Below are 208,756 nucleotides of genomic sequence, written 5' to 3' on the forward strand. Positions count from 1 at the left end.
ATTAGTCTGAGTCTGTGACCACAAGGGAGGGGAGGCCTGTCCCTGTAGCCGGTCAGAAGTCTATGGTCTCAGCCTCCAGAGCCGAATTCTGTAGTCCTACTTTAGTTCACTGCTGTCCAAAAGAAATGTTATGTGAACAACAGATTTTATTTTAATTTTTTCCAGCTTTATTGAGGTATGATTGACAATAAAAATTGTATATACTTAAGGTGTGCAACGTGATGTTTTGAGTATGTATACATTGTGAAATAATTACCATAATCAAGCTAATTAATGTATCAGTCACCTCAGTTACCATTTTGTGTGTGTGATGAGAACACTTGAGATCTACTCTCAGCAAATTTAAAGTACACAATACATTATTATTAATTATAGTCACCATGCTGTACATTAGGTCTCTAGCACTTATTTGTCTTATAATGGAAAGTTTGTACCCTTTGATCAATATCTCCCCTTTTCCCCAACCCCCTAGCTTCTGGTAACCACTGTTTTACTCTCTGTTACTATGAGTTTAACTTTTTTTTTTTGGTGAGGAGGACTGGCTCTGCGCTAACATCTGTTGCCAATCTTCCTCTATTTTGTATGTGGGATGCCACCACAGCATGGCTTGATGAATGGTATGTAGGTCTGCGCCTGGGATCCGAACCTGTGAACCCCAGGCTGCTGAAGCGGAGCCGGAGACCTTAACCACTATGGCACCTGGCTGGCCTCTAACTTTTTTTTTTTTAAGATTTCATATATCAGTGAGATCATGCAATATTTGCCTTTCTGTGTCTGGTTTATTTCACTTAGCATAATGTCCTCCACATTTATTCATGTTGTTGCAAATGGCAGGAATTCCTTCTTTTTAAAGGCTGAATAATATTCTATTGTGTGTGTGTGTGTGTGGTGTGTGTGTGTGTGTGTGTGTATATATATATTTTTTTTTCTTCTTCATCCATTCATCTGGCCATGGACACTTAGGTTGTTTCCATATCTTGGCTACTGTAAATAATGCTGCAGTGAACATGGGAGTGCAGGTATCTCTTCGAGATAGTGATTTTATTTCCTTTGGATATATACCCAGAAGTGAGGTTGCTGGATCATATGATAGTTCTATGTTTAACGTTTTGAGAAACTTCCATGCTGTTTTCCATAATGGCTGTACCAATTTACATTCCAACCAACAGTGTACCAGTATTCCCTTTTCTCCACATCCTCGCCAACACTTGTTATCTTTTGACTTTTTGAGAATGGCCATCCTAACATGTGTGAGGTGGTAGCTCATTGTGGTTTTGATTTGCATTTCCTTGATAATTAGTGATGTTGAGTATCTTTTCCTATACTTGTTGGCCATTTATATGTGTTCTTTGGAAAAATGTCTATTTAAGGCCTTTGCCCAATTTTAATCGGGTTATTTGTTTTTTTGCTATTGAGTTGTATGAGTTCCTTATATAGTTTGGGTATTAACCCCTTATCAGATATATGGTTGCAAATAGTTTCTCCCATCCTATAGTTTGCTTTTTCATTTTGTTGATTGTTTCCTTTGTTGTGTATCACAGATATTATTTTAAACTTTCCAGTAACCACATTAAAAAAAGTAAATGAAACAGGTGAAATTAATTTAAATAATATATTTTATTTAACCGAGTGTCCAAAATAGTATCATTTCAATAGGTAATTAATGTAAAAATTGTTGAGACATTTTATATATATTTTTTTCCACATTAGGTCTTTGAAGTCTGGTGTATATTTTATACTTAGAGCACATCTCAATTCACGCACTAACTTTTCATCAGAAATACTTTATCTGTCTTTAGAAATTGAAAAAATAGATTCACATACCCAGTTTTTCCAAACATACTTAAAAGTTTTCCGGTAACTGAATATAGTACCAAAATTTCATTTTCCTTTAAGTCAATGACAAAATTTATTCATTCTTTTTAGAAGAGTTGATTTGACTTTGAAGCAAAAGCATATCAGTTTCAAAATTATGTCTGTCCAAGTTAAGTATTTCACTAACTCTTGTTGTCAACTCAGTGTTATTAACATTGAATTCAAGGAGGCATTACATAATTTGAAAAGCATTTCTAAATTGATCAATATCGCAAAGAATTCTTCAAATTTTTCATGTAGTTTTTGCTGCCAATTACATAACACAGCCAGTTACAATGAAAATCTCTGACATATTGACTCATGTTAGGAGAATGTGTAAAATCATTATTATTCATTTGTATTATGAAGTTTCAATTTTAACATAAATTCTTATACTTGGCTAGCTGGGTTACAAATAAGCTTTTCCTTTCTTTGACTTTTTTTTTTTTTTAATTTTATTTATTTAATTTTTTTTCCCCCGAAGCCCCAGTAGATAGTTGTATGTCATAGCTGCACATCCTTCTAGTTGCTGTATGTGGGGCACAGCCTCAGCATGGCTGGAGAAGCGGTGCGTCGGTGCGCGCCCGGGATCCGAACCCAGGCTGCCAGCAGCGGAGCACACGCACCTAACCGCTAAGCCACGGGGCTGGCCCAGTCTTTGACTTTTCAAAATTAGCTCATTCATAGACAGTACCTGTTAGTGAGAAACGTACGTACAAATTGCCTTTTTTTGGTCTTTGATTATTGAATATTCGACAAGCATTCCTTTTGTTTCAAGAAAAGATTGAATTGCAGTTGACATTACAGCAATTCTTTGTAAAATTTCCAAGACTCAACCAATGAGCATTGGCAAAAGCACAACATCGTTAAATTTATTGCCTTCTCTTTCCATAAAATGGTGATGACTCATATTATTTGCACATATATACTGAATGATTTCAACAACTGTATCCATCCATGATGCTTTTCATAAAGTCTACTATTAAAAAATAAGCACAGATATTTGTAATATGTGTCACAGAGTGGAATAAAGCAGAAAGGGAAACATCAGTCTCTTGTTTTAAAATCCCATTAAATCTGGAGTTTTGATCTAACATAGCTGGAGCACTGTCCATCATGATAAAAACTTTTTTTTTTTCATATTTAGCTGAACTTCTTCTTTGATAAATGTAAAAGGTTAAAAATATCTGTGCCACAAGTTTGATCTTTTAGGTTATGAAGTGGCAACATTTCTTCATAGGTTTGGGTGTCCTTTGAGACAAAATGCATTCAAAATATTAATTGGGCAGTGTCTCATATTACATGAGTCAACTAAAGCTGAAAAAGGGTACTTGCAGGGGGCTGGCCTGGTGGCGCAGTGGTTAAGTGTGCGCGCTCTGCTGCGGCGGCCTGGGGTTCTCGGGTTCAGATCCCGGGCACGCACTCACGCACCGCTTGTTAAGCCATGCTGTGGCGGCATCCTGTATAAAAAGTAGAGGAAGGTGGGCACAGATGTTAGCCCAGGGCCAGTCTTCCTCAGCAAAAAAGAAGAGGGTTGGCATTGGATGTTAGCTCAGGGCTAGTCCTCCCCCCCCCCCAAAAAAAAAAAGGGTACTTGCAAATTTTCAAATTTTGAATCTGTTCATTTTTGGTATTATTGGAAAGGCTTTGTATTTTATGGGCAATTGTTTTGAAGCTTAATTGAAAAATCTTTCACTTTTTGTAAAATATCTTTTTTATAGCATTTTTTCATGATTTTCTAACAAATTTCCATAACTGAAATAATTTCTTTTGTGATCTTTCCATCTAAATTGTTTTCCTTTTTGATGCAAGAATCCAAGCTGTTTTAAAGCTAGTCAAAGTTACAAATTAAAATTCTGTTTAAAATCATTGCTCTTTTTTTTGAAATTTATTTCTGATTCCAGGCAACTAATTTTATAATTTTTTTTTTTACCTTTGAGAGCAAATATTTCTATCAAATTCACATTTATTATCTTTAATTTTTTTTACACACTCAACAAATAGCTCTACCACAGCATGATGCATAAACATTATGTCCTTTAGATGAATCGATCCCTTTGTTATTATGAAATGACCCCTTTTGTACCTGGCAGTATTTGCTCTGAATTCTATTCTTATGTTAATATAACCACTTCAGCTTTCTTTTGATTAGTGTTAGCATGATGTATCCTTTTCTATCATTTTATTTTATTATTATTATTTTTTATAATTTTATTTATTTATTTTTCCCCCAAAGCCCCAGTAGATAGTTGTATGTCATAGTTGCTTGCATATCCTTCTAGTTGCTGTATGTGGGATGCGGCCTCAGCATAGCCGGTCAAGCGGTGCGTCGGTGCGCGCCCGAGATCCGAACCTGGGCCACCAGCAGCGGAGCGTGCGCACTTAACCACTAATGCACGGGGCCGGCCCATATCATTTTATTTTTAATCTATTTGTATCTTTATATTTAAAGTAGATTTCTTTTAGCCACCATATAGTCAGGTCTTTCTTTTTTATTTAATAAGATAATCTCTACTTTTAATTAACATGTTTAGACCACTTACATTTAATGAGAGTATTGATGTGGTTGTGTTTAAATATACCATCATGCTATTTGTTTTCTATTGGTCCCATATGTTCTTTTTTCTCTTTTTTATCCTCATTTTGGATTAACTGATGTGTGTGTGTTTGTGTGTGTGTGTGTGTGTGCATGTGCACACTTTCATTTCATCTCCTTTGTTGGCTTATTAGCTATGACTCCTTGTTGTGTTATTTCAGTGGTTGCTCAAGGCTTATAGTACACATCTTTAACTTAACCCAGTGTACCGTCAAGGGATATTATTTCACTTCACTATAGTATAAGAACTTCAGGATACATACTTCCATTCCTCCCCTCCAGCCCATGTGATATTGTCATCATACATTGTACTTTACATTTCTTATAGATTTGACATTTTAATTTATAAATGTTAATGTTTCTTTTATAAACAGTTTATTATCCTTTAAAGAGATTTAAATAGTAAAAAAAGTCTTTATATTTACCCACATAGTTACCATTTCTGGCACTCTCCATTCCTTTATGTAGACCCACATTTCCATCTTGTGTCATTTGTCTTCTGCTTGAATGACTTCCTATAACATTTCTTGTAGTTCAAGTCTGCTGGTCATACTTTTCAGCTTTTATATGTCTGAAAAATTTTTATTTAGCCTTCTTTTTGAAAGATATTTTTACTAGGCAAAGAATTCTAGGATGACGCTTTTTTCTTTCAATGCTTTAAAGGTGTTGCTCCACTGTCTTCTTGTTTGCATTGTTTCTCATGAGAAATCTGCTGTCATTTTTATCTTTGTTTCTCTTTACATAATGTATATTTTTTCCTCTGGCCACTTTTAAGATTTCCTCTTAAATGAGTTGGTTTAAGAAATGTGATAATTATAATGTGCCTTGGTATGATTTTCTTCATGTTTTTGTGATTATGGTTTTTGAACTTCTTAGATCTGTGAGTATATAGTTTTCATCCAATTAAGGAAAATTTTCACCATAATTTTTTTCAAATGCCCCCCTTCCTTTCTTTCAGAGACTCCAAATACATGTATGTTAGACCACTAGAAGTTATCCCACAGGTCACTGATGCTCTGTTTACTTATTTTTCTCAGTCCTTTTACTGTTTGTTTTAAATTTTGGATAATTTCTACTGCTATGTCTTCCTTTTTTTTCTTTTTTTTTGTGAGGAAGATCAGCCCTGAGCTAACATCCATGCTAATCCTCCTCTTTTTGCTGAGGAAGACCGGCTCTGAGCTAACGTCTATTGCCAATCCTCCTCCTTTTTTCCCCAAAGCCCCAGTAGATAGTTGTATGTCATGGTTGTACATCCTTCTAGTTGCTGTATGTGGGATGCGGCCTCAGCATGGCCGGAGAAGCAGTGTGTCAGTGCGCGCCCCGGATCCGTACCTGGGCCGCCAGTAGCGGAGCGCGCGCACTTAACTGCTAGCCCACGGGGCTGGCCCTCTACTGCTATGTCTTCAAGATCACTAATCTTTTCTTCTGCAATTTCTAATCTGCAATTAATTTGATGTAGTGTATTTTTCATCACAGACATTGTAGTTCTTGAAGTTTAACCAAAAAAAGCCCTTCCATGTATTTCCCTAATATATTTGATCTTTCCTCTATCTTCTTTCACATATAAAATGACATTATAATAACTGCTGCAATGTCCTTGTTTATTCATATATTATTCTGGTTGTGGAATTAAGTGGTTGGTTTTCTCCTTATTGTGGATCATATTTTTCTACTTCTTTGCTTGCCTGGTAATTTGTGGTTGAATGCCAGACATTGTGAATTTTATCTTGTTGGGTGCTAGATATTTTTGTATTCCTGCGAATATTCTTGTGTTTTGTTCTGCTATGTGGTGAAATTACTTGGAAATAGTTTAATCATCCCAGGCTTGCTTTTAAGATTTTTATTTTTTATTTTTTGGTGAGGAAGATCAGCCCTGAGCTGACATCCATTACAAATCTTCCTCTTTTTACTGAAGAAGATTAGCCCTGAGCTAACATCTGTGCCCATCTTCCTCTACTTCGTATACAGGATGCTGCCACAGCATGGCTTGATGAGTGGTGCGTAAGTCCACACCTAACATCCAAACCTGTGAGCCCCGGGCCGCCAAAGCAGAGCGTTCGAACTTAACCACTACGCCACTTGGGCAGGCCCCAAGATTTTTTTAAGTGAGACTGCAGGAGTGTTAAGTCTAGAATTAATTTTCTCCACTAGTCAGGCAAACTCTTCTGAGTACTCTACTCAATGCCTGAGGAATTATGAGGTTTTCCATGCTCACTGGTGAGGACAGGCATTATTCTCAGCCCTACATTTTCTCTGGGGTTTGTTCTCTCTGATTGTTTTGAGTAGTTTTTCCTCGGCCTCAAGTGTTTTCCTCATATGCATGCACTGATCACTACTCAGCTTAACACTTGAGGGAGACCCTCTGCAGATTTGCAGAGTTCTCTTTCTGTTCAGCTCTCTCTTCTTTGCACTCTGCCCTATGAACTCCAGCTGCATAGGATCCCTAGCCGCCTCTCTCTCTTCAACTCGAGGAGACCACTGGGCTCTGCATTCTCCCCTCCCTGAGTCTCAGCCTGGAAACTCTCTCTGGGGCAATTGTAGGGCTCATCTTGTTTGTTCCCCATCTCTCATAGACCACTGTCTTTCATTGCCTGATGGCCAATGACTTAAAAACCATTTTTAAATATACTTTTGCTCTTTTTTTCATTGTTTCAGGCAGGAGAGTAAATCTGGTCCCTACTACTCCATATTGGCCAGAATGTCCAATTTTTTTTAAGCAACTTTATTGAGATATAATTCACATACCATACATTCCACTCATTTAAAGTGTACAATTCAGTGGTTTTTAGTATATTCACAGAGTTGTGCAAACATTACCACAATCAATTTTAGAACATTTTTATCACCCCCAAAAGAAATCCCATACCCTTTAGCTGTTACCCTGCAATTCACCCAGTCCAGCCCTAGAAAAGCACTAATCTACTTTTTGTCTCTATAGATTTGCATATTCTGGACATTTCATACAAATGGAACCATACAATATATGGCCTTTTGTGTTTGGCTTCTTTCACTTAGTATAATGTTTTCAAGCTTGTGAAAATGTTCTAAAATTGATAATTGTTCACACCTTGTGGCTATTAATATTAATTATTAATAATACTGCTGTGAACATTCATGAACACGTTTCTGTGTAGACATATGGTTTCCTTTCTCTTCAGTGTATGCCTAGGAGTGGAATTTCTGGGTCAAATGGTAACTCTATGTTTAACGTTTTGAGAAACTGCCAGACGGTTTTCCAGTGTTGTTTATATTCCTACCAATAGTGTATGAGTTTTGATTACTCCACATCCTCACCAACACTTTTCATTACAGATCTTCCTCAACTTATGATGGCGTTATGTCTCGATAAACTCATTGTAAGTTGAAAACATCATAAATCGAAAATGCATTTAACCTACTGAACATCATAGCTTAGCCTACCCTACCTGAAACATACTCAGAACATTTACATTAGCCTACACTTGAGTAAAATCATCTAACACAAAGCCTATTTTATAATAAGGTGTTAAATATCTCATGTAATTTATTGAATACTGAAAGTGAAAAACAGAATGGCTGTGTGGGTACAGAATGGTGGTAGGTGTATTGGTTGTTTACCCTCAGGATCGCATGGCTGACTGGGAGCTTTGGCTCGCTGCCACTGCCCAGCATCACAGGAGAGTATCATACTGTATTTTGCCGGCCCAGGAAAAGATCAAAATTCAAAATTCAAAGTACATTTTCTGTTAAATGTATGTCATTTTTACATCATTGTAAAGTCAATGAGTTGCAAGAGTTCTCTATATATTCCAGATACAAGTCCCTTGTCAGATATATGATTTGCAAATATTTTTCTCATTCTGTGAGTTGTCTTTTCACTTTCTTGATAGTGTCTTTGAAGCACAAGTTTTAAATTTTGATAAAGTCCAATTTATGTATTTTTGTTGTTGTTGTTCATGGTTTTGGTGTCATGTCTAAGCAATCATTGCCTAAGCTGAGGTTATGAAGATTTACTCATATTTTTTCTTTTAACAGTAATATAGTTTTAGCTCTTACATCTAGACCTTCGATCTATTTTGAACTAATTTTTGTATATGGTGTGAGGTAGGGGTCTGGTTTAATTCTTTTGTATGTGGATATATTGTTTTCCCACCACCATTCATTGAAAAGACTATCCTTTCTCCATTGAATGGTGTTGGCACCTTACCGAAAATAAATTGACTGTAGAAATATGGTTTTTTTCCTGGACTCTTTTTTTTTTGTTTTTTTGTGATGAAGATCAGCCCTGAGCTAACATCCATGCCAGTCCTCCTCTTGTTGCTGAGGAAGACTGGCCCTGGGCTAACATGTGTGCCCATCTTCCTCCACTTTATATGGGATGCCGCCACAGCATGGCTTGACAAGCGGTGCCTCGGTGCACGCCTGGAATCTGAACCCAGGCCACCAGCAGCAGAGCGCACGCAGTTAACCACTACGCCACAGGGCCGGCCCCTTTTCCTGGACTCTTAATTCTGTTCCATCGATCTGTATGTCTATCCCTCTGTCAGTACCACATTGTCTTGATTATTGTTGCTTCATAGTGAGTTTTAAAATAGAAAACCATGAGTCCTCCAACTTTGTTTTTAAGATTATTTTGGCTATTATGGGTCCTTTGAGTTTCTGTACTATTTTTAGGATCAGTTTGCTAATTTCTACAAAGAAGCCAGCTGAGATTTTTATAAGGACTGGGTTGACTCTGTAGACCACATTGGAGAGCACTGTCATCTTATCAATATTTATTCTGATCCAGGAACATAGGCTATATCTCCATTTATTTAGATCTTCTTTAATTTCTTTTCACAATGTTTAGTCATTTTCAGAGTATAAGTTTTGCACTACATTTGTTAAATTTATTCCTAAGTATTCTACTTTTTTTGATGTTATTGTAAATAAAATTATTTTCTTTCATTTTTGGATTATTCATTGCTAGTTTATAGAAATATAATTGATTTTTTTCTAGCTTTATTGAGGTATAATTGACAAATAACAATTGTATATATTTACAGTGTACAATGTGATGTTTTGATATACATATATATTTGAAATGATTATTACAATAAAGCTAATTAACATATCCATCACCTTACACACTTACAATTTTTATTTTGTGGTGAGAACATTTAGGATCTGTTTTTTTTTTTTTTTTTAATTTTTTGTTTATTGCAGTAACATTGGTTTATAACATTGTAAACATTTCAGGTGTACATCATTGTACTTCTATTTCTGCATAGATTACATCATGTTCACCACCAAAATACTAATTACAACCCATCACCACACACATGTACCGAATTATCCCTTTCACCCTCCTCCCTCCCCCCTTCCCCTCTGGTAACCACCATTCCAATCTCTGTCCCTATGTGTTTGTTTATTGTTGTTATTATCTACTACATAATGAAGGAAATCATACGGTATTTGACCTTCTCCCTCTGACTTATTTCACTTTGCATTATACCCTCAATGTCCATCCATGTTGTCACAAATGGCTGGATTTCATCGTTTCTTATGGCTGAGTAGTATTCCATTGTGTATATATACCACAGCTTCTTTATCCATTCGTCCCTTGATGGGCACTTAGGTTGCTTCCAAGTCTTGGCTATTGTGAATAACGCTGCAATGAACACATGGGTGCATGTACCTTTACAAATTGGTGTTTTCAAGTTCTTTGGATAAATACCCAGCAGTGGGATGGCTGGATCATATGGTAGTTCTATCCTTGATTTTTTGAGGAATCTCCATACTGTTTTCCATAGTGGCTGCACCAGTTTGCACTCCCACCAGCAGTGTATGAGAGTTCCCTTCTCTCCACATCCTCTCCAACACATGTTGTTTCCTGTCTTGTTAATTATAGCCATTCTGACGGGCGTCAGGTGATATCTCATTGTAGTTTTGATTTGCATTTCCCTGATAGTTAATGATTTTGAACATCTTTTCATGTGTCTGTTGGCCATCTGTATATCTTCTTTGGAGAAATGTCTGTTCAGGTCCTTTGCCCATTTTTTAATTGGGTTGGTAGTTTTTTTGTTGGTAAGATGCATGAGTTCTTTATATATTTTGGAGATTAAGCCCTTATCAGAAGTATGGTTTGCAAATATCTTCTCCCAGTTGTTAGGTTGTATTTTTGTTTTGTTGATGATTTCCTTTGCTGTGCAGAAGCTTTTTAGTTTGCTGTAGTCCCATTTGTTTATTTTTTCTATTGTTTCTCTTGCCCGGTCAGACATGGTGTTTGAGAAGATGTTGCTAAGACTGATGTCGAAGAGCGTACTGCCTATGTTTTCTTCTAGAAGTTTCACAGTTTCAGGTCTTACATTCAAGTCTTTAATCCATTTGGAGTTAATTTTTGTGTATGGTGTAAGGTAAGGGTCTACTTTCATTTTTTTGCATATGGCTATCCAGTTTTCCCAACACCATTTGTTGAAGAGACTTTCTTTTCCCCATTGTATGTTCTTGGCTCCCTTGTTAAAGATTAGCTGTCCATAGATGTGTGGGTTTATTTCTGGGCTTTCGATTCTATTCCATTGAACTGTGTGTCTGTTTTTTGTGCCAGTACCATGCTGTTTTGGTTACTACAGCTTTGTAGTATATTTTGAAATCAGGGAGTGTGATACCTCCAGCTTTGTTCTTTTTTCTCAGGATTCCTTTAGCTATTCGGGGTCTTTTGTTGTTCCATATAAATTTTAGGATTCTTTGTTCTATTTCTGTGAAAAATGTTGTTGGAACTTTGATAGGGATTGCATTGAATCTATAGATGGCTTTAGGAAGTATGGACATCTTAACTATGTTAATTCTTCCAATCCAAGAGCATGGAATATCTTTCCATTTCTTTGTGTCTTCTTCAATTTCTTTCAGAAATGTTTTATAGTTTTCGGTGTACAGATCTTTCACCTCTTTGGTTAAGTTTATTCCTAGGTATTTTATTCTTTTTGTTGCAATTATAAATGGGATGGTATTCTTAATTTCTCTTTCTGCTACTTCGTTGTTAGTGTACAGAAATGCAACTGATTTTTGTATGTTGGTTTTGTATCCTGCAACTTTACCATATTCGTTTATTACTTCTAAAAGTTTTCTGGTGGATTCTTTAGGGTTTTCTATATATAAAATCATGTCATCTGCAAATAGTGACAGTTTCACTTCTTCCTTTCCAATTTGGATCCCTTTTATTTCTTTCTCTTGCCTGATTGCTCTGGCTAGGACTTCCAGTACTATGTTAAATAGGAGTGGTGACAGTGGGCATCCTTGTCTGGTTCCTGTTCTTAGAGGGATGGCTTTCAGTTTTTCACCATTGAGGATGATATTAGCTGTGGGTTTCTCATATATGGTCTTTATTATGTTGAGGTACTTTCCTTCTATACCCATTTTATTCAGAGTTTTTATCATAAATGGATGCTGTATCTTGTCAAATGCTTTCTCTGCATCTATTGAGACGATCATGTGATTTTTATTCTTCATTTTATTAATGTGGTGTATTACATTGATTGATTTGCGAATGTTAAACCATCCCTGCATCCCTGGAATAAATCCCACTTGATCATGGTGTATAATCTTTTTAACGTATCGTTGTATGCGATTTGCTAGTATTTTATTGAGGATTTTTGCATTGATGTTCATCAGTGATATTGGCCTGTAATTTTCTTTTTTTTGTGTTGTCCTTGTCTGGTTTTGGTATCAGGGTAATGTTGGCTTCGTGGAATGAGTTAGGGAGCTTCCCCCCCTCCTCAATTTTTTGGAAGAGTTTGAGAAGGATAGGTATTAAGTCTTCTTTGAATGTTTGGTAGAATTCACCAGGGAAGCCGTCTGGTCCTGGACTTTTATTTTTGGGGAGGTTTGTGATTACTGTTTCGATCTCCTTACTGGTGATTGGTCTATTCAAATTCTCTACTTCTTCTTGATCCAGTTTTGGAAGGTTGTATGATTCTAAGAATTTATCCATTTCTTCCAGATTGTCGAATTGGTTGGCATATAGCTTTTCATAGTATTCTCTTATAATCTTTTGTATTTCTGAGGTGTCTGTTATAATTTCTTAGCAAATTTCAAGTATATAGTATGGTATTATTAACTATAACCATCATTCTGTACATTAGATCTCCAGAATTTATTCATCCTGCGTAACTGAAACTTTGTACCATTTGTTCAACATCTCACAATTGATTTTTGTATATTGATCTTGTGTTGTGCAACCTTTCTGAACTTGTTCATTAGTTCTAGTAGTGTTCTGTGGATTCCTTAGGATTTTCTCTATAGAAGATCATGTCATTTGTGAGTAGAGATAGTTTTACTTCTTTTTCAATCTGGATGCCTTTCTTTTTTTCTTGCCTGGTTGCCCTGGCTAGAACCTCTTTTCCTGACCGTGTTCATCTGATAAGCTTCACTAATTGCAGCCGATTGCTCCATCATTTTCAACAATACCCTGGGGCATCCATTGCTTCACAGGCTGATCCAATTAAATTTAGGCTCATTTGCAGGGATAGTTTTTGAGGTCAGTATTTGAGATTTGTTCTAATCCCAGGAGGGCTCTTTTTAGTGGTCTCTTTTCCTGATTCTCTCTGGTAAATTAGCTGGCCTGTGGTTTAGCTTACATCTGATGAAGCTACCAGTCTCCTCTTAATCGCTTTTCACCACAAGCTCCATTGTTTTGCAAGTGCCTTTAGGTTTGAACTTCCTCACACTCTGTTGTGAATAAAGTCAGCTCATTTGGGAAGGACTTTAGAGCTCTTTGTTTTACCTGCCTTTCTCTTTGTCTTGTCCTGCCTTTCTCTCTGGGAAATATCTCTGAGCCATAGCTCTGGGGCTGGGCCAGGGACAGTGGTGGCTTCTCTGAATGACAACCTTGTCTTAGGAGCTGGGCACTCCTCAGGGGGCCTTTGATCTTCTTGGCTAGATTCTCCCAGCATGAAATCTCCACTTTACATATGAGCCTGGGCAAGAGTGATGGTGTCCCAGTATTTTCAGTGTGCTGACTCCAAGGTAGAGCCTCTGTGTCACAGTGTTACAGTGAAGGATGAGCAGGAGAGAGCCCCCGTTTCCTGCCACACTCACCTGGAATTTAGCCTCTGCAACAGGTAGCTGGGGGCGGATGGGATGAAAAATGCTGATGGACTGCCCCTCTCTGGAAGATGCCATCACCCTTGACCTGGAGCTGGGTGGAAAGGGTGCCCTGTGTTCCTGGCTGCACTACCTGTAGTGGAGTTTCTGCCATGTTGGGCTGGGATGGGAGAGGAAGGGACAGGTCATGGTTGAAGTGCTACAGACTCTCACTGCTCTTGCCAAGTTTTAGTAGATTTTCTTGAGTAAGGACTTCATTTACTGTATGCCCTTAGGCCCGTTTCCAGAGACTTTAAATATACTTATAAAAAGACTTTAAATACATATATAAAGACAAATATTTACATATAAAGAATATAGTATTTAAAAAATATTATACATATATAAACTTTTCACCAGTTTTGCTGGGGAGCAGGTCTGCAGAGGTCTTCACATTGCCGTTCTGGAACTGGAACTCTCCCCTCCCCAGCTGGTTTTTGGAACTCCAGATGTGGATGCCCAGCTGGATGCTGACACTAATCCCCACTGCAGAAGGACTAGAGGTAGAAGCCCCAGCAACTCAAACCTCCTATCTTCTTTTTAAATTAATTATTATTATTTTTTTTTTGGTGGTCACACATTAGTTCATAGACTAAAACTCTTGTTACCTTGACTTTAAATTTTCTGAGCCCTTTTGGGGTAAGGAGCACTCATAAGCGAGGTAGCCCCTAAGGCAGTCTCTTTCAGGATTGGAATCATCATTCTCTCCACACCATCAGAGGACAGGGGACATGGGAACAATCGAGTTGTAAGTGCCAGCCCTCTTCCAGCAGCCGCACCACCTGGTGGGCAGGTTTTGTCTGGACCACCTGGAGCCTGGGCTGGATTTGGTGGTCTCTGGCACCCTGCAGTGATGAGCCGTCTCAGCCTGGTGTGTTGTGGTGGTTGGACCATATTTCATTTGTGATGAGTGCTGTTTGACCCAGTGAGTAAGATCATCCTTTACAAGGAAGCTGGTCTGGAGCTGGTTGGCTGAGGGGCCAGAGTAATCAGCCTGTGTCCACGTCCACAGGCTGCTGGCTGGCACTGCCCCTGGGGCGGGTCAGGTGTGGGCTCATTGTGAGGCATTCAAGACATGTGCTTCCCCAGGTCTCTAGTTCAGAATTCCTCCCAGGTCAGTGTCCAGAGTTACCCTCATGGTTCTGGACTCATGCAGCTAACTCGGCAGATTTGGGTGGTAATTCTGAAGGGTATAAGGGGGCTGTCATATATAGTCCTCCTCCCAGTTTGCTGGCCAGCAGTGAAAAGACCAAGAAGAGAGGCTGGTTTGGGGTTATTGTTTTACAACTTGATCTTCAAAGGACATAGAGCATCCATCTCCCTCCTTTGCTGGGTTCCTACTATCCCAGATCCTTTTCCCCCATCCCACTGAGTAATGGGGGATCACCGTAACGATTTAGAGCCAAATCTTCTCACAGTTTCCTTCCAGGAGATGGGGCATCCATCGGTATTGATCTAATTGCAGATGACCCACCACCCTAGCCCTCTATTGGCCGTCAGGCCACATCGCCTGAATTTGTGACCCACAGGTTGAGAAGTCTGTTGTCCCTGTGGCCGGTCAGAAGCTGTGCTCTTGTGCTCCTGAGCTGCATCCTGTGCTCCATGTAGCTTGTTGGACGACCAGTACAGGGACTCCAGGTCCTTGTGTTATTTGTGAAGGATCGTTTAGAAAAAGCAAAATCCAACCTCCTTGGTAGTAGTTTGTTCTGGAAGGTTGGCTTAAATTACTGCAGGCCAAACCTCCCCTGCCTTCTCCCCTTCTACAAGATTTCCCGTATGAAAAGCCCTAAAACTGATTGAGGGATGGTCATTTTTGAAAACATAACATTGGGGCCATCCTGTGTGAGGCCACCCGTGAAGTCAGAAGTTCTGCACTCTCAGACATCAGTAGGGGTGCGGAGAGAGGACAGAGTGATGTCCTCCATCCGTGAGACCTGGAAACAGGGAAATGTTTGAAGAGACAGAGAGTGGAGCGCCCAGCCTCACCCTCACCATATGAAGCCTCTGGGAGAGGCAAGGGTAAAGGAAAATTGGTCCCTCCTTGTTGACATGCAAGGCAGCCTGTACGTGCTCTTGGACACATGCCTGGCCATCGCTCTTTACTCGAGCTATGCCTGATGTATTTGGTCCCAAGCTGTCGCTTCTGAGTCCGTCAGAAACTCTGGATTTCTTTTATACACCCCTGGGCAGGCTTCTCTAACGCAGCTGTCCTGGGATTAAGTCTCACGAGCCCTAGTAGACCTTGCACCCCACGTTGCTCGTGGAGAGGGAAGAACACCTGTGTCCATTCTTTGCCCCCTCCCGCCATGGCCAGCCCAAAGGAAGCTGCCTGTGTTCCCAGTGGCTGATCTCCCCCATCCGGTGTGACCCAGCCTGGACTGGGCTGACCAGCAGTCGGGGTATTTGGTCACCACACTTGCCTTCCGCTGCTCCCTGTGGCAGCTGGCTGTGTGCATTCTGCAGACCCAGTGCCTGGAGGCTTCATCCATTAGAACCCAGAGGACGTGGGATGGAGGGGAGGGGATGAGCCCGGAGGTTCTGAGAGAGCCAGATGCAAAATAGTGGACTGTGTCCCACAGGAAGGCAGTTTTCTCACGAAGACTTGGATAAAGACGACCCCGTATCCATCGGCCTGATCTCCTGTGGAGCAGTGGGTTTCTCCCTTCAGCGAATGGTAAGTGATTTCCACCTGTACCAGGGGATTTATGTTTGAATTAATCTTTCCCACGCCCCCTACCCCACACACCAGGTCGCTTTAGGTTTATCTGACTACACAGGGCCATGGGTGAGTGAGCTGTATCTACAGACCCTGAACTAATTCCCTCACAGTACTTCCCATTTCCCATCTCCCTCTTCCCTCTGGAAGAAGGTATTTTCACTTTGGTTTTGCCTTTTAGATCAATTATAGCAACAGTTTGCAGATGACCCTGGTTTGCAGGCTATCTTTTGATGCTGTGTTGCTGTGTCAGTCAGAGTCGAGTCAGGACAAACCACACCAGTAACTGGAACAGAGACCTTTACTATAAAGAGTTGTTAACTGGTGAAAAGGATAACAGGGGGCTCTGAGAGGCACTACTGTACTGCCTACTAGGCTGAGGAAGTGTCTTGACATGAGTACAGCCATGTTTGGCCGCTCCATTGACCTACAGCCACCAGCACACAAAGAAATATAAAGCTGTTTCTGTGTGGTGGGAACTGGCCTTTTCCTGGGAACTGGCCTTTCTCCCACAGAGAGTTGCAAGTTGTAACATTTCAAGGCTCGTGGAGCATCATAGCACGGGATGGACTGGCCATCTGTGCCGGGCTAGGACAATAACCAGAGAGAACAATGCACGTACACAACTACTGGGCTGGGACGTTAGCCAGGGGGCTCAGTGCATGTACGCCACTGATAACCATTTGTGCATGGAAACACTAAATGCTTACTCTGCAAACTCTGTAATTGCTTACTCTGAAAATTATTGATGGTATAAAAACTGCTGGAAACTGAGACCCAGTGAGAGTTCCACCTGTGGAAGGGACGCCTTGCCCAGGACGTGTGATCCCTGCCCAGCTGCGTCGATTGACAGGGCTCTCCCGGCAGTGGGGCGTGGATGTTGTGAGTAACTGATTTGATGTGAAGTAATTGATTTGATGTGAAGTAATTGATCTGATGTGTTCTCTTTTCGGTCAACCTGGTGTTTCTCTTTCCGGTTGATTTGTGTCATTTCTCTTCAGTCGATGTGGATGTTTTCCCTTTCCAGTCGGGCTGATGTTTTTCCCTCTTAATATTTGACCTATTCGAATCTGTTTGCAGACTATCGCCTTTACTATCCTCTATATAATAAAATATATCTTCAGTCCATTTGTTTGGAGTGGAAAGTTTCTTTTACGTCTCTAATCGAATCCCCGAACCTCTCATAACAGGAAGACTGGACAGTGGAGGAACTAAGGGCTGAGGAGAGGGACTCCACACAAGGCTGAGAGTCAGACCTTGTTGAGGAGGGCGTGGCTTTGCAGGGACGTGCAGCCTGTCATAGGCACGGAAACACGTCACAGGGCGTGGGCCAGAGCTGGTCCCTGGAAGTGGCCCACCCTTGCAGAGGGCATGGGTGGGCTGGGCAGGTCTGCAGGAGCAGCTCCTGGGGTGGGGAGACGGTTGCCTGAGGATGCAGCAGGAGCTGGTCTACAGAAGTGGCAGCAGGGGACATATGTTTAAATTAGTAATCTTGTTTTCTATTGCCCCTCCCAGGATCTGGAAAATGGAGTCCTGGGCTAAGCAGATGCTTTCTAGAAGAATACACTATGGGAGGGGAGGTCAGCCTTTGGTGGTCAGCAGTCTGGGTGGCTAAGGGCTGTGTAATGGTTTTGCTATTACAGGGCGACCCTCATTTCTCCACCTACACTACAATAGAGGATTACACATAGAATCAGAGGGAAGTCTTGAACCAAAGAAAAGCCCTGGGTATGGGGCCAGATTCCAGGTCCCAGGATGAAAGACTGGTCATGAACGAATGCTTCCGGGTGTGTTAGCTGAGTGACTCTTATTCTCGGGATGCTGTGGTGACTGCTTCAGGCTGGGGCACTCTTCTGGTAATTCTCAGTCAGTGGTGTAGCTGGTGGCCTGCAGGGGTGACCTGCTGGCAGGAAGTGGGAATTTACTGCCCTACAAGGTCACTTCTTACTCCAATCCCAGAAGCCAAGCCACCCCACCCCAGCCCCAACCTGGAGGGAGACCTGCAGGGGTCCCCTTATGGGAGCCCCCCAGGCATTGAGTCTTTCCTGGAGATGATGGGCCCTGGCGCTGAACAAGCGAGAGGAGAGACCCTAGGGAGGTAGGGGGTGGGGGTGGGTGTTTCCTACCCCTTTTCTCACATTCTAGGCCCTTCTCTCTGTGGTCCAGGATTTGCTTGGCTTTGCCACCAGGTGTCGCTGTCTACTCCTACAGAAGCACAGGAAAGCGACTACTGAATTAGGATCAGGGCACTGCAGAGAGTCAGTGGTGTGCTGGAGCCTGCTTGCACCAGCTCACGAGGACTGATGACTGAACACGTCTCTTCCCAGCTCTGTGCTCAGTGATGCACCTCCGAAGCTTGAAATCAGCCATGGTGGGAGTATTTACACAGTGGATGTGAAATTGGCAAATGCTACAGGTTAGGGTTCCTTCCCCCACCCTGCCCTCCAAGTTAGTTGTTCAACACTTACCAGCACATCACTGGCTGTAGTAACACCAACTGGGAAACTGAGGCTTGGGGAGTTTATTGAATTAGTGGCAGAACAGGAAGAGAACCCTGCTGTGTGTGAGGCACTGAGTTAGGTGCGGAGATAACGAGTTAAGGGTCCCTCTCCTCTGCCCAGTAGGGAGAGGGAGACTCCACACGTCACTGCAGTGGAGGGCTCACCTGGCACCCGGCACATATGTGGGGTTTTGCCTGCATTATTTGAGAGCTATAAGGCACGGTGGGGTAACAGCATTGGGGAGTGAAAATGGAAAGCTTGATAAAATCAAGAGTTGCAGAGACTTAGGGAAGTAGGACTCCCCGAACTGCTGGTGGGGGTGTGGATTAGTGCAGCCACAAGAGGGAGCAGGAAAACTGAAAGTGTGCATTCCTTTTGATTCAGCGGTTCCCCCTCTGGGAATTATTTGGAAGAGCATTATTTACTAATTGCTGCATTATTTGTAGTAGCCAAAAGTAGGGAACAACCTAAATGCCTATATGTACTATATATACATAGGGATACCTTTATATGATGGACTGTTCAGCAATTAGGATGAATGAACTAGATCTATATGTATTATCATGGTCAGATCTCAAGAACATAATGTTGAGTGAAAGAAAATGTAGCCAGATATGTACAGCATAAATCCATTTATGTAAAATTCAAAACTTGGAAACAAATTCAAATTTCTTATCACAGCTTCACATGACCTGTTATGACCTTTTATGTGTATAAGTTTACTTGTTTATGGTCTCTCTCCCTCTCTTAAACGTAAGGCAAGGACTTTGTTGTGTTCACTTCTGTGTCCACATTGTTCTTGGAAAAGTAGAATTGTACATCCACTTTGGAAAACAGGTCAGTGGTTGCTTAAGAAGTTAAGCAATGAACTACATCTATCAAATGATCCAGTCGTTCCACCCCTAGGTATATACCCAAGAGAAAAGAAACAAATGTCTATGTGAAGATGTGTACACAGATGTTTGTTAGAACACTGCTTGGCTCATAGTAAGTGATCAGTAAATACCTGAACCAATGAATGAGTGGTTCAGAAGGGAAAAGATGTAGTCTGAGAGGAGAGGCTGTGTACCACCGGCTGCCCTCAGGTAACAGCCTGAATCTGGTCGCAGATCATCTGGCCCCTGGCCAGAGGCCATGGGCCAGGGCTGGTGCAGAGAAGTGGCCCACCCTGGCCAGAAGGTGTGGGAGGCTGGAGCTGGTCTTTTGCCTAGAGGAGGGCTGGACCTTTTGCGAAAATGGCTGTCAGGTGGACAGAGTGGGGCCTGAGTGCAAAGCTGGAACTGGTCAGCCAGGGCTGCTGAGGTGAGACTGGGCCATCCACACACCCCTCACTGGCTCCTGGGCTCAATAAAAAGAAAGGAAAGCCAGAACTCGAGAGGTGCCTTCTTTCCTCTATGGCCTTGCAGCCACTCTCCAGCACCCTCTATTGGCAAAGCCCAGCATTGCACCAGCTGGGAACAAACCTGCTTGCGTGTAATAAGATGCGGCTACCCTTTATACAAAGACCTCACCTGCTCCCCCAAAGGAGGAAACCCACGGCTCTCAAGGGTCATTGTATCCACAGTTAACTACATTAATTTATCCTCAAATTCAGTCACCGTCCCACCGAATATTCTGCTAACCTCCAAGAATTTGTATATAAAGTAATAACGAGAGGAAAAGGGAACATGCTTAATAAACACAAATACGTACTTACACGTAACAAGCAAAGACAAAAGGTGCAAAGTTCCCACAGTTCCCCTTTTCTCGTTGGTCATGAATAGGGTTGCCAGATAAAATACAGGATGTCCAGTGAATAAGTTTTTAGCATAAGTCCGTCCCAAATATTTAGGGACTTACACTAAAAAGACTATTTGATGTCTATCCAAAATTCAAATTTAACCGGGCATCTGTATTTTTATTTGCTAAATCTAGTGCCCCTAGTCATGAGGTCATAGTTTATATCTATGACTTCTTCTTCCTCCACCCATTCGATGTTTCTCTTGTCCTCAGCTGGAACCTCAGCTGGTCACGCATCTTTACCTGGTGTGTGTGGGGGGATCCTAAGCTCCATTCTTGAAGACTCTGAGGACTAAGAAGTACAAAGTCCTCCCTGCCTCCACTGTGTCCCAGCCGCCCAATTTCTCCTTTGTAGTCTGGATCCATCAGTCCAACCAGGAGAGTGGCCCTTTTTCTCCTTGTTGGTTTCAACTCAATGGAACCATTGTAGTGCCCCCTGGTGGAAGCACTATCTTCTTGGGAACTAAGATCTCCAAAGTAGCAGAGCTCAAAGTGGCTAGGACAGAAAGCAAACATTCTTTGAGTGAATTATTAGGATTAATTGTGAGAGAAGCCACTCTCACGTCTATCCCTTGATTCCCAGTCTCATGTATTCTGGCTCTAGGGGGGACTGCACCTCATAACGGTCTTTGATTCAAGGCATAAAGTGCATCCTACACGACCGAAGCCCATATTTCAGGGTGTTATCTCTCAACTTGTGCCATAACTGAGTCTTCAGTAAGCCACCACACTTTTTCTTTTTTATTGAGGTCATAATGATTTATAATATTGTGAAATTTCAGGTGTACATTATGATTTATCACTGTTCTGTATAGAACATCTGCATCGCGCTCACCACCAATAGTCCAATTTTTATCCGTCACCATGTACATGTGCCCCTCTACCCCTTTCTCCCAGCCCCCAACCCCCTCCCCTCTGGTAACAGCTGCAGGGCACGCTGGGGTCAGCACTGACCCCTGGTGGGAAGGGCGAGTGGCCGCTTCTGGGGGCGACAACAGGCGACCATGGAGGGCGGTGCCCGGGTGGCGACGGGTCCCACTCACCGAGGGTCCGCAACACGTTCCGGGGCCGCCCCTTGCGCGCGGCGGAGCCCCAGCCCCCGCAGCAGAGCCCGACCCCGGGCAGCGCATGGAGGCGGCTTCCGGTCCCAACCCTACGCCGGGGGCGGGGTCCTGCCAGACCCCGCCTGGCATCCCGCCCCGCTCCGAGGACACGTGCACGTCAGGTACCGTCCTCGGACGCCCGGGCCCCGCCCCTCGCTCCTCCGCTGTCTACAGTTCCTGCCGCCCTGGCTGAGGCGACGTCCAGAGAACGCGAGCTGCGGCGCCAGGTGAGTCCGCGGTGGGCGGCGGGCCCGGGACGGGGTGGGCGAGCTGCCAGGGACGGGCCGGGGTCGCCCGGGGGCGGCGGACGCGAGGGGCAGTGCGGGGTCTGAGGGTGCGGGGGCCTCCACCGGGGACCCCCATTCCCCACCCACCGCCTCCCCACCCGTGTCGCCGCCGCCCTCCGCCTTGCTGGGCCGGCGGGCCACGAACCGTTAGCCGGCGTGGGGTCCCACCCTTAGACCCCAGGGTTCGGGCAGGCGGCTTAGGGGGTGGGGGCCGGGTTCTGTCCAGAGCAGCCTCGCGGGCCCAGGGTGAGGGGGGTCTGGGGTCGGCGCTGCGCGCAGGGGGCGCCAGGATCCCAGAGGATGCTGCGCACCCTGAATTAATGAGGAGCCTCTGGCTTTCTCCCAGAACCAACTAGAAGCCCTGGGACCCCTCTAGGGACGCGAATGCCACAGATGGGGGTTGGGGTAAGACGCAGCCTCAGGATGGGAGACACCCCCCCTTCGGCACTGCAGTCCCCCTTAGTGAGTGGAGCCCCCCATGGTGCGCCCATAGAAATCCTCTGGTCCCTCAGGGCCTCCAGTCCCCCCACCCACACCCCGCCAGCCAGACAACGGTGCCCCCTGGACCCTGCTTCTCTCTGCACTGCTCCTTGTTAACTTCTCTGGGGAGTAAAAAAAAAACAAGGAAACAAATTCTCCTGGGATGAAAAACCTTGAGTCTAATTAGCGTTTAGCCTTCTCATTAACTCATTTCTCACATTCTTCCAGGCCAGTGTTGATGGAGGGAGAGAAGGCACCTAGGATTTGGGCAGGTGGGGTTCAGGGGGAGCAGTGAGCAGAGGAGGGGGGACACTTCACTTTTGGTTGAGGCCCCCTCTGCACAGGTGGTTGCCTTCCGCTCTCAGACCAGCAAGGGGGGGATTTAACCATCTGGGTCAGACCCCCTGGAGGGGAGACAGATTGTGCCTCTCCTGATGCCCCTGGACCCCCGGCCCTATTGCTGGGTTTTCTGAAGCCTGGACCCTGACTGCTGGTCTGTGTTGCCCTGACGCCCACTCCAGGCATGCCCTCTTCTGTGAAGGTGCTGTTAGGCCAGGCCCACAGGTGTCTGTATGGCCCCCCAGCAGGCCTGCTGCTGCTCCCCTGAGGCGGTGCAGAGGAGACTGCCTGTCCTGGCTTGGTTGCTTGACCACTCTGTGCAATGGCTGAAGATGGATTTCATTGCTGGGCTTTCAGTCCAGCTCAAGGTCATTCCCCAGTCACCAGCCTATGCTGAGGTGGCCTGACTCCTGCCCCAAGTGAGATGACTGCCCCTGCTGCTGGCCACGTCCTGTTTCCATTCTGTGACCCCACTCTGAGCCTCAGTGCCCTCCCAGAAGCAGAGTAGAAATGCGTAGTATCCCCTCCAGACAAGCGGGATTCCCAGGGTTCCAGCCCCGTGGGGCCCAAGAAGCCTTGGTTTACAGTCTAGAGCCTGTGACTGCCTTTGGGCAGACACACGCCCCTGTACCTGCTCTTGTCACACTTGTCACACACAGGCACCCGGCTAGTTCTGGATTGCCTGATGGGGCAGCAGGATGACTCACCGCAGCCTTAAGAATGCTTTCTCAGACTCACACTCTCACAGAACCTCACAGGCCTTTGTGCTCCCGCAGGTGGCACCCGGGGCCCCAGTTGGGTGGGGGGAGAAAAGAGGTCCTCTGATCACTGCAGGTCACACCGTGGATAATAGAGGGGGAGCGTTTATCCTGCCTGTGTGCGCAGGTTTGCCCAAAGTACCCAGTGGACACACAGACCCCTGTGCTCAGACGTCTACACCAGGGACCCTATGGGTGTGCCGCGTGCCTCCTGGGTGCTCATCCCTCTCTCTCCCCAACAGTATGGCCTCTACTTTGCCTTCATGGGTGCTTCATGTATTTCTTCTTGGGCACCTCCCGGGATGTTACTCTGGGCCCCACGGCCATCATGTCCCTCCTAGTCCCCTTCTGCACCTTCCGTGAGCCCGCCTGTGCTGTGCTGCTGGCCTTCCTGTGGGGCTGCATGCAGTTAGCCATGGGCTCCTGCGCTTGGGTAAGACTCTCGGGCCTTCCTGCTGTGGTGGGGGCTGCGGTTCTGCTCTTCCTGGGGACCTGGACACCTGCCTGCTGGGGATGCCCCTGCCCTCAGCGTTTCGTTCTTTGCCTTCCAAGGGCTGTCCCTGTGTGTGTGGTGGGGGGGTGGGGGAGAGGACGTGCTGCCTCAGCCCTACCCTATTCTGCTTAGAGGCCAGGACACTTGGAGAAGTGCCCGAGGCCTCAGACCCCAGCCTCCCTTTCCTGCTCTCCAGACCAGCCCAAACAGGACAGGTCACCCACCACCTTAGCCCCAATCCCACCCACACCCCCTCTCCCGGCCCACGTCCACCTGTGTCCTCTGGGGCGGGGCAGAGCTGTGGCCACCTCGGTATTTCCTCCTGGGCGGCCAGGGTTCCTGCTGGACTTCGTCTCCTGCCCCGTCAGCCATTAAAGGTTTCACCTCTGCTGCTGCCGTCACCATGGGCTTCGGGCAGATGAAGGTAGGCTCGCTAGTGGGCACCGGGGCACCTGCAGGGTAGCAGGACCAAGGCCGGGTCCTGATATGTGTGGCCAGTCGACGTCTTGCTGTTCCAGAGCTCGAAGCACGCGGTGCTCACATGGGTCCATGAATAAAATGACCCCTTGGGGGAGACGTTGGCGGAAGGTCAGATTCTATAACAGGTCGTTTGGGGACCGATAGTGACAGCCCCCGCTCTGGGTGGAGTGTCCCCCAGTGCGCTTGGTTCCCTCCCAGAGTGGTTCTGTTCTGCTCTCTCTACTGCACCCTCAGCCAGCAGCCTTCACAGGTCCCGAGCATCCTGCCAGATTTCCACAAGCAAATCATTCCCCCATGCTCATTTAGCTAGATGATTTCATTTTTATGTATTTTTCCAATTTCTGTTGGCTATTTTCAAATGCTGTGCTTCTTTATATTTCTGTTTAATCTCTATAAGAAGTGCTAGATCGATGATCACCGGTTATCTTGGATGTCATTTATTCTCCTTTCACTGGGTTTGAAGTTCATGGGGGGCTGCCCAGCGCTGTGCTTGGTATAAAGTAGGTCAGCCTCCAGGGAGAGAATGTGCGCTTCTTGGTGAGCAATTTCCTTGTGACACCAGGACAAGTTCAGGGCAGATGCCTAGAGGTAAGGCTGCCTGAGAGCCTCCCCGCGGGTCCCTCGTTCCTCCACCAGCCCTGGGTCACCAGCCATGTTCCCCCTTCTCCTTCCCAGGTGACTGAGGTCTCAGTAGGTGCTGCTGTGTCCAGACACTGAGCTAAAACCTTTTCATGAATCATTTCATTTCATCTCACAAACACCCTGCCTGGCAGGAAGTACTTCAGTCCCCATGTAAGGTGAAAGGACTGAGGGCCCGGCCCGGTGACAAAGCAGTTAAGTGTGCTCACTCTGCTTCGGCGGCCCGAGGGTTCGCAGGTTTGGATCCCGGGCACGCACCGAAGTGCCGCTTGTCAGGCCACGCTATGGCAGCGTCCCATGTAAAGTAGAGGAAGATGGGCACATATGTTAGCCCAGGACCAGTCTTCCTCGGCAAAAAGAGGAGCATTGGCATCGGATATTAGCTCAGGGCTGATCGCACACACACACACACGTGCGCGCGCGTGCACACACACACAGTAAATGTAGAGAAAAAGATGAGAAGACTGAGGCCCAGCCAGGTTGAGTCACTGACCCAAGGCCTCCCAGCCTGTGGGTGATGGGCCTCCACACCCCTGAGCAGTGTGCTTCCAGAGCCTTCCACCGTTGTTGTCCATGAGGTTCCCCAGTTGGGGACCCGGCACATACCCTGGAAGCCTCCCTCCCTGGTGACATCTTTCTTTGAGTCCAACATGGAATCTTGCAGGGCTGGAGGGTCACTGTGTGGCCCCCTGTCCCCTGAGTCCTGGTCGTTGGTCCCCCCACAGTTGCTGGGGGGCACATGTCCCTGGTTGGCCCCGTCCACAAATGAGGTGAGGCACGTACACAGAGGATGAGCTGAAGTTTGGAAACACACATGATGTCCCTCCCTTTCTGAATGCTCAGAGACGTCTAGTTGATGTTTGGTTTGTAGAGTGTCCTCAAATTGTGCTGGGGCCACGATTCTCTGTTTTCTGGAATCCACGTGGTTCCTCTTTGCTCATGTACAGGCTTCTGGCCCTTCCCTCGAAGCTGCCAAGGGCTGGGTAATTCATCAGACCTGACACCCCAGCTTCCTGAGAATAGCAGAGTTCCTGCCAGCTCTTCTCAGGGTCCTGGTCATCTGGTCCCTGCCAGCATGTGCTCTGTGCTCCTTGTAGTGTCACGGCGTCCAGCAAACACCTGCAGACCCTCCCCCAGACCAGGCTTACAGAACTCCACCCTCCCCACCTCCAGGAGCTCCTGCACACACAGCCCGGCCAGGGTGGCAGGGCCTGTGATGGGGCAGAAGCTGCAGCTGGGAGACCCAGGGAGGCACGTCAGCCAACCCGGGGCCTCAGGAAGGGTTTCCTGCAGGATGGGAGGCTGAGTGGGATCTAGAGGATGTCCAGGCAGAGGGGCTGCGTGGGCAAAGGCCCCGACTGTGTGAGAGGAGGCACCTCCAGGGTTCCCTGCTGCTGAGTGGGGCTGGAGCCTAGATTTGGACTGGGGCAGGAAGGGGGTAGCCCAAGACCACAGGGGCCTGTGAGCCCCTCTAAGGAGCTGAACTGGAGATGGCAGCGGCGGGAGCCACAGATGGGCTCAGGTGAGGGGTGCTTGATCGTCTGTGCTTTGAGAGGGACCACTCAGGCTGCTGGAGGGAGGTGGATGAGGGCAGAGGTGGGGCCCCATGGTGGTCACCGTGGGGTCTGTTCGGAGGAAGTGGTGGCCCAGCCAGGGTTGAGAGGAAGCGCAGACCCAGGCCATAGGTAGGGAGAGTGAGGCAGTGCAGGTGGCCCCACACTGTCCTCTGCCCACTTCTCACAGTCCCACCCCCACAAAGTCCTACCATCTCATTTGGCTTCTCAGAGTCCCTGGCCCTTCCTGGCACCCTGGTGCTACATTCCTCTGGACAGCGGCCTCCACCCTCCGCCTGGCAGAACCACGTCTGTGCGAGTGCCTGACGCTTGAGGGTGCTTCCTCTCCGGGGTCTGGGACTCCCAGAAAGCTTGCCACCATCCCCTCCTGGCTGATGCCCTGAACTCTGTGACCGTTTGCAGGCACTAATGTCCCTGTTTCACAGCAGAACAAGCCTAGAAGGGACTTGGCCAGTGTGTGGGGTCCCACTTCCCTACAGGCCCCTCTGACGAAGGTCCCTTCCTTAGTCTGCCACACCCAGCACCTCCACCCTGGCATAAACTTACCCTCCCCGAGTCCCTGTACCGCCCCTATTCCGTTGTCCAAATTGGACCAGAGAAGGTGGGCCTCAAGGAGTCATTTCTGCCCCTACCAGGGACAGAACTCTCAGGAGGGAAGGAGTCTCGCTCTGCCTTGGGATGCCGCACTGCACCCCCTATCTGACGGGGGGCTGCTCGCCCTCCCCCCTTCTGACCACCTCCTTTTATTTGCACCCTCCAGCTTTCCCATGTGCCCCCAGACTCAGGGAACCCTGGGGGCTAAGTAGGGGAGGGGCGTGTTCCTGTGGACTGCAGGGCTGGGTAACGAAGGGGAGACACCTCCTGGGCCTGGACAACTCTGCTCTCTCACCGCCTCAGCACCCTCCATCCCACTGTGAACCGCTGGGCTGACGAGGACTGTCCTGAGGGGAGACGGGGACGCACAGCAGCACGGTAACTGTGGGCCTGTCTTCCAGCGCCTCCACTGGGAGGGGGTTCAGGGGGCCATGCTGGGACCCTGGCTGGCTCCCTCGTGCAGGCCCCGTGGTGCCTCTGTGTGTCTTCTTTCTGCCAACAGCCCCCTGCCCACTCCCTCCCCAGGCCCTGTGGAGTCTTGAGGGCCTGGAGTTTGTCTTGTTTTCAAGGCGTAAAAACAGGCCAGTGTGTGGAGTTCAATGGGACCCACAGGTCCTGTGAGATCCAGGCCTGCTGCCTCATGGAGAGCAACACTGTGCCGGTGTAAGTGTCCCCGACACCCAGGGCAGGTCCCAGGACCAGCAGAGCCTGCCCCTGACCTCCCCCACCACAGGAAGCCCCTGCTGCTCCAGGCTGAGAACTCCACACTGTTCATCAAAAACACTGTCACCTTCAGCAAGTTCAACTTCTCCAGGTGAGCAGGGTGGGTCCTGGCTGCCCCAGATCCTCCTTGTCCCCTGCCTGGCCCGACCCCCCAGCCCCACCCCTTCTCAGGTTCAATGCCTTGGAGACTTGGGACACCATTTCTTTCAAGCACTGCTGCTGTGACCCAGGCTTCAGCCCCAGTGCCCCGTGTTCCACATCGGGGACCTCGTGGCCACAGCTGGAGGGGTCTGTGAGGGGCAGCGTTCCTGGAGGGCTCAGGGAGAGGGTCCCTGCCCGCGTGCTGGTGGAGCAGTGATGCACTGTGTGCAGGGCGGGGCTGTGGACATCCATGTCCTCTGGGATTGTGACCTGGACGCCGGGACCTCTGACTGCTGCCCCACGACTCCTTCCAGCTGCGGAAGAGGAGCTACAACTTCAGGTGCGGCCCCACTGCTCACCTGCTGCTCCTCAGCCAGGTCCCCCTCCACTTGTCCTCCTGTGGCGGCCGGGACAGACCCCAGCCTTGCCCATCCCTCTGGACGCTCTGCTGTGTGTGCGAGGGGTCCCCAGGGCAGGAGGGGGTGCTCTCAGCTCCAGGTCCCCCAGCACAGGCTCCATCCAGCCTCCCTCCTAAACCCTTTGCCTACCCCATCTGTCCCCACACCCCTACTGCAGCTGGGACCCTCAGTCCCTCTTCCACTACACCCTGCCTCCGGCATCACCCTCCACAGAACAGGGGGCTTTCCTTACTTTTCCCTTAAGGTTATATCTAAAACATTACAAGAATCTGTAGAAAACTTCCAAGATTAGTGCCGTGAAAACCCATATAGCCTTCATCTGGGTTCACCAGGTTTTTTTTTTTTTTTTTTTACCATTTTGCCCATTCGTTTTTTCTCTCCCTCTGTAGAGTGAGCTGGATATATGTAGATAGATTTCACAGGAAACCATTGGAAAGTAAGTGGCAGATATCTGGACACTTACCCTCTCAATGCTGTCCTGAGAATGAGGACCTTCCGCAGGTGACCACTGGCCTCTTGTCACACTCAGGAATCTGACATTGGCAGATAAATCTAATATGTAAATTTCCCCAGCTGTGCCAATAATCCTCCAGATCTTTTTATTTTCTGATCCAGGATGCACTCAAGGTTCTTGTGTGCATGTATTGTCCTGTCTTTGAGTCTCCTAAGCAGACTCCCCATCCTTCTGTCACCTCATGTCACCTTGTGTACCCTCACGCATACGTGTGCACAGCCATCAGGCCTGGAGGTGAAGCCCCTGACACTGCCCACTGGGCCCGGCCTGGCCTGGCATCGCTGACCTCCCCAGCCCTTTGCAACCATGTGGGGCTGGACCCCGCCCACGCCCAGCTCCCCGCACCCTGTGCTCTCGCCCGCCCTACGTCTCTGCCTGGAACTCCTTCCTGACCCCTGGAAAACCAGCCTGAGAGTCTCCTGGCAGGAAGTGTTCCCTGGTTCCTAGGGAGAGTGAGTGCCCCCTGCCGCCACCTCCCCCACACCCACTGTGGGTGTCTGTTTAGAGACCCTTCTGTCCCCATCCCCTCAGCAGGCAGGGAGCTTCTGAGAGGCAGGTCACAACTTGCTTGTCCCCTGGGTCCTCAGCAGTGACACAGGGCTGAGACCCAGGACTCGGGCTGGGGGCGGATGGAGTCAATGGATGAGTAAGATGAGGCCTGTGAGCGGCAGCCCAGCCCAGGAGTGGCCAGAGCAGGTCACTAGACACTCTTCTGCCTGCAGGACAGCTGCTCACTGGTGGGAGGGCTCAGGCGTGGAGACCCCTAAGGCTATGGGCTCCAGCTCTACAAGATCCTTCAACATCCTCATCACTGGGCAGGTAGGGGCCAGGCTGGGGAGGGTGGGGGCAGGCAGGGGTGCAGGGTGAGAGGGGGTGACAGCCACAGCCAGAGAGGCTCAGTCCAGGTCTCCCTCAGGCATGGTAGTTGGGGCTCATCCCCACAACTCTCACTCTGGGCACCAGAGTGGCTTGGCTGGTTGTGGTGAGTCTGGCCACTGTGGCTCCCTCTGGCTACCGGCAAGCATGTGCCCCCCAAGTGTGCACCCGAGCCCCTGTGCTGGCATGAGTCTTGGGGTGAGGGCTGGAGAGGTGGCGGGATGGCAGGGTGGGGCCAGGACATGGGTCTACCCTGCCTCTCCCAGATCACCTTCTTCTGTGACCTGCTGCTGTTGTACGTGGACGAGGAAACCCATTTCTCCTGGAGGACCAAGTCTGAGGAGGAGAGCTGCGGGCCTGCCTAGACCCTGGGCTATACTTTGGAGGATGGTGGCTGGAGACCCTCATGTGCAGGCCTCCCCACCCCCACATCTGGATGCCCAGGTGCCTTAGAGGGGGCCCAGCACCTTCCCCCGCTGCTGCTGCTGGGAGCTGGATGCCGTCACCAGGGTGGCCCTGGCACCCACTTGCTGGCCCATTCCTGAGGCCTGTAGCCTTTCTCTGCTGGTTGGGGGTTCGGGACTGGGAAGGGTGGGAGCCCTGCCTTGGGGACTCATGGATGAAGCCCTAGCTGGACCAGGGCAGGGGTGTGGGGAGAATTCCCCTGTTAGCTCCCAGACAGATTGTCTGTTCCTCCCCCTACTCCAGCCTTGGCAGGATGCTGCCTGGGGACCACAGAAGCAAGTTTTGTCTAGAGACCTGCAGGGGAACACAACGGCAGGGCATGGGTCCAGTGGGGCTCCTGCTGGGTCTGGGTCTGGGTCTGGAGAGCGTTCTCTCAGCCTCTTCTCCAGTGTTCCCAGCAGCTCCCCACTCTCCAGCTGTCCCCACACTGGCTGTGGTCGACTCCGGCCATCCCTGGCCCCCAGTCCTCCTCCCCCTGCCAGCACTCCCCTCACAGTAGAGCCCCTGCCCTCTCAGCAGCTCTGCCTGGGGGTCTGTGCAGCCAGAGTCCAAGGCAAGGGAGAAAGAAGCCTGACAGGAGGAGTTGTCTCAGCTGCTCTGGGGCTGGGTTCCTAGGGCAGGTTCCCTCCCAGGTCTGGGCCTCATCCATGGAGTGAGGAGTATGGTGGGCAGATGATCCGACCCCCGAGGAGCCCAGGCAAGGACACATGCACCTCTTGGGCCCAAACCTGCTCAGCTTGTGAGCACCAGCCCCTTCCTGGTGGCAGCCCTCGGGCTGTGGGGGGCTGGGATAGGGGAGGGGGGGAGGGGCTGAGTTGGTGAGCATGGGGTCCTTTGGGACCTTCTATCTGTGTCCTCGGTGACCCCCAGCCCAATGCCCTGGAACCTGCTCACCGGGCTCCTGGGAGCCCTGGGTGGGGAGGCTGTATATCTGGACACATATGTCACTGTTGCCCAAGGTCACACCTGAGAGCATGTCTGGGCAGCTGCCCACCCCAGCCTGAGTCAACTGCACAAGGACCATGCTCTGACCAAGACCCCAGGTAGAGCCCAGGGGCTGGAAAGAATGTGCTTAACAGAGGATTTGGAAGCCCCCAGCAGGCTGGCCTGGTTCTGGCTCTGGAATCCTCCTAGGGCCCTGAGTCCTGCCTGCTGGAGGATTTCCCTGTGCCCCCTGGGCCCATGGTCAGGAGGAGAGGGACGGGGCTGCAGGAGCCAAGCCTTCTCTTGCTCCCAGGGAGGGGCAGGGATGTGTGGATACCCACCCCCGGGAGACAAGGGGCTGCCTTCTCATGGGTCCCTGGTGACCAGGGGCACGCAGGCAGCTTGCTGGTAGAGGAACATGGGCCAGGTTGGGGAGGGCCAGGACTTGTGCTCAGGCTGGGCAGCATCTGGAATCATCTGGCACCTGGAGCCTCAGGAAAGCCTTGGGGTCCCTGCTCTTCTCTTTCCCCAGAGCCATGTCCGTGGGAGGCGGGTTCAGAAGGGCCAGGTTGAGAGAATACGGCTCTGAGCCTGGTCATTGGAGCAGGGTCACGGGTACCTGGTTGTCCTTGGGGCCCAGAGAAAGCTGAGGTCAAGGCTGCAGAGAGCTGAGGAGTAAAGCTGCCAGAGCCAGCAGCTTCCTGTGTGGCCCTTACAGGCAGGAACGGGGAGGGGGAGGCGTCTATGGTAGACATAGTGTGGCCTTGGGGAGACCAGTGGGGGTGCAGGGTGGACCTGGGGACCCCCAAGAACTGGGACCCCACTGCCACCAGGTGAGCTGGAAGGTACCTGAAGAGGCCCAGGTGCTTGTGCCCCCACCTGCACGCGTGTGTCCGTCCGGAGCCTTTATCACAAACCCCTGAGGGGCGGGCAGGGAGAGGAGGCAGCTGGGGAGCTGCGGGCAGCTCTGAGCTTGGAAACAGCCTCAGTCTGCACGTGGGTGTGCACCCCCAGGGGAGCTGTGTGGGCCTGTGCCTGAGAGATGCATGTTACCCAGGCAGGTGGGCCTCTACACCCTGGGGCAGGCCTCAGGCACATGCCCTGCTCTCTGTGATCCCTGAGAAACCGAGGGAACCCCAGAACTCCACTGCCCTTTCTAGGCGGTCTCCTTGGGGTCCAGGCTCTGCTCTCTGGATCCACCCCTGAGGGAACTTATGCAGAGCCTGGAATGGAGGCTGACTGCACCGTGTGTGGGACCCTTCCCTGCCTAGTGTGTGTATCTCCCCTCTGAGCTGGGCAGAGGGCATGGCCTGAGGGCAGGACTCTGGGACCAGGGCCTGGCTGTATCCCTGACTCAGGGCTGTCGCATGGCTGGCACCTCCCCCTGACAGAACCTCGGTACCTCTGCTGTGGATTGGGGATAATCATCTGCTTCCTGGGGGCAGATGGGGACTCAGTGCCACAAAGAACACCACAGTGGACATGGTGACAGGCCACATGGCTAGCTGAGCAGTTATTATTGTGGATCCCTGGGGCTGGGGGCCTCTTCCCTGTTTGCTCTATTCCACCTGCCCAGGCAGTTGGAGTTGGTCGTAAACTGGAAGGCACTGGGCAAAGAGTCCACCATCACAGCACTGGCCACGGCCCACTCCCAAACACTCAAAGCTCGGCACCTGTGCTGAGGTCCTGAGGACCCCCACACGTGGGCAGGCTTGCAAACCCAAGCTACCCTGGGTAGAAGGGGCTGCCAGCCCCTCTGGCCTCCTGAGGAAGTGGGGAGGGGCAGGCAGGCCCCAGTGGTCCTCATGGACTGGAGGGCTGCTCCATGTGTCCAAGCTCCTGGGCAGGTGTCTGGCTGGGGGGCTGCAGGGCCTGCACTGTCTCCTCCAGGCTGCCACGTGTGGTTGTCAACCTCGGCTGCTCCCGCTGGTTCTCCTTGCTGTGTCGGATGCTGTAGCCAAAATACACCGCGAGTCCTGCAAGGGTGGCACAAGCCTGAGGGGCAGGTCCCAGCCCTGCTTCCCTGCTTGCCCTCCTCCTGCAGCCCACCCGGGTCCCAGCCTGGCCGCCACTCACCGATCAGCAGCCAGATGGAGAAGCCCAGCCAGGTCAGGGAGCTCAGGTGCAGCATAAGATGTTGAGGAGGATGCTCAGGGCTGGAGTCCGGCACCACGGGAATCTGGGGGGACAAGGGCAGGGCTGGGCTGGGCTGTGGGAAGGTCTGCTGGCCCAGGGCCTGATTTCTCGGTAGGCCACAAGGTCTTCTCCATTTCTGGAGATTCTGGAGATGAGGGCCCACTAGCCATGCAGAAAGAGGGGAATAGGTACTGGCCTCCCCCGCCCTGTGAGCCCTGGTGCATCCTGCCACGGCAGAGGAGGGAGGGGCGAGGGGAGCTGGCTGGGCTGAGAGTGAGGGGTGCTGCTGGAGGAAGTAGAAGGTGTCCTGCCGGTGCTGTTGCTGGTGGGCCCCCAGGACGAGGAGACTGAGCAGAAACATGACGGAGCTGAGCAGGAGCAGCAGGGTGTAGCCCCAGAGCTGGAGGTGCAGGGCCGAGTCCCTGAAGACCAGCACGCAGTCCAGAGTGACGACCGAGGCCACCAGGACATGGAGTGCCCAAGCCACGGCAGCTCCAGGCCTGCACCCACCCAAGAAGCCGAGGTAGGGCCTCAGGGCTGCCCTACCAGCTGCCTGGGCTTGGGCTGAGTCCTGCTCTGTGCGCACAGGGTTGACTGGGCCCGGGGAACTGGATGGAGGGGCCTTTTGGAAGCGTAGCACAATAATGCTGGTGGCCATGAAGGTGTAGTCCAGCAGTGCGCCAACGGAGTAGAACTGGACCAGTGCCTGGAGTTCCAGCAGCAGTGCCAGGAAAGCTGTGAGGACCCCACACACCAGGATGCCCACCATGGGCACCTGTGTCCGGGGGTGCATGTAGGCAAACACCTGGAAGAAGCGCCCATCGGGGGCCATAGCAGAGATGATATGTGGCGGGAAAAAGACATACCTGAGCAGGACAGTGGTCATGGGTGTGGCAGAGGGTGGGAGACTGGTCAGCATGGTGGACAGGCCCACCAGGGGCCAGGGCAGGGGTGGCCCCTTGGGGATATAGGCATGAGTTTGGGCTCTCAGAGTGAGCCTGAGTGTATATGGGGTGCTGGATTGTTCCCTCTCACCACCCAGGAATGGGACATCCCAGTTTAGGTGACAGACGCACTGGAGAATCTGATAAGGGCTGAGTCCTCTGCCAGGAAAGGCCCTGAAAGCACGTGCCCAGGGCTGACATTCCATGTACAATTGGGAGGGGCGGTGAGCAGTTCTCTCCCAACAAGCCTGGGTGGAGAGTCTAATCATTAGTCCCTTCCTGGGCCCATGATGCAACTGAGAACACGGGCCCAGATGGAGATGTGTTCCCTGGGAGGCTTAGAGCAGGACCCCACCGTCCTGGTCACTCCCACTTTGCCCAAAAGGGCCCCTTGCCACAGATCGCACCAGCTGCCATGATGATGCCCGCTCAGCTATAGCCCCGCCGGTAGAAGGCATCAGTGAGCACTGAGTCAGGGCCCAGGCTGTGCCAGGGCACCATGAGGGTGAGCACAGTGGAGACAATGATGTAGGCGCCAGCTGCCAGGCCAAGCGAGATGACGATGGCCATAGGCATGGCTTGCTTTGGGTTCTGGGCCTCCCCATGTAGTTAGTAATGACATGAAAGCCCAGGAAGGTGTAGAAGCAGGTGGCAGCACCGGCCATGATGCCAGAGAAGCTGAAGGGTGCAAAGCCCCCCTCCTCAGTGCTCCAGTTGTGCGGGCGGGCCAGGACACACGCCAGGATGATGATGAAGAGGATGCTGACCATGCTGATGGCAGAGAAGGTGAGGTTAAGCCAGGGAGAGACGTGGGCTCCGCAGGAGACAAATGTGGAGACCAAAAGTAGGATGCCAGCTGCCAAGAAGTCTGGGTATTGGGCTAGGAAGGGCTAGCTGCCAGATGCCCACATGGGCCAGAGTGAAGCTACGGATGGGGTGGATGAAGATGGCATCCAGGTGGCTGCTCCAGGTGCGGGGCCCAGCAGCACCAGCAATGAGGCACTGGAGGAGCACATTCCAGTCAATGAGGAAGGCCCACAGCTCGCCCGTGTACAGGTAGGTGAACAGGTAGGTAGAGTCCCTGTGGGGAACACGGGCCCTGAACGCCATGTAGCATAGGGCTACCAGCAGGGAGGCCACAGTGGCCACGCCGAAAGACACAAGCACCACAGGGCCAGCCAGTTCCTTGGCCATGGTGCCCATGAGGATATAGAGGCCCAAGCCCACTGTGCCACCCACACCCAGCAGGGTCAGGTCCAGTGTGGTCAGGTGGCGCTGCAGCGACGTCTCTCTGGTGGACTCCTACAGTGTCTTTAGCCGGTTCAGCTTCTGGCAGAAGTGCCAGGCTGGCGGTGCTGGGCAGCCCCCAGGCCATGGTGGGCAGCTGAGAGGAGCACCAAGCCAGCCGCCAGCACCTCCATGGTCCAGAGAGGAGTGACAGGCTGCCCATACAGGTCTTAACCAGCCTTCACTCCTTTCTCTGACTCTGCCCTGGGGACCCAAGTCTGGAACCACTGGCCAGCTGGAGGGCTGGATGAGGCAAGGTCAGGGCCTGCTAGCAGGGTGGCCAGGAAGTCACAGGGAAGCATGGAGATCTCTTTGGCCTGCCTCCTGGGCAAGGGAGGGAGTCTGGTGGAGCAGACTGGGGCACGTTTGGGAAGGGCCCTGAGGGTGGGGAGGGGGCAGCCCCGGGAAACCTGGCTAAGAACTGCTCCAGTGGTCTGGGAATCCAAAGCAGGGTGGAAACCCGAGGCTTCCTGGGAGCTGAGCCAGGCCTCTACGACCCAGAGCAGGAGGGACTCTGTGGCCCTGGGCTATGTCCAGGCGGCCACCTGGCCTCAGACAGAGGCATTCATTCACCCATCCCCCACCCCACCTTGCCGGTGTTATCAGTGCACCCGGCCAGGAGTAGGGGCCACCCTGGGTCCTGTGCCCAAAGCCAAGGCCCCGTGCCCCACCCCTGCACCCAGACACGCTGCCACCCCACCACCACAAGAGCCGCTTTCACCACTCCTGTCCCCAGGTACCCAAGCCTTCACTTCCTCTCTAGCCTGAGTCTGTCCCCACAGGACTTGCTGCAACTCACTTGTCACCATAGCTGCCCTCGCAGCTCTGCACCCACACCCACCTCTGGGAGCCAGATCCAACACTGGACCCTGCCTTGCAGACACACAGGCACTCAGCCCACCCTACCCACACTTCACACAGTCAAGACTAGAGCTCACCAGGTTCTAGGAAAGCCCTCTTACTGTGACCACTTCTCTGTTCCTTTCATGAGTGATTTCTCTATAGCATGCGATGCTGTTTGATAGCATTTTACCCACAGTAGAACTTTCAAAATCGGAGTCAGTCCTCTCAAACCCTGTCACTGCTTTATCAACTAAGTTTAGGTAATACTCTAAATCCTTTGTTGTCATTTCAACAACTTTCATAGCATCGTCACCAGGAGTAGATTCCATCTCAAGAAACCACTTTCTTTTCTCATCCATAGAAGCAACTCCTCATCCATTAAAGTCTTATCACACAATTGCAGCAATTTAGTCACATCTTCAGGCTCCACTTCTAATTCTAGTTCTCTTGCTATTTCTACCACATCTGTAGTTACTCCCTCCACCGAAGTCTTGACCCCATCAAAGTCATCCATGAGAGTTGGAATCAACTTCTTCCAAACTCCTGTTAGTGTTGATATTTTGACCTTTTCCCATGAATAACAAATGATCTTAATAGAATGTAGAATGGTGAATCCTTTCCAGAAGGTTTTCAAATTACTTTGCCCAAATCCATCAGAGGAATCACTTTATATGGCAGCTATAGCTTTATAAAACGTATTTCTTAAATAATAAGATTTGAAAGTCAAAATTATTCCTGATCCATGATCAGAATGACTGCCCAGATCCTGCAGAATGGATATTGTGTTAGTAGGCATGAAAACAACATCAATCTCATTGTACATCTCCATCAGAGCTCTTGGGCAACCAGGTGCATTGTCAATGAGCAGTAACATTTTGAAAGGAATCTTTTTTTCTGAGCAGTAGGCCTCAACAGGGGGCTTAAAGTATTTAGTAAACCATGTTGTAAACAGATGTGCTGTCCTCCAGCCGTCGTCATTCCATTTATGGAGCACAGGCAGAGTGGATTTAGCATAATTCTTAAGGGCCCTAGCATTTTCAGAGTGGTGAATGAGCATTGGCATCAACTTCAGGTCACCAGCTGCATTAGTCCGTAACAAGAGAGTCAGCCTATCCTTTGAAGCTTTAAAGCCAGGCATTGACTTCTCTTTAGTTATGAAAGTGCTAGATGGCATCTTCTTTCAATATAAAGCTGTTTCATCTACACTGAAAATCTGTTGTTTAGAGTAGCCACCTTCATTAGTTATGTTAGCTAGATCTTCTGGAGAACTTGCTGCAGCTTCTACATCAGCACTTGCTTCTTCACCTTGAACTTTTATGTTATGAAGATGACGTTTTTCCTTAGACTTCGTGAACCAAGTTCTCCTAGCTTCAACCTTTTCTTCTGCTGCTTCCTCCCCTCTGTCAGCCTTCATAGAATTGAACAGGGTGAGGGCCTTGCTCTGGATTAGGCTTAGGCTTAAGGTAGTGTTGTGGCTGGTTTGATCTTCTATCCAGACCACTAAAACTTTCTCCATATCAGCAAGAAGGATGTTTTGCTTTCTTATCATTCATGTGTTCACTGGAGAAGCACTTTTAATTTCCATCCAGAACTTTTCCTTTGCATTCACAGCTTGGCTAACTGTTTAGTGCAAGAGGCCTAGCTTTTGGCATGTCTAGGCTTTTGACATGTCTTCCTCACTAAGCTTAATCATTTCTAGCTTTTGATTTAAAGTGAAAGATGTGTGATTATTCCTTTCACTTGAACAGTTAGAGGCCATCATAGGGTTGTTAATTGGCCTAATGTCAATATTGTTGTGTCTCAGAGAATAGAGAGGCTTGAGGAAAGGGAGAGAGATGGGGGAAGGGCTGGGCAGTGGAGCAACCAGAACACATGCAACATTGATCGATTGAGCCTGCTCTCTTATAGGGCGCAGTTTGTGGCAACCCAAAACAATTGCAATAGTAACATCAAAGATCACTGATCACAGATCACCATAACAAATTAATAATGAAAAAGTTTGGAATATTGTGAGAATTACTAAAATGTGACACAAACACAAAAATGAGCAAATGCTGTTGGAAAAACAGCACCAACAGACTTGCTTGACGTGGGGCTGCCACAAAACTTTGATGGGGTTCAGGACAGGCCACCCCAAGGGTGCCACTCCGGTATGTGGATTATTTCAAGTTGAAGACAATCAGGGGTCAGAAGACTATGGAAGAACATTTGATCTTCCCCCAAATTCTGTAAAAGAATTTAAGATAGAAGGGCCTGACCCTGGAAAGAACTCTTACCATAGATAATTCTAGGTGTGGTAGGCAGGAAGGTATCTAGCAAGGGCCGTTTTACCAAAAGATCTCTTTTGGGTCCCATTGTCTATAGATGACCCAGCAAACATTTGTTTACCAAATATGAGCTCTTTTCATCTTCCTGTAAATTGCCTTCTCCCCCTTTGAAGTCTCAGACCTCTGTCTTCCTCTCCCTAGTCCAGAAAGACATATACCTCATTTTTCGTGACTATCTTTGGAATTCTTCATGCTTATGTGAATTCCTCATGTACATACATTAAACTTTGTTTGATTTTCTCCTGCTAACCTGTCTTATGCCATTTTTACTTCTTTGGCCAGCCATAAGAACCAGAAGAAAAAAGGAGAGGAATTCTCCCTCTTCCCCTACAGTTTTGGCATAGCTGGCAGGATCCCCACGTTCTGGCAAGCTGCCTTCTCTGGCTGGAAGAACTGCTTTCTCCTCAAGATAACTGCAGATGAGGAGATCCCAGTCATCTGATGAAGGCTGGCAAGAGGTAAGATTTGTTACCATATCAGCCTCCTGGAATCTCTATCTGTGGGGTCTGGTACAAGCAAGTGGTGAGAATCTTTTTCTCTCTGTCTAAATTTGGATTGGCAGGAGGAAATACTTGGGAATCTAGTTTTTGTGCTTTTTTGTGACTCTGGTAAATTTGGTAGAGTGTACTTGGCTTTATTGATCCTTTTCCTCCCAGAGATGGTCACTGTTTTGTTTTTCTTTTTTTTTTTTGGTCTCTGTCTTTTGTGTCATATATCACTGGAAGGAAATACCATAGGGTAGGATGCAGGCATAGGCCCTATAAGCCTGTTATCTGGTTCAGCCACACAGGCTGGTGAGTTTCTGGTCTCATAGGACTGTCATCTATTTAGACAAACTTTGCTGTGGGTTCATATGCACACGAAGCAAAAGTTGTTGCTAATGGATATCTTCAAAGCCAAGAAGCTGCAAGATTGATGGTCACAGGTCAACCAGTTAAGAGCCATCAGGTTGCTTGCTGCCTCAAGAAGACTTGTGGTAGGATAAGTTGGTCACGGAATGGGGTAGATGAAAGCAGGCTCCCCGCCAACCAGAAGAAAATTTCTGTGCAATGAGGTACTCTGTAAAACACACACAAGCCCCAAACCTGTGGCACATCCCTCCTAGGTGTTCATTTGGCTCCAAGAGACCCAAGGCATAGCTAAAGCTGTTATTTTCCTATAAAGAAAAAAAAAAGTCCTGATGAGGTTTTTTCTTCCATCTTGTTCTATGTCCTGAGAACTTGGCTTTTTGACCAGTGAGGAGGTTCTCCTTGGTCTCCACCATCCAGAAGGTGCATTTACTGGAGTGCACCTTGGTGGCCAAATAGACTGGGGTTCTGAGCACACTCTGTTAGGCTGTGCCAAGCTCTTAGGGGAGTTTGTCATAAAGGGTCCTGTCCATAAAGGCCTTTCTCCTCTCAACCTTTGGTGCTTGTTAGTGCTGGAAAAATCCCATTCCAGTGGCGCCTGCCCAGTGTCACAGATTAGTGGGTCTGTGACTGGAGGCATCCCACACTCTCGTGGGAGACCGGAGACACCATGTTCACGACACCATCCTTACCACCTGTGCAAGGAAGCTCTTTACTTTTTCCAACTATTTTGGGGAGTGAACTTTTTGGATCACGGGGCCTACATCATCTGTGCTCTCCTAAGGGATATCTCTTGTATTTATTTATTTATTCTAAGCCTGGAAAGTTACCTCCAGGTCTTTCCTAGAAAGGCGCATTGGATTGAGTCACTATTGGAATAAATATACAGATGGAGATCCTACTCATCAGTGGCTGGACGATGGGTCTTTTGAATTGGAAAAAATTCTATATTTGCAAACTATTTTAGAGAGCTCTTATAACAAGGAGCTGCCTTATTGGTATTTATGGGAAGATCAAATTGAAAAGAAAACTCCAAAGAATATTATGGCTAGCCTTAGGGAATCTCTTAATAAAACGAAAGAAGAGAAGTCAGACTTAGAACAAAGATTAAAAAGCAAATTTAATGGAAATTTCCCTTCCCCTCCCTCCTGTATTCCCTTATGTCCCCAGCTCCCTGTCCCTGACTCTCCAGAATATCTTTTGATTTCTGGGGCCCTGGTTTCAACTCTCATCTCAAGACTTAGCTCCTCAGCCAGTTCTTTCTCCACGCAATTTTTAAGCCTGCCTTTATCCCTGACTGATGTTATTAACTATCAGGCAAATGCCCCACAATCTGAAAAAGACAATTGGATACAAAAGGGCGCTAAACAATGATCAGATGGATTAGACACTGGGCCAAAGTGACTTCCTGTAGCTCCTTTTCTTTTGACTTTTTGGCTTGTACTTGTCTCCCACCAAATGGGACAGATGTACAGACAGGGGATAATTAAGGAACTAAAAGACAATTGGTTTTGCTCTGGCATCCACAAAATTTCTGACCCAATTACTTCCCAGTGCACAACTTGCAAATCTTACCAAGTTTCTGGGAGAAATCAGTGTACTCCAGGAAGTCCTGCCAGGCCCACACTGCCCTTGGCGGCACTGCAAATGGACTTTATAGACCTGCCCCCGGCTTTAGGCTATTCTCACTGTTTGGTTATCATCTGCATGGTTAGTGGATGGACTGAATGCTATCTGACTAGACATGCAGATGCCACAATAGTGGTAAAGAAATTAATGACTGAAGTTATTCCTTGTTTTGGTATACCTTTATGGGTGGAATCAGACCAAGGAACTCATTTTACAGCAGACTTAAATCACTTCCTTACAGAAACTCTGGGGTACTCACTAAAATGTCATACCCCATATCATCCTCAGACATCAGGGCAAGTGGAACATAAAAATCTAGACGTCAAAAGGACTTTAGGAAAGCTCTGTCAAGGAACTGGACTTAAATGGCCAGAAACTCTGCCCTTGGCCCTAATAAAGATCTGGAATACACCAAATAGAAGACATGGATTGATTCCATTTGAAATAGTTTTTGGACACCTAATGCCTACTGTTATCTATAAACCTTCCATTCATGGATTAAGTGAATATTATGAGAACTTAAGTGAATGATTTGATGCTATGACTAGCTATGGACAAAAATTAACTAGTCTACTTGAAGCATATGGTCAACAGGTAAAAGAGGCGTGGCCTCCACCTTCTGACAACACTTGCCATCCCTTTTGACCAGGAGATCGGGTGTACATCTAGGTCTTTAGAAGAAAAAACACACTGTCACCTTGCTGGGAAGGACCTCATGAAGTCCTACTGACCACCTACACTGCCATCAAAATAAAGGAAAAATCTCCCTGGATCCATGCAAGCCACGCCAAAATAGACCCAGAACATCACTCTCAAGACAATTGGGAGACCGTCCCCACAAGTGACCTTAAACTAAGGATTTCCGGGGCCAATTCCCAGTCCTCAGAAACAGCTGTCCTCGCAGAGTAGACAGCTTTTCCCAAAATCACAGATCAAGAAACCCGGCTTTCACCTATTCTCCCCTCATGCTTTTAAAACTCTCTACACACACATGCACACACACACGCACACAGACACACACATAGACAAACAACCCTTTTCCTATTAATGAATATATATTATTCCTTTTAGTCATTTCTTAGAAAGCTGACTGGAGAGTGCTGGTCTCTATCTGTCCTACCTCCCTTCTCTAAGTTTCCACTATGGGCTCTTTTCCAATCTGTGTCTTGCTCTTACTAACCCTCTCTTTCTCAACAGGTGGAGCACAGACCAAATTCCTCCCATGCCAGGTTACCAAACCCTGGCCACGCTAACCAGTCAATCTGACTGTTGGTTATGTCAACAGCTAGAGAGCACAAAAGAACCTGAACTAGTCTCTGTTCCTGCTGATGTGAACACCTGGTGGACTAAGTACGGAAGATGGATGAACGACAGGGTATGGTATCCATGACAAGGAAAACATCACTCTGCCTCTCCTCCTGGTGAGTCACTTGGGCCTCAGAAAACCTCTAGAGAAGCTCAAGGACTGTCCCTTGCCCAGATAAAGAAAATAGGTAAAAAATTTTCCATTTTCATTCAAAGTAAACATGATACTGGACTTTTCCTGGGTAAGGTGGACAGAGTTTGGGGACCCATCCCCCTGGTCTAACAGGCGAATCTGGCAAGCAAACTGCAGAGGCTTTAAGTCAGTACAATACCATCCAGGCTGTCCTGTGAAGCAGCCGTGCAGGCCATCCTCAGCCTGTGTCCAACAAGCTTGCAGGCCCCACCTCGTGACAGAAGTCGCCAGCTGGACAGATCCACAGCAGGAAGAGATGAAGGGGTACCTCGCTCTCACATTCCCAGCTGCATTTCTTAGAGATTGAGGGAATAACTAATGACTTTGGTCTTTGCCTCCTCCAGACATAGATAATGTCAGCATCTGTGAATTTCTTTGATGTATAACCAAGAAATTCTTCTTTACGTTACCTTCAATGTAGAATCGAGAGAAAAGCCCAGGTGTACTCTATCCTTTTTTTGACATATATGAACTGTAATTGTAGTTTTTTTCTTTTCCACTTCCTTGTACGTACACTGTTTGTAAAGAGCTACAAGCTGTGCTTAAACTCACACACCTCAGAAAAATTCCATCAGAGCATCTGCCAAACTGTTTTCTTGGGGTTCAAACTCCTCATGCTGATTATTGAATAAACTCCTTCACTAATATCTCCAAGACTCTTTATTTCAGTCGACAGTGACATACCAGGAGAATACTGCAATCACACTCTGTGGTTTGATTCCACAGGTGGCATCTTCACACCTCTGAAGGAAGTTGTAAGTGACTCTAACACTCCTCCTTTTAACACAAACATTTGCCAAATCACCAAATGTTCGGGATGACTTACAAGCCACCCCGGTGCAACTTGGGGTATTGCAGTTGCCCGCATGATTAAGCTGCCCCAAACCACAAACTGTATATGGGTGGATTCAAACTCTGGACTCACTTGGTCAGATGACAGGGCCAGGCTTTATAGCTGCCAAAGTCAGACTGCAGGCCTCCTGTACCAGCTATTCCATATCTGTTCTGCTCTCCCAGATTGACAGGAGCGCATGGAAAACGGAGATGTTTAGGCACTAACAGTACCACTGGCAAAGGTCATGAAATACTCCAGACCCTCAGAACTACAGTTTCAGTTCTAACCTTGTCTGTAAACCACAGTGGTCTTTTTATTTTATGTGGCAACAAAATATAGAAACGATTTCAACGTAATTGATCAGGAAGATGTGGACTTGGATACCTGGCCCCTTCTGTCACCAGATACTCCACCCTAAATGCCAGCCACATTGCAAACTTGGGTTCCTTTGTTCATAAGATTGTGCCACATAATCGTGCGAATTGAGAAATCGTAGAGAATAGGCTTGCATGTCACAACTCCAAGTTCTTTTCAACATCTAGAGTCTTATCCCCCAGCTTTAGAAATTATGAGTTGGAAAAGGCAATCTTAAATCTCTCCATGGTAATGGAACAAGAGTTCAACACCACTCTGGTGGATCAGAATTGGGCACCCCAAAATGTGTCTCTTTGGCTTGATTATCTTTAAGGAAAAAAGAATCTGAAAGAAACTTTGACTTTCCCCACAACTGCCTAAAAGAATTTAAGACAGAAGGCCTGTCCCCAGGACAGGATATCACCATAGATAACTCTGTATAGTAGACTGGGAGGATCCTTGCTAAGCCCATTTTTATCAAAGTTCTCTCTCTCTCTCATCACATTTTCTATAGAAGGTCCAGTAAATATTTATTTATCAAACATTTGCTTTTCCATCTCTGTGTAAATTGCCTTCTTCCCGTTTGAAGTCCCAAACCACAACCCTAAACGATCTCCTTTGTCTTTAGCTGAAGATGATATTTAAGGTCGTATCTTCTGCCATTATGGTGAGTTACTCCATTTTGCTGGGTTTCTCCAATGTATACATGTTGTTAAACTTTGATTTTATCCTGTTAGATTCTGTCTCATGTCAATTTAATTCTTATACCAGTCAGAAGGACAGAGAGGGTAGAAGCATAATTCTTTCTCTCCTACACTAACATGCAAACATTGAAAATACTCTAGTCAGGGCTGGGCCCGTGGCTTAGCGGTTAAGTGCATGCGCTCCGCTGCTGGCGGCCTGGGTTCGGATCCCGGGTGCGCACCGACGCACCTCTTCTCCGGCCATGCTGAGGCCCCGTCCCACATACAGCAACTAGAAGGATGTGCAGCTATGACATACAACTATCTACTGGGGCTTTGGGGGAAAAAATAAATAAATAAATAAAATCTTTAAAAAAAAAAAAGAAAATACTCTAGTCAGAGATTAAAATCCTAACCCCCGTGGTCCTCCAAAATCAATGTGCTCAGGACACACTGACTGCCGAGCAAGGAGGAGCTTGTGCAGTCATCAGTGAAAAATGTTGCTTTTATGTGAATCAAACAGAGCAAGTAGTATCCAACTTAGATCTATTAAAAGAGAAGATTAATATTTTCCAATAGATGAATGACACTCACCCATTTTATTGGACTGACTTGTTCTGGGGAACTGGTTTAATGGCATGTGAGGAGATGTGCTCTGATCCCTTTTTTTCTGCTTGTTCATCCTCATTCTAATCTATGTTCTTTTCTCACTTTGCAGATTTCTTACCACTTGCCTACTAACTCAGTTTCTCTCTCCACAGTCACCAGCTCTGCCTTAAATATGTGAGCCTTCCAGGGAAGTTTCAGAGGAGTGAACTGATGGGGTTCAGGGCAGGCTGCCCCAAGATGTGCCACTCTGGTATGTGGATTATTTTGAGCCCGAAACAATCAAGGCTCAGAAGACTCTAGAAGAACATTTGATCTTCCCCCAAATTCTGTAAAAGAATTTAAGATAGAAGGGCAGTCCCAGGAAGGAGCTCTTACCACAGATAATTCTAGGTGTGGTAGGAAGGAAGGCATCTAGCAAGGGCCATTTTATCAAAAGATCTCTTTTGGGTCCCATTGTCTTTAGATGGGACAATGCAAATATTTGTTTACCAAATATGAGCTCTTTTCATCTTCCTGTAAATTGCTTTCTCCCCCTTTGAAGTCTCAGACCTCTGTCTCCCTCTCCCTAGTCCAGAGGGACACATATACCTCATTCTTCCTGACTGTCTTTGGAATTCATGCTTATGTGAATTCCGCATGTACACATATTAAACTTTGTTTTTCTCCTGCTAACCTGCCTTATGTCATTTTAAATTCTTTGACCAGCCATAAGAACCAGAAGGGGAAAAGGAGGAGAATTCTCCATATTCCCCTACACCTTAATTAGTAAAAAAATGCAATATCTGCAGAGCTCAATAAAAGGAGGTATGCCTGTAATAGGTGTTGTGACTTTGTTAAATCAACATTTTAAGAAGAAACCTGGGAGTATTGGATGGTGAGCCTTGGTTCAACAAAAGACCAAAAAGGAATTGAAATAGAGAAGTTTATTACTCACAGGTCCTGGAGAAGGTCCACAGCAGATACACCTTGAGGGGCCAGACAGGGAGGTTAAGGCAGAGTCTAGGCAGAAAGCATGGCAGGACCTGGGGCATATGCCTTTATTGGGGTTCACTGGTGGAGTACTTTGGAGTTCCCAGGTTAAGTCTGGATTGGTCAATTCAAACCAAGAAGAGTAAGGTTTAAGTAAGCTTCGAAAGGGTCTTATCTAAGGGGTGCACAGGGGAAGGCCCTGGGAGGTGAGGGAGAATGCTTCTCACAAGGACAGTTGTGGGAGTCATATCAGGAACTTACATTTACTTGTGACTCTGCTGGTGGTTATGTAGGGTGTTGATGGTGCTCAGGGCAAGCTGCCCCAGGAAGCACCACTCTGGTATGTGGATTATTTCGAGCTGAAGACAATAAGGACTCAGAGAGCTCAGGAAAAATATTTGAGTTTCCCCTCCCAAACTGCCTAAAGAATTTAAAACCAAAAAATCTGTTTTAGGAAGGGGTTATTATCATGACTGCTATAAAAGATAATTTAGGATAGAGGTTACAATAGAAAAGGCACCAACAAGCCCATCTTATCGGGAGTCCTGTCTCTGGCCACATTCTTTGGATGGCCCTGCGAGGAGTTGTCAGACAATCATTTACAAGGGAGGTCTCCATTTGTGGAGGTGTCTCCCTCTCTGTATTGAGAAGGAGGGGGGGTGAGCTCATTTCTGGTAACTTGTCAATGTGGAAGATGAGGCCTTGGGGCTGTATAATAAACCTTACTCTTGTTTACTGTGCTTTGGTGGTGATCTCCTGTGACTGACTCCCCCACCCCCAAAGTCCTCCTTTGTCATTGGCTGAAGGTGATATTTGGGACGAGAATTTCTGCTATTGTGTTGAGAAACGCAGTGTCCCTGCTTTCTCCCATGTATACATGTTATTCAACTTGGTATTATTTTCTCCTGCTAACCTGTCTTGTTGATTATTTGGCCAGCCAGAAGAACCTTAAGGGAAAGGGCAGAGGGAGATTCTCCCTCTTCCCCCGACAGTGTGCACTCTAGGGAGGGGCTAGTGTCACTTCAAGGCCCCTGCAGGCCTCTGGTGCACACAAAATGGATGCCGAGGCAGCAATGCTATGGAGTAGTTATCTAAACTCCCAACAAACTCTTAGAAGAAAACATAGGAGGAAATCCTCATGATCTTGGATCATGCAATTGTTTCTTTCTTTCCTTAATTTTTAATTTTTATTGAGGTAACGTTGGTTTATAACAGTATGTAGGTTTCAGGTGTACAACATTATAATTTGACACCTGTATACACTACAGTGTGCTCACCACCAAAATGTAGTTTCCATCCGTCACCATATAATTGACCCCCTTTACCCATTTCACCCTCTCCCCAATGGTTTCTTTAAGTATGACACCAAAAGTTCAAGCAAACTAAGAAAAATATAGATAAGTTGGACTTCATCAAGACTAAAAACTTTTGTGCTTCAAAGGATACCATCAAGAAAGTGAATTATCCACAGAATGGGAGAAAATATTGCAAGTCATATCTGATTAGGGAATTATATCCAGAATATATAAAGAACTCTTACAACTCAACAATAAAAAGATAGCCCAATTTAAAAATGGGAAGAGGATCTGAATAGACATTTCTCCAAAGAAGATTTAGAAATGTCCAAGAAGCACATGAAAAGATTCTTGACATCATTAGTCATTAGGGAAATGCAAATAAATCACAGTGCAATGAACCCCCAGTATGGCTATAGTCAAAAAGAGAAGAACAAGTATTGAAGATGATGTGGAGTGATTGGAACCCTCATACACTGCTGATGGGAATGTACGATGGTGCAGCTGTTTTGGAACACCATTGGGCAGTTCCTTAAAGTGCCAAATATGAAGTTACTTTTGATCCAGCCATTCCACCCCCTAGGTATATACCCAAGACATGAAAACACATGTCCACACAAAAACTTGTACGTGAATTTTCATAGCAGCATTACTCTTAATTGCTCCAAAATAGAAGCAATCCAAATGTCCATCAACTTTATTTATGATGGATAAATAAAATGTGAAATATCCATGCAATGGAATATTATTTGTCCACAAGAACAAATAAAGTGGTGACACAACATGGATGAATCTTGAGAACACTATGCTAAGTGAAAGAGGCCAGTTACAAAAGCCCATGTATTGTATGATTTCATTTATATGAAATGTCCAGAATAGGCAAATCCATAGAGACAGAGAGTAGCTTAGTGGTGGCCAGGGGATGGGGGGAGAGGGGAATGGGAAGCAACCGCTAATAGGAACAGAGTTTCTTTTTGAGGTGATGGAAATGTTCTGAAATTAGATGGTGCCCATGGTTGCACAATTCTGTGGATATACTGTGTGGGAGATCAAGATTTGGCCACCCTGAAATATATCTCTTTACCTTGATTGTTTTCTCTGAAGGACATTTGACCTCCCCCACTAACTGCCTAAAGAATTTGACATGGTGGCTCCTTCCTGGAGCAGATCTTCTATCATGATGGCTATAAAGATAATGTAGGATAGAGGTTACAACAGCAAAGGCACCAAGCCTCTTTTATCAAAAACTCTGTCTCTCCCTGACCACATTATCTATAGATGACCCTGAAAAGAATTGTCCTCCTGCCCTCTGAAGTCCCAGGCCACTACCCACCCCCAACACGCTCCTCGCCTTTAGCTGCAATACTTAAGCAAGCAGCTTAGACAGAGGGACGAGTTGCTCATTTCTGAGTTTCTCCCATGTATACATGTTATTAAACTTGGTATTATTTTCTCCTGCTAACCTGTCTTGTTAATTATTTGGCCAGCCATAAGAACCTTAAGGGAAAGGGCAGAGGGAGATTCTCCCTCTTCCCCCGACAACTGCAACCCACTGAAGTATACATTTTCAGTTGGTGCGTATTATGGTATGTGAATAAAGTTGTTATCAAAATAAAAGATAAAGCACCAAACTGTTTCCAAGAGAGAACTCCAGGGGCAGGAAGGGCTGAGTGCCAGAGAGAGATGAAGCCTGGTAAATAGAGGAACAGAGTAAGAAGTCGGAAGACCAGTGTTTCCCCCAAGCTGGCCCTTTGTGCATTATCTGATTGAGGTTGTGAATGTGAAACGAAACAGAGTCACTTATGTCTAAGGCGTTTAAAGGGGAGCTGGGAAGCCACGAAGGAAATGGGTCTCATGCACGTCCTCATCCAGCAGAACATGGACTTTTGAACTGAGTAATGTTGCAAAATATCTGCAGCGCCTCACGGTGATGGACTGTTGCCTCCCTCTAGCTAGCCTTAGTAATCCATTATTTTTAGCCAAGATTAGCTTTCTGATGCCAACCCCAATTAACATTGTTTGTAATGCAAACCTCCTTTCAGTGCCTTTAAAAGCCCCTGACTTTTACTCCCTAATGGGACACTATTTGGGTTTCTATCTGAATCTGTGCTCCCTGAATTGCAATTCTCTGGTCTCCAAATAAACTCTTCTCTGTCTCTCATTTTAGTTCTTTATTTTTAGCTTAACACATGGTGTCAGAATGTGGGACCTGATGTGATCTCACCTTCATGGACTGGCCTCCCCTGGAACTGGGTATGGTACCAATGATACTGAACCTCTTAATGTCAAGTTCATGTGCCCAATGCACAATGAGCCAATCACTAAGACATTGGTGCTTGGATATGGAGAAAGGTTTATTTGAATTGGCCAAAACAAGAAGGCAGGAGAATAGGTTCTCTCAAATCTGCCTTAATGAAAGAAGAAAGCAGGATGTTTTATAGAGCTAAGGGGCTTGGGAGGAGGAGTGTTGGAGAAAAGAAGGGGAAATGCATGTAAGCCCTTGGGCAGTCAGACTTCTGGGAGTCAACTGCAGCTGGGGCTGGTTGTCTAGTGATTGTAACTTCCTTGAAGGCATTTTTCTTCTGCAAAACAAGCTCATAAATTCTTGTGACCCTTGAATCACCCCTCAGATTAAAGAAGAAAACAGCTAATTCACAAGATTAACTTCTTTTCATTTGTGTCTGTGTTGGGAAAAAGGTCAAAGTGTAACCATGTTCTTATTGAATATTGACAGTAACCCTCAGGTACCCTTCACCTACACGAGCCCCTTGGGGCTCACCATTTCCATAGATCACTGACTCTTCCAATTGTGAGTCCTCTCGGTTTCTGACCTCCCTCCATTTGTTGAGGTCAGTGCCTTTTTTGGGGATTGAGAGTGACTGCCTAAGAGATGATTTTCTCAGTCCAGTGTGACGGCCATTGCCTCAGAAGATTCCCTCAGCAGAGATTTTTCTTTGGTCTGTGAGTACTCTCACTAACTTGAGGGATTTCTCTATTGTCATTCCTGTCTGCGCACTTTTCTTTCATGTGGGACTTTCATTTTCTAAAGTGTCCCAAGAAGTGTCTCCCTCAGGGACTCCAGCTGGTTTTATGTTTAAGAACTATGGTCCCTTCTCTTGTAAATTTCTATCTCAATTGACCAAAATTACTAAGGATGATTTAAAGTCACGATGGCCAGTAGAGGGAACATTCTAATGAGATGAAATCATTTAAAAGGTGCACTTAAAAGCAAAGGCTTCAAAATTCGAAAATAGCTTCATTGAAAGTTTTGTTGCAAAAAGCTAATGAAAAATTAAAGCTACAAGAGGGACCTAAAAGAAAAGACTACACCACCATAAACAGAAGTCCAAGTTAGTGGCCTTACTGACACCCTCATATCCACTCTTGTAGGAGGACCCCAGATGGGCTCCTTCAGAGTTGATGAGACTCTGAGGGTTTTCCTGGTAAACTGCTACATTATTCCTTTAAACAGTCCAGTGAAAACTAAAATTAGAATAATTGGGGTTACTTAATACTGCCAGAAATATTTACTGTTTGTCCTGGCTGAAAACTAACAAGATATTTAGGATTTTTTTTTTCTAGTAGCTCTATGGTTAAAAACTGGCCAGACTAAAACCTGATATTCAGAGCCTGACAGGAACTTTTTTAATAGGCTTTTTTCCTTAAGTTAAAATAAAACTATGTACCCAGGAGAAGGAAGCAAATTGGGGATAATGTAATTGAAAGGGTAAATCAACCTATGTTGTCATTTAAGTTACAACACAATTTCTGAGGCATTGAGAGCAAGTGTGAAACTGCAAACAGCCACTGATGATTAAACAGCTAGTAACTATGGGGGATTGGAATTTGTGAACTCAAAATATGTCTCTGCCTGAATGACATTTTGACCCCTACCCCCACTAACTGACGAAAGGAGTTTGGGGTGGGAGGCCTGCCCCCAGAAAAGGCCATTACTATAGATATCTCCGGGTACCTGGGTGGGTCGTGCTAAGCCCATTCTTAGTTCTAGTTACCCTTTATGAGAGACATTTACATTTGTAAAGAAAATCTCCATTTGTAAAGGTATCTTCTTCCCTGCACCAGGAAGAAGGGGGGATGGCCTTACCTAGAAACTTATCAGAATGGAAGGTGAGGACTTAAATCTGCATGATAAACTTACTCATTGTTAACTGTGCTGTTTGGGCAATATGCTATCTGACTCCAACTAGGTTCCTATAGATGACATTTCTCTGGAGACTGGGTTACCATGGTAATGGGTTTTTGAGCTATTCTTTTTCAGGAACTGAACCCCTTGTCCACTTCAGGGCGGATTGAGAACACCAACCCATCAACTGGGCCCTTTTGATGGCAAGAGGTTGGAACTCCACCCTCAGGGCATGCTAATGCTGCCAATCTGTGAAGATGTGTCCTACGAAGAAACATGAAGCCTGACTATGCTTGTGCAGATCATCAATTACCTCATGTCTCCTCACCTCCAATCATTTCAGATCACCTTGCCCCCTTCCCCATAAATACCCCTGAGTCCCTATTTTTGGGGAGGTGGATTTGACACTTCTCCTGTTTTCCGCACTTGGCTGCCTTGTGATTAAATGCTCTCTCTCTGCAATCTCTTCGTCTCGGTGATTGGCTTTCTGGGTGGCGGGCAAAAACAGACCTGGTGCATTAACAAGTGTCCTTGCCCCATAAATCTTGGTAAAACTAAAAATGCAGCTCTACAGGCAGTTCAGATTCCTCCCATTCCGTTTCACCAATCCTAAAACCTCCCTGATCTGACTCAAAGCCTGGTAACCTCTCCAGGAACTCTTATTTAGACCATCCTCAATTCCTAAGACTGAAGGAAAATTTTAAATCACAATTACCCTGAAACTCCTAGGAATAAACTTGCAGTTTTTCCCCTCTGTCCTTTGAGTTGTTAATTTTTCCATATTCAAATGTAAACATTCCAGGAGATAACAGTCCACAATCATCTAGGACTAAACCTGGCTACCTCAATCAGTAAAGCCTGAGGTTAAAGAAAAAAAAAGGGGAAAATGTTTCCTTTTATTTTTTAATGTTTATTTTTTTGCTGAGGAAGATTTGCCCTGAGCTAACATCTGTTGCCAATCTTCCTGTTTTTGTATCTGGGCTGCTGCCACAGCATGGGCACTGACAGCTGAGTGGTGTAGGTCCACATCCAGGAACTGAACCTGGGCCGCTGAAGCAGTGCACACCAAACTTAACCACTAGGCCACTGTGGCTGGCCCAAAATGTCTCATTTTAAATGCAGGCTTCTAGAGGGGGTCTCCCACCCCAAATCTAATTCATAGCCTCCTTATCTACAGCAAAGATAAATCTTAAAAGTCTTCTCCACAAATATTAACAACAAAAACTTTTAAGCGGGTCACCTTAAGTTGTTCCATCTGCTAGAGACACAATTTTTTACAAACTTGTGAGTTTTGTATTGTCGGGGGAAGAGGGAGAATCTCCCTCTGCCCTTTCCCTTAAGGTTCTTATGGCTGGCCAAATAATTAACAAGACAGGTTAGCAGGAGAAAATAATACCAAGTTTAATAACATGTATACATGGGAGAAACTCAGAAATGAGCAACTCGTCCCTCTGTCTAAGCTGCTTGCTTAAGTATTGCAGCTAAAGGCGAGGAGCGTGTTGGGGGTGGGTAGTGGCCTGGGACTTCAGAGGGCAAGAAGACAATTCTTTTCGGGGTCATCTATAGATAATGTGGTCAGGGAGATATAGAGTTTTTTGATAAAAGGGGCTTGGTGCCCCTCCTATTGTAACCTCTATCCTACATAATCTTTACAGCCATCATGATAGAAGATCTGTTCCAGGAAGGAGCCATCATGTCAAATTCTTTAGGCAGTTAGTGGGGGAGGTCAAATGTCCTTCAGAGAAAACAATCAAGGTAAAGAGATATATTTCAGGGTGGCCAAATCTTGATCTCCCACAGTATTGTATCTGATTCATGACTGAAATTTTTCAAATAAAAGCTGTAAGATCTCTGTCTGTGTTGTCTATATATATGTATGTACAGTATATATGTTTGATATTGTTCTACCTCCAGATGGTATTAATGAAACTTATACCGGCTCAAGACAAGGTTGACATAATGGAAGCCATGTGGTAGAAAAGAAACCCTTTTGTAACTTTGAATGACCTCTGACAAACTAATCCAGCTGGATATGCACACTCCAGGAGATCTAACTGTTCTGTAGATTTTATGATCCTTGCTTGTGCATGTACCTCCCAGCTGCGATAAGATGATAACTTTGTTTTTTTAAGTTCCTTAGGAATGTGATGACCCCCCAAACAGAGAATCTATGTTGATAGCCATCATCAGTGAAAACTGAAAGATCTGGTGTGACACTCCCAGTCTGTAACACCAGAAGGTCAACATTCCTAACGCCCTCCCCAATAACCCAATGGCCTATATAACTGCTGTAAGATTTTGTGCCCCCTTAAGATGGTTCTTTTGGACATGAGTCAGCCATCTTCCCTCTTGCTATCAAGCTGTAATAAAAAGTCCTTTTTCTCCTACTACCTTGCCTCTTGACTATTGGCATGTCTGGCGGCAGCAGAAGGTCCCACATTGGGTGGTAACAAAACTGGCAAACAGATAGCCATTGATGATTAAGTAGCTAGGAACTAAAGTCTTTTTCCTTTTTGCAATGACTGATTGTAGCTTTTAGTTGTTCCCCTGCCCATTGTTAACTGTGCTCGTTAGGCAATATGCCATCTGACTCCCAGTAGGTTCCTATCGATAACATCTCCTTGAAGCCTGGGTCACCATGGTAATGGATGTTTGAGCTGTTTTTCAGGAATTAGAACCCCTTGTCCACTTCAGGCTGGTTGAGACCACCCACTCATAAACTGGGCCCACGCAGATGTCCGACTTTTGGATGTCAAGAGGCTAAAAACTCCACTCTCGGGTCATTCTAACGCCACCATTTTGTGAACATGCATCCTATGAAGAGGAACAAAGTCTGACTGCGCTTGCACAGATCATCAGTTGCATCACCTCTCCTCACCTCCAATCATCTATCTCCACATTTCAGACCACTGTGCCAACTCCATAAATAACCCTGAGTCCCTATTTTTGGGGAGGCGGATTTGAGACTTGTTCTCCCGTTTTCCTCACTTGGTTGCCTTGTGATTAAACCCTCTCTCTCTGCAATCTCGTCATCTTGGTGATTGGCTTTCTGGGTGGCAGGCAAAATGAACCTGGTTCTGTAACATTAACAAAATTGATTTCTAAAAAGAATTCTATTTAATGAACTTAAAATAAGAGCTTATATAAATTATTTCTAAATATAATAGAAACTAATTCAAATATTTTTCAAGTTAACATGATACAAACTAATCCTTGGTCAATAAAAGCTTGTTTAAGTTTGTTGGCTTAATTAAAATAGGCATTTCTTCAGAGTTATCAGCACTGGTGTCCGGGAAGAGGGAGAATTTCCCCACCCTTTTCCCTAAGATTCTTATGGCTGGTCAAATAATTGAAAAGGCAGGTTAGCAGGACAAAAGCAAACGAAGTTTCATAACATGTATACATGGGAGAAACCCAGGAAAACTGAGCAACTTTCCCAGGTGGCCAAAGCTGCCACCTTAAATATCATCTTCAGCTAAAGACAAAGCAGGATGTTGGGGGTAGTGGTTTGGGCTTTCAGAGGGGAGGAAGACAATTTACGTGGAGATGGAAATGCAAATGTTTGTTAAACAAGTTTTCCTGGGCCAAAAATGGGACACTTGAGGTGTCTCTATCACACCTATTTTACATTATACTATAGCTATTTTATGGTATTAGCTCCTTCCTGGAACAGGCCTTCTGTGTTAAATTGTTTTAGGCAGTTTGGGGGAAGGCCAAATGATCTTCCTGAGTCTTCAGAGCCTTGATTATCTTCAGCTTGAAATAATCCACATACCAGAGTGGTGCATCTTGGGGCAGCCTGCCCTGAACCCCATCACTGGTGTAATGGAAACATACAATTTTTATTCTATCTGGGTTATTAATCTAATAAACTGATGCTATCACTGTTATAAGATTTGTCAGCAAGAAAATATTAACTTAAAATGATAGTTAACTGTTTTAATGTCTCATGAAATTTTCGTGAATAATGTAAGTATGATTAAGAATAAATGAATTATATAGATGTTAGTGAAATAAGGAATTTTAAATAAAATAATTTTGTTTTATGTATGTGTACTTTAAAACAGCTTCCCCAAATCTTTTGGTAACTTGAAACCTTAGAGTTTTGCTAAACGAAAGTAAATGATGGAAAATTCATTGAATATCTAGAAAAGATAAAACAGATCTCCTGATAAGATAAAACAGGAAAATGTTAATTACTGAACAGGGGTTTATCTACTTTTTGCTTCTTCTTACAGAAAAACTAAAAGATGTTGGGGTCTATTAGTAAACACATCTTGTGCCACATTAAAAAATTTGTGCTCTGAGAAAATGTATGTTTTCAGTGAAAGAAGTTATAAGGAATGGAGATACTTTTGTCAAGAAAGTATCTAAAGTAAACTGGTTATAGGAAAGAAGAAAGGACAAATTCTGATGTAAAAAAAAAAGTTTGTGGAAGAGGATCCCTGAGAAAATAGTCTTGTGTATGGTCAAGCTGGGTAATATTGGAATGAATTTAATTAAGTAAATGAGTTTTAATATCAAAAACAAGCTGGTGTGAAATTAGAATTTGGTTTTCTCTCTGTGTTTAAGGACAAGGTTTCTTGGGCTTCTAATCTACTCTTGATAAAGACATTATGAAAGTTTTTCTTGGGGCTGGCCCCATGGCATAGCGGTTAAGTGCACACACTCCGCTGCTGGCGGCCTGGGTTCGGATCCTGGGAGCGCATCAACACTCCGCTTGTCTGGCCATGTTGTGGTGGCATCCTGCATAAAGTGGAGGAAGATAGGCACAGATGTTAGCTCAGGGCTGATCTTCCTCAGCAAAAAGAGGAGGATTGGCACGGATGTTAGCTCAGAGCTGATCTTCCTCACAAAAAAAAAAAAAAAGAATTATAAAAAAAAATAAAATAAAAAAAGAAAATTTTTCTTTACCTTGAGTAATCTGCCTAAAAGACAGGGATTTTGTGATTTATCAAAATAATTTCCTATGCTTTATGTTAAAAGCTGAATCTTTCCTATTACAAAGAGCTAAAGTTTTGAAGCTATGTAACCTTTGATATTTGTCTTTGAAATCTTTTTGTTACCTTTGTTAAATACATAATTAAATATTAAGTTTCATAATGATCTGTCATCCCATTTAGGCAAGCATTTTGAGACCTTCTTGGATATTTTTGACAAACTTCCCAAAATCAGATTCTAAATGAAGTCTTTTTTTTCAACTTGTAGCTCACATGGGGATTTTTCAGAGGATCCCTGAAATATCTCAAAAGATTTGTTTTCTCTCCTTATAACAAGAGAGAGATTAAACTAATTATGCTTATCTGACATGTTAAATTACATGGGAAGCATTGTCAAATATGAAATAACACTAAGCCTTCTTTATGTTAAGTTTTTGTAAGTATATGTTATAAGAGTTCCAGAAATTATGTGAAATTCCTTGAAGTATAATATATCCTGGTCTAAAATGTTGTCTGTCATCAAAATTGAAGCTCACACTAAATATCAGGAAAGCTCCTTAGCTGATTTTCATGTAAAGGCAGCAACAACAGAATCTATAAAGATTGGCAAATGTGGCCAATCCATTCTGCCTCTGCAAAGAACAGTCCCTCATTGCCAGACATTTGCCATCCTGATGTCCTTATAACATGGCAACAGTCTGCTCCTGAAGCAGAGAAATTAAGGTGGAGAAACAATGGCTATAAATTCAACAAACGGTCAGGGCTACAGGAAACCCAAGACGGCCACTGGGCTCTTCTCATCTCTCTGGCAAATCCCATGTTTCAGTTTTCACATTCTTTCACCCACTATAGCAAAGACTATTTCTGTCCCCAGAGGCCTCAGAACTCCTCCCTCTGGGTCCTCTGAGCCCCTGCAGCTGGACTTCATTCAACTGCCACTTCCTATGGCTCATACATATATTCTTGTTACTATATGTGTTTTCTGGATGGGTTAAAGCCTTTCCCTTGCCACAAAGCTGATGCCGTCACAACAGCAAAGAAACTGTCAGAACACGTGCTTCCCACTTGGGATGTACCTTCCACAATCTCCAGTGACCAAGGCACCCACTTCACTGGGCAAATCATACGAACCTTAACCAAGTCTTCGCAAACTTCTTAGGATTATCACTGTCCCTATCACTCTCAATCATCAGGCCAACTCAAGAAAACTAATGGAAAAACTAGATTCAAGCAGAAGGCATATTAAATTGCATAGAACTACATGAGCCAAGAAAGATGCTCTAATGTTTTGTTTTCCCAGATTTAAAGAAATCTTTTCTGTTAAGCTATGAATAATTTGGCAAGACATATCTTTGTGAACAAAGATGAAATGTTGACTTTTTCTCCCTACCTGATCCCTCCAGAATTCAGAAACTCTCAGTGAGTAAACTTATTTTCACTTGTGTGAGTAATCAGGCCAAGTTTTTTTTAAATTTTATTTATTTATTTATTTTTTCCCCCAAAGCCCCAGTAGATAGTTGTATGTTATAGCTGCACATCCTTCTAGTTGCTGTATATGGGACACGGCCTCAGCATGGCCGGAGAAGCGGTGCGTCGGGGCGCGCCCGGGATCCAAACCTGGACCGCCAGCAGCGGAGCGCGCACACTTAACCGCCAAGCCACGGGGCCGGCCCAGGCCAAGTTTTTAATACAAACAAATTAGTTTTACTGTGGTTATCTTTAGCAAAAAAATTTTTGAGAGTAATTGTAGAGAGAAAAATTCTGTCTGTACCTTTGTAGATGTTGGATTCTTGTCCTGTTAATTGTCTTTGAGGTTTGTTATATACTGTAGACTGGACTCCCCTGGCCTAAGGTATGGCCTTTGGTCTTGCTGACTGTTTGCAGGGCCCTATTTGGAAAACATGCACCGACTCCACATGAGACAGTCACCAGCAGATCAGTGTCTGTTGGTACACAACCTTCTGCTGATCCCGTGTTGTCTTATGCGAGTCTGACCAGCTACTGTGAGTCTCTACTGTCTTATGCTCAAGCCCATCATCAACAGGTTAAAGACACTTTCCCAGATTCCAATTTAAAGGATCCTGGTGGTCACAGTCTAGAGCCTGGTGACTGGGTATTCTGGAAGCATCATCAGAGGCAGACAGCCCTCAAGCCCCATTGGAAGGAACCTTACCAAGGGCTCCTGACCACTGACACTGCTACAGAATTAGAAGGCATTGCATTCTATGTGCCCCCTTTTGGATAGACCTTTGTGTGTGATGAGTATCGGGAACCATAGGCTAATGAATGTCAAGACAGCTGGCATATGGCAGGACAATGCCTTTTAGGATATCATAGTATTCCATTTCAAGTTCTTGTTAAAGAAGAAACCCAACTGTAATCTCATAGGTCTAGGCAAGACTTGTTGACCCTGTTTTACACCCCATCTACTCTCCATTGATTACCATGGCCAAAGGCTTTGTCCCTTGAATTGACGTTGTCCATAACGACCTGTTTTTTTTGTGTGTGTTTGAGGAGGATCAACCCTGAGCTAACATCTGATGCCAATCCTCCTCTTTTTGCTGAGGAAGATTGGCCCTGGGCTAACATCCGTGCCTATCTTCCTCTACTTTTTATATGGGATGCCACCACATCATGGCTTGACAAGCAGTACATCGGTGCATGCCCGTGATCCGAACCTGTGAACCCTGGGCTGCTGAAGCAGAGTGCATGCACTTAACCACTACGCCACCAGGCCAGCCCCCATAATGACCTGTTGATAAAAAATATCTCCCTAACTATAGCTAATCTAGCAAATTCTACCGCTTGAGCCTTAGCTCAACTACAATGTCCCCTGGATTCCCTAACCAGAGTTATATTAGATAATTGAATGGCACTCCATTATCTCCTTGCAGAACAGTGTGGCATCTGTGCCATAGCCAACCATTATAAAAATAATATTTTAATTATAAAAATAATATTTTATAATAAATATTATAAAAATAGCACAGGATGTCTCTGGTCCAATGCCTTTCAATGACCATCTCTGGTTCCCTATTGATGTTTTCAACTGGCTTTCACATATAGATGCTTGTATAAGATCAGGACTTCTAATATTGTTTATGATTATTATTGGAATTTTGCCATGTGTACTTGTACTTAAACTTCTTATGCTACTACTCACTCAGATCTGCTCCAGAACTTCTACAAACACCAAGATTATTGTCACTCAATGTATTGAAATGACAGATAGGGGTTATTCATCTGAACCTTCAAGCAACCAGATGAAATTCCCAGGCAAAGAAACTGCCTAAGTATCATTTCCTGACCGCCTCCTTGTTGTTCAAATATGGCCTAACCCTTATGACACTGGTCCTCGGAATAACCATTGGGAAAAAAGAAATTCCCCCCGACATGGAACATGACTTTCTGGGACAGGTCCATCCCAGAGATGTGGGACTAAACAAATCTATGGTTGATCAATCATGCTTTCAGAGAAAGATCTTGATCAAAAGGGGCGAATGTCATGTATATGGTGACTGACAAACAATAATGTCTAACTAAAATTTCAAAATGTTATAAACTATTATGACATCAATAAAAAAAGGGGAGTGAATGTGAAACGTGAAATAAAATGGAGTCACTTATGTCTAAGGGCTTTAAAATGGAGCTGGGAAGCCATGAAGGAAAATAGGTCTTATGCACATCCTCATCCAGCAGGACATGAACATTTGAACAGAGTAACGCTGCAAGAAACCTACAGCTCATCACAGTGATGGACTGTTGCCTCCTTCTAGCTAGGCTTAGTAATCCATTATTTTTAGCCAAGATTAGCTTTCTGCTGCCAACCTCAATTAACATTCTTTGTAATGCAAACCTCCCCCCTGTGCCTTTAAAAGCCCCTGACTTTTACTCCCTAGGGGACACTAGTTGTGTTTCTATCTGAATCTGTGCTCCCCATAGTGCAATTCTTTGATCGCAAAATAAATGCCTCTCTACCTCTCATTTCGGTTCTTCATTTTTAGGTTAACAAGCTCAAGGTACTACTCCCCACTACTCCTCTTAATCATGGAGTCTACACACCACATTTGACCCAGATGTCCCTATGTCCTTCTGCCTCCTGGAGTTCCCCTTTCTGTTAGTATCCAAATGAGAGTGCTCAAATCAGCTCACTCATTCCAGGTAGTCCAGGCCCTCCCCAGTTTCTGATACCTTTTTTTTTGTGGGGGGGTAGGGCAAAAGAAGTCTCACATTTCTCCCAAGTCAGTCCTCATTGCTACCTTTTACTCCACTTTTGTCTGTCTCCTGCAGCTTCTGTCCTCTCTGTCCCCATGCTGTCCCCTCCCCCAGTCTGCTATTCTCCCCTGGGCCTAATTTAGCCCAAACTCTACCATTCAAAGCCCACCAGCATGTTCCCCACATTACCTCTCCACAATTATCCTCATTACACCTCACCATGAACTGGTTTCCCAGCCCTTCCTTCCTTTTGTCCTCCAGCCCCGGCACTGGCAGTCACGTCTGTCCCCACCTGCTCCAGCCCTCACCAGAGGTGCACCCTCCCCCAATTCCTGTAGCCTCTCTGCCTGAGACTGACTCTGGTTCCTTGTCCCCACTCTGTTGGGTCTGCCTGGGAGGAGTCCCATATCTGGTTCTCCAAACACCACTCCCTGGAAGCCCCAGCTAGCTGCCCGACCCTTCTAACCCCCAGACCACACTCTCTGAAATCTGCCAGAGCAAGGGAGTAGTGGGTAGCTGAAGAGTTGGTCCTACTGAATCCATGGGGGTGGGGGGCGGACGTTGCTCAAACCCAGCCCACTTGACCTGCCACTGAGAACATTACCCCATGCCTCCATTGGCCTAGCCGTGGTAGGCAGGGTACGAAATCTACATTTTGCACCTATGTTTTTAAAAAATTTTACTTTATATTTATTAATATATTAACATATAATTTATATTTGTAAATTATTACATATGATTTATATTTATGTATTAATATTCCCTATATTTAACTCCTTTTTCATCCTGCCTTCTCTACAAAAATTCCAGCTCATTCAGTTTTGCTTAGAAGAGCTAGGAGAAGGGGTTCCTTCCTTCTGTAGGGTAAACACAGACTCTCCCATGGACCAGCTGAAGAAATGAAGGGGATCTTGGCGTGGGCCCAGGAATGGGGGGTGGGTGGGGGGGCGTGGGGGTGGGGGTCTTAAACTGAGGGCAGCAGTCACTCTTCCAGGAACCTTGGAAATTCTGTGTGTCCTTTCACGAGGGCGTGTGTGGGCGGTAATTCTTTGTCCTCCTGCAATGACCACTTGTGGGGTCTCCTGCCCCCATCCTCCCCCTGCTGCCATATGCTCCCCCTAGATGGCCAGTCCAACCTGCATCTGCTGCCAGCTGGCTTCTGCCCACCCAGGAAAGCCAAACTCCTTGGTCCAGCCATGGTCACGCCAGCCCAGCCCAGAGCCGCCAGTGTCACCCTCTTCACCGCCGTCCATGTGCCCAGCTGAATCTCACAATTCTCCACCCTGCCCTCTCCACCCTTCCGTCTCTGCTGCTTGGTAACCTCGCGATACTTTCTTTAAGACCCACTCACAAGTCCTAAATCCCCCAGAAGGCAGAAGTACCCCCTCCCTCCTAGAGCTTCCCGGCCACTTCCTTTCGGGGACCCATCACGTGGTCCACACCACGTGCTCTTGCAGGAGTCCGGTTACACGTCTGCCCCTGACAGATCCGGGGCTTAAAGCTTCTCCCCAGCCCAGGACACTGACCTCAGCGCCAGTAAGAGGCCGCTGACGGAACAGCCCGCACAGGCGTTTGCTCAGCTGACGTCGGCAAGGCCTTTCACAGGGACCAGCCCTGTCCCTTCCACACCCTGCGCGGCTGGTGGTGAGACCGCACTTCACAGACGGACACGTGGGGCTCAGGCGGTGAGAGCTATGGCAGCGTGGCCTCCCCGCTCATCAGGGGCTCCCTCCTGCCCCGCGGCCGCCCCTCCACAGTCGCTCAGGCCGTCAGCCGCGCAGCTTCCCGCCGACGCCGCACCAGACCGTCAGCCGCTGCTCTGCCGCCGCCATCACTTCCCGCCCAAAGTGAAGACCAATCAAGAGAGCAATTTTGCCGGTCAAGAAAATGGCCAATCGCGATTGGATCCCGGCCGGGGGCCACCCCTGTTGGAGCCAATGGCAGTCGCGCAGGCGGCCAGCCAATCAGGATGCGGCGGGCGCACAGGCTGGAGCGTGGCGTTTGACCGAGAGGAGGTGGGAGGGCGGCGTGCAGCCTGATGGCGATCCCCGGGGTTGTGCGGGCGGCGGGGTTGGAGCGGCTGGGGAGCGGGCGGTGGACGACAGGCCCGGGTTGGGGGTCAGCAGGGCGCAAGGGTGTTGCCTCTGACCGGCAACCCAGGGTCGTGTCCACACCCTGCGGGTCAGGGGTGGGCGCCAGGCACAGTGCTCAAGTGTGGTCACCCTCTGCCCTCGCCCTTCCAGACTCTTCCTTACCCCAGGTGTTGCACTTGAACTCTCTCCTGTGTGTCTCTGCTGTGCTGTGGGCTCAGGAGGGCACTTAAAAAAATAGGCAATATTTACAACGTCTTGAAGTAAGTATGATCGAAAACGGTATATGCAGAAAAATCTTGCTTTCTCCATTCTTTTTTTTTCTGGTTGTTTATACTTATAATTTTTTTTAAAGCAAAACCAAGCAAACAGGAATAGATGTGCTTATATCCCCTCTTTCTTGCACCAAAGGTAGCAGACAGTACACACTCTTGCACCTGTTTTTTGATTGTACGAAGAGTCCAGCTCCCTCCGTCTCAGCATACAAGGATCTGCATTGTCCTCTACCCCGCACAGTGATCCAGAGTGTGGCTGTAGGTTGTTCAGCCTGTTCTGTACCGCTGGAGACTGGGATGTTTTCCGGTCTTTACACATAAAGCTGCAATGAGTAATCTGTGCCTGTGCCGTTTCTTGCTGGTGTAGGTGTGTAGGGGATGCCGGAAGTGGACGGCTGTGAGTCTGTAGATATTGTCAGATTCCCTTCCGCCAGCAATATATGAGAATGCCTGTTTCCCCACAGCAGGGTGGGCTTCTGCCTTTAATCTGTTCATTTTTATATCCTCAGCTCATAGATAGCTACTGGATAATTGCTGAATCAATACATTAATAGTTTACACATCAATGGAACCCAACCAATGCCTCTGTCATTGTGCACTTCTAAAACAAGTGGTGCCCAAGAGACAGCCTTATGTGGAGAGAGCCCAGAATGTCCCTGGGATAGGACTTTACATGGTCCAGGTCAAGGTTCACTTGCTCCCAGGTAGTGAGGCTGATGGCTAGTCATCTCAGCCTCAGTGTCCCCTCCTGACCATTGTAGTAGCTTCCAAACTTTACAAAAAGTGTGTAACTATATAATAACTCACACTAACGTCTGCATTCTCCTTTTGTACAAGTTGGTTTTGAGGCTTCTCTTATTGGTCATTGCACAGCGTGAAATCAAGCCGCTCAGAAAAATGTTTTTTAGAGGTGAAGTATTCCAAATGTAAATGAAAAAAGTGTCTTCTATTAACTGTCAGGTAAAAGGAAACTTCAGAATTAGAAAAAGTTTGTGCATGTCATCATTTTTAGGGGCTGTTATTTTTAGCAAAGCGTTTGTCTTAAAAAGAAAAATACCGTGATTAATACTTTCAGAAGAGATAATCAGCCATTGTGTGCTCATATAATAGGGTCTTCTCAAGTTGAAAGGCCTAAATGTGATCTTAAGAGTTCCTAGTACTTAGCTGAACCAACTAAATTGAGAAACTTCAGGTGAAGGGGAGGTGATGAGGAGTTGGTGTGAATTTAACCTAAAAGAACTTACACTGATCTTCTCTGAAACAATGTTGGCCATTCCAGGCACTTGCCCTTTGTGTTAGAAGGGTTGTGTCTCAAGATGAATTTAATGGAAATCCCAGCTGCAGAAATTTTGATTAAAATCCTCCTTTATGCATCAGAGCCTCATCACAAAGTCGAGAACCTTTTGGAGAATTCGTCCCTACCTCAAAGGGTAATTCCTCTTCTGGCTCAGCATTGCAGTTTGGTTGGGACCAGAATTAGCCTATCAGCTGTGAATTAGCCCCTTATCTTTCACTTACTAAGGAGGAGACCAGAAGCAGAGTTTCTCGGCTTCCAGACCATCACTCTTATGAGCTAGGAGATTACAGTGCTGGGTTAGGAAATCAGAAAGAACTTGAAGTAGTTTGAGATTTCTGAACTGTAACGTGATCATAATTACATGATGGGAAAAGAATACCCATGCTTAAAATTCTCTGGGTCCTGATGTGGCCGTTTTGACTGCCTAGTTCATTTTGATTCTGGTTCTCTCTCCTTGAGTGAGCTCCAATAGCAGGAATAAGGACACTGTCTGTTTTATCTATGTTGTCGAATTTATTGGTGCAGAGTCTTTCATAATATCCGTTTACCCTTTCAATATTTTAGTATCAGTAGTGACATCTTTTTTGTTCCTGATATTGGTAACGTGTGTCTTCTCTTTCTCTGAATCAACTTGGCTAGGGTTTATCAAAGTGATTTTCAGCTCAAAGAACTAGGTTTTGGTTTCATTTAGTTGTCTCTTTTTTAAATTTATTTTTATTTTATTTATTTATTTATTTATTTTTGGTAAGGAAGATTGGCCCTGAGCTAACATCTGTTGCCAATCTTCCTCTTTTTGCTTAAGGAAGATTGTCGCTGAGCTAACATGTTTGCCAATCTCCCTCTATTTTGTATGTTGGACACTGCCACAGCATGACCTGATGAGCGGTGTGTAGGTCTGCATCGGGGATCTGAACCTGAGAACCCTGGGCCGCCAAAGTGGAGCACATGAACTTAATCATTATGCCACTAGGCTGGCCCTGAGTTTTCTCTTTTTTTTTCTGTTTTCTGTTTAGTTTATTTCTGCTCTTTATTATTTCCCTTTTTCCTGCATAATTTGGATATTTGCTCTTTTTCTAGTTTCTTAAGGTGAAAGCTTAGGTCATTGGTTTTGAAACTTTTGAAAGACTTTCTGTGTCTGTGTTAATGAGGGTGACTGGTCTGTAGGTTCCTTGTACTGTCGTTGGTTTTGGTGCCAGCGTGATGCCGGCCTCATAGAGTGAGTTGGGAAGCATTCCTTTCTCTTCTGTTTTCTGGAAGAGTTTTATAGGTCATTGATTTTAGACCTTTCTAGCTTTTTCTGATATGAGTGATTTATATGTGTTTCCCTCTAAGCACCGTTTTAGCTGTGTCGCACAAAATTTTTTATGTTTTCATTTTCATTCCTGTCAAAATACTTTCTAATTTCCCTTGTTATTAGTTTCCAAATATTTGGGGTGTTTTTCAGATATCTTTGTGTCACTGATTTCTAATTTAATTCCAACATTCAGAAAACATATTTTATAGTATTTGAATTTTTTTGTTAAGACCTTTATTAACAGGTGCTGGCAGTTTGTCGAGTTTTTTGAAAATATCAAGTTGTAAACTTTTATCACAAATTAAAAATGAGGTTCTTAAAAATTTAACTTGACCAGATATGAAACAATTTAAAAACCTTTAAAGGTGTGTTGAGAAAAACTAGACTTTAAAAAAACAAAACAAAACACATTTGTCATGACCAAATAGACATCTTTAGATAGAATAATGAAAGTCCCATGCTGCATAGATAAGCAGATAGTTATCTGGTCAAGAGGGAAAAAGCAAGCACTTAAGATCTTCAGCTCTGATCTTTTGTTCATTTCTTATTGCTGGAATTTCATATTTGTTTCTTCTTGTTGGATGACTAAAGCAGATGGTAGAGGGATGGTGAACGTGCATTTCCTCAGCCCGCCCGGCTCAACCTCGGGAGGGGAGGAGTTCTCAGCTGGTGGATCAGCTGCTCGTGTCTCTCTGCCATCGTGTGATTTAGGGTTTTCTTGGCATCTGTGTTGGTCATTGAAGGCGCGGCGGTGCTGATGTTGAGGTGGCTGCTTACGTTAGGTCTCAGCTCCTTGACTGTCCTGATCTTCATGGCCGTCCTTTCTGGGCTGTCTGTGGCCAGGAGAGCCCCTGTGGAATTGTGGTCTACACCCTGATACAGCTTCTGTCTCACTGGTCTCCCTTGTTCTCCTGCACGCTGGTTGTCAGTCCCCTCCATCACTCCTACCTGCACAGGAGGGCTGGAACATTCTGTTGTCACCCATAGGGTCTCTGCATGTAGTAAGGTGGGGACTGTGGCCTGCGGTCGGGCCGACGCTGTGGGGCCTGGCCTTCAGGAGCACTCTCTGATCCCTGGTTCTTTCCCTGCTGTCACTATTCTGCTAATTCTGCTGGTGGTTGTGTGGAGGACCCCTGCGACATGGAGAGCGTCTGTGAGGGTCCTGATCTGCTGAATGTCTACTATCTTGCACTGCAGTTCCCCCAGGGCCTGTCACACTTGCTGCCTCTGCACCCTTTCTCCTTCCACAGCGTCAGACTGCATAGTCTTCCTGTCTCCTGCACTGCGAAGGTCCTCGCTGGGGTTCTTCCTCTTTGTGGCGGTCTGTGTACACGTACATCTTCCTTGCTGTCCTTCCTGTTGGTGAAACCATATCTATTTCTTACATGGAACCATTTTACTGTTCCCCAACCTTTGTTACGCTTACGCTCTTGTGCCTGCGCCCTGTCCGTGGTGCTGGGCTTGGTGTCGGCAGCACTGGGGGCAGGGACAGCTGAGGGTCTTGGCTCAGGGTGTGGTGATGGTGACTGGGTTGGCTCGCCACTCAAGGGTGCAGTGACAGAGCCTGGAGCTGGAGGTGACAGCAGGGCTCTCAGGGCTCTCGGGGCCCCCCTCTTCCCTCCCACCACTGATCAAACTCTTATTTGGATTATGTGAGATTTGTTGAGACTTGTCTTAGGTTGGTGGAGAATGTGGTCTCTTTTGGCAGATGTCCCCTGTGCACGTGAGAAGAACGTGTATTCTGCTATGTTGGGGGAGTGTTCTATGGTGTCAGTCAGGTCAGTGTGGTTGACAGTGCTGGCCAGGTCCTCTGTGTCCTTACTGATTTCTGTCTGGTTGTTCACTCAGTTATCAAGAGAGTGTTGAATCTTTGATTGTGGATCGCCTATTTCTCCTTTCAGTTCTGTCGGTTTTTCTTTGTATATTTTGAAGCTCTGTGTCTAGAAGCTATGACTCTAACGATACATAACCATCAAGGACTGTTCCGCCTTCCTGGTGAATTGGCCCCTTTATTATTATGAAATAATCCTCTTTCCCTGGTAAAATTCTTTGCTTTGAAAGCAACACTGTTGGTCCTGGCCCGCGCTCTCCCCCGTCTGGACCTAGACAACATGTGAGTGCATGCCTCCCTGCAGGCAAGGTGCTGTCTGGTGGGGCCTGTCCCCCACCCCCAACTAGCACCCTGCTGGGCATCAGAGAAGGCTAGAACTGAGAGACCTGCTAGTCTACCCCCCAGACGTGGGTTTGAGCCCACTCTGGCACTCTTGGAGAAGAAAGAGATGAGTGGCAGAGTGGCAGAGGCTCACCACCTGGTCTCCGAGTGCTGCAGCAACGTCACGGTTGCCCCCTCTGTGTGCCTGTGTGCCCCCCACCCCCCAACCCCAGCTGCCCGGCCTCATCCAGAGCGGAGTTTCCTCCAAACCTGCTTGGAGGAAGCCTCATGGGGCCAGTCCATCCATCCCAGCCTCCCCTCTCCCAGACCAAGGCCAGTCTCCCGACTCATAAAGTGCTGCTGTCAGCAGAAAACAAACACCAGGAAAAAAAACCCTCACTATTCCCATAGCCACTCTCGCTTTCCTTTGGTGTAGCCTTAGCATGCTGTGTCTTTCTCCATCTTTACTTTTTACCCTGTCTCTGGGCCTCTTGTAGTTAGCATAGGTGAGGTCTTGGTTTTTTCTCCATCTGACAATCTGCATTTTATTAGGTAATTCCATTTAATTTGTAAGGACGTCAATGTGACTATTGGCGTGGTTGGGTTTAAATCCACCAGGTTGCTATTTGTTTTCCATTTATCCCATTTGTTTGTTCCTGTTTCCTCCTCTTTTCTGCCTTCTTTTGGGCTAATTATTGGTATGATTCCACTTGATCCCTGTATTAGCTTCTTGGCTCTTCCACTTCACTTTGTTTTTCGTGGTTGCTGTGAGGATGACCGCCTACATCTTCTGTTCATGCCAGTCCACCTTCAGTGACGCTGTGCCGCCTCACGACGGCCCCTTCCGTTTCCCCTTCTTGGCCTCGGTGATGTTGTTGGTCATATTTTACTTTTATCTGAGTTATGAACCCCACAATAAATCATTCTTTTGCTTTAACATTCAATTATATTTTTTAATGTGGTACAGGTGTTTGCTGTTTGCCCACAGTGAGCAGCTGAGGTGATCGTCATTCCTGTGTGTGGTCCCAGTTATCCGTCTAGTGCTGTTCTCCTGCTGCCTGGAGGGATTCCCTTTCACACCTCTTGTGGTAGTGACCTGCCAATGATTAATTCTCTCAGTGTTTGAATGTCTGAGAAAGTCTATTTTTTTTACATTTTTATTGACGTATAATGTACATAAAAATAAAGTACTCTTTTAAAGTGTATTATTTGATAAGGTTTAACATTTATTACCATATTGATAACCCATGAAACTATCACCAAAATCAAGATAATGAGCATATCCATCACCCCCAAGTTCCCTTGTGCCCCTTTGTGAGCCCTCCCTCCTGCCCCCCATCTCTTCCTCCCCACTAATCTACTTTTCTGTATTTTCTAGTATTTTATGTAAATGGGACCACTGAGTTCACTTTTTGTTTTTCAGATTCTTTCACATGCTATGATTATTTTGAGATTCATCCATGTTGTTGCATGTGTCAACATGGTTCCTTTTATTGCTGAGTATCACCTTTTTTTGTGTAAAATATACATAACACAAAATTCACCATTTTAACCATTTCTAAGTGTATAATTCAGTAGTATTAAGTACATTCACATGTTGTATAACCAGCACCACTGTCTGTTTCCAGAACTTTTGCATCATCCTCAAATCTTTTCTTCTGTAGTATAGAATCTGCTGTTAATACCATCCAGTGTGTGTTTAACTTCAGACATTATCTTTTTCTATCATTAGCAGTTTGATTTAGGTCTTTTTAATATCAAACATGTTTCTCTTATCATGCCAATTTTTTCCTCTACCTTCCTGAGCCTATGGATATAGAATAGTTTATTTTAATGTCCTGTCTACTAATTCTATCATTGATGCCATTTCTGGGTCTGCTTTTATTGATTGCTTTTTTTCTTCCTATGGTCATATTTTTCGGATTTTTTTTTTCTGGTATACCAGAAAAGTTTAGATTGGATACCAGACATTATGAGTTTTACATGATTGGGTGCTAGATTTTCTTGGTATTCCTTTAACTATTTGTGGGCTTTTTTCTGGGATGCTATTAATATACCTGCAAACAGTTGGATCGTTTGAGGCTTGCTTTTCAGCTTTCACAGGTGGGTTCAGAACAGCCGTTAGTGTAGCCTCATTTGGCCCCACTTCTGAGGACTCCATCAGTGCTCTGTGAGGGGGAGGTTTTTCCGCCATGGCAGCTGGGAGCTCAGGAGCCCCTCACACACGTGTGCTGAGCAGCACTCAGCTGTGGACTCCACGGGACTCCCCGCTGGTCTCCACAGGGCTCTTTCCGTGCAGCTCTCTCCCTGCCTGTATCAGCACCATGGTTTCTAGCTGCCTTGGCCTCCATGAACCCCGAGTTCTCTCTTCTCCACTCAGGGGATCCCTCCAGAGCGAGGAGGGTTTTTCCTCCCTCTGCTGCAGCCTGGAAACCCCCAGCAGTCTCCTGGGGTGGGAACACAGCTGACTTTGTTTCTTTGCTCTGAGCAATCATTGTCTCTGCTGCCTGTTGTCCAGTGACCAAAAACTGTTTTTTTTTGGCAGTTTTGTGGTTTTATTAACAAAAATACAATGTGCACACGAGCTGTCTATTCATTTTCTTCGCTGCGCAGCCTGGCATTGGGGTTGACTCTGATGGCCAGCTGGGCTGCTCTTTCCACAATGGCTTTGCGGTTCTTGGAGGAGACGTTGTGAGCAATCTCAGCACAGTAAGATTTGTTGCACATCAGCAGCACTTCCAGCTCCTTGACGTTGTGGACTAGGAACTTCCGGAAGCCGCTGGGCAGCATGTGCTTTGTTTTCTTGTTGCTCCCATAACCAATTTGGGGCATCAAGATCTGGCCCTTGAATCTTCTGCGCACCCTATTGTCAATGCCTCTGGGTTTCTGCCAGTTACGCTTAGTTTTGACATATCGGTCTGACTGGTGCCGAATGAACTTTTTGGTCCTCTTTTTGACGATCTTGGGCTTCACAAGGGGTCTGAGGGCAGCCATGACGCCGAATGGAGACCGCGGCTGCCGCGGAGCCAGCGCGAGAAAGAGAGCCAAAAACTGTTATTTCATATATTTTGTCTGATTTTCTAAGTCATTGCTTACAACAGGGTGGTAAATGCATCCTTAGGTGGAGGCAAAATTTCTCGACTGCTTATTTTATATTAATTTTTAACATTACCTACTGAGTGGTTGGAAGACGAGTTTATAACGGCCGTACTCCTATTCATAGCTCAATGTGTCTCTATCCATGTTGGATGGGCAGGTGTTCAGATGTGAAATGATCATTGGCAGGTCATGGGATGGAATGTCTGAGAAAACCTCCAGACACCAAAATATATTACAAATATTAATTTATGATATCAGGTCTCATTAGCATGTCATACAGTGACGATTGCCTTGAAGACGCAGTCTCACCTTTATGTTCTGGTTCCCAGTGCGAGTGCATCTCTGTCCACGTGGGGCAGGCGGGGGTCCAGATCGGCAATGCCTGCTGGGAATTGTACTGCCTTGAACATGGAATTCAGCCTGATGGTCAGACGCCAAGTGACAAAACCATCGGTGGTGGGGACGACTCATTCAACACGTTCTACAGCGAGACTGGGGCTGGCAAGCATGTGCCCAGAACAGTGTTTGTGGACCTGGAGCCCACCGTGGTCGGTAGGTACTTGGGCACTCAGGGTGGCTGTCCTGGGATGGTGGGAGAGCCTCGCTAAAGCCCCATGTGTGCTCCTTTGAATCCTCTACAGAAAGGACGGACATACAAGCATATGCCCGTGGCCACGTTAGGTGAGAAACTGGGAGGTTAGTGCTTGAACTGTCTGTGGGACTCAGGCTCCTAATTTAGAAAAACCTACTGTAAGGTGGGCCAGCAGGACGATGGGCTGGGGATAGATTCACTCGTGGCCACCTCAGCCCCGGTCAGGTGGTTGTGTAGACCCTGTCTGCAGGGTGCTCGGGAACTGGACCTTCCTTATTGCTGTGCACTCTCTCAGGCTGGTGCACGAGTCTTGACCTGCATCTTAGACATAGAAAGGTAAGCATAGGATATTCATTGGGTTCCTCCAGATTAGGAGTCAGAAGTAGTTTCCAAGGAGAGCTGTAAAGAGAGCACCTTTCAGTGGCCACCCAGGAGATGACAGAATGTCACCCTAAAGACTGTGAGACCCAGGCCACATAGGGTGCCCTCATGGGACTGCCCAGCAAAAGTCACTCTGACCTGATGACCGTCTAGTATATAAGGGGGTTTTAAATTACACCCTTGGCTGTAGCTACGGGTATGAAAAAACATCCACGTGTAGAATTGCCTCTGTGCGGGTGTGAGGGCTCTACTCCCTTCCTTGGGAACCGGTTACGCTGGCATTTGTACCACGAGCTGACTCTTCTCTCATAGAGCCATAGGTTGCAGTTCTAGTCTGTGTATTACACAGAGACATTTCCTATGAGACACGGATGCTGTTGACCTACAAGGAACAGCATGTGCTTGGGAGAATGGAACAGTCCTGAATCTGTCCACCCTGGTGAGTTAACAATAGGCCTTAAAGACTCGCGGCCCCTGTGTCCTCTGTAGATGAAGTGCGCACAGGGACCTACAGGCAGCTCTTCCACCCGGAGCAGCTGATCACTGGGAAGGAAGACGCAGCCAATAATTACGCCAGAGGCCACTACACCATCGGCAAGGAGATCGTTGACCTGGTCCTGGACCACATCCGCAAACCGGTAAGAAGAGCGCCGAGAAGGCTTCCTGTGGACATTGTCCTGGACAGGAGGGTAGGCGTTGGATTGTGACCAGGAGGACATTTTGGCAAAACTGAGGCCAGAATCACGAGTCCACAGTCTAACTCTCCAGTGTGGCTGCGGTGCACCATACATCTTTAACGTCTGCTCTGCTCTGCCTCTAGGTGTAATGCATGTTCGCTGTGGAGGATGTGAGTCGTATGATCTTGCAGAGGAAGAGAAGTGACTGTGGCTGGTTGGAGGTGGGCGGTGTGGCTTCTGCAGGTGTTGGCTCGCGTTCTCTGCTCTCTCTCAGGCGGATCTGTGCACGGGGCTGCAGGGCTTCCTCATCTTCCACAGCTTTGGGGGCGGCACCGGCTCTGGCTTTGCGTCTCTGCTCATGGAGCGCCTCTCAGTGGACTATGGCAAGAAGTCCAAGCTTGAATTTGCCATTTACCCAGCCCCCCAGGTTTCCACGGCCGTGGTGGAGCCCTACAACTCCATCCTGACCACCCACACGACCCTGGAACATTCTGACTGTGCCTTCATGGTGGACAACGAAGCCATCTATGACATATGTTGGCGCAGCCTGGATATCGAGCGGTCTACGTACACCAACCTCCACCATCTGATCGGGCAGATCGTGTCCTCCATCACGGCCTCCCTGCGATGTGACGGGGCCCTGAACGTGGACTTGACGGAATTCCAGACCAACCTGGTCCCGTACCCCCGCATCCACTTCCCCCTGGCCACCTACGCCCTGGTCATCTCAGCTGAGAAGGCCTACCACGAGCAGCTGTCTGTGGCCGAGATCACCAATGCCTGCTTCGAGCCGGCCAACCAGATGGTCAAGTGTGACCCTCGCCACAGCAAGTACATGGCCTGCTGCATGTTGTACGGGGGGGACGTGGTCCCGAAAGATGTCAACGAAGCCATCGCCACCAATAAGACCAAGTGCACTATCTAGTCTGTGGATTGGTGCCCGACTGGATTTAATGTAGGTCTGGGTGATGTGGAGGGGGTCTACCTGTTAGCAAGCAGTAGACTCTGCCATAGAACATGGCCCTTTGCAGAGAATTCCCCTGTTCCCTGGTAGCTCTGCTCTTGGTCAGAAATTAGGGAACCAGAGTGATCATTTATTCAGTGGCATCTTTTGAACTTCCTTCCTGAGTCATCACACTATAGATCTGTGGTGAGAGTTTTTGTTTAACAGAATAGAGAATTTTTTGAAGGATTTTTGTTCCCTTTTTTGGGTGGTAGAATAAGTGTAGGAAATGTAGGTTAGACTGAAATTGTAGGCGTTTTCAGGGCATTTTGGAAAATCGTGTGGATATTTGAAATTGGGAAATTACTATAAACTGATTTCTGTTACGAAATCTTACATCATTCCATAGTATATAGAAACTACATCCAATTTAAATGTTCTGTGCACTGTTCACTTAAAGAAAAACTATCTCAATCTTTTTGTGAAGAAAATGGCAACATCTTTATTTCTCTCTTGGGAAGCCTAGAAATTATGGCCTGAGTTTGCCTCAGACCACAGTGCGTCCCCACCTTCCACTGGATACGGGACAGAAACCTTGCTGTCACTCTCCAGCTTTGGCCAAGCCTTGGTCACTGAACCCTGTGGATTCTCTCCCTCGGGACTGTGCTTCCCTGAGCCTGTTCAGGCCTCCTCTGCTAGCTCAGACCCTCACTGCTTCGGCTGGGCCTGCTGCGGTGGGTTCTGAACTAGGCCTTCCTCCTCTGGTCCTCCTCCTCTAGCTCAGGGGTCAGCGTGGTGGGTGGACCAGCCACCTGGTCCTGTAAATAAGTTATGCGTGAACACAGCCACACCTGCTCATTGGCATGTTGTTGTGGCTGCTTTTGCTGCAAAGACAGAACTGAGGAGCTGTAACAGACAGCGTGGCCCACCCAGCCTAGACTATGTAGTGTCTGGCCCTTTACAGACAAGGTTTGCTGACCCTGCGTGCTGCTGCCAAAACCTCGGGTCACGTTGTCCCTTGGATCTGAAACTTGGAATGCCCCTCTTTGGTCCCAGCCCTAGAATGTCACCCCCTTCCTCCTACTGAGCACACACACAGACCACCTCCTGGTACAGTGGTGGCAGCAGTCCCAGGACCTCTGACAGTGTGCCTGTCACCCTGCTCTGCACAGGCTGGCTCGTTTGGTGGGAAAGCAGGGGGCGTGACCTTCCCTCCACACCACAGTTGTGTCCTCTGAATCTGTCTGGGTGGAAAAGGTTTTAGCCACAGAAATTAATCCCCATCTTGTTGAAGCCTGTGAAGAAAATAATGTATGAAGAATCCAAAGCAGTATCGTTTTCAGAAAGAAGACAGTCCTGTCACCTGGGCACCTATCACATGTCACGGCTGCTGGGACACAGCCCTTCAGGCAGCTTGGGACCCAGCCAGGGTGGCCAACTCTGGGGCTCCTCTTTTCCTGTTTTCCTTGTCTGGAAACCAGCACCCTGCTCTCCTGGCTCCCTGCCTGGCACCAAGAAGGGCTCAGAGCCTGCAGGGTGAACCGTGCCTTCTCCCAGGTCACCAGAGGGGACCTGTGTGTCTTCTGTTTCCATGAAAGCAGCCACCATTTCCATTTGATGGAAAGCACAGAGTGCTTTCTTCCCCTTCTCTGGCAGGTGGGCATCAACTACCAGCCCCCCACCATCGTCCCTGGGGGCGACCTGGCCAAGGTGCAGCGGGCCGTGTGCATGCTTAGTAACACCACCGCCATCGCCGAGGCCTGGGCCCGCCTGGACCATAAGTTCGACCTCATGTACGCAAAGCGAGCCTTTGTGCACTGGTACGTGGGGGAAGGCATGGAGGAGGGAGAGTTCTCTGAGGCCCGCGAGGACCTGGCGGCTCTGGAGAAGGATTACGAGGAGGTGGGCGTGGATTCCGTGGAAGCAGAGGCCGAAGAAGGGGAAGAGTACTGAGTGGGCGCGTGTGGCTGGCGGCCAGCCCTGTGTATCCTCCCCACTATAACGTCACAGGTGTGCTCACCTATTAAAGTTTCTGTGTTAAACCTCTGTCTGTCGTGGTGCTCGGTGGGGACACACTCATCTGCCCACAACAGTGGGGGGACCCCCGACCTGACAGGCCGCGTGGGGGGCTGGTCCGGGCCGCACAGCGCTGCGCTGCTGGGGCGGGTGGAGCACCAGCTACATCGGTGAGGAGCCACTGCTCACGTGACATGACCCGGGGCGAGAGTCAGAATTTCCCACCCAAGGTTTCAAAGCATGAAGATTTACTAAATCCTAGGAAAACTGAGTGAGGTTTTTCCATTGAATTTGCCATTTTTCAGGCTTCTCCATTGATGGGACATGTGGACTAAAGCATAAAAGCTTAGAACTGGAGTTTCAAAATCTGAGGTCCATGGAAGGGGGGTCCACAAAATCCCTGAAACTGTGGGTCACATGTGTAAGGTCAGGACATTTTTGGGGGGAAAGGGGTTTTTGAAGTAGCTGCCCCGGGCTCAGGGGGGTGACAGCATCAGCGAGACCGAGAGGACCCCCTTGGGACAAAACGTGCCTGGGAACAGGCTCGCCCACCGGGTCACAGTCCCTCCCCATTGGGCCTGCCCCAGCCAGGGCTCTCCTTCGCTCTGGCCTAGCAGAGTCCGCCCTGCAGGCTCTGACCAGGGCAGGTGTGCCTTGCCTAACCCCCAGCCTCCATCCTGGTTCTTGCTCAAATAGCCTGCAACGGGGAATTGTGAGTTCTTGGAGAAAAGACATAAGGAAGTTTCTTAGGGGCCCATTAGGTCACTTCTGTGTGTCACCATTTGTCACCTTGAGCAAGCGGAGGCATCTGCATTTGAGACTCCGCAGACCCTGGCTCCTCCAGAAGGACATCAGACTCATGTTCATGCTAATTGAATTCTCCCCGGGATTCCTGCAGGGATGGGACGGCCCCTCTTAGAATTTCTGGGAAGTTCTTCCTCAGATGGCAGGGGTCTTTGCTTCCCTGGTCGGTGGGGAGGGTTACAGTGATGCCATGCTTGGAGCTCAGGTTTTCCCAGCCTCACCTCCCTGGGCTTCACAATCAAGTCTTACATACACTTGATGTGACAAAGATGTAATAACAGGTAACCCAGAGCCGAGGGGGAGCAGACAGGAGCGTGTGGTGGGGTGAAGCTGGGCCAACGCAGCCTACCAGTGACTCACAAAGACAGACACAGAGAGAACCGTCACCCCCCATTTCCTTTGGTAGAAAAGCCACTATTCTGGTCCCCACTGCAAGGATCCTGTCTCCCAGGAGAGCATGAGCCCACCACCCTGCAGTGTCTCCCAACATACTAGTGCCCCCCTGAGGCCACAGCCCACCCCAGGCTAGGCGCCGGGCAGTAGTAGGTCTTCTGTAGCCTCTGGCCTAAACCTGGGTGCTCAGGTGCCCATGAACTCTCCACGAGGGGCACTTCCTGAAGGACTCGGAAGTACAGCTCAGGCACAGCTCACCCCCAGCAAGTGGCAGCTCTCAGACATGGGCCTGACTTTGAAGCCAGCTTTTCTTCAGCCTGCCACACCGGTGAGCTTCCTCTCCCCCTCAGTATAATGACCTGGCCCTTCTGGAAACTCAAGGATGAGAGGAAAGTAGAGAAGAGCAAATAACATTCATCTTTAAATCTGACAAGGCCCATAAACCCCAGAAATAAGAAACCAATGTAACTTTGAGCCACAGAAGGCACCGAGAAACCATCTAACGAGGAAAGCAGGCCATCATCCTGCTCTGGGCGATTCTTGGGGCCCTTCAGGAATCAACGCTCCCGGGATTAGCGGGAAGACCCATTCAGGCCTCTTCATTTTCCCCATGGAGATGGGGAGGTCGAGACTGGTCTGCAGGGCCTGGCAATGGAAAGACCTTTGTTGTTAAGCCCAGCTCAGCCACACCCTCCTGGGGGACCCAGCAAGGGACTGTTTGGAGCGGGTCACACCTGCCCCAGCTCTCTCGTGGAGGTATTAGTAGGGTGAGAGGGAATGGAGGGTGGGGCTGAGCCAAGGGTGACTGCAGGCTGGGGTGGGCCATGGTCCCAGGCCCAGTTCCTGAGGGGCCCTCTTAGGCATCAAAGACAGACAGCGATCACTGAATGTTAGAAACACTCTGGCTTTTTCTTCAACGTCAGTGCTCCTCCGATCCCCAAAACCAGCTTGTGGCCACTCAGTGTTCTGTGACCCTCTAATGAAGCAGACCCTAAAACGCACCAGCCTGTCAGCACCCAGGACTCGGGAAGCCCCTGAAGCTGAGGGGCCGGCCAGACCGGTGGGACCCACTCTGCCATTTCTCTGTGGTGTGGCCCCCGTGATCCCCACTCACCATCCTGTGCGAGCTCTCCTGGCAGAGCTGCTTGACAAGGAGGATCTATAAAAAGCCCACTGGGAACTGCTGCTCCATGCCTTCCTGCCCGTCCCCCAAAGCGGTCTTTCTCCTTCGTGGTGGGAGCGCCCCCTCGTGGGGAAATGGGCCAGTGGGGCCGCCAAGGCAAATATTATTGACTGGTCGTGAGTGTACAGTGAATGCACGTTGTGTGAGGAAGGAAAAGAACAGGGGGTCAGGGAGGACGGGGACGGAGGTTGAGAAATGAGGAGAGGAAAGAAAAGACGACAGCCCCGCTGCGGGAGCCACTGCAGCTGGGGGAGGCAGCACAGTGGGCCACCTCGAGGTCTTCAAGGCCAGCAGGCAGGGTGGTGGCCAGCACTGCTGCCCTCTCTGGCCGGGCTCACAGCAGGGGTTTAATCAGTGCTTCCAGAACACGTTACAGACACGACGATAGAGACTGACGTGCACCATGGACACACACACACGTGCACTTTTAACCCTGAACTGAGCCTCTGCTTCTTGGGAAGGTGCTCTCCCACATGGACGTGCCCAGTGACCCCGCCCTGCACGTGCACACACAGCCGCGACTGTGAATGTTCTGGAGCAGCGCTGTCCAATAGCAATGTGATGCGAGCCACGTGTAATTTTCTAGTGGCTACTAGAAAATTTAATACTTTTTACTTTAAGAAGTAAAAATTCCAGTACTTACAAAGTACTTTTAGTACTTTAGTACTAAATTCTAGTATTTTTTACTTTAAAAGTAAAAAGAAACTGGAAATTCATTTAAATTATACGTTGTAATTAACCCCAAATATCCAATATATGATAATTTCAGCATGGAGTCAATATGAAAGTTATTCGTGAGGTGGTCCACTCCCTCTGTGCCGATCCTCCGGCATCCAGGCATGCGCTCTGCACCTACACTCCCGGTGCGTCTCACCCGCACCAGCCCTGGGGCCTGTGGCTCCCTCACTGGACGGCGCAGCTGCGCGTGAGGCTCACGGCTTCCGCTCACCAAGTTCATCTCACACATCCTGAGGGACGTCTTTTTAAAACGTCCAGTTTCCCTAAACTTCAACAGAGAGCACTCCACTGCATTTAACTTCTCCTCAGTGACCCCCATCCTCACCATGACAAGCATTACCTCCCTGTGCTTTCAGCGTCTTCTGTTTCCCCTTTTCTGCCGGAAAAGGCAGAAATGAGTGAGCTTGACAGTGACAGTCCCCACAGGCCACCTCGATGGCCGGCGTCAGGAACCCAGAGTCAAGCCCCTGAGTGGGGTCCAGCCCACGGCCTGGAGCAACTGCACACCCCGATTCTGTGGGAAACCTAAGGCCAGTGAGTGCCCACAGCCCCAGACCCCCGTCGTCCTCATGGGCCACCACGGGCCCCACAGTGGCGTCACTCTGACAGCTGTTTATTTTCTCCACCCCAGATCCTGCCATTAATGAGGTAGCCGGAAGGTCTATGTGAACAGATGCTGTGACATGTGGCCTCAGAGAGCTGTCTTGTCTGGTGGCCTCTGCCTCTCGGCCACAGCACATTCCTGGCATGGCCCCTCATCTGCCCGCTCCCCTCCCATTCCTCCCCATCAAACCCCTCCCAGGCTGCCCTCTACCCCACCAGGCATCTCCCCAGGGCCTCCGTGTCCTGGTCTCCCGGCCGCCAGCGGCCCAGCCCAGCAGGACACAAGGCCTGAGCACTTGAGGAGAGAACGACCCTGTGGAGCCCAGCGCTCCACTCCCATCCCCGCCTGGGCTTGGGGCTTCCTTCCCACCTCCCTCAGAGCCCCCTTGGATCCTCCCACCCCCTTTATGCCAGTGCTCCCAGCGCCATTCCCACGGCACACCTCCTGACTCCCCACTCTCTCTCTCCCCACCCCCCCAGCTCAGGCCCAGCTCCCACCAGTGGCCTGGATCCAGGCTCCGCATCTGCCTCCCACCTGCCCTTCCTCTCTCAGCCCCTCCCCACCACTCCACCTGCAGGGCTGCAGGGCAAGGAGACTGCAGCTGGCACCGAGGGCCCCCCGCCTGCTGAACCCTTACTGCTCCAGCGAGGCCAGGTGCACCGGCCTCCCCCCAGTCCCTGTTACTGTCGCTTTATCTGGCCATCTCCCTCTCTGGACCAAGAGCATGTCCCTCTCGCAGTCCCACTGCACCCTCAGCACTGGAGCTGGCCTGGCACCCAGAGTCCTGAGTGAGTGGGACCCAACACCCCCTCGAGTGAGGAGGGCTGTGTTCTCCGTTTCTCCCTCCCTCTGTAAACTCACCCATCGATTCCTCAGCCCAGTCTCTAGTCCACCCACCCCTCCCCTGACCTGCCCCTCTGCCCTTCCCCACTCCTCCCTGGCCCCAGCTCCCTGGTGGCACCTGGAACTTCCAGGTGGGCGATATGGGGAGGGGCGTGAAGGAGGGTGAAGCCAGAGCACCTGTGGGATCTCAGGCCCTCCCTCACACACCCCGGGCAACGCCTGGAAGATACCGCCTGCTCAGGAACCAGGCAGAAAAGAAGAGTCACAGTCTATCCACCTGCCCATCCAGATGGCTGACAGCATCTAAGAGGCCAAGGTGTCTCCCACACCCAGGGCTTTGCTCTGCACAGCGCACCACACTACCCCTTCCCTGCCCCTTGGTCTGTTGTCCTCCTCTGGGGTGGGGGCACCTCTACAGAGTGCAAATCTCACCCAGCAGAGTTAGCCTCTGGGGGGCGGGGGTGTTGGCCCCATTCTAGAATTACTGCGGGTTGTCTCTAATAAAGCGAGCTGTGAAATCCTGTCCTTGGTCTCTAAGCTGCGTGGCAGGGATGGCCTGCAGGGTCCTGCCCTTGCAGCTCGAAGCTGCTCTGGCTTTCTGGGGGCCACAGCAGTTTCCATGGAAACAAGAGAGTGCACCAACCCCCAGAGATAAACCAATAAACAACCTGTAAAAGGAGAGAACGGGCAGCAAGAGAACCGGAGGGCACTGGGGGGCGGTGGGGGGGAGGCCGGGGAGAGAGAGGCGAGTGTGGGGCAGCTGGGCTGTGGAACAGAACCGCAGAGGCCGCAGGGCCCAGGAAAAGGAGGGTCTTGCAGGGGGGCTACAGTTCTTGGCAGAGAGGAAGGAGGCCTCTGGAGGTCAGAGTGAGACACAGAGAGAGCCGACAGAGCGTGGGTCAGTGAGGAGGCCTGCGCTCGAGTACCCGGGGCCTCATGGGACAGGGGACACGGGTACCCAAGGCCCTGGCACTCCCACCCACAGGGGCCTGGGCTGCCCCCCACCCAAACGTCAGCCCTGTCTCGGGGTATCTGTGAGAGCCCTGGTGCTTCTGGCCCAGGAGCCAGCCCAGGAGGTTCGGCTGCATGTCAGAGGGTTTCTGATAGCCACTGGGAGCAGAAGTGACACACAGGGAGGATGCAGTTGGAGCTCCACCGTGACACCTGGTCACCAGCACCTGTTCATCCCCCAGTCATGACCCTCGAGAGAGAAGAGGCTCCTCACACCCGAGCCCAGTGCTCTACCACTCAGGCCTCTGCACCCTGAGCATCTAGGGCAGCCAGGGGCTGCCACGCTGACTCCCGGCCCGCGGGAACCAGAGGAGGGAAGCTCAGCTGGCCAGACTCCTGAGCAGGACTTGGGCCGGGGTGGGGTACAGGCGAGGGGGTGGCAGGAAGGCCTCTGCCTGCCCAGCTCCCTGAGCATGTCCCTGGAGGCTGTACAAACCGTGAGAACACGAACCAAAGCAGTCTTATTACCGCATTTGTGGAGTGAAGGCAGGAGCCCAGAGGTGAGAAGAGTCTGGGGCAGCAAAAGTCCGGGATGAGGCCCATCCTACTCGGGCCTCTCTGGGGCCCCCCCTCTGAGCCCACCCGATCTGGACGTGCTCTCGCAAGGGCAGCAGCCAAGCCGAAGCTGGGGACTGGAGCCCAAGGGGGAGCCCTTGGATGGCCCAGGGGGTCCTGGGAGAAGACTGACAGAAAGGCCTGGCTCCCTAAGAACCAAGCCGGCGCCGTGCCGGGCGCTGCCCATCTCCCCGCCCCTGCCACCTGGCCGCCCGGGGCAGGGAGCACTGGGCCCGAGTCTGACCTCTCGTCTCAGGCACGCTCGATGTGGGCAGAGACACGGCCGCAGGGTCCTGGGGCTCGCTCGCCAGCCTCTGCCCGGCACACATGGACTTGAGCATCTGGAAGATGGCGAGGGGCGCCACGTTCAGCTTCAGCAGGTCCACCAGGATCCTGGAGAGAGCAGACGCAGTGCGCAGCGAGCCCTCCTCGCCCGCGCCAGGCGTGGCCGCCTCCCTCACGACCCCGACTCTACTCTGGGCGGGGGTGGAGAGGCAGGAGTGTCGGGGGTCGGCCGAGCGCACTTGAACACGTCGGGGTGGATGGCGCCGCCCGCCGCCTGCCCCAGCTCGTACAGCTCCGTCTCCTCGGCGCTCAGCCTCTTCTTCCGCAGCAGCGCGAGCTTCTGCAGGGTCGCCTCCAGACCCTGGGGCGCCCCCGGCCCGGGCCCGGAGCCCGGCACCGCCATCTGCGCGGCCCCGGGAAGGTGCGCGCCCCGCCCGCCCCCGACTCCGCCGGGCTACGCCTACGGCCGATGTCCCGGTCTCCGCTGCTGTCCCCGCCCCACCGTACGCTCCGACGGCGTTCCGACCGTTCCCTTCCCGGCAGCGCCCCCGGAGGGCAGGGACGGACCCCGGAGGGCAGGGACGGACCCCGGAGGGCAGGGACGGCTCCGTCTCCCCTCGGCCTCGGCTGAGCCTTGGGTCATCCAGCGGTGTGGGTCCCGGCCGAGCCCTCCTCCCCCTGGGGCTCGAGTTCTCCGAGCCTGAGTTTTCTCGTCTGTAGGACGGGGCCCCGAGGCTCCCTTCCCAGGCCGCTTGTGAGCCCCAGTGGGGGCTGCTCGGCTCCGGAGCAGCCGGAGGGAGGCCTTGGCACGAGCGGCGTGGACTGAGGCTGCCGCTCTCGGAAGAACCCCCGACGAGGTGGGAGCCGCTCGCGGGGGCGCGGGTGTGGAGGCGGCGGGAGGAAGGGCGCTCGGGGCCGCGCAGCGGGGAGCGGAGGGCGGGCCTGGCCGGGCGGGTCGGACCGCGGGGCGGGGAGGGAGAGCCCCCCTTTGGGCGCCTTTGGGCTCCTTCCTGCAGCCGCTGCCCTGCGGCTGCTCTGAGCGAGGAGGTGCGCGCCCCTCTTCTCCGAGGCTCCGCCCTTTGCCCGCGGGTCTGGAGGTGGCGCCGCCTTGGTCGTTCTGGAGGAGCGCGGTGTCCTCGTGACCGCCGGGCTCCGGACTTCGGCGTGGACCGAAGTCCTCCTTAAAGCTGAGGTGATCGCTGGTTAAGCGCTGAGAAGGCCCGGGGGGTGTCCAGACTGCCGAGTGGCGGAGACGCGCGTCTCCTCTCCGCCTCGCAGTCGCCTGCACGGCCTCCGCGCCCCGGCCTCTCCCAGCCGCGTCCACCGCCAGCTGCCACCCCGGCGCCCTCCCGGCGGGCGGTGGGCAGAGCTGTGCAGGAAAGCCGTCGGTGGTAGCCCGTGACTCGCCGTGCTTCCTCTCTGCCCACTCCGAGTCGGGGGCTTTTCCGTGTCTGACCGGGGTGCGGAGGGAGGAATCTGGGAGCTGGTCCTGATTTTCTGACGGCTCCCTCCAGGGCTCCCTTGGGGGAGCTGCTCACCCCTCCTTCATTCTCAGCGCAGCTAAGACAGAGGAGACGTGTCCACCTGTCTCCGTGAGAGAGTCCTGAGGAGGTCTGTGTGTTTGAGTCTTGGCTCTGCCCTTTGCCAGCTGGGTGAGGGCAAGTGACTTACCTTCTCCCGGCCTCCATTTCCTCATCTGTGCTGACCCTGCAGGCTTGTGGTGAGGATGGACTTTCTATTCTCGCTTAGCAAACTTGGCAGCTTAAAGCTACCTCCATGTATTATCTCGCAATTGTCTAGTCAGAAGCGCAGGCTTGGCTGGGTTCTCTGCTTAGGGTCTCACAAGGCTGAAGTCGAGGTGTTGGCCGCCTTTGCTCTTGTCTGGAGGCTCTCGGGAAGAATCTGCTTCCAAACTTATTCAGGTTGTTGACAGAATCCAGATCCTTGGGGTTGTAGAACTAATCCCCTTTCCTTGCTGGCTGTCAGGCAGGACTGCTCTGTATCGTATGGTCCACCGACTTGAGACTTGACTTGTGTCTGCAGAATCCCTTCAGGGCACTGCCTAGATGAGTGTATGATTGAATAACCAGGCGCGGGAATCTTGGAGGGGTATCCTTAGAATTCTGCCTACCACCGGGGACTAAATGAGAAGTATGTGGAGAGCCTTAGAACCGGGCCTGGCTCATAGCGAGTGCTGTACAAGCGATACCAAGTGTTCCCTGCCACGACCTGGCTCAGAGGCTGGCCAGTGTGGACTGCAGAACAGCACTTCTGTGAAACGTGGGCCTGGCGGAGCGGTGTGTGCTGAGTTGTACACGTGTTCTCCTGGGCACTGTGAAGCGAGGCAGTTTCTGTGGTGTGGCGGGGTGGCGAGAGGTCCTCTTTGCTTTTCCACAGCGCTCACCTGAGCCGGCCATTTCCAACTCTCCACGGGAGGCTGCCATGGCGTTCCCTCACCTGCAGCAGCCCAGCTTCCTACTGGTGAGTCCAGCTGCATGAGTGAGTGTCAGCGTGATGATGGTTCTGTAGCTGAGACCCTGGAGGGTGTTTTCCACGGGCTTCAGGAACTCTCCAGTGGTTGTTTTTGGGGCATGTGATGGAAATAACACTGGACTCTGGGTTAGAATCCTTAGGCTTGACTCTGCCTCCTCTTGGTGCAGGACCCTGGGTTGACTCAACCGCTGAGCCCTGGTTTTCTTATCTATAAGACGAGTTGATTCAAATGCCGTTTCTCTACTTCCCAGGATATGAGAAAGAGCAAGTGACAAGGATGTACATCCGAATTTTCATGTCTTGTAATTCCTTACACAAAAGTGAGGTGTTCTAACAATCATTACTGTCATCAGTGACAAATGGAGGGACACTGCTGTGCTGGGGGCCGCCAGAACTGTACTTTAAGTAGTAAATGTGATCCTGAGAAGTTACGTCTGAGGCAAATATCAGTGATGAAAGTTTCTAATTTCAGCTCCCAGAAGATACTTTTGTAACATTTATTTGAAAGGACATTCTTCCTCAGTGCACCCTCTAGAGCCAGCACATCTGACCATGGCAGCCCAGGTCTCTGCCTCTGACTGAGCCCCGTGGACTCTAGCCCTGTTTGGAGGTGGACAAAGGCCTGAGATAGCCTTGGGAAAGCCCTCTTGGTTAAAATTCTGGCATTTCCTCCTGATCTTTGTCTGTTTGCCCAGAGGCTTGTTTTCTTTGTGGAGTCAGGATACATACGTGCTTTCCCTGCACTCCGTGACCTCGGGTACATTCCCTTAGTTCTTGTCCTGAATGGTTTCTCTCCATCGCCTTCACGATTAGTGTTGGCACTGAAGCCATGTGTAATTTTTAGCCTGCCTTATTTTTGTTGTTGTTGTTTTTTTGCTGGGGAAGATTCGCCCTGAGTTAACACTCTTTCTCTATTTTGTATGTGGGAGGGTGGGAGGCTGTGGTGGTCAGCGCAGCGCTGGGGGGTGGCCCAACAACCCTGCCGTTTGCCCCTGACGCTGCCATCAGATCCGTTTGAGTATTACCTGTTCTTCTTTGCGTTGAGCCTTATCACTCAGAAGGTACAGAAGGGATGCCTCTGAGCACAGTTTGCTTTACCAAAGCCCCCCCGTGAAGGGTGCGGAGCCGCGACCCAGGGCTCTTGTTTTCACCCAGAGGAGGGGGAGCTTGGATTTGCCTGAGAGCCGGTGGTCGGCCTTTCCTTGTCTTCCATTTCTCCTTTTCCCTTCCCGCCTCTGTTCTGCGGGTCCTCCTTTCCTTCCTGCTGCAGCCTTTGCCCTTCAGGGCATCCTCACTTAGTGAGGACCACAGACGGCTGGGCTGACTTAACAGGCAGTGTGAGGTGACCTGGGCACCCCAAGTGGCCGTCAGGGAGGCTTCCCACAGAAGGTGATTGCTGAGTGTGGGGGCAGGGTGGAGGTGCCCCGGGGTTCACATGCTGGCAGGACTGAGGGGTCTAGTCAGGCCCTCTGTGGTGGGAACTTTTCTGGCATCGCCCTGGGTGCTCGTGGGCCGGTCTCGGGGACACAGTCCACGTCCCAGGCTTCCGTGTGTTATGAGTCAAGCCTGCGATTGCTGAGGTCAGCGGCCTGGGGCAGCCCCAGAGCCACACACTAATGTGAGTTTCATTTTCCAGCCACTCCCCAGGGCCCTGCACGTTCGTACTTCAGACTGTGCCTGTTTCATCCTCGTGGACAGGTACCTGTCCTGGTTCCCATCAACAGAAAGCAGTGTGCTCCCCCCACTCTCATCCAGTCCGGGGGGACACAGCCCCTCACCAGCTCCCAAGTAAGGCTCTTGGCCAGTGCCTGAGGTGGCCTGTGCCTGCTATTAGCTGTTAAGCCCTGGCCCATCTATGACACAATGGCCCAGTCAGTGGGCATTGCTTATGGGGACAATGGTGCCACTCTTTTTCCAGGGCTCCCCAATTTTTCTTATGCCTGAGATTCCCCAGCCTCAGCTGCCCTAGCACGGACTGGAGGGCGGGGTGAGGGAAGCCTCTGTGTTTTGGTTTTCAGGGGCCATCGTCACACCATCGGGTCCTGTGGTTGCATTGATGAGGCCTGGCTCTGGTGTGGGAATGGGCTGTGTTCTGCCTGGAGCAGCCCTCACCACTCGCAGCACCCAAGCCCCACATGGAGGCAGTGAGCAGGGTGGTGGGGGACACAAAGCTGAGAGCTGATTGATGGCTCTGGGCAGATGGTTCTGGAGAGAAAGGACTTGTAGGCAGGCTGCAGAAGGTCGACCTGTGGACAACTGAGAATAGTCGGCATCTGTGTGGGTTCCAGCACCAGGTCTTGGCCTGAACCGGAGGCCCTGGGGTGAAGAGCCTTTTGTGCCAGTCCGAGCAGGCTGGGCTGCAGCTGGACTGTGCAGGAGGGGAGTGTGCGGCCAGACTTGGCCCGAGAGTGAACCGGGGCCTTGCTGAGCCCTAAATATGGGGCCTCTGGGCCAACTCTCCCCAGGAGACCCTCCTGCCCCGGCAGCCGCTACCTGTGGTCCTCTGACCCCTCCTCAACCTCGCTGGCCCCTGCCTCCCTGGGAGGCTGCAGGCAGGCTCTTTCCCGCAGGTGCTGCCCACCCCACCTCTGCTGGCACGTGCCATGCCATCACCCCAAATTCCCGTGTAGACAGACGTCCCCAAGGAAAAGGAATTGACAGGAGGAGAGTGGTGGGGGGCACGGAAGTGGGGAGAGGCTGCCCAGGCCTTGATGATGCTGTGGCTGAGAAGGGGGACTTGGGGGAGCCAGGTTCACGCCCTCTCCAAGGCAGACTTCAGCTGCCAAGCAGTTTTCGGGGCCCAATTTTGTTCGCTTGTTTTAACATATAATTTCAGACTTACAGAAAAGCTGCTACACACAACATAAAGAACTGGATTTTCGAATTGTTTCGTCCTCTCTCTGTTTATCTGTGTAGGTTTCTTTCTGGGCCAGTGGAGTAAGTTAGAGATGTGATGCCCCATAATCTCTTAACATTTCAGAATGTTATTTCCTAAAAGCGAGTGCAGTCTGCTTCATAACCGCAGCACTTCTATCCAAATCAGGGCGTTAGTATTGCTACCAGGAGACCATCTAATCCTCAGACCCACTCAGGTTTCACCAGCTACCCCACTAATGTCCACTGCCCGGCTGGGACTCAGTGCAGGGTCACTTGCTGTGTGCAGTTGTCTCTCTAGTCCCCATCAGTCAGGAACAGTCCCTCAGTCTTTCCTGACCTTGAAGCCTGTAAAGTGTGCAGCCTGGGTGTGTGTTCTCGGGTGTTTCCTTGGGATTAGGCCCAGGTTGGGCGTTGTTGGAAGGAGCACTGCAGCCATGGCCCAGGGTGTCTGTAGCCCATCACTGGGGACATTAGCTTGATCACTGGGCTAAGGGGTATTGGCTAGGTTTTCCTGCTGTAAAGTTAAATAAGTACTTTGTGCCTAAATTAATTAACAAGGGGGATTTAGTGGGAAAATATACTGAGACTATGCAGTTATCACTAGTGTTTGCATCCTCAGCCAGATCAGTTATTAATAGGTTGATTGCCAAGTGATGATTTTCTGATGTCATCACTCTTGCATTTATTAGTGGACAGTCTATGGTAAAGAAGACTTTTCTCATTTATTTATTTGTGTATATCAACATGGACTTGGGGGTCATTGTGTGATCCACCAGGCTGTAATCGTTACTGCTGTCATTGATTTTGATGTCCAGGTCGCCCCTGGTTATGCCAGAAGGAGCCCCTACCTAAGGCCTGTTTCTGTGTCTTCCTCAGGACACCAGCCATGCCTTTCGCTTCCTGTGGCCTCTACCACACCAGCCTCCTGAAGTGACACATCTCTCATCAGACGTCTGTGAATGCAGACCCTGCCTCCCGTGAGATCTGGAGGTCAGAAACTATGCTCCGGGTGAGAGCCGAGGCAGCTGTTCTCTGCTTCCATTTCCAAATAAACAGCTGAGCCACCTTCCACCCCATGGGGCAGAGGCCTAAAGACTGCCCCTCATCCTGGGGGTGGTTCTAAATTGTTAGTGTTTTCCTGCCATGATGTTGAGGAAACAGAGACAGAAGAAATTTACCCACCTGTCTAACCTGTATGTCACTGGCAGTGTTTTTCATCCCAGGATTCCCTCTCCCAGGATTTGGTTTTGTTTTTCTCATGGTGATGTAATCGCTGCCTAGTCTTTTAGTTTCCAGTGGATCCGTGTAAATGCTCTCCCCACCCCACCCCGCCTCTCTGACCCACTCCTCTGTCGATGGAGATGGTTCCTGTGATCACCCTCGTGTGGGTGTAAACCCTGCCCCAGCAGCATCCTTATGACACTGAGCAGAGAGGGCCCTCGAAGCCTTCACCTTGGTCGGCAGGCAGCCCCCAGCCCTTCCATGTCAGGGGATCCAAACAGGAGATGGCAGGGCCCCTTGACTGCCATGTGCGGGCTCCAGACCCTGCCTCAGGCTTGGGCTGGCTCCCTCCCTCAGCGCCCCGCTGGCCGCCCCCCAGGCCAGCCTGTCTCTTCCCAGCATGGCTCGGAGGAATTTGGCCAGTTCTGACCCTGGACTCTGGGGCTGAGTTGGTAACCAGGAGCATTGCTTGTTGACACCTGGAATGTGGATAAGATGGGATTCTGTCCCTCCTACCTTGTACATGACCCGTGGCGTGTGGGTTGTTGTGCTTTTTGAGGCTTCCGTGTCACTGTCACAGCAGCACCGGGAGGCCGGGCAGCTGGAATCATCCCCCTGTTTACAGAAGGGGGCCCCGCTGCTTCCGCTAGCTCACAGCTAATGTGGGCTCTGGGCTCTGCCAGCCCAGGAGGAGGACAGGTGACCAAGACGTGGGCTTACAGGGAGAACCGGAGGGTTGTTTCCTGGACTGAAACGCTGATGCTCTCTCTTTTTTTTTTTTTGTGAGGAAGATTGGCCCTGGGCTAACATCTGTGCCCATCTTCCTCTACTTTATATGGGATGCTGCCACAGCATATCTTGATAAGTGGTGCGTAGGTCTGTGCCTGGGATCTGAACCTGTGAACCCTGGGCCGCTGAAGCAGAGCACGTGAACCGAACCACTACACCACCGGGCTGGCCCATGATGCTCTTTTTTTTAATTAAAAAATGTTTTTGGAATTATGGTAAAATACACATAACATAAAATTTACCCTCTTAAGTATTTTAAAGTGTACAGTTCAGTAGTGTTAAGTATATTCGCATGGTTGTAATGAATCTCCAGAACTTTTTAATCTTGTAAAACTGAAGCTCTGTACCCATTAAACAACAATTCCTCATTTCCGCCTCTTCCTAGCCCCTGGAAACCACCACTCTCCTTTCTGTTTCTATGAATTTGACTCCTCTAGGTACCTAGATAAGTGGAACCACACAGTATTTGTCTTTTTATGACTGACTTATTTCACTTAGCATAGTGTCTTCAAGGTTCATCCACATTGTAACATGTCTCAGAATTTCCTTCCTTTTTAAGGCCGAATAATATTCCATTGTATGGATATACCACATTTTGTTTTTCCATTCATCTGTCAATGGACACTTGGGTTGCTTCCACCCCTTGGCTATTGAAAATAATACTACTATGAACGTGGATATGCAAATATCTCTTCAAGACCCTACTTTCAATTTCTGGGAGGTATATACCCAGAAGTCGAATTGCTGAACCATCTGGTAATTCTGTTTAATTTTCTGAGGAACCGCGATACTGTTTTCCACAGTGGCTGCACCATTTTACATTCTTTCCATCAATGCACAAGGGTTCCAGTCTCTCCACATCCTCAGTAGTGCTTGCTATTTTCTGTCTTTTGACTATAGCCATCCTCATGGATGTGAGGTGGTATCTCATTGTGAGTTTGGTTACCATTGTCCTAATGATTAGTGGTGGTGAGCATCTTCGCAGGTCCTTATTGGCTATTTGTTTGTCTTCTGTGGAGAAATGTCTCTTCAAATCCTTTGCCCATTTTTGAATTGGGTTGTTGTTTGAATTGGTTTGTTTTTTTATTGCTGAGTTTTAGGAGTTCTCTATATATCCTGGATATTAATCCCTTATCAGAGATGTAATTTGCAAACATTTCCCCCCATTCCGTGGGTTGCCCTTTTACTCGAGAGTGTCTTTTGATGCACAGAAGTTTTTAACTTTTATGAAGTCCCCTTTGTCTATTTTTTTCCTGTGTTGCGTGTGCTTTTGGAGTCACAACTAAAGAAATCATTGCCAAATTCAATGTCATGAAGCATTCCCCTCATGCTTTCTTCTAGGAGTTTTATAGTTTCAGCTCTTACATTTAAATCTTTGATCCACTTTGAGTCATTGTTTGTACATGGCGTGAGGCGAGGGGCCAGCTTCATTCATTTGCATGTGGGGATCCTGTTTTCTGGCAGCGTTTGTTGAAAAGACCTTCCTTTCCCCGTGGATGGTGTTGATGCCCTTGTTGAAAATCATTTGAGCAGCTGATGCTCTTTTGTAGGTGTTTGTTGAAATGTGGCTTCATCATTATTCCTTGGAGATGTACCAAGAAGTCCCCTCACGCCAAGGTATGTTGCTTCAGTCTGTCTCCCCATCTCCTGCTCCGGCCCTGGTGCCTGGTCAACCTGCGGCTTCCTGTCCTCTATCGCAGCTGGTTTCCAAGGGCTGGATGGAGGGGAGCAGAAACCCACCTTCACCTCTCACTCAATTGCTGAACAGCAGGTGGCTTTTGTTCTGTGGTGGGCGTGCGCCCTGAGGGCTGGAGGTCTGTGCTCTCTGGGGTCCTCCCCGCACTGCTCCCAGAGCCCCCTCCCTGGCAGCGGGAACGGATGAGGCTGTGGTGGTCTTGCTCTGGGGGTGGGGGAGCCTAGATGCCTCTGGGAGTCACATCCGGGTCTGTCCCCTCTACCATCACAGCACCTCCTGCTTTCCCGCTGAGGTGGCACCCGACAGCCTCGGTCCACCCACGCTGCCTTCCACTTCCTCCAGAGCATCGGCCCGCAGCCATTTTTGTGGTGGGTGGGGTCTGACACCTTCCTGCCTGCGGCCTGGCCTGTCTCCTCCTCCTGGCCTTTTCCCCCTTCCCTCGCTGGGCAGCACACTTGTTTTTTTTTTTTCTTCCTTCCTCCTTCCCTCCCTCCCTCCCTCCCTCCTCTTTCTTTCTTTCTGTCTGTCTGTCTGTCTTTCTGTCTTTCTTGCTTGCTTGCTTGCTTGCTTTCTTTCTTTTCTTTCTTTCTTTCTTGTCTTTCTTTCTTTCTTGTCTTTCTTGTCTTTCTTTCACCCAAGGCCCCGGTAGATAGTTGTATGTTATAGTTGCACAGCCTTCTAGTTGCTGTATGTGGGACGCGGCCTCAGCATGGTGGGAGTAGCGGTGCGTCTGTGCGCGCCCGGGATCCGAACCTGGGCCGCCAGCAGCGGAGCGTGCGCACTTAACCGCTAAGCCAGGGGGCCGGCCCAGGGCAGCACACTTGTGTGCAGAGCTGTGGAGACAGCTGAGTCCCTGGCACCCTCCTGGGGTCGCTGTCCCTGCTGCCTGCTGGACTCCTCAGGGTCGCACAGTTGTGTCCACTTAGTAAGTGGTGGGATGGGCGCTTAGATTCCCTCTCCATGAAGCAGTTCAATCCCGCACACCTGGGCCCTGCTGCAGGCAGCGTTGGCCTGTAACTCTGCAGTCCACGGCTTCTGTGCACCAATTTCTTCCTCAGACTTGGCTTTTGTCACTGCTAGATACAGTCCTCAAGGGCTCCCTTAAGAATTAAGGATCTCTGGGTTAAAATTGAGAAGGGCAACCTGCAGTTTGTCCTCTGTGATTCTTGGGAGAAGCGCTGGTTCTCCTCCTGCTTCAGAGTCTTGGCCACCAATTCTGTGGCCTCAGTGCTCTGCTTTGTGGATGCTTGGGGTGCAGCCCCCACCACTGCTCTCTTAAAGTGCAGAGCACCCCAAATCTCTGTCCTTGGCATCACACGGGAGGAGGGGAGAGTGAGGGGGACTCCATCCTGGACCTCTCACATTGCAGAGCCCCTGCCGTGCCCTCCTACTTCCAGGCAGACTTGCTGCGTGTTCCTGGCTGGTGCGTGGGTAGTCGGGGACCAGGGGAGCTTCTCCCCTGGGGTCCTGGGAGCCTTGCTCAGCCCCTGTGCATGTGGCTTGGTCTTGCAGAGACAGAGGCCGCTTTGCTGCATTGCCTTCCTGTGTGCTCTGTCTTCTGAGTCAGTGGAAGCACGCCCACCTTAATTTTTAGCAGTAGACATGCCAGCCAGAAATGCCTTCTGGGCTGTCTCCTGGGAAGATTCTGGGTCCACATGGGGAAGGGGCAGTAGGCTGTGACTGCCAGGGCAGGGGGGCCTTCCCCTTTTCCCCCACCTTTGCTTCCTCTTGGCCAGAACAAGGGGCGGGTGAGAGCTGCTCAGAATGACTGGAAGTGGGGGGTATCCGTGAAGGCCCCACCAGGTGCCCAGAGAGGTTCTGCCCTTTGCCTCCTGTTGAGGCAGAAAAACAAAACCTGAGAAAACGGGGCATGTGGGAATCTGGGAAAGACAGCCTCAGAGGTCAGCTTCATCCGAGGCATCTTACTCTTTATTCAGACCTGCACTGTGCCGTGTGGGTTCCTTGCCTGTCCCGCGTAGCCCTGGGTCCCTGTTCCTGGTTTAGGGATGCAGGAAGTGCATCTCCTGGAGGTCCCACAGAGGGTCCATGGCTGGGTCCAGTGTAGACTCGCTCCCTGAGGCCCAGGCCCCCACTCCACGTGAGTGGGCCTTCTGGAGGGGCCCGTGGGCAGTCAAGACGGCCACAGCCCTGCAGGCCGCTGTGGGGCCTGCCTTGTGTTCCCGCAGGCAGGAGCAGAGACCTGACGGGGGAACCATGTGCTCCCTGATCCCTCACTGAGAGCTGCAGCTGAGCCCGGGTCTGGCTGGAGGAAGGCTGGGAAGGGCCGATGCCTCGTTGCTGTGCTCCTTCCCGGCCTGCTCTGTGTGTCTCTGGCTGTGCCTGTCTCCTCAGAGTCTGGCACACGTGCTCTGACCTGTCCTGTGTGAAGCCTGGTGGGGCACGCTGCTTGGGCGGGAGGTGTGGCCCTCGCAGGCAGGATGTGTGCCGGGCCGGCTCTGGGCTGCACTTGGCTGAAGGGGCTGCTTCAGCAGGCCTGGACACTGCAGGGAGGAGGGCTGAGGGCCCTGGGGTGGAGCCAGACAGCATGGCCGCTCAGCTGGTGTCCCTGCTGTCCCGGGCTGTCCCAGCCTCAGGGTTCCAGCTGCCTCTGGGTGTGTGTGGCTGCGGCCAGGTTCTCGAGGGCTTCTGACATTGGGACTGATGGCAGGCTCTGTGTATCTGGAGGGTGGGGGTCCTGGTGAGGTAGAGGCTGGTCTTCCCAGAATTAGAACCAATGAGTGTTTGGGCCCTTTAACCATTTCTGGAATGTGGTGTGTGGAGGGCGTCAGGTGAGCCTGTGCTGCCTTTGGGAACCAGTTCCCAGGCAGAGAGAACCATTCAGGACAGGAGACTGATTGGATCTTAGACCCAGGAATTGATCACGTCATGTACCGATTTGGTAAATTTCTCATCAGGACAACCCAGGGAAGTCCAATAAATTGCATATTTTTCTTTCCTGGGCAGATCCATCTGGAACTGGCTCCTCAAAAGTTTCTTTGAGGGGCCAGCCCCGTGGCGGAGCGGTTAAGTGCACGTGCTCCGCTGCTGGCGGCCAGGGTTCGGATCCCGGGCGTGCACCAAGGCACCAGTTGTCAGGCCACACTGTGGCAGCGTCCCATATGAAGTAGAGGAAGATGGGCATGGATGTTAGCTCAGGGCCAGTCTTCCTCAGCAAAAATAGGAGGATTGGCATGGATGTTAGCTCAGGGCTGATCTTCCTCACACACACACTAAGTAAATAAATAAAGAGAAAAAAGAAAAGTTTCTTTGGGCCTCAGGGCCTTCCTGGCCTTGGTGGCCGGCAGCGTGTCCCAGCGAGGCCCCTGGGCTCCTGGCGGGCTGCAGCGTGCATGCACTGCACACACTGTGATCAGGGTCGGGGGAGAGCGGGACCCTCTGGCGGGAGAGTGAGTCTGGCTGACCTCAGGGAGCTGGAGAGGCCTTCAGGCCCCAGCAACATGGACAGGGCCACTGCCAACCCCGTGGCTTAGAGGTTAAGTGCGTGCGCTCTGCTACTGGCGGCAGGGGTTCGGAACCCCGGGCGCACACCGATGCACCGCTTCTCCGGCCATGCTGAGGCCGCGTCCCACATGCAGCAACTAGAAGGATGTGCAGCTATGACATACAACTGTCTACTGGGACTTTGGGGGAAAAATAAATAAATAAAATTATAAAAAAAAAAATCCTCATCACGCAGAAGCCGCCCCTCCTGGCCCTCTCCACCGATCTGTTGGTGGCTGGGTGCCGTGAGTTATGGGTGATGCCCCAGAGCCGGCTGACCTGCCCGTCTGCCCCGCAGGTCCTGCGCCTAGCTCAGCTCTTCACGCAGGCCCGGCAGACCGCCCAGTCGTCTCTGACCAGTGTGGGGAGCGGAGCCGGCTGCCCCTTTCTGTCGTGGCTGGGCTTCTGCCCTGCGGACACAGACGACTCCTCCCCGGCCAACAACCTGGACGAGGTAGGGCAGGACAGCGTCCGCAGACAGCTGAGCACCTGGAAGAGGCCCTGGAGTACCTGTGCCAGACATTCCCAGTGTGAGCCATGGAGCTCTCCCCTCCCGGGGTTTGGTCCTGCGGCGCTCACCCCCTGCCTGGTTGGGACCGGCCACGTGCCAGGACCTGGTGTGGTTCTTGCCACATGGGACCCCTGGGCTCATCTCATGGGAGATGCAGGCCCATACCTGCAGTGTCATATCTGGGTCCCCTCCTTGTCATTGTTAGAGGCCCGGGGGTTGAGCACCAGTCTCCTCCCTCCCCTTTGAAACTGAAAGAGGCGGTGAGAAGCGGCCACTGCCTCCCGAGAGGCCTTTCTCTCTGACAGCTCAGCGAGGCCCAGCTCGCCCAGCGCACACTTGCCTTGGGGACAACTCAGGATGAGAATGGAAAGAAGCAGCTCCCAGACTGCACTGTGGGTGAGGACTGACTCATCCTCATGCCTCTGGGCCGGTACCAGGTAAGGCTACGTCCTGGAGGGGTCTGGCTTTGCACGCAGCATGGCTGTTGGTCCCACCGGCCTGTCCTCGTCTCCCCATCACCCCCATAGCAGAGACATCTCTTCTGAGTCATCGGCAAAGGTGTATTTTGTGGATTGCGCCCATGGCCCAGGTTTCACCTGGGGCTTGTGTCTCCTGCTGCTTCTAGATCATCAACGGGCTGCGCAGGTTTGACACCGAGGACCAGGGGGACACGGAGCTGCAGACCATCCAGAGCTGTGAGATTGCTGGCCTGGTCGGCCTGCTCTTCCGGCCTCCTCCGCCATCAACCGCAGGGTGAGTGTGGGCAGGAGGGCTGACACCCATCTTCGTGGCCCCTTCCTGTCCTGCAGCCTTGGGGAGAGCCCGGGGGAGAGTGCAGCCCCCGCCTGTGTCCACTCCCCCTGCCTCTGTGTGTGCTCCAGTTTGCAGGCCAGATGGCAGCCCTGTGTTCCCGGGCCGACTTCCTCGGCAGCCTTTGTCGCTACCACCTCAGGGAGCCCGGGCTGGGGGACAGAGCCTGCTGAGCCCTGTGCAGTGGGGCCACACGGCCAGCCGTGCCCAGGGCCCAGGCTCAGCCTGCGCTTCCTAGGCAGCTACCGGACGATGCTGTCCCTGCTGCTGCCTTCTTCATGGCCTCTCTCTCCTGCATCGGGCCCCTGCCCTGCACCCTCCTCCTCGTGCTGGGCTACCTTCTCTACACCATGGCCATGACGCTGCTGACCGAGTGGGCAAGCTGCACCAGCTCTGACCGCAGGCTGGCTGTGTCGCCGGGCAAGTCAGTGGGATGGCCACACGGCCCCTCCCTTGCACCTGGAAGGCCACCTCCGAACCTGATCCCGGTCACCTTTGAGCTTCTTGGGGACGTTTTCCTACAGCTCCGGAGCTATCCAGAATAATCTGAAATGAGGTCACGTGACAAAGGGTCATGAGTCGTCTGGCTGCCAGGCCCTCCCTCCTCCTCTCAGCTGGAGGCCCCGCAGTGCGGTGGCTCTCAAGGCCTTTCTCTTCTTTAGCCATTTGAGGGTTTAGTGGTGTGAGGCTCAGGAGTCAGTGTGTCCCCGGGAGGGCCTTTGGCCCTCTGTCCTCACTGTCCTTGTGGTGGGCAGTGTGTGGCGTCAGTCTCCTGTCCCCAGGAGACACCAGGACAGTAGCTCAGCCTCCGGCTCCAGGGAAGAATCAAAGACCCTAAAAGAGATTGCTGAGAAAATTAGATGCCGGTTCTCTGACTCGTAATTTTAAAGCTAAATTTTGCTGCATTTGGCCAAGCAGGGTCATTCTCCAGCAGGGGTCTTCTCCCAGCGATTCCAAGGCTGGGCCGTACGATTCCCTTTAGAGGAGAAAAGATCCTCTAGGAGCACAGGTGCTCGGGGGACAGTGCTCCACCTCTGGCTCCCTTCCAGCCCCCAAGCCAGCGAGCCCGTGGCTCAGCGGCCACCCAGCACCCCGACCTTGTCCGGGGGCTCTGGTCCCCGTGGGCGGAGGGGATGCGGCGGGGCCGCCGGAGCTGGGTGTCTGGTCTACAACCAAAGACGGTCCAAAGCGTTGTTTGTATCTTCAGTAAAATCCAGTGCTCAAAGACGCAGTGACCTTTTGATGACACCTGAACGTTCACACCACATGACAGTTACACGTTCGCCGTCAGAAATCATGACACTTCCCTTTACTGCACAGATGACGCACCAGAGAGAACAACGTCTCAACGGTGATTTTACACCAAGCCTGCTTTGTTCTTAAGTTTTCCAACTGTAAATGTGGGGCTTTGTATTTTGATGTAAACTCAAAACAACGGCAATTTGGGGCCTATGACCAAAAATCAGACCAGATTTGTAACCGACCATAGATGTGAATAAACCCGTTCTTGCTCCTGAGTCTTGCAGTGCCTGGACTCAGCCTCCACTGTGGTCACTCTCACAGTCCCCTAGCACTTGGGGACGGCAGAGACCACTGTTTATGCTGTCCTCCCCCAGAGAGACAGTAGGTTCATTTGCAGTGGCGACAGGCCGAGGTGGGTATAACACTGAAGTGGCCAGGAGAGGGCAGGCTCCAGGAGCTCGGAGAAGCGGGCCCAGAGTGGGCCTCGGGCAGCACAGGCCCGGAGCTGGGGCTGAGCCAGAGGATTTTGCCTTCTCAGCAGGTCGGAGTTGGTGTCAATACAGAAAGCTGACGATCCTGAGCCATGCGTTGCATTGTTTGTGGCTCCAGAAGCTCAGAGGGTCGTGTATGCAGCTGGGGACTGAATTGCACTGACAAGCCCCACATGAGCATCTCCCCAGGAGTTCTCTGTCTTGGCCTGAGTGTTCATGACCCCTTTCCCTGGGCAGGGCAGTTGCTTTCGTCAGATTCGAGAGAAGTAAGAGATCATAGTTTCTACAAGTTCAATGTTAACAGGTGACAGTCTTTGTCACCAGACTCATTAAGTCAGGAGAAGGGCTGTGAACACACTTTGTGAGATGATGGTCTGGGGTCAGATAGCAATGGCACTGTTTCCCTGTGACAACCCCAATGGATGTCCACCTCTGTCCACGAGGATGGGGTGTCCCCATTTACCCTCTACTTCTCTCCATGGCTTCACTCATCTCCCACACACCACCCTCGTCTACATTTCTCTCGTGCTCTTTTTTCTTCACCTGAAAACACTCTCCAGCGCCCTAAAAAGCACAACTGAAATGCTCCACTTCACCCACACATCCATTAACTGTGAAACAGCCACCTACTGCACCTCAGCTGTGCTGGGGACACGGGGGGAAGAGGCAGGACCACCCACTGCCCCGGGAGCTTGTGGTGCAGAGCCCAGAAGTCATAAGAGCAAAGAGGAACGGCAAGGTCAAGCAGGGGACAGGGTCCAGTGGTCGGGGGCCTGGGAGGCGGTATCTGAGGGAGAGCAGATGGCACGTGGGAAGGACAGCCCGCTGCCCGCAGTGGCTGGTGCCCAGGGAGGCAGGAGCAGAGTGGGCGGCTGGGGCACCAGCTGCTTCCAGGTGAGGGCAATGGGGACCTGACCTTCACAATGATCCCGAGTTAGTTTCCAAAGGGCTCTCTCGCTGCAGAGTTGAGAGAGGAATGGGGTGGAGAGCAGAGGCAGAAGTACAGTTGGGAGGATGCTCAGGTGGCTGGGCATGGACTTCAGGAGGCCTGGAGGCTGGGGGATGGGTTGGGGGGTGGGGAGGGGGGAGGTGGGACACGCGGAGGAGGAAACAGACATCCAAGGGGAGAGGTTGCTGGCCCGGCTTAGGGGAGGTCAGCCTGGGACGGGAAGCCTTGCCGTGCCATTCTCTTCCCCTCTCCTGGGAGCCTCAGGAGTGGTTTGTGCCCTCTGCCTCCACCTCCTCAGCTCCCACTCACGCCTGGAATTTCTGCCATCTGGCCGCCACTCCGACCGCTGCCAAAGGGCCAAATCCAGACACGTCTCAGACCACACGGTCCCTGGCCTTCTGGCAGTGCTGGGTGTGGGAGCCGCAGCTCCATGGTTTTCCTGAGGCTCCGCTCCAGTGACTCACAAGCCCCTCAGGCTACACTGTTCCTCAGCATTTGTCTAGTGGCATCTGGTGATATCCTGAGCGTGCTGTGTTCTACAGAACGTGACCTGGAAAGCTCTGAGTCTGTGCCTCTGAAATCTTCCCCATTAAGATCTATGTTCTAGGCAACCCAGAAAGGTGGGTGAAGCCAGCTGTCTGCCTCCGGTGGCCCCCCACGGCCGGGCACTGATTTCCTGTGCCCCCTTTGCAGGCGAAAGTGGTGCTGTTTTCACCACACACAGCCCCATGCTCACTGCTGAGATGCACAGTCCTCTGGTCCTCAGGCCAGGTCTCTGAAGGTCTGCTTGGTCCCCCTGCCTCCTCAGGCAGCTGACTTCCTCCCATTCAGTCAGCACCTCCTCACCCTCCCTCCACCTCCCACCCACCTACCCCTCCTCCCGGGTTGGATTAAGTGCCCCTCTCTGTACTTCTTTACCACTGCTTGGTGCTGGGCCCTTCAAGATGCTGAATAAATAAATATTGTGACTGAATCTCCAACTGGTATATTTGCTCCTTGAGGACAAGCAGTAGAGTTTACTCATCTTTCTAGCTCCAGCACCACAGTAGCTACCCAATAAATACATTGTCTGACAGATACTTATTCTACCTGTTATATACACATCCAGCTCCTAACCTCTCAGGAACCAAAATATGAACTACTTGGGTAAATTAATTTGTACATGAACAGACAAGGATTGTGACAGGGACAGGGCTCTTCAGTCTAATGTTGAACAAAAATGGTTGGGGAAAGACACGGTCACTGCCTTGGAAGGGACCTGTCCAATATTCCTATTGTAGAGCTAGGTATGAGAGTGAAACCTATAAAACTGTTAGGAGAAAACATAGGAGGCAATCTTCATAACCTTGCATCAGTTAATGGTTTTTTAGATATGACATCAAAAGTACAAGTGATAAGAGAAAAAATAGATAAATCGGATTTCATCAAAAATAAAACTTTTGGGCTGGCCCTGTGGCTTAGCGGTTAAGTGCGCGTGCTCTGCTACTGGCGGCCTGGGTTCGGATCCTGGGCGCGCACTGACGCACCGCTTCTCTGGCCATGCTGAGGCCGCATCCCACATACAGCAACTAGAAGGATGTGCAACTATGACATACAACTATCTACTGGGGCTTTGGGGAAAAAAAGGAGGAGGATTGGCAATAGATTTTAGCTCAGAACCGGTCTTCCTCAGCAAAAAGAGGAGGATTAGCATGGTTGTTAGCTCAGGGCTGATCTTCCTCACAAAATAAAATAAAATAAAATAAAACTTTTGTACTGCAAACGATACTATCAAGAAAGTGAAAAGACAACCTACAGAATGGGAGAAAATATTTGCAACTCATATATTTGATAAGGCACTTGTATCTAGAATATACAAAAAATACTTACAATTTAACAATAAAAAGTAAGTAACCCACATTAAAAATAGGCAAAAGATGTGAATAGACAATTCTCCAAAGCAGATATACAAATGGCCAATAAGCATGTGAAAAGAGACTCAGCATCTCTAGTCATTAGGGAAATGCAAATCAAAACCACAATAAGAGATTACTTCACAATCACTGGGATGGCCATAATCAAAAAGACATACAATAACGAGAGTTGGTGACATGGAGAAATTGGAACCCTCACACATTGCTGGTGGGAATGTAAAATGATGCAACAGTGTTTTGGCAATTCCTCAAAAAGAAAAACACATGGCCCAGCAATTCTGCTCCTAAGTATATACCCCAGAGAACTGAAAACATATGTCCACACAAAAACTTGTACACAAATGTTCATAGCAGCATTATTCATGATAGCCCCAAAGTGGAAGAAACCCCTATGTCCACCAACTGATGAATAGATAAAACTGGTATGGACATACGATGGAATATTATTTGGCCATAGAAAGGAATGGAGTACGGATAGGCGCTACAACACAGGTAAACTTGAAAACACTATGCTAAGTGGAAGAAACCATTCACAAAAGACCACATATTGTGAGAGTCTGTTTATATGAAATGTCCAGAATAGGCAAATCTGTGGAGACAGAAAGAAGATTAGTGGTTGCTTAAGACTGGGGCAAGGAGGGAGAACGGGGAGTGGCTGTGAATGGGTACAGGGTTTCTTTTGGAGGGGACAAAAATGTTCTAAAATCAGATTGTGGTGATGTTTGCAGAACTTTGTGAATATACTAAAAAACACTGAATTCACTTTAAATGGATGAATTGTATGGTATGTGAATTCTATTTCACTAAAGTTATTTTTTTAAATTACGAAATGTGTCAAATCCTGGGCTGTTTTAACTCTGGGAACGTATTCTGAGCACTTCCTTGTACAGGAATCTGGGAGGGTTATTCTTACTTCATCCACCAGACATCTGGTCCCCAGTGAATGCTGGGATATAAAGGGGAACAAAAACAGAACCGACGTCTGACTGCCGGAAGTTTAGAGTCAGAAAGATCAATGTGAACGTGAAACTTTGATAAACGCTCCCCAAATAGGTCCACTGGAGCAATAATAGGAAGACCTGACCCCTCCACGGAGGTCAGGGAGCCTGTTTTTCCAGAAGACTGACTGATCCGAGGTCTGAAGGCAGAGCAGGGCTCACTTCCCTGAGAGATGGGGGAATGTGTTTCAGGTAGAAGATGCAGCACAAGGGGGCCCAGGAGGGAGTGCGGGGAGAGGATGGGGCGGAGAGGGTGAGAGGAAGCCTGGAGCGAGGCGAGGGGCAGAGAGGAGCTGCCTCACGCAGACCCTTAAAGCCCACGGTGACAGTTTGGTGTCCATCCTCAGAGTGTCGGCAAGTCCTTAACAGTTTTATACGAGGGGGTGAATGCGATCTGATGTCACTTTGAAGAGGTCACTCTGCCTGTTCACTCCTTCCTGGGGCCTTCTGTGGCCTGGGTGGGCACCAGCCTCTCAGCCGCCCCATTACAAGCAGCAGACGACCTGCACCAAGGAGCACCCAGGCAGCCAGGGCAGCAGCAGCAGGAGGCGCCCAAGGTGGAGGGGAGAGACCGGCTTCTAATTTCCAGGAATTTTTATGTCTTTCTCATGAACACAAGCAGCCTTTTGAATACTTTTGAGGATATTACTATATTTATTTTTGAGTCTCTCTCTTTTTTTTTTTTTTGTGAGGAAGATCAGCCCTGAGCTAACATCCATGCTAATCCTCCACTTTTTGCTGAGGAAGACCGACTCTGAGCTAACATCTATTGCCAATCCTCCTCCTTTTTGGACTATTTCATCTACAAGATCTTTTATACAAACCTCACGGTAAACACTAAATACAAAATCAAAACAGAGACACAAACCATTAATAAAGAGAAAACTGAGAAATCCTCATAGAAAATCACAAAACTGAAATGGCAGTCAGAAACACACAGGAAATAGAAACAAAGCCCAAGTAGATAGTTGTATGTCATAGTTGCACATCCTTCTAGTTGCTGTATGTGGGACGCAGCCTCAGCATGGCCGGAGAGGCGGTACATCGGTGCGGGCCCGGGATCTGAACCTGGGCCGCCAGTGGCGGAGCGTGCGCACTTAATCGCTAAGCCACGGGGCCGGCCCCTTTGAGTCTCTTTCTGATTGCTCTATTAACTCTGTTTCTTCAGGTGTTAGTGCTTTTTATTGCATTTCTGCTTTCGTGGTGAGTTTCCTCAAATGCAGGATGATTCTCTGTCTCTGCGTGTCTGAGGACCCTCATTTGTTGGTGGATGCAGCTTGCTGGCAGTGACTATGGGGGAGAGGGCAGGTTCTAACAATGTTAGAAAGGTTGTGTTGGTAGTTTACAGTAGGCGTTCATCAGCTACCAGGGCACTTCTAGCCTCTCCAGCCCCAGAGCCCAGGTGTCTGCTTCATCCTGAGAGCAGATGTCACTGTCGTCTGCTGCTCGGCCCAATCCGAAACTGGCCAAGCCGCTAGAAGAGCATGTCCTGGCGAGTCACCCAGTGATGGCCCCTGAGCCTCTCCCGGCTCCTTTATCCCCCGGGATGCACCCTCCACTTTTACGGGAGTTCTCTCCTGCACCCACCTTGGATAAGTTTCCCTCCAGACTCATTTCTCTGTAAAGGTGGTCCTGTCTGCTTTCCTTCTTTCAGAACTTTCTCACAGTTTCTAGCGTCCTGATGGCACTCTCTCACTTTCCAGTGCACTGACAGTTTAGGAAAGTACACTCTTTTTCTTCAGCCATTCCAAGAGATGTTGATTGATGGGGAGGCAGATGCCATAGTAAACATAATCTAAGTTTCCCTTAATGATGTAGAAAGAAGTTTAGAATGCTGTGGACCTTCCAGTTCACCCTTATGAAGATCAATCATAGAAAGAGGCATGCTCTGCAGGAAGCCAGATGGCACCAAAAAGACAAAGTTCTGCTAAAAATAACAAGTTTCACAGGAGCTATACTGGTGCTCTTGCATGGACAGGGTTTCTTTGCAACATTTCACTTTACTATTTTCCAAGATAAAAACTGTTGATTCTGTGTTAATACGCCGAGAACACAGGCTCACAACGAAGACCGTGCACAGTTGCTTGAGCAGATCCCAATCATCTTTTGAGATAGCGAAGAAAGCCTCTTTCTACCTGCATTAGCCACACACACATTAGTCTTTTGTGTCATCAAGAATATAACTAAATCTCCTAAAATACATATATATTAATAAAACAAGTTTATCCTCTTCCCACATGGTACCAAAAGCATTTTGTCTTGTATTTTATAAATTAATACCCGCATTCTAGGAGACTGTGACTCGGGGAACCAGATAATTTATCATCCAAATGAGAACGCTTGGAGAATAAAAGTAGATGCTATTCATCATGACTCCCAGAAAATAGGCATACACTGGAACTGTTTCAGAGAAACCAGGATGGACGGTCACCCTAAACAAGACCCAGTGCCTTTCCAACGTCTGATAAAGAGTCTGCCGTGTGTGTTACACATTCATTCCTCCCAGTCGCCTTTCCACCAGTGTGATTGGGAGATGAAGGGAGAGCAAACGTTTCTGTACAAGGCCAGAGCAGGAAACGTGAAAATGTCCTTCCGGTTACAGTCCTACTGAATCTCATGGGGGGATATTTTTATAACTGGAATTATCTACTTATTCAAATAAAAGAATGTCAAATGGGAAATCTGTCACCATCTTTTTAGCCATATCTCAGGGTTGCAACACAGAGGCTGCTTCTCATCTTTCATTCGTTTGTATCATGTAAGAGTTGAGAGTTCTTGCTCATTATCTCATTGCATCCTTGACATGAATTCATCAAGGCAAGTGTTGTTACATTTCTAATTTACTGAACAGGGAAAACAACGTGCAGAGGAGTAAGGGCTTTTTAAATAATCTGATGGGAAAACATATATTATTGTTGTGCATATTTTCATTTCTCTGATTTTTTAGTGTATTTTTTTTTTTCATGTCAATTCGTCCATTTTGAGTTGCCCATGAATGCTCTTGCCCATGTTTTTCTATCAGGATGTTCATTTCTCTTACTTTTCTCTGATGTTTAATTTTTATTTTTTATCAGAACAACAAATATATCTAATTTAAAAGTTAAATAGCATTCTCAGCATTGTGGGGAAAACTGGCAGTGTCCTCCCTATTCTTCCTCTCTCAACTCCATTTGGCTTCCTAGAGGCAATCCTTTCAACTCTTTTTATCTTCTGATATTTACCTTCATATTTCTAAATAATAGTCTTCAATTTCTACTTCTTCCTTGATTCCTTTGAATATTATATACTCACTTCTTCTGATGGAACATAAGAAATCAACACTGGTACAAAACATCCACCCGCCTCGCCCCACACATGAACCCTTCTCCCTTCTCCCAGCGCAGCTGTGTCACGATTTCTAATTACATTGATATTTAATGTGGATCTTATTATGACTATAGAAACACTGTTCACTCATGGGCTATACAGTGTAGCACAATTATATTTCCCTGCTGGTACAACATTTTGTTCTTCCAGGAGTGAGTAATTGGCCAATCTGTTCATTTGCTTCATTTTCTATGTCCTGTTACCGATTCTTCCCAAGCCCTCTGACGGGGCTGAAGGCTCCTCTCACTGAGTCATCTACTGGTTCCATTTCTTTCCCCTTTTGATCCTCCTGCCCAATTGGCCGACCTGGTTTTCAGGCCCATCGCACAGCTGCTGCGTTGGGACTTCTCTCCACCACCATCCTGTGCAATCTCGTCATCTCTCCTGCGTCGGCTTCTTTGTTTCCCAGATTCTATATCTGTTTCTTGGTTTTTTGACCTCATTTACTAATTTCAATGTTGCATATCCTTCAGTAGCATCCTGAGAAAAGTGGACAAAAACTAAAATTTTGAAACTTGGCGTGTCTGAAAATGTCTTCATTTTACCCTCACTATTGATTAATCATTTAGCTGGATATAGAATTCTGACCTGGAAATCAATGTCCCTCAGAATCAGGAAGGCTGTGCTCCATTTTCCTCCATCTTCCAACGTGGCTGTTGATACGTTCCATGCCATGCTGTTTTCTCATTCTGTGTGTGCACGCTGATCTTTTGTCTCTGGAAGCTTTTAGAACCTTGCATCAGTCAGGGTATGGTCAGGACAAAAGAAGTCATTTTATGTACGAAGAAAGCACTCTGTGAAGCTTCCATCAAACCCAGAAATGGTGCCTGCTTTCACGGAAACAGAAGACACACAGGTCCCCTCTGGCAACCCAGGAGAAGGCTTGGTTCACCCTGCAGGCTTTGAGCCCTTCTTAGTGCCAGGGAGGGAGCAGGAGAGCAGGGTACTGGTTTCCAGACAAGGAAAACAGGGAAAGAGGAGCCCCGGAGTCAGCCACCCAAGCTGCCTGAAGGGCTGTGTCCCAGCAACTGTGACATATGATAGGTGCCAAGATGACAGGATTATCTTCCTTCTGAAAAAGGACACTGTTTTGGATTCTTCAAACATTATTTTCTCCACAGGCTTCAACAAGATGGGGATTAATTTCTGTGGCTGAAATCTTTTCCACCCAGACAGATTCAGAGGACACAACTGTGGTTGTATCAGGAGGGAAGGTCATATCCCCTGCTTTCCGACCAAACGAGCCAGCCTGTGCAGAGCAAGGTGACAGGCACACCATCAGAGGTCCTGGGACTGCTGTCACCACTGCACCAAGGAGGTGGTCTGTGTGTGTGCTAAGTAGGAGGAAGGGGGTGACGTTTTAGGGCTGGGACCAAAGGGGGGCATTCCAAGTTTCAGATCCAAGGGACAATGTGACCAGAGGTTTTGGCAGCAGCATGCAGGGTCCGCTGGAGCCCAGGTCAGTAAACTTTGTCTGTAAAGGGCCAGATACTACATATTCTAGGCTGGGTGGGCCACGCGGTCTGTTACAGCTCCTCAGTTCTGTCTTTGCAGCAAAAGCAGCCACAACAATACGCCAATGAGCAGGTGTGGCTGTGTTCACACACAACTTATTTACAGGACCAGGTGGCTGGTCCACCCACCATGCTGATCCCTGAGCTAGAGGAGGAGGACCAGAGGAGGAAGGCCTAGTTCAGAACCCACCGCAGCAGGCCCAGCAGAAGCAGTGAGGGTCGGAGCTAGCAGAGGAGGCCTGAAAAGGCTCAGGGAAGCACAGTCCCGAGGGAAAGAATCCACAGGGTTCAGTGGCTGAGGATTGGGGAAAGCTGGAGAGTGACAGCAAGGTTTCTGTCCCGTGTCCAATGGAAGGTGGGGACACACTGTGGTCTGAGGTAAACTCAGGCCAGAATTTCTAAGCTTCCCAAGAGAGAAATAAAGATGTTGCCATTTTCTTCACAAAAAGATTCATGATAGTTTTTCTTTAAATCCAACATTGCACAGGACATTTAAATTGGATGTAGTTTCTACATACTATGGAATGAAGTAAGATTTCGTGACAGCAATCAGTTGATAGTAATTCCCCAGTTTTAAATATCCACATAAATTACCAGAATGCTCTGACAATGCCTATATTTCTCAGTCCAAACTTCATTTCCCACACTAATTCTATCACCCAAGAAAAGGAACAAAAATCCTTCAAAAAAATTTCTATTCTGCTAAAAAAAGATACTCTCACCACAGATCTATAGTGTGATGATTCAGGAAGTAAGTTCAAAAGATGCCACTGAAGGGGCTGGCCCGTTGGTATAGCAGTTAAGTCCACGCACTCCACTTCGGCAGATGAGGGTTCGCACGTTTGGACCCCAGGGTGTGGACCTACGCTCTGCTTATCAAGCTATGCTGTGGCAGGTGTCCCACATATAAAGTAGGGGAAGATGGGCATGGATGTTAGCCCCGAGCCAATCTTCCTCAGCAAAAAGAGGAGGATTGGCAACAGATGTTAGCTCAGGGCTAATCTTCCTCACCAAAAAAAAAAAAAAAGATGCCACTGAATAAATGATCACTCTGGTTCCCTAACTTATGAGCAAGAGCCGAGCTACCTGGGAACAGGAGAATTCTCTGCAAAGGGCAGCATTCTATTGCAGGGTCTGCTGCTTGCTAACAGGTAGACTCCCTACACATCACCCAGCCCTGTCTTAAATCCACAAAGTGGATTGGTGCCCTTGGTCTAATGGTGGCGATGGCCATGTTGACATCTTTTGGGACCACGTCCCCCCTGTACAACATGCAGCAGGCCATGTACTTGCCGTGGCGAGGGTCACATGACCATCTGGTTGGCCGGCTCGAAACAGGCATTGGTGATCTCAGCCATGGACAGCCGCTCATGGTAGGCCTTCTCAGCTGAGATGACCAGGGCGTAGGTGGCCAGGGGGAAGTGGATGCGGGGGTACGGGACCAGGTTGGTCTGGAACTCTGTCAAGTCCACGTTCAGCGCCCCGTCGAATCCCAGGGAGGCCGTGATGGAGGACACGATCTTCCCAATCAGATCGTTGAGGTTGGTGTACGTGGGCCGCTCAATATCCAAGTTGCACCGACATATGTCGTAGATGGCTTCGTTGTCCACCATGCAGGCACAGTTAGAATGCTCCAGGGTCATATGGGTGGTCAGGATGGAGTTGTAGGGCTCCACCACGGCCGTGGAAACCTGGGGGGCTGGGTAAATGGCAAATTCGAGCTTGGACTTCTTGCCATAGTCCACTGAGAGGCGCTCCATGAGCAGAGACGCAAAGCCAGAGCCGGTGCCGCCCCCAAAGCTGTGGAAAATGAGGAAGCCCTGCAGCCCCGTGCACAGATCCGCCTGAGAGAGAGCAGAGAACGCGAGCCAACACCTGCAGAAGCCACACCGCCCACCTCCAACCAGCCACGGTCACTTCTCTTCCTCTGCAAGATCATACGACTCACATCCTCCCCAGTGAACATGCATTACACTTAGAAGCAAAGCAAAGCAGACGTTAAAGATGTATGGATGCACCGAAGCCGCACTGGAGAGTCAGACTGTGGACTTGTGATTCCGACCTCAGTTTTGCCAAAATGTCCTCCTGGTCACAATCCGAGGCCTACCCTCCCGTCCAGGACAATGGGCACAGGAAGCCTTCTCGGCACTCGTCTTACCAGTTTGCGGATCCGGTCCAGGACCAGGTCGATGATCTCCTTGCCGATGGTGTAATGGCCTCTGGTGTAATTATTGGCTGCGTCTTCCTTCCAGGTGATCAGCTGCTCCAGGTGGAAAAGCGGCCTATAGGTCCCTGTGCGCACTTCATCTACAAAGAGGACATGACATGGTTGCCACAGTCTTTATGGCCTATTGTTAACTCACCTGGTAGGACAGATTCGGGACTGTTCCATTCTACCAAGCATGTGCTGCTCCTTGTAGGTCAACAGCATCAGTGTCTCCTAGGAAATGCCTCTGTGTAATACACAGACCACAACTGCAACCTATGGCTCTAGGAGAGAAGAGTCAACTCGTGGTACAAATGCCAGCGTGACCAGTTTCCAAAGAAGGGAGTAGAGCTCTCACACCCGCACACAGGCGATTCTACACGTGCATGTTTTTTCATACCTGTATCTACAGCCAAGGTATAATTTAAAAATCCCTTACATACTAGACAGTCACCAGGTCAGAATGACTTTTGCTGGGCAGTCCCATCAGGGCACCCTCTGTGGCCTGGGTCTCACAGACTTTAGGGTGACATTCTGTCATCTCCTGGGTGGCCACTGAAAGGTGCTTTCTTTGCAGCTCTCCTTGGAAAATACCTCAGACTCCTAATCTGGAGGAACCCAACGAATGTTCTATCCTTACCTTTCTATGTCTAGGATGCAGGTCAGGACTCGTGCACCAGCCTGAGGGAGTGCACAGCATTAAGGAGGGACCAGTGCCCGGACACCCTGCAGACAGGGTCTACACAACCACCTGACCGGGGCTGAGGTGGCCACGAGTGAATCTATCCCCAGCCCATCGTCCTGCTGGCCAACCTTACAGTAGGTTTTTCTAAATTAGGAGCCTGAGTCCCACAGACATTTCAAGCACTAACCTCCCAGTTTCTCACTTAATGTGGCCACAGGCATATGCTTATATGTCTGTTCTTTCTGCAGAGGGATTCAAAGGAGCACACGTGGGGCTGTAATGAGGCTCTCCCACCCTCCCAGGACAGCCGCCCTGAGTGCCCGAGTATCTACTGACCACGGTGGGCTCCAGGTCCACAAACACTGCTCTGGGCACATGCTTGCCAGCCCCAGTCTTGCTGAAGAATGTGTTGAACAAGTCATCCCCACTGCTGATGGTTTTTTCACTTGGCATCTGACCATCAGGCTGAATTCCATGTTCAGGGCAGTGCAATTCCCAGCAGGCATTGCCAATCTGGACCCCCGCCTGCCCCATGTGGATAGAGATGCACTCGTGCTGGGAACCAGAACATAAAGGTGAGACCCTCATCTTCAAGGCAATCATCACTTTATGGCATGCAACTGAAACCTGGTATCATAAATTAATATTTGTAAAATATTTTGGTGTCTGGAGGTTTTCTCAGACATTCCATCCCATGACCTGCCAATGATCATTTCATATCTGAACACCTGCCCATCCAACACAGACAGAGACACGTTGAACTACAAATAGGAGTACAGCCACTATAAACTCGTCTTCCAAACAATCAGTAAGTACTGTTAAAAACTAATATAAAATAAGCAGTCAAGAAATTTTGCCTCCACCTAAGGATGGATTTACCACCCTGTTTTAGGTAATGGCTTAGAAAATCAGACAAAATATATGAAATAACAGCTTTCGGTCCCTGGACAACAGGCAGCAGAGACAGTGATTGCTCAGAGCAGAGAAACCAAGTCAGCTGTGTTCCCACCCCAGGAGACTGCTGGGGGTTTCCAGGCTGCAGCAGAGGGAGGAGAAACCCATAGCCCAGGGATCCCCTGAGTGGAGAAGAGAGAACTCGGGGTTCATGGAGGCCAAGGCAGCTAGAAACCATGGTGCTGATACAGGCAGGGAGAGAGCTGCACGGAAAGAGCCCTGTGGAGACCAGCGGGGAGTCCCGTGGAGTCCACAGCTGAGTGCTGCTCAGCACACGTGTGTGAGGGGCTCCTGAGCTCCCAGCTGCCATGGCGGAAAAACCTCCCCCTCACAGAGCACTGATGGAGTCCTCAGAAGTGGGGCCAAATGAGGCTACACTAACGGCTGTTCTGAACCCACCTGAAAAAGCTGAAAAGCAAGCCTCAAATGATCCCACTGTTTGCAGGTATATTAATAGCATCCCAGAAAAAAGTCCACAAATAGTTAAAGGAATACCAAGAAAATCTAGCACCCAATCATGTAAAACTCATAATGTCTGGTATCCAGTCTAAACCTACCAGGTATATGAAAAAAAAAAAACTCGAGAAAAAATGACACTATGAAGAGAAAAAGCAACCAACAAAAACAGACCCAGAAATGGCATGGATGATAGAATTAGTAGATATGACATTACAATAACTATTATATATCCATATGCTTAGGAAGCATATGGATATTATATTATTATGGGGTTACTAAGTCACATAAAAGTAAAATATGACAAACAACATCACTGAGGCCAGAAGGGGAAACGGAAGGGGACCGTCGTGAGGCGGCACAGCGTCACTGAAGGTGGACTGGCACGAACAGAAGATGTAGGCGGTCATCCTCACAGCAACCACGAAAAACAAAGTGAAGTGGAAGAGCCAAGAAGCTAATACAGGGATCAAGTGGAATCATACCAATAATTAGCCCAAAAGAAGGCAGAAAAAAGGGTGAAACAGGAACAAACAAATGGGATAAATAGAAAACAAACAGCAACCTGGTGGATTTAAACCCAACCACGCCAATAGTCACATTAACGTCCTTACAAATTAAATGGAATTACCTAATAAAAAGCGAATTGTCAGATGGACAAAAAAGCAAGACCTAACTCTATGCTAACTACAAGAGGCCCAGCGAGAGGGTAAAAAGTAAAGATGGAGAAAGATACAGCCAGCTAAGTCTACACCAAAGGAAAGTGAGAGTGGCTATAGGTACAGGGAAGTTTTTATTCTCTGGTATTTGTTTTCTGCTGACAGCAGCATGTTCTGAGCACACAGACTGGCCTTGGTCCAGGAGAGCGGGGGCTGGGATGGATGGACTGGCCCCATCAGGCACCCTCCAAGCAGGTTTAGAGGAAACTCTGCTCCAGATGAGGCCGGGCAGCAGGGGTGGGACGGGCGCACGGGCACACGGAGGGGGCAGTGACCACTTTGCTCCAGCACTTGGGGACCAGGTGGTGAGCCTGGGGCCTCTCACTCCACCACTCATCTCTTGCTTCTCCAAGAGCACCACGGTGGGCTCGAGCCCGTGGCTGGGGGGTGGACTAGCGAGAACTCAGGGTCTCCCAGTTCTGGCATTCTCTGATGCCCAGCAGGTATCAGGTCAGTGGTGGGGGACAGGCACCACCAGACAGCATCTCCCCACAGGGAGCAGAGCACTTGTGTGGGGTCCAGGCCAGAGGAGCACAGGCCAGGACTAACAATGTTGCTTTCAAAGCAAAGAATTTTACCAGGGAAAGAGGGTCATTTCATAATAATAAAGGGGCCAATTCACCAGGAAGGCAGAACAGTCCTTGATGATTATGTATCATTAAAGTCATAGCTTCTAGACACAGAGCTTCAAAATATACAAAGAAAAACCGACAGAACTGAAAGGAGAAATAGGCGATCCACAATCAAAGATTCAACACTCTCTCGATAACTGAGTGACAGAAATCAGTAAGGACACAGAGGACCTGGCCAGCACTGTCAACCACACTGACCTGACTGACACCATAGAACACTCCCCCAACACAGCAGAATACACGTTCTTCTCACATGCACAGGGGACATCTGCCAAAAGAGACCACATTCTCCACCAACCTAAGACAAGTCTCAACAAATCTCACATAATCCAAATTAGAGTTTGATCAGTGGTGGGAGGTAAGAGCGGACCCAGGAGAGCACTGAGAGCCCTGCTGTCGCCTCCAGCTCCAGAATCTGTCACTGAACCCTTGAGTGGCGAGCCAGCCCAGTCACTGTCACCACACCCTTGAGCCAGGACCTTCAGCTGTCCCCGCCCCCAGTGCTGCCGACACCAAGCCCAGCACCACGGGCAGGGTGCAGGCACAAGAGGGTAAGCGTAACAAAGGTTTGGGGAACAGTAAAATGTTCAATGTACAAAATGGCTATGGTTTCATCAACAGGAAGGACACCCAGGAAGATGTACACAGACCGCCACAAAGAGGAAGAACCCCAGGGAGGACCTTCGCAGTGCAGGAGACGGGAGACTATGCAGTCTGACGCTGCAGAAGGAGAAAGGGTGCAGAGGCAGCAAGTGTGACAGGCCCTAGGGGGGCTGCGGTGCAAGACAGCAGACATGCAGCAGACCTGGACTCTCATAGACGCTCTCCATGTCGCAGGGGTCCTCCACACAACCACCAGCAGAATTAGCAGAATAGTGACAGCAGGGAAAGAACAGGGACCAGAGAGTGCTCCCGAAGGCCAGGCCCCACAGCGCCGGCCCGACACAGGCCACGGTCCCCACCTTACTACATGCAGAGACCCTATGGGTGACAACACAGTGTCCCAAACCCCCTGTGCAGGGAGGAGTGATGAAGGGGACTGACAACTATCATGCAGGAGAACAAGGGAGAGCAGTGAGACAGAAGCTGTATCAGGGTGTAGCCTACAATTCCACAGGCACCCACCTGGCCAAAGACAGCCCAGAGAGGACCGCCATGAAGATCAGGAAGGTCAAGGAGATGAAACCTAAGGTAAGCAGCCACCTCAACATCAGCACCACCGCACCTTCAATGACCGACACAGATGCCAAGAAAACCCTAAACCACACGACGGCAGAGAGACACGAGCAGCTGCTCCACCAGCTGAGAACTCCTCCCTCCCGAGGCTGAGCCGGGCGGGCTGAGGAAATGCAGGCTCACCATCCCTCCACCATCTGCTTTAGTCACCCAACAAGGAGAAACGCACATGAAATTCCAGCAATGATAAATGAACAAAAGACCAGAGCTGAAGACCTTAAGTGCCTGCTTTTTCCCTCTTGACCAGATAACTAGAACTAACTGCATTATCTATGCAGCACAGAACTTTTATTATTTTATCTAAAGATGTCTCTTTTTGGTAATGACAAATGTGGTGTTTTTTTTCTATGAGGCTTAGGTTTTCTAAAACCTTTAAAGGTTTTTAAATTGTTTCACATCTAGTCAAGTTAAATTTTTTAAGAACTTCATTTTTAATTTGCGGCAAAAGTTTACAACTAGATATTTTCAAAAGACTCAACAAACTCCAAGCATCTATTAATAAAGATCTTAATAAAAAAATTCAAACACTACAAAATATATTTTCTGAATGTTGGATTAAATTAGAAATCAGTAACACAAAGATATCTGAAAAATTCCCCAAATAGTTGGAAACTAATAACAAGGGAGATTAGAAAATATTTTGGCTGGAATAAAAGGAAAACATGACATACCAAAATTTGTGGGATGCAGCTAAAACAGTGCTTAGAGGAAAACTCATATATAAAACACTCATAAAAAGCTGGAAAAGTCTAAAATCAACAATCTATAAAACTCTTCCAGAAAATAGAAGAGAAAGAAATGCTTCCCAACTCACTCCACGAGGCCAGCATCACCTGGTACCAAAACCAACAGTACAAGGAAATATGGACCAGTATCCCTCATGAACACAGACACAGAAAGTCGTTCAAAAGTTTCAAAATCACATCGAAAACTATAAAACATTGCTGAAAGAAACTGAAGAACACACAAAGAAATGGAAAGATATTCCGTGCTCTTGGATTGGAAGAATTAACATAGTTAAGATGTCCATACTTCCTAAAGCCATCTATAGATTCAATGCAATCCCTATCAAAGTTCCAACAACATTTTTCACAGAAATAGAACGAAGAATCCTAAAATTTATATGGAACAACAAAAACCCTGAATAGGTAAAGGAATCCTGAGAAAAAAGAACAAAGCTGGAGGTATCACACTCCCTGATTTCAAAATATACTACAAAGCTATAGTAACCAAAACAGCATGGTACTGCACAAAAACAGACACACAGACCAATGGAATAGAATCGAAAGCCCGGAAATAAACCCACACATCTATGGACAGCTAATCTTTGACAAAGGAGCCAAGAACAAACAATGGAGAAAAGAAAGTCTCTTCAACAAATGGTGTTGGGAAAACTGGATAGCCACATGCAAAAAAATGAAAGTAGACCCTTACCTTACACCATACACAAAAATTAACTTCAAATGGATTAAAGACTTGAATGTAAGACCTGAAACTATGAAACTTATAGAAGAAAACATAGGCAGTATGCTCTTCGACATCAGTCTTAGCAACATATTTTCAAGCACCACGTCTGACTGGGCAAGAGAAACAATAGAAAAAATAAACAAATGGGACTACATCAAACTAAAAAGCTTCTGCACAGCAAAGGAAACTATCAACCAAACGAAAAGACAACCTAACAATTGGGAGAAGATATTTGCAAACCATACATCTGATAAGGGCTTAATCTCCAAAATATATAAAGAACTCATGCATCTCAACAACAAAAAAACTACCAACCCAATTAAAAAATGGGCAAAAGACCTGAACAGACATTTCTCCAAAGAAGATATACAGATGGCCAACAGACACATGAAAAGATGTTCAAAATCATTAACTATCAGGGAAAAGCAAATCAAAACTACAATGAGAGGGGCCAGCCCCGTGGCTTAGCGGTTAAGTACGTGCGCTCCGCTGCTGGCGGCCCGGGTTTGGATCCTGGGCGCGCACCGCCGCACCGCTTCTTGGGCCATGCTGAGGCTGCATCTCACATACAGCAACTAGAAGGATGTGCAGCTATGACATACAACTGTCTACTGGGGCTTTGGGGGAAAAACAAATAAATAAAATTATTAAAAAAAAAAAACTACAAAGAGGTATCACCTCACGCCCGTCAGAATGGCTATAATTAACAAGACAGGAAACAACATGTGTTGGAGAGGATGTGGAGAGAAGGGAACTCTCATACACTGCTGGTGGGAGTGCAAGCTGGTGCAGCCACTATGGAAAACAGTATGGAGATTCCTCAAAAAGTCAAGGCTAGAACTACCATATGACCCAGCTATTCCACTGCTGGGTATTTATCCAAAGAACTTGAAAACACCAATGCGTAAAGATACACGCACCCCTGTGTTCATTGCAGCATTATTCACAATAGCTAAGACTTGGAAGCAACCTAAGTGCCCATCAAGGGACAAATGGATAAAGAAGATGTGGTATATATACACAATGGAATACTACTCAGCCATAAGAAATGATGAAATCCAGCCATTTGTGACAACATGGATGGACATTGAGGGTATTATGCAAAGTGAAATAAGTCAGAGGGAGAAGGTCAAATACTGTATGATTTCCTTCATTAAGTAGTAGATAATAACAACAATAAACAAACACATAGAGACAGAGATTGGATTGGTGGTTACCAGAGGGGAAGGGGGCAGGGAGGAGGGCGAAAGGGATAATTCAGCACATGTGTGTGGTGATGGGTTGTAATTAGTATTTGAGTGGTGAACATGATGTAATCTATGCAGAAATAGAAGTATAATGATGTACACCTGAAATTTATACAATGTTATAAACCAATGTTACTGCAATAAACAAAAAATTTAAAAAAAAGTTTCAAAATCAATGATTTAAGCTTTCACCCTAAGAAACTAGAAAAATAGCAAATATCCAAATTATGTAGGAAAAAAAGAAATAACAAAGAGCAGAAATAAACTAAACAGAAAACAGAAAGAGAAAAAGAGAAAAATCAATTAAACCAAAACCTGGTTCTTTGAGCTGAACAATCACATTGATAAACCCCTAGCCAAACTGATTTAGAGAAAGAGAAGACACACATTACCAACATCAGGAATGAAAAAGAGCATGTCACTACTGATAGCAATATATTGAAGGGGTAGAGGAATATTATGAACAACTCTGGGACAATAAATTTGGTAACATAGATGAAACAGATAATTTCCTTATTCCTACTGCTGGAGCTCACTCAAGGAGAGAGAACCAGAATAAAAATGAAATAGGCAGACAAGAATGGCCACATCAGGATCCAGATAATTTTAAGCATGGGTATTATTTTGCCATCATGTAATTATGATCACTTTACAGTTCAGAAATCTCAAACTACTTCAAGTTCTTTCTGATTTCCTAACCTAGCACTGTAATCTCCTAGCTCGTAAGAGTGATGGTCTGGAAGCCTACAAACTCTGCTTCTGGCCTCCTCCTTAGTAAGTGAAAGACAAGGGGCTAATTCACAGCTGATAGGCTAATTCTGGTTCCAACCAAACTGCAATATTGAGCCAGAAAAATAATTACCCTTTGAGGCAGGGACAAATTCTCCAGAAGGTTCTCAACTTTGTGATGAGGCTCTGATGCATAAAATAGGATTTTAATCAAAATTTCTACAGCTGGGATTTCCATTAAATTTATCTTAAGACACAAACCCTTTTATCACAAACAGAAAGTACCTGGAATGGCCAACATTGTCTCAGAGAAGATCAGTGTAAGTTCTTTTAGGTTAAATTCACATCAACTCCTCACCACCTCCCCTCACCTGAAGTTTCTCAATTTAGTTGGTTCAACTAAGTACATGAACTCATAACATCATATTTAGGCATTTCAACTTGAGAAGACCCTATTATACCAACAAACAATGGCTGAAAAGCTCTTCTGAAAGTATTACCATGGTATTTTTCTTTTTTAAGACAAAGCCTTTGCTAAAAAGAACAGCTCCTAAAAAATGATGAAATGCATAAATTTCTTCTAATCCTGAAGCTTCCTTTTACCTGTCAGGTTATAGATACTTTTCCTTTACACTTGGAATACTTCACCTCTAAAAAGCATTTTTCTGAGCAGCTTGATTTCATGCTGTGCAATAACCAATAAGAAAAGCCCCCAAACCAACTTTTCTTTTTTTTTTTTTGTGAGGAAGATCAGCCCTCAGCTAACATCCATGCTAATCCTCCTCTTTTTGCTGAGGAAGACCGGCTCTGAGCCAACATCTATTGCCAATCCTCCTCTTTTTTTTCCCCCAAAGCCCCAGTAGATAGTTGTATGTCATAGTTGCACATCCTTCTAGTTGCTGTATGTGGGACGCGGCCTCAGCATGGCCAGAGAAGCAGTGCGTCGGTGCCGGGATGGGGACCAGGCCCCCAGTAGCGGAGCGCACGCACTTAACCGCTAAGCCATGGGGCCGACCCCCCAAACCAACTTTTACAAAAGGAGACTGCAGAGGTTAGTGTGAGTTATTATACAGTTACATGCATTTTATAAAGTTTGGAAGCTACCACAGTGGTGAGAAGGGGACACTGAGGCTGAGAGGACTAGCCATCAGCCTCACTACCTGGCAGCAGGTGAACCTTGACCTGGACCATGTAAAATCGTGCCCCAGGGTCATTCCAGCCTCTCTCCACACAAGGCTGTCTCTTGGGCACCACTTGTTTTAGAAGTGCACAATGCCACAGGTGTTGGCTGGGTTTCACTGATGTGTAAACATATGATGTATTAATTCAACAATTACTCAGTAGATACCTATGAGCTGAGGATACAAAAATGAACAGATTAAAGGCAGAAGCCCACCCTGCTGTGGGGAAACAGGCATTCTCATATATTGCTGGCGGAAGGGAATCTGACAATATCTACAGACTCACAGCCGTCCACTTCCGGCATCGCCTACACACCTACACCAGCAAGAAACGGCACAGGCACAGATCACTCATTGCAGCTTTATGTGTAAAGACCGGAAAACATCCCAGTCTCCAGGGATACGGAACAGGCTGAACAACCTACAGCCACACTCTGGATCACTGTGCGGGGTAAAGGACAATGCAGATCCTTGTATGCTGAGACGGAGGGAGCTGAACTCTTCGTACAATCAAAAAACAGGTGCAAGAGTGTGTACTGTCTGCTACCTTTGGTGCAAGAAAGAGGGGATATAAGCACATCTATTCCTGTTTGCTTGGTTTTGCTTTAAAAAAAATTATAAGTATAAACAACCAGAAAAAAAAAGAATGGAGAAAGCAAGATTTTTCTGCATATACCGTTTTCGATCATACTTACTTCAAGACGTTGTAAATATTGCCTATTTTTTTAAGTGCCCTCCTGAGCCCACAGCATAGCAGAGACACACAGGAGAGAGTTCCAGTGCAACACCTGGTGTTGCTTCGGGAAGGAAGAGTCTGGAAGGGCGAGGGCAGAGGGTGACCACACTTGAGCACTGTGCCTGGCGCCCACCCCTGACCCGCAGGGTGTGGACACGACCCTGGGTTGCCGGTCAGAGGCAACACCCTTGCGCCCTGCTGACCCCCAACCCGGGCCTGTCGTCCACCGCCCGCTCCCCAGCCGCTCCAACCCCGCCGCCCGCACAACCCCGGGGATCGCCATCAGGCTGCACGCCGCCCTCCCACCTCCTCTCGGTCAAACGCCACGCTCCAGCCTGTGCGCCCGCCGCATCCTGATTGGCTGGCCGCCTGCGCGACTGCCATTGGCTCCAACAGGGGTGGCCCCCGGCCGGGATCCAATCGCGATTGGCCATTTTCTTGACCGGCAAAATTGCTCTCTTGATTGGTCTTCACTTTGGGCGGGAAGTGATGGCGACGGCAGAGCAGCGGCTGACGGTCTGGTGCGGCGTCGGCGGGAAGCTGCGCGGCTGACGGCCTGAGCGACTGTGGAGGGGCGGCCGCGGGGCAGGAGGGAGCCCCTGATGAGCGGGGAGGCCACGCTGCCATAGCTCTCACCGCCTGAGCCCCACGTGTCCGTCTGTGAAGTGCGGTCTCACCACCAGCCGCGCAGGGTGTGGAAGGGACAGGGCTGGTCCCTGTGAAAGGCCTTGCCGACGTCAGCTGAGCAAACGCCTGTGCGGGCTGTTCCGTCAGCGGCCTCTTACTGGCGCTGAGGTCAGTGTCCTGGGCTGGGGAGAAGCTTTAAGCCCCGGATCTGTCAGGGGCAGACGTGTAACCGGACTCCTGCAAGAGCACGTGGTGTGGACCACGTGATGGGTCCCCGCAAGGAAGTGGCTGAGAGGCTTGAGAAGGGAGGGAGGGGGTACTTCTGCCTTCCGGGGCACTCAGGCCGTGTGAGTGGATCTTAAAGAAAGTATCGCGAGGTTTCCAAGCAGCAGAGACGGAAGGGTGGAGAGGGCAGGGTGGAGAGTTGTGAGATTCAGCTGGGCACATGGACGGCGGTGAAGAGGGTGACACTGGCGGCTCTGGGCTGGGCTGGCGTGACCATGGCTGGACCAAGGAGTTTGGCTTTCCTGGGTGGGCGGAAGCCAGCTGGCAGCAGATGCAGGCCGGACTGGCCGTCTAGGGGGTGCATATGGCAGCAGGGGGAGCATGGGGGCAGGAGACCCCACAAGTGGTCATTGCAGGAGGACAAAGAATTACCGCCCACACACGCCCTGGTGAAAGGACACACAGAATTCCCAAGGTTCCTGGAAGGGTGACTGCTGCCCTCAGTTTACCCCCCCTCAAATCCCTTCCCACCCCATTCCTGTGGCTGGTCCATGGGAGAGTCTATGTTGACCCTACAGAGGAAAAGAGCCCCTTCTCCTGGCTCTTTTAAGCACAACCCGAATGAGCTGGAATTCTTGTAGAGAAGGCAGCACCAAAAAGGAGTTAAATATGGAGAATATAAGTACATAAATATAAATTATACATAATAATTTACAAATATAAATTATGTATTCATATATTAATAAATATAAAGTAAAAATTAAAAAATGATAGATGCAAAGTGTATATTTCTTATCCTGCCTATCATGGCTAGGCCAATGGAGGCATGGGGTAATGTTCTCAGTGGCAGGTCAAGTGGGCTGGGTTTGGCAACATCCCTGCCACCCTGCATGGATTCAGTGGGCCCAAGTCTGCAGCTACCCACTAGTCCCTTGCTCTGGCAGATTTCAGAGAGTGTGGTCTGGGGGTTAGAAGGGTCAGGCAGCTAGCTGGGGCTTCCAGGGAGTGGTGTTTGGAGAACCAGACATGAGATTCTTCCCAGGGAGGCCCAACATAGCAGGGACAAGGAAGCAGCGTCAACCTCAGGCAGAGAGGCTACATGAATTGGGGGAGGGTGCACCTCTGGTAAGAGCTGGAGCAGATGTGGACAGATGTGACTGCCATTGCCAGGGCTGGAGGACAAAAGGAAGGAAGGGCTGGATGGCCAGTTTGTGGTGAGGTGTAATGAGGATAATTGTGGAGAGGTAATATGGGGCAACATGCTAATGGGCTTTGAATGGTGGAGTTTGGGCTAAATCTGGCCCTGGGGAGAATACCTGACTGGGGGAGGGGACAGCATGGGGACAGAGAGGATGGAGGCTGCAGGAGACAGACAAAAGTGGAGGAAAAGATAACAATGAGGACTGACGTGGGAGAAAGATAAGATTCCTTTTGCCCTACCCCCTCAAGCTTCCCCCAAAAGCTCTCAGAAACTGGGGAGGGCCTGGACTACTTGGAATGAATGAGCTTGATACCAGCTCAAGACAAGGTTGACACAAAGGAAGCCATATTGTAGAACAGAAACCCTTTTGTAACTTTGAATGACCTCTGACAAACTAACCCAGCTGGACATGCAGACTCCAGGAGATCTAACTGCTCCATAGATTGTATGACCCCTGCTTGTGCATGTACCTCCCAGCTGCGATACGATGACAACTTTGTTCTTTCGAGTTCCTTAGCAATGTGATGACCCCCGAACAGAGAGTCTATGCTGATGGTCATCATCAATGATAACTGAAAGATCTGGTGTGGCACTCCCAGTCTGTAACACCAGAAGGGCAACATTCCTAACCTCCTCCCCTATAACCCACTGGCCTGTATAACTGCTGTAAGATTTTGTACCCCCTTAAGGTGGTTTTTTTGGACATTAGTTGGCCATCTTCCCTCTTGTTAGCAAGCTGTAATAAGTCCTTCCTCTCCTACCATCTTGCCTCTTGGCTACTGGCATGTCTTGTGGCGAGCAGAAGACCCCCCCCCTCCTCGGGCAATAACAATTTGGCACCCCAGATGGGACATTAAATCCTGCTCATGCCCAGCCAACCTCAGATGGGCAACCTGTTGAGTAAGTCTCTAGTGGCTGCTGTGGCTCTCTTGGTCTCAGGGAATCGCCCTATCTGCTTTCTTGTACTGACGCTGGCTGCCTCCTAATGCTGATTGTGGTAGGAAGAGAAAGGGCTACATCTGGTGAGTCGACAGGCTCAGTCTGGAATAGGGTGAGTTATCTTGAGGATGCTCATGAACTCTCTTCCCCTCCATCTGGGGTCCTTCCATTTGTGGCAGGGCTGTCTGGGGTCCTTTAAGACCATCTGGGTGCACACTCAGAGTGGGAATAGTTGTAGGACTTTATACCCTAAATCTGGGAACTAGTTCGCTGGTGTCTGGTTTTTCTGTGTCTGTGTCCATGTCTGTGTCGGTACATAGCTTAAAACTGGCTATATGGGGACTGAGTTTCTCAGTGATCATAACAAACTCTCTTTAGAAATTACCTTGTTTGTTATGGGCACCTTGGGAAAAGCCCCCTTAAATGGAGAGAACTGTAAACAGCTGGCAAGATAACCCAGGATAATTTAAAGTTATGGTGGCCGCTTTGGGCTCCCTTTGAGATTTTGAATTGAGAAAGAAATCTTTAAAGAGTCAAAGGCTCCACCCCGGGAGCTCTCCTCTGGTTTCCGGGCCTGATCACCCCGGCGACCCCAAGTGATGTGCCCTCTCTTGGTGGTTCGAGTTTCTGTTAATCTGTTTGGGCACCTGGAGTGATTCCAGGTTGGCCTGTGGGTCAGCCCTTTGACTGACAAGGATGCAGTTTCTGGTTTCTGAGAGTCCATGCTCCACCCCTGGTCGCTCTCCTCCGGTTTTTGGGCACCTGGGATGATTCCAGGTTGGCCCCTCAGTCAGTTATTTGATTGACAATCTGGAACCCTGTTTTGTCTTCTGTCAAGAACCTGTTGAGTATTTCAGGGACCTACTGAGTCAGTTATGGGGACAGGAGATATGTAATTTATTCTGTAAACTGTCTTGCCCGGGGACCTGTTGTTTCTGTGACCCTTATCTTGATAACCCTTGGGAAGAGGCTGTGAGGGCAAGGCCTGATCACCTCTTTCCCTTCTTTGTCTGTCTCGTTTGTCACCTCCTCTGTTGTCACCAAGTTGAGGTTAAGTTTGGGCTGGACCTGAGCAGAACCTGGATCTTCTGTCAAGTCAAAAACTTGAAAACTTTTTGCCAGGGACTAACTCTCAACCCTGACATTGAGAACCCTGGCCCCCAGCCCGCTCCAGGCTTTTGCCTCTTGCCTCTCTAGCTTGCCTTGTGCTGGCTCAGGGACAAGTGCCTGGGCTGAGTGGGACTAGACTAAATCTTCTAGCTATATTGATGCCCGTAGTTGGGCTCTGCACCCTTCTCCGGGCCTCTGTCAGTCAGACACTGACAGTGCTTTACTGCCATGGGGAACTCCCCCAGCATCCCCAGAGACTCACCCCTCAGGTGCATTTTAACTAATTGGAAACACTTTCTACTGGATGGGTTATGACCCAGAAACTCCATCTTGGAGAAAACTTGAGTGATTTCTCTGTGTCTTTATGATATAGTTGGACAGGTAGATCAACTTATAATGTCATTTGAGTTACAACCCAATTTCTGAGAAATTAAGAGCAATTGTCCTAAAAAATCCTTGTAAGACTGGAAATACAGCTCTAGAGGCAGTTCAGATTCCACCCAGTTCCTTTATCTCAAAAAAGGATTATCGCCTCGCCTCTCTGGGAAGTGTTATCAAGCTCACCACCAGTTCCTAAGACTGAAAGGAAAAAAGGAAAAAGGCCAAAAACCGGCCAGAAGAGTACCCTTGCCAAAAATCTAGCATCTTGAGTGTCTTCCCCACAAATATTAGTAAAAAAGGCTTAAAACAAAATTTGGATTCATAACAAGGGGTCTTTATATTACTTTACCTGATTCATGGCAGTAATTTTAAAACCATAGCTGTGGAGACTCCACGTATGTATGTCTATATGTATGTTACATATGTGTGATATTTTACCTCTGGATGGTATGATCAAAATTAAGAGCTCTGTTTAACTGACTTAAAGTAAGCGCTTACATAAATTCTAAATGTAATGGAAATTAACCCAAATTTCTTTCAAGTTAACATGATATAAATTAATCTTTGGTAAGTGAAAGCTGGTTTAAGTTTGTTGGTTTGATTGAAACACAAATGATTTAGATAGATGAAGATAAGTAAGAGTTTTGGGGTACAGTAATTATGTTTTATGGTCTGTATACTTGAAAGAAAAGCCTCCAAATTCTTTTTGGTAACTTAAAACTTTAGAGTTTTGCTAGATTAAGTTAAATGATAAAAATTTGTTGAGTATCTGGATCATTTTCAAATAAGATAAAATACTGAAGCATTGCTAAACATATCTAAGTTTATCTACTTTTGGCTTATTGCAGAAAAACTAAAAGGTGCTTTGGGTCTATTGGTAAACATGTCTTGTATTTTATTAAAAGATTGTACTATGAAGTAACATGTTTTTAGAAATTATGAAAGGTATTTATAAATTTGCCAAGCCACAAAATGCTAATATAAAAGACCATTCATAATTGCTTTTTAGTTTTCACTAAGGTCTGTAAGGGTTAAAATTCTGCTAAAAATTAATAAGGAAAACATCTTTGTATTCAAGGAAAGTTAGATGTATGTTTTCAGTAAAGAAGGCAAAAGGAATGGAAATATTTTTATTTGTTTTGTTAGGAAAGATAAATTTGTCCTAAAGTACTAGAAGGGAAGAAAGGAAGACATGGGACAAATTCTGAAGGAAAAAGAAAGTTATAGAAGGTTTGTGGAAAAGGAACCCTAAAAAATAGTTTTATGGCTGGTCAAGTTGGCTGGGATTAAAGTAAATCCAATTAAGTAAATGAGTTTTAATGTCAAGAGTAAGCAAGTGCAAAATTAAAATTTGGCCTTCTTTCTCTTAAAAGGATAATATTCTTGAACTTGATAAACAGGTTATAAAAGATTTTTCTTTACCTTTGAGTAAGTCCAACTAAAAGACAGAAAAACTACATTTTGTTAAAATAATTTCCCATGTTCAAAAGACTGAGGTCTCTCTATTAAGATTTTTTTGACTTTTAACTCTCTGTTTGCCCTTGACTGAAATTGCAGAATACTAACTGAGAAACTGATGATTTGTGAAACTGCTAACAAGATTAAGGTCAAGAATTGATTACACAGGACTGAATGAACTGATGTGGATGATTATAATTTTTATGACTTTTGGTTGAAATATTGCTGATTTTTTTTAATGTTTTGTTTTTTCAGATTGAAGGAAAACTTTTTCTCTTTTCTCCTGAGCTAGCTATGACTTATGGAAATTTGGTAAATTATACTTTTGTAAGCAGAATTGAAACATTTATCTTTCTCTCCCTACCTGATTCCTCCAGGATTTGGAAACTCTTAGTGAGTGAGTATTGTTTTCATGGCAATATAGTTATTTGCATAAGCTCAATAAGAATCTGTTCTCATTATAACAGGACACAATAGGAAATATTGATTATATTACCAAAGATTTAACTATATTTGAGAAAAAAATACAGACTCAGATATGACAAGACAGGTTTTGAGAGACAAAGATTGGATTTTATGGAATAAGGTCACATGGAAATATTGGCCTTGTACCTTATTTACAGCATTCCAAGCAACACTTACCAGGATGAGTAAGGAAGGTCACTTATCTGGCAGGTGCAAGGAACCTTGAAATATTTTGGGGAACCTCAAAAAGAGAGAAATTCACCCAAATCTGTAGGTGTTGCAGGCAAAGTCTGATGAAAAGTCCTTGGGTTGGCTTTCCTGGCCTTGAGAGGCCTTTAAAGTTTAATCTGAGATTCCTTATAAAAAGTTCCAGCGAAGCAGATTTAAAAGAGCCTATATGATCAATGGCTATTCTTGCTGTACTTATGTAAATAATTGGGCCAAGTTTATTGAAGCTAAACTTATTTTGCAAACCAGTTAGTTTTAATTTGGCTATCTTTTACAAAGAATGAGGGTGATTTTAGAGAGAAAAATATATGTTTCAATAGAAACTGTAGTACACATTCATGGATATTAGGTTCTAATTCTGATAATTGTCTTTGAGGTTTCTGTTTTATATCTCCTACCTGGACTGGATCCTGAATTCTTCTGGTCTCCTGAAATATCTGGCTACAAATCTGCAAACTAACGTTTTGGATTTTTTCCATCATTTTCATTTGGAATCATTGAGAACTGGACCTGCCCTTTTTCCTTAAGCCTTGCAAACTGAAGCTGGTGGACGTGATATAAACTTAAGAGAGGTTCATGTGTGTTGCTGTGTAAGCCACTCAGAAAAGTACCTGAATACCCAATGACATCAGAGACATTTCAAACTGCAAAAGATGCTTTGACTCTGACATCTAGAAATCTTTTTGACTGGCTGCCCCCTGGACTCAGAAGGTGGTTTATAATTTGCTCCCACCATTAACTTTGTTTTTCTTTTTGTCTTATTAATTACCAGGTTACTTGCTTCCACAATATAGGCCTAACTTTGGGAGCCCACCTGTATCACTGCCTTACCAAGAGACTGGTTCAATAAGATGGAACAATAAGATATCCCTCAAGATTGAGGGATTAAACAGCAAGAGGGGGGAATTGATACTGGCTCAAGACAAGGTTGACACGAAGGAAGCCATATTGTAGAAAAGAAACCCTATTATAACTTTGAATGACCTCTGACAAACTAACCCAACTGGACATGCACCCTCCAGGAGATCTAACTGCTCTGTAGATTTTACGACCCCTGCTTGTGCATGTACCTCCCAGCTGCGATAAGATGACAACTTTGTTCTTTTGAGTTCCTTAGGAATCTGATGACCCCCAGAGAGTCTATGCTGATAGCCATCATCAATAAAAACTGAAAGATCTGCTGTGGCACTCCCAATCTGTAACACCAGAAGGTCAACACTCCTAATCCTCTCCCCTATAATCCACTGGCCTATATAACTGCTGTAATATTTTGTGCCTCCTTAAGATTTTTTTTTCTGGAGATTAGTTGGCCATCTTCCCTCATGCTAGCAAGCTGTAATAAAATGTCCTATCTCTCCTATCACCTTGCCTCTTGACTATTGGCATGTCTTGCAGTGAGCAGAAGATCCCCCCTTGGGTGGTAACAAGGTGATTTGAACAATCTCATTTGGATGCTAACAGAAAGGGGAACTCCAGGAGGCAGAGGGACATAGGGACATCTGGGTCACATGTGGCATGTAGACTCTGATTAAGAGGAGTGGGGAGGAGTAATGCCTTGACCTTGTTAACCTAAAAATTTATAAAGAGCCAAAATGAGAGGCAGGGAGCCATTTATTTGGGAATCAGAGAATTGCAATTCAGGGAGCACAGATTCAGGTAGAAACCCAAATAATGTCCTGATAGGGAGTAAAAGTCAGGGGCTTTTAAAGGCACAGAAGGGAAGTTTGCATTACAAACAATGTTAATTGGGTTTGGGGGCAGGAAACTACTCTTGGCTAAAAATAATTGATAGCTAAGGCTAGCTAGACTTTTGCCTGATGGAGACAAAAGTCCATCACTGTGATGAGCTGCAGGTTTTTTGCAGGGTTATTCAGTTTGAAAGTTCATGTTCTGCCTGATGAGGATGTGCATAGACCCATTTCCTTCATGGCTTCCCAGCTCCATTTTAAGTCCCTTAGACATAAGTGACTCTGTTGTTTCACATTTCACAGCTTCAATCAGGTAATGCACAAGGGGCCAGCTTGGGGAAGCACTGGTCTTCTGACTTCTTAATCTGTTCCTCTGTTTACCAGGCTTCATCTCTCTCTGTCACTCAGCCCTTCCTGCCCCTGGAGTTCTCTTTTGGAAACTGGTGCTTTATCTTTTACTTTGATAACAACTTTATTCACATACCATAATACTCACCAACTTAAAATGTACACCTCACTAGGTTGTAAGTATATCCATAGAATTGTGCAACCATCACCACTGTCTAATTTCAGAACATTTTTATCACTCCTAAAAGAAACTCTGTACCCATTAGCAGTCACTTCCCATTCCCCACTCCCCATCCCCTGGCCACCAATAATCTGCTCTCTGTCTCTATGGATTTGCTTATTCTGAACATTTCATATCAATGAGATCATACAATATATGGTCTTTTGTAACTGGCTCCTTTCACTTAGCATTATTGTCTCAGGATTCACCAATATTGTATCACCACATTATTCATTCTTATGGTCAAATAATATTCCATTGTATGGATATTTCACATTTTAGTTATCCATTGTGAGTGGATGGACATCTGGATTGCTTTGACTTTGGGGCTATTATGAATAATGCTGCTATGAAAATTCACATACAAGTTTTTATGTGGGCACATGTTTTCATGTCTTGGGTATATACCTTGGGGCACAATGACTGGATCATACAGTAACTTCATGTGTGGTATTTTAAGGAATTTCCCAATGGTTTTCCAAGACAGCTGCACCATCTTACATTCCTACCAGCAGTGTGTGAGGGTTCCAATCACCCCACATCATCTCCAACACTTGTTCTTCTCTGACTTTTTGACTGTAGCCATTGTGGGAGATCAAAATTGAGCACCCTGAAATATGTCTCTTTACCTTGATTATTTTCTCTGATGGACATTTGACCTCCTCCAAACTGCCTAAAGAATTTAACATAGAAGACCTTTTTCAGGAAGGAGTTACTACCATATGATGGCTGCAATATACTGTAAAATAGATGTTACAATAGAAAAGGCACCAACAAGCCCATCTTATCAAAAATTCTGTCTCTCCCGGGCCACATTCTCTAGGTGGCCCTGCAAAGAGTTGCCAGACAAATATAAATTTACATGTATAAGGGACATCTCCATTTGTAAAGGTATCTCCCTCTCTGTACTGGGAAGGGGGGGGGATGACCTCATCTCTAGAAACTTATCAGTGTGGAAGTTGAGGCCTTAAATCTGCATAATAACCTTACTCTTGTTTACTGTGCTTTTCTGGTAATCTCCCATAACTGACTCCCCCCACCTCCAACATCCTCCTTTGTCTTTAGTTGAAGATGGTATTTAAGATGAGAATCTCTGCCATTTTTTTGAGAAACTCAGTTCCCCTGGTTTCTCCCATGTATACATGTTATTAAACTTGGTATTATTTTCTCCTGCTAACCTGTCTTTTAATTATTTGGCCAGCCATAAGAACCTTGAGGGAAAGGGCGAAGGGGGATTCTCCCTCTTCCCCAACACCATCCTAGGGGGTGTATTGCACTGTGGTTTTGATTTGCATTTCCCTGGTGACTAACGATGTCAAGAATCTTTCTACGTGCTTATTGGACATTTGTATGTCTTCTCTGGAGAAATGTCTATTCAGATCCTTTGTCCATTTTTATTTATTTTTATTTATTTATTTTGGTGAGGAAGATTGGTCCTGAGCTAACATCTGTGCCAATCTTCCTCTATTTTGTATGGGGTAAACTGCCACAGCGTGGCTTGATGAGTGGTGTGTAGGAGCACTCCCAGAATCCAAACCCACGAACCCTAGGCCGTCGAAGCAGAGCACAGGAACTTAACCACTACACCACCAGGCTGGTCCCCTTTGTCCATTTTTAAATTGAGCTATTTATCTTTTCATTGTGGAGTTGTAAGAGTTCTTTCTATAGACTAGATACAATCCCCTTATCAGATATGTGATTTGTGAATATTTTCTCCCATTCTGTGAGTTACTCTCTTTTCACTTTCTTGATAGTATCCTTTGAAGCACACAAGTTTTTAATTTTGATGAAGTCCAATTTATCTGTATTTTTCTTAATTTGCTTTAACTTTTGGTGCCATATTTAAAGAAACCATTGGGGGGAGGGAAAAATGGGCAAAGGGGTCAATTTTATGGTGATGGATGGAAACTGTACTTTTGGTGGTGAGCACACTGTAGTATATACATATGTCAAATTATAATGCTGTACACCTGAAACCTATACAATGTTACAAACCAATGTTACCTCAATGAAAATAAAAAATAAAAGAAACAAAGACAGAAACCCTCGCCTAATCTGCCTAATCATGAAGATTTACTCCTATGTTTGCATCTAAGAGTTCGTTGGGAGTTTAAACTGCCCCACAGCGTTGCTGCCTCGGCATCCATCTTGTGTGGCCAAGCAGCCTGCAGGGGCCTTGAAGTGACACTAGCCCCTCCCGAGAGTGCACGCCCCAGATAACCACCCGCAGAGTCACAAGTAAGTTCCTGAGATGACTCCCGCCACTGCCCTGTGAGAAGCATTCTCCCCGCCTCCCAGGGCCTTCCCCTGTGCACCCCTTAGATAAGACCCCTGTGAAGCTTACCAAAACCTCTTTTTGATTTGAATTGACCAATCCTGACTTAGCCTGGGAACTCCAAAGTACTCCACCTGTGAACCCGAATAAAACCATATGTCCCAGGTCCTGCCCTGCTCTCTGCCTGTTCTCTGCCTTAACCTCCAGGTGTGGCCCCTAAAGGTGTGCTGTGGACCTGCTCCAGGACCTGTGAGTAACAAACTTCTCTATTTCAGTTCCTTTGTGGTCTGTTATTGAACAGAGGCTCACCATCCAACACCCCCAGGGCTCTACTTAACAAATGTTAATTTAACAAAGTCACAATAGGTATTACAGGCATACCTCCTTTTATTACGCTTTACAGATATTGCATTTTTTTTTTACAAATTGAAGGTGCAGGGGAAGAGGGAGAATTCCCTCCTTTTCCCCTTCTGGTTCTTGTGGCTGGTCAAAGAATTAACAATGACATAAGGCAGGTTAGCAGGAGAAATTCAAACAAAGTTTAATCCATATACAGGGAGAATTCACATAAGCATGAAGAATTCCAAAGACAGTCAGGCAAAATGAGGTATATAGATCTTTCTGGACTAAGGAGAGGGAGATAGAAGTGTGAGACTTCGAAGGGGGAGAAGGCAATTTACAGGAAAATGAAGAGTTCATATTTGGTAAACAAATGTTTGCATTGTCCCATCTATAGACAATGGGGCCCTAGATAGATCCTTTGATAAAATGGCCCTTGATAGATGCCTTCCTGCCTACCACACCTCGAATTATCTATGGTAAGATCTCCTTGCTCGGACAGCCCCTTCTACCTTAAATTCTTTTTGACAATTTCGGGGAAGGTCAAATGTTCTTCCAGAGTCTTCTGAGCCTTGATTGTCTATAGCTTGAAATGATCCACATACCAGAGTGGCACATCTTGGAGTGGCCTGCCACGAACTCCATCAGTTCCCTCCTCTGAAACTTCCCTAGAAAGTTCACATATTAAAAGCTGAGCTGATGACTGTGAAGAGAGAAAATGAATTAGTAGTTAACTGATAAGAAATCTGCAAAGGGAGAAAAGAACATAGATTAGAATGAGAATGAACAAGCAGAAAAGAAAGGATCAGAGCACATCTCCTCACACCCTGTTAAACCAGTTCCCTGATCCTGGGAATAAGTCAGCCCAATAAAATGGGTGAGCTTCATTCATCTGATGGAAAATATGAATCTTCTCCTTTAATAGATGTAAGTTAGATACTACTTGCCCTGTTTGGTTCACACAAAAGCAACCTTTTTCACCGATGATTGCACAAGCTCCTCCTTGCTGGGAAGTCAGTGTGCCCAGAGCAGATTGATTGTGGAGGACCGCAGGGGCCAGGCTGTTAATCTGTGACTGGAGTATTTTCAAAGTTTACATGGTAGTGTTGAGCTCCTGTTCCATTACCATGGAGAGATTTAAGATCACCTTTTCCAACTCGTAATTTCCAAAGATGGAGAATAAGACTCTTGATGTTGAAAAGAACTTGGAGTTGTGATACACAGGTGGATTCTATGGAACCCAAGTTTGCAGTGTGGCTGGCATTTAGGGTGGAGTGTCTGGTGACAGAAGGGGCCAGGTATCCAAGTCCACATCGTCCTGACCAATTAGGTGGGAACCCTTCCTATACTTTGTTGCCACATAAAATAAAAAGACCACTGTGGTTTACAGACAAGGTTAGAAGGGAACCTGTAGTTCCCAGGGTCTGGAGTATTCCATGACCTTTGCCACTGGTACTCTTAGTGCCTAAACATCTCCGTTTTCCATGCACTCCTGTCAACCTGGGAGAGTAAAACACATTGTGAAATAGCTGGTACAGGAGGCCTGCAGTCTGATTTGGCAGCTATAATGCCTGGTCCTGTCACCTGACCAAGTGAGTCCAGAGTTTGGATCCACCCGTATATAGTTTGTGGTTTTGGGCAGCTTAACCACGTTGGGCAGCTGCTATACCCCAAGTTGTACGAGGGTGACTCATAAGCCATCTTGAACATTTGGTGATTTGGCAAATGTTTGTGCCAAAAGGAGTAATGTTAGAGTCAGTTACAATTTCCTTGAGAGATTTGAAGATGCCACCTATGGAATCAAACCACAGAATTTGATTGCAATATTGTCCTGGAATGTCACTGTTGACTGAAGTACAGAGTCTAGGTGATCTTAGTGAACGAGTTTATTCAATAATCAGCGTGGGGAGTTCAAACCCCAGGAAAACAGTTCAACAGATGCTCTGACGGAGCTGCCCTGAGGGTGTGAGTGTTAAGTGCAGCTTCTTTCTCTTTCTCAATCACTGTAGGTGCAGGGATTAGGAAGAGGAAAAAACGTTACAATTAGAGTTCATATATGTCAAAAAAAAAAAAAAAAGGATAGAGTGTATCTGGGCTTTTCTCTAGATCTTGCATTGAAGAGAACATAAACAAGAATTCCTTGGTTCCACACCACACAAGTTCAGAGATGTTGACGTTATCTACGTGTGGAGGAGGCGAGGACCAGGGTTGTTAATTGTTCCCTCAATCTCTAAGAAATGCAACTGGGAATGTGAGAGCGAGGTACCCCTTCATCTCTTCCTGCTGTGGATCTGTCCAGCTGGTGTCTTCTGTCATGAGGTGGGGGCTGCAAGGTCGTTGGGCACAGGCTGAGGATGGCCTGCACGGCTGCTTCTCAGGACAGCCTGGATGTTCCTGTACTGACTTAAACCTCTGCAGTTTGCTTGCTAGATTTGCCTGTTAGACCAGGGAGAGGGGTCCCAAAAATCGGTCCACATTACCCAGGAAAGGTCCAGGGTCATGTTTACTTTCGATGCAAAAGGAAAAATTTTCACCTGTTGTCTTTATCTGATCAAGGGACAGCCCTGGAGCTTCTCTAGAGGTTTTCTGGGGCCCAAGTGACTCAACAGAAGAAGAGGCAGAGTGATGTTTTCCTTGTCATGGATGCCATACCCTCTCGTTCATCCATCTTCTGTACTTAGTCCACCAGGTGTTCACATCAGCAGGAGCAGAGACTAGTTCAGGTTCTTTTGTGCTCTCTAGCTGTCGACATAGCCAGCAGTCAGATTGATTAGTTAGTGTGGCCAGGGTTTGGTAAACTGGCATAGCGGGTGTTTGGTCTGTGCTCGACCTGTTGAGAAAGAGAGGGTTAGTAAGAGCAAGATGCAGATTGGAAAAGAGCCTATAGTGGAAACTTAGAGAGGAGAAGAGGGACAGATACAGAAGAGTGCTCTCCAGTCAGCTTTCTAATAAATGGTTAAAAGGAATATATATATATTCATTAATAGGAAAGTGCATGTGTGTGTGTGTGTGTGTGTGTGTAGGGAGTTTTAAAACAAGGGGGGAATAGGTGAAAGCGAGGTTTCTTCATCCATGATCTTGGGAAAAGCATCTACTCCATGAGGCCAGCTGCTTATGGGGCCTGGGAATTGGCCCTGGAAATCCTTAGTTTAAGGTCACTTGTGGGACTCTCCCAGTTGTCTTGCGAATGATGTTCCGGGTCTACTTTGGCATGGCTTGCATGGATCCAGGAAGATCTTTCCTTTATTTTGATGGCAGTGTATGTGATCAGTAGGACTTCATAAGGTCCTTCCCAGTGAGGTGACAGCACATTTTTTTCTTCTAAGACCTGGATATACACACGATCTCCTGGTCCAAAGGGATGACAAGTCTTGTAAGAAGGTGGGGGCCATGCCTCTTTTGGGTAAAAGGTGATATGCTTCAAATATACTAGTGAATTTTTGTCTATAGCTAGCCATAGTGTCAAACTGTTCACTTAAGTTCCAATGATATTCACTTAAGCCAGGAATGGAAGGTTTAGAGGTGCCAGTAGGCATCGGGCATCCAAAAACCATTTCAAATGGAGTCAATCCGTATCTCCTATTTGGAGTATTTTGGATTTTTATAAGGGCCAAGGGCAGAGCTTCTGGTCATTTAAGTCCAGTTTCTTGACAGACCTTTCCTAAAGTCCTTTTGATGTCTAGATTTTTACATTCCACTTGCCCTGATGATTAAGGATGATATGGGGTATGAAATTTTAATAAGTACCCCAGAGTTGCTACACGCAAGTGATTTATCTGCTGTAAAATGAGCTCCTTGGTCTGATTCAATCCATAAAGGAATGCCAAAACAAGGAATAACCTCAGTCATTAATTTCTTTACCACTGTTGTGGCAACTGCACATCTAGTCAGATAGCATTCAGTCCATCCACCAACCATGCAAATGATAACCAAACAGTGAGAATAGCCTAAAGCTGGGGGCAGGTCTATAAAGTCCATTTGGAGTGCCGCAAAGGGCAGTGTGGGCCTGGGGGGACTTCCTGGGTACACTGATTTCTCCCAGAAAGTCGGTGAGATTGGCACGTATTGCACTGGGAAATAACTGAGTCAGAAATTTTGTGGCTGCCTGGGCAAAACCAATTGTCCTTTAGTTCCTTAACCATCTCCCGTCTGCACATCTGTCCCATTTGGTGGGAGATAAGTGCAAGCCAAAAAGTCAAAGGGAAAGGAGCTACAGGAAATCCATTTGGCCCAGTTTCTAATCCATCTGATCATTGTTTGGCACCCTTTTGTATCCAATTGCCTTTTTCAGATTACAGGGCATTTGCCTGATAGTTAATAATATCAGTCAGGGATAAAGGCAGGTTTAAAAATTGGATGGAGAAAGGACAAGGGGGTTCGTGGTGAGCTGCATATTGATCAGCTCTGTCAGCCTGTCATTTCCTGAAGATATGACATCAGTCTCCTGAGCATGGGCTGAGCAGTGAACAGTGGCAATTTGAGAAGGGAGGTGAATAGCTAGTAACAGGGCAGCAATTAAGTGTCCATTAGCAATAGGGGTTCCTGCAGAAGTTAAGAATCCAGGGAATTTCCAAATTGTGCGAACAGCATGGCAGACTCCAAAAGCATATCTGGAGTCAGTGTAAAGAGTGGCAGTTTCCCTTTGCTCATGTGCAGGCTCTAGAAGGAGCTATGAGTCCAGCAGCTTGGGCTGATTTTACAGTGGGCAAAGAACAAGCTTCAAGCATTTCATGGGGGGAGATTGTGGCATAACCAGTTGTTGTTTCCCCAGAAATTCCACTCACAGGAGTCGTCACAAAACAGAAATAAGTCTGGAGTGTCTAAAGGGGTGTCCAAGAGACCCTCTCGTGGCTATGAGACCATTTCTCTAGTTGCAGGGCAATCAGTGGGATGGAGTAGGGCTCTCCGTCATCAGGGAGGGGGTCATAAGGAGGCTGATTCAAAGTGTTACAAGGATGTGAGATGATGGGAGGGTTAGTTAAAAGAGCCTACTCATAGGTGGTCTGTGGTCGTGTGGAGAGGTGTTGTGTCCTGTGAACTTGCAAAATAGCAGACAGAGCACAAGGAACATAGAGATGAATGGGAGAGCCTAATGTTAGAGCACTGGCTTTGTCAGTCAGGGTGGCAGGTGTGGCCACTGCATGTAAACATGGGGACATACCTGATGCCACAGGGTCTAGTTGGCATGAGAAATATGTTACAGAATGTATCTGAGCGGCAAAAGACTCTCCTAGAATGCCTGTAGCAATTCCATTATTTTCATGGCAGTGTAGATGAAAAGGTTAGTCAAAATCAGGTAAGCCAAGAGCCGGGGGTGTGGACAAAGCTAATTTTAAGGTTTCAAAGGAGTTTAATGGCTCTGAAGACCAGGAAGCAGGCTCTGGGGTGACATCTGGGTAAAGGGCATACAAAGGTTTAGCAAGGGCTACAGAATTAGGAATCCATTGGGACAGTAACCAGCTGCCCCTAGATATTTACACAGCTGTTTTTTCATTTTGAGGAGAGGGATGGACAAAATGGACTCAAGGTGTGTGGGGTCAGCTTTGAATGCCTTGAGACAGCTCATGCCCTGAGTAGGTACCAGTCATTTGCACCCACTGATGTTTTGATCTGGAGGGTTTATGGTCTCATGCAGCTCGTGCCTTCAGGAGAACAAGGGAGTCTGCAGGGCTCCCTGTTGAGTTTGATCACAGAGTAGAAGGTCATCCTCATATTGAACAGGAGTGGAGCCTTGAATAAAGACTACAGAATCCAAGTCAGCTGTGAGGATTTGGGAAAATATTGAGGTGGACTCACAATATCCCTGAGGTAGGTGAATCCATGTGAATTGCCTCCCTTTAAATGTAAATGGAAAAAGAACTTGTGAGTCAGGGTGCAGAGGCATTGAATAGAACACCGAACATAGGTCAACTCCTGTCACCCAGGCTGCACCAGCAGGAACTGAGGTCAGGATGACAGCTGGATCGGGGACCAAGGATGCTGAGGAATACACAAGACTTGATGGCCTGAGGTCTTGTACAAATCTGTAGATTTGGTTCCCATCTGAGTCAAACTTGCCTTCTTTTTTTCACTGGCAAGATTGGAGTATTACAAGGTGAGGAAGTAAAAACTAGTACACCCTGTTGCAAAAGGGAGTCTGGTATAGGTTCAATTCCTCACTCTGCATCTCTGGAGAGCAGGTATTGGGCTACTGATGGAAATGGTTATTCTTTTTCCAAGTAATGTTCATGGGTTCTGCACTCAGTAACAATTCTACTTCATTTGCATGTGTAGCCCAGAGACTAATTGGGACATCTTTTGTAGACTTATCCTCTTGGGAAGAATTTAAATCAGGTGAACAGTGGGAGACTAGAAAGTCATGATGAGTGTTAAGGGGCCTAAAGATGTTGGAGTGGGCTGAGATATGGGCCATGATATAGGCTGCCCAGAGACTCCAAAAGCTTGAGTAGAATCAGACGTGACAGGTAGAGATAAATCCTGTGAATGGATAGTAGAGAAAGTCACACAGTGTCAATTAGGAAATCCAGTTCCTGATCCTCTATTTTAAGTTTAGTGGTAGGCTCAGGGGTGTGACGGAAGATCGGATGACCCCAACATTTAAGGGAAAATGCCCCTCAGGAGGAGAAAAATAAGCCTTCTGGGGGTGCTGGGACTAAGGGGGGTATCTTTTCAATTTTCCCTTCTCTTAAGAGCGAACAATTTCTTTTCTAATGCCCTGGTTTCTTGCAATACCTGCAAGTGTGTGGAGGTGAATAGGGAGGCCTCTGAGTGGGCTGTAATTTACTCTCAGAGTTACATTTTTGCTTCTCTAAAGATTCAAATTATAAAGCCAGAAGAGTTGCTTCTAATTCTTTTTTTCTTTTGTTTTCCTCCTGACTATTTTCAAAGAATTGTGTAGCAGCCTCCATTATTATGCTTAATGGTTGCCCTGACCCACCAACCACACTATTTGTTTTTTTATATCAGGAAGAAAATTTCCTATTAAAGCAGAAATTAGGAGATTCCTGTGCTCTGGGGCTTCCAGGTTTCATGCAGTGTGCCTTTGAAAAGTTTGTATAAAATGTTCAACAAAGGCTTTTGGATGTTCCCCCTCATTCTGAGGGCATAATTCAATTTTTGACCAATTAACTTTAGGAGGAAATGCCTCTAAAATCTCTCCTATTAAACCTTGGATATCAGCCTCTAGCAGAGCCACTTCCTGGTCATTTGCAGGGGGACCTGGGAGAGGGTCTGACTATGTATTTCCCCTACTAGGGGGGTTTCCTCCAGGGGGCCCTCTGGCCTGTCTGATAACTACAGTGTAATCCTGGGCTGGAAGATTACCCCTTAGCAGCCAGTAGTCAAGATCTCTGTGGTGGGGTTATGAATAGCCACTAATCTTTCTAATTCCTCTCTAAATTTAGTAGGATCTTCTGACAATAGAAGCAGCAGAGTTTTATAATTTAATAGATTGGCTGCTGTCCAGGGGTCATGAATTCTCTGCAGTGGAGGTCCAGGACACATCCACAGTGGACACTACATAGGAATGCCTGAAGCTGGCAGAGCCTGATGACAGAGCCGTGGACAGTAGGAAGACTTAGGAGGGACAGCAAAGCCAGCCTTCCTGCCTCTCCTGGCAGCTTCTACTGAATCACTTCCTGGCTTTCAGCATTTACACAAGTGACCTGTATGCCCTTGGCTTGGAGGGCAGGCCTGAGTGCCCCTGTAAGTCTGCTAAAGAGAGGGAAGGGAAAATGGGCAGCTGAGTGCTGTTTGGAGAAGGTGGGGTTTTAGGATCTGAGGGAACTGGCTGAGGAGCTAAGTCTTGAGAGTGGGAGTTGAAACCAGGGGCCCAGAGATCCAACAGGTCTGGGGAGTCTGGGACAGGGAGTGGGGGATATAGGGGAGTATAGGAAGGAGGAGAAGGGGAATTTTCATTAAATTTGCTTTTTAATCTTTGTTCTAGATTTCTGACTTCTGTTCTTTCATTTTATTAAGAGATTCCCTAAGGCTAGTCATATTTTGGGGAGTTTTCTTTTCAATTTGATCTTCCCATAAATACCAATAAGGCAGCTTCTTGTGATGAAAGCTCTGTAAAATGTTTCTCAAGTATAGAAGATTTTCCAATTCTAAAGGTCCTTCATCTGGCCATTGACAAGGAGGATCTCCATTTGTATATTTACTCTAATGTGATTCCATCCAATGAGGCTTTTTAAGGGAAGACCTGAAGGTAACTTTATAGACTTAGGATAAATCTTTACCATGGATGCAAGGCGACATCCCTTAGGAGGGCACAGATGATGTAGCCCCCATGATCAAAAAAGTTCACTCCCCAGAATAGTCAGAGAAAGTAAAGGGCTTCCTTACACAGGCAGTAAAGATAGTGTAGTGAAAATGGTGTCTCTGGTCTCCCATGAGAATGTGAGATACCTCCAGTCACAGACCCACTAATATGTGACACTGGGCAGGTGCTACTGGAATGGGATTTTTCCAGCACTAAATAAGCAATGAAGGTTGACATGACAAAGGCCTTTATAGACTGGACCCTTTATGACAAGCTCCCCTGAGAGCTTGGCACAGCCAGACAGAGAGTGCTCGAGACCCCAGTCTATTTGACTGGCCACCAAGGTGCACTCCAGTAAATGCACCTTCTGGATGCTGGAGACCAAGGAGAATCTTCTCACTGGTCAAAAAGCCAAGTTCTCAGGACATAGAATAAGATGGAAGGAAAAACTTCATCTGGATGTTTTTTAAAATTATTTTACACACAATAACAGCTTTAGTGATGCTTTGGATCTCTTGGAGCCAAGCTAACACCTAGGTGGGATGTACCATGGAGTTGGGGATTGTGTGTTCTTTACAGAGTACTTCATTGCATGGAAATTTTCTTGAGGTTGGCAGGGGACCTGTTGTCCTCCACCCTGTTCTGTGACCAACTTTTCCTATCATGGGAGTCTTCTTGAGGCAGCAAGTACACTAATGGCTCTTAACTGCTCAACCCGTGCCCACCAATATTGTGGCCTCTTGGCTTCCAAGATATCCCTTAGCAACAGCTTTTACCTCATGTGCATATCAACCCACAGCAAAGTTTGTCTAAATATATGCCAGTCTGGTGAGACTGCAAAGTCTCTAGCCTGTGGGGCTGGCCCAGGCAACAGGCTTTTAGGGCCTATGCCTGTGTCCTACCCTATGGTATTTCCTTCTTATGGCATAGGACACAAAAGACAGAGACAAAAAAGAAAAAAGAAGTAACCATCTCTGGGAGCAAGAGGATCAATAAAGCCAAGAATACTCTGCCAAACTTACCAGAGTCACTAACAAGCACAAGAAACTAGTTTCCCAAATAATTTCTCCTGCCAATCTAAATTTAGAAAGAGAGAAAAGAATTCTCACCCCTTGCTTCCACTGGACCTTGCAGATAGAGATTCCGGGAGGCTGATGTGGTCAGAAATCTTACCTCTTGCCAGGCTTCATCAGATGACCCAGGATCTCCTCATCTGCATTCACCCTGGGGAGAAAACAGTTCTTCCAGCCAAAGAAGGCAGCTTGCCAGCCAGTGGGGATTCTGCTGGCTATGCCAAAACAATATGAAAAGGGGGAGAATTCCCTCCTTTTTCCCTTCTGGTTCTTATGGCTGGTCAAAGAATTTAAATGACATAAGGCAGGTTAGCAGGAGAAAATCAAACAAAGTTTAATACATGTGCACGGGGATTTCACATAAGCTTGAAGAATTCCAAAGACAGTCAGGCAAAATGAGGTATATATATCTTTCTGGACTAAAGAGAGGGAGATAGAGGTCTGAGACTTCAAAGGGGGGAGAAGGCAATTTACAGGAAGATGAAAAGAGTTCATATTTGGTAAAGAAATGTCTGCATTGTCCCATCTACAGGCAATGGGACCCAAAAGAGATCTTTAGATAAAATGGCCCTTGCTAGATGCCTTCCTGCCTACCACACCTCGAATTATCCATGGTGAGAGCTCCTTCCTGGTACAGGCCCTTCTCTCTTAAATTCTTTTCGGGAATTTGAGGGAAGGTCAAATATTCTTCCAGAGTCTTCTGAGCCTCGATTGTATTCAGCTCAAAATAATCCACATACCAGATGGGGTGGCTTGCCCTGAACCCAGTCAAAAATTCGTGGCAATACCGCATCATACAAGTCTATCGGAACAATTTTTCCAACGGCATTTGCTCACCTCATGTCTTTGTGTCACATTTTAGTAATTCTGGCAATGTTTCAAACTTTTTCATTATTATTTTGTTACAGTTATCTGTGATCAGTGATCTTTGATGTTAGTATTGTAATTGTTCGGGGGTGCCACAAACTGCATTCATATAAGACAGCAAACTTAATGGATAAATGTTGTGTTGTTCTGACCGCTCCACCAACCAGCCGTTCCCCCACCTCTCTCCCTCTCCTCAGGCCTCCCTAATCCCTGAGACACAGCAATATTGAAATTAGGCTAATTAATAACCCTACAATAGCCTCTAAGTGAAAGGAAGATTTGCATGTCTCTCACTTCAAAACAAAAGTTAGAAATGATTAAGCTGGGCCGGCCCTGTGGCTTAGCGGTTAAGTGCGCGCGCTCCGCTACTGGCGGCCCGGGTTCGGAACCCCGGGTGCACACTGACACACCACTTCTCCGGCCATGCTGAGGCCGCGTGCTACATACAGCAACTAGAAGGATGTGCAACTATGACATACAACTATCTACTGGGGCTTTGGGGAAAAAGAAGGAGGAGGATTGGCAGTAGATGTTAGCTCAGAGCCAGTCTTCCTCAGCAAAAAGAGGAGGATTAGCATGGATGTTAGCTCAGGGCTGATCTTCCTCATAAATAAATAAATAAATAAATAAATAAATAAATAAATAGATAAATAAATAAGAAAGCAATGATAAGCTTAGTGAGAAAGGCATGTGAAAATCTGAGATAGGCCAAAAGCTGGGCCTCTTGTACCAAACAACCAAGCTGAGAATGCAAAGGAAAAGTTCTGGAAGGAAATTAAAAGTGCTCCTCCAGTGAAACAGATGAATGATAAGAAAGTAAAACAGCCTTATTTTTGATATGGAGAAAGTTTTAGTGGGCTGGGTAGAGGATCAAACCAGCCACAGCATTCCCTTAAGCCAAAGCCTAATCCAGAGCAAGGCCCTCACTCTCTTCAATTCTAGGAAGGCTGAGAGAGGTGAGGAAGCTACAGAAGAAAAGACTGAAGCTAGGAGAAGTTGGTTCATGAGGTTTAAGGAAAGAAGCTGTCTCCATAACATAAAAGTGAAGGTGAAGCAGCAAGTGCTGATGTAGACGCTGCAGCAAGTTATCCAGAAGACCTAGCTAAGACCATTAATGAAGGTGGCTACTCTAAACAACAGATTTTCAGTGTAGATGAAACAGCCTTATATTGGAAGAGATGCCATCTAGGACTTTCATAGCTAGAGACGAGAAGTTAATGCCTGGCTTCAAAGCTTCAAAGGACAGGCTGACTCTCTTGTTAGAGGATAATGCAGCCGGAGACTTGAAGTTGAAGCCAATGCTCACTTAACATTCTGAAAGTCCTAGGGCCCTTAAGAATTATGCTAAATCTACTCTGCCTGTGCTCCATAAATGGAACAGCAAAGCCTGGATGACAGCACATCTGTTTATAACATGGTTTACTAAATATCTTCAGCCCATTGTTGAGACCTACTGCTCAGAAAAAAAGATTCCCAACAAAATATTACTGCTCATTGACAATACACCTTGTTGCCCAAGAGCTCTGATGGAGATGTACAATGAAATTGATGTTGTTTTCATGCCTGCTAACACAACATCCATTCTGCAGGATCTGGGCAGTTATTTTGATCATGGATCAGGAGTAATTTTGACTTTCAAGTCTTATTATTTAAGAAATACATTTCATAAGGCTATAGCTGCCATTGGTAGCGATCCCTCTGATGGATCTGGGCAAAGTAAATTGAAAACGTTCTGGAAAGGATTCACCATTCTACATGCCATTAACAAAATTTGTGATTCATGGGAAAAGGTCAAAATATCAAAGTTAATTGGAGTTGGGAAGAAGTTAATTCCAACCCTCATGGATGACTTTGAGTTGTTCAAGACTTCAGTGGAGGAAGTAACTGCAGATATGCTGGAAATAGCAAGAGAACTAGAATCAGAAGTGGAGCCTGAAGATGTGACTGAATTGCAGCAGTCTCATGATAAAACTTAAACAGATGAGGAGTTGCTTCTTATGGATGAGCAAAGAAAATGGTTTCTTGAGATGGAATCTACTCCTGCTGAAGATACTGTGAAGATTGTGGAAATGACAACAAAGGATTTAGAATATTACATAAACTTAGTTGATAAAGCAGTGACAGGGTTTGAGAGGATTGACTCCAATTTTGAAAGAAGTTCTAGTCTGGGTAAAATGCTATCAAATAGCATCACATACTACAGAGAAATTATTCATGAAAGGAAGAGTCAATCGATGTGGCAAACTTCATTCTTGGCTTATTTTAAGAAATTGCCACAGCCACCCCAAACTTCACCAACCACCACCCTGATCAGTCAGCAGCCATCAACATTGAGGCAAGACCCTCTACCAGCAAAAAGATTACAACTCACTGAAGTTGCAGATGATGGTTAGCATTTTTACCAATAAAGGTTTTTTTTGTGTGTGAGGAAGATTAGTGCTGAGCTAACATCTGTTGCCAATCCTCCTCTTTTTTTGCTGAAGAGGATTGGCCCTGGCCTAACATCCATGCCCATCTTCCTCTACTTTATATGTGGGATGCTGCGACAGCGTGGCTTGATAAGTGGTGCATAGGTCAGTGCCCGGGATCTGAAACTGTGAAGCCCAGGCTGCTGAAACAGAGCATGGGAATTTAACCATGCCACCAGGCCAGCCCCCCAATAAAGTATTTTTTAATAATGCATGTACATTATTTTTTTAGACAGAAAGCTTTGCACACTTAATAGACTACAGTATAGTGTAAACATAACTTTTATATGCACTGGGAAACGAAAAAATTCATGTGACTCACTTTGCTGCAACATTCATTTTATTACAGTGGTTTGAAACAGAACCCATAATATCTCCAAGCTATGCCTGTATAGTTTCAGCTCTGATATTTAGGTCTTTGATTCATTTAGAATTAATTTTGTGTGTGGTGTGAGGTAGGAGTCTGACTTCATTCATTTGCACGTGGATATCCAGTTGTTGCAGCACAGTGTGTTGAAAGGACTATTGTTTCCCCTACTGAATTGTTTTGGCACTCTTGTCAAAAATCAATTGACCATCAAGAGAATGAGAAGACAAGGCACAGACTAGGAGAAAATATTTGTAAAAGACATAGCTGATAAAGGATTGTTATCCAAAATATACAAAGAAGTCTTAAAAATCAACAATAAGAAAACCGACCACTCAATTAAAAATGGGCAAAAGATCTGAATAGACACCTCACCAAAGAGGACAGACAGTTGGCAAATAAGCCTATAAAAAGATGCTCCACATCATATGTCGTTAGAGAATTGCAAAGTAAAACAACAATGATGTACCACTATACACCTGTTAGAATGGCAAAAGTCCGACGCACTGACACCACCAAATGTTGCTGAAGATGCAGAGCAACAGGAATGCTCCTTCATTGCTGGTGGGAATGCAACATGGCACAGCCATTTTGGAAGACACTTTGGCAGTTTCTTACAAACTAAACATACTTTTACCATATGATTCAATAACCACACTCCTTGGCGTTTACCCAAATGAGTTGAAAACTTACATCCACACAAAAACCTGCACATGGATGTTTACAGCAGCTTTATTCATAATTGCCAAAACTTAGAAGCCACCAACATGTCCTTCAGTAGGTGAATGGATGAATAAACTGGTAGATTCAGACAAGAAATATTACTCAGCACTGAAAAGAAAGAAGCTATGAAGCCGTGAAAAGACATAAGACAACAGTAAACGCATATTACTAAGTGAAAAAGGCCAATGGAAAAGGCTACATACTGTATGATTCGATACCAACTATATGACATTCTGGAAAGGCAAAACTGTGGAGACAGTAAAAAGATCAGTGGTTGCCAGTGGTTCATGGGGAGGGAGGGATGAATAGGTGAAGCAGGGAGGAATTTTAGGGCATACTGTAGTAGTCTATACATGTCATACATTTGTAAAACCCATGGAAGGTACAACATCGAGAGTGAATCTCTCGATGTATAGTGTGTTGCTATGTGTTATGTGTTGCTATGTGTTGCATAGATAATGTATCTATGGACTTCAGGTGATGATGATGTGTCTACGAGGGTTCATCAATTATGACAAATGTACCAATCTGGTGTGGGGGGGTGTTGATAGTGGGGGAGGCTGTGCATGTGGAAGGGCTGGGGGTATATGGGAACTCCACCTTCTGATCAATTTTCTTGTGAACCTAAAACTGCCCTAAAAAATGAACTCTATTTAAAAAAAATCAATTGGTCATAAATGTAAATTGGCCATAAATTTTAAAAAATAAATTTCCCATATTTTTGGACTCTCAGTTCTATTGATCTATATGTCTATCCTTATTCAGTAACACACTGTCTTGATTCCTGTAGCTTTGTGGTCAGTTTAGAAATCAGAAGTGTAAGTCCTCCAACTTTGTTCTTTGTCAAGATTGTTTTGAATATTCTGAGTTCCTTGCATCTCCATGCTAATTTTAGAATCAACTTGATAATTTCTGCAAAAAAAGGCAGTTGGGATTTTGATAGGGATTGCACTGAATCTGAAGACCAGTTTGGAGAGTACTGCCATCCTGACAATATTTTTCCTGTCCATGAACATGGGATATCTTTCTACTTATTTATTTATTTATTTATTTTTAATTTTTTGTTTATTGCAATAACATTGGTTTATAACATTGTATAAATTTCAGGTGTACATCATTATACTTCTATTTCTGCATAGATTACATCATGTCCACCACCCAAATACTAATTACAACCCATCACCACACACACGTGCCAAATTATCCCTTTCACCCTCCTCCCTCCCCCCTTCCCCTCTGGTAACCACCAATCCAATCTCTGTCTCTACGTGTTTGTTTATTGTTGTTATTATCTACTACTTAATGAAGGAAATCATACGGTATTTGACCTTCTCCCTCTGACATATTTCACTTTGCATAATACCCTCAGTGTCCATCCATGTTGTCACAAATGGCTGGATTTCATCGTTTCTTATGGCTGAGTAGTATTCCATTGTGTATATGTACCACATCTTCTTTATCCATTCATCCCTTGATGGGCACTGAGGTTGCTTCCAAGAATTGGCTATTGTGAATAACGCTGCAATGAACACAGGGGTGCATGTATCTTTATGCATTGGTGTTTTCAAGTTCTTTGGATAAATACCCAGCAGTGGAATAGCTGGATCATATGGTAGTTCTATCCTTGATTTTTTGAGGAATCTCCATACTGTTTTCTATAGTGGCTGCACCAGTTTGCACTCCCACCAGCAGTGTACGAGAGTTCCCTTCTCTCCACATCCTCTCCAACACTTGTTGTTTCCTGTCTTGTTAATTATAGCCATTCTGATGGCCATGAGGTCATATCTCATTGTAGTTTTGCTTTGCATTTCCCTGATAGTTAATGATTTTGAACATTTTTTCATGTGTCTGTTGGCTATCTGTGTATCTTCTTTGGAGAAATGTCTGTTCAGGTCTTTTGCCCATTTTTTTTTTTTTTTTTAGCAATAAAGTATTTTTATTGATATTTTAATGGTTTCTAACATTGTGAAATTTTGGGTTGTACATTTTTGTTTGTCCATCACCCCATATATGACTCCCTTCACCCCTTGTGCCCACCCCCCACCCCCACTTCCCGGGTAACCACAGTCCAGTTTTCTCTGTCCATGTGTTGGTTTATATTCCACATATGAGTGAGATCATACAGTGTTTGTCTTTCTCTTTCTGGCTTATTTCACTTAACATAATACGCTCCAGGCCCATCCATGTTGTTGCAAATGGGACGATTTTGTCTTTTTTATGGCTGAGTAATATTCCATTGTATATATATACCACATTTTCTTAATCCAATCGTCAGTCGAGGGACATTTAGGTTGCTTCCACTTCTTGGCTATGGTGAATAATGCTGCAATGAACATAGGGGTGCATAAGCCTCTTTGGATTGTTGATTTCAGGTGCGTTGGATAGATTCCCAGTAGTGGGATGGCTGGATCATAGGGCATCTCTATTTTTAATTCTTTGAGGAATCTCCATACCGTTTTCCATAGAGGCTGCACCAATTTGCATTCCCACCAGCTGTGTATGAGGGTTCCTGTTTCTCCACATCCTCTCCAACATTTGTTGTTTTTTGTCTTGGTGATTATAGCCATTCTAACGGGCGTGAGGTGGTATCTTAGCGTTGTTTTGATTTGCATTTCCCTGATGATTAGTGATGTTGAGCATCTTTTCATGTGCCTATTGGCCATCTGTATATCTTCCTTGGAGAAGTGTCTGTTCATTTCCTCTGCCCATTTTTTGATCGGGTTGTTTGTTTTTTTGTTGTTCAATTGTGTGAGTTCTTTATATATTATGGAGATCAACCCCTTGTCAGATGTATGTTTTGCAAATATTCTCTCCCAGCTGGTTGGTTGTTTGTTCATCTTGATTCTGGTTTCATTTGTCTTATAAAAGCTCTTTAGTCTGATAAAGTCCCACTTGTTTATTTTTTCTTTAGTTTCCCTAGTCTGGGTAGGCATGTCATCCGAAAAGATTCCTTTAAACCCAATGTCAAATAGTGTGTTGCCTATATTTTCTTCTATGAGTTTTATAGTTTCAGGTCTCACCTTCAGGTCTTTGATCCAATTTGGTTTAATTTTTGTGAATGGCGATAGCAGATGGTCCACTTTCATTCTTTTGCATGTGGCTGTCCAGTTTTCCCAACACCATTTATTGAAGAGACTTTCCTTTCGCCGTTGTATGTTCTTAGCACCTTTGTCAAAAATTAGCTGTCCATATATGTGTGGTTTTATTTGTGGGCTTTCAATTCTGTTCCATTGATCTGCGTGTCTGTTTTTGTACCAGTACCATGCTGTTTTGATTACTATTGCTTTGTAGTATGTTTTGAAGTCAGGGATTGTGATGCCTCCAGCTTGTTCTTTTTTCTTAGGATTGCTTTAGCTATTCGGGGTCTTTTGTTGCCCCATATACATTTTAGTATTTTTTTTTCTATTTCTGTGAAGAATGTCATTGGGATTCTGATTGGGATTGCATTGAATCTGTAGATTTCTTTAGGTAATATAGAGATTTTAACTATGTTTATTCTTCCAATCCACGTGCATGGGATATCTTTCCATTTCTTTATGTCATCATCGATTTCTTTCAATAATGTCTTGTAGTTCTCATTGTATAGGTCCTTCACCTCCTTGGTAAGATTTATTCCTAGGTATTTTATTCTTTTTGATGCAATTGTAAATGGTATTATCTTTTTGAGTTCTCTTTCTGTTAGTTCATTATTAGCATACAGAAATGCAACTGATTTTTGTAGATTGATTTTGTACCCTGCAACTTTGCTGTAGTTGTTGATTATTTCTAATAGTTTTCCAACAGATTCTTTAGGATTTTCTATATATAAAATCATGTCATCTGCAAATAGTGAGAGTTTCACTTCTTCGTTACCTATTTGGATTCCTTTTATTCCTTTTTCTTGCCTAATTGCTCTGGCCAAAACCTCCAGTACTATGTTGAACAGGAGTGGTGAGAGTGGGCAGCCCTGCCTCGTTCCTGTTCTCAGAGGAATGGCTTTCAGTCTCTCCCTGTTGAGTATGATGTTGGCTGTGGGTTTGTCATAAATAGCCTTTATTATGTTGAAGTACTTTCCTTCTATTCCCATTTTGTTGAGAGTTTTTATCATAAATGGATATTATATCTTGTCAAATGCCTTCTCTGTGTCTATTGAGATGACCGTGTGGTTTTTATTCTTTGTTTCTTTAATGTGATGTATCACTTTGATTGATTTGTGGATGTTGAACCATCCCTTGCATCCCTGGTATAAATCCCAGTTGATCATGGTGTATGATCTTTTTAATGTATTGGTGTATTCAGTTTGCCAATATTTTGTTGAGGATTTTTGCATCTATGTTCATCAGCAATATTGGCCTGTAATTTTCTTTCTTTGTATTGTCTTTGTCTGGCTTTGGTATCAGGGTGATGTTGGCCTCGTAGAATGATTTAGGAAGTGTTCCATCTTCCTCTATTTTTTGGAATAGTTTGAGAAGGATGGGTATTAAATCTTCTTTGAATGTTTGATAAAATTCACTGGAGAAGCCATCTGGTCCTGGACTTTTATTTTTTGGGAGGTTTTTGATTACTATTTCAATCTCTTTACTTGTGATTGGTCTATTCAGATTCTCCATTTCTTCTTGGTTCAGTTTTGGGAGGTTGTATGAGTCTAAGAATTTATCCATTTCTTCTAGATTGTCCAATTTGTTGGCATATAATTTCTCATAGTATTCTCTTATAATCCTCTGTATTTCTGTGGTATCCATTGTAATTTCTCCTCTTTCATTTCTAATTTTATTTACTTGAGCCTTTTCTCTTTTTTTCTTAGTAAGCCTGTCTAAGGGTTTGTCGATTTTGTTTTTCTTCTCAAAGAACCAACTCTTTGTTTCATTAATCCTTTCTACTGTTTTTTTGGTCTCAATTTCATTTATTTCTGCTCTGATTTTTATTATTTCTCTCCTTCTGCTGACTTTGGAGAGAAGTCCAAAGTTTGTTTTTTCTTCTTTTTCTAGTTCTGTTAGGTGTAATTTAAGGTTGCCTATTTGGGCTTTTTCTTGTTTGTTAAGGTGGGCTTGTGTCGCTATGAGTTTCCCTCTTAGGACCGCTTTTGCTGCATCCCTATGGTTTGGTATGGCATATTTTCATTTTCATTTGTTTCCAGATAGTTTTTTATTTCTCCTTTAATTTCATCAATGATCCGTTGGTTGTTCAGTAGCATGTTGTTTAATCTCCACATTTTTGTCACTTTCCCAGTTTTTTTTTCATGGTTCATTTCCAGTTTCATAGCATTATGGTCTGAAAAGATGCTTGTTATGATTTCAGTCTTCTTAAATTTATTGAGGCTTGCTTTGTTTCCCAACATATGGTCTATCCTTGAGAATGTTCCATGCGCACTTGAGAAGAATGTGTAGTCAGCTGTTTTTGGATGGAGTGCTCTGTATATGTCTACTAGGTCCATCTCGTCCAGTTTTTCACTTAAGTCTACTATTTCTTTATTGACTTTTTGTCTGGATGATCTATCCATTGATGTAAGTGGGGTATTAAGATCCCCTACTATTATTGTGTTGTTGTTAATGTCTCCTTTTAGGTTTCTTAATAGTTGCTTTATGTATATTGGTGCTCCTATGTTGGGTGCATATATATTTATAAGTGATATGTCTTCTTGGTGGAGTGTCCCTTTTATCATTATATATTTCCCTTCTTTGTCTTTCTTAACCTGTTTTATCTTGAAGTCTACTTTGTCTGACATGAGTATGGCAACACCTGCTTTCTTTTGTTTGCCATTAGCTTGGAGTATTGTCTTCCATCATTTCACTCTGAGCCTGTGCTTGTCTTTAGTGCTGAGATGTGTTTCCTGGAGGCACCATATTGTTGGGTCTTGCTTTTTAATCCATCCTGCCACTCTGTATCTTTTGATTGGAGAGTTCAATCCATTTACATTTAGGGTAATTATTGATATATGAGGGCTTAATGTTGCTGTTTTGTCACTTATTTTCTGGTTCTTTTGCATTTCCTTTGTTTCTTGTCCCATTTGCTTCAGACTGCCAATTCAGTTTGATTGTTCTGTTTTATGACTCTTCTAGTTTTCTCTTTGTTTATCATATGTGGTTTTGTTTTGATTATTTGTTTAGTGGTTACCTTGATGTTTGTGTAAAAAATCTTGTGTATGAAATATTCCATTATCTGATGGCCTCCTATTTCCTTATACTAAGTCAATTCAATCATTTTCCTCTTCCCCTTCTAAGTCGTTCTTGTTATACCTTATTCTATCTTGTGTTGTGGCTGTGTGTTTACAGTGATGGGGTTAAATTTATTTTTGGTGAATTCCTTCCATTGATCTTTGATTTTAGTATTTAAGTGGTTGCTAATCTATTCCAGTAAAGATCTACTATTTTTCTGAGTTTATTTACCTACTTTTCTCCTTGCTCCAAGCTTTGTATTCCCTTTCTCTTCTTTTTTTCAGGCCTGAGGGCCTTCTTGAGTATTTCCTGTAGTGGGGGTCTCGTGGCCATGAACTCCCTTAGCTTTTGTTTATCTGGGAGAGTTACTATTTCTCCATCACATTTCAAGGATATTTTTGCTGGATAGAGTATTCTTGGCTGAAAGTTTTTGTCTTTTGAATTTTGAATATATCATTCCAGTCTCTCCTAGCCTGTAAAGTTTCTGTTGAGAAATCCACTGAAAGCCTGATGGGAGTTCCTTTGTACGTTATTTTTTGTTTTTGTCTAGCTGCCCTTAATATTGTTTCTTTGTCATTGACTCTGGCTAGCCTTACCACTAGGTGTCGTGGAGAGGGCCTTTGTCTGTTAATATATTTAGGTGACCTGTTGGCTTCGCTTACTGGTATTTCCTGCTCCTTCCCCAGATTTGGGAAATTCTCAGCTATTATTTCCTTGAATAGGCTCTTTGTTCCTCTTTCCCCCTCTTCTCCCTCAGGAATACCTATAATTCTTATGTTACTTTTCCTAATAGAGTCAGATATTTCTTGGAGACTTTCTTCATTTCTTTTTAATCTTAGTTCTCCCTCCTCTTCCATCTGGAGCATATCTGTATTCCTATCCTCTAAAATGCTAATTCTTTCCTCCATATTGTCAGCTCTGTTCTTTAAAGATTCCAGATTCTCTTTTATCTCCTCCGTTGTATTCTTCATCTCCATCAGCACTGATTGGTTTTTCTTTATGATTTCAATCTCTTTTGTGAAGAAACTCCTAATCTCATTGAATTGTTTGTCTGTGTTGTCTTGTATTTCATTGAGTGTTTTTATGATAGCTATTTTGAAATCTCTGTCATTTAGACTATGGATTTCTGTGTCTTCAGGGTTGGTTTCTGGGTGCTTGTCATTTTCCTTCTGGTCTGGTGATTTCATATATCTTTGCATTGTGGTTCCTGTGTTGGCTTTGTTTTTCCTCATCCTGGAAATCTCTGGTTGCAATTTCCACCCACCGACACTGTGTGGTGGTAAAGGGCTGTGTAATCTAAGCCCCCTGCTCTCTGCTGCGGTTTTTCCACTGCGATCCTCGGTTTTTCCGCTGCGATCCGCTGGTCGGATCGCTTGATCTGGTCGGGTGGGATCGCTTGGTCTGGTCTGGTCGGCTGAGCTGCAGGGTCCAGTTTGCGGGGAGGGGGGGGCTCTCTCTTTTGCCCTCTGGGTCCCTGGCGTGGGGGGCCTCTCGTTCGCCCCTCGTTATCCGCTCTCAGGGGTGCTCAGATGTTGATGATAACCCTGTGGCTCTTCTGAGTCCTCTGTGCGTGAGTTTCCCACTGGCTGAGAGGGCCGGAAGAGCTACAGCTTCCTCACTGAGGGCCACCCCTCCACCCTCTCTGGGAGTGGCTTGGCCCTGGATCGCTGACCTGATGGGGGAGGGGGAGGAGTTCTCCTTACCTCTCCCCACTTCCTCCCGGGGCCCAGCACGTTCCACTCGCAGATGTATGGCAGTGTGGATCTTTCCTATCTAGCTTTTCACTCTCTAGGATTCCGTTGTTGGTCTGTGACTGTTCCTTTTGTTGTATCTTATTGGGGAAGAGTTCACGGGAAAGCTCACTCCGCCATGACGCTCGAAATACAATTGATTTTTGTATATTGATCTTGTATCCTGCACCTTTTCTGAGCTTGTTTATCAGTTCTAATATTTTTTGTGTGGATTCTTTAGGATTTTCTACACATAAGATCATGTCATCACTGGCTAGAAAGAGTTTTACTTCTTCCTTTCCAATCTGGATTCCTTTTATTTCATTTTCTTCCCTAATTGCCATGGCCAGAGCCTCCAGTAAAATGTTGAATACAAGTTGTGAGAGAGGACATCCTGATGTTGTTCCTGATCATAGGGAAAGCTTCCAGTCTCTCACCATTGAGTGTAGTAGCGTAAGGTGTTTCGTAGATGGTCTTTATCTGTTTGAGGGTGGTCCCTTCTATTCCAGGTTTGTTGACTGTTTTTTCCTGTGTCTGTTGAGACGATCATATGGTTTTTGTCCCATATTCTATTAGTATGGCATATGACTGATTGATTTTCAGATGTTAAATCAGTCTTGCAACCTGGGATAAATCTCACTTGATCGTTTTCATATGTTGCTGGATTCGATTTGCTATTATTTAGTTGAGCAATTCTGCATCTATATTCATAAAAGATATTGATCTGTAGTTTTTTTGTGATGTCTTTGTTGGTTTTGGTGTCAGGGTAACCCAACTTTGTAGGATGAGGTGGGAAGTGTTCTCTCTTCTTCTTCTTGTAGATTTTGGTGTTTTGTCTTCACTTCATCTTCCTGGTGTTGCTCTGTGTAACTGCCTTGCTCAGTGGGGTCCAGCACTTGGACCAGCCATATCCCTGGAAGTTTACAGTTCACTACGTCAACCATGCTTGGCCACAAATACCCATTGGATGTTGGTGCCTGTGAAAGGGGGTGTGGTGAGAACCTCTCAGGGTAGATAAAAAGTCAGTGCTCTGAAACCCTGCACACCAGCTCTCAGGTGGTCATCGGTAAGGCCTTGGGGGAGCTCATGTTACAAAACTGCCCAAGCCTCTTGGTAGGAAATGCATTTTTCTGGATTTCTGTGAAGGCATTTCGGAAGAAGGAACATCTTCTCAGTCATGTTTAGGCCACAAGGAGCAAGGTAAGGGATATGTCACCCCTGCAGCAAGTGGGAGCCCATCTGAGAAGTTCCTCAAGAGAACATCAGCCAAATATCAGAAGAGGCAAGGGAGCTGGCTAAGGCAGAGTGTTCTCAGTAACACCATCTTGTCTGGGAGTCCACCACCCTGTCCCCAGCCCACTGAGCCAGACAGCCTGCAGGTGCCCCTAAATCCTATTCCACACACCACATACAAACCTGACAGCATGGAGAAAGTTCTGGGGAAAGAGGACATCTGTTTTGGTTTTGCTTTGCTTGGATGGATTGTCATCATTTTGCTGTAAACAAGTTCATACCCTGTCTCACCAACATTTCCATTTTCAAAGAAGTGGGAGGAGCAGAAGGACAAAGACTCCTCAGCCCCAGGAATAAATAAGTCTGAGGGGGGTTTGTGATGGTCATGGGGTGAGACACACATCTCTCCCCAAGATATGGGGACTGGCATGGAGTGGATGCTCAGTCCCCGACACCTCTCACGGATATCCACAAGTGGGGATCTTCTGAAGGGTCCTCCAGCGTTGACAGGTGCTCCTGGGCTAGAAGGGGCTGCCATTGGTGTCTGAGGGGCCCTAGGGTGCCCCAGGCTCGAGGGCTGGTTGTTGTCCCCAGGAGTCTGCTTCCCTCCTTTCAGGACACGCTCTGTAGCTAGAACCTCAGAACAGACAGCATGAGTTCTGCCAACTCACAGAACGGTCCCCAAAGCCAGGCACTCCTTCGTCAGTGGATGAGGGTGGCTTCCTGACGTCCCATTGTGCCAGGAGGTCAGGGACTGCCCAGGGCCTCTCAGCCAGATTCATACCCTCCTCGTACCAGAGTCTTGCCTGACGCTCGCAGCCCCCACACCTCCCACTGTTGAGGGGGCCTGGATGGTGCCCAACTGGTAGAGTATGGGGGCTGGGATGAGGGGTCAAGGAGGGTGTCTGCAGCAGTGAAAGCGGGTGAGCTCCAGATAGCACCCCCAGACCTGGACCTTAACCTCCACCAGCCTCCTGAGGCCACGCCAGTGACCTGGGCTACTCACTTACCTGGTGGCCTGGGCTTCCTCATTCGTGAACCTGGCACAGTAATAGGGTTTCTCTAGAACCTGGGGAGCTCTGGTCTTGACTGTGTGAGGTGTGGGTAGCGTGGGCTGAGTGTGTGTGACTGGGAAGTAGGGCCCAGTGCTGGATCTGGAGCCCAGGGGTGGGGTGAGGGCAGTGCGCAGAGCAGTGGCAGTGGGGACAGCATGTGAGTCAAAAGTTCTGCAGGGATGGACTCAGTCCTCAGAGGAGGGAAGTGCTCTGGTACCTGGGGACAGGGGCACGGTGGAACTGGCTCTGAGGGCGGCATAGTGGTGATGTGTCTGGGCACGGGGTGCAGCGAGGGGCCTTGGCTTCCAGTGCAGGGCCCAGGGCACCCCCTACTCCAGACTGGGTGCACTGATACAGCAGCCTGGTCAAAGGGCGACAGGGAATAAACACTGCTGTCTGAGGCCAGATGGCTGCCCGGGCATATCCCAGGGCCACAGAGTCACTCCTGTTCCAAGTCTTGGAGGCCTGGCCGAGCTCCGGAGAAGCCTCAGGTTTCCATGCTGCTCTCAGATCCCACACCACTGGAAGGGCTCTTGGCCAGGATCCCTGGGGCTGCCGCCTCCCCGCCCCCAGAACCCCTCCCAAACATGCCCAAGTCTGGCTCCACCAGGCTCCCTCCCTTGCCTAGGAGGCAGACCAAAGGGATCTCCATGCTTCCTATGACCTCCTGCCCACCCTGCTAGCAGACCCTGACCCTTGCCTCATCCAGCCCTCCAGCTAGCCGGTGGTTCCAGACTTGGGTCCCCAGGGCAGAGTCAGGGCAAGGACGGAAGGCTGGTCAGGACCCTGCTGGGCAGCCTGTCACTCCCTCTGGTCCTTGTAGGTACCAGCAGCTGGCTTGGTGCTCCTCTCAGCTGCCCACCATGGCCCAGGGGCTGCCCAGCACCACCAGCCTGGCGCGCTTCTGCCAGATGATGAACCGGCTGAAGACACTGGAGGAGCCCACCAGGGAAACATCTCTGCAGCGCCACCTGACCACGCTGGACCTGACCCTGCTGGGGGTGGGTGGCATGGTGGGCTCAGGCCTCTATGTGCTCACAGGTGCTGTGGCCAAGGAGCTGGCTGGCCCTGCGGTGCTCGTGTCCTTCAGCGTGGCTGCCGTGGCCTCCCTGCTGGCAGCCCTATGCTACGCGGAGTTTGGGTCTCGTGTGCCCCGTGCAGGCTCTGCCTACCTGTTCACCTATGTGTCCATGGGCGAGCTGTGGGCCTTCCTTGTCGGCTGGAATGTGGTCCTAGAGTACCTCATTGCTGGTGCCGCCGTGGCCCGTGCCTGCAGTGGCTACCTGGACTCCACCTTCAGCCACCGCATCAGCAGCTTCACTGAGGCCCATGTGGGCATCTGGCAGGTGCCCTTCCTGGCCCAGTACCCAGACTTCTTGGCTGCTGGCATTGCACTTTTGGCCTCTGCATTCATCTCCTGCGGAATCCGCGTCTCTTCCTGGCTCAAGCACACCTTCTCTGCCGTCAACCTGGTCGTCATCCTCTTCATCATCATCCTGGGGTGTGTCCTGGTCCGCCCGCACAACTGGAGTGCTGAGGAGGGCGGCTTTGCGCCCTTTGGCATCTCTGGCATCATGGCCGGCACCGCCACTTGCTTCTGCGCCTTTGTGGGCTTTGATGTCATTGCTGCCTCCAGCGAGGAGGCTCAGAACCCGCAGAGAGCCGTGCCTATGGCCATCGCCATCTCGCTTGGCATGGCAGCTGTCTCCTACATCCTCGTCTCCATTGTGCTCACCCTCATGGTGCCCTGGCACAGCCTGGACCCTGACGCAGCACTTACTGATGCCTTCTACCAGCGGGGCTATAGCTGGGCGGGCTTCATCGTGGCTGCTGGTGCTATCTGTGGTAAGGGGTTCTCCCAGGCAAGGAGGGAGGGACCAGGATGGAGGGGCCCTGCCCTAAGCCTCCCAGGGAACACACCTCCGTCTGGGCCTGTGTTCCCAGTTGCATCATGGGCCCAGGAAGGGGCTAATGATTAGACTCCCCATCCAGGCTTGTTGGGAGGGACCTACTCACCCCCGACAATTGTACATTGAATGTCAGCCCTGGGCATGTGCTTCCAGGTATTTTCCTGGCAGAGGGACTCAGCCCTCATCACATTCTCCAGTGGGTCTGTCACCTAAACTGGGCTGTCCCATTCCTGGGTGGTGAGGGGGAACAATCCAGCACCCCACATACATTCGGGCTCACTCTGAGAGACAAAACTCATGCCCATGTTCCCAAGGGGCCACCCCTGCCCTGGCCCCCAGCAGTGGCCCCTGGTGGGCCTGTCCACCATGCTGACCAGTCTCCCACCCTCTGCCACAGCCATGAACACTGTCCTGCTCAGCAGCCTCTTTTCCCTGCAACACATGGTCCATGCCATGGTTGCTGACGGGCTCTTCTTTGAGGTCTTGGCCCACGTGCACTCCCGGACACAGGTGCCCGTGGTGGGCATCCTGGTGTTCGGGATCCTCATGGCTTTCCTGGCGCTGCTGCTGGACATCGAGGCACTGCTCCACTTCCACTCCATCGGCGTACTGTTGGCATACATCTTCGTAGCCACCAGCATTATCATGCTACGCTTCCAGAAGGCCCCTCCATCCAGTTCCCTGGGCCCAGCCAACGATGTGGGCACAGAGCAGGCCTCAGTCCCTGAGCCTGGGCAGCTGCGACCAGCCCTGAGGCCCTACCTCGGCTTCCTGGGTGGGTGCCGGCCTGGAACTGCCGTGGCTTGGGCACTTGGTGTCCTGGTGGCCTCGGCGATCACTCTGGACTGCGTGCTGGTCTTTGGGGACTCGGCCCTGCACCTCCCGCTCTGGGGCCACACCCTGCTGCTCCTGCTCAGCTCCGTCATGTTTCTGCTCAGTCTCCTCGTCCTGGGGGCCCACCAGCAACAGCGCCGGCAGGACGCCTTCCAGGTACTTCCTCCAGCCAACACCCCTCACTCTCAGCCCAGCCAGCTCCCCTCGCCCCTCCCTCCTCTACCATGGCAGGATGAACCAGGGCTCCCAGGGCGGGGGAGGCCAGTCCCCCATCCCCCTCTTTCTGCATGGCTAGTGGGCCCTTGTCTCCAGAATCTCCAGAGGCAGAGAAAGGCTCTGTGGACTCCTGAGAAATCAGGCTCTGGGCCAGCAGACCTTCCCACAGCCCAGCCCAGCCCTGCCCTTGCCCCTCAGGTTCCCCTGGTGCCCCTGACTCCAGCCCTGAGCATCCTCCTCAACATCGTCCTGATGCTGCACCTGAGCTCCCTGACCTGGCTGCGCTTCTCCATCTGGCTGCTGATCGGTGAGTGGGGGCCATGCTGGGACCCGGGTGGGCTGCAGGAGGAGGGCAAGCAGGGAAGCAGGGCTGGGACCTTCCCATCAGGCTTGTGCCCCACTTGCAGGATTCGCGGTGTATTTTGGCTACAGCATCCAGCACAGCAAGGAGAGCCAGCGGGAGCGGCCAGGTTGACTGCCCCACGCGGCAGTCTGGAGGAGATGGTGCAGGCCCTGCAGCCCCCCAGCCAGACACCTGCCCAGGAGCCCGGACACACGGAGCAGCCCACCAGTCCATGAGGACCGCTGGGGCCTGCCCACCTCCTCATGAGACTAGAGGTGCTGGAAGCCCCTTCTATCCGGGGCAGCTCGGGTTTGCAGGCCTGCCCAAGCTAGGGGTTCCTCGGGTCCTCAGGACCTTAGCCCAGGTGCCGAGCTTTGAGTCTTTGGGCGTGGGCCATGGCCAGTGCTGGTGTGGTGGACTCCTTGCCCAGTGCCTTCCAGTTTATGACCAACTCCAGCTGCCTGGGCAGGTCGAGAAGGGCGGGGAGGGAAGAGGTCTGGAGCCCTGGGGATGCACAATAACTGCTAAGCCAGTCATGTCTCCTGCTACCGTATCCACTATGGTGTTCTTTGTGACACTGAGTCCTCACTTGTCCCCGGGAACCAGGCGATTGTCCCCAATCCACAGCAGAGGTGCTGAGGTTTGCAAGGGGGAGACCACAGCACTGGGACAGCCCTGAGTCAGGGACACGGCCAGGCCTGGGTCTCGGTGCCCTGCCCTCAGGCCAATGCCCTCTGCCCAGCTCAGAGGGGAGCTACACACACTAGGCACAGGGGCTCCTTGACAAGGCGGGGACAGGCTCCCTCAGGGGCGGATCCAGAGAGCAGAGCCTGGAACCCAAGGAAGCTACCTAGAAAGAGTCGTGGAGTTCTGGGGTTCCCTCGGTTTCCCAGGGCTCCCAGAGAGCAGGCCATGTGCCTGAGGCCTGCCCCAGGATGTGGAGGCCCACCTGCCCGGGCACACACATCTCTCAGGCACAGGCCCACGTGGCCCATATGGCTCCCCTGGGGGTGCACACCCACGTGCAGACTGAGGCACAGCTGTTTCCAAGCTCAGGGCTGCCCGCAGCTCCCCAGCTGCCTCTCTCCCTGCCCGCCCCTCAGGGCTTTGTGATAAAGGCTCGGGACGGACACACGCGTGCAGGTGGTGGTGTGCAGGTACCTTCCAGCCTACCTGGTGGTGGTGGAGCCCCATCATTGGGGGTCTCCAGGCCCACCCTACACCCCCATTGGTCTCCCCAAGGCCACACTATGTCTGCCATAGACACTTCCGCCTCCCCGTTCCTGCCTGTAAAGACCACATAGGAAGCTGCTGGCTCTGGCAGCTTTACTCCTCGGCTCTCTGCAGCCTTGACCTCAGCTTTCTCTGGGCCCCAAGGACAACCAGGTACCCGTGACCCCGCTCCAATGACCAGGCTCAGGGCCATGTTCTCTCACCCTGGCCCTTCTGAACCCACCTCCCATGGACACAGCTCTGGGGATTGAGAGGATCAGGGAACCCAAGGCTTTGCTGGGGCTCCAGGTGCCAGATGATTCCAGACGCGGCCCAGCCTGAGCCCCAGCCCTGGCCCTCCCCAGCCCGGCCCATGTTGCTCCACCAGCAAGCTGCCAGCATGTCCCTGGTCACCAGGGACCCATGAGAAGGCAGCCTTTGTCTTCCTGAGGTGGGTACCCCCAAATCCCTGCCCTTCCCTAAGACCAACAGAGGGCTTGGCTTCTGCAGCCCCATCCCTCCCCTCCTGACGGTGGGCCCGGGGTCACGGGGAAATTCTCCAGCAGACAGGACTCAGGGCCCCAGGAGGATTCCAGAGCCAGAACCAGGCCAGCCTACTGGGGGCTTCTGTGTCCTCTGTTAAGGATATTCTTTCCAGCTCCTGGGCTCCACCTGGGGTCCTGATCAAAGCATGGTCCTCATGCAGTTGCCTCAGGCTGGGGTGGGCAGCTGCCCTGACACTTTCTCAGGTGTGACCTTGGGCAGCAGTGACAGACGTGTCCAGATTTACAGCCTCCTCACCCCATGGCTCCCAGGAACCCAGTGAGCAGGTTCCAGGGCGTTTGGCTGGGGGTCTCCAAGGAGACAGATAGAAGGTCCCAAAGGACCCAACAACTCAGCTCCTCCACCCTCCTCCCCATCCCAGTCCTCCACAGCCTGAGGGCTGCCATGAGGAAGGGGCTGGTGCTCATAAGCTGAGCAGGTTTGGGTTCAAGAAGTGCCTGTGCCCTTACCAGGGGTCCTAGAGGGTCAGATCATCTGCCCACCACACTCCTCACTCCATGGATGAGGCCCAGAGCTGGGAGGGGACCTGCCCTAGGAACCCAGCCCCAGAGCAGCTGAGACAACTCCTTTTGTCAGGCTTCTTTCTCCCTTGCCTTGGACTCTGGCTGCACAGACCCCCATGCAGGGCTGCTGAGAGGGGAGGGGCTCTACTGTGAGGGGAGCGCTGGCAGGGGGAGGAGGGCTGGGAGCCAGGCAGGGCCAGAGTCGACCACAGCCAGTGTGGAGACAGCTGGTGAGGGGGGAGCTGCTGGGAACACTGGAGACAGACTGGGAGACTGTTGTCCAGACCCAGACCCAGCAGGACCCCCACTGGACCAGTGCCCTGTGTTGTGTTCCCCTGCAGGTCTCTATACAAAACTGGCTTCTGTGGTCCCAGGCAGCACCCTGCCAAGGCTGGAGTTGGGGAGGAACAGTCTGCCTGGGACCTGAAGGGTGGAATTCTCCCCCCTACCCCCAGCCCGGGTCCTGCTACAGCCTCATCCAGGAGTCCTCAAGGCAGGGCCCCCACCCTTCCCAGTTCCCAACCACCAAAGGCTACAAGCCTCAGGGATAGGCCAGCAAGTGAGTTCCAGGGCTACCCTGGAGACAGTGTCCAGCTCCCAGCATCACCAGTGGGGGCAGGTGCTGGGCCCCCTCTAAGGCACCTGGGCAGCCGGGTGTGGGGGTGGGGAATCCGGCTCTGTCTGCTCAGGGTTGGCAGTGCCCTTTGGGGCCTTTGTTGAACCCCCAGCCCGAGTCCCTGGTCTCAGCCCTGTGTCATTGCTGCGGACACAGGGACAGCAAGCTGGGACCTGCCTCGCAGAAGCTCTCTGCCTGCTGAGGGCATGCGGACAGGAGGGTCCCTAAACAGACACCACCAGTGGCAGTGGCAGAGGTGGGGGCAGACCCGGGGCTCTGGGGTCCAGAGAGGGGCACTCACTCTACCCTAGGAACCAGGGAAGGCTTCCTGCCGGGAGACTCTCAGGCTGGTTTCCCAGGGGTCAGGAAGGAGTTCTAGGCAGAGACATAGGGCGGGCGAGAGCACAGGGTGAGGGGAGAAGGGCGTGGGCGGGGTCCAGCCCCACATGGTTGCAAAGGGCTGGGAGGTCAGCGACACCGGGCCGGGCCGGGCCCAGCGAGCAGTGTCAGGGGCATCACCTCCAGGCCCGGTGGCTGTGTGCACGTATGTGTGAGGGTGACGAGGTGACATGAGGTGACAGGAGGTTGGGGGGGTCTGCTTAGGAGACTCAAAGACAGGACAATACATGCAACACAAGATCCTTGAGTGCCTCCTGGGTCAGAAAATAAAAAGGTTTAGGACTGCTAATGGCACAGCTGGGGAAATTTAAATATTAGATTTATCTGCCAATGTTAGATTTTCTGAGTGTGACAAGAGGACAGCGGTCTCCTGGGGAAGGTCCTCACTCTCAGGACAGTGTTGTGGGGGTGAGTGTCCAGAGATCTGCCACTTACTTTCCAAGAGTTTCCTGTGAAATCTAGCTACATATATCTGGCTCACTCTAGAGAGGGAGGGAGAGAGCAAATGCAGCAAGATGGTATGAAAAAAAAGAGAAACAACCCTGGTGAACCCAGATGAAGCCTATATGAGTTTTCACGGTACTAATCTTTGAGGTTTTCTAAAGATTCCCTTAAGATAAAATCTTAAGGGAAAAGTAAAGAAAGCCCCCTGTGCCATGGAGGCAGATGCTAGAGGCAGGGTGGAGTGGAGGAGGAGCTAGGGGTGAGGGGTCCCAGCTGCAGCAGGGGTGTGAGGATGGATGGGGTGGAGGCCAAAGGGCTCAGTGAGGAGGCTGGTTGGAGCCTATGCAAGGGACCTGGAGTTGAGAGCACCCCCTCCTGCCCTGGGGACCCCTCGCACACACAGCAGAGGGTCCAGAGGAATGGGCCAGGCTGGGGTTTGTCCCAGCCGCCACAGGAGGACAGGCGGAGGGGCAGCAGGTGGGCATTGGGGCTGCACCTGAAGTCGTAGCTCCTCTCCCGCAGCTGGAAGGAGTCCTGGGGTCGCCGTTGGAGCCCCCGGCGTCCGGGTCACAATCCCAGCAGACGTGGATGCCCACAGCCCCGCCCTGCACACAGCACATCACTGCTCCACGAGCACACGGGCAAGGACCCTCTCCCTGAGCCCTCCCAGAACCCTGTCCCCCACGGAGCCACCAGCAACACCAGGTCCTCACAGACCCCTCCAGCCACAGCCACGACGTCCCCGATGGGGAACACGAGCAGTATTGGGTGAAGCCTGGGTCACAGTGGCAGCACTTGAAATAGGTGGTGTCTCAGGTCTCCAAGGCATTGGACCTGAGAGGGAGTGGGGCTGGGGGTCTGGCCAGGCAAGGGACAAGGAGCATCTGGGACAGCGAGGACCCCCCATGCTGACCTGGAGCAGTTGAACTTGCTGAAGGTGACAGTGTTTTTGATAAACAGCGTGAGGTTCTCAGCCTGGAGCAGCAGGGGCTTCCTGCAGGTGGGGGAGGTCAGGGGCAGGCTCTGCTGGTCCTGGGACCTGTCCTAGGTGTCAGGGACACTTACACGGGCACAGTGTCGCTCTCCATGGGGCACCAGCCCCGGATCTTACAGGTCCTGTGGGTCCCATTGAACTCCGCACTCTGGCCTGTTTTTATGCCTTGAAAACAAGACAAACTCCAGGCCCTCAAGTCTCCACAGGGAGGGGGAGGGAGTGGGGAGGGGGCTGTTGGCAGAAAGAAGAGATGCAGAGGCACCACCGGGCCTGCACGGGGGGGCCACCCAGTGTCCCAGCACGGACCCCTGAACCCCCTCCCAGTCGAGGTGCTGGAAGTCAGGCCCAAAGTTACCGTGCCTGTGCGTCCCCGTCTCCCCTTCAGGACAGTCCTCGCCAGCCCAGCAGTTCACAGTGGGATGGAGGGTGCTGAGGTGGTGAGAGAGCAGAGTTGTCCAGGCCCAGGAGGTGTCTCCCCTTCATGACTCAGCCCTGCAATCCACAGGGACGTGCCCCTCCCCTGCTTAGCCCCCAGGGTTCCCTGAGTTTGGGGGCACATGGGAAAGCTGGGGGTGCAAATAAAAGGAGGTGGTCAGAGGGGGGAGGGCGAGCAGCCCCGGCCAGATCGGGATGCAGTGCTGTGTCCCAAGAAAGAGCGAGACTCCTTCCCTCCTGAGAGTTCTGTCCCCGGTGGGGGCAGAAGTGACTCCTCAAGGCCCAGCTCCTCTGATCCAACTCAGATGACAGAATAGGGAAGGTGGAGGGACTCTGGGAGGGTAAGTTCATGCCAGGGTGGGGGTGCTAGGCGTGGCAGACAAAGGGCAGGACCCTCCTCATAGGGGCCTGTAGGGAAGTGGGACCCCACACACTGGCCAAGGGACCACAGACAGTCCCTTCCTGGCTGTTCTGCTGTGAAACAGGGACATTAGTGCCTGCACACGGTCACAGAGTTCTGGGCATCAGCCAGAAGGGGATGGTGGTGAGCTTTCTGGGAGTCCCAGACCCGGAGAGGAAGCACCCTCAAGCATCAGGTACTCACACAGATGTGGTTCTGCCAGGCGGAGGGTGGACGCCGCTGTCCAGGGCCGCCTCGTCTCCACCCTGGCTGGGCCACCACCTCCTCGGAACAGACCCCATAGTGAGCACCACAGGGCCCCACCTCTGCCCTCATCCACCTCCCTCCAGCAGCCGGAGTGGCCCATCCCAATGCACAGACGATCAAGCGCCCCTCCCCCGAGCCCATCTGTGGCTCCCGCCACTGCCATCTCCAGTTCAGCTCCTTAGAGGGGCTCCCAGGCCCCTGTGATCTGGGGCTACCCCCTCCCTGCCCCAGTCCAAATCTAGGCCCCACCCCACTCAGCAGCAGGGAACCCTGGAGGTGTCTCCTCTCACACAGTCGGGGCCTTTGCCCACGCAGCCCCTCTGCCTGGACATCCTCTAGATCCCACTCAGCCTCCCATCCTGCAGGAAACCCTTCCTGAGGCCCCGAGTTGGCTGACGTGCCTCCCTGGGTCTCCCAGCTGCAGCTTCTGCCCCACCGCAGGCCCTGCCCCCCTGGCTCGGGCTGTGTGTGCAGGAGCTCCGGGAGGTGGGGAGAGTGGAGTTCTGCAAGCTTCATCTGGCAGGAGGCTCAGCAGGTGTTTGCTGGAGGCTGTGACACTACAAGGAGCACAGAGCATGTGCTGGGAGAGATCAGACAACCAGGACGCGGAGAGTAGCTGGCAGTAACTCTGCTATTCTCAAGAAGCTGGCAGCTGGGTCTGTGAGGGAAGGGGTCCTGGCCCATCCAGTCATCAACACTGTGCCCCAGGAAAACGCCTCCAGTGAGGCAAGTTGAGGCAGAGTCAGGAGACTGGCTGGGTTTCTGGCCATTTCTGAGCCTCTGCCCACCACTTTGAGGCAAGATTTTTTTCTCATATTCACTCTGTTTCGCTCAACCAGAATTTTCCGAGAGCCTACTGCTTCTAGGCACTGAAGATCCAGAGCTAAATTGGGCCGGGCGCCCACCCAGGCTAGTGGGGAGTGGACCCCTCATTGCACACGTGGCCGGGGGCCAGGGGAGCAGGTAGTGAGCTCTGCCTGGGACAAAGGCAGGGTGGCTGTGGGGAAGGGTGGCTGGCACCTGTGTGCTGCGTGTGACAGCTCTGCATGTTTGGGGGATGCACAACCAGGAGGGGAGGGGAGGGCTGGGCAGAGGGCAGCAGAGTGACTGGGAGGCTGGCAGGACCACAAATCTCATCCTGCTGCTGGGTCTAGGTCTCAGGAGACTGAGACCCAAGCTCCTTCACCCTCCAGGGAGTCGGGCCCACCCACAGATCCTCACTTGGGGAAACAAAATAACACTGCCAAGTCTGTCCTTTTCCAGGCTGAAGACCACCCCCTGCCCCCGCCCCCCGGCTCCTGTATTTGAGCAGTCTCCACAAGGCTGTAGTCTCCAGCCCCCTCCCTCCTATCTGCACTCTGGTGCTCACCCTCTGACTGTGCAGGCCCAGAGGCTCGCCTATAATTGGTTTGTTGCAAGTCTGAAATGAGCTTCTCTGTTAATTTCACTGACTTCCCACAATAATTCTCTTAGAAGGTAACCTAGTTCTCTGGCAGTTAGATTCTAGGGCTGATTCTCACAGGCCAAGGCTGGTGCCACCCTATGCACTCTAAGCAGTCTGACACAGAGCAGTGACTCCCAAACTTTCTCAATCAGACAAATCTCCTGGGGCTTCTGCTAAAATGCAGATGCACAGGCCTCCCCCCCAAGAGTCTGGCGCAGCAGGTGCAAGGTCCAGGAATCTGTATTCCTAACCCAGGGTCCCAGGTGATTCTTTAACTGATTGGAGTAGTTGAGGACAAGCAGGTAGAACTGCATGTACCTCAGAAAGCAGACTGCCCGTGCAAAGGACATGAGAGAAAGTGGTGAGATTAGGGAATCCCACTGATGTCCTCCATACACTTGGAATAAAATCTTCATGATTTTTGCCATTATTTGTAGCCCTGCAGCCCCCTGTTGCCTCTCCACCCCCACCCACTCCACCCTGTGATGAGGCCCCTCCCCCAGCAACACCAGCAGGCCCCGGGGGGAGAAGGCCTGGCTGTGGGGGTTCCACACCCCTCAGGAAAGGGAAGGCTCAAGTCTGCCCACCTATCCCACGCTTGGCACCTCTCACAGATACTGCTGCTTTTACTCAGGGCATCTGCCAGGGCCTCTGCGCCGGCCCCACAGAGCCCATTGTCCGGAATCCAGCTGCTTGACATCGGGATTGGAGGTCAATGCAGAAGCCAGAGCCCGGGACCCCTGGGACAGAGAGGGGCCTGAGAGGCCTGGTCCTTCCCAGAGCTGAAGGCCCCACACACAGCTGGTCACTACCTGGACTCCTGTCCCTAGGGCTCAGCCCGCTCGATGCCCTCCAATTGGCAGGCCCTCCTCTTCCCACAGGCCCAGGGGACACCCGCTTCTCCTTCTAGGCTCCACCAGACCTTCCCTGACCCCTCAGTGTATTAGGGCCCCCCTGCAGGCTCCCCTACCCTTATCCTGATCTCCTTCATAGCCTGGATCCCATCTGTCACCCAGATGTGGGGGATGGGACACACCTGGCACAGAGCAAGGCTGGTGCATGTGTGGGATGGGCTCAGGTCGGAGTCTGAATCCGCCCGCATCTGAACCCTCTTCGGCCTTGGGACCCCTGCAGGATGCCCATCAGCCACAAGCACCTCCTCCTCCTGCTCTTCATTCTCCCCAGACCTCTCACAGGGACCCTTCATGGTTACGCCCATTTCCCAGTTGCAGGCACTGAGGCTGGGACTGAGCCAGGGGCACCTAGAGCGCATCTGGGGATGTGGGCGGACCCGCCGGCTACATAGACGCATAGACCGATTCAATGGGGCGTGCAGGGAACAGGCGACCACCGCCCCCCACCCCTCATCCTCCGCCCGCAGCCAGTAGAGACTTCCTCCCTGGTGGCCCAGGAAACCCATGCTATTGGTGCTGCGGAAACCGGCGCTGGCCCGCGCTGACCTTCAGCCTGCTCCCCGCCAGGGTGCAGAACAGCGCGCCGCACGGGCCAGGCGCAGGGCTGGGCGCCTTGCGGGCGCTTGTTCCCCTGCCGTCCCGTGTGGGTCCAGCATCGCCCCCTTCCGTGGATTGGGAACCGTGCCTGACTCCAGAGCTGGGCTTTAGTCCCTGTGCTAGGGGGGTGGGGCAGCTCTGCTGGGCATCGCACAGGAGGGCCTGGGGAACCTTGCAGAGCCAGCCACCCTCCTCTCTGGAGCCACAGTCACGCCCCCACTCTGTGGGTCCCAGTTCTCTCTCAGGCTCCAGCGTTGCATATGCGGCTTCCTCCTCCAGGAACATTCCTCCCCAGATGTGCTTGTAGAACTTCAGAATCTGCAGGTGTCAGCTCAGAGGTCCCTTCTTCCTGAAGCTTTCCTTGGCCCCTCCTCTAGGCCACTGCAACCCCCACGCCACCCTCTCAAATTACCTATAACACCTGTCATCCTCTTGGCCACCAAGGAAGTGAGGCCAAAGGGCAGGGGAGAGGGGCTGCTCCTCTCTGAGCCCCAGGGCCAGGCAGAGGGAGTCTGGAGAGGAAGGGAGGCCCAGGGCAGCTGGGGGTGGGGACTAAGCCCAGGGTGGGGGTGGGGCTGGGTCCTGCCCCCAGTGGGAGTGTCCCTTTACCAGCTGCTGGCCTGGCCTGGGCACCTGCATTTCCTCCTGTGCAGCTGGGGCTGCAGCTGCTCTGCTGACCCTGCTTCCCGCAGCCAGCAGGAGCTGAGGCCACGGGCTCCCCAGGGGCCACGACAGGCTGGGGCTTCTGGATTACAAACTGAGAAGTAGGTGGTGACCAGGAACTGGGGGGTGGGCGCCCTCCAGAGGCGACAGCAGCTTGAGGTCATGGTCCTCATGGTGGGGTAAGAGAGTGGCTCCTGGGCAGGTTGGCTGGAGGGACCGTGACTGGTCCTGCTGGGCTGAGGGAGGGGGTTACTCCTCAGGGGCTGGATTGGTGGTAGTGGAGGGGGCAGGTTGGGACAGGGTGGGGGCAGAAGGAGTGATCTCCATCTGTCTAGAGGCAGCAGGTACAAGAGCAAGCCGCGTGCTCGTGTCCTCCTGTGTGCCCACCTGCCTCCTTTCCTGGACCTTGTCCCCAGCCCCGTGTTGGGCTCTGGGCACAGAGCAGGATGGGTGTCACTCTGCCCAGGAGGCCCTGGGAGGGGCAGGAGGTAGTCCCTGACACCTGTGAGAGCTGGAGCCCTGGGGCCCCTGAGAAAGACCACAGTTGTGGCTGGGTCAGGGGAGCCTTTAAGGAGGGAGCTGGGTCTGGCTGGGGCAGGGGAGGGTGAGGCTGGGGAAAGAGGTGGTCGTGGGCATCTGGGTCTGAGAGCATTGGCTCTCCCATGCATGGCCGGGGCTTCTGGGCTGTGCAGGGTGTTTGGGGTGGAAATGAGGCTGGAGAAGAGGTGGGGGCCCTGAACGCTGTGCTGGGAGCCTACAGGGTGTAGGGGCTGAGTGGGTGGGGCCCAGCTCTGCCACTGCTCACCATGTGCGGGGGACACATGACACTGCCCATGGCCTCCTCTCCACGTGGGCCCTCCTTGCCACAAAAGGCTACCAGGAGTGGGAGCTGGACCCCAGATTTCCATCATCACCAAACTCAAGAGATTTCCTTGACCCAGATAGAGGAGCTGGGGAACCGGCTGTGGACGTGGCCGACTTTGTGAAGCCGCCACAGGTGGGTGCCTTGTTGCTGCTGCCAGGTGCTGACACCTCTGATCCCACCCTCGCAGCGAGTGTGTACAAGAGGGGCCTGTGATGCTAGAGGGGGTGCTGGCACTGTCACAGGGCCGGGCTCAAGAAGGGCCTGACAGAGGAATGGCCCTGGACAGGGCTCTAGGGGATGTGTAAGAAGTTTCCAGGTGGACAAGGGGACGGGGCAGGAAGCCAGGCCAGAGGTACTGCATTCACAAAGGCTGCACCTATAAGGGGGGGGGGGGTCTGGGAACTCAAGGCTTGAGCTTGAGGGAGGGGTGGAGGGGCAGGGGCCAGGGCCTGGAGCTCCTGAGTGCTCTCCTCCCTGACCTGGGCACTGTGGTCTGCCTCCTCTGTCCTTCTCATGCTGCATTTCCAGCCCCTTCTCCATCCACCCAGATCCTCTACAGCCCCAGTTTCCACCTCTGTTCTGTTAATGCCCTAATTGTAGCCCCGGTGACCACCTGCCCCGAGCACAGCTGCCTCCTGATGCGCACCCACCACGTCCAAAGAGAAACCCTCTCCCTCTCCCAGTGCAGCCTCTTTCCATCCACTGAGGGCCATGCCGTCTACCAGGGCCAAAGCTGGACCCGGCTCCACACCTCCCTGCCCCTCCTCCTGTCCATTCCGTCTCCTGACGGGTTTCCCTGCTGCCCCCGCTGTGCCTGTGGTCTCCTTGTGGGCCCCCAGGTGCGCTCCACGCAGCAGCCAGGCTGAGCCTTCACAGGTGACACCATCAGAGCCTGCCAGCCCTTGCTTTCCACCCTGGGAAGGCTCCCTCTCCATGACAGTGCCCACCAAGTCCCTGAGCTCTTTCTGCCACCCAAGTGCTCCATTCCTACTGCTGCCCCTGAGCCAGGGGCCCTGGACAGAGGCGTCCACCCTCCGCCTGGCAGGACCACGTCTGTGCGAGTGCCTGACGCTTGAGGGTGCTTCCTCTCCGGGTCTGGGACTCCCAGAATGCTCGCCACCGTCCCCTCCTGGCTGATGACCAGAACTCTGTGACCGTGTGCAGGCACTGATGTCCCTGTTTCACAGCAAAACAAGCTGGGAAGGGACTGTCTGTGGTCCCTTGGCCAGTGTGTGGGGTCCCACATCCCTACAGGCCCCCTCTGAGGAGGGTCCCACCTTTTGTCTGCCACGCCCAACACCCCCACCCTGGCATGAACTTACCCTCCCAGAGTCCCTCCACCTTCCCTAGTCTGTTATCTGAATTGGGCCAGAGGAGCTGGGCCTCGAGGAGTCACTACTGCCCCCACCGGACAGAGAACACTCAGGAGGGAAGGAGTCTCGCTCTTTCTTGGGATACAGCACTGCCCCCCGATCTGGCGGGGCGCTGCTTGCCCTCCCTCCTCGGACCACCTCCTTTTATTTGCACCCCCCAGCTTTCCCATGTGCCCCAAACTCAGGGAACCCTGGGGGCTAAGAGAGGGAAGGGCATGTCCCTGCAGACTGCAGGGCTGAGTCACAAAGGGGAGACACCTCCTGGGCCTGGAAAACGCTGCTCTCTCACCACCTCAGCACCCTCCATCCCACTGTGAACCGCTGGGCTGACGAGGACTGTCCTGAAGGGGAGACGGAGACGCACAGCCACGGTAACTGTGGGCCTGTCTTCCAGCGCCTCCACTGGGAGGGGGTTCAGGGATCCTTGCTGGGACCCTGCGTGGCTCCCATTGTGGGCCTGGTGGTGCTTCTGCGCCTCTTCTTTCTGCCAGCAGCCCCCTACCCACTCCCTCCCCAGGCCCTGTGGAGACTTGAGGGCCTGGAGTTTGTCTTGTTTTCAAGGCATAAAAACAGGCCAGTGTGTGGAATTCAATGGGACCCACAGGACCTGTGAGCTCTGGGGATGGTGCCCCGTGGAGAGTGACACTGTGCCTGTGTAAGTGTCCTCGACACCCAGGGCAGATCCCAGAACCAGCAGAGCCTGCCCCTGACCTCCCCCACCTGCGGGAAGCCCCTGCTGGTCCAGGCTGAGAACTCCACGCTGTTCATCAAAAACACTGTCACCTTCAGCAAGTTCAACTTCTCCAGGTCAGCATGGTGGGTGCTGGCTGCCCCAGATCCTCCTTGTCCCCTGCCTGGCCCGACCCTCAGCCCCACCCTCTCTCAGGTCCAATGCCTTGGAGACCTGGGATGCCACTTATTTCAAGCGCTGCTGTTATGACCCAGGCTTCAGCCCCACTGCCCTGTGTTCCGCATCGGGGACCTCGTGCCCACGGCTGGAGGGGTCTGTGAGGACCTGGTTCTGCTGGTGGCTCTGTTGGGGACAGGACTCCAGGAGGGCTCATGGAGAGGGTCCCTGCCCGCGTGCTGGTGCAGCAATGATGCACTGTGTGCAGGGCGGGGCTGTGGACATCCACATCCGCTGTGACTGTGAGCTGGACACCGGGGGTCCGACGGCGGCCACACAACTCCTTCCAGCTGCAGGAGAGGAGCTACAGCTTCAGGTGCAGCCCCACTGCCCACCTCCTGCTCCTCAGCCAAGTCCCCCTCCACCTGTCCTCTTGTGGCGGCCGGGACAGACCCCAGACTGACCCGTCCCTTGGACGCTCTGCTGTGTGTGTTACAGGGACAGGAGGGGGTGCTCTCAGCTCCAGGTCTCCTGCACAGGCTCCATCCAGCCTCCCTCCTGAGCCCCTTGGCCTCCACCACATCTGTCCCCACACCCCTGCTGCAGCTGGGACCCCTCCTCCACTCCACCCTGCCTCCAGCATCTCCATTCACGGCACAGGGGGCTTTCGTTTTTCCTTCTCTCTTCAAGTTTTATCTAAAGAATTACAAAAATCTGTAGAAAACTTCAAAGATTAGTACCAAGATAACCCATGTAGCCTTCATCTGGGGTCACTGGGGTTGTATTTTATTTTTTTACCATTTTCCCCATTTGCTTTTTCCCTCCCTCTCTAGAGTGAGCTGGATATATGTAGACAGATTTCACAGGAAACCGTTGGAAAGTAAAGTGGCAGATATCTGGACACTCACCCTCTCAATGCTGTCCTGAGAATGAGGACCTTCCCCGGGTGACTGCTGGCCTCTTGTCACAGTCAGGAAATCTAACATTGGCAGATAAATCTAATATTTAAATTTCCCCAGCTGTGCCAATAACAGTCCTAAACCTTTTTATTTTCCGACCCAGGAGGCACTCAAGGATCTGATGTTGCATGTATTGTCCTGTCTTTGAGTCTCCTAAGCAGGCCCCCATCCTTCTGTCACCTCATGTCACCTTGTCACCCTCACACATATGTGCACACAGCCACCAGGCCTGGAGGTAAAGCCCCTGACACTGCCCGCTGGGCCCAGCCCGACGTCGCTGACCTCCCTAGCCCTTTGCAACCATGTGGGGGGACCCCGCCCACGCCCTTCTCCCCTCACCCTGTGCTTTCGCCCGCCCTATGTCTCTGCCTAGAACTCCTTCCTGACCCCTGGAAAACCAGCCTGAGAGTCGCCGGGCAGCAAGCCTTCCATGGTTCCTAGGGGAGAGGGAGTGCCCCTCTCTGGACCCCACAGCTCCGGGCCGGCCCTCCACCTCCCCCACCGCCACTGCTGGTGTCTGTTTAGGGACCCTCTGTCCCCATCCCCTCAGCAGGCAGGGAGCTTCTGAGAGGCGGGTCCCAGCTTGCTTGTCCCCTGTGTCCGCAGCAACGACACAGGGCTGAGACCCAGGACTCGGGCTGGGGGTGATGGAGTCAATGGATGAGTAAGATGAGGCCTGTGAGGGGCAGCCCAGCCCAGGAGTGGCCAGAGCAGATCACTAGACCCCCTCCTGCCCCCAGGACAGCCGCTCACTGGTGGGAGGCCTCAGGCATGGAGGCCCGGAGCCTGCTCAAGCTCTACGGGATCCTCTTCAACATCCTTGTCACTGGGCAGGTAGGGGTCAGCCTGGGACCACTGGGGGCAGGCCAGGGTGTGGGGTTGGATCGGTGACAGCCACAGCCAAAGAGGTTCAGCCCAGGTCTCCCTCAGGCAGGGAAGTTTGGGCTGATCCCCACAACCCTCACTCTGGGCACCGGAGCAGCTTGGCTGGGTGTGGTGAGTCTGGCCAACATGGCTCCCTCTGGCTGCCGGCAAGCATGTGCCCCCAGACTGCACACCCAAGCCCCTGTGCTGACATGAGTCTCAGGGTGAGGGCTGGGGAGGCAGCGGGATGGCAGGTTGCGGGCCAGGACATGGTTCTGCCCTGCGTCTCCCAGATCACCTTCTCCTGTGACCTGCTGCTCTTGTATGTGGACGGGGAAGCCCATTTCTCCTGGAGGATCAAGTCTGAGGAGGGGAGCTGCAGGCCTGCCTGGACCCTGGGCCACACTTTGGAGGATGGCTGGAGGCCCAGCCTGCCGTCCTCATCTGCAGGCAAAGGCCCTGAAGGGCACTGCCAACCCTGAGCAGACAGAGCCGGCTTCCCCACCCCCACACCTGGCTGCCCAGGTGCCTTAGAGGGGGCCCAGCACCTGCCCCCACTGCTGCTGCTGGGAGATGGACACCGTCACGAGGGTGGCCCTGGGAGCCACTTGCTGGCCCATTCCTGAGGCCTGTAGCCTTTCTCTGTGGGTTGGGGTTGGGGGCTGGGAAGAGTGGAGGCCCCCCACCTTGGGGACTCATGGATGAAGCCCTAGCAGGACAAGGGCAGGGGGTAGGGGGAGAATTCCACCTTTCAGCTCCCGGGCAGACTGTCCCCCTGCAACTCCAGCCTTGGCAGGGTGCTGCCTGGCACCACAGAAGCCAGTTTTTGTTTTTTTTTTGTTTTTTTTTAAAGATTTTATTTATTTATTTTTTCCCGCCAAAGCCCGTAGATAGTTGTATGTCATAGCTGCACATCCTTCCAGTTGCTGTATGTGGGACGCGGCCTCAGCATGGCCGGAGAAGCGGTGCATCCGTGCGCGCCGGGGATCCGAACTCGGGCTGCCAGCAGCGGAACACGCGCACTTAACCGCTAAGCCACGGGGCCGGCCCAGAAGCCAGTTTTGTATAGAGACCTGCAAGGGAACACGACACAGGGCACTGGTCCAGTGGGGCTCCTGCTGGGTCTGGGTCTGGACAACGGTCTCCCAGTCTGTCTCCAGTGTTCCCAGCAGTTCCCCCCTCACCAGCTGTCCCCACACTGGCTGTGGTCGACTCTGGCCCTGCCTGGCTCCCAGCCCTCCTCCCCCTGCCAGCACTCCCCTCACAGTAGAGCCCCTCCCCTCTCAGCAGCCCTGCCTGGGGGTCTGTGCAGCCAGAGTCCAAGGCAAGGGAGAAAGAAGCCTGACAGGAGGAGTCATCTCAGTGCTCTGGGGCTGGGTTCCTAGGGCAGGTCCCCTCCCAGCTCTGGGCCTCATCCATGGTGTGAGGAGTGTGGTGGGCAGATGATCCAACCCACTGGGACCCCACGCAAGGGCACAGGCACCTCTTGGGCCCAAACATGCTCAGCTTGTGAGCACCAGCCCCTTCCTGCTGGCAGCCCTCCGGCTGTGGGGGGCTGGGATGGGGAGGGGGGAGGGGCTGAGTTGGTGGACATGGGGTCCTTTGGGACCTTCTATCTGTCTCCTTGGTGACCCCCGGCCCAATGCCTTGGATTCTGCACACTCGACTCCCTGGAGCCATGGGGTAGGGAGGCTGTATATCTGGACACATATGTCACTACTGCCCAAGGTCACACCTGAGAATGTGTCTGGGCAGCTGCTCACCCCAGCCTGAGGCAACTGCATGAGGACAACGCTCTGACCAAGACCCCAGGTGGAGCCCAGGGGCTGGAGAGAATGTCCCTAACAGAGTACATGGAAGCTCCCAGCAGGCTGGCCTGGTTCTGGCTCTGGAATCCTCCGAGGCCCTGAGTCCTGCCTGCTGGAGAATTTCCCCGTGTCCCTGGGACCACAGTCAGGAGGAGAGGGACGGGGGCTGCAGGAGCCAAGCCCTTTCTTGGTCCCAGGGATGGGCAGGGATTTGGGGATACCCACCCCAGGGAGACAAGGGGCTGCCTTCTCATGGGTCCCTGGTGACCAGGGGCACGCAGGCAGCTTGCTGGTGGAGCGACATGGACCAGGTTGGGGAGGGCCAGGGCTGGGGCTCAGGCTGGGCCGTGTCTGGAATCATCTGGCACCCAGAGCCTCAGCAAAGCCTTGGGGTCCCTGCTCCTCTCAATCCCCAGAGCCGTGTCCATGGGAGGCGGGTTCAGAAGGGCCAGAGTGAGAGAACATGGCCCTGAGCCTGGTTATTGGAGCGGGGTCACGGGTACCTGGTTGTCCTTGGGGCCCAGAGAAAGCTGAGGTCAAGGCTGCAGAGAGCCGAGGAAAGCTGCCAGAGCCAGCAGCTTCCTGTGTGGTCCTTACAGGCAGGAACAGGGAGGGGGAGGCGTCTATGGTAGACATAGTGTGGCCTTGGGGAGCTCATGGGGGGCGCAGGGTGGGCCTGGGGATCCCCAAGGATGGGGCCCCACTGCCACTAACTAGGTGGGCTGGAAGGTACCTGGAGCAGGCCCAGGCGCTTGTGCCCCCAACTGCACGCGTGTGTCCCGTCCCGAGCCTTTATCACAAAGCCCTGAGGGGCGGGCAGGGAGAGAGGCAGCTGGGGAGCTGTGGGCAGCTCTGAGCTTGGAACCAGCTGTGCCTCAGTCTGCATGTGGGTGTGCACCCCCAGGGGAGCCGTGTGGGCCAAGTGGGCCTGTGCCTGAGAGATGAGTGTGCCCTGGCAGGTGCCACATCCCAGGGCAGGCCTCAGGCACATGCCTTGCTCTCTGGGAGCCCTGGGAAACTCAGGGAACCTCGCAACTCCACGGCCCTTTCTAGGCGGCCTCCTTTGGGTCCAGGCTTTGCTCACTGGATCCTCCCCTGAGGGGACATGTGGGGAGCCTGGGAAGGAGCCTATCCCCATCCTGTCAGGGACCTCTCTGTTCCTGGTGTGTGTAGCTCCCCTCTGAGCTGGGCAGAGGGCATGGCCCGAGGGCAGGACCCTGGGACCCAGGCCTGGCCATGCCCCTGACTCAGGGCTGTCCCATGGCTGGCACCTCCCCCCTGATAGAACCTCAGCACCTTTGCTGTGGATTGGGAATAATCATCTGGTTCCCGGGGACAGGTGAGGACTCAGTGCCACAAAGAACACCACAGTGGACACGGTGACAGGCCACTTGGCTGGCCAAGCAGTTATTATTCTGGATCCCGGGAGCTGCAGGCCTCTTCTCTGCCTGCCCTACTTCACCTGCTCAGGTAGCTGCAGTTGGTCATAAACTGGGAGGTGCTGGACAAGGAGTCCACCATACCAGTGCTGGCCATGGCCCAAGGACTCGAAGCTCAGCACCTGGGCTAAGGTCCTGAGGTCCTGAAGCTGGTGAAAGGCATCAGTGAGTGCTGTTTCAAGGTCCAGGCTGTGCCAGGGCACCATGAGGGTGAGCCCAGTAGAGACAAGGATGTTGGCACCAACTACCAGGGCAAGTGAGATGGTGATGGCCATAGGCATGGCTCGCTTTGGGTTCTGGGCCTCCTCGGTGGAGGCAGCAATATAACCAAAGCCCACGAAGGCTTAGAAGCAGATGGTGGCACCTATCATGATTCCAGAGAAGCCGAAGGGTGCAAAGCCGCCCTCCTCAGCACTCCACTTGTGCGGGCGGGCCAGGACACACCCCAGGATGATCATGAAGAGGACGATGACCAGGCTGATGGCAAGGAAGGTGTGGTTGAGCCAAGAAGAGATGCGAGCCCCACAGGAGATGAATGTGGAGACCAAAAGTGTGATGCCAGCCGCCAAGAAGTCTGGGTACTGAGCGAGGAAGGGCACCTGCCACATGCCTGTGTGGGCCTCAGTGAAGCTGCGGATGTGGGGGCTGAAGATGGCATCTAGGCTGCAGCTCCAGGCACGGCACTCAGCGGTGCCACTAATGAGGCACTGGAAGAGCACGATCCAGCCAAGGAGGAAGGCCCACAGCTTGCCCATAGACAAGTAAGTGAACAGGTAGGGAGAGCCGGTTTGGGGCACACGCACCTTGAACTCTGCATAGCATAAGGCTGCCAGCAGGGAAGCCATGGCGGCCACGCCAAAGGACACGATCACTGCAGGGCCGGCCATCTCCTTGGCCACAGCACCTGTGAGCACGTAGAGGCCCATGCCTACTGTGGCACCCACACCCAGCAGGGTCAGGTCCAGCATGCTCAGGCAGCGCCTCAGAGACGTCTCCCTGGTGGACTCTTCCAGTGTCTTCAGCCGGTTCATCTTCTGGCAGAAGTGTGCCAGGCTGGTGATGCTCGGCAGCCCCCGGGCCATGGTGGGCAGCTGAGAGGAGCACCAAGCCAGCTGTCTGTACTTACGAGGGCCAGAGGGAGTGACAGGCTGCCCAGCCAGGCCCTGAAGAGCCCTCAGTCCTTGCTCAACACTGTCCTGGGGACCCAAGCCTGGAACCACTGGCTAGCTGGAGGGCTGGGATGAGGCAGGGGTCAGAGCTCGCAAGCAGGGTGGGCAGGAGGTCACAGAGAAGCATGGAGACCCCTTCTGCCTGAATCACAGGCAAGGGAGGGAGCCTGGTTGAGCCGGATCTAAGTGCGTCTGGAAGGGGCCCTGAGGGTGGGGAGGGGGCAGCCCCAGGGAGCCCAGCTGGGAACCACTGCCTGTGGTCTGGGATCCCAAAGCAGGGTGGAAACCTGAGGCTTCCCAGGAGCTGGGCAGGCCTCCAGGACCTGGAGCAGGAGTGATTCTGTGGCCCTGGGCTGGCCTCAGACAGCTGTGTTCATCCCCCATCCTCTGCCCCACCAGACTGGTGTATCAGCGCAGCCCCTGGAAGTGGGGGGTGCCTTTGGCCCTGAGCCTGCTGCCAAAGCCCTGCACCCCACCCCTGCTCCCTGACACGCTGCTGCCTTTTCACCACCAGAGCCACTTTCACTATGCTCCTGTCTCCAGGTACCTTAGCCTTGGCCTCCTCTCTGGCCTGAGTCCCTTCCTCCAGGACTTGCTGTGACTCACCTGGTGTCAACACCACTGCCCCTCTGTTCACAAGGCCTGCCCCCACCCCTGGGCACCAGATCCAGCATGGGCCATGCCTCATAGTCACGCACGCAATTAACCCCCCTAACCACACCTCTCGTGGTCAAGACCAGAGCTCACCAGTTTCTAGAGAAACCGTATTACTTTGCCTGGCACCAGGTAAATGACTAGCCCAGGTCACCAGTGTGGCCTTGGGTGGCCAGTGGAGGTTATGTTCCAGGTCTGGAGGGTGTAGAGGTCTGAACCCCACCCGCTTTCCACTGCTGCAGACTCCCTCCTTGATCCCTCATCCCAACACACTTACTCCACCAGCTGGGCACCGTACAGGCTCCTCAACACTGGGAGGTGTGGGGGCTGCGGGCGTCAGGCGAGACTCTGGTAAGATGAGGGTATGAATCTGGCTGAGAGGCCCTGGGCAGTCCCTGACCTCCCGGCACAATGGGATGGCAGGAAGCCACCCTCATCCATTGACGAGGGAGTGCCTGGCTTTGGGGACTATTCTGTGAGTTGGCAGAACTTACACTGGCTGTTCTGAGCTTCACAATGGAGACCCCTTCTGCTAGCTACACAATGTCCTGAAAGAGGGCAAGCAGACTCCTGGGGAGCCCTCCAGCCCTCGAGCTTGGGGCACCCTAGGGCCCCTCAGACACCAGTGGCAGCCCCTCCTAGCCCAGGAGCATCTGTCAAGCCTAGGGACCCTGGGGGACCCTAACCGCAGCTCCCCACTTGTGGATATCCACGAGAGGTATTGTAGACTGAGCATCTACTCCATGCCAGTCCCTGCATCACAGGAGACATACCATGTGTCTCATCATGTGACCATCACAAACCCCCCTCAGGCTTATTTATTCCTGGGGCTGAGGGGTCTTTGTCCTTCTGCTCCTCCCACTTCTTTGAAAGTGGAAAGGTTGGTGTGACAGGTGTTAACTTGTTTACAGCAAAATGACGACAATCCATCCAAGCAAAGCAAAACGAAAACAGATCTCCTCTTCCCCAAGAACTTTCTCCATGTTGTCAGGTTTGTATGTGGTTTGTGGAATAGGACTTTAGGGGCACCTGCAGGCTGTCTGGCTCAGTGGGCTGGGGACAGGATGGTGGACTCCCAGACAAGATGGTGCCACTTAGAACACTCTGCCTTAGCCAGCCCCCTTGTTCCCTTCTGATGTTTGGCTGATGTTGTCTTGAGGAACTTCTCAGATGGGCTCCCACTTCCTGCAGGGATGACATCTCCCTTACCTCGCTCCTGTGGGGCCTAAACATAAGTGAGCAGATGTTCCTTGTTCTGAAATGCCTTCACAAAATCCAGAAAAATGCATTTCCCACCAAGAGGCTTGGGCAGTTTTGTAACAGGAGCTCCCCTAAGGCCTTACCGATGACAACCTGAGAGCTGGTGTGCAGGGTTTCAGAGCACTGACTTCTTATCTACCCAGAGAGGGGCTCTCACCACACCCCCTTTCACAGGCACCAACATCCAACGGATATTCGTGGCCACACGTGGTTGACGTAGTAAACTGTAAACTTCCAGGGACATGATTGGGCCGAGTGCTGGACCACACTGAGCAAGGCAGTTACACAGAGCAACACCAGGAAGATGCAGTGAAGACAAAGCACCGAAAAATACAAGAAGAAGGAGAGAGAACACTTCCCACCTCATCCTACAAAGTCAGAATCACCCCAACACCAAACCCAACAAAGACATCACAAGAAAAGTAAACTACAGACCAACATCTTTTATGAATATAGGGGCAGAATTGCTCAACTGAATACTAGCAAATCGAATCGAGATGTAAAAAGGACCAAGTGGGACCTATCCCAGGAATGCAAGATTGACTTAGCATCTGAAAATCAATCAATGTCATATACCATACAAATAGAAAAAGGACAAAAACCACATGATTGTCTCAACAGACACAGAAAAAGAGAGTGAACAAATCTGGAATAGAAGAGACCACCCTCAAACTGATAAAGACCATCTATGAAACACCCTTGGCTACTACACACCAACGGTGATAGACTGGAAACTTTCCCTTTGATCAGGAACAACAGCAGGATGTCCTCTCTCACGACTTGTACTCAACATTTTACTGGAGTCTCTGGCCATGGCAATTAGGGGAGAACATGATATAAAAGGAATCCAGATTAGAAAGGAAGAAGTAAAACTATCCCTAGCCACAGATGACATGATCTTATGTAGAGAAAATCCTGAGGAGTCCTCACAGAAAATACTAGAACTAATAAACAAGTTCAGTAAAGGTGCAGTATACAAGATCAATATACAAAAATCAATTGTGTTTCTATTAATGAAATTAATGAAATTAAGAAAACAATTCTGCCTACATAGCATCAAAAAGAATAAATTTATGTATAAATATGCTAAGAATAATTTAACAAAATAAATGCAAGACTTGGGCACTGATAACTACTAAACATCATTGAAAAAATTTAAAGACCTAAATAAATTGAAAAATATCCCATGTTCACAGACTGGAAAACTTAATATGGTAAAGATGGCAATACCCCCCAAATTGGTCTGCAGATTCAGTGCAATCTCTATCAAAATCCCAACTGCCAAATTTTAGAAATTATCAAGTTGATCCTAAAATTCATATGGAGATGCAAGGGACACAGAAGAGCCAAAACAATTTTGACAAAGAACAAAGTTGGAGGAGTTACACATTCTAATTTCTAAACTGACTACAAAGCTACAGGAATTAAGACAGTATGTTACTGAAATAAGGATAGACATATAGAGCAATGGAATAGAATTGAGAGCCCAAAAGTATGGGTCATTGATTTTTAAAAATTTATGGGGAATTTAAGTTAGCATCTTTTCATAGGCTTATTTGCCAACTGTACATCTTCTTTGGTGAGGTATATGTTCAGACATTTTGCCCATTTTTCATTGGGTTGTTGATTTTTGAGTTCTTTGTATATTTTGGATAACAATCCTGTATCAGATATGTCTTTTACACATATTTTCTCCTAGTCTGTGCCTTGTCTTCTCATTCTCCTGATGGCCAATTGGTTTTTGACAAGAGTGCCAAACAATTCAATGGGGGAAACAATAGTCTTTTCAACACACTGTGCTGCAACAACTGGATGTCCACATGCAAATGAATGAAGTCAGATTCCTACCTCACACCACATACAAAACTTAACTCAAAATGGATCAGAGACCTAAATCTAAGAGCTGAAACTATGCAGGCATAACTTGGAGATATTGCAGGTTCAGTTCCAGACCACCGCAATAAAATGAATGTCACAATAAAGTGAGCCACATGAATTTTTTGGTTTCCCAGTGCATATAAAAGTTATGTCTACTATAGTTTATTGAATGTGCAATAGTGTTATGTCTGAAAAAGAATGTACGTACATTAATTTAAAAATATTTTATTGCTAAAACGTGCTAACCATCATCTGACCCTTCAGTGAATAGTTATCTTTCTGTTGGTAGAGAGTTTTGCCTCCATGTTGATGGCTGCTGACTGATCGGGGTTGTGGTTGCTGAAGGCTGGGGTGGTGGTGGGAATTTCTTAAAATACAACAACAATGAAGTTTGTCGCATCGATCGACTCTTCCTTTCACAATTTCTCTATAGCATGCGATGCTGTTTGATAGCATTTTACCCACACTAGATCTTCTTTCAAAATTGGAGTCAAACCTCTCAAAACCTGCCACTGCTTTATCAACTAAGTTTATGTAATATTCTAAATCGTTGTCATTTCAACAATTTTCACAGCATCTAAAGCAAGAGTAGATTCCATCTCAAGAAATGACTTTCTTTGCTCATCCTCATCCATAAGAAGCAACACCTCATCCATTAAAGTTTTATCATGAGATTACAGCAATTCAGTCACATCTTTAGGCTCCACTTCTAATTCTAGTTCACTTGCTATTTCCACCACATCTGCAGTGGCTTCCTCCACTGAAGTCTTGAATCCCTCAAAGTCATCCATGAGGCTTGGAATCAACTTCTTCCAAACTCCTGTTAATGCTGATATTTTGACCTCTTCCCATGATTCATGAATGTTCGTAATGGCATCTAGAATGGTGAATCCTTTCCAGAAGGTTTTCAATTTACTTTTCCCAGATCCACCAAAGTAATCACTATCTATGGTATCTATAGCCTTATGAAATAGATTTCTTAAATAAGAAGACTTGAAATCAAAATTACTCCTTGATCCATGATCAGAATTACTGCCCAGATCCTGCAGAATAGATATCGTGTTAATAGGCATGAAAACAACATCAATCTCATTGTACATCTCCATCAGAGTTCTTGGATGACCAGGTGCATTTTCAGTGAGCAGTAATATTTTGAAAGGAATCTTTTTTCTGAGCAGTAGGTCTCAACCGTGGGTGTAAAATATTCAGTAAATCATGTTGTAAACAGATGTACTGTCATCCAGGCTTTGTCGTTCCATTTATAGAGCACAAGCAGAGTAGACTTAGCACAATTCTTAAGGACCCTAGGATTTTCAGAATGGTAAGTGAGCATTGGCTTCATCTTCAAGTCAACAGCTGCATTAGCCCCTAACAAGAGAGTCAGCCTGTCCTTTGAAGCTTTGAATCCAGACATTGACTTCTCTCTAACTGTGAAAGTGCTGGATGGCATTTTCTTCCAATGTAAGGCTGTTTCATCTATACTGAAAATCTCTTGTTTAGTGTAGCCACCTTCATTAACCATCTTAGCTAGATCTTCTGGATAACTTGCTGCAGCTTCTACATCAGCACTTGCTGCTTCATGTTGCACTTTTTTGTTATGAAGACAGCTTCTTTCCTTAAACCTAATGACCCACCCTCTGCTAGCTTCAACTTTTCTTCTGCAGCTTCCTCATCTCTCTCAGCCTTCACAGAATTGAAGAGAGTTAGGGCCTTGCTCTGGATTAGGCTTTGGCTTAAGGGAATGTCATGGCTGGTTTGATCTTCTATCCAGACCACTAAAACTTTCTCCATGTCAGCAATAAGGCTGTTTTGCTTTCTTATCATTCGTGTGTTCACTGGAGTAGCACTTTTAATTTCCTTCCAGAACTTTTTTTTTGCATTCACAGCTTGGCTAACTGTTTGGTACAAGAGGCTTAGCTTTCAGCTTATCTCAGCTTTTGACTTGCTTTCCACACTAAGCCTAATCATTTCTAGCTTTTGATTTAAAGTGAGAGATATGTGACTCTTCCTTTCACTTTAACACTTAGAGGCCATCATAGAGTTATTAACTGGCCTAATTTCAGTATTGTTGTATCTCAAGGAGTGGGGGGCCTGCGGAGAGGGAGTGAGGGGGGGAACGGCCAGTCAGTGGAGCAGTCAGAACACACGCAACATTTATCCATTAAGTTTCCTGTCTTACATGGGCCCAATTCATGGTATCCCAAACAATTACAATACTAACATCAAAGATCACTGATCACAGATCACCGCAACAAATTGATAATAATGAAAAAGTTGGAAACGTTCTAAGAATTACTAAAGTGTGACACAAAGACACAAAGTGAGCAAATGCTGTTGGAAAAATAGCACCAATAAACTTGCTTGTTGTGGGGTTGCCACAAACCTTTGATGGGGTTCAGGGCAGGCCACCCCAAGATGTGCCACTCTGGTATGTGGATTATTTTGAATTAAGGGTCAGACAACTCTGAAAGAAATTTTAACCCTCCCCCAAATTGCCTAAAAGCATTTAAGATAGAAGGGCTTATCCAAGGAAGGAGCTCTTACCATAGATAATTGCCAATAATTACTGATTTTTAAAGCTGCCTTTATCCCTGACTGACAGTATTAACTCTCAGGCAAATGCCCCACAATCAGAAAAAAACAATTGGATACAAAAGCCAGCCAAACAATGATCAGATGGATTAGAAACTGGGCCACAGTACTTCCTGTAGCTCCTTTTCTTGTGGTTTTTGGCTTGCACTTATGTCCCTCCAAATGGGACATAAGTGCAGATGGGGGATAGCTAAGGGACTAAAAGACAGTTGGCTTTGCCCTGGCAACCACAAAATTTCCAATCCAATTATTTCCCAGTGCACTACTACCAATCTCACCAAGTTTCTGGGCGAGATCAGTGTACCCCAGGAAGTCCTCCCAGGCCCACACTGCCCTTTGCGGCACTCCAATGGACTTTATAGACTTGCCCCCAGCTTTAGGCTATTCTCACTGCTTGGTTATCATCTGCATGGTTAGTGGATGGGCTGAATGCTATCCGACTAGACAGGGGGACACCACAACAGTGGTAAAGAAATTAATAACTGAGGTTATTCCTTATTTTAGCATTCCTTTATGGATTGAATCAGACCAAGGAGCTCATTTTACAGCAGATAAACCACTTGCTTGCAGAAACTCTAGGGTACGCATTGAAATTTCATACCCCATATCATCCTCAATCATCAGGGCAAGTACAACGTAAAAATCTAGACATCAAAAGGACTTTAGGAAAGATCTGTCAAGAAACTGGACTTAAATGGGTAGAAGCTCTGCCCTTGGCCCTTATAAAGATCTGGAATATTCCAAATAAGAGACATGGATTGACTGCTTTTGAAATTAGTTTTTGGACACCGAATGCCTACTGGCATCTATAAACCTTCCATTCCTGGATTAAGTGAAGATTATGAGAACTTAAGTGAACAATTTGATGCTATGACTAGCCATAGACAAAAATTAACTAGTCTACTTGAAGCACATGATCAACAGGTGTCTTGACATGCGTACAGCCATGTTTGGCCGTTCCATTGACCTATAGCCACCAGCACACAAAGAAATATAAAGCTGCTTTCTGTGTGGTGGGAACTGGCCTTTCTCCTGGGAACTGGCCCTTCTCTCACGGAGCAAGTTGCAAGTTATAACATTTCAAGGCTCTTTGAGTGTCGTAGCACGGGATGGACTGGCCATCTCTTCAGGGCTGGGACAATAACCAGAGAGAACAATGCACGTACACAACTTCTGGGCTGGGACGATAGCCAGGGGGCTCAGTGCACATACGCCACTGATAACCATTTGTGCATGGGAATGCTAAATGCTTGCTCTGCAAACTTTGTAACTGCTTACTCTGAAAATCACTGATGCTATAAAAACTGCTGGAAACTGAGGCCTGGTGAAAGTTCCACCTGTGGAAGGGACGCCTTGCCCAGGACCTGTGATGATGGGATTCCCGCCCAGCCATGTGGATTGAATGGACTCTCCCTGACAATGGGGCATGTATGTTGTGAGCAATTGATCTGATGTGTTTTCTTTTCGGTCAACCTGGTGTTTCTCTTTCCGGTTGATTTGTGTCATTTCTCTTCAGCCGATGTGGATGTTTTCCCTTTCCAATCGAGCTGATGTTTTTCCCTCTTAGTATTTGACCTATTCAGATCTGTTTGTGGACTATCGCCTTTACTCTCCTCTATATAATAAAATATACCTTCAGTCCATTTGTTTGGAGTGAAAAGTTTCTTTTACGTCTCCGATCGAATCCCCCAAACCTCTCAAAACAACAGGTAAAAGAGATGTAGCTCCACCTTCTGACAAAGCTTGCTGTCCCTTTGGACCAGGAAGTCGGGTGCACGTCCAGGTCTTTAGAAGAAAACATGTGCTGTCACCTCACTGGGAAGGACCTTACAAAGTCCTTCTGACCACCTACACTGCCATCAAAATAAAGGAAAGATCTTCCTGGATCCATGCAAGCCATGCCAAAATAGACCCAGAACATCACTCTCAAGACAACTGGGAGATAGTTCCCACAGAGGACCTTAAACTAAGGATTTCCAGGGCAAATTCCCAGGCCCCAGAAGCAGCCAGCCTCGTGAAGTTAGACAGCTTTTCCCAAGATCACAGATCAAGAAACCTCACTTTCACTTATTTTCCTCCCTTGCTTTTAAAACTCCCTACACACACACACACACACACACACACACACACACACACACACACAGCCCTTTTACTATTAACAAATATATATATTCCTTTTAATAGTTTATTAGAAAGCTGAATGGAGAGCACTCTTCTTTATCTGTCCCTCTTCCCCTCTCTAAGTTTCCACTGTGGGCTCTTTTCCAATCTCTGTCTACTCTCACTAACCCTCTCTTTCTCAACAGGTTGAGCACAGACCGAACACCCCCTTATGCCAGGTTACCAAACCCTGGCCACGCTAACTAATCAATCTGACTATTGGTTATGTCGACACTTAGAGAGCACAAAAGAACCTGAACTAGTCTCTGCTCTTGCTGATGTGAACACCTGGTGGACTAAGTACAGAAGACGGATGAACGACAGGGTATGGCATCCACGACAAGGAAAACATCACTCTGCCTCTTCTCCTGGTGAGTCACTTGGGGCCCAGAAAACCTCTAGAGAAGCTCCAGGACTATCCTTTGCCCAGATAAAGACAATAGGTGAAAAAATTTCCCTTTGCATTGAAAGTAAACGTGACACTGGACCTTTCCTGGGTGACATAGCAGGACAATATTGCAATCAAACTCTCTGGTTTGATTCCACAGGTGGATCTTCAATCCTCTCACGGAAATTGTAAGTGACTCTAACACTACTCCCTTTGGCACAAACATTTGCCAAATCACCAAATGGTTGGGATGGCTTATGAGCCACCCTTGTACAACTTGGGGTATTGTAGCTGCCCACGTGGTTAAGCTGCCCCAAACCACAAACTATATATGGGTGGGTCAAAACTCTGGACTCACTTGGTCAGGTGACAGGACCAGGCTTTATAGCTGTCAAATCATACTGCAGGCCTCCTATACCAGCTATTCTGCAATCTGATTGGCTCTCCCAGGTTGACATGAGTGCATGGAAAATAGAGATGTTTAGTCACCAACAGTACCAGTGGAAAGGTCATGGAATACTCCAGACCCTGGGAACTACAGGTTCTAACCTTGTCTGTAAACCACACTGGTCTTTTTATTTTATGTGACAGCAAAGTATAGACAGAGTACCCAGCTAATTAATCAGAACGATATGGACTTGGATACCTGGCCCCTTCTGTCACCAGATACTCCACCCTAAATGCCAGCCACATTGCAAACTTGGGTTCCTTTGTTCATAAGATTGTGCCACATAAACGTGCTAGTTGAGAAATCAAAGAGAATTCACTTGTGTATCACAACTCCAAGTTCTTTTCAGCATCAAGGTCTTATTGCCCAGTTTTGGGAATTACGAGTTGGAAAAGGTGATCACCTTTTCCTAGACTAGCCAGGAAATGGCAAGTCTACAGACACAGAAAGAAGATTAGAAGTTGCCTGGGGCTGGGGAGATGGGAGGGATTAGAGGCTGACAACTAAAGTTATGGGTTTCTTTTGGAGATGATAAAAATTTTCTAAAATTGATTGTGGAGGTGGTTATACAACTCTGTGAATATGCTAAACACCATTGGGTTCTCCACCATTTTAAATGGGTGAATTGTATGGTATGTGAATTATATCTCAAGAAACCTGTTACCAAAGGAAAAGAATTATGTTTTTTGATGCAAATTGCATAAAAAAAAATGAATGTATATACACAGAAAAAAAAAACCTTGAAACCCCTGACATATTAATAATGTTTATCTCTAGGTTGTTGGTTTATGTATTTTTATTTTCTTTATATTTTTCTGCATTTTACACACTTTCCTCTCAAGTATGTGTTACTCTTAAAATCAGAAAAATAAATAGTACTTAAAAACACAACATGACACAGGCTACAATTCAGCCATGTGCATGGCGTGGTTGGAGCCCTGAAGAAGGAGGGTGCTACAGACTGAATTTTTCCCCCCCAAAAATCGTATGTTGAAGCACTAACCCCCCAATGTGACTGTATTTAGAGACAGGAAGTAATTAAGATTTAATGACATCATAAGGATGGGGCCCTGATCTGATAGGATTAGTATCCTTAGAAGAAGCACCAGAAAGCTTGCTCTCCCCCCTCCCCCCGTGTGAAGACACAGCAAGAAGACAGCCCTCTGCAAGCCAGGAAGAGAGGCCTCACCAGAAATCAACCCTCCCAGACCTGGATCTGGGACTCCTAGCCTCCAGAACTATGAGATATTGGCTGAGGGAAAAAATCCATTACCATTCAAATAGCAGATATTTATTTGGGCAATTAGAATTGCAACTAGGGAGACAGATTCAGGCAGAAACCCAAAATGTGCTCTGAAGAAGGTAAAGGAGGCAAAGATTTATAAAGGTAAAAGACATAAATTAACACAGGTTGTTTTGCAAAATTTGTGATTGGTCCTGGCAAAAACTATTACCTCTTGGCTCTACGTGATTTTGGCTAAGGCCATCTCTAAGGTAGAAAGTTCTTATCTATGGGAGTAACCATATTTCTTGAGAGAAGGTCAAGATGACAACAGTGAAGCACAGTTCAACAATTACATTCCACGTAGGTAAAGACATGGTATGTGTGCATTAGCCCCATTTCCTTAATGGCATCCCAGCTCCATTTTAGAAGCATGACTTATGTTACTCCATTTTGTTGTCGTTGTCTGCATTTTACCCCTCTGATCAAGATCTTTCAGCAGAAAGCATCATGGATCAACTGTTTGATATATTGGTATTTCCTTCCTTTCCAGGAAGGCTCATTCCTGGGAAGTCATCTCCCTCATTGGGGAAAAGCGAGATGCTCAATTGTCAGCAGGAGTAATGCAGTTAGAAGCTCTGGCCCCATCTAAGCAATAAGGAGACGGTCAGGAAATGAGTCTCAGGCACAGTCTCTGTCTGGAAAAATATCAAGTCATTTGGAGTCTCACAACTGGTCGATCACCTCCAGTCGCTGAGCAATCACTATTCTGTAGGTAGAGACAGACATACAGCATTGAGAAATGCAAATCTTCAGTAGCTTGAAGGTGACAAAGATTGCACAAATCAGGACAATAATTATTAATGTAACTTGGAGCAGATGTGAGTGAGTAATAGTGTAAGAAGTTTAGATTAAGTACACACAGCAAAATTCTAATAATAATCATAAACTGTATTTTAAGTTCTGATTTCATCCAAGCACCTATACCTGAAGGAAGCCAGCTGAAAACATCGATAGGGATCCAGAGGGTGTCATTAGAAGACATTGGACTGGAGACATCCTATGCTATTTTTATAATCTTCCAATTTCTTACTCACATTGCCAGAAGAGTTGATGCAGGTACAGCAAGAGGTGTTGGCTATGGCACAGATGCACCCTGTTCTGCAAGGAGAAAATAGAGTGCCATTTGATTATCTAATACAACCCTCCCTGGGGAATCCAGGGATTATTGTTGTTATTGAACCAAGGCCCAAGCAGTAGAATTTTCCAGTTTAGCGATGGTTAGGGATACATTTTTTATCAACAGGTCATTATGGACAACATGAATCCAAGGCACAAAGCCTTTGGAAATGGTAATCAATCGAGAGTAGATGGGGTGTAAAAAGGCATTGCCAACTCTCACCTAGAACTATGAGATTGCAGTTAGGTTTCTTCTTTAACAAGAACTTGAAATGAAATACTATGGAATCCTAAAAGGCATTGTCCTGACATATGCCAGCTGTCTAGACATTCATAAGCCCGTGGTTCCCCATAGTAATCACACACAAAGATGTACCCAAAAGGAGGCACATGGAATGCAATGCCTTCTAGTTCTGTGTCAGTGTCAGTGGTCAGAAGCACTTGGTAAGGTCCTTTCCAATGGGGTTCGAGGGCTTTAACCCCTCCAGAAAACACCTACAATAACAAGAACATGTTGATGAGCCATAGGAAGTGGCAGTTGAATGAAGTCCAGCTGCAGGTGCTCAAAAGACCCAGAGCGAGGAGTTCTGAGACCTCTGGGTACAGAAATGGTTTTTCCCATAGAGGGTCAAGGAATGTAAAAATTGAAACATGGGATTTGCCAGAGAGTTGGGAAGAGCCCAGTGGCTGTCTTGGGTTTTCCATAGCCCTGGCTGTTTGTTGAATTTACAGCCATTGTTTATCCACCTTAATTTCTCTGCCTCAGGAGCAGACTGTTGCCATGTTATAAGGACATCAGGATGGCAAAAGTCTGGCAATGGGGTACTGTTCTTTTGCAGAGGCAGAGTGGACTTCATCCACATATGCCAATCTTTAGAGATCCTGTTGTTGCTCCCTTTATGTGAAAATCAGCTAAGGAGCTTTCCTGATATTTTGTGTGAGTCTCGATTTTGATGACAGACAATATTTTATCCCAGGATATGTTAGACTTCTAGGAATTTCACGTAGTTTCTGGAACTCTTATGATATATATTTGTAGAGACATAATGTAAGGAAAGTCTAATGTTATTTCTTATTTGACAATGCTTCTCATGTAATTTGACGTGTCAGATAAGCCTTATTAGTTTAATATCTCTCTTTTTATAAGGAGAGAACCAATCTTTTGAGATGTTTCAGGAATCCTCTGGAAAATCCCAACGATAGCAAGAGGTAAAAAAAGACATCATTTAGAATCAAATTTGGAGAAGTTTGTCAAAAATATCAAAAAAGTTCTTAAAATACTTGCCTAAATAGGATCACAGATCATTATGAAACTTAATATTTAATTACCTATTTAACCAAGGTGACAAAAATATTTCAAAGACAAATATAGAAGGTCACATAGTGGCAAACACTTAGCTCTTTGTAGTAGGAAAGAGAGCTTTTAACATAAAGCACAGAAAATTATTTTGATAAAACACAAAATCCCTGACTTTTTGGCAGATTACTGAAAGGTAAAGAAAAGCTTTTCATAATCTCTTTATCAAGAGTAGATTAAAAGCCCAAGAAACCTTGTCCTTATAACAAAAACAGAGGAAACCAAATTCTAATCTTGCACCAGTTTATTTATGATTTTAAAACTCATTTACTTAATGAAATTCATTCCAATCTTAGCCAGCTCGACCATGCACAGGACTCTTTTCTCAGGGTTCCCCTTCCACAAACTTCCTTTTTCACATTCATAATTTGTCCTTTCTTCTTTCCTATAACCAGTTATACTGTAGGACAAATTTTACAGGCAAATTTTATTTCTTTGCTCTGTTGCCTTTGCAAAATATATTTCATCTTCAGAGAAGAAGAAGTTCATGGAAAGGACTCTGGTGCTTACTCTAGAATACAGATTTCTGATAAACTTTCAGATCATAAAACTGAACTGGATAAGAAATTACAGAATTGTATCTGAGAAACTGATGACTTTGTGAAACTGCTAACAGAAGATTAACATCAAGAATTGATTACACAGGACTGAATGAACTGATGAGGATGGTTATAATTTTTATGATTTTTCATTTGAAATATTGCTGATTTTTTTAATGTTTTGTTTTTTCAGATTTAAGGAAAACTTTTTCTCTTTTCTCCTGAGCTAGCTATGACTCATGGCAATTTGGTAAATTATACTTTTGTAAGCAGAGTTGAAATATTTATCTTTTTCTCTCTACCTGATCCCTCCAGAATTTGAAAACTCTTAGTAAGTGAATGTTCTTATTTCATGGCAGTATAGTTATTTGCATAAGTTCAATAAGAATCTGTTCTCCTTATAACAGGACACAATTGGAAACATTGGCTATATTAGCAAGGCTTTGACTGGAGCATCATATTTGAGAAAAACTGAGATACAACCATACAGCTTTGAGAAGCAAAGATTGGACTTTATGGAATAAAGCCATGTGGAAATATTGGTCTGGTACCTTATGTTCCAAGCAGCACTTACTGGATAAGTAAGGAATGTCACTTATCTGGCAGGTGCAAGGAACCTTGAAATATTTTGGAGAACCTCGAAAAGAGAGAAATTCACCCAAATCTGTAGGTGTTGCAGGCAAAGTCTGCTGACAAAAATCCTTGGCTTGGCTTTCCTGGCCTTGAGAGGCCTGTGGAGTTCAATCTGAGATTCCTTAGCAAAAGTTCCAGCAAAGTAGATTTAAAAGAGCCTATTTGATCCATTGCTATTTTTGCTGTACTTATGCAAATAATTGGGCCAAATTTATTGAAACTAGACTTATTTTGCAAACCACTTAGTCTTAATTTGACTATCTTTGATAAAAATGAGGGTGATTTTAGAGAGAAAAAATTATTTCTATTAGTACACATTTGCAGGTATTAGATCGTAGTTTTATTAATTGTCTTTGATGTTTTTGTTTTATATCTGTTGACTGGACTGGATCCTGAATTCTTCTAGTCTCCTGAAATGTCTGGCTACAAATCTCCAAACTAACATTTTTGATTTTTTTCCATCATTTTCATATGGAATCACTGAGAATTGAACCTGCCCTTTTTCCTGAAGCCTTGCAAATTGAAGCTGGAGGACTTGACATAAACTTAAGAGAGATGAACTGATGACATCATCAAAGACATTTTAAGCTGCAGAAGATGCTTCAACACTGACATCTAAAAAGCTTCTTGGCTAGCTGTCTTCTCAACTCGGAGACTGGTTTATAATTTGCTCCAACCATTAACCTTGTTTGTCTTTTGTTTCCATAGAAATGCTTCTTATTAAATACCTGATTACTTGCTTCCACAATATAGGCCTAACTTTGGGAGCCCACCTGCATCACCACCTTCTAAAATGAACTTAGCTGGACTGATCTATTATCAGGACTAAGAAACGTGTTCAGTGAGATGGAACAATCTACAAACTCAGCTTCTGGACTATGAAACTTCTTTAAGTTTCAAAAGGACTATGAAACTTCTTTAAGTTTCAAAAGGACTATGAAACTTCTTCGTTTCAAAGGTGGGACTGTGGGAGGTCAAAATTGGCCACCTCAAACTATGTCTTTTTACCTTGTTTTTTTTTTTTTTATGGTGAGGAAGATTAGCCCTGCGCTAACATCTGTTGCCAATCCTCCTCTTTTTACTGAGGAAGATTGGCTCTGGGCAAACATCCTTGCCCATTTTCCTCTACTTTATATGTGGGACACCTGCCACAGCATGGGTTGACAAGTGGTGCATAGGTCTGTTCCAGGATCTGAACCTGCAAACCCCGGGCCACCAAAGTGGAGCATGCAAACTTAACCACTATTCCACTGGGCCAGCCCCTACCTTGATTATTTTATCAGTAGACTGGGAGGGCCATTGCTAAGACCAAATATTTACATTTGTAAGGGAAATCTCCATTTATAAATGTATCTTCCTTTCTGTACCAGGAAGAAGGGGGGATGACCTTATCTCTAGAAACTTGTATCGGTGTGGAAGGCGAGATTTAAATCTGCATACTCTTGATTACTGTGCTTTCTGGTAATCTCCCATTGCTGACTCCCTCCTACCCCCAATATCCTCCTTTGTCTACCTGAACATGGTATTTAAGGTGAAAACCTCCACTATTTCTTGAGAAACTCAGTTTCCCTGGTTTCTCCCATGTATACATATTATTAAACTTTGTTTGATTTTTTCCTGCTATTTGGTCTCATGTCAACTTAATTTGTAGCCCACACAGAAAGGACCCAGAGTGGGTAGAGGATAGTCTTCCTCCCCTTCACTTATTTCACTTAACTTAATACCCTCAAGGTCCATCCATGTTGTTGCGAATGGCATGATTTTCTCTCTTTTATGGCTGAGTAGTATTCCCTTGTATGTTTGTACCACATCTTCTTTATCCAATCATCAGTTGATGGGCACTTGGGTTGCTTTCACTTCTTGGCTACAGTGAGTAATACTGCAATGAATATAGGGATCCTAAGGCTGTTTAGATTATTGATTTCAAGTTCTTTGAATAAATGCCCAGTTGTGGGATATCTGGGTCATGTGGCATTTCTATTTTTAATTTTTTGATAAATATCCATACTGTTTTCTATAGAGGCTGCACCAGTTTGCATTCTCATCAACAGTGTATGAGGGTTCCCTTTTCTCCACATCCTTTCCAACATTTGTTACTTTTTGTCTTGGTGATTTTAGCCATTCTAATGAGTATAAGGTGATATCTTAGTGTGGTTTTGATTTGCATTTCCCTGATGATTAGTGATGTTGAGCATCTTTTCATGTGTCTATTGGACATCTTTATATCTTCTTTGGAAAAATGTCTGTTCATTTCCTCTGCCTATGTTTTGATTGGGTTGTTTGTTTTTTTGTTGTTCAGTTGTGTGAACTGAACAACTGAACAACTGATTAACCCTTTGACGGATATAAGATTTGCAAATATTTTCTACCAGTTGGTGGGTTGTCTTTTCATTTTGTTCCTGGTTTCCTTTGCCTTGCAGAAGTTCTTTAGTCTGATGAAGTCCCATTTGTTTATTATTTCTTTTGTTTCCCTTGTCCGAGTAGATACGGTATTCAAAAAGATCCATCTAAGACTGATGTCAAAGAGTGTACTACCTCTGTTTTCTTCTAAGAGTTTTATGGTTTCAGGTCTTATCTTCAAGTCTTTGATTCATTTTGAGTTAATTTTTGTGTATGGTGAAAGATAATGGTCTACTTTCATTCTTTTGCATGTGACTGTCCAGTTTTCCCAACACCATTTATTGAAGAGAATTTCCTTTCTCCATTGTATGTTCTTAGCTCCTTTGTCGAAGATTAGCTGTCCATAGATGTGTGGTTTTACTTCTGGGCTTTCAGTTCTGTTCCATTGATCTGTGTGTCTGTTTTTGTACCAGTACCACACTGTTTTGATTATTATAGCTTTGTACTATATTTTGAAGTCAGGAATTGTGATGCCTCCAGCTTTGTTCTTTTTTCTCAGGATTGCTTCAGCTATTCAGGTTCTTTTCTTGCCCCATATGAATTTTAGGATTCTTTGTTCTATTTCTGTGAAGAATGTCATTGGGATTCTGATTGGGATTTCATTGAATCTGTAGATTGCTTTCGGTAGTATGAACTTTTTTTTTTTTTTTTGAGAGGAAGATCAGCCCTGAGCTAACATCCATGCCAATCCTCCTCTTTTTTGCTGAGGAAGACTGGCCCTGGGCTAACATCTGTGCCCATCTTCCTCTACTTTATATGGGACGCTGCTACACCATGACCTGACAAGCAGTGCATTGGTGCGTGCCAGGGATCTGAACTTGGGCCGCCAGCAGCGGAACACATGCACTTAACCACTACGTCAAGGGCCAGGCTCTGTATATGGACATTTTAACTATATTCATGCTTCCAATCCATGTGCATGGAATATCTTTCCATTTTTTTATGTCATCATCGATTTCTTTCAAGAATGTCTTCAAAACTATAACAACATTAGTCTTATAGTTTCCATTGTATAGGTCTTCCACGTACTTTGTTCAATTTATCCCTAGATATTTTATTCTATTTGTTGTGATTGTAAATGGGATTGTATTCTTGAGTTCTCTTTCTGTTAGTTTGTTGTTAGAGTATAGAAATGCAACTGATTTTTGTAAGTTGATTTTGTACCCTGAAACTTTGCTGTAGTTGTTGATTATTTCTAATAGTTTTCCAATGGATTCTTTAGGGTTTTCTATATATAAAATCATGTCATCTGCAAACAGCAAGAGTTTCACTTCTTCATTGCCTATTTGGATTCCTTTTATTTCTTTTTTTTTGCCTAATTGCTCAGGCAAAACCTCCAGTACTATGTTGCATAAGAGTGGTGAGAGTGGGCACCCTTGTCTTGTTCCTGTTCTCAGAAGGATGGCTTTTGGTTTTTCCCTGTTGAGTATGATTTTGGCTGTGGGTTTGTCATATATGGCCTTTATTATGTTGAGGTACTTTCCTTCTATACCAATTTTATTGAGAATTTTTATCATAAATCGATGTTGGGTCTTGTCAAAGGCTTTCTCTGCATCTATTGAAATGATCATGTGGTTTTTATTCCTCGTTTTGTTAATGGGTGTATCACATTGATTGATTTGCAGATGTTGAACCATGTCTGTGTCCTTGTTATAAATCCCACTTGGTCGTGGTGTATGATATTTTTAATATATTGCTGTATTTGGCTTGCCAATATTTTGTTGATGATTTTTGCATCTGTGTTCATCTGCAATATTGGCCTATAATTTTCCTTCTTTGTGTTGTCCTTGTCTGGCTCTGATATCAGGGTAATGTTGGCCTCATAGATTGTGTTAGGAAGTATTTCATCTTCCTCAATTTTTTGGAATAGTTTGAGAAGGATAGGTCTTAAATCTTTGAATGTTTGGTAGAATTCTCCAGAGAAGCCATCTGGTCCTGGATTCTTACTTTTGGGGAGGTTTTTGATTACTATTTCAATCTCTTTACCTGTTATTGCTCTATTCAGATTCTCTATTTCTTCTTGATTCAGTTTTGAGAGGTTGTATGAGCCTAAGAATTTATCCATTTCTTCTAGATTGCCCAATTTGTTGGCATATATTTTTTCATAATATTCTCTTATAATCCTTAGTATTTCTGTGGTATCTGTTGTAATTTCACGTTTCATTTGTAATTTTATTTATTTGAGCCTTCTCCTTTTTTTTCTTAGTGATTCTGGCTAAGGGTTTGTCAATTTTGTCTATCTTCTCAAAGAACTGGCTCTTTGTTTCATTGATCCTTTCTACTGTTTTTTGTTGTTGTTCTTTCAATTTCATTTATTTCTGCTATAATTTTTATTATTTCTCTCCTTCTGCTGACTTTGGGCTTTGTTTGTTCTTTTTCTAATTCTGTTAAGTGTAATTTAAGATTGCCTATTTGAGATTTTTCTTTTTTGTTAAGGTGGGCCTGTATTGTTATGAATTTCCCTCTCAGGACCATTTTTGCATCCCATTTGAGTTGGTATGGTGTATTTTCATTTTCATTTGTCTTCAGATATTTTTTGATTTCTCCTTTAATTTCTTCAATGATCCATTGGTTGTTCAGTAGCATGTTGTTTAGTCTCCACATATTTGTCACTTTCTCAGCTTTTTTCTTGTAGTTGATTTCTAGTTTCATAGCATTATGATCAGAAAAGATGTTTGATAGGATTTTGATCTTCTTAAATTTATTTAGGCTTGCCTTGTTGTCCAACATATGGTCTATCCTGGAGAATGTTCCAAGTCCTCTTGAGAAGAATGTGTATTTTGCTGTTTTTGGGTGGAGTGTTCTATACATATCTATTAAGTACATCTGGTCTAGTTTTTTGTTTAAATCCACTATTTCCTTGTTGACTTTCTGTCTGGATGATCTATCTATTGATGTAAGTGGGGTGTTAAGGTCACCCACTATTATTGTCTTGTTGTTAACATCTCCTTTTAGGTTTGTTAATTTTGCTTTTGTATTTTGGTGCTCCTATGTTGGGTGCATATATATTTATAAGTATTATGTCTTCTTGGTGGCGTATCCATTTTGTCATTATATCCTGCTCCTCTTTTTCTCTCATTACGTGTTTTATGTTGAAGTCTACTTTGTCTGATATAAGTATGGCAACACCTGCTTTCTTTTGTTTGCCATTAGCTTGGAGTATCATCTTCTATCCCTTCACTCTGAGGCTGTGCTTGTATTTAGAGCTGAGATGTATTTCCTGGAGGCAGCTTCTCGTTGGGTCTTGTTTTTTAATCCATCCAGCCACTCTGTGTCTTTTGATTGGAGAGTTCAATCCATTTACATTTAGAGTGATTACTGATATATGAGGGCTTAATGCTGCCATTTTATCACTCATTTTCCAGTTCTTCTTCATTTCCCTTGTTTCTTGTCCCTTGTGTTTTGGACTACCAATTCAGTTTGGTAGTTCTCTATGACGGTTTTCTTAGTTTTCTCTTTATTTACCATTTGTGTCTCTGTTCTAATTATTTGTTTAGTGGTTACCATGAGGTTTGTATAAAAAATGTTGTAGATGACATAGTCCATTTTCTGATAGCCTCTTATTTCCTTAGACTAAGCTGATTCCATCTTTTTCCTCTTCCCTTTGCAAGTTATTATTGTCACAACTTATTCCATCTTGTTTTGTGAGTTTGTGGTTAAAATGATGAGATTACGTTTACTTTTTATGTTTTCCTTCCCTTTATCTTTAATGTTATAATTTTTTGCTCACCTGTTCTGATAGAGAGCTGCAGTTTTCTGATTTTGTCTATTTTTCTGATTGATTTTGTCTGATTTTTGCCTATTTATCTCCTTGCTCAAGGCTTTGTAACCCCTTTCTTTTTTTCTCACGTATGAGGGCCTTCTTGATGATTTCTTGTAGGAAGGATCTTATGGTGATGAACTCCTTTAGCTTTTATTTATCTGGGAAAGTTTTTATTTCTCCAACATATCTGAAGGATATTTTCACTGGATAGAGTATTCTGGGCTGAAAGTCTTTGTCTTTCAGAATTTTGAATATATCATTCCACTCTCTCCTAGCCTATAAGGTTTCTGCTGAGAAATCTGCTGAAAGCCTGATAAGGGTTCCTTTCTAAGTTATTTTCTTCTGCCTTGCTGCCATTAATTTTTTTTCTTTGTCATTGACTTTTGCTAGCTTTACTACTATATGCCTTGGAGAAGGTCTTTTTACATTGATATAATTAGGAGATCTATTAGCTTCTTTCGCTTGTATTTCCAGCTCCTTAGGTTTGAGAAGTTCTCAGCTATTATTTCTTTGAACAAGCTTTCTGTTCCACTCTCTGTCTCTTCTCCCTCTGGAATACCTATAATCCTTATGTTGAATTTCCTAATTGAGTTGGATATTTCTCAGAGAATTTCTTTATTTCTTTTTAGTCTTAGTTCTCTCTCCTTCTCCATCTGAAGCATTTCTATATTTATGTCCTCCAGACTACTGATTCTCTCCTCTGTAATATCAGCTCTGTTATTCAGGGGGTCCAGATTTTCCATTATCTCATCCATTGTGTTTTTCATCTCCAACATCTCTGATTGGTCTTTATAGTTTCAATCTCTTTTGTGAAGAATTCCCTCTGTTCATTGATTTTCTCTCTGATTTCATTGAACTATCTGTACTTTCATGTAACTCATTGAGTTTTTTTTATGGTAGCTATTTTGAATTCTCTGTCATTTAGATTATAAATTTCTGTGCCTTCAAGATGATTTCTGGGTGCTTGTAATTTTCCTTCTGGTCTGGAGTGTTAATATCATTTTTCATACTGTTTGATGGTGTGGATTTATGTGTCCACATAGTGGTAGTATCTGGTGGCAGCTTCTACCTGCCACCACTGAGTGCGGGTCAAGAGCTGTGTATTCTGAGCCACACAATCCCTGGCTTACTTGCTCACAGCTGCTGCTTTTCTAACATATGCACAGGCTCTCTGGCTGACTGACCAGCTGAGCTGGAGTGCCAGGCAGGGGGAGGGGTGCTTTCTTTTGCCTGTATGATCTTGAGGCCTTCTCACTCTGCTCTCGATATCTCTTTCCTGGGGTGCTGGCTTGATGAAATAACCCCCAAAATAGCTTAGTCACCTCTGTGTGGGTCTTTCCCACACAGAGGTGACTGAGAGAACCGGGAGAGTGAAAGTGTTCCCGTGGAGGGCTGCCCCTCCCACCTCCTCTCAGAGCCACGTGTGGTCTCCCAGCCTAGGTTGCTGCCATTGGGGGAGGGAGAGGAGTTCCCTTGACCATGTTTCACGTCCTCCAGGGGGTCCAGCACATCCAACTTCAGATGTATGGCCGTGTGGGTCACTCAGACATCTTTTGTGTTGTGTGAATGTCCTTTGTAAGTATGCGAATGTCCTTTTCATTGTATCTTAGGGGGGAGAGTCTAAGGGAAGACCTCAGTCCTCTGTGATGCTGACATCCCAATTCTCCTATTTTAGAATTCTGAAAGCTTTGTTTTTTTTTTAAAGATTTTATTTATTTATTTTTCCCCCCAAAGCCCCAGTAGATTGTTGTATGTCATAGCTGCACATCCAACTAGTTGCTGTATGTGGGATGCAGCCTCAGTGTGGCTGGAGAAGTGGTGCGTCGGTGGGCGCCTGGGATCCGAACCTGGGCCGCCAGCAGCGGAGCGCACGCACTTAACCACTAAGCTACGGGGCCGGCCCTGAAGGCTTTGCTTTTAACTGCACCTTTTAAATGATCCTATCTATTAGAATATTCCTCCTCCTGGCCATTGCAATTCTAAACCATCCTTAGTAATTTTGACCCATTGAGATAGAAATCTACAAGAGAAGGGATCTTAGTTCTTAAACATAAAACCAACTGGAGTTCCCAAGGGAGAAACTTCTCAGGGAACTTTGGAAAATGAAAGTCACATGGGAAAGAAAAGCACACAGACAGGAATGACAGTAAAGAAATCCCTCAATTTAGTGAGAGTACTCATGGACCAAAGAAAAAACCCTGCTGAGGGAGGCAGACTGAGACACACCAAACTGAGACAATCACCTCCTGGGTGGTCATGCCTGATCCCCCAAAAAAGGCTCTGACCTCAACCAGATGGAGAGAGATCAGAATCTGAGGGGACTCACAATCAGAAGGATTTGTGATCCATGGAATCAGAGAGCCACAAGGAGTTTCATGTAGGTGAAGCTGGGTACCTGAGGGTTACTGTCAATATGCAATAAGAACAGGATTACCCTTCAACCTTGTTCCCAACACAGACACAAATGAAAAGAAGTTAATCTTGTGAATTTACTGGTTTCTTGTTTAATCTGAGGGGTGACTCAAGAGTCAAAAGAATTTATGAGCTTGTTCTGTGGAAGAAAAAGAATGCCTTCAAGAAAGTTACAATTACCAGATAACCAGCCCCCAGCTGCAGTTGATGCCCAGAAGTCTGATTGCCCAATGGCTTAACTGGAGTGAAAGAAACACGGATTTCCCCTTTGTGTCTCCAAAACTCCTTCTCTCAAGCCCCTTAGTTCTATAAAAGCCCCTGCTTTCTTCTTTCGGTAAGGAGTATTTGAGAGAACCTATTCTCCTGCCTTCTTGTTTTGGCCAATTCAAATAAAATTTTCTCCATCTCCAAGCACTGATGGCTCAATGTTTGGCTTACTGCACACTGGGCATAAAAACTTGAGATTAAGAGATTCAGTAACATAGGTCTATACCTGGTCTGGAGGACGCCAGTCCATGAAAGTGAGATCACTTCAGGTCCTGCTTTCTGACACCATGTATGTTAACCTAAAAATAAAGAGCCAAAATGAGAGGCAGACGGGCATTTATTTGTGGTCAGAGATTGCAATTCAGGAAGCACAGATTCAGGTAGAAACCCAAATAGTGTCCCCCTAGGGAGTGTGGGAGATCAAGATTTGGCCACCCTGAAATCTATCTCTTTACCTTGATTGTTTTCTCTGAGGGACATTTGACCTCCCCCACTAATGCCTAAAGAATTTGACATGGTGGCTCCTTCCTGGAACAGATCTTCTATCATGATGGCTGTAATGATAATGTAAAATAGATGTTACAATGGGACGGGCACCAAGCCCCTTTTATCAAAAAACTCTCTCTCTCCCTGACCACATTATCTATAGATGACCCTGAAAAGAATTGTCTTCTTGCCCTCTGAAGTCCCAGACCACTACCCACCCCCAACACCTTCCTCGCCTTTAGCTACAATACTTAAACAAGCGGCTTAGACAGAGGGACGAGTCGCTCATTTCTGAGTTTCTCCCATGTATACATGTTATTAAACTTGGTATTATTTTCTCCTGCTAACCTGTCTTGTTGATTATTTGGCCAGCCATAAGAACCTTAAGGGAAGGGGCAGAGGGGGATTCTCCCTCTTCCCCTACAGGAGTAAAAGTCAGGGGCTTTTAAAGGCACAGAAGGGAGGTTTGCATTACAAAGAATGCTAATTGGGGTTGAAGGCAGAAAGCTAATCTTGGCTAAAGATAATTGATTGCTAAGGCTAGCTAGAAGGAGGCAAAAGTCCTTCACTGTGAGGAGCTACAGGTTTCTTGCAGCGTTACTCAGTTCAGAAGTTCATGTTCTGCCCGATGAGGACGTGCATAAGACCCATGTCCTTCATGGCTTCCCAGCTCCATTTTAAAGCCCTTAGTCATAAGTGATTCTGTTTTGTTTCCCATTCACAACCTCAGCCAGGTAATGCACAAGGGGCCAGCTTGGGGGAAACACTGGTCTCCTGACTTCTTACTGTTCCTCTGTTTACCAGGCTTCATCTCTCTCTGGCACTCAGCACTTCACGTCCCTGTAGTTCTTTTTTTGGAACAGTTTGGCACTTTATCTTTTATTTTGGTGGCAACTTTATTCACATACCATAATATGACCATCTGAAAATGTACAATTCAGGGGGTTGTAATATATCCACAGAATTGTGCAACCATCACCACTATCTAATTTCAGAACATTTTCATCATCCCAAAGGAAAATCTGTCCCCATTAGCAGTCACTTCCCATTCCCCTCACCCCCATCCCCTGCCAACCATTAATCTACTCTCTGTCTCTATGGATTTGCCTATTCTGGACATTTCATATGAGTGAAATCGGACAATATGTGGTCTTTTGTAGCTGTCTTCTTTCACTCAGCATAATGTTCTCAAGATTCATCCATGTTGTATCACCACCTTGTTCATTCTTATGAACAAATAATATTCCTTGTATGGATATTTCACATTTTATTTCTCCATAATGAGTTGATAGACATTTGGATTGTTTCTACTTTTGGGCTACTATGAGTAACACTGCTATGAAAACTCATGTACAAGTTTTTGTGTGGACACATGTTTTCATGTCTTGGGTACATATATAGGGGAAGAATGGTTGGATCATACAAAAACTTTATGTTTGGCATTTAAGGATTTGTCCAATGGTTTTCCAAAAGAGCTACACCATCTTACATTCCCACCAGCAGTGTATGAGGGTTCCAATCACTCCACATCAACCTCAACAATTGTTCTTCTCTGAATTTTTGACTGTAGCCATCCTTGGGGGTGTATCACACTGTGGTTTTGATTTGCATTTCCCTAATGACTAATGATGTCAAGAATCTTTCCATGTGCTTATTGGACATTTGTATATCTTCTTTGCTGAAATGTCTATTCAGATCTTTGCTCATTTTTAAATTGGGCTATTTATCTTTTTATTGTTGAGTTGTAAAAGGTCTTTATATATTCTAGATACAATCATCTTATCAGATATATGATTTGCAAATATTTTCTCCCATTCTGTGGATTATTCTCTTTTCACTTTCCTGATGGTATTCTTTGAAGCACACAGTTTTTAATTTTGATGAAGTCAAATTTGTCTGCATTTTTCTTAGCTTGCTTGAAATTTTGGTGCCATATTTAAAGAAACCATTGTGGGAAGGGCAAATGGGTAAAGGGGTTCAATTACATGTGATGGATCTCAAGTACACTTTTGGTGGTGAGCACGTTGTAGTGTATACAGATGTCGAGTTCTATTGTTGTACACCTGAAACCTATACAATGTTACAAACCAACGTTACCTCAATAAAAATAAAAACTAAAAGAAAGGAGGTAACCATTGCCTAATCCACAATCATGAAGATTTAATACTCCTTGTTCTTCTAAGAGTTTGCTGTGCATTTAGCTAAACTACTCCATATCATTACCTCCTCAGCATCCATTTTGTGTGGCCAAGAGGCCTGCAGGGGCTTTGAAGTGACACTAGCCCCTCCCGAGAGTGCACACCCTAGATAACTATCAGCAGAGTCACAAGTAAATGTAAGTTCCTGATATGACTCCCGCCACTGCCCTTGTGAGAAGCATTCTCCCCGCCTCCCAAGGCCTTCCCCTGTGCACCCCTTAGATAAGACCCCTGTGAAGCTTACCAAAAAGGGGATATAAAGTATCTAAGAGAAAAGCACAAATTTCTCAACCGACTGTAAAGTACCTAGGATTTGAGTTATCAAAAGGACAAAGAAACTTATTGCCAGATCAAAGAGAGGCATTAGCTAGGGTGGCTGTGCCCACCACCAGAATACAATTGCGAGGGCTCCTGGGCATGGCAGGATTCTGGTGTATCCGGATCCCTAACTTTGGACTGATAGCCAAGCCCCTCTATGAGGCTCTGAAGGGTGGAGACAATGAACCCCTTAATTAGACTGGAGAATGCCATAGAGCCGTCCAAACCATTAAAGAGAAGCTGCTTACTGCACCTCCTATAGACCTCCCAGACTTTAGAAAACCTTTTGATCTGTTTGTCCATGAAAGGCACGGAGTTAGCCTCAGGGTACTAACCCAGAATTTTGGTAACATGAGAAGGCCTGTTGCCTACTTCTCAAAACAGTTGGATATAGTGACTAAAGGATGGCCAGTCTGCCTGAGGGCAGTAGCAGCCACCTGTGACTTGTTACAGGAGTCAGCCCACCACTGTACACACTCTTCACTGTGTGATTCCTCTTTCAGAACAGAAGGGAGGATACTGGCTCTCCTTTGGGAGGCTAGGCAAATATCAGCATACCAGTGGACAACCGGAATGTAAAATTAAAGGCGGTATCCACCCTAAATCCAGCCCCTTTGCTTCCCACTACAGCAGGAGAACCTGTCCATGAGTGTATACAAATAATTGAAGAAGTTTATTCTAGCAGACCCGACCTGACTGACCAGACTCTGGAGAATCCAGATATGGAAATATTAACTGACGGGAGCAGCTTCATGGACCACGGGCTTCGAAAGGCTGGATATGCCAATAGTAACTCATCAAGAAGTCCTAGAAGCAGAAGCCTTCCCTCCAGGTACATCTTCCCAGAAGGCAGAACTCACAGCCCTTATGAGAGCCCTGCGTCTTGGAGCTAAGGGAAAGGTAATCATTTATACTGATTCTAAGTCTGCCTTCTCTGTGGTGCATGCACACGGGGCTACATGGAAAGAGAGAGGTCTACTAACTTCAGCAAGAAAAGATATTAAACACACAGAAGAGATATTGGTCTTGTTAGATTCTGTTAAGATACCAGAAAAAGTGGCCATAGTACCTTGCCTGGGCCACCAAAAGACTGATAGTTATATAACTAAAGGAAATAATTTAGGTGGCAAACAGGCAGCCAGAACCAAAGACCCAAATCCTAAGGCCCTAGCACTCATCCCGAGTATGGATTTGTCCCTGTTTAAGCCTCAGTATTCAGAAACAGATTTAAACAGACCAGATGAATGGGGATTTCATACAGACTCTCAATGCTCAGATGGTAATCAGTACCAAACAACTAAAGAAGGCTGGATTTATAATGAACAGGGACTACTGCTTGTACCCGAGTACTTAATGGAAGAAATCATTACTCACCTGCATCAGGGAACCCGTTATGGGAGAGATGCAACCTATCATTGGCTACAAAAGTTTATTGTTGGTCCACAAATGCAAAGGACTATCCAGAAGGTGGTACGAAATTGCTTGGTTTGTGCCAGAAACAATCCCAAAACCAGGCCACTACCAATAGTTAAAGGGGTGCAAACCCGAGGGACAGAACCAGGAGATGATTGGCAAATAGACTTTACTGTTATGCCAAGAGCCATGGGAAATTATAGATATTTGCTGGTATTTGTGGATACCTTCACAGGATGGGTCAAAGCCTTTCCGAGCAGGACAGAATAGGCTTCTAAAGTAACAAAGCCCTTATTGAAAGAAATTATCCCTCATTTTGGGCTGCCTCTTTCAATTCAAAGTGAGAGTGGAGGAGCTTTCATAGCCAAAGTAACACAAGACATGTCTGGAGCCCCTGGAATCCAATGGAAGTTACATGCTTCATGGAGACCTCAGTTCACAGGAAAGACTGAAAAGATGAACCACACCTTAAAGAAAACAATTGCTAAAATATGCCAGGAAACCAACCTAACATGGGATAAGGTCTTGTCAGTTGCCCTGCTTAGGGTAAGAGTAGCCCCTAGAAGTAGGCTTCAATTAAGCCCTTATGAAATGTTATATGGGAGACACTTCCTTAAGACTAAGTATTATTGCAATCTTGAAAATGGTCATATTGTAAAAGAATTGGATGCTATAAAATGTGTACCATCTCTAGGTGCTACTTTATCTGCTATACATAAATATGCTTCTAGTTGATTCACGTTTCCCACTGACATTCCCCTGCACTGCGTAAACCCGGGGTACTCGGTCCTCCTCAAGACTTGGAAAAGTCAACACCCTGAGGGCCAACTGCAGCCTAAGTGGAATGGACCCTACGCAGTCCTTCTGGTTACACATTCTTCAGTAAAATTAAAGGGAGTTAAGCCTTGTGTACACCACTCACGAGTAAAAATAGCACCCATTTCCAGCCAAGACCTCCTTCATCCCCTTTATAATTCTCAAACAAGTAATGCCCTTCATGGACAGCAGGAGATAGATGGACCGAATCATCTAAACATTGGGTGGGCCTGGAGGCCTATGGCCAGCAGTTCTACCCAAGAGTATTCCTGTGAACCTCTAACTGATCTTAAGTTACTTTTCTTAACTTAAGAAACTTAAGAAAAATCAACAAAAACTGAGGAAACCCTTGGGTTTCCAGGTACCAAGCTGAGTGGGTTTCAACTCCCTTTCTGACACCTGACTTCGACTGACCAACATGAATATCTCCAAACTAGGATGAGAAGAAGATGACATCTGTTGTAGAGAGCTATCCCAAGACTCGGGACCAGGCCTGTATTCTTAACCACATATCTCCTCATTTAAATCTTCATGACGTTTAAACTCTATATAATTGCTATAACAGTTAATTTCTAGATTGCCTTGCTTTTTACCTTACCCCTCCAATTCTATAAGATAGATTAGAACCTGATTACAAACGCTTTTGATTAATCTCAAAAATGCCATTTAAGATTTTCCTGATACTATGTTTGTTTTTCCAATCCACATCTGAATGGACCTCTAATGGCAATGTTTTTTTACAATGGGCTCACTCCTTTGCCACACACAAAAATCAGTCCACTTGTTGGATATGTGGCCAACTTCCCCTTTCTAGTACATCTGGGTTACCTTGATGGGTTTCTCCCTTACAAGGTACGGATTGGAAAGCTTTAAAGCAATTTATTATGATGGAAAAATCTAGTATTCATAGTACATTCAATATTACTAATTATGATCCTGAAACATGGCCAATAGCCCACACTGTTAATGATACAGGGCATGGCTACTCTTTCTCTCTTACTCAGACCATACAATTATCCCTACAACTTGCAAAGAAACAAAAGAAGATAGATAATACTGTAAGAAATGGGAGGTTTTACACAAATCTGGGATGGATATGTATGGCTTACTCCTAGTTACGGATCTTTAAATGCACTGGTACCCTTATGTTGGGAACAAAGAAATCATTCCAAACAAAATTTTCCAAATTGTACTCGAAATATGGGATGGATATCCCCTGAGTCATATCAAAATACTATCATACTTAAAGAAAGTGATTGGTTTGGAACAGACTTGTCTTGGTGGCCAGGCATTTACTGGGTGGCTCCTAATGGAACTCAGTGGTTATGTGGAACAAACTTCTTAGCCTTGGCTACCGCCTGGATGGCTAGGACGCTGCACCCTGGGTTTCCCTTGGATGCAGGGAAGGATTCACTCCAAGCTAACATCCGTTGCTAATTTTCCTCTCCTTAAGGCCAGATGGGCTCGTTCATTGTTCCACTGGTATGACCACCTAGCGGCTATATTTGCTCCTCCCCTGGGGCTAGAAGATGTCATAATACATGTAGAAGCTCTGACTAAATTTACTCAACAAGCCCTTAATGATAGTCAAGCAAGAATAGCCTTGTTAAATACTGAAATGTCTTTAATGAGGAAGGCTGTCCTTCAAAATAGAATGGCTTTAGATATTCTAACAGTCTCCCAAGGTGGTACATGTGCAATTATTCAGACTGCATGCTGTGTATATATACCTAATGAATCTTCCAATGTGTCATCCCTGTTAAACCACATGAGAAAGCAGGTAAATGCCTTGAGCCATCCCACACCCAGTCTCGACATATTTGGTTGGCTTCCCTCAGGTATTGGTTCCTTTTTGAGATCTGGATTACAATTTCTATTTCTATTGCTGCTTGGAATTCTTGTACTAGTCACAATATTCAAACTGATTATTGTTTTCTTACTCAGTGTTGTAAGACTAGTATGCAAGCTTAAGTAATGATGGCTCAACAACTTGAGATGGTCGATCAATTTTATGACTCTGGATGAATTTCTTCTTCTGATAAAGACTATTTCTGATAAAACTTAAGAACCTATTTTAAAACTAGTCTTTTCTATAATTGTAAACAATGTAATTATAAAGAGTCACAAAAAGCACACATACAATGCTTGCACAGCAACTTAATATTAATTGAAAAACATATGAAAATCTTCCTCTGTTAATATGAAAATATATATATATATAGGGCCGGCCCCGTGGCTTAGCGGTTAAGTGCACGTGCTCCACTGCTGGCGGCCCGGGGTTCGGATCCCGGGCATGCACCCACGCACCGCTTGTCTGGCCATGCTGAGGCCGTGTCCCACATACAGCAACTAGAAGGATGTGCAGCTATGACATACAACTATCTACTGGGGCTTTGGAGGGAAAATAAATAAATAAAATTATTAAAAAATATATATATATGAAAACATATCTATGCTTGTCCACTATTTCCCCCCAATGTGGATAACTAGGTGAACCAATGGGATAAAGGCCTAGCACTGAGGGACTTGAGGCACCTAGGGCAGGCAGCAACCATTTTGGCACCAAGGGATGATATTTTAATCATCAATGCTTTCTACAGAAAAAGAGGGAAAATGATAAATAAATAGGATATACTGGAGTATATGAGGGAGCCATTTGGTTTAAAATTAATTTGGCCTAACCCAATTTTTTTTACAGAAAGTCCTGACCGGCCTGTTGGGCAGGCTTTGTACATCTGCTTTAAACATTTACAATGCCCCAAAACTAAGATAGGGATGTCGCCTTCCCTCTCACCCTGGCATATCTTTATAAATCAGAATTTATTCCCAATGAAGTATGGCTGTACTTACTAATAGGTCCTTTGGTAATGGTCTTGTTACACCTTCTGTTTGGGTTCAAGATTCTTAATTCTCTTGTCAAGTCGATTTCCAGAGAACAAAGGATATCAATCCCTCCAGGAACAGTGCTCTGGAACTTGTGGGTAGTTACAATTATAAGCTGGTAATTCATCAAGTCCTTGTTAGGCCTATGCCCCTTACCAGCAGGAAGCAGCTAGAGCGGTCACCACCCCATTCCCTCAAGATTGAGGGATTCAACAAAAAAAGGGGGGATTGATACTGGCTCAATACAAGGTTGACATAAGGGAAGACATGTTGTAGGAAAGAAACCATATTGTAACTTAGAATGACCTCTGACTAACTCTGGATTTCATGGCCCCTCTCAGCTGCTAAAAGTTGACAACTTGTTCTTTTGAGTTCCTTAGGAATGTGATGGCCCCTAGGCAGAGAGTCTATGCTGACAGCCATCATCAATGACAACTGAAAGATTAGGGTTATAGGGCATTGCTCCAGTCTCTGATGCATATCAAGTAAAACAAAAGACTGTCAGGAACTAAGACTAGATGGATGCCACCACCCTGGGACCAGATGCCTCCCCCACTCAGAGACCAACCCTCTATATAACTGGCCTGTAGTCTTTGTTCTGTAAGATGGTTCTTTGAGACATTAGTCAGCCATCTTCCCCCTTGCTAGCAAGCAGTAATAAACTGCCCTTTCTTTTCCACCATCTTGCCTCTTGATGATTGGCTTTTGTCTTGCATTGAGCAGATCGTGCTCTTTGTGTGGTAACAATGCTATCAGGCTCTGAATATCAGCTTTTAATTTGGCCAATTTTTGACCATAGAGCTAATAAAAAAAAAGGAAACCAAATCTTTCTAAATATCTTGTTAGTTTCCATCTGAGACAAAAAGTAAATATTTCTGGCAGTATTAAAAAACCCCATTAATTCTATTTTTAGTTTCCATTAGGATTTTTAAGGGAATAGGGTAGCAGTTTACCAGGAAAACCCTCAGAGTCTCATCAACTCTGGAAAGCGCCTACCAGGGGCACTCCCAGGAGAGTAGATATGAGCGTGTCAGTAAGGCCACTAACTTGGTAGACTTCTGTTTACAGTTGTGTAGTCTTTTCTTTTAGGTCCCTCTTATATCTTTTATTATTCATTAGCCTTTTGCAACAAAACTTTCAATGAAGCTATTTTAGAATTTTGAAGTCTTTGCTTTTAAGTGCATGTTTTAAATGATCTTATCTCACTAGACTATTCTTTCCTGGCCATCATAA

The 208,756-nt window shown here is 47.8% G+C and overlaps 4 protein-coding genes, 3 long non-coding RNA genes and 4 pseudogenes across 9 annotated transcripts; 7 read left to right on the forward strand and 4 right to left on the reverse strand.

The window, feature by feature from the left end:
* Positions 1 to 21,778: 21,778 nt before the first annotated feature.
* LOC131398447 (sodium-independent sulfate anion transporter-like) lies at positions 21,779 to 27,658 on the forward strand. 3 transcript variants are annotated; one of them, XR_009216886.1, is made up of 3 exons: positions 21,779 to 21,875; positions 23,414 to 23,945; positions 24,340 to 25,507. XR_009216886.1 is itself a non-coding variant. In XM_058531981.1 (3 exons), exons 1-3 carry the CDS (start codon positions 23,787 to 23,789, stop codon positions 27,009 to 27,011), a joined length of 351 nt encoding a protein of 116 aa, XP_058387964.1. In that variant the 5' UTR covers positions 23,148 to 23,786; the 3' UTR covers positions 27,012 to 27,586. The 3 variants fall into 3 exon arrangements, 2 of the variants coding, with proteins under 2 accessions (XP_058387964.1, XP_058387965.1); XM_058531981.1 differs by lacking the exon at positions 21,779 to 21,875 and adding an exon at positions 26,910 to 27,586 and having other exon boundaries at positions 23,148 to 23,945; positions 24,340 to 24,429; XM_058531982.1 differs by lacking the exon at positions 21,779 to 21,875 and adding an exon at positions 27,596 to 27,658 and having other exon boundaries at positions 23,152 to 23,945; positions 24,340 to 24,429.
* An 88-nt stretch (positions 27,659 to 27,746) lies between these two features.
* Positions 27,747 to 29,184, forward strand: LOC131398449 (uncharacterized). Its single transcript, XR_009216887.1, has 3 exons — positions 27,747 to 28,303; positions 28,388 to 28,496; positions 28,965 to 29,184. It is a non-coding gene; the product is annotated as an uncharacterized LOC131398449 (long non-coding RNA).
* Positions 29,185 to 29,290: 106 nt separating this feature from the next.
* On the forward strand, positions 29,291 to 31,228 carry LOC131398450 (uncharacterized). The gene is made up of 4 exons (XR_009216888.1): positions 29,291 to 29,541; positions 29,812 to 29,908; positions 30,006 to 30,068; positions 30,232 to 31,228. It is a non-coding gene; the product is annotated as an uncharacterized LOC131398450 (long non-coding RNA).
* Positions 31,229 to 33,157: 1,929 nt separating this feature from the next.
* LOC131398451 (cationic amino acid transporter 4-like) lies at positions 33,158 to 176,170 on the reverse strand. Its single transcript, XM_058531983.1, is given in 5 exon segments — positions 33,158 to 33,330; positions 33,431 to 33,558; positions 33,775 to 34,378; positions 34,830 to 35,031; positions 175,391 to 176,170. Coding segments are annotated over 5 exon segments (1,887 nt in total).
* LOC131398456 (uncharacterized) lies at positions 34,588 to 43,089 on the forward strand. The gene is made up of 3 exons (XR_009216889.1): positions 34,588 to 35,490; positions 39,174 to 39,349; positions 42,566 to 43,089. It is a non-coding gene; the product is annotated as an uncharacterized LOC131398456 (long non-coding RNA).
* On the reverse strand, positions 70,550 to 71,054 carry LOC131398454 (large ribosomal subunit protein eL32-like). The gene has a single exon (XM_058531986.1). It carries the CDS (start codon positions 71,010 to 71,012, stop codon positions 70,608 to 70,610), a length of 405 nt encoding a protein of 134 aa, XP_058387969.1. The 5' UTR covers positions 71,013 to 71,054; the 3' UTR covers positions 70,550 to 70,607.
* Positions 72,810 to 75,759, forward strand: LOC131398453 (tubulin alpha-3 chain-like; annotated as a pseudogene).
* LOC131398027 (mitotic-spindle organizing protein 2B-like) lies at positions 76,203 to 82,545 on the reverse strand (annotated as a pseudogene).
* Positions 106,509 to 110,777, reverse strand: LOC131398455 (tubulin alpha-3 chain-like; annotated as a pseudogene).
* On the forward strand, positions 155,004 to 157,644 carry LOC131398452 (cationic amino acid transporter 4-like). Its single transcript, XM_058531984.1, has 4 exons — positions 155,004 to 156,023; positions 156,486 to 157,078; positions 157,337 to 157,445; positions 157,546 to 157,644. The coding sequence occupies exons 1-4, from the start codon at positions 155,042 to 155,044 to the stop codon at positions 157,611 to 157,613; spliced, it is 1,752 nt and encodes a 583-aa protein (XP_058387967.1). The 5' UTR covers positions 155,004 to 155,041; the 3' UTR covers positions 157,614 to 157,644.
* LOC131398028 (P2X purinoceptor 6-like) lies at positions 165,965 to 172,425 on the forward strand (annotated as a pseudogene).
* Positions 176,171 to 208,756: the final 32,586 nt, after the last annotated feature.

This window comes from Diceros bicornis, chromosome 35, assembly GCF_020826845.1.
Source record: "Diceros bicornis minor isolate mBicDic1 chromosome 35, mDicBic1.mat.cur, whole genome shotgun sequence".
Taxonomy (NCBI): Eukaryota; Metazoa; Chordata; class Mammalia; order Perissodactyla; family Rhinocerotidae; genus Diceros; species Diceros bicornis.

What these genes read in the sequence shown, in the direction of transcription:
- LOC131398447 (XM_058531981.1), top strand. Translation starts at nt 23,787, where the DNA reads ATGTATTTCTTCTTGGGCACCTCCCGGGATGTTACTCTGGGCCCCACG. An exon ending in CCATGGGCTCCTGCGCTTGG is followed by an intron (nt 23,946 to 24,339) that starts GTAAGACTCTCG and finishes CTGGGCGGCCAG; the next exon opens with GGTTCCTGCTGGACTTCGTC. An exon ending in TGGGCTTCGGGCAGATGAAG is followed by an intron (nt 24,430 to 26,909) that starts GTAGGCTCGCTA and finishes TTGGCTTCTCAG; the next exon opens with AGTCCCTGGCCCTTCCTGGC.
- LOC131398454 (XM_058531986.1), bottom strand. Translation starts at nt 71,012, where the DNA reads ATGGCTGCCCTCAGACCCCTTGTGAAGCCCAAGATCGTCAAAAAGAGG.
- LOC131398452 (XM_058531984.1), top strand. Translation starts at nt 155,042, where the DNA reads ATGGCCCAGGGGCTGCCCAGCACCACCAGCCTGGCGCGCTTCTGCCAG. An exon ending in GCCGGCAGGACGCCTTCCAG is followed by an intron (nt 157,079 to 157,336) that starts GTACTTCCTCCA and finishes CTTGCCCCTCAG; the next exon opens with GTTCCCCTGGTGCCCCTGAC. An exon ending in CTCCATCTGGCTGCTGATCG is followed by an intron (nt 157,446 to 157,545) that starts GTGAGTGGGGGC and finishes CCCCACTTGCAG; the next exon opens with GATTCGCGGTGTATTTTGGC.